At 46.7% G+C, this 223189-nt stretch overlaps 1 protein-coding gene across 9 annotated transcripts; it reads left to right on the top strand.

The window, feature by feature from the left end:
* Nucleotides 1–37469: 37469 nt before the first annotated feature.
* On the top strand, nucleotides 37470–164014 carry ADCK1 (aarF domain containing kinase 1). 9 transcript variants are annotated; one of them, XM_030803516.1, is made up of 12 exons: nucleotides 37470–37620; nucleotides 55383–55528; nucleotides 59110–59193; nucleotides 88282–88485; nucleotides 116258–116416; nucleotides 128476–128634; nucleotides 138115–138311; nucleotides 144866–144956; nucleotides 154536–154685; nucleotides 155844–156041; nucleotides 161605–161798; nucleotides 163282–164014. In XM_030803516.1, the coding sequence occupies exons 2-12, from the start codon at nucleotides 55394–55396 to the stop codon at nucleotides 163451–163453; spliced, it is 1743 nt and encodes a 580-aa protein (XP_030659376.1). In that variant the 5' UTR covers nucleotides 37470–37620; nucleotides 55383–55393; the 3' UTR covers nucleotides 163454–164014. The 9 variants fall into 9 exon arrangements, with proteins under 9 accessions (XP_030659376.1, XP_030659382.1, XP_030659377.1 ...); XM_030803522.1 differs by lacking the exon at nucleotides 144866–144956 and adding an exon at nucleotides 64688–64805 and having other exon boundaries at nucleotides 138115–138231; XM_030803517.1 differs by lacking the exon at nucleotides 144866–144956 and having other exon boundaries at nucleotides 37470–37586; nucleotides 138115–138231; nucleotides 163282–164012.
* The last annotated feature ends 59175 nt before the right edge of the window (nucleotides 164015–223189 follow it).

The raw sequence follows: 223189 nt of genomic DNA, 5'->3' as shown, positions 1-223189 counted from the left end.
CAGAAATCAGTTCCTGGCGGTTGTGGGATCGAGTTCCCTGTTTTGTTGTGTGCTGTTAGTGGTGGCCACCCTCAGCTCCTAGGGGTCACTCTCAAGTCCTTCCCACATGAGCCCTATTTATTGGTAGTTCACAACATGGATGTTTGCTTTCTTCCGGGCCAGCTGAAGCACATCTTTCTAACTGCTCTTCTGCCACTGTTGGAGAAAAATGCTCTGCTTTTAAAGGGCTCGTGTGATTAGATCAGGAGCACCTGGATAATCTCCCTATTTTAAGATCAACTCTTGGCCGGGCGCCGAGGCTCACACTTGTAATCCTAGCACTTTGGGAGGCCGGGGCGGGCGGATTGCCTGAACTCAGGAGTTCGACAAAGCCTGGGCAACATGGTGAAACCCTGTCTCTACTAAAAATCCAAAAATTAGCTGTGCATGGTGGCGTGCTCCTGTAGTCCCAGCTACTCGGGAGGCTGAGGCAGCAGAATCGTGTGAATCAGGAGATGGAGGTTGCAATGAGCCAAGATCACGCCACTGCACTCCAGCCTGGCTACAGAGTGAGACTCCGTCTCAAAATAAATAAATAAATAAAACAAAAAAATAGCTGGGTGTGGTGGTGTGCTCTTATTTTCCCAGCCACTTGGGAGGCTGAGGTACAAGAATCGCTTGAACCCAGGAGGTGGAGGTTGCAGTGAGCCGAGATTGCACCATTGCACTCCAGCCTGGGTGGCAGAGTAAAATTCTGTCTCAAAAAAAAAAAAAAAAAAAAAAATCAGCTCTGCCACACCGCATAACAGAATCAGGGGAGTCATCTTTCTTCATAGTCATGGCCCCAGGGGTTATGTAGGTCATGTACTGTGGGGGTGGGGTGAGGAGGAGATCTTGGGGGATATCCTAGAATTCTGCCTGCCACAGCATGTAAACCAAAAAAACAGAAACAAAAAAACTTTTGGTAAATACAGGATTATTAATCACATTGTGTAATATAACATGCATGGCCTGGGAGCCCGAAGATTAGAGTTTAAGATGTAGCTTTGGCCAGGTGTGGTGGCTTGTGCCTGTAATCCCAGCACTTTGGGAGGCTGAGGTGGGCACATCACCTGAGGTCGGGAGTTTGAGACCAGCCTGACCAACATGGAGAAACTCCGTCTCTACTTAAAATACAAAATTAGCTGGGCATGGTGGTGCATGCCTGTAATCCCAGCTACTCGGGAGGCTGAGGCAGGAGAATCGCTTGAACTCGGGAGGCGGAAGCTGTGGTGAGCCGAGATGGCGCGCCATTGCACTCCAGCCTGGGCAAAAAGAGTGAAACTGTCTTAAATAAAAAAAAAAAAAAGATATAGCTTCAGCACCAATAAATTCTTATAGGGCAAGTCATTTAATTTATTTGGGCCCCAGTTTTATTGAACTTAAAATGCTGATCATGTTATCTGCTTTATCTGTATTTATATAAATGTAAAATAATTATATACAATATAGCAGAGTATGAGCCTTAAATGAGGTAATGTAGGTGGATATGTTTTTACTTAACTCTTAAGTACTATGTAAATATGTTAGTTATTACAGTTAACACTTTGGTTGACAGTGATCTACTTTAACCTCTGCTCCAGGAATGTATTATTTCTAAAAGGAGAAAAACAGAGAAGCAAATTATAGACCATCCTGGAAGCCAAGATCAAGGAGCTTAGATTTAATTCAGCAGGTGATTTGCAACTGAAGGAGGACTTAAGTAGAGGGCCTGGGTCAAAGGAACAGGAAAGAAAGACAATTCTTAAGGCAGAATGGGTTTCTATGGCAATGAGAGACAAAGGAGGCCACTGAGGACAAGGTTAAAATAATTAACATGGGAAATCAGCAAGACATAGACCAAGACTTGGGATGCAGGATTGAAAGAAAAGGGTGGAGAAGAGCTTTTGCAATCCACTCTCATTTTCCACAGAGATGCCTCTGTGGAAAGGCATTTCCACCAGTCATAGTCCCTCGCTGTTTTGGGGGTGTGTAGAGAATAGAAACTGACTTTAATAGCAATCCTATCAAAACAATTAAGAAGGCAAATCTGCTGCAAACTGATACAATATTATACCCAAAGGCCAAGTGCTTTCTTTGGTTTTGTTGGGGAGGGGGTTTGGTGTTAAGATATGCTGAATCTTCAGTGCCTATCCATCCCTTATTATCATAGGTAATTAGCAGCTGCCTGCTCATGTAGAGAGCCCAGTGCATGCTGGAATCAGTAATGTGCCAGGTTGCAAGAAGCAATCAATTCACTCCAGTCTTAGAATTCTGGATAGAGAGTAGAATTGTTCTCAGAGAACCTAGGGCCTAATTTGATTCCTAAGTAGGTGTGGCTATGTAGCCACAAGTAATATAGCTTGTGAGATGGTAGGGAGGACAAGTTAAGCACAGATTCTGGAGTCACTTTTCCTGGCTTCTGATCCCAGCTCCCAAATTTATGAGCTGTAGATCCTGGATATAGTCCCTTCTCTCCATCTCAGTTTTCTCACTGGCCGAAAAGAGGGTGAGGGGTGTAGAATCAGTATAATCTATCCTCAATAAAGCTGTTGGGGGAATTAAATGAGTTAATCATGTGAAGTGCTTAGAACAATGCCCAGCATAGAGTAAGCACTCAAAAATTAATTATGCTTTCTGGCCTTAATTTATTAAGGTTCAGGTTTTGCATCTGCGAAGTGAGGCAGTTGAACTCAATTTTATTTCTGGGGTACCTTCCAACTAACATTTTCTACTATGGGATGTATGTTTAAATTTACTTCAATGCCAGTATTTTATATTCTGATGCCATTATGCTTTAGTTATTATGGCTATATTATTATAATCATTCTCTGATAAAAAGTAGAGCTGCTCCACCTCACCGTTCTTACTTTTTGGATGTGTTTTACGTGCCCTCTCAATGTTTAAAAATTTTTTTTAATTAAAATATTGGTTTGCATTAAAGCATAGTTAAAAAGGCTAGAGCCAATGATTACTTAGGAACTGCGAAAGAAACGACGTATCTTTACGATGGAGAAATTTGGCTGTCATCACTTTTGCTTCACTAACAGTGGAACGATCTGACACTAGGTGCTTTTAATAGGAAGTTCCCCAGTTTTCTTTCTTTCTTTTTTTTTTTTAGACTGAGTCTTCCTCTGTTGCCCAGGGTGGTGTGCAGTGGTACGATTTCTGCCTACTGCAACCTCTGCCTCCCTGGTTCAAGCCATTCTCCTGCCTCAGCCTCCCGAGTAGCTGGGATTACAGGCGTGAGCAAGCACGCCTGGCTAATTTTTGTATTTTTAGTAGAGATGGGGTTTCACCATGTTGGCCAGGCTAGTCTTGAACTCCTGGCCTAAGTGATCCGCCCACTTTGGCATCCCAAAGTGCTGGGATTACAGGTATGAGCCACTGCCCCTGGCCGGAAGTTCACCAATTTTCTGATCAAACCAGACCTAATGTCCAGTTCACAAGAAATTCAGGGGATAGAGTAACAAGTTTAAAATCATGAGGAAACAATCAGAAAAATCCAGAATGTGAGACATTGTACAAGACAACTGGCCGAGACTCTGCAAAATGTCAATGTCATGGAATGGATGTTAATAGAATAGATGAAAACAGATTGAAGAGACATGACACATAAAATTAGTAAACCTTGATGGGATCCTGGTTCAGTTGGGGAAAACTATAAAAAATATTCTTGGGACGTTTGGAGAAAGTTGCATATGGAGTGGTAATAGACTACATTATAGAATTTTTGCTAAATTTCTTAGGAGTATTAATGACATCGTGGTTAAGTAGAAGAACGTCCTTATTCTTAGGAGATGCATGCCAGAGGGTTTGGGGATGAAATGTGTCAACTTACTTTCTTCTTTTTTGTTTGTTTTTTGTTTTGAGACACAATTTCGCTCTTGTCACCCAGGCTGGAGTACAGTGATGTAATCTTGGCTTACTGCAATCTCTGCCTCCCGGGTTCAAGTGATTCTCCTGCCTCAGCCTCCCGAGTAGCTGGGATTACAGGCGCCCGCCACCATGCCCGGCTAAGTTTTGCATTTTTAGTACAGACAAGGTTTCACCATGTTGGCCAGGCTGGTCTCGAACTCCTGACCTCAGGTGCTCCATCCACCTGGCCTCCCAAAGTGCTGGGATTATAGGCCTGAGCCACTATGCCCAGCCTCAACTTACTTTCAAATAGTTTATCTCAACAACAAAAAATGTGTGTGTGTGTTCATAGTGACAGAGTGTGAGAGAGCATGAAAGAGAAAGCAAAATGTTAACAATTATTTAAGCCTAGATGGGGGAGTGTGGACTGTATAGGTGTTTATTGAACCATTGTTTCAACTTTTATATATATATGAAAATTATCTCTTTTTTTTTTTTTTTTTTTGGGACAGGGTCTCACTCGGTTGCTCAAGCTGGAGTTCAGTGGTATGATCACGGCTCACTACAGCCTGAATCTCCCAGGCTCAAGAGATCCTCCTACCTCAGCCTCACAAGTAGCTAGGACTACAGGCATGTGCCACCATGCCTGGCTAATTTTTTATTTTTTGTAGAGACAGGGTCTCACTATGTTGCCCAGGCTGGTCTTGAACTCCCGGACTGAAGTGATCCTCCTGCCTGGCATCCCAAAGTGACATAAGCCACTGCACCCAGCCCTGAAAATTTTCATAATAAAAATCTAAGAAGAGCAAAGTTGTAGAACTCACATTTCCCAATTTCAGAAACCTACTACAAAGCTACAGTAATCAAGACAGTGTGGTACTGGCATAAGGATAGACTCATAGATCAATGGAATAAAATTGAGAGTCCTGAAATAAACCCATATGTTTATGGTGAATTGATTTTTGACAAGGGTACCAAGACCATCTAAAACTATTATTGACATAGTTTTTTCAACAAATGGTGCTGGGAAACTGTATGTCTAAATGCTAAAGAATGCAGTTGGACCCTTGCTTCACGCCCTATACAAAAATTAACTCAAAATAACTCAAAGACCTAAATGTGAAAACTAAAACTATAAAACTCTTAGAAGAAAACACAGGGGTCAATCTTCATGATCTAGGATTTGGCAAATAATTCTTAGATAAGATACAAAAAGCATAAGCAACAAAGGAAAAAATAGAGAAATTGGACTAAATCAAAAGTTACGGTTTTGTGCTTCAAAGGACATCATCAAGAAAGTGAAAAGTCCCAAGACCTTCAGGCAAACAAAGACATTCCTATTAGGCATGACATTTCAGGAGTTTAGAGATTACTTCCAAGAAGCTAAGGACAAAAGCCAGATCTCTCTTTGGACAAGATTAAATTTGTTATTACAGAAGCCTTGAGAACATTATGCTAAATGAAAGAAGCCTGTCACAAAAGACCAGATATTGTATTATTACCTTTATATATAATGTTCAGAATAAACAAATCCTGTGGGGGTGTTAGGAAAGGTGAATAATTGTTAATGGGTATGAGTTTCTTTTGGGGGAGGGTTGAAAAATTAGTGGTGATGGTTGTTCAACTTTGAATATACTAAGCACCTCTAATCTGCATACTTTAATAAGGTGATTTTATGGTGCGTGAACTACATTTCAATAAAGCTGTAGAAGCAAAGTTAAGTAAAATGCAAAAGTAATAAAATGAATAAGTGAATAAAAAGTATAATATAGTATCTCTTCATTTTTTTCCAAATGAAATTTAGAATTATTTTGTTGCATTCTATTGAAAAATATCTGTAGGCATTTTGATTGGCGTTGAATTGTCCATAAATTAATTTTGAGAGAGCCAATATCTTTACAATTTTATGTCTTCTCACTCAAGAACACTGGTTTTGGTTTTTGTTTTTGAGATGGAGTCTTGCTCTGTTGCCTGGGCTGGAGTGCATTGGACGATCTTGGCTCCCTACAACCTCTGCCTCCTGGGTTCAAGCGATTCTCCTGCCTCAGCCTCCTGAGTAGCTGGGATTACAGGCATGCACCATCACACCTGGCTAATTTTTGTATTTTTAGTAGAGATGGGGTTTCACCATGTTGGCCAGGCTGGTCTCGAACCCCTGAACTCAAGTGATCTGCCTGCCTTGGGGTCCCAAACTGTTGGGATTACAGGCGTGAGCCACTGCTTTTGGCCAGGAACACTGTTTAGATTTTAACTTATTAAAATCTTCCTTCGTATCTTTAACATTTTGAAGTTGTCTTTATATTGATTGTACACATCTTTCAGGATATTAATTTTGGTATTTCATTTTTAAAATCACGAATGCAATCTCTGTTTTTATATGATTACTAAATAGAACAGTAATTTGTATTAAGTAAGTCAAAAATGTTCTGAAACATGTCAGTCATTTTATAGGCAAAATCAATTTTTTTATTTTTTATTTTTTACAGGCATGATCAACCAGGTACAGAATCAGTTTTTTGGCTGTAGATGACTTAAGAGTTAGGGTCACCTTGTGTTTGGTGAGACGTGCTCCTCTATCTTCTTCTGGAATTAAGCAGTTCTTTGGGTTGATGAGTAGGAAAGCAGTTTTGCTGTCAGCTACTTCCCTCCATGAGTTCTGAGACTTCCTGTTTAAAAGCACTACGAAACCTGCTGACCCCACTTTTTTCCCAATTAAATTATTCTTTTTGAAAGTTGGCTCTAACCTTAAGGGTTGTGAAAACACGAGGATCCAGTGTGGTTGAAGCTTTAGAACTAAGAAAACCACTCCTTTTTCTATCAAACAGCCTGGCAGGGGAACAGTTTGCCCCTTGCCCTGAGCCCTGTCATTTGTTTTGATCATTTTCATTCCTATCAAATGTGCTGTTGGCCCAGAAGGCAGCCATCTGATAGCTGAAGTGACTGCCTACATTTCTTCCCTCTCTTCTCTAGTAACAAGATATTCCACCAGAATATGCCTGTTTGTAGGCTAAGCCTGTGATTTAATAACCCTAAGGAGATAAACACTGGGATAATAATAATGGTTATTATTTATTGATTAGCTCCTCTGTGCTGATTTATCCCATTTATCCCTTGTAACAGCTCTGTGAGTAGTTAACTCTTTTTATCCACATTTTACAGATAAGAAAATGGAGGCTTAGATATGTAAGTTGCCCAAGATGACTAATAGAAAGTGACTAATCTGGAACTTAAACCCAGATAACATGATCTTTCTTTTTTTTTTTGAGACAGGGTCTCACTGTATCACCTAGGCTGGGGTGCAGGAGTGCAATCACGGCTCATTGCAGCCTGACTTCCTGGGCTCAGTCTATCCTCCTGCCTCAATCTCTCAAGTAGCTGGGACTACAGGCGTAGCCCACCACGCCCAGCTAATTTTCTTATTTTTTGCAGAGATGGGGGTCCCACTATTTTGCCCAGGCTGGTCTCGAACTCCAGGGCTTAAACAATCCTCCTGCCTCAGCCTCCCAAAGTGCTGGGATTACAGGTGTGAATCACTGTGCCCAGCCCAGAGAACATGATCTTAACCATACTGTCTCCCAAGTGAAAGATTCTACCTTTCTAAGAAATCTGGAGTCAGACAGACCTGAGTTCAAGTCGTGCCTTCCTCCCCACTTTACTGAACCTTCAGTAAGTCTTTCTACCTCAGAAGGCTGTGAGGGTGCCATGGGGTAATGAATGTAAAGTGTTTAAGTGCTTGGCTGACAGTGAGTACTAAATAAATATCAATTTATTTTTCAAAAGTGTATAAAAATGTATCAAGTCCTTTCTCTGTACTAAACCCTGTACTAATTTGGGGGAATTCAAAGTTAAAGACTGTATAGGCTTGCCCTAAAAACTAGTGGGCTGGGACGGGCGCAGTGCCTCACACCTGTAATCTCAGCACTTTGGGAGGCTGAGGTGGGCAGATCACGAGATCAGGAGTTTTGAGACCAGCCTGGCCAACATATGAAACCCCATCTCTACTAAAAATACAAAAAATTAGCTGGGCATGGTAGCGGGTGCCTGTAATCCCAGCTACTTGGGAGGCTGAGGCAGGAGAATTGCTTGAACCCGGGAGGCAGAGGTTGCAGTGAGCCAAGATCACGCCATTGCACTCCAGCCTGGGCAACAAGAGCGAAACTCTCCATCTCAAAAAACAAAAACAAAAAACAAAACCAGCGGGCTGGTAGATCTGGGACTTGTGGGTTGAATCTGGCCCCCATACATATTCTGTTTGTCCTTCACATGCTTTAAAACTTTTGAATTAGTTCTAGACATTTAGAAGTTGGGAGATTTTGGCCGGGCATGGTGGCTCACACCTCTAATCCTAGCACTTTGAGAGGCCGAGGCCAGTGGATCACTTGAGGTCAGGAGTTTGAGACCAGCATGGGCAACATGGTGAAGCCCCGTCTCTACTAAAAATACAAAAATTAGCCAGGCATGGTGGTGGCAGCTGTAATCCCAGCTACATGGGAGGCTGAGGCAGGAGAATTGCTTGAATCCAGGAGGTGGAGGTTGCAGTGAGCCGAGATCGTACCACTGTACTCCAGCCTGGGTAACAGAGTGAGACTGTGTCTCAAAAAAATAAAATAAAATATAAAATAAGTTGGGAGATTTTGATCTGTTCACCTGCCCTTGAACTTCCTACCCAGACTCCTTCTCAAGGGGGATGGTGTCTCTGGCGATCTCATCACTGGCAGAGGAAAGATAACTGAACCCAGTCAATGGCCAAGCCTCCATATATTAGTGGCACTCACATCTCTAGACTCTTCTTGGCTCACCAGACATACATGTACCTTGGGGACCACCCTTCAAAATGCCATCAACACAGGCTCCTAAATTAGGACTTTTTACACCCATCACCCAGTTATGTACCAACAATAACGTAGGGCTATTCCTTCAGATGAAGAGCTGAGAATATGTTAGTTTTAAAATAGAAGTCAGAGTCAGTGTGGCAGGTGGAATTTACAGCCCATGTACAAAATAAACCACTCTTAAAAGCCTGTTTCCAACAAAGACCAATTAAAAATTCCTCCCAGGGCAATAAAGAGAAGCCTCCATAGGTGAGAGTGTTTCTCTGAAGGGAATCCAGAAAAGTTGAGGGAGAATGAGTCTAGCTCCTTCCAACACGAGGATAGAAACCTATCTAAATGTGCAGGGCCAGACTGAGTTCATAGGAAAAATAATTTCCTTCATAGTGGGTAGATTCTTTTTTTTTTTTTTTTTTTTTTTTTGAGACGGAGTCTCACTCTGTTGCCCAGGCTGGAGTGCAGTGGCACGACCTCGACTCACTGCAAGCTCCGCCTCCCGGGTTCACGCCATTCTCCTGCCTCAGCCTCCCGACTAGCTGGGACTACAGGCGCCTGCCACCGTGCCCGGCTAATTTTTTTTTTGTATTTTTAGTAGAGACGGGGTTTCACCGTGTTAGCCAGGATGGTCTCGATCTCCTGACCTCGTGATCCGCCTGTCTCGGCCTCCCAAAGTGCTGGGATTACAGGCGTGAGCCACCGCGCCCGGCATAGTGGGTAGATTCTAAGACCCCCCACCCCGATTTTTTTTTGAGGATATCTCACAAGGGAAAGAGCAGGCCTGGGTCTGACAGGTGGGACTGACTTAAGCCTATCCTTGCTCACAAACGGAAGCCCATTCCCACCAGGGATCTGAGAGACTTGGCAGAGGCTGGGTGAGGTGAAGGGACTTACTGCGGGCGCGGTGGTCACGCTTGTATCCAGCACTTTGGAGGGAGCGGCGGATCACGAGGTCAGGATCGAGACAGTGAACCCGTCTCTACTAAAAAAAAAATTAGCCGGGCGTGGTGGGGCGCTGTAGTCCAGTATCGGAGGCTGAGGAGAATGGGAACCGGGAGGGGAGCTTGCAGTGAGCCGAGATTGCGCCATTGCACTCCAGCCTGGCGATAGAGCGAGACCCGTCTCAGAAAAAAAAAAAAAAAAAAAAAAAAAAAAGGACTTACTTGGAGTTCAAGGTTAAATCCAATCTACAGTCATGAACTCTGCTGCAAACCACAAGATATGGCTTCTTACCCACTAGGACAGCTATAACCAAATAGACATAACAAGAGTTAGTGAGGATGCAGAGAAACTGGAATGCTTGTACATTGCAGGTGGGAATGTAAAATGGTGCAGCCACTTTGGAAAACAGTTTGGCAGTTCTTCAAAACTTTAAACAGAGAGTTACCATATGATACGGTTTGGCTGTGTGTCTCCACCCAAATCTCATGTTGAATTGTAATTCCCAATGTTGGGGGAGGGACCTGATGGCAGGTGATTGGATGACAGGGGCAGATTTCCCCCTTGCTGTTCTGTGATAGTGAGCTGTTCTGATGTCCTATGATAGTGAGATCTGATGGTTTAAAAGTGTGTGGCACTTCTCCCTTTGCTCTTTCTTCTGCCACCATGTGAAGAAGGTGCTTTGCTTCCCCTTTGCCTTCTGCCATGATTGTAAATTTCCTGAAGCCTCCCAGTCATGCTTCTGTTAAACCTGCAGAACTGTGAGTCAATTAAACCTCATATCTTAATACACCATATGACCCAGCAATTCCATTTTTTTTTTTTTTTTGAGACAGGGTCTAACTCTGTCACCTAGGCTGGAGTGCAGTGGTGCAGTCACAGCTCATTGCTGCCTCAACCTCCTGGGCTGAAGCCATCCTCCCACCTCAGCCTTCTGAGTAGCTGGGACTACAGGCCCATGCCACCATGACTGGCTATTTTTTTTTTAATTTTTTGGTAAAGACGGGATCTCCCTATGTTTCCCAGGCTGGTCTCAAACTCTTGGACTCAAGCAATCTTTCAGCCTCTATCTCCCAAAGTACTGAGGGGGATTATAGGTGTGAGCCACCACTCCCAGTCTCTACTCTTAATATTATCAAGAGAAATGAAAACATATGTTCACACAAAAACTTATACACAAATATTCATAGCAGCATTATAATAGCTGAAATGTGGAAGCAGCCCAAATGCGCCACACACTGATGAATGGATAAACAAAAGGTGGTATATTATCCATACATTGAAATATTACTCAGCAATAAGAAGAAATGAAGTACTGATACGGGACACAACTTACATGAACCATGAAAACATAATGCTAAGTGAAAGAAGCCAGTCACAAAGACCAGATATTATATAATTCCATTTATTTGAATTGTTCACAATAGGCATATCCATCGGAATGCAGATTAGCAGTTGCCTGGGGATAGGGCCGGTGAGGTGGGGCAGGAAGCAGGGACTGAGAAACGGAACAAAAAGCGAGTGGATGGGAGTTTCTTTTTGGAGTATTGAAAGGTAAAAAGTTCTAAAATTATATAATGGTGATGGTTGTACAACTCTGTGAATAATCATAAAAACCACTGAATTGTACACATTGAAAGGGTGAATTTTACTGTGTGAATTATATCTTAATACATCTGTTTTTTGGCCGAGGGTGGTGGCTCACACCTGTAATCCCAGCACTTTGGGAGGTCGAGGCGGGCGGATCACTTGAGGTCAGGAGTTTGAGACCAGCCTGATCAACATGGAGAAACCCTGTCTCTACTAAAAATACAAAATTAGCCAGGCATGGTGGCACATGCCTATAATTCCAGCTACTCGGGGGGCTGAGGCAAGGGAATTGCTTGAACTCAGGAGGCAGAGGTTGTGGTGAGCTGAGATCGTGCCATTGCATTCCAGCCTGGGCAATAAGAGCAAAACTCTGTCTCAAAAAAAAAAAAAAATGTTTTTAAAAAATATATCTGTTCCAGGTTTCCTCAGACTACCCCTAAGATAACCAGGAACCACAATGTACTTTTCCCTCTTTCTCCTCTATTTAAAAAAAATATTCAGCCAAGCATGGTGTTGTGCCTGTAATCCCAGCCACTCGGGAGGCTGAGGTGGGAGAATTGCTTGAACCTGGGAGGTGGAGGCTCCAGTGAGTCGAGACTGCACCACTGCACTCTAGCCTAAGCAACAGAGCGAGACTCCATCTAAACAACAACAAAAATTCGTGAGCCTCTCTTTACTTAATTTCTTTAAAATGTTTAATAGTCTGTTAATTAATTTATAAAATTATTATTAGTAGTATTTGAGACAGAGTTTCACTCTGTTGCCAGGCTGATCTTGGCTCACTGCAACCTCTGCCTCCTGAGTTCAAGTGATTCTCATGCCTTAGCCTCCTGAGTAGCTGGGATTAGAGGCATGCACCACAATGCCCGGCTAATTTTTGTGTTTTTAGTAGAGACTTGGTTTCATCATGTCGGCCAGGCTGGTCTTGAACTCCTGTCCTCAAGTGATCTGCCTGCTTCAGTCTCCCAAAGTGCTGGGATTACAGGAATGAGCCACAGTGCCTGGACAAAAAAATATTTTTTTCTTTTTTTTTTTTTTTCTTCAGAGACAGGGTCTCACTGTGTAACCCAGGCTAAAGTGCAGTGACACCATCATGACTCACTGCAGCCTCGATTTCTTGGGCTCAAGTGATCCTCCCACCTCAGCCTCCTAGAGAGCTGGGACCACAGGCATGTACCACCATGCCCAGCTAGGTGTATTAGTCTGTTCTCACGCTGCTGATAAAGACATATCCGAGACTGGGTCATTTATAAAGGAAAGAGGTTTAATGGACTCACAGTTCCGCATGGCTGGTGAGACCTCACAATCATGGTGGAAGGTGAATGAGGCACAAAGTCACGTCTTACATGGTGGCAGGCAAGAGTGTGTCCAGGGGAATTCCCCTTTATAAAACCGTCAGAGCTTGTGAAACTTATTTACTATCATGAGAACAGCACAGGAAAGACCCGCCCCCATGATTCAATTACCTCCCACGGGGTCTCTCCCATGACATGTGGAAATTATGGGAGCTACAATTCAAGATGAGATTTGGGTGAGGACACAGCCAAACCATATCACTAGGGTTTTTCTTCTTTGGTAGAGATGGAGTCTCAATATGTTGCCCAGGCTGGTCTTGAACTCCTGGGCTCAAGCAATTCTCCTACTTTGGCTTCCCAAAGTTCTGGGATTACAAGTGTGAACCATTGCGCCTGGCCTCATGGCCTAGTTAACTGCTTCTTTTTTTTCCCGAGATAGAGTCTTGTTCTGTCACCCAGGCTGGAGTGCAGTGGTGCGACTCAGCTCACTGCAACCTCTGCCTCCTGGGTTCAAGCCATTCTCCTGCCTCAGCCTCCAGAGTAAGCTGGGATTACAGGCACCCGCCACTGTGCCTGGCTCATTTTTGTATTTTTAGTAGAGATGGGGTTTCACCAGGTTGGACGGGCTGGTCTTGAACTCCTGACCTCAGGTGATCCCCCCTGCCTCTGCCTCCCAAAGTGCTGGGATTACAGGCGTGAGCCACCATGCCCGGCTAGTTAACTTCTTGACCTCAATTTCCTCAGTTGAAAAATGGGGATAATAACAGTCCTTTCCTCATAGGTTAAGTATAAAGCTAAAATGACCACAGATATGAACTATGTTTAGGACAGTACCTAGCACATAATAAATCTTGTATTAGTATTTGTAATAATTATTTATATATTAATATAATTATACATATTAATAGTCATATTAATTAAACCCCTAGGATAGTATTTAGCACATAGTAAGTGCCCTATGTGTTAGCTATTAATATTATTATTATTTACTTATTTTTATTAGAGTTGATAATGGTTAACTTGTCCAAGGCTTTATCTGTTCTGTTAATGGTTAACTTGTCCAAGGCTTTATCCTCTCAATGTTGATGAACATTGAGCTGTTTCCAATTTGAGGTTACAAATGCATAATGCTGCTTTGAATATTTGTGCATCACTTTCTCTAGGGTATACACTTAGGAGTGGATTGTTGAGGCACATGGTATGTATACCTCCATATTTACAGATACGCCAAACCGTTTTCCAAAGTGGATGATTCAGTTTACATTCCCATCTCCAGTAAGAACCTCTCCAATACTTGATATGCTCATCTTTTAAAATTTTACCCTGGTATGTAATGACAGCATCAATTTTAATTTGCATTTTTCTGGTTACTGATGAGGAAGAGCAGCTTTGATTTCTTTCTCGTGACATTCCTGTTCAAGCCTCTTGTCCATTTATTACTGAGTTATACATCTTTTTCTTGTTGCGTTGTGAGAATTCTTCACATAGTTTGGGTACTGAGTAGTTCTTTATCTATTTCAATATCTTCCACTACTCTGTTTGACTTTCTACTCTGCCAGTGGTATCTTTTGTTTTTGTTTTGAGATGGAGTTTTGCTTTTGTTGCCCAGGCTGGAGTGCAATGGTGCTATCTCAGTTCACTGCAACCTCTGCCTCCCGCGTTCAAGCGATTCTCCTGCATCAGCCTCTCAAGTAGCTGGGATTCCAGGCGCCTGCCTCCACGCCTGACAAATTTTTTGTATTTTTAGTAGAGATGGGGTTTCACCATGTTGGCCAGGCTGGTCTCGAGCTCCAGACCTCAAACAATCCACCCGCCTCAGCCTCCCAAATTGCTGGGATTACAGGTGTGAGCCACCGTGCCCAGCCCCAGGTATCTTTTGATGAAGAAAAAAATTTAATTCAGATGTAAGCGAATTTATGAATCTTTTCGATTGTAGTTAGTGCTCTTTGTGTCTTGTTCAAGAAATTCTTCCCTGTCCTGAGGTCTTATCTTGTAAAAGCTTTATAGTTTTTCCTTTCACACTTAGGTCATTTCCACCTGGAATTGAATATTTTGCATGATCTGATATAGGACTGAGCGCAATTTCAATTTTTTCTACGTAGATGCTCAATTTTATCAGCACCATTTATTAAAAAGCCTGTTCTTTCCTCGCTCATCTGCAGACCACCTCTGTCATGTAGCAAGTGTTATGTAGCAAATGTCATGTATTGATATGTTTGAGGGTTCTTTATTTTGTTCCTTTTACGGTAAGTCCTCCCACCTTGTTCTCCTTATTCAATAGTGTTTTGTCTTGATCCTTTTTAGAATCTGCTAATTAAGTTCCACCAAAAACAAACAAAGAAACAAACAAAACCATTTTCCCAATCAATAGAAATCTCAAGATCTAACTGAATTGTAGTGAGCCAGGACTCTTTTCTTTTTCCACCTGGACATGAATGAAAAGCATGTAGATTTAGGTGCCTTATTCTAGGCACATTAGTATTGGGTTGAAAACAACACTCACGGCCGAGTGCAGGGGCTCACGCCTGTAATCCCAGCACTTTGGGAGGCTGAAGCAGGCAGATCACCTGAGGTCAGGAGTTCGAGACCAGCCTGACAAACATGGTGAAACCCTGTCTCTACTAAAAATACAAAAATTAGCTGGGCATAGTGGCTAACGCCTGTAATCCCAGCTACTTGGGAGGCTGAGGCGGGAAAATTGCTTGAACCTGGGAGGCGGAGGTTGCAGTGAGCCAAGATTGGGCCATTGCACTGCAGCCTGGGCGACAAGAGTGAAACTCCATCATGCATGCACGTGCGTGCACACACACACACACACACACACACACACACACACACACAGAGGCTGGGAGCAGTGGCTCACGCCTGTAATCCCAGCACTTTGGGAGGCCAAGGCGGGCAGATCATGAGGTCAGGAGTTCAACCAGCCTGGTCAACATAGTGAAACCCCATCTCTACTAAAAATGCAAAAAATTAGCTGGGGGTGGTGGTGGGCGCCTGTAATTCCAGCTACTCGGGAGGCTGAGGCAGGAGAATGGCGTGAACCCAGGAGGCAGAGCTTCAGTGAGCCGAGATTGTGCCATTGCACTCCAGCCTGGGCGACAAGAGTGAAATTCCGTTTCAAAAAAAAAGAAAAGAAAAGAAAAGAAAACAACACTCAGAAGGGCAGAGCCAAGAGAATCACTAAGAACAGAGTCAGGCAATGTCTGAGTCCTTCTTACCTCCTAAGTGCTGCAGTTATATTGGTTCAACTTAGGGTTTCTGTTATTTGCAACCACTGAAAGCATCCTAACTTATCCATAAGCTGTCTTAAATACCGGCTTGGCTGCAGAAGTAAGTAAAAAGACCTCTTCGTAAAAAGGAAAATAACTGTCACAAAACTATGAATTTTATTCTACGGGGGCCAACAATGATATAATAATATAATAACGGTGGTGTTGATAGTTACAGATAACAATTTCAAAGCCAGTTCCTGTGCTAAGGCATTTACAGATAATATATCATTATATTAATGATCTTATTCAATGGCCATGATGTCCCAATGTTACTCTTTTTAGAGATGAGGAAACAGGTCCAGAGATCTTAAGTAACTCTCCCAGTATCACACAGTTAACGGAATTCAAAGGTAGCCTTGACTGGCTCCAGCACACTTATCAATTGGTCTTTTAACTTATTATTATTATTATTATTTATTTATTTATTTATTTTTTTTGAGACGGAGTCTCGCTCTGTCGCCCAGGCTGGAGTGCAGCGGCGTGATCTCGGCTCACTGCAAGCTCCGCCTGCCGGGTTCACGCCATTCTCCTGCCTCAGCCTCCCGAGTAGCTGGGACTACAGGTGCCTGCCACCACGCCGGGCTAATTTTTTGTATTTTTAGTAAGGACGGGGTTTCACCCTGTTAGCCAGGATGGTCTCCATCTCCTGACCTTGTGATCCACCTGCCTCAGCCTCCCAAAGTGCTGGGATTACAGGCATGAGCCACCACGCGCGGCCTTAACTTATTGTTAAATAGAGCAAATGTAAAACTTCCAGGAGAGCAGGTGTGGTGGGTCATGCCTATAATCTCAACACCTTGGGAGGCCAAGGCCAGTGGATCACCTGAGGTCGGAAGTTTGAGACCAGCTTGGCAAACATGGTGAAACCCCCTCTGTACTAAAAATAAAAAATTAGGCCGGGCGCGGTGGCTCACGCTTGTAATCCCAGCACTTTGGGAGGCCGAGGAGGGCGGATCATGAGGTCAGGAGATCGAGACCACGGTGAAACCCCGTCTCTACTAAAAATACAAAAAATTAGCCGAGCGTGGTGGCGGGCGCCTGTAGTCCCAGCTACTCGGAGAGGCTGAGGCAGGAGAATGGCGTGAACCCAGGAGGCGGAGCTAGCAGTGAGCCGACATCGTGCCATTGCACTCCAGCCTGGGTGACAGAGCAAGACTCTGTCTCAAAAAAAAAAAAAAAAAAAAAAAAAAAAAAAAAAATTAGCCAGGTGTGGTGGCACATGCCTGTAATCCCAGCTACTTGGGAGGCTGAGGCACTAGAATCACTTGAACCCAGGAGGCAGTGGTTGCAATGAGCTGAGACAGTGCCACTGCACTCCAGCCCGGGAGCTGTTTCAAAAAAACAATAACAAAGACAAAAACGAAAACTTCCAGGACAGGCGTTGTGGGTCATGCCTTTAATCCTAGCACTTTGGGAGGCTGAGGCAGGAGGTTTATTTGAGCCCAGGAGTTCAAGACTAGCCTGGTCAACATAGTGAGACCCCCATCTCTATAAACAACATTTCTCCCATGCTGTTCTCATGATAGTGAGTGAGTTCTCACAAGATCTGATGGTTTTATAAGGGGCTCTTCCCCCTTCACTTGGTACTTCTTCTTTCTGCCACCTTATGAAGAAGGTGCCTGGCTTCCCCTTTGCCTTCTGCCATGATTATAAGTTTCCTGAGGCCACCCCAGCCATGCTGAACTGTGAGTCAATGAAACCTCTTTCCTTTATAAATTACCCAGTAATTTATAACAACAACTCAGGCAGTTGTTGATAGCAGCATGAAATCGGAGTAATACAGACTCCCAAAGTGCTGGGATTACAGGCATGAGCCACCACATGCAGCCTGCATTTTTTCATAAATAAAATGTTCTACAAGTTTTCGATTGACATTTGGAATTTTCAGAAAAGTACAAAAGAAAATTTAAATTATCCATAATCCTACTCTGCAGAGATAATCACTATTATCATTTTATAGTATATCCTTTGAGCCTTTTAAATAATATATGCAATAGAAATCCAGCTGTGAATATTGTTTTGTAATCTGCTTTCTTTCTTTCTTTTTTTTTTTTTTTTTGTGATGGAGTCTATCTGTCACTCAGGCTGGAGTGCAGTGGCTCAATCTCGGCTCACTGCAGCCTCCACCTCCCAGGTTCAAGCAATTCTCCTGCCTCAGCCTTCCAAGTAGCTGGGATTATAGGCGCCCACCACCACACCTGGCTAATTTTTGTATTATTGGTGCAGACAAGTTTTCACCATGTTGGCCAGGCTGGTCTCGAACTCCTGACCTCAAGTGATCTGCCCACTTTGGCCTCCCAAAGTGCTGGGATTACAGGTGTGAGCCACTGCGCCTGGCCTGTTTTCCTAAGATAGTATTTTTTCTAGTCATTAAAAATTCTAAAATATTATTATTAATGTTTGCAATGGTATTTTAGTTTCTAACATTTACTTAATCAGTGCTCTATTTTCACTAAAAATTTGTTGCTATACACATTCTTGAAAATCTTTATTCTCAGACAACACTGATTTTTTTAAAAGTAGAATTACTTATTAAAAGAATATAAACATTTGCAGGTGTTTAGTACTACCAAACTGCTCTCCAGAAAGGCTACACCCACTTCTGTTCCTACCAGTAGTGAGGTGGAATTCCTCTTTTCCCAAAACCTTACTCTTCTGGAAGTTTTTTTTTTTTTCTTTTTATAGACATGGTCTTGCTCTGTCACCCAGACTGGAGTGCAGTGGTGTGATCACAGCTAACTGCAGCCTTGACCTCTTGGGCTCAAGCGATCCTCCCACCTCCTACCTCAGCCTCCTAGGTAGCTGGAACTACAGGTGCACTCCACCATGCCTGGCTAGTTTTTTCTTTGTTTGTTTGTTGAGCCCCATGATTCAAATACTTCCACCTGGTCTCTCCCTTGACACATGGAGATTATGGGGATTATGGGGATTACAATTCAAGGTGAGATTTGGTTGGGGACACAAAGCCTAACCATATCAGAGGCCAAGGTGGGAGGATTGCTTGAGCCTAGGAGTACAAGACCAGCCTGGGCAACAGAGCAAGACTATCTACAAAAAAAAGAAAAAGAAATTTAAAAAAGACAAAGAAAACAAAAAATAAAAAAATTAATTAGATGAATGTGGTGGCCCACGCTTGTAGTTCCAGCTACTTGGGAGGCTGAGGTAGGAGGATCACTTGAGCCTGGGAGGTCAAGGCTGCCGTGAGCTGTGATTGCACCACTGCACTCCAGCCTGAGCAAGAGAGCAAGACCCTCTCAAAAAAAAAAAAAAAAAAAAAAAGAAAAAGAAAATTCAAACATTTTCAAAGCTAGAGAAAACAGAAAAATGAGATGAACTTGCCCCAGCTTTAATTATTGTCAACACAAAGCCAATCTTGCCTGTCATATTCCTTCTCCCTCACTCACATTATTTTATTTTCGTTTTTCCATTTTTTTTTTTTTTTTTTTTTTGAGACGGAGTCTCGCTCTTTCACCCAGGCTGGAGTGCAGTGGCGCAATCTCGGCTCACTGCAGGCTCCACCCCACGGGGTTCACGCCATTCTCCTGCCTCAGCCTCCCGAGTAGCTGGGACTACAGGCACCCGCCACCTCGCCCGGCTAATTTTTTTGTATTTTTTAGTAGAGACGGGGTAGCCAGGATGGTCTCGATCTCCTGACCTTGTGATCCGCCCGCCTCGGCCTCCCAAAGTGCTGGGATTACAGGCATGAGCCACCGCGCCCGGCCTACACTCACATTATTTTAAAGCAAATATCAAACATCATACTTCATTTGTAAATATTTTGGCATGTTTCTCTAACCAATAAGGGCTCCTTTGTATTTTTATTTTTTTGAGACAGGGTTTCACTCTTGCTTAGGGTGGAGTGTAGTGGTGTGATCATAGCTCCCTGCAGCCTTGAACTCCTGGGCTCAAGTAATCCTCCTGCTTTGGCCTCACAAGTAGCTGGGACTACAGGCTTGTGCCACCATGTCTGACTAATTTTTAATTTTTTGTTGAGATAGGATCTTGCTATGTTTCCCATGCTGGTCTCAAACTCCTGAGCTCAAGCAGTCCTCCTGCCTCAACCTCCCAACATGTTAGGATTACAGGCGTGAGCCACTGCACCTGGCCAAGGGCTCCTTTTTTTTAAAACCACAACCACAGTACCATGATCACACCTAAATTTAAAATAGTTAATTCTTTAATATCATCAAATATCCACATAATATTCACATTGCCCTGACTGTGTTTTTATGTGTTTTATATATTTTATCTCTTTTACTTACAGGCTCCCCCTCCATCTCTTTTTTCTCATGTAATATTTTGTTAAAGAAATCGGGTCATTTGCCTGTTAGTTTGCCATAGCCTTGGTTTTGTTATTGTAGCTCATGATGTTGTTTAACATGTCCCTCATCTGTCTGTTTCCTGTAAATTCTTCATTAGACCTAGAGGCTTGATCGGACTCAGAGTTTTTTGTTTTGTTTGTGCAGTACAGTGGGAGAAGGGACGAAGAAACTTCTCAAGGGGCGGCGTTTACTTCTATCTGAAGGATCCAGTGTCTGATGGTCTTTCTTGTGATGTTAGCAACTGTTTATGATCATTGCCACACCCATAAATCATTAGGGATTGCAAATTGGCGATGTTGTTCTTATTCTATTATTTCTTTTCCATTTAGTAGTTAGAATACTCCATATTCCAAGAGAATTTTTTCTTCAACTATTTAGGTACTCTTTGGAAGAGATCACAAAGGAAAGAGAAAATAAATACCTGATTCTTTCTCTTTAATGACCAGTTTTAAAAATAATTAGGTGCTTTCCTAGCATGCTTCAGTGGAGACCGATAAAATTTTTTTTAGTAACATTATAAATTCACAGAGTTAAATACACTTAATATGCTTTCATCCATTGACGTTTTTAGCCTATTGATGCTCAAATTATCCTCCTTTTAGAAAGTAGAAGTTTCTCCATGTTAGCTTCTGAGTCCTTTTTAAACCAACCCCAGTAGTCTTTGATGGCTTCCCTGCTTTCTGGTATAAAAGGTATTCCAGGCTGAGTGCAGTGACTCATGCCTGTAATCCCAGCAATTTGGGAGGCCGAGGCTGCTGGATCACCTGAGGTCAGGAGTTCGAGACCAGCCCGGCCAACACGGTGAAACCCCGTCCCTGCTAAAAATACAAAAAATTAGCTGGGCATGGTGGTGGGCGGCTATAAGTCCAGCTACTTGGGAGGCTGAGGCAGGAGAATTGCTTGAACCCAGGAGGTGGCAGTGAGCTGAGATTGCACCATTGCACTCCAGCCTGGCCAACAAGAGCAAAACTCCATCTCAAAAAATAAAAAAATAAAAAAAGTATTCCAGGATCGTGTTGTACATTTCCATCCCCAGATCTGGAATGACTCATTTCTGTAAGAGGCCCTGGTTTCTTTTAGTGGGGCAATTTGCATGCTATAAGGTGGTAAGTGAATGATTTTTAAAAGTAAGAAATAACAAATACTAGATAATGAATAACAGTACAAAACTGATAGAACTATGAAGGTGTTGCAGCCCAGGACCCCATTAGTGAGGGGGAGATAGTCTCACAACTTAACAGGCCCTGAAGGAATGAATGCATCTTAATATCATATCATACCATCACACGGATGCAAGCCCTAGTCCCCAAGAAAATCTTAAACTCTATTTAGCAAACTTATTTTAGAGGTATGTGTAAAACATTTCTTAAAGTTTCATATGTGGAAGAAGCCTTAGCTATCTGGAAAATTAGTGTAAATAGAATGCTTCATTTGCTTAGGCTTATGGTGCAGAAAAGAATCATTCAGGGAGCATGTTAAAATACAGGTGTCTGGGCCAGGCAATGGTGGCTTACACCTGTAATCCAAGCACTTTGGGAGGCCAAGGCAGGAGGATCACCTGAGGTCAGGAGTTCGAGACCAGCCTGGACAACACAGGGAGACTCCATCTTTACAAAAAATGAACAAAATTAGCTAGGTGGCACACCGCTGTGGTCCCAGCTACTTGGGAAGCTGAGGTAGGAGGATCACTTGAGGATGGGGGTTGAGGCTTAGGTGAGGTGTGATGGTACTACTGCACTCCAGCTTGGGCATTAGAGCAACACTGTCTCAAAAAAAAAAAAAAAGTACAGATTTCTGGGTCCCACTCCAGACAACTTGAATCTGGGTGTAGGGCTTGGAATTTGTATTTTCGTAAGACTTCCAAATGATTTTGAAGTAGGTAGTCCTAAAAACTAACCTTTAAGGAACATTGCCAGACAGACTGATAGAAAGAGAGAGAGTGAATAGGGGAAGAGGAGGGAAAATGCTTTAAAAGAGTGTATCTTGGTTAGGCGCGGTGGCTCCTGCCTGTAATCTTGGCACTTTGGGAGGCTAAGGCAGGTGGATCACTTGAGGCCAGGAGTTTGAGACCAGCCTGGCCAGCATGGAGAAATCTCTACTAAAAATACAAAAAAAGAAAGAAAGAAAAAAAAAGAGTGTATCTTGCAGCATATTTCTGAGGATTAAGCCATGTTTTAAAAATTTAGTGATTATCGTCCAGGCCCGCTGGCTCATGCCTGTAATCCCAGCATTTTTGGCGTCTCAGGCGGGTGGATCACTTGAGGTCAGTAGTTCGAGACCAGCCTGGCCAACATGGCAAAACCCTGTCTCTACTAAAAATATAAGAATTAGCTGGGTGTGGTGGCGTGTGCCTGTAATCTGAGCTACTTGGGAGGTTGAGGCAGGAGAATTGCTTGAACCCAGGAAGCAGAGGTTGCAGTGAGCCGAGATCATGCCACTGCCCTCCAGCCTGGGTGACAGAGTGATACTCTGTCTCAAAGGAAAAAAAAATTGGTCATTCTCTTTTTCTGATTTAAAAGGATTTTGTTCTTCCATGGAAAACTTTAAAAATATAAGCAAGCAAAAGAAAATAAAAACAATTTGTAATCCTACCACTCGGAGACAATGTTCATTTTAAGTTGGTATATATTCTTCCAGACTTCTAAAAGGAATTGCAATTGCTCCTTTTGCAGCAGACACCATCAGGGACTTGCCTGGAGCCTCTCATCTAGCAAGTGGGAGAGTCCACGTTGGAACCCACCTGCTGAATCCTGAACTTCATTGTGCTCCACTGTATTTTTTATTTTTATTTTAAAAAATTAATTATTTATTTTTGAGACAAGGCTCTGTTGCCCAGGCTGTGTAGTGCAGTGGCATGATCACAGCTCACGGTAGCCTCCATGTCCCAGGCTTAAGCGATCCTCCCACCTTGGCCTCCCAAAGTGCTAGTATTACAGGTATGAGCCACCGCCCCCCATTGTGCTTTATTGTAACAGGAACAGAGGGGCTCACGCCCACTCCTAGCATTACTTTACATACGTCTACTGTTAAAAGACAAAATTACAACAAATTTAGTTTAAAGATCTTAATTGATTTTTATTTGCAATTATAGAATCAGCCAACATATCATTCTAGAAAATAGAATGAGTGTTCTGATGAGCTGAGCAGGAGAGGTTGGCTTTATAGGTAGAAAAGGGCTAAAGAAAGCAAAAACGGGCCAGGCGCGATGGCTCACACCTGTAATACCAGCACTCTGGGAGTCCAGAGTCCAGGGCGGACAGATCATTTGAGTTCAGGAGTTCGAGACCAACCTGACCAACATGGCGAAACCCCGTCTCTACCAAAAATACAAAAATTAGCTGGGTGTGATGGTGCACGCCTGTAGTCCCAACTACTCAGGAGGCTGAGGCAGGAGAATCACCTGAACCTGGGAGACAGAAGTTGCAGTGAGCAGAGATTGTGCCAATGCACTCCAGGCTGGGTGACAAGTGAGATCCTGTCTCAAAAAAAAAAAAAAAAAAGAAAGCAAAAACAGAGAACAAAATGTAGATTGGTTGTTTTCAAGTTACTTTCCTTAAAGAGTTAAAACAGAGGTGATCACTTTATTATGCTGACTCAGGTTGACTGGAATCTTCTGTTTTGTTTTGTTTTAAAAGAGAGATGGAGTCTTGCTTTTTGGCCAGGTTGGTCTGGAACTCCTGACCTCAAGCAAGTCCCCCACCTTGGCCTTCCAAAGTGCTGGGATTGCAGAAGGGAACCACCATGGCCAGCTGGACCCTCCTATTTTGTTTTGTTTTTTAAGGAAAACTGGCCTGTTTTAGTTTCACTGTGTGGCACTTAGCACATGTGACTCCATTCTGGTTTGGTCTGGTCTGATGGGGCCCAGTGCAGGAGGCTAGTCCAAATGATGGCCTCCCATTAACTTTGCTTCACATTGCACATCACTTGTTAAATTAATTGCACAATTACAACAAAAAATAATGTGCCTACTACTGAACTATGGCCTTCTCAGTAGGGCAGGAACATTATCTTATCTATATCAGTATCCTTGAAACACAGCCTGGTGCTTAACTGTGGCTCAATACCTGGAACACAGTAAATACACAATAAATGATCCTTCTGGGCAGGGGGCAATGGAGTGAAAACAACTATTCTCCATTGCCTCTCACAGAACTGATTTGCAGGCATCCTAGACTTCAAAATTGATCTAGTTTTCTCCCCAAAAAACAGTTTGCAGCACTCCAATGTCCAAGAAATAGGATATCCTAAGTGAATTAGGGCAGAAACAAAAAACCAAATACCACATATTCTCACTTAAAAGTGGAAGCTAAACATCGGATATTCATGGACATTAGTATGACAATGGTAGACACGGAAGACTACTAGAGTGGGGGAGGAGAGAGGGGGTAAGGGTTGAGAAACTTTTGGGTACCTGGGTGATGGAATCATTCATACCCCATACCTCAGCATCACACAGTATACCCAGGTAACAAACCTGCATATGTACCCCCTAAAACTAAAATCCAGATTGAAAAAGAAGGAAAAAAAAGAAGAAACAGAATATCTTCCTGAAAGCCTTGTAGGGAAACATGCAGAAGAAAGCAAATCCTCTTAGCATCTTACCCCTTTATCTAAGCAATAGGGCCCCTGACATAAATGGGATGACCCACCTCCAGGGTTGGATTGGAAAGCCAGCACATCGTGCTGCAATAAAGGCTTACCAGGTTTAGAAACAAAAGCCTGGCTGTCTCCTTTTCTCTCTTAGCCTCACAAACAGCTACTACTTGGATTCTGAATGTTTGAAACAAAAGCATACGGGAGGAATAAAGGTGGATTTAACTGACAGTCTTTTGGAATGTAAATACCAATCAAAATGAAGAAATATGTTTTTCAGCTTCAATACAATCTACTTTGGTTTATGAGAGTGAAAAGTCTGATGAAATACATAGTTATAAAAATGTGAAACCTCCTAAGGAAGTAAATCTGTACAGAAGAATTGGGGAGCTGAAATATTTCCCAGTACTGTTTTACTGTCTTCTTTTTCTTTGTTTTTCTTTCTTTTTCTCCCAGGAAACATTTTATTGGATGTGTTCATTTATGTATGCACGTATGTATTCTTCCAAATGGTTGTTTTCCTGGAACCAACTTCACATGTGGGTAGCACTGTGCTAGGTACTAGCTGCATAATAAATGAATGTGAAAGTTGTTGACATATAGGACTGATTTTTACTATTCATTGACCCCTTCGAACATTTATTTGGCTGTTACGATTCTATGCTTAGAAAGATACATATATCTAAACAAATACATACAATTTTGAGGAGTTCATGATGCCTAGGAAGCCCTGCAGGGGTCAACCAACCAGAACTGGCTGGGCGCAGTGGCCCATGCCTATAATCAGTACTCCTGAGGTGGGAGGATCACTGGAGCCTAGGAGTTCAAGACCAGCCTGGACAACATTAGGAGATTCCATTTCTACAAAAAGAAAATTAGCTGGGTGTGGTGATGCTGGCCTGTAGTACCAGTTACTTGGGAGGCTGAGGCTGGAGGACCTCTTGAGCCTGGAAGGTCGAGGCTGCAGTGAGCCATGATTGTGCCACTGCACTCCAGCCAGGGAAACAGTGAGACTCTGTTTCAAAGAAGAAACCCAAAACAAACAAACAAAAACCCAACAGAATCCTGCTCTAAGAACTTACAGTGAAAAAAGCAGCAGTGTAGGCTGGGCACGGTGGCTCATGCCTGTAATCTCAGCACTTTGGGAGGCCGAGGTGGGCAGATCACTTGAGGCCAGGAGTTCAAGACCAGCCTGGCAAAACCCTGTCTCTACTAAAAAATACAAAAATTAGCTGAGTGTAGTGGCGCACGCCTGTAATCCTAGCTACTCTGGAGGCTGAGGCACAAGAATCACTTGAACCCAGGAGGTGGAGGTTGCAGTGAACTGAGATTGCGCCACTGCATCTGCATTCCAGCACTCTAGCCTGGGTAATGAGAGACTCCATCAAAAAACAACAACAACAAAAACCAGGCCTGTAATCATGGCTGAGTAATAAAAAAGGTTTTGGTTGGGCGCAGTGGCTCATGCCTGTAATCCCAGCACTTTGGGAGGCTGAGACAGCAGCAGATCACAAGGTCAGGAGTTCGAGACCTGCCTGACCAACATGGTGAAACCCCATCTCTACTAAAAATACAAAAATTAGCTGGATGTGGTGGTGGGTGCCTGTAAGCCCAGCTGTTCAGGAGGCTGAGGCAGGAGAATTGCTTGAACCCGGGAGGCAGAGGCTGCAATGAGCCAAGATTGTGCCACTGCACTCCAGCCTGGGCTACAGAGCAAGACTCCATCTCAAAAAAAAAAAAAAAAAAAAAAAAGGCTTTGACCAATGCAAGATCAGTGTGTGCTAGAGTGGCTAGAAGAAAGTCACAGAGTTTGGCTGGGTGTGGCGGCTCACGCCTGTAATCCCAGCACTTTGGGAGGCCGAGGTGGGCGGATCACGAGGTCAGGAGATCGAGACCATCCTGGCTAACATAGTGAAACCCCGTCTCTACTAAAAATACACAAAAAAATTAGCCGGGCAGGGTGGTGGGCGCCTGTAGTCCCAGCTACTTGGGAGGCTGAGGCAGGAGAATTGCGTGAGCCCAGGAGGCGGAGCTTGCAGTGAGCCAAGATCGCGCCACTGTACTCTAGCCTGGGCGACAGAGCAAGACTCTGTCTCAAAAAATAAAATAAAATAAAATAAAATAAAATAAGAAAGTCAAAGAGTTGACCTTAAAGGCTGGGCAAGATTTGGAGTGTGCAGTAGACGGAAGGGAGCAGGGGGAGGGCCAGCAAAGGAGCAAGGAGGCAGACAGCATGGAATAGGTGAGGGGCCAGCTGGAAGGAAGTCATGTTCATGGCAAGTCTGGGTTCGGACTTCACCTGATATATTGACCAGGGTTTCTCCACAGTGACACTGTTGACATTTGGAACTGGACAGTTCTTTGTTGTGAAGGCCAGTTCTGTGCATTGTAAGATGTCCAACAACACACTTGACCTCTGCCCACTAGATGCCAGTAGCATCTCCGAAGTCATGACAATCACAGATGTCTCCAGACGTTGCCAAAGATCCCCTGGGGGACAAAGATCACCCTATTTGAGTATGACTGTCACAGCATATTTGAGTTTGGCAATGTTTTCCAAAGTTTAGTCATTCAGGTATCACCTTCATGAATTTTGCCAGATCTTGGTGCCTTCTGCTTGGTTATCTCCTGTATTTATTTATTTATTTAGAGACAGAGGCTGAGGCAGGAGAATCTCTTGAGCCCGGGAGGCAGAGGTTGCAGTGAGCCGAGATCAAGCCACTGCACTTTCAGCCTGGGTGACAGAGTGAGACTCCATCTCAAAAAAAAAAAAAAAAAAAAAAAAAAAGTAAGGATTTACTTCTCAGATGTTGGCAAAAAGGTGGATGCCAAAGACGATTTGCCTCTTCCTCCTACAGAGATGCCAACCCGTTCCCTGCACCATCATCATGTTAGTAACTCTCGGGGCAGATTGCAAGACCCCTCCTCTTTCAGGATTTAATTCACCCTTGGCATGTGTCACATCTTCAATTGACTTTCTTTTCTGATGAGAGGGTCCTCAAGGCTTCCTGATCTCCTTTCTTGGCAACAAAAGGGTGATGTGAGATTTAATTTCTCAAAAAAACTAAAAAAAGATGCCAAGATCCCCAGGATCCGTCTCATGTGGGCCAAGATATTCTTTAGGTGCAGAGGGTCAGTGCAGACAAAGGCACTTGGATCGCTTGTGATGCTTCCTCTCTCTCTAATTATAGAAAGTATTTAGCTATTGTTCCCTAATTGCTCACTGCAGTTGGGTTTGAGCATTTTTTTTTTTTTTTTTTTCTGACAAAAGCCTGGTTTCTGATGAGTTGTTCTTTTCTTTCTGCCTTGGTTCACTGCCATACCAGTGCCTGGCTCTTCCACTGGAAAACTGCAGGAGGTGGTATGGTATTTCTGGGGAAGCCACTTTACCTCATCCAATTGCTTTCATGGCTTCCCAGTTGCCTAATAGGAAGGGAATTAACATTTACTGGGCATCTATTTAGTATGTGCCAGGCACTGTGCTAAGCGCTCACGTAGGTTGTCTTATTCAATACTTGCAGCAAGCTTGAGAGGCAGATATAATTATTCCCAATTTACAGATGAAGAATCTAAGGTGAAGGAAGTCTCAGTCGGTATGTGGCTGAGTCAGAATTCAAACCCAGGTCTTTGTGTGTGAGTCCATTTTTTCTTTTTTTCTTTTTTTGAGACAGGGTCTCACTCTGTCGCTCAGGCTGGAGTGCAGCGGTGCAATCTTGGCTCACTGCAGCTTCAACCTCCTGGGCTCAAACAATTCTCCTGCCTCAGCCTCCCAAGTAGCTGGGACTACAGGCGTGTGCCACCACACATGGTTAATCTTGTTTCATTTTTTGATGAGACGGGCTCTTACCACGTTGCCCAGGCTGGTCTTGAACTTCTGGGCTCAAGCAATTCTCCTGCTGGAGTCAGTCTGGGCACAGTGGCTGAGGCTTGTAATCCCCTCCCAAAATGCTGAGATTGTCAGCTACCATGCCCAGACCGACTCCATGTTTTCCTCTCTCAAAAGTTTTTCTAGGCTTCTGGCTCATACAACATTGGTGTTGGAGACTCCTGCTCTCTTGCCCTGAAAGTGCTTATTTCTAGGTCCTCTGCTAGTGGTAGGGCTTGGTGGGGATGCCTATAGGACTCTTAAAGGAGCTCTAGGTTTCCTGTTTTGGCTCATGACACACGAAGGAATTTCCAGTGTCACGGTAGCAAGGACAAGGAGGAAAGCCATCGCTCCTGGGGCTGTAGCAGTAAGGATCCTATGGGAAACAGATGGCACATTCAAGGGTTTACATGCAGAACAGAACATTCAATGAATGGACTACTTAGCAGAGTTATGGGCAGTTAAAGGAACCAACAAGCAATGGGGAAGCTACCGGGGACTAGCAGCAGCAGGAAGCCATCACCACCCCTAGGTTTAAAGGGACATGGTGTGAGAATGGTGTTCCTGAAGCCCAATGACAGCTGGGGGTATGGCAGAAGCATCCAGACAGGAGCAGTGACAGGAGGGAAACCCAGCCACTGCCCGAACGCCAGCAGGAAGGGCAGCAGCAGCTGGTGTGTGAGTGTGTATATGTACAGACATCCAGGTCTCTCTCTCCTCTGCCTTCCCATCTCCTGCTCATGCACCACTGGCCAAACCCAGCTAGAAGACAGAGAGTAGGGGAGCCTAGAGATGCAGCTCTTGCAGGTCAGCCTCCTGGGGCACAGGGCAGGAAGGAAGGGTGGAGAGAGCACCTGGGAAGATACAGAGAGTGTTCAGCACAGGGGCTGACTCACCTGTGGCCTCCACAGCAGTGTCTTTTTTTTTTTTTTTTTTTTTTTTTTTTGAGATGGGGTCTCTCTCTGTTGCCCAAGCTGGAGTGCAGTGATGCAATCTCAGCTCACTGAAAACTTTGCCTCCTGGGTTCAAGCGATTCTCCTCCCTCAGCCTCCCGAGTAGCTGGGACTACATACGTGCACCACCACACCCAGCTAATTTTTGTATTTTTAGTAGAGACGGGGTTTTGCTATGTTGCCCAGGCTGGTCTCAAACTCCTGGCCTCAAGTGATCCACCCTCCTCGGCCTCCCAAAGTGCTAATATTACAGGTGTGAGTCACCGCACCCGGCCCAGTGTCATTTTTTTGGAGTGGAGACATACTCTATAGGAAGTGGGACATTGTTTATAGGCTCAAAGAATCATGGAATGTGAGAGTGGGAAGAGCCCTTAGAGCTCTACCTGTAAAATTCCTTCACTTTATAAAGAGGATCCTGAGGCCCAGGAAGGGGAAAGGACTGGTCCAAGGTCAGTTGCTAATTCATGGCATGGGCAGGACTGGAAGCCAGCTTGCCTAACTTCCAGTCCATACTGCTTCTTAGTTTTGCACTGTAGTCAATTAATGGTTGGTAATAAAGGATTACTACTGAGCCACTTGGCCTATTTCCTGTTGAGACCTCACGGTATAGTTTACTTTGGCCCCAGACATTTGCCTCAAATGATTCTTTCTCTAAATATATCTATGATCAGAGTGGGCTGCCCATTTCAGAGTGTGGGCTCTGGAGTCAGGCTCATGGGGCTGAATCCCAGCCCTATCCTTACAGAATGGTCTTGGACAAGTTATTTAACCCTCCACCTTATTTTGCTCAACTGTAAAATGAGGATAATAATGATGTCTATCTCATATCTCATAAGGATTATATATATTCTACCCCCCAAATTAGTTTAGAATTCTGGTTAAGAATTCACATGGGGCCGGGCGCGGTGGCTCACGCTTGTAATCCCAGCACTTTGGGAGGCCGAGGCGGGTGGATCACGAGGTCAGGAGATCGAGACCACGGTGAAACCCCGTCTCTACTAAAAATACAAAAAATTAGCCGGGTGTGGTGGCGGGCGCCTGTAGTCCCAGCTACTCGGAGAGGCTGAGGCAGGAGAATGGCGTGAACCCGGGAGGCGGAGCTTGCAGTGAGCTGAGATCGCGCCACTGCACTCCAGCCTGGGTGAGAGAGCGAGACTCCGTCTCAAAAAAAAAAAAAAAAAAAAAAAAAAAAAGAATTCACATGGTTTGGCTGGGTGTGGTGGCTCATGCCTGTAATCCCAGCACTTTGGGAGGCCAAGGTGAGCAGATCACTTGAGGTCAGGAGTTTGAGACCAGCCTGGCCAACATGGTGAAAACCTGTCTCCACTAAAAGTACAAAAATTAGCCAGGCGTGGTGGTGCATGCCTGTAGTCCCAGCTACTTGGGAGGCTGAGGCGGGAGAAACGCTTGAACCTGGGAGGTGGAGGTTGCAGTGAGCCGACATTGCACACTGCACTCCAGCCTGGATGACAAAGCAAGACTCTATCTCAAAAAAAAAAAAAAAAAAAAAAAAAGAATTCATGTGGTTGGCTGGGCAAGGTGGCTTATGCCTGTAATCCCAGCACTTAGGGAGGCCAAGGCGGGTGGATTGCTTGAGCTCAGGAGTTCGAGACCCACCTGGGAAACTTGATGAAATACCATCTCTATCAAAAATACAACAAAAAAAATTAGCTGAGCATTGTGGTGTGTGTATGTGGTCCTAGCTACTTGGGAGGCTGAGGTGGGAGAATCTCTTGAGCCTGGGAGGTGGAGGTTGCAGTGAACCAAGATTGTGCCACTGCACTCCAGCCTTGGCAACAGAGTGAGACCCAATTTAAAAAAGAAAAAAAAGAATTCACGTGGTTGTGATTGAGGTCAGGCGTGGTGGTGCATGCCTGTAGTCCCAGCTAATTGGGAGGCTGAGGCAGGAGAAACGCTTGAACCTGAGAGGTGGAGTTTGCAGTGAGCCGACATCGCACTGCACTCCAGCCTGGATGACAAAGTGAGACTCCATCTCATGCCTGCACTTTGGGAGGCTGAGTAGGGAGAATGGCTTGAGCACAGGGGTTCAAGATCAGTCTAGGCAACATAGGGAGACGCTGTCTCCACAAAAAAATACAAAAATTATCTGGGCATGATGCACCATGCCTGTAGTCCCAGTTACTTGGGAGGCTGAGGTAGGAGGATTACTCGAGCCTAGGAGGTCAAGGCTGTAGTGAGTGCGGCATGATCGCGCCACTGCATTCTAGCCTGGGCAATACAACTAGACCCTGTCTCAAAAAACAAAGAAACAAGCAAACCATACTTTTTGCCCTTATTGAGATGTATCAGTTGTTCTTTTAAACATTTTTTTCTTTTAATTTTTTTTTAGTAGAGACAAGGTCTCACCTACGTTGCCCAGGCTGGTCCCAAACTCCTAAGCTCAAGCTAACCTTCCACCTCTGCCTCCCAAAGTGCTGAGATTACAGGCATGAGCCATGGCTCCTAGCCTTATCAGCTGTTTTTCACATGGAATTTTTCCTTTCCCTATAACAGATAAGAACTCTGAAGGGCTCAGGTGATGTGCCTTTTGTGGGATTCCTCAGCAGTCAGAGGCAGATAAATCCTTGTTCTCAGGCTGGGCACTGTGGCTCACACCTGTAATCCCAGCACTTTGAGAGGCTGAGGTGAGCGGATCACCTGAGGTCAGGAGTTTGAGACCAGCCTGGTCAACATGGTGAAACCCCGTCTCAACTAAAATACAAAAATTAGCCAGGCATGGTGGTGTACGCCTGTAATCCCAGTTACTCAGGAGGCTGAGGCAGGGGAATTACTTGAACTTGGGAGGCAGAAGTCGCAGTGAGCCGATGCATTCCAGCCTGGGCAACAGAGTGAGACTCCATCTCTGAAAAAAAAAAAAAAAAAAAAAAAAAAAAGAAAATACAAGTCTGACTCTTCACATCACAAGCCGGCTGTGGTGGCTCATGTCTGTAATCCCAGCACTTCGAGAGGCCAAAGCGGGTGGATCATGTGAGGCCAGGAGTTTGAGACCAGCCTGGCCAACACGGCGAAACCCTGTCTCTACTAAAAATACAAAAAATTAGGCAGGTGTGGTGGCAGGTGTCTGTAATCCCAGCTACTTGAGAGGCTGAGGCAGGAGAATCGCTTGAACCGGGGAGGCAGAGGTTGCAGTGAGCCGAGATGGTGCCATTGCACTCCAGCCTGGGTGACGGAATGAGACTCGGTCTCAAAAACAACAATAACAACAACAACAAAAAAAAAGCAACAATAACAACAACAAAGCAAGTTTGATTCTTCACATTGAGCCTGTACCACTGTTGTAACATGGGAAGACATGAAGAAGAAATAATCTGAGCTTTAATCATTTATATTCAGACATAAGGTCCACCAAAATAAAGAACATCTGTACCAAACTGCCCCCTCCCTGCAAAATTCAAGTATTGATAAGTGATTTTAAATACATTTAATAAATAAAACAGTGTAAGGAGGTAGAGTGTGTCTCAGGGAATGTGGGGATGAGTGGGGAGATAGGGGTAATTGGGGATGGCCTCTCTGGAGGGTAACATTAGCACAGAGAACAAATTGCCAGGATGGAGCAGACCATTGAAGATATGGGGGGATAGCAAGTGCAATGGCTGCCCAGACAGCAGCCAGCTTGGCAGATTGAGAACAGAAAGGAAGCTGATGCGGTTGGAGTGAAGTGAGCCAGGGAAGAGAAGGGTGGGAAATGAGGCTGGAGAGAGGGAGTGGAGCCAGGCCCTAGGGAGACAGGAGGGTCAGGCAAACAGTTTGGATTTTCTTCTCAGTGTCATGACACTCCTCTGAACAGCAACATTCAGCTTCCAAAGCACTCACACCATCGCACTTGATCCTCGCAAGCACCTTTGAGGTAGGCAGGACTGACAATAGTATTAACTCCATTTTATCAAGACAGAAACTAAAGTTGTGCCAAAATTAGAAAACCTGCTGTGAGTCACCCAGTTCAAATAAGATTCTTTGACTCTAAATCAGGGGTTTTTAACCTCAGCTGTGCATTGAAATCCTACAGGGAGCTCTACAAAATACCTATGACTCAGTCCCATTCCCAGTAGTTGAAGGGGTGCCAGTGCCAGATATGGCCCAGGAGGACTTTTAAAGCTCTCCAGGTGATTTTTTTTTTTTTTAGACTGGGTTTTTCTTTGTCACCCAGGCTGGAATTCGGTGGTGCAGTCATGGCTCACTGTACCCTTGACCTTCTGGGCTCAAGCTATCCTCCCACCTGAGCCTCCTGAGCAGCTGGGATTATAGGCATGAGCCACTGTGCCTGGCCCCTATTATTTTATTTTTAATATATTATCAGTTTTTTGAGATGGAGTCTTGCTCTGTCGCCCAGGCTGGAGTGCAGTGGCATGATCTTGGCTCACTGCAACCTCTGCCTCTTAGGTTCAAGTAATTATCCTGCCTCAGCCTCCCGAGCAGCTGGGGCTACAGGCACGTGACACTACACCCAGCTAAGTTTTGTATTTTTAGTAGAGACGGGGGTTTTACCATGTTGGCCAGGCTGGGCTGGAATTCCTGACCTCAAGTGATCCGCCCGCCTTGGCCTCCCCAAGTACTGGGATTACAGGCGTGAGCCACTGCGCCTGGCCTAATGCTCCCTTTTTTCTCTTCCTAAGCCACTTTGTTCATACCTCAATTTTAACACTTCTCACATTATTTGGAAGTTATTAATCTTCTTATCTTAATGCCTATACACTGCAAACTTTAGATGGTGGGGGCTGTGTTATTTAACTCTATACTACTGCTACCTCTGTGCTGCAATTATCTTTTTTTTTTCTTTTTTAGTGACTGGGTTTAGCTCTCTTTCTGTTGCCCAGGATGGAAGATCCATCATAGCTCACCGCAGCCTCGAACTCCCAGGCTCAAGAGATCCTCCCTCCTTGGCCTCCAGAGTAGCTGGGACTACAGGCAATGTAGTTTAATTAATTAATGTAGTTTAAATTTATCAAAGTTTTCTTTACAGTTTGTGCTTATGGCACTTAATAAACCCTACCCTGAGATCATAAGGATGTTTTCTTTTCTTTTAAAAGTTATAATTTTGGGGAATGATAGTAAGAAGAAAAAAAGTTGTAATTTTAAAATGCTTTAATTTCCCATGTAAGTCTTTAACCTACCTTGAATTAGTTTTTGCATAGGGGATCCAACAGATAACTGGTTGTTCCAGCCCATGTACTGAATACTCTATCTTCCCTCATTGAACTATAATTCCAGCCATACCTCATTTCATAGATGCCTGCATCTGTTTCTGGGTTCTGTAGGTGGTTCCATTTCCCCCTCTGCCTTTCCCTATTCCAATATCACATGATCTTAATATGTATAGCTTTATAATACATGTTGACATGGAAGGGTGGGTCCTTGAAACACATTTTTCTTCTTCAAGAGTATTTTGGCTATGCTTTGCCCTAAAGTGGTGTTTCTTTTTTTGTTTTTTTTTTTTTGAGATGAAGTCTCGCTCTGTCACCCAGGCTGGAGTTCAGTGGTATGATCTTGGCTCTCTGCAACCTTTGCCTCCCGGGTTCAAGGATTCTCTTGCCACAGCCTTCTGAGTAGCTGGGATTACAGGCGTGCACCACCATGCCTGACTAATTTTTGTATTTTAGTAGAGATGGGGTTTTACCATGTTGGCCAGGCTGGTCTTGAACTCCTGACCTCAAATGATCCACCTGCCTTAGCCTCCCAAAGTGCTGGGATTACAGGCACGAGCGACTGCGCTGCCCTTTGTTTTCTCATGTCCACTTTTGATTAGTTTGTGAAGGTCCAGAAAAAATTATGTTGGAAATTTGATTGGAATTGCATTGGACTTATGGATTAATTCCCCCATGAAAAAAATAGCTCAACAGACGTTTATAGAATAAGCAAACGTCTGAGGCCTGCCGTGGTGGCTCACACCTGTAATCCCAGCACTTTGGGAGGCCAAGGCTGGAGGATGGCTTAGCACAGAAATTCGAGACCAGCCTGGGCAATATAGTGAGACCACACCCCCCAGCTTTTCTCGAGAAAAAAATTAAAAAATTTAGCCAGGTGTGGCAGTATGTGCTTGTAGTCCCAGCTACTCCACAGGCTGAGGCAGGAGGGTACCTTGATGACAGGAGGTTGAGGCTACAGTGATGGAGCCTCTACACTATAGCTTGGGCAACACAGCCAGACCCTGTCTCAAAAAAAAAAAAAAAAAGAGAAATGTTTTTGATACATGTCTTCAAAGTGCATCTTATAAGTCAACATTTGATAATAGAGATCAGTGAATGAATGAATAAGGGCCAAAGATAACAAAGATTAGCTAGCATATTTTATTTATTTATTTATTTATTTATTTAGAGACGAGTCTTGCTCTGTTGCCCAGGCTGGAGTGCAGTGGCCCAACCTCAGCTCACTGCAACCTCCACCTCCCGGGTTCAAGCGATTCTCCTGCCTCAGCCTCCTGAGTAGTTGGGATAACAGGTGCCCGCCACTATGCCGGGCTAATTTTTCTTTTTCTTTTTGGAGACAGAGTCTCACTCTGTCGCTCAGGCTGGAGTGCAGTGGCGTGATCTCAGCTCACTGCAACCTCCGCCTCCTGGGTTCAAGCGATTCTCATGCCTCAGCTTCCTGAGTAGCTGAGATTCCAGACGTGCACCACACCAGGCTAATTTTTGTATTTTTCATAGAGACAGGTTTCACCAGGTTGGCCAGGCTGGTGTCAAATTCCCGGCCTCAATTGATCCGCCCACCTTGGCCTCCCAAAGTGCTGGGATTACAGGAATGAGCCACCGCACCCGGCTTAATTTTTCTATTTTTAGTAGAAACGGGGTTTCACTATGTTGGCCTGGCTGGTCTCCAACCCCTAGCCTCAAGTGATCTGCCCGCCTCACCCTCCCAAAGTGCTAGGATTACAGGTGTGAGCTACCGCGTCCTGCCCAGCCAGCATTATTATTATTATTTTTGAGACGGAGTTTCGCTGTTGTTGCCCAGGCTGGAGTGCAATGGCGTGATCTCGGCTCACCGCACTTCCGCCTCCCGGGTTTCTAGTGCCTCAGCCTCCTGAGTAGCTGGGATTACAGGCATGCGTCACTACGCCTGGCTAATTTTTGTTATTATTAGTAGAGACGGGGTTTCTCCTTGTTGGTCAGGTTGGTCTCAAACTCCCGACCTCAGGTGATCTGCTCGCCTTGGCCTGCTGGGATTACAGGCATGAGCCACCGAGCCCGGCCAGCATACATCAATTGTCAGTAAATGTCTTCTTCGCCTATTAGTTCCAATATCTTATTTAAAATCTATGGCGGGGTGAGGTGGCTCAGGCTTGTAATCCCAGCACTTTGGGAAGTCGAGGCGGGTGGATTGCCTGAGTTCAGGAGTTCAAGACCAGCCTGGGCAAAATGGCGAAACCCCGTATCTCCTAAAAATACAAAAAATTAGCAGGGCGTGGTGGCGCATGCCTGTAATCCAAGCTACTCAGGAGGCTGAGGCAGGAGAATCACTTGAACCCGGGAGGCGGAGGTTGCAGTGAGGCGAGATGGCGCCACTGCACTCCAGCTTGGGCAACAGAGAGAGACTCTGTCTCAAAATGAATAAATGAATGAATGAATGAAATCTACAAGGCCGGGCGCGGTGGCTCACTCCTGTAATCCCAGCACTTTGGGAGGCCGAGGCGGGCTGATAATTTGAGGCCAGGAGTTCGAGACCAGCCTGGCCAACATGGTGAAACCCCCATCTCTAATAAAAATATAAAAATTAGCTGTACTGCTTGGGCGACAGAGTGAGACTTAGTCTCAAAATAAAAAAAAAATCTACAAATCTACTTCATCATTCATTAAACACGAACCTAGGTCCTAGTTAGAATGTCTTGAAGAAAATATTTCGGTTAGATTCCAAGTCCATCGCCCTGGCAAAGCAACAAGGCCACCTGACGGAGTAAGCCCGAGATCCCGCTGCCTCCACAGTGCTGCCCGCGGGATTGCGGCGTGGGGAACCAGGAACTACAAGTCCCGGCAGGCCGCGCGCGCCTCGGCTTCACCAAGCGCAGTCCGGCAGCTGTCCCGGCACGGTTCCCAGCTAATTCCCCGCTACTAGGTTGCGGCGGTAAGCCGGGCGCCGCGGCTCTGCTTCCCTCGGGGTGAGTAGGGGCAGCTCGCCGGAGGCCGGCGCAGAGCTCGGGCCGACCAGGCTGGCAGGGCCGCACAGCGCGTGGAGCGCGAGGGAACCGGCGTAGACACGCCGGGAGTCGGCCTCTGCTCCCGCTGTACAGCCGCCCTGGGCGCCGGGAGGGACAGCCCCATGACCTTGTCACCTGGGCCCGGCGCGCGGCCACGTGGCTCGGGTGACTCGCATTGCCCCGTCCCCCTGCAGTGACTTCTCCAGCTTGGCACACCAGTGGGCTTTCATGTGGCCTGTCCACTTCAGTGGCACAGTCTTGCAGGCACCCGAGTGGGCAGAGCTGGAGGAGGGCCGGAGGTGGCTCACCCAGACGCCTTCACCCCCTGGTGGCCCTGTGAGTTCCTACGCAGAAGCAGCTGGAGCTGGAGCGTGGTCTGGGCAAGAGCAGGGGGCGATGCACATATCCTGGCCCTCCACCCCGTCTTGCGAACGTGCCCCAGACCGCTGCCTGTCTCCAGCATCTTGCAGGGCCCTGGGCTTCTGGATCACTCAGTAGATATGTGCTAACAGCAGCCAGTGTGTGTGGAGAGCAACCTTTCGATAAGACACCTAGAACAGCCCTCTCCCAGGGTTAAGTGGCATTTACTTTCTACTAACAAGAAAGTCATTCAACAAGTATTTATTGATTACCTCCATGATACTTGGCACTTAGTGGGTGCTCAAGAAGTATTTGCAGAGTTGAAGTGAATTAGACTTTATCTGTGGCTTCATATGTTTTATGTAATAATTTTCTTGGGGCTGGGTGTGGTGGCTGATGCCTGTAATCCCAGCACTTTGGGAGGCCAAGATGGGAGGATTGCTTGAGGCCAGGAGTTCAACACCAGGCTGGGCAACATAGTGAGACTCCAGTCTGTATTAAAAGAAAAAAAGGAAAATAAAATAATTTTCTTATTACAGTGGTTCTCAAACTTTAGCATGCACCAGAGTCACCTGGAGAGCTTTTAACAACACACAATACTGGACTCCATCCCCAAAGTTTCTGATTCTGTAAGTCTGGTATGATGACCAAGAATTGGAGTTTCTAACATGCACCCAAGTGATGCAGTTGCTGTTGGTCTGGGGACCATACGTTGAGTACCACTGCTTTATAGGAAAAAAATCCTGTGAACTTAAAGCAGTATCTCTTCATACCTGGTTATGGGTCTTTCTGTCTTTATTTGCCAGTTTTATTTTTTGGTGATTGTAAATATGTGCATATTACTTTGTACACTGTTAACTCCCTCCATATTAATTTATATACAGATTTTAATGTAGTCTATACTTGTCATTTTTCCTGGTTACATCATATTCTACCTTATTGGGTCATTCTTTGCTTGGCCACTTCTCAACTGGCCTCAGGGATGTATGATTTGATCTGTACTAGGAGAGTGTGCATATTCTTACTTTCTGATATGCAGTCATTTTCTTGTCAGACAAAGGACCTATAAGAATATTAGCTGGGGCCGGGCGCGGTGGCTCACGCCTGTAATCCCAGCACTTTGGGAGGCTGAGGTGGGCAAATCACTTGAGGTCAGGAGTTCAATACCAGCCTGGCCAACATGGTGAAACCCCATCTCTACCAAAAATACAAAAAAATTAGCTGGGCATAGTGGTGTGTTCCTGTAGTCCCAGCTACTTGGGAGGCTGAGGAGGAGAATAGCTTGAATCCGGGAGACAGAGGCTGCAGTGAGCCAAGATCGTGTCACTGCACTCCAGCCTGGGCAACTGAGCAAGACTCCGTCTAAAAAAAAAAAAAAATTAGTTGGGTCAGCCATCCATTTCTTCACCAGGGTAGCTCACTAAATACGCCTCCTGTGTTAAGGTTTCCATGTTGCAGGGACTCCAGTGGCCTATTTCAGGGCCCAGCAAGCTGCTTGTTCTTGTGCACTTTTTGCTTTCTTGGTGGGAGCAGTCATACATGGATTCAAGTTCTGCCTCCATCACTTACCAGCTCCTTGGCCAAGTTTTCTACCTTTTCTAAAACACCACTTCCTTATCCATAGATTGAAGCTCTAATAGCATGCACCTCGGAATCTAGTTGTGTGAGTTAATGAGCCAATAAGTGCTTGTCACTATAGCTCTCCCGTTGGAAGCTCACTCTCTTCTCCTACCTGCTGCTTGCTCTTTGCATCTGGCTTTGCCCTATTCTCCCTCAGTCTGCCTTCCCTAGGATGGACTAAATGAAGAATTTCTATTCCTTGCCTGGGTGAGAATTATTTTTGTTGTCTATTCTGGGACTTTGGCATCAGTCAGGGATTCCTTTTTTTATTTTTTTATTTTTTGAGACGGAGTCTTGCTCTGTCGCCCAGGCTGGAGTGCAGTGGCGCGATCTCGGCTCACTGCAGCCTCTGCCTCTCGGGTTCCAGCAATTTTCTTGCCTCAGGCTCCTGGGATTCCTTTATTTAATCAACATTGATTTAAGGACCTTGAGTGCTTGGGCATCAAACACTAGGAAAGGGAGTTTGATTAAAATTTGGTTCCTGCACTGGACTACATTACTGTCTTAGGGAGGGCGGACTGTAAACCTGCTCAGGCCAACTTCACACAGTCCCTTGCTATTGACTTGGTGTCTTTGACATCTTTCCAGACTTGAGACTTGATGATATCATCCACTTTGTGTGCTTTCTATCCATATCAGGGACCAGGTTCTTCTGAAGACCTGATCACTCTCTCCTAGGGTCTTTTTTCAGTTTTGGGGCAGACGAGAAGAAATAATGCTCATTGGCCTAATAGTCTCTCTAGGAAATGGGAGGAGGCCATGGTCACTTTTCATGGAACTAGAGACCTAAGTGCCTTTTCTCTGTGGTGATTCTCATTTGTGCACCAAACAGGGAGAGGTGATTCCAGGCCTTTAGTCCTGAAATGTGGCATAGGGAGAGGGCTGCCAATGGATGGAAACTGAAAAGGCCTAGCCAGTCACTGACTCCGATGAACAGTAAGTGCTTGGTTTCCCAGTTAGTTCTGTCGAGGGGATGGACATTTCATGTGACCATCAACTTCCCATTTCTATGTCCCAGACTCTCCTGTTGCTTCATTTCATAACCCACTGGGGTGTTTCCTGTGGTCCAGCAAGATGGATTCCATTCTTATCATTGATTTGACAATAAAACAGCCTCATCAGCTTTGCAGCTCTCCTAAACATTTGATAGACTGAAATGGCTTGTTTCTAATGGGAGGCATTGGTTGATCTTGTGACATCTTGTTGGTTTTGGGGGCTCCAAACAGTGCCTCCCACATGCCTGGCACTGGGTCAGAAATCATAGTCTCTGCCCACTGCAACAGTTGCATTTACTTGAGAACGGCAGTAAGGACTTTAGTGAACAGGAGTCCAGGTGTTCCTATCAAAGGGGTTACCCGTCATAAAGACAAGGGCTGAATACTTGGAAATGAGTGGGAAGGCCCTGCTCAAGCTCTTAGCCATTTTACTAGCTGAGCCACCTGGGACAAATCACTCACCCTGTCTGCTCCTTGGTTTCCTCATTTATACCTGGGGATGGTAATGTTTGTCTCTCCTCACTGGGTTGTGTGGAATATCTAATGAGTTGAGTGTAAAGGGCTCTATTTTAATATAAAGGCTAGTTATTGCTAGTGTTATTATCTAGTGATTACGTTTAAGGGTTTTGGTGTCCTCAGACCCCCTGTAAGGTATGTACTGGTAGGAGAGGTGACTCAGGTGAAAGTCAAAAAGGCGAGTAAGCAGAACAGGGCAGGTGATTCATTAACAAAGGGTTTAATAATGAAAGGTGTTTTCAATTGACAGACATATTTCACGCCTGACAGGGTCTTTTAAAACACCCCGAGAGAAGCAACTCATTTGCATGTTAAAGACTCAGGGACACCTTATGGAAAACTCTAGCTCCAGTCTATTTAGGTGCCATTCGGCTCCTGTATCATCTGTTTTATGTATTTCAATTTCCATCTCTTTTATTACTGAGGACATTTGCAGGAAAACAGGCTTTTGAGAGTTGTGTCTGCTTTGCTGTCACTTCCCACCCAGAGGTGGTCTCAAGGGTAGGAGTGGCCTCGTTGCATACATGGGACAGGTGTGGAGGTTGGTGTGACAGGAAGAGGGGGTTCAGGGGAGGCAGGGGCTGGGAGGTGGTGTTGGGGTGGGATGGAGTGTTGGTGATGAATTGTCAGCCCAGGGCATGTGGTTTTCACCTGGGTACCTGCATTGTTCCTTGCTCTGCACAAGCCTCAGGCCTCACTGGCTGTAGTTTGTGCATTCATTGATTCATTCATTCAGTAAATGCTTTTGGAGCGCCCCCTATGTGCTAGACCAGGGTTTGGCAAATGACAGCCTGAGGGTCAATTCTGGCCACACCTATTTATACATCCTCTGTGGTTGCCTTGTGCCACAATGCAGAATTGAGTAGATGTGTCAGAGATGTTATAGAATGCAAAGCCACCGTGGCTCACGCTTGTCATCCCAGCATTTTGGGAGGCTGGGGTAGGCGGATCACCTGAGGTCGGGAGTTTGAGACCAGCCTGACCAACATGGAGAAACCCTGTCTCTACTAAAAATACAAAACTAGCCGGACGTGGTGGCGCATGCCTGCAATCTCAGCTACTCGGGAGGCTGAGGCAGGAGAATCGCTTGAACCCTGGAGGCGGAGGTTGCGGTGAGCTGAGATCATGCCACTGCACTCCAGCCTGGGCAACAAGAGCGAAACTCTGTCTCAAAAAGAAAGAGTCATTTTTGGCTTTGCATTCTTTTTTTTTTTTTTTTTTGAGACAGAGTCTTGCCTTGTTGCCCAGGATGGAGTGCAGTGGTGCGATCTTGGCTCACTGCAACCTCCACCTCCCGGGTTCAAGTGATTCTCCTGCCTCAGCCTCCCGAGTAACTGGGATTACAGGCACCTGCCACCATGCGTGGCTAAGTTTTGTATTTTTAGTAGAGACAGGGCTTCACCTCGTTGACCAGGCTGGTTTCAAACTCCTAACCTCAAGTGATCCACCTGCCTCGGCCTCCCAAAGTGCTGGGATTACAGGCGTGAGCTACCATGCTGGCCCAAAAATTACTCTTATATGGCTCGTTATAGAGAAATATTTGTCAACCTCTGTTCCAGACAGAGAACAGCAAGTGCAAAAGCTCTGGGAGGTCAGAATATGCCTGGCATGTTTGAGGAATGGCACAGAGGCCAGTGTGTTTGGAGTAGAATGAGTGAAGGGGAAAGTGGCAGTGCCTGAGAACCTAGAGGAAATTGAGAGTTAGACTATGTAAGACCTTGTCCAGGGGGCTCAGTCTGAAAAAAATCTCAAAAAACCTCCCAATCTTAGGTTCTACAATAGTGATGTTTATACATTCTATGGGAACAATTAGGAAAGTCACAAATCTTGTGAACTCTGATCACATGACTCCTGAGCAGTAAGGAATTATAGAAACTATGCTACATTTTAGCAGAGTTCTGGTTCCTCCCATAATCCTATTCTTATGGCTTTTTTTTTTTTTTTTTTAAAGGGGTGAGATCTTGTTGCTGGGGGCAGTGGCTCATAGCTGTAATCCCAGCACTCTGGGAGGCTGAGCTGGGCGGATTGCTTGAGGTCAGGAGTTTGAGAGATGAGTTCTCACTATGTTGCCCAGGCTGGTCTCGACTCCTGAGCTCAAGCGATCTTCCCGCCTCAGCCTCCCAAATTGTTGGGATTACAGGCATGAGCCACTGCGCCCAGCCTAAGATAACCACTCAGTCTCTTTTTTTTTTTTGAGACAGAGTCTTGCTCTGTTGCCCAGGCTGGTGTGATCTCGGTTCACTGCAACCTCCACCTCCCAGGTTCAAGTGATTCTCCTGCCTCAGCCTCCTGAGTAGCTGGGATTACAGCCGTGTGCCACCATGCCCAGCTAATTTTCGTATTTTTTTTTTTTTTTTTTGAGATGGAGGTTCGCTCTTGTTGCCCAGGCTGGAGTGCAATGGCATCATCTCGGCTCACTGCAATCTTCGCCTCCGGGGTTCAGGCAGTTCTCCTGCCTAAGCCTCCCGAGTAGCTGGGGTTACAGGCATATGCCACCACGCCCGGCTAATTTTATATTTTTAGTAGAGACAGGGTTTCTCCATGTTGGTCAGGCTGGTCTTGAACTCCCGACCTCAGGTGATCCACCTACCTCGGCCTCCCAAAGTGCTGAGATTACAGGCGTGAACCACCATGCCCGGCAATTTTTGTATTTTTAGTAGAGATGAGGTTTTCCCATGTTGGCCAGGCTGGTCTTGAACTCCTGATCTCAAGTGATCCACCTGCCTCAGCCTCTCAGAGTGCTGGGATTACAGGCATGAGCCACCACTCCTGGCCTAAGAGTGACTCCCTAAGAGAGACCTGACCAAGACAGAAATTGGCTTCAAGAGTGTTGGTCAAGTGACACATAGACACAGGCAGCACAACAAAACATATGAAATAACAGAAGCCTTTCCTGACAGATCCACTGGAGAAAAGGGTGCCCATGAGGGTGGAGAGGAAGCCTGGAGACAGCAGGGAGTTCAACCAGCAGGTGTGTGGGAGCGAGGAGAGAGATCAAGAGAGGAGGCCTGTGCACCAAAGCCTTTTTTGGGGTCCAGAGTGTTAAGCCAGGCAGATTTCTCATGGGGAGTTCTAATTGGTGGGTTTACAATAAGCAGGCATGAGTTCTGTGGAGTCACACAGTGACTGAGGGGTGGTCACTGTGGAATATCTGCACAGTCCATGCTGGGTGTGCAGGTTGGTGGGGTGATTAAAGTAGGTTGTAGGTAGCTGTGCCATAGTGGGATGTTCATCAGGAGGCATCGTCCAAGGCAGATTTCTGGATCAATCACATTGAGGAACTGGGAGGACATAGAGAACTGAAACTGTCAAGGGTTTGACATGCCTCTGGCCTTAGAAAGTTAAAACTATGTTCAAAATGGATGCCAAGGCAACATAAAATTATAGACAGTCACTACATTTATTTATTAATTTATTTTGAGACAGGGTTTTGTTCTTGTTGCCCAGGCTGGAGTGCAATGGTGCGATCTCAGCTCACTGCAACCTCTGCCTCCTGGGTTCAAGTGATTCTCCTGCCTAAGCCTCCTGAGTAGCTGGGATTACAGGTGCCCAGCACCACGCCCAGTTAATTTTTGTATTTTTAGTAGAGATGGAGTTTCACCATGCTGGCCAGGCTTGTCTCTAACTCCTGACCTCAGGTGATCCACCCGCCTCAGCCTCCCAAAGTACTGGGATTACAGGCGTGAGCCACTGCACCCAGCCCACTACATTTATTTATTCATTTATTTGTTAACAGATTCTTCCTTTTGGATCTAGTGGAGAGGGCAGATATAAGACCCAATCATTATCCATAAAAACAGTATATAATTAGACTAGTGAGGAATGAATGAGGAATTCTGAGTGATTGGCTCACAAAAAGCTACATGGAAGGATAATGAGGGATTGAGTGTGCAGGTATATTGTGGGAGAAAAAGGCTGGAAAGGTAAGTTGGGGTAAGAATTTGGTGGGCCTTGAGTGTCTTGCAAGGAGTTTGGGCTTTGTGGTAGGTGGAGAGGTGATAGGAATGGTATTAATACACTTGAGGATGACCATGATAACTTGAGTGGCAGAGTGAAGATTAATGGGATGTGGAGAAGTCAGTTCAGAATGGAGAATGGTTAAGTAGTTCAGGCAAGATATGATGGCCTACTTCCCCTGTTTATGTTTTATTTTTTAATACAAAAAATTTTTTGAGATGGAGTTTGGCTCTTGTTGCCCAGGCTGGATTGCAATGGCGTGATCTTGGCTCACTACAACTACTGCCTCCCGGGTTCAAGCGATTCTCCTGCCTCAGCCTCCTGAGTAGCTGGGATTACAGACGCCCACCACCACGCCTTGCCAATTTTTGCATTTTTAGTAGAAACAGCATTTCACCATGTTGGCCAGGCTGGTCTTAAACTCCTGACCTCAGGTGATCTGCCTGCTGGCCTCTCAAGTGCTGGGATTACAGGCTTGAGCCACTGTGCCTGGCCTCCCTGTTTATTAATTATTTGAGGTTATGCCAAATCCTGGTTCCTTAGGTGCTAGGAGTTTTTCATAAGTTCTTTGACTTTTCAGAAACAAAGAAATGAGGTTTAAAATCACAAGAGAGGCTGGGTGTGGTGGTTCAGGCCTGTAATCCCAGCACTTTGGGAGGCCAAGGTGGGAGTATCACCTGAGGCCAGGAGTTCGAGACCAACCTGACCAACATGTTGAAACCTCTTCTCTAATAAACATACAAAAAAAATTAGCCGGGCGTGGCACCTGCCTATTGTCCCAGCTACTCGGGAGGCTGAGGCAGGAGAATCACTTGAACCCAGGAGGCAGAGGCTGCAGTGAGCCGAGATCACACCAATGCACTCCAGCCTGGGTGACAGAGTGAAACTCTGTCTCAAAAAAAAAAAAAAAAAAAATTACAAGAGAGTCTCATTTACTGGGTATGTCAGGCATTGCCTTAAAGTAGTATTCAGTTAATTACTTTTTTTTTCTTGAGTCTTGCTCTGTTGCCTAGGGTAAATGCGGTGGCACTCACCACCACACTCACTGCAGCCTCGACCTTCCAGGCTCAAGTGATCCTCCTACCTCAGCCCCCCGAGTAGCTGGGAGTTCAGGGACACACCACCATGCCCAGCTAACTTTTTTATTGTTTATAGAGATGAGGTCTTGCTGTATTCTTCAGGCTAGTCTTGAAATCCTGGACTCAAGCAACCTTCCCACCTTGGCCTCCCAAAGTGCTGGGCTTAATGGCATGAGCCACGACACCTGGCCAGTTAATTCTTACAATGACCCTAGAAGGTGGGTACTCTCAAGAGCTCCCCTTCATAGATAATTATGCGGAAGCTGCAAGCAGTTGTGACTTACTCAAGGTGTTCAGAGGCTGGGTTCTTTTTTTTTTTTTTTTGAGACGGAGTCTTGCTCTGTCTCCCAGGCTGGAGTGCAGTGGCGCGATTTCAGCTCACTGCAAGCTACCCCTCCTGGGTTCACGCCATTCTCTTGCCTCAGCCTCCCGAGTAGCTGGGACTACAGGTGCCCGCCATCACGCCCGGCTAATTTTTTTGTATTTTTAGTAGAGACGGGGTTTCACCACGTTAGCCAGGATGGTCTCGATCTTCTGACCTCGTGATCCGCCTGCCTCGGCCTCCCAAAGTGCTGGGATTATAGGCGTGAGCCACCGCGCCCGGCAAGGCTGGGTTCTTTACCCATGGTTGCTTCATACTGGCTTCCTAATGTGGGCTTCTCTGGATGCCCACAGGAAGGGCCCCTGGGTCACTCTCATGATCTTGACTGAAGAAGGAAGCTGTGTAAGGAGCTTAAGTCACTCAGTCTAATTTAAGGTCGGTTTCTGGATCTGATTAGACCTGTGTCTTGGTGGAAACAAAGTAAAGGGTGAGCTTGTTGCCCCTTTCAGCAGAAAATACTCCAGGCTGAGGGTGTAGAGAGCAAGGAGAAAGGGTAGGGTTAAGTGGGGGCCACCTAGAATGTTGGAAGTAGGGTGTGCAGAATTCCTCTGGGAGCTGATAGGCAGGGGAGCATTTGTTAAAGCCTGGCACTGGGTGAGGAGATAATAATAATGATAATAATACTAGTGCTAATAATGGAGGATAATAGCATCTGCCACTCTTGAGTTCTTACCGTGTAGGTGGCACCTTGCTAAGCATTTTACATGATTTATCTCATTTCCCACCACTCCATCAAGCAGGTATTGCTGTTATCCCCATTGCGTATGGACAAGATCACGAGGTTCAGAGAGATTTAGCAGCCTGCCTATGGTCACCCAGTTCATAAGTGGCCATGCCAGGACTCAAACCTGGGCTGATTAGACTCCAGAGTTCATGATCTCAGTCACTACACTCTCCTGTCCAAAAAGAATCCTTGCCTAGGTGCAATGGCTCAATGCCTGTAATCCCAGCACTTTGGGAGACCAAGGTGGGAAGATTGTTTGAGTCCAGGAGTTCAAGACCAACTTGAGCAACATAGAGAGACCCCCGTCACTATAAAATTGATACAAAAAAATATTAGCCGGACATAGTGGTTTGTGCCTATGGTCCCAGCTACTTTGGGGGCTGAGGTGGGAGGATTGCCTGAGCCCAGGAGGTCGAGGCTGTGAGTGAGCTGTGATTGCACCACTGCACTCCAGCCTGGGTGGCAGATTAAACCCCTGTCTCCATAGCAACAACAACAAGAACAACAATGACAACACCCCAAAATAATCCTTGGCTTATTAAAATATTGGCATAATAAAATTGGGACAGGGAAATTTTCATAAAATAAAGAGAAATATCAAGGAAATAAAGAGCATGCTAGAAAGCAAGGTTTAATTTATTCTTTTAATTTATTATTTTCCAGCTTTATTGAGGTGTAATTGACAAATAATTGTATCTATTCAAGGTGTACAACTTGATGATTTGATATATGTGTACTGTGTAGTGATTACCACAATCAATCAACATATCCATCACCTCAGATAGTTACCCTTTTGTGTATGTATGGTGAGGACACTTAAGATCTGCTCTCTTAGCAAATTTCAAGTAAACAATACAGTAGTATTAACTATAGTTTCCATGTTGTACATTAGATTCCCCAGAACTTATTCATCTTGTAACTGAAACTTTGTACCTTTGACTAATATCGCCTCATTTCCCTCAAACCCCCAGCCCCTGGTAACCATAGTTCTAACCTCTGCCTCTAAGAGTTTGACTTCTTTTTTTTCTTTTTGAGACAGAGTCTCCCTCTGTTGCCCAGGCTGGAGTGCAGTGGCACGATCTCCGCTCACTGCAAACTCCGCCTCCCGGGTTTGCGCCATTCTCCTGCCTCAGCCTCCCGAGTAGCTGGGACCACAAGCGCCTGCCACCACGCCCGGCTAATTTTTTGTGTTTTCAGTAGAGACGGGGTTTCACTGTGTTAGCCAGGATGGTCTCGATCTCCTGACCTCGTGATCCGCCCGCCTCGGCCTCCCACAGTGCTAGGATTACAGGCGTGAGCCACCGCGCCCAGCGAGTTTGACTTCTTTAGATTCCACATTAGAGTGAGATCATGCAGTATTTGTCTTTCTGTGTCTGGCTTATTTCACTTAGCAAAATGTTCTCTAGGTTCATCCATGTTGTCACCAATGGCAGGCTTCCTTACTTTTTATGGCTGGATAATATTCCATAGTGTGTGTGTATATATATGTATTTCACAATTTCTTTTTTTTTTTTGAGATGGAGTCTCGCTCTTTCACCCAGGCTGGAGTGCAGTGGCGCGATCTTGGCTCACTGCAGGCTCCGCCTCCCGGGGTTCACGCCATTCTCCTGCCTCAGCCTCCCGCGTAGCTGGGACTACAGGCGCCTGCCACCTCGCCCGACTAATTTTTGTATTTTTAGTAGAGACGGGGTTTCACCGTGTTAGCCAGGATGGTCTCAATCTCCTGACCTCGTGATCCGCCCGCCTCGGCCTCCCAAAGTGTTGGGATTACAGGCGTGAGCCACCGTGCCCGGCCAGAAATGAGTTTCTTAAAATATTTTTTTTGAGATGGAGTTTCACTCTTGTTGCCCAGGCTGGAGTGCAATGGCGTGATCTTAGCTCACTGCAACCTCTGCCTCCTGGGTTCAAGCGATTCTGCCTCAGCCTCCCGAGTAGCTGGGATTACAGGCATGTGCCACCACGCCTGGCTAATTTTGTATTTTTACTAGAGACTGGGTTTCTCCGTGTTGGTCAGGCTGGTCTTGAACTCCTGACCTCAGGTGATCCACCTGCCTCGGCCTCCCAAAGTACTGGGATTATAGGCGTGAGCCACCGTGCTGGCTTTTAATTTTATTTTTATTATTTTTTTGGAGATGGAGTTTTGTTCTTGTTGCCCAGGCTAGAGTGCAATGGCATGGTCTCAGCTCACTGCAACCTCCATCTCCTGGGTTCAAGCAATTCTCCTGCCTCAGCCTCCCAAGTGGCTGGGACTATAGGTGTGCATCACTACGCCTGGCTAATTTTTGTGTTTTTAGTAGAGATGGGGTTTCACCATGTTGGCCAGGCTGGTCTCGAACTTCGACCTTGTGATCCGCCCGCCTTGGCCTCCCAAAGTGCTGGGATTACAGGCATGAGCCACATACAGCCTGAGTTTCTTAAATTATTTCCTTAAAAATCATTGCTTGCAGTTACCCTTGTAGAGTGAATACAGTCATCTGGTGTTGGGGAAGGCGAGGCCTGTTTTTGGGGAATATTCACTGATGAACTTGAACACTAAATTTCAGCAAAGCCTCTCTTTGTTTTCCTGTTTTTTTTTTTTTGAGTAGTCTCATGCTGTCACCCAGGCTGGAGTGTGCAGTGGTGCCACCTTGGCTTATTGCAACCTCTGCCTCCTGTTCAAGTGATTTTCCTGCCACAGCCTCTTGAGTAGCTGAAACTACAGGTGCATGCCACAACACCCGGCTAACTTTTGTATTTTTAGTAGAGACAGCGTTTTGCCATGTTGGCCAGGCTGGTCTCAAACTCCTGACCTCAGGTGATCCGCCTGCCTCGGCCTCCCAAAATGCTGGGATTACAGGTGTGAGCCACCACGCCCAGCCTTTTTTTTTTTTTTCTTTAATTTTATCTTTCTGAGACAGGGTCTCACTGTGTCACTGAGGCTGGGGTGCAGTGGCACAATCTCAGCTCACTGCAACCTTTGCCTCCTAGGCTCAAGTGATCCTCCCACCTCAGCCCCCCAGGCAGCTAAGACAACAGGTGCATGCCACCACACCCAGCTGATTTTCGTATTTTTTGTAGAGATGGGGTTTCGCTATGTTGCCTAGGCTGGTCTTGAACTTCTGGGCTCAAATGATCCTCCCATCTTGGCTTCCCAAAGTGCTGGGATTACAGGTGTGAGCCACTGCACCTGACCCCTTTTTTTTTCTGACCCATTGGTAGGCAATGAAGCCTCTCTTTACTGAAAACAAAAAAACAAAAAACCCTTTCTGGGCATGGTAGCTCACATCTGTAATCTCAGCACTTTGGGAGGCCAAGGTGGGCTGATCACTTGAGCTCAGGAGTTGGAGACCAGCCTGAGCAAAGGGCGAAACCCCATCTTTACAACAAAAATTAGCCCACTCCGGAGGCTGAGATGGGAGGATTGCTTGAACCCAGGAGGTTAAGGCTGCAGTAAGTTGAGATTATGCCATTGCATTCTGGCCTGGGTGACAGGGCAAGACACTCTCAAAAAAAAAAAAAAAAAAAAAAAAAAAAAAAGTAGAAGTGTGGCTCTCAAACTTGAGCTTTCAGACAAATCACTTGTTATCTTATTAAAATGCACATTCTCGAGTCTTACCCCTAGAGTGGGTAGTTCAGTGGCCCATGGGGTGGACTCTAGGAATCTACATTTCTTTCTTTTATTTTACTAAAAAATTTTTTCTTAATTTTTTTTTTTTTTTTGAGGAGGAGTCTCTGTTGCCCAGGCTGGAGTGCAGTGGCACTATCTCAGCTCACTGCAACTTCTACCTTCCAGGTTCAAGCAATTCTCTTGCGTCAGCCTGCCAAATAGCTGGGATTACCAGGCACATGACACCATGCCTGGCTAATTTTTTTTTTTTTTTTTTTTTTTCAGTACAGACGGGGTTTCACCATGTTGGTCAGGCTGGTCTGGAATTCTTGACCTTCCTGCCTTGGCCTCCCACCAAGCCTGGCCCAGGAATCTGCATTTTAAAAAATGTTTTAAAATTTTGTTTTGTCTTTTTTTTTTTTTTTTTCTTTAAAACAGGGTTTTGCTCCGTTGCCCAGGCTAGAATGCAGTGGCGTGATCATGGCTCATTTCAGCCTCGACCTCCTAGGCTCAAGGGATCCTCCCACTTCAGCATTTTGAGTAGCTGGGACTTGTAGGCGTAGGCTATCACTCCTGGCTAATGTTTAAATTTTTTGTAGAGATGAGGTCTCCCTTTTTTTCTTCCCCAGGCTGGTCTTGAACTCTTAGGCCGAAACAGTCCTCCCATTGTGGCCTTCCGAAGTGCTGGGATTATAGGCGTGAGTCACTGCCTCCAGCCAGGCACCTGCATTTTTTTTTTTTTTCTTTTTGAGATGGAGTCTCTTTCTGTGGCCCAGACTGGAGTGCAGTGGCATGATCTCAGCTCACTGCAACCTCCGCCTCCTGGGTTAAGTGATTCTCCTGCCCCTGCCTCCCGAGTAGCTGGGACTACAGGTGCACACCACCATGCCTGGCTAATTTTTGTATTTTTAGTAGAGACAAGGTTTCAGCATATTGGCCAGGCTGGTCTCGAACTCGTGACCTCGTGATCTGTCTGCCTTGGCCTCCCAAAGTCTTGGGATTACAGGTGTGAGCCACTGCATTTGGCTTTTTTTTTTTTTTTTTTTTTTTTTTTTTTTTGAGATGGAGTCTCCTTCTGCTGCCCAGGCTGGAATGCAGTGGTGCGATCTCAGCTCACTGCGACCTCCGCCTCCTGGGTTCAAGTGATTCTCATGTCTTAGCCTCCTAAGTAGCTGGGAGTACAGGTGTGTACTACCACACCCAGCTAACGTTAATAGAGATGGGGTTTCACCACGTTGGCCAGGCTGGTCTGGAACTCCTGACCTCAAGAGATCCGCCTGCCTGGGCCTCCCAGAGTGCTGGAATTATAGGCGTGAGCTACCGCTCTTGGCCTGGGAATCTGCATTTTTGAAATGGCATCCAGGCTAATATATTTTCAGGTGTTCCTCTGATTATACTTTAGAAATACTAGATTAGGAAATGAAGATTCCAAAGGGAAGAGCAGTGGAATTATAAAAAAGGACTATTGTGGTGTTATTGGTTTCTGTCCACTGTTCCTGGTTCATAACTCCCACAGCCCTTGTTACAGTTTTTGTTGGTGTGTGTTAGGCCTCAGGGCCAGGCCTTAGGAATCAGAATCTCTTTCCTGCCCTCCTCTCACCTGCCCCAAGGCAGGATTGTGATCTTTCCCCACGTTTCTGATTGTGGATCTTAAGCCCCTCCCTAGAGTAGGTTCTGCCCTATACACTGAGGGAAGGAATGCTGACGTCATGAAGCTTCCATTAAAAACCCAAGAACCCAAGAGGGCTGATAGCTGAGCACTTGGAGACTGGCAGAGTGTGGTGCGCCTAGGGAAGTCCTAGAAGCTTCATGCCCTTACCCTGTAACTGACCCTGCACATCTGTTCATCGTATCTTTTGCAGTCTCCTTTATAATAAGCCAGCAAACGTAAGTGTGTACCTGAGTTCTGTAAATTGCTGCAGCAGCTTGATCGAACCCAAAGAAGGGGTTGTGGGAACCCCAACTTGAAGCTGGTTGGTCAGAAGTTCCAGAGACCTGGACTTGTGACTGATGTTGTGGGGGGAAGTGGGGGATGCAGTCTTGGGGACCGGGCCCTCAACCCGTGGGATCTGACAGCATCTCCAGGTAGTAGATGGTAAATATATATATATGTATATATTTAAAAAATGTGGGTATATTATGAGGCATAAGTCAAAGTAGACTTTAAAGAAAATGAATTAGGCGTGGTGACTCACACCTGTAATCCCAGCACTTTGGGAGGCTGAGGCAGGCAGATCGCCTGAGGTCGGGAGTTCGAGACCAGCCTAGGCAAGATGGCAAACCCTGTCTTTACTAAAAATACAAAAATTAGCTGGGCATGGTGGTGGCCACCTGTAATCCCAGCTGCTCAGGAGGCTGAGGCAGGAGAAACGCTCAAACCTGGCAGGCAGAGGTTGCAGTGAGCCGAGATCGTGGCACTGCACTCCAGCCTGGGCGACAGAGCAAGACCCTGTTTCAAAGACAAATAAAATGAAGATAAGCTTGTTTGTAATAATAGTTTCCATACAAAGGGGAAACAGGCACAGAGCAGGGAGGTGACAGGCGCAGACTCATTCCAGAGCAGAGGGATGAGGGTACAAGGCGTGCAAGGCTGGCGCCTGCAAGCAGCTTGGTGGCGTGCCGCTGCTCTCATGTGGCACCTCTCTCCTGGCAGCTGCAGCTGTGGTCATGGACTTTAGTCTGACATAAATTGCTCATGAATTGAAGGGGAAGCACTCTGTTGGGTGCACTGGCCACAAAGAGTGACTGTGCAGCCACCTGGTGGACTGAGCAAGTACAAGTAGGGTGGGAAAAGGTCATATTGACCAGGAGTATGAATTTGAACAGATCAAATCAGCAGGTAGACATTAAGCCTCTAACTGTAAAACACTCCACAGGACTGTGAGTGGGCAGAGTAGTGACAGTCATGGTGTCTGCCCTCAAGGAGCCTCCATTCAAGACAAGGGGTAGTCTTCTTTTTTTTTTTTGAGACGGAGTCTCACTCTGTCACCCAGGCTGGAGTGCAGTGGCACAATCTCGGCTTACTGCAAGCTCCACCTTCTGGGTTCACGCCATTCTTCTGCCTCAGCCTCCTGAGTAGCTGGGACTACAGGTGCCCGCCACCATGCCTGGCAAATTTTTTGTATATTTTTTCGTAGAGACGGGGTTTCATCGTGTTAGCCAGGATGGTCTTGATCTCCTGACCTTGTGATCTGCCCGCCTCAGCCTCCCAAAGTGCTGGGATTACAGGCGTGAGCCACCACGCTGGGCCTCAAGGGGTAGTCTTCTGTAACCAAAGTAAATGTTTTGAAAATCAACCATACACAGAGGGCTCACCTGGCTGCTCCTGAGCAGCTGCCATTTTGGCTGTGGCCTGACCACTTTTGACCTGGGCGCAGTGGGCTAGTGATGCCTGTATGTGCATTGTGGTATCATGATAGACACAGTAGCGATGGTTAACCTGCTCTTCTGCTTTGCTTCTAAAATAACATTCTTCCTCTCTCCTGATCCCTTAGCCCTCTCTGCTTTTTTTTTGAGACAGGGTCTGGCTCTGTCACCCAGGCTGGAGTGTGGTGGCACGATCTCAGCTCACTGCAGTCTCCTCCTCCCGGGCTCAAACCATCCTCCCACCTCAGCCTCCTGAGTAGCTGGGACCACAGGCACGTGCCGTGATGCCTGGCTAATTTTTGTATTTTTCGTAGAGACGGGGTCTCGTCTTGTTGCCCAGGCTGGTCTGGAGCTCCTGGACTTGAGCGATCTGCACACCTTGGCCTCCTAAAGTGTTGGTATTACAGACGTGAGCCACCATGCTCGGCCTCTCTCTGCTTTTCTTGTCAGCATTTATACCAGCTCTGATATTCTATAGGGATCTATCTGTGTAAGCTCCAAGTGGGCAAGAGCTTTGTTTTGTTCACTGTCTTTCCCCATATCTAGAACAGTGTCGAAGGAAGGACTTTGAGGACTGACTTGCCCCAGGTACTATGCTAAGGATTTTATGTACATTATTTCATTTTATCCCAACTACTTTTGAGGTAGGTATTATCCTGTTTTACAAACGAAGAAACTAAGGCTTGGCCGGGCGCGGTGGCTCACGCTTGTAATCCCAGCACTTTGGGAGGTCGAGGCGGGCGGATCACGAGGTCAGGAGATCGAGACCACGGTGAAACCCCGTCTCTACTAAAAATACAAAAAATTAGCCGGGCGTGGTGGCGGTCGCCTGTAGTCCCAGCTACTCGGAGAGGCTGAGGCAGGAGAATGGCGTGAACCCGGGAGGCGGAGCTTGCAGTGAGCCGAGATTGCGCCACTGCACTCCAGCCTGGGTGAAAAAGCGAGACTCCGTCTCAAAAAAAAAAAAAAAAAAAAAAAAAAAAAAAAAAAAAAAAAAAAAGAAACTAAGGCTCAGTGAGATTAACGAAATGACCCAAGGTCATATAATCTAAGTGGTAGAGCTGGGATTTGAACTTCAGTTTGACTAACTATGAAACTCTTAACTGCTATTCTTTCTCAACTTTCCCTTTTTCTGCAGGATCTGGGGACATGGCCAGAAAGGCTCTCAAGATTGCTTCGTGGACCAGCATGGCTCTTGCTGCTTCTGGCATCTACCTCTACAGTAACAAGTACTTGGACCCTAATGACTTTGGCGCTGTCAGGGTGGGCAGAGCAGTTGCTACGGTAGGTTTTTCCCATTTGGGGGTAGCAGAGAAGCTGCAGGATTACTTGCAGGTGTTCATACGTGTAGCAGATAGATATGCCTGTTATACATATGTGGAGATACTTGTGTATCCTTACATGTGCAAAAGCTCCATCTGCACAGGTGTACACATATGGATGTGTGTCCTCATATTCCTTTATTCCTGTACCTCAGGGGTTCCTGTGATCCCGAGGTAACATAGAATGGGACTGCACTGGGTCTGTGTTCTGAAGCCTTTACATTTTAGGTTCTGTATCTTATTTTAGCAACACACCAGGAGGGGCCGTGCTCTTCAGCAAATGCATGTGCAAGGAGGACTTTACAGTTCTGATTAAATTCTACTAGAAAACTCAATCTCTCTCCAGTGAGCTAGGATGAATGGTTCCTGATGCAGGACTCATACCCAGATGGTCTAGCCCTCAGAGAACTTTGCGGGATCCCCTCCAGTCTCCAAACTGACAGAGAACCTGAGTTGAATATTTTATGTTTAGAGGTTTTCTCCGGTGGCTCAACAGGAACATCATCCTGGTGTGATCATGTCCTCTTAACTCTGCTGACAGCAACTTTCCCAGACATTCCTATAGAATTGTCCCATTGGTGGGTAGATGGCCACATGCCTCATGCTTGCTTTCCTCCTTTATCTGCTGCAGGATGAGCTCATGCTTTCTTCTCCTTCACGTAGATTCAGTCTGATGCACAGTCTATTGTGGTTGTCATCTCACCATCTTCTTAATACTCAGTGTTGTGAGGTGTCCTTTGAGCCCTGGCTCACAGGGGAGGGCACTGATATGCCTGTCCTCAAGGCTGAGCCGAGTCATAGAACCAATACCAACAAATAGACTTTGGATAATCAGGCTACGGAATATGAAACAATTCCCAAGTGTTTACCGAGTGCCTTACATGATTTGAAGGGCAGAAACAAACTGTGCCACCTAGACCCAGCTACGAAGTAGCTTCTGGTTGAGGAATGCCTACATGAATAGGTTAAAAAACAATAGAAATCCATGCATTGTGCCAAGATGGGTGATTCAGATGCCCGCTACTATGGCCAGACACTAGAGTGAGTGCTGTGGCCTGGGAGTCAGGATTGGTATCCTAGGGGTAGCAGGTTTTATTTTATGATATATATATATATGCATTTTTATTTTTATTTTTATTTTTTTGAGACAGGGTCTTGCTCTGTCGTCCAGGCTGGGATGCAGTGGTGTGATACCCACTTACTGCAACCTCCACCTCCTGGGATCAAGAGATCCTCCCGCCTCAGCTTCTCAAGTAGCTGGGACCACAGATGCCTGACACCACACCTGGCCAATTTCTGTATTTTTTTGTAGAGATAGGGTTTTACTATGTTGCCCGGGATGGTCTTAAACTCCTAGTCTCAAGCAATCTGCCCACCTTGGTCTCCCAAAGTGTTGGGATTATGGGTATGAGCCACTCTGCCAGGCCAATTTTACGTGTGTGTGTGTGTGTGTGGGTGTGTGTGTGTGTGTATACACACATATATGGTTGAGTAATGCCTATAGGAATAGGTTAAAAAACAATCCAAATCCATGCATCCAAATCCATATATATATATTTATTATTATTATTTTTTTGAGACAGAGTCTCACTCTGTCATCCAGGCTGGAGTGCAGTGGCACGATCTCATCTCAGCTCACTGCAGCCTTCACCTCCTGGGTTCAAGTGAACACATCTGGCTAATTTCTGTATTTTTAGTAGAGAGGGGGTTATACCACGTTGGCCAGGCTGGTCTCGAACTCCTGACCTCAAATGATCTGCCGGCCTTGGCCTCCCAAAGTGCTGGGATTACAGATGTAAGCCACCACACCCAGCCCGTATATATATATTTTTAGACTAGTCAAGTGCAATAGTGAGAAGGGGAGAAACAGTAGAGCAAGGAGTTTGATCTGTGACTGACTGTGAACAATCAGTTGAGATAACTCAATACCTTCAGGCCAGCGAGAAGCAGGTTTTAAATGGAATCTTAGAGATTTGAATAGTTGGAAAGGAGGGAGGAAGATATGGATCAGGAATGGAATCTTAGAGATTTGAATAGTTGGAAAGGAGGAGGAAGATACGCTTTATAAACCAGCCACAAAGCTGTCCATTTTTTAAAGGCCAGAGCTCTGGTCTGGATTGTCCTTGAACACTACTCAGTGACCAAGTCTTGCTTGTGGTTGGTGTCCAGCAAGTGTATGTCGAATAGGATAAAGCTTTGTAGAGTGCAAAGGAAGAAACTCTTCTTTTTTTTTTTTTTTTTTGAGAAGGAGTCTCGCTCTTTCACCCAGGCTGGAGTGCAGTGGCGCGATCTCGGCTCACTGCAGGCTCCGCCCCCCGGGGTTCACGCCATTCTCCTGCCTCAGCCTCCCGCGTAGCTGGGACTACAGGTGCCCGCCACCTCGCCCGGCTAATTTTTTTTTTTTGTATTTTTAGTAGAGACAGGGTTTCACCGTGTTAGCCAGGATGGTCTCGATCTCCTGACCTCGTGATCCGCCCGCCTCGGCCTCCCAAAGTACTGGGATTATAGGCGTGAGCCACCGCGCCCGGCAAAAACTCTTCTTAATATCAACTTTGTAAGTCCTTGAACTTCTAGGGTCTCAGTTACTCAATTCTATAAAGGAAGGTTTGGGGTAGATAATCCCTAAGGCCCTTCCATGCCTAGGATATCTTGGAGATTGGAATTTTCTGATTCACTCTGGATAAGGAAACACAGAATCAAGACTTATGCTGTTAGGGCCAGGAGCGGTGGCTTATGCCTGTAATCCCAGCACTTTGGGAGGCTGAGGTGGAAGGATCACCTGAGGTCAGGAGTTCGAGACCAGCCTGGCCAACATGACGAAATCCCATCTCTACTAAAAATACAAAAATTAGCCGGGTGTGGTGGCATGTGCATGTAATCCCAGCTACTTGACTGAGGCAGGAGAATTGCTTGAACCTGGAAGGCAGAGGCTGCAGTGAGCCAAGATCGCCGAGATCATGCCAGTGCACTCCAGCCTGGGTGACAGAGCAAGACTCTGTCTCGAAAAAAAAAAAAAAAAAGACATACTATTAGAGCAAACATACATATAAAATAATGTTTATTTGTGATGTGGAGAAGTGGGCTAAGTTTACGTAACAGCTTTATTCAAGTAGCTTTGATTGAGCATTTACTCAATGTGCCTGGCAGTGTAAAAGGTGCTGTGGTAAGTGATGGACAGGAAGGACAAGCCCCCGTGCTTCTAGAGCTTAGAGTTTAAGCTTATAGGAAGAGACAGTTCATAAACAAGGAAACAAATGAGCAAGGTAATGTTGGATGGTGGTTTGTTATGATAAATAATTGAATGTTTCTGGTAAAAGGGGCAATTTTAGAGTGGGCCCCTGCACAGGTGGCATTTGCACAGAGTCCTGAATGACAGGAGGAAGCTAGCTAGAATAAGATCCAGGGGCCGGGCATCTTAGGGATGGGACTGGCCACTCCCCCAGACATAGCAGCTGTGTCAGGGACCTGTACTGCGAGGTTTGGGCAGAGTAGTTGTACTTAATGTCCAGGTGCTAAGCTTTTCTCCACTGCCTTGGTTCACAGACGGCTGTCATCAGTTATGACTACCTCACTTCCCTGAAGAGTGTCCCTTATGGCTCAGAGGAGTACTTGCAGCTGAGATCTAAGGTAAGTAACCCGTGGGACCCATCTGAGCCAGGCCAGGACTGGATAACACTTGAACTGCTATGCTCAAGTGATCCTCCCACCTCAGCCCCCCAAAGTGCTGGGATTAAAGGCATGAGCCACTGCGCCCGGCCTAGGATTGGATAAATTCTGAAGCAGCTGCCTAGCCACGAAGCTGTCCTGTGTACAGCTGGAATTGGGCAGAGGGCAGTGTAGGGGATTGAGGCTGGGGGGATTGGCCACTGAGGGTTTGGAAGGAAGGAGGGGAGGACCACTTCTTCCTTCACATAGAGGTTTCAGTGCTTCTGAGGGGTGCTGTCAGACTGTCATCAAGCTGGATGCCATGGTACTGAAGTTATCAATTTGCAAGGTGCTGTGAGAGAGGCCAGTGTGTGTTTCTGGTGAGTACAAGTGTCTGGGATGACTCAGGAGGGATGTAGGCTCTGTCCCACAGATAACTCAGCTGGCTTCTAAATGGTTTTGTCAGGCAAAACCCAATTGAAAGAGGTTACTTGCTGTCCTATCCTCTGAGGGCTACTCTGGGGCCTCTTGTAGGCCTCTGAGTCGAGCTGTCAACCCCAAACTCTCTGTCGTCACTTGGAACAGGGTAGTTGATGTTGATATGTGTTTAGATATCCCAGAGACTTGGGAGATCAAACAAGAGGGCATTTTTTGTGGATATAGGTTGAGTTTGAGGTCAAGTGTAGATACCTTTGGCTTCTCCAGAGAGAGGTTTGTGATAGATTGGCATGTCTGTGCTCAGGCAGTCCCCTCAGCCAGGAATGCCCTTTGCCCCTTAGAAAAGTCCTCGTCATCCTTCTGGACTCAGCTCAAGCTCCCCTCTGTGGTGCTTTTCTTCTCAGTTTTCCTATGTGGATGGAATAATTAATTTCTAAATTTTTATTTAAACTTTTTATTATGGCAATTTCAACCATCCACAAGAGTAGAGAGAACAGTAGAATGAACTCTGGTGGAACGTCATATAGCTTCAGAAACTATCAACATTTTGCCCATCTTGTTAGTAATCTTTCCCCCCTTTATTTGTTCTTTTATTTTTTTTATTTATTGAGACGGAGTCTCACTCCATCACCCGGTCTGGGGTGCAGTGGTGCGATCTCGGCTCATTGCAACCTCTGCTTCCTGGATTCAAGTGATTCTCCTGCCTCAGCCTCCTGAATGGCTGGGATTACATACGTACACCATCACACTTGGCTGATTTTTGTATTTTTAGTAGAAACAGAGTTTAGCATGTTGTCCAGGCTGTTCTTGAACTCCTGACTTCAAGTAAGCCACCTGCCTTGGCCTCCCAAAGTGCTGGGATTACGGGTGTGAGCCACTGTGCCAGGCCTGTTTCATTTATTTTTTTATTCATTCATTTTTAAATTTTTATTTATTTATTTATTTATTTATTTATTTATTGAGACAGAGTCTTACTCTGTGGCCCAGGCTGGAGTGAAGTGGTGTGATCTTGGCTGAGGCACTTCTCCTGCCTCAGCCTCCCAAGTAGCTGGAATTACAGGTGCAGGCCACCACGCCTGGCTAATTTTTGTGTTTTTAGTAGAGACAGGGTTTCGCCATGACAGCCAGGCTGGTCTTGAACTCCTGGCCTCAAGTGATCCGCCGCCTCAGCCTCCTGAAGTGCTGGGAAAACAGGTGTGACCCACCATGCCCGGCTTCATTCACTTAATTTCTTTTTTCCCAAAATATTTAAATGCAAATCTCAGGCATCACATTGTTTTGTCTGTAAATACTTTAGTATGTATCTCCAGTAGATAAGGACCTTTAAAAAAATATAACCAGAAGACCATGATCATACCTAACAAAACTGACAATTCCTTAATAATCTCTAATAGATAGTCCAGGTTCAATTTCCCTTGTCCCCAAAATGTCTGTCTTTCTGTGTTTCTCTTTCTTTCTTTCTTTCTTTCTTTCTTTCTTTCTTTCTTTCTTTCTTTCTTTCTTTCTTTCTTTCTTTCTCTTTCTCTCTCTTTCTCTCTCTCTCTCTTTCTTTCTCTCTTTCTTTTCTCTTCCTTCCTTCCTTCCTTCCTTCCTTCCTTCCTTCCTTCCTTCCTTCCTTCCTTCCTTTTTTCTTTCTTTTTCTTTCTTTTCTTTCTTTCTGAGTCTTGCTCTGTTGCCCAGGCTGGACTTGGCTCACTGCAACCTCCATCTCCCGGGTTCAAGCCATTCTCCTCCCTCAGCCTCCCTAGTAGCTGGGATTACAGGCACGCACCATCACGCCTGGCTAATTTTTGTATTTTTAGTAGAGACTGGGTTTCATCGTGTTGGCCAGGCTGGTCTTGAACTCCTGACCTCAAGTGATCCACCCACCTTGGCCTCCCAAAGTGCTGGGATTACAGGCGCGAGCCACCATGCCCAGCCCCAAAATGCCTTTTTATAGTTTGTTCAAATCTGGGTCAAAATGTCCAAATAAGGTAGATATATTAAGGTTGACATTTTGTACATCTTTAAAAATCTATAACATTTCCTCGCTCTCCCTCTTTTTTGAGTTGTTTGTTGAAGAAACCAGATACTTTATCCTGTAGAATTTTCTATCTTCAGGATTTGGCTGATTGCATCTTCGAAGTGTTATTTAATGGGAAATACATTCAAATAGTACATAAATCAAAATATACAGTATTTGAAACATACAAAATGACCCTCCTACCCTTGTTCCTCAGGTACCCAATTTTCTTGCCTGGAGGCAATTATTATTTCTTGTGCACCCTTCCAGAGACGTCTTCCTATTTGAATTTAATCATTTTATCTTTATTCTTGCCACAGACGATAGTTGGTTACATGCCTTTCTTTTTAGACTATCCGTTCCTTTAGATCAGGGATTGAGTCTTTGATTTGTTGATCTTGTATCTCTAGCGATGATGCGTAGGCCTGCGTTGATTTAATGTCTGTTTCAATGCCAGCCTGTACCCTGCCACCTCCCTACCTTTGGGGAGGTCCCAGACAGAGCATGAGGTTAATAGTTAGAAGACCCGAGTTTGTGGCTTAGCTAAGCCGGCTTTGGGAAATTCATTTAGCCTTTTGGAGATGCCATTTGTCATTAGAGATGGTTATGCCACTTACTCAGGATTATGTAGATAATATCTCAGTACCTTGTAAAATAGAAAGCAGGTATCAAAAACAAGTCAGATGTCTCCTACAAGGTATGTTCCATGAGGACAGAGACTTGGTCTGTGCTGTGAATCTCCATGTCTGCAGCATCCATCACCAGGATGTGACAGGTCCTGAATAAAGGTTTGTTGAATGAACGAATGAATGAAATGTTAGTTTTTTTTTTTTTTTTTTTTTGAGACGGAGTTTTTGCTCTTGTCACCCAGGCTAGAGTGCAGTGGCACAATCTCGGCTCACTGCAACCTCCTCCTCCTGGGTTCAAATGATTCTCCTGCCTCAGCCTCCCAAGTAGCTGGGACTACAGGCACCGAAATGTTAGATTTTATGGAGGATCTCAAAGTCCCTGCTTCTGAGACATAATTGCCCACTGCGCTTCCTTGCCCCTCTTTCTCCAGCTAACCGGTGCTATGGGCCTTGGCACCCACTGGTGTGACATTCTATGGAGAGCTTGCAGGCTCAGACACAGGGGCAAGGCCTCTGCTTTATGAAATCTGCAGAGGAGGCAGGTGATGGGTGTCAAAAAGACAGTTGCCTGTCACATGTCACATGTAAGTCATCTGAAAGGCAGTGACACTGCATCTCCTGGAGAAGTTGGCAGTTTTAGGGGATGCAGTAAGGAAAGTGCAGCCTGGCATTTGACAAGAGAGCAGCACGTGGTGTCTGTCACCAGATTACAGGGCGTAGGCCCGTCTCTGGGAGTTGTGCCTGGGAAGGGGAAGCTGGCTGGCACTAAGAGCACGAGTAAATACCGCAGGAGTGTTTTCTTCCATTGGAGCGCTTATCACTTCTCGTTAGTGTGGCTGATAAAGGAATGAGTGAAGGGTAAAACATAATTATCTCAACTGTCAAGTCAGCATCTCCAGGTCCCAGAGTATGTCAGAGCCAGGAGGCTAACTCAGCAGGTGGTGACTTCGAGCACTTTCAAGGTTGGTGCAGGCAGGCTGGGATCTCAGTGATTCAGCTCTGGAACCAGAGGGCTGAGAGCCAACGTCAAGAAGTGTGTTCTAGAGGCATAGTGGCCCTTTGCTAGGCAGCCAAGGTGGTGGGGAGGGGCTCATGTGCTTTGGAGAACCAGATCCCTGGTGTTCAGGATGCTTATAAACTGAGATGTGTGTGAGCTGGCTTATTCATAAAGCATACAGAAGTCACTGCTGGTGTAGACATCCAGGAATGGGGCTGGAGGAGAGAAGATAGAGTTGATTCTGATGAGGGTTTGTGATGTAGTGGATATTTGTTAATTTTTCAGTTTAGAAGCCATTCTCATTTTGGGGACCAGCATATAAACTTTCCTCTGGGGAGCCACTGTATTGATGTACACTCTGTGAGTTTGGGAAGGGCTCACCCCACCCTTATTAGCCAGGTGATTAGTGGAGTCTATTCTGCCGGCCCTAGAGATTGATTCAGGAAACCTGAGCACCTGAGCCAGTTTTGGCCAGTGCGCAGGACTTTTCTGGGAAGAGCAGCTCCCTCTTTTCTGCTGAGTGAGCTGGGAGTGTAAGATCTTGGCTTGGAGCTGTTGGCAGCCATCTTTGCCACCATGAAGAGAAAGCCTGTCTGTGAATGGAGCTAGTATTGCAAAGAAATGCATAATTTGTCTGGGCGCGGTGGCTCACGCCTGTAATCCCAGCACTTTGGGAGGCCGAGGTGGGTGGATCACGAGGTCAAGAGAGCGAGACCATCCTGGCCAACGTGGTGAAACCCTGTCTCTACTAAAAATACAAAAATTAGCTGGGCGTGGTGGCAGGCGCCTGTAGTCCCAGCTACTCGGGAGGCTGAGGCAGGAGAATTACTTGAACCTGGGAGGTGGAGGTTGCAGTGAGCTGAGATTGCGCCACTGCACTCCAGCCTGGCTACAGAGTGAGACTCCATCTCAAAAAAAAAAAAGAAATGCATAATTTGAGTCCCTAGATCTACATCTAGCTGAAATGGAAGCTAGACTACTGCTGGAATTTCAGTTATATCTACCAGGAAATTCTTTTTTTTTTTGCCTAAGTCGGTTTTAGTTAAGTTTGCTGTTTCTTGCAGCCAAATGAGTCCTTATATACTGTGGATTCTTGAAGAAACATACTGGTGTTATTTTTTTTTTCTTTTTCTTTTTTCCTATGGCCCTCAGTTTGCCACTTAAACATGCCGGGTCTTTTAAGCATAAATGGAGTTTTGATAGTCACGGGAGGGCCCGTATCTCAAGGGAAGAAATGAAATTCAAAAATTTTAGTGCCTAAGGAGGGTGCAGAGAGGTTTGGATGGTGCTGGGTAGAATTGGAGCCATTTTGGATCTGGAGCCAGGTCCCCTGGCACCTAGTCCTGCTCCACTGCCAAGCACCTCTGCTTTTATTTTTTTAGTTTTTAAAAGGCTTTTTTTTTGAGCTAGAGTCTTGCTGTGTTGCCCAGGCTGGAGTGCAGTGGCGTGATCTCGGCTCACTGCAACCTCAGCCTCCTGGGTTCAAGTGATTCTCCTGCCTCAGCCTCCCAAGTAGCTGGGACTACAGGTGTGTGCTACCATGCCCGGCTAATTTTTTGTGTTTTTAGTAGAGACAGGGTTTTACTGTGTTAGCCAGAATGATCTCCATCTCCTGACCTCATGATCTGCCCGCCTCGGCCTCCCAAAGTGCTGGGATTACAGGCATGAGCCACTGCGCCCAGCCCAATTTTTGTGTTTTTAGTAGAGATGGGGTTTCACCATGTTGGCCAGTCTGGTCTTGAACTCCTGACCTCAGGTGATTCACCTGCCTTGGCTTCCCAGAGTGCTGGAATTACAGACGTGAGCCACCATGTTTGGCCAGCCTCTGCTTTTCTATCCGCAAAATGATGGTGGTAGCCTTTGCCCCGTTCCGTTTATAAGAATGGAAATGAGAAGCTTTGCTTAATTTAACATTGTGGATTATTTAAACCAGCCAGAGACCATCACACCCAACTAATTTTGTATTTTTAGTAGAGACGGGGTTTCACCATGTTGGACAGGCTGGTCACAACCTCCTGACTTCAGGTGATCTGCCCTCGTCGGCCTCCCAAAGTGTTGGGATTACAGGCATGAGCCACTGCGCCCAGCCATTTAATTATTTTTATCACGTGAACTCATGGATATTTATTTTATTCTATGGGGTCTATGTCCCATATATAATCCAGACAATACTTTTCCTTTATATCCAAAACAATCATTATTTTATTGCTCAAATGGTTCCACTTTTAACCACTGGGAGCTCTTTCAGGTTGGCTCCTTTTGATATGCCCCCAACCTATTTTGAGCACTGCCTTACATTCTTGTACTGAAAGATACTTCAGGCTTATCCTGTATTTTCCTTGCCCTGGAATCAATTACTTCTCCAAGGAGCCCTGGTTCCTGTTATTGGAGAATGGTATTTAGAAACCAAGATGTAGACGTTAGGTATTCGTTTTGCTACTGGGGTACCATTGCTTCTAGGCCCTTCTAGGAGACAGAGTGAGGATATATATGTGTGTACACTCACTCACACATACACACACTTCTGTCTTTCTACTAAAAAACTAAGTTTTTTTTTTTTTTTTGAGACATAGTCTTGCTCTGTCACGACCCAGGCTAGAGTGTAGTGGTGCGATCATGGTTCACTGCAGCTTCCAACTCCTGGGCTTAAGCTATCCTCCCACTTTAGCCTTCTGAGTAGTTGGGACTACAGGTGTGCACCACCATGCCTGGCTAATTTGTAGAGACAGAGTCTCACTGTGTTGCCCAAGCTGGTCTTGAACTCCTGGCCTCAAGTGATCCTGATGCCTTGGCCTCCCAAAGTGCTGGGATTATAGGCGTGAGCCACCGTATCTGGGCAAAAAACTATGAAATGATGCTTATATCTCCAATTTTAGTCCAACACCACAGAGTCCATGTTAGCATTCTCCCTTTTTTAAATATCACCTGTTTCTCTGACAGTGATAAACCTGCCTCTTATCTACAATATATTTCCTTATTTGTTTGACTCTCTTACACTCTAAAATAGTTAAGACTACTGAAGCATTCATGAGCAGAGACAATGGTCTAAAATAGGTGAGGTTGAATGAGTTAAGTTGGTATGGGAGCTGAGTTTGGAAAGGTGGGTTGATTGAAACATGTAGCCTTGGGGACAAGGTGATTTTGGCTGAGCATGATGGGTGAAATTTTGGAGATTGTCTATAAGAAAAATATTAATTCAGTGTCACTGGAGACTAGGAAAGTGAAGGGGCATAGTGGCAAATAGGATTAGAGCTAGGTCACAGAGGGACTCAAGGCTAGGTTTTAAGTCATAGACAATAGGGAGCCATGGAGAATTCTCCAGTAAAGTTATTTATTAAGCCTTCAGTGATTGAGAATGCTTAAAGTTATTGCATCATTGATTTTTTTTTTTTTTTAGACAGGGTCTTGCTCTGTTGCCCAGGCCGGAGTGCAGTGGTGCAATCTCTGCTCATGGCAACCTGTGTTCACTGCAACCTCTGCTTCCCAGGTTCAGGCAATTCTCCCACCTCAGCCTCCTGAGTAGCTAGGACTACAGGCATGCGCCACCACACCCAACTAATTTTTGTATTTTTTGGTACAGACAGGATTTCACCATCTTGGCCAAGCTGGTCTCGAACTTCTGACCTCAAATGATCTGCCTGCCTTGGTCTCCCAAATTGCTGGGATTACAGGTGTGAGCCACCATGCCTGGCCAATTTTTTTTTTTTTTTTTTTTATTAAATATGAGACAGAGTCTTGTCATGTTGCCCATACTGGTCTCAAACTCCTGGGCACAAGTGATCCTCCCACCACGGCCTCCTAAAGTGCTGGGATTACAGGCGTGAGCTACTGTACCCAGCCAGTTATTGAATTTTTTTTTTTTTTTTTAACACCAGTGCCACTTGCCAAAAATATTTTTTGAGCTTCTGTGTTGGACAGTGGGTAGAAGTGTGTGAACCTGCATGTGTATATGTGTCTGTGTGCGTATGACAGAGAACAAGAACAGGAAACTTTTCTTTTTTAAATCAGAGTTAAATGTCGGAGGTGACCTTGATTGCTACTTTGAGTGTGAGGTTTTTTTAGCTAAGCTCAAATTCTTGTTACCAGGTAGGTCCCTGGGCTTCTGTGTATCAGATGATTCAGGTCAGTAGTATGTGTTTGTTTGGTTAGTTACTATAGCACCTAATATTTGGACTACAAGTAATGATTAATATCTTCTTCCTTGCCTGAGAGTCAGGGAGATGCAGGACCCTGCCAAGTGGTGATCAAAATTCATCAGCTTCATTACTGATAGACACACGACTGAGCATATAGTTTGGGATCTGGAGGAGGTGGGCTTGCTGAACTTCACCCCTGAATTTGAGAGGCTTACCTACCCAGGCACAGACATGGCTGGACAAGCCTCTCAGTTAGGGGACTGCCTCTTAGAGGAGGAAGGAACTGAAAATCAATGCTCTGCAGATAAGCAGATCCCAAACAGAGAGGAGAGAGGAAGGGGTGAGCTGAGCAAACTCTGTTTCTTCTCCTAAATTCCTTAATCTGATTGATGATTATCTCTCCCACAAGGAGTGAAGGAGTGGGAGAGAGAGGTCAGGAGCGTTATGCATACTAGGGCTCCCTCCGCATTGTTGCGTGAAACGTAGGGATAGAATGTTCTCCTGTAGTATTGATTGTGGGAGGGGAGGTAGCTGTAAATTTGCTATAAGAACCATTTGTTTCTATCAAATTCTGCTAATCTTTACATTTGACTTTGTTTAGGAACATAGGGTGTTTTGGGTTGGAGTATGGGGCAGCTATTTTGGCATTACTAAAATCTGCACTTAGAGGCAAGAGTCAGACACTGTCAACTTTTATTTTATTTATTTATTTTTTGAGACAGGGTCTTGCTTTGTTGCCCAGGCTGAAGTGCAGTGGCATGATCTCAGCTCACTGCAGACTCGACCTCCTGGGCTCAAGCTATCCTCCTGCCTTGGCCTCCCAAAGTGTTGGGATGGGATTACAGGTGTGAGCCACAATGCCCGGCTGCCTTCAACCTTTAGAACCATGGGATATGGTAGAGTGTTTTGGAGAAAAAGGGACTCAAATTTCTGGCCTGTGGATATTGGTTGGAGGGCAGAGTAAGGGGCTAAGGTCGGGTGACAACTCTATAACTATTCCACTGCACTTGAGAAAGACATCTTGGGCATCAGCCAGCTCAAGCCTCTAATGTACACATGTGGAAGTGGAGTTCTGTAGAGGATGTGATTTCTTTTTTTTTTTTTTTTTTTTGAGATGTAGTCTCACTCTATCACCCAGGCTGGAGTGCAGTGGCGTGATCTCGGCTTACTGCAGCCTCTACCTTCCGGGTTCAAGCAATTCTTCTGCCACAGCCTCCTGAGTAGCGGGGACTACTGGTGCGTGCCACCATGCCTGGCTAATTTTTGTATTTTTAGTAGAGACAGGATTTCACCATATTGGCCAGGCTAGTCTCGAACTCTTGACCTCATATGATCTGCCCGCCTCGGCTGTAATCCCCAAAGTGCTGGGATTAATAGGCATCAGCCACCGCACCTGGCCAGTGATGTGATTTCTTACATCCCCAGCAGGTGTGTAGCACATCATGAACTTGATCTTGATGTTCAGATACTGCCCAATCTCATGTTCTTTGCACATTATACTCTGTCATTTCCCTGTATATCTGCTTCCCGTCTGGGGAAAGGCACCAAGTTGGACAGAAAGTAGACACAAAGATGCCTGTGCAGCAGCTCTTGCCAACTGGCTGCTGCTGCTGGAGTTGCTCCTCCTGCCTCTTCACCCTCCCTCCTCTGAGCCTGAGGCTCTGCTGCTGCCTGGGATGGATTTGGGAAACACCGGAGGAGGAAGAAGGGCAATAGAGCCACCTCCCTGAAGTTCCTTTACTCATTTAATCAATAAAACAGTTAACTCAACAAATATTTAGCTTTCTCCTATGGAGGGGAGGATAGACCCTTCAAAAGGAATTGATAGGTGCTGGCTCTTTGTTTCAGAAAAGAGTTTCAACTCTGAAGCTATTGAACAACTGCCGGTTTTGAGGATAACCATCCTACCAGTTTAGTGAAGGTATAATTCACTAAGCATTTTAAAGATCCTGTTTGTCTGCAAAGGGAACTGTAGCAATGTCTGGTTCTTCAGGAATATCCCCTGAAACCTGGGATCTGGTCTGGCCAAACCAGGACATTTCTTCACCATCCTTCCATCCATCTATTACTTTAGCTAACTTTAACTGAGCCTGCTCTGTGTCAGGTACAGGGTGAGGCTCAGAGGAGAAAATGGGAAGTAAGACTCGATGTCTGCCCTCAAGTTGTCATAGTTGAGGGTCAGGGGGGCGGGCAGAAGGCATGAAATCACCAGCTACAGGACCTATTTGCCTGTTAGAACTCTGGCCCCTAGTCTGGAATTACTTCTCCTGATCCCTGACACCAGCTAACTTCCAGGCAAGGTGGGCGTGTTCAGGGGTAGCTTTTCTTGGGAGATGGGGCTGGGGTGCGTTTCTCCTGGAGTAGTGTTCTGGGTCTCATTGAGCTATAGCTCCTTTGCACGTACAGCACCTGTTGACCTGGCATGGAATCTTTTCAGTGAGTTTTCAAGCCCTGTGCCTCTAGACCCACTTTTGCTGCTTTCGTTTGTCATCACGGAATGTTTGCCTGAGAGTGTTCAGCATAGAGGAGGAGAGAAATTGAATCCTTGCTATCTTGGTGACTGGCTTTCTCGGAGTTTGTGATAATTTCTGCAGGAGCATGAGCTGCATTTAATTCGCTCTGGTTGGGTCATCTAAGGACCAGTTCTTTGGAATTAGGGAGACAGAGTCTGTGAGTCTAGCACCTCCTTTTTAGCTTTCTGAATACTGCATCGAAATCTGTGCAGTTTTCCGCAGTGGCCCTGACCTCAAAACCGTTCTGATTCTGGAGAATTCTGTAGGAATAGGTTCTTGAGCTTTGATGTGGCCTGGGGAGAAACTTGGTAGGGCCCATGGCCATCAGTGGGAGTCCTGGGGGTAAATGTGGTGGGCCTGGGAGAAAATGCGATTCTCCCTGGAGATTGGGCTCACTGTGTAGTGGCTTCTCTGTAAGTCCTAGGCAATCAGGGAAATGCCAGCTACCCTCTCAATTGGTCTAGACTTATTAGTTACCTAGGGACCGTGGCCAACACCAGCGTTTTATTTTTCCATATCTGTATACAGCTCGTATTTTAAAAAATGTGTAATATTTAAGACCTAAGACAAAGTGTAAAAAATAATTCAGTGATCACCCTCTTGCTCATTGCCCAATTTCAGAAATAGTACACTTTACCCATGCAGTTATATAGCCCGTGGGTACTTCTTCCCTGATTCCAGCTTTCTTCCTGCATATCCAGAATTAAGCAGTATTTTCAATTCATTGTTTATTATTCCCATACACTTCCTTATAACCAACTATTCAGGTATTTCTGTGATATTTTTCATCCTGTCAACACTTCTTCCTTTACTTGGCTTTGTTCTAAGCAAAAATATCTGTGAAATTACAGGTTTGATTTTCTCTCTCTATCTAATGCAAATGCAAATAAATATTCTGGGTACCAGCTGAAATTGCCTCTTGTACCACCTTTTGCATACCATCACTGCTGCAAGGTCGTACTCTGAGAAACAAGGCTGCAGCATCCGTAGCAGATGCTGCTGGGCTATGCCCTGGCTTGCACCCACTCTTGCCTCGATCTTTACCCCTCTGCTTTTGGTTACTCTCTTTCCGGCTCTTCTCTTTTCCTAGCTCACACTGTTCATCTCCTGGGGCTGCTTTAGGATTGGAGATGCCTGATGTGATGGTATTTGCTGCTGTGGTTCTAAAGCAGTGATCTTTTCTGAAGGCCACAGCTATAATGAAACAAAACAACCCCCTGGGTTTTCGGTGATATGAGCCCGTTGCTGTGTGCTGGGCATCTCTCCATTCTGATCAGCACACAGTTCCTCTCGTGTGCATGTCTGCAGCTCCCTCACCTATGTGGGCTGCCTGGACACATGGGTGGGCTTCCTGCTACTTCAGAGCTGCCCTCCAGTGGCCCCTACCACCTGGTTCTACAGGGTAAGCGGAGCAGGCACAACACCCAGCTCTGCAGAGAAGGTCCTGCATTGTGAGGACCTACACTTCTAACAAGGCCCTCTATGGGGCAGGAACTGGAGTAACCCTGGTTTCAGCCTGCCCTTGCCCATCTCAGACCCTATCCGAGACCAACCCAGGCTGGGCTTTTCATTGCTGATGGCTTTTCCCACTGAAAACCTCCAGCAGTTTTCTGACCTGCCCTGGACTGGGTGCTTCGGAGCTGTTTCCACCTCTGCTGGAAATGGATGTGGCAACATGATGAGAGATGCGGGGTAGGCAAAAGCTAGGACTTCCCTGTGGCTGAGGCAATTTAGTACTGGAGTGCATAGAAGTATCCTTGGTCTAGACTTATTAGTTACCTAGGGACCATGGCCAATACCAGCATTTTATTTTTCCATATCTGCATACAGCTTGTATTTTAAAAAACGCGAAATATTTAAGACCTAAGACAAAGTGTAAAAAATAATCCAGTGATCACCCTCATGCTCATTGCCCAATTTCTAAAATAATACCTTACCCATGCAGTTGTAGCCTATGGGTACTTCTTGAATCCAGCCTTCTTCCTGCATAACCAGAATTAAGCAGTATTTTGGATTCATTGTTTATCATTCCCATGCAACAAAGCCAAGTGTCCTTCACCCAGAACAGCTGTAAAGCAGCTTTCCAGAAACAGAAGAGATTTTATGTCTGTCATCAAGGTGGGAATGGGACAGCACCCAGGTGGTTCACAACCTGTCAGACAATCAGTCACCTGGGGAGCCTTATAAAGCACACATTCCTTGGTCCTGTACACTAAAGATTTATTGTCAGTGATTTTGAGGTAAGGCCTGGAAAGCCTCACTCTGGTGTCCAGGCTGGAGTATAGTGGCGTGATCATGGCTCACTGCATCACTGCAGCCTCTACCTCGAGCTCAATGGATCCTCCCATCTTAGCCTCTCGAATAGCTGGGACTGCAGGCTTGCACCACCATGCCTGGCTAATTTTTGTATTTTTTGTAGAGACAAGGTTTCGCCATGTTACCCAGGCTGGTTTAGAACTCCTGAGCTCAAACAATCCCCCAGCTTTGGCCTCCCAAAGTGCTGGGATTACAAGCATGAGCCCTGCCAAAAGCCATATTTTTAACGAGTTCATCAGGTAGGCTTCTACCAAGGTTTGAATGGGTCTCTCCAAGTTCATGTTTTAGAAACTTAATCTGCAAAGCAAGAGTGTTGAGAAGTAGGACCTTCAAGAGAAAATTAGGTCATAAGGGCTCTGCCCTCATGAATGGATTAATGCTGTTACTACCATGGGAATGGGTTCCTTTTGGGTACCTTCCCTCTCTGTCTCCACCTGCAATCCCCACCCTTTCATGGGCTCTCTTACTCTTCTACCTTCCACTATGGGATGACCCAGCAAGACGGCCCTTGCCAGATGCGGGTCTCTTGGTCATGGGCTTCCCAGCCTCTAGAACTGTTTTTTTTTTTTTTTTTTTTAAAAGTGATCCAGTCTCAAGGATTTTGTTATAGCAGCACAAATGGATGAAGATGGCTTCTGCTGCACTGTACTTAGGGGTCTCTATTATCTCATTTAATTTTTACAGTAGCCCTATGAGGTAAATACCGTTGTTATCACCCCTATTTTACAGATGAAGAAACTGATGAACAGACAGATGGAGTGACTTGTTCAAGGGTCCACAGCTAGCAAGCAGGTGTACTAATTTCCTGTGATTGCCGTAACAAATTACCACAAATTGGGTGGTTTAAAGCAATAGAAGTTTGTTCTCCTACATTTCTTAAGGCCAGAGGCCCAAAATCAAAGAGCCCCCAGTACCATGCTGCTGGTGGGAAGCATTCTAGGGAAGAACCCTTCCTTGCCTTTTCTGGTGGCACCAGGCATTCCTGCGGCTGCATCACTGCAATCTCTGCCTCCAGCTCCTCTACCTTCTCTCTTTTTTTTTTTTTTTTTTTTGAGACGGAGTCTTGCTCTGTCATCTAGACTGGAGTGCAACCGTGTGATCTTGGCTCACTGCAACCTCTGACCCCCAGGTTTAAGCGATTCCCCTGCCTCAGCCTCCCGAGTAGCTGGGATTACAGGTGCCTGCCACCTCATCCGACTACAGGGAGATCAACTAATTTTTTGTATTTTTATTAGAGACGGGGGTTTCACCATGTTGGTCAGGCTGGTCTCGAACTCTTGACCTTGTGATCTGCCTGCCTTGGCCTCCCAAAGTGAGCCGCCGCACCTGGCCTACCTCTTGTTTTTAATAAGGACAACTCTCCTTATTGGATTTAGGGTCCACCTGGGCAATCCAGGATGATCTCATCTTAAAAATTCTTTTTTTTTTTTTGAGACAGTCTGGCTCTGTTGCCTAGGCTGGAGTAGACTGGTACAATCTCTTCTGCCTCCTGGGTTCAAGTGATTCTCCTGCCTCAGCCTCCCGAGTAGTTGGGATTACAGGCATGCATCACCATGCCTGGCTAATTTTTGTATTTTTTGGTAGAGACAGGGTTTCGCTGTGTTGGCCAGGCTAGTCTTCAACTCCTGGGCTCAAGTGATCTGCCTGCCTTGGCCTACCAAAGTGCTGAGATTATAGGCGTGAGCCACCATGCCCAGCTTCATCTGAAAAATTCTTAATTATATCTGTAAAGACCCTTTTTTCTGAATAAGGTTACAGTCACAGATTCCAGGGGTTAGGACATGGACATATTGTTTTGGGGGCCACCATTCAACCCACTACAGGAACTTAGATTTAATGCCAAATGGTGCAGCTCCTCAGGCTGTGCCTATAACCACTCCCTGGCTCACTAATCTGGACTGGATGAGCTCCCAGGGTTCCTCCAGGCCAGTGGTCCATACAGCATGGGGTTCCGTGTTGTATCAGGGCATCAGAGGCATCTGTCAAGCCTCGAGACATCAGTGTTTTTTTCTCCACCTCTCTCCCATCCCCTCAGCCCTCTGCAATTTCTCCTGAAACCCTTTGGGCTGTTCATCTTGGACTCAGAAAATTCCCATGCATTAACATGTTGACAAAGTTAGGCTGCAGGTGCTGTGAGGACAGACTCATACTGGCTTGGATGAGATGTGTTTCTCTTGCCTCAGTGGCCACAGCTCCAAAATGGGAATTGCTGGAATAGCAGGGCTAGATGGAAGGCCGTAATATAACTAATAAAATTGACGGAAGGCACTCCGCAGCTGTAAGGGTGATCGAGATGCTTGTTAACAGCAGTAATAATCTAATAGCCTGTTCTTGATTTCCCACTTCTCACTGTCTTGGCCCTAAGCAGCTATTTTCTACCAAATTAAAATCCACTCAGCTCTCTTCCTGTCCCTGAATAAAACTACCCTCAAAGCTCTTGCCTGTTACAGCAAGACTTTTTAATAGACTTTTCCTTGTAGAACCATGAGACATATGTCCAATTAGCTGAATAACTTCACTTAAATATACAAATAAACTGTTGACTGATAACAGCAAGACATATGTGAAGCTAATTTAAGGCAAGGTGGTTCAGGAACTGGGGTGCTGTCCCTCCCACAGCCCCAATCTATCTTTAAGCTTCTCTTCCCCCCAATCTATTATTATTATTTTTGAGACGGGGTGTCACTCTTGTCACTCAGGCTGGAGTGCAGTGGTGCAATCATGGCTCACTGCAGCCTGGACTTCCCAGGCTCAGGTGATTCTCCCACTTCAGCCTCCCAGGTACCTGGGAATACAGGCACTTGCTGCTATGCCCGGCTAACTTTTTGTATTTGTAGTAAAGATGGGGTTTCACCATGTTGTCTAGGCTGGTCTCGAACTCCTGGGCTCAAGCTATCCACCTGCCTTGGCCTACCAAACTGCTGGGATTACACTTGTGAGCCACTGCACCTGCCCCCACTCCAGTTTTTTGCTTATGGAAAAGATCTTTATCCCCTAACCCCCAACACGTTATAGGATGAAGGGGGATGTCTCTCTGCCGTGCCTGGTCACAGTGCAGAGTATCTAAGCCACTTGTTCAGTGATATTTATTGAATGCCTACTATGTTCCAGGCACTGTGTGGGGTGCTGGGTGTACAATGGTCTGTTCTTGGGAGGACAAGAGGTAATTCACAATGATGGGACTCAAAAGCACATCCGCTCCAGGAGGACAGGGGACTTGTTTGTATTGCTTGCTGCTGTGTCTGCAGCACTAAGAACAGTGCTTGCCACGCACACAGTGGTCTCAGTGTACACTTTTCAGGAAATCAATGTGGGGCTAAGTAAACAAGGTCATTTCAGCTCTTGCTGAGTGCCCTAAAGGAGATAAAATGTAGTCATGAGATAAAGAGGGGCTGAGGGAGAGGCTGGGAAGGGCTCTCTCACATGATGTTTTTCAGCTGAAACTGAAGAGTGATCAAAGAACTAACAAGTGAAGGGCTGCGGGGAGACTGTTAGAGGAAGAGGCAGGGCTGGCCGTGTGATTACGGGGACTAGTGCAAAATGAAAATGCTGGGCCCTGCTGCCCCAACCTTCAAAGGATGGGCAGGTCCCGGGAATGGCAAGCTGTGTGCTGGGGCGTGCTCAGGATCTGGATGGGGGTGGGTGAGAGGTGCCTGCCAAGCTGTGTGCTCAGCTTGCTGTGGCTGTTCTAGTTCAGGATGGGGCTGGATAACACGTGGCACCTGTGTGACCCCAGCCCCCCCCATGCCTGTGTCAAGGCTACCTGCAGGGATGGAGAGCAATGCATAATGCAGGCCTCCCTTTCCCAGTGCACTGGTTGCAGAGAGCAGCAGTGATGTCAGGTAGAAGTAGGGAGGTGGGGCCTGCCGTGGTGGCTGGCCTGTAATCCCAGCACTCTGGGAGGCCAATGCAGGTGGATGACCTGAGATCAGGAGTTTGAGACCAGCTTGGGCAACATGGTGAAACTAAAAATACAAAAATTAGCCAGGTGTGGTAGCACGTGCCTCCTCAGCTACTCGGGAGGCTGAGGCAGGAGAATCGCTTGAACCCAGGAATTCGAGGCTGCAGTGAGCTGAGATTGTACCACTGCACTCCAGCCTGGGGGACAGAGTGAGACCCTGTCTCAAAAAAAAAGAAGTAGGAGGTGGGGAGGAGCTGGGGTACTGGGGGCAGGGAATGGTCAGCCAAGGATGTGGGACTGTGTGGAGCTGAATCTCCTGGCACACCTTCCTTTGTCCCATCAGACTTCACTTCCAAAACACAAATTCAAAAGTTTCAAATTCAAGAATAGTTTGAACCAGGGAGGTGGAGGTGGCAGCTACTAATACAGTAGCTTTCTATGACTGTATTAGTTTCCTGTGACTGCTCTAACAAATGTTCACAAACATAGTGGCTTCAAACTATACATTCATTCTCTTATAGTTCTGGAGGTCAGAAGTCTGGAACAGTTCCACTGGGAGAAAATTAAGGTGTCAGCAGAGCTGCGATTCTTCTGGAGGCTCTAGGGGAGAATTCTTTTCCTTTTTTTTTTTTCTTTCCATCTTGTAAAGGCTGTCCACATTCCTTGGCTCATGGTCCCATTCCTCCATCTTCAAAGCCTGCGACATCTGGCTAAGTCCTTCTCCCCCTCACATCTCCCTGGCTCCCTTCTGCTTTTCTCTGCCACTTATAAAAGCCATGGTGATTACACCGGGCCAATCTGAGTAATTCTGGATAATCTCACTGTCAAGGTCAGCAGATTAAGAAATTAAACTGGCTGTGTGTGGTGGCTCAGGCCTGTAATCCCAGCACTTTGGGAGGTTGAGGGGAGTGGTTCACTTGAGGTCAGGTGTTCAAGACCAGCCTGGACAACATGGTGAAACCCTGTTTCTACTAAAAATACAAAAATTAGCCAAGCATTGGTGGTGTGCGCCTGAAGTCCCAGCTACTTGGGAGGCTGAAGCACGAGAATAGCTTGAACCAGGAAGGTGGAGGTGGCAGTGAGCTGAGATGGTGCCATTGCAGTCCAGCCTGGGCGACAGAGTGAGACTCAATCTGAAAGAAAGAAGGGCGGCAGGGAGGGAGGGAGGGAAGGGAAGGGGAAGGGAGGGGAGGAGAGGGGAGGGAAGAGGGAGGGAGGGAGGAAGGGAGGAAGGAAGGAAGGAAGGGGAAAGAAAGAAGCCTTCATTTCTTCTGCAATCTTCATTCCCTGTGCCATGTAAGGTAACACATTCATGGATTCCAGGGAGCTGGACATGTACATCTCAGGTGGCAGGGGCATTATTCCGACTTCCACAGTGACTGCAGGGCATTAAACCACACGCGCAGGCCTTCCTAAGTGCAGGGCAGCTGCATGCCCTTGAAGCCAGCCCTGGAGAGGGAAACCGCAAGCCTAAAAGCCCCGATGCAGCAATGAGCTTGGCTCACTGAAGGACATGGAGGGAGACCCGAGTGATAGACTAGAGTGAACAATAGGGCATGTGGTACAAAATGAGACGAGAGAGACTGGCACAGAACCCCGTGCTGTATGGACCACTGGCCTGGAGGAACACTGGGAGCTCAGGTCAAGAACACAGGGCCTCCTGGGCCACAGTGAAGAGTTAGGAACAGCAGGCTGGAATCTGCTATTGGATCTTTAGGGGAAAAACAACTCTATATAAAAAATTTCAAATGTAATTAAAAAGTGTGGAGAATAATAGGCTGAATCCCTATACCTGGCACCTAGATCTAAAGTTTGCCAGGCCAGGCTTAGTGGTTCAGGCCTATAATCCCAGCACTTTGGTTGGGAGGCTGAGATGGGTGTGTCACTTGAGGTCAGGAGTTCAAGACCAACCTGGACAACATGGTGAAACCCCATCTCTACTAAAAATACAAAAAAAAAAAAAAAAATTATCCAGGGTGGGTGTGGGCCTGTAATCCCAGTTACTTGGGAGGCTGAGGCAGGAGAATAGCTTGAACTTGGGAGACGGAGATTGCACTGAGCTGAGATCACACCACTGCACTCCAGCCTGGGTGACAGAGTGACACTCTCTCAAAAAAAAAAAAAAAAAAAAATTTGCCAGGCCAGGCATTGTGGCTCATGCCTGTAATCCCAGCCCTTTAGGAGGCTGAGGCAGGAGTATCACTTGAGGCCTGGAGTTCTAGACCAGCTGTAGTCCCAGCTACTTGGGAGGCTGAGGCAGGAAGATTGCCTAAGCCCAGGAGTTTGAGGCTGCAGAGAGCTATGATGGCACCATTGTACCCCAGTCTGGGCGACTGAGTGAGATCCTGTCTCTGTAAAACAATCAAACATGACACACGAACAAACAAAAAATTTGCCATAATTCTTTCATCATTATTATTATTTTTTTGCTGACAAATTTAAGCAAATTATAGAACTCATGGCATTTCACCTGTAATTTCAGTGTGCATCTCTAAAAACTGATATTTTTCTAAGTTATCATGTGATTATCTCAGCTAATGATATTAACAGGAGTTCTTTTTTTTTTTTTCAGACGTAGTCTTGCTCTGTCGCCCAGGCTGGAGTGCAGTGGCGCAATCTCGGCTCACTGCAAGCTCTGCCTCCCGGGTTCACGCCATTCTCCTGCCTCAGCCTCTCCGAGTAGCTGGGACTACAGGTGCCCACCACCACGCCCAGCTAATTTTTTGTATTTTTAGTAGAGATGGGGTTTCACCGTGGTCTCGATCTCCTGACCTCGTGATCCGCCCGCCTTGGCCTCCCAAAGTGCTGGCATTACAAGCGTGAGCCACCGTGTCCGGCTGCTAGTTCTTTAATTTCATCCAATTTTTATGTGTATTCACTTGTCCCCAAATGTGCTGCCTGTTGGTCTTCACATTGTCCCTGAGCTTTGTGCCTATTTTAGCTGTCTCTCTGAGATTAGAGTGAGGCCTTCTTCCCTGTATCTTTCAGGGTATTTCCTTCTTTCCTTCCTTCCTTCCTTCCTTCCTTCCTTCCTTCCTTCCTTCCTCCCTCCCTCCCTCCCTCCCTCCCTTCCTTTCTAATTTTTTTTTTTTTTTTGTGATGGAGTCTCACTCTGTCACCCAGGCTGGAGTGCAGTGGCATGATCTTGCAATCTCCGTCTCCTGGGTTCAAGCAAATCTCCTGCCTCAGCCTCCAGAGCAGCTGGGATTACAGGCATGCACCACCACGCCCAGCTAATTTTTGTATTTTTAGTAGACACAGGTTTCATCATGTTGGCCAGGCTTGTCTTGAACTCCTGACCTCAAGTGATCCACCTGCTTTGGCCTCCCAAAGTGCTGGGATTACAGGTGTGAGCCACTGTGCCTGGCCTGGGGTATTTTTTCTTTTTCTTTTCTTTTATTTATTTATTTATTTTTAAGACTAGGTCTTTTTCTGTCATCCAGGCTGGAATGCCGTGGCTGAAACATGGCTCACTGCAGCCTCCACCTGCTGGGTTCAAGCGATTCTCCTGCCTCAGCCTCCTGAGTAGCTGGGATCACAGGTGTGTGCCACTACTACTAACTAATTAAAAAATTTTTTTTTGTAGACATGGGATCTTACTAAGTTGCCCAGGCTGGTCTCAGACTCCTGGCTTCAAGTGATTCTCCCATCTCAGACTCTCAAAATGCTGGGATCACAGGCGTGAGTAACCTTGTCTGGCCGGAGTTTTGTTTTCTGTTCTTTTCCACCAGCCCCCAAGAGCCCCAGGCTGTGAGGAAATGAAAAAGACTCCTGTGCCACATTCAGGCCTATGGCCTGAGCAAGCATAGTGGGGACGGGAAGCAGGCTGGCTGCTGCATTCTGCTCGCGGCCTAACACTTGTTTTTCTTGACTATAATTGCCATTCCAGAGATGCCCTTACTCTTCTAGCCGCTGAACAACTGTTGAGAACAAATTAATTATGCATCTTCTCAGTGTGTGTGATTAAGGGGCAGATGGAGGGAAGGGTTCTCTTCAGCTTTTCTGGCAACTGGGTTCCCAAATGGATGCTTTCCAGACCGAAGAGTACGTGTCCTGGGCTCCTGTGGGCATCTGGGTTTGTCTCTGTGGTGGCAGGCTCGCTCACTGGCAGGCGGAGTCACAAGTTGCCAGTAATAATATTATTAATCCCTTAAATTTGCAGCTCCTTTGCTGTTTGCTGAGGGCTTGCACAGTCACATCAGCTCATTTGTTGGGATTTCAGGGATGCTGGAACAACTTTCTTTGCTTAATTCTTCCCTAAATCATTATTGATGCTTGTAATTCCACCATTAGAAAGTAATTCCTTTGGCTTGAACTCAGTTCTTTATTAAAATGCAAGTATCCTTGGCAGCTGTGTTGTATGTTTTATTCATTAAGCTTTCTTAGCCACTAGCAACTGCCCTCTCCAGATACCCCTATCTGCCACCTTCCTTTTAGGATGGGCTTCTCTGAAATAGAACTTACATTTGGAAACTGTCCCATTTCATAGAAATCTGCTCTAGGTTAGTTGCTCTGGCTGGAAAGAGACAGGTAAAGAAACTCTTGCCAGGATGTCAGTGACTGATCATAATTTCTTTCTTTCTTTCTTTTGTTTTTTTTTGGAGACAGAGTCTCACTCTGTTGCTCAGGCCGGAGTGCAGTGGTGTGATCTTGGCTTACTGCAACCTCTGCCTGGAGGTTCAAGCAATTGGGTTCAAGCAATTCTTGTGCTTCAACCTCCCAAGTAGCTGGGACTACAGGCGCACACCACCATGCCCAGCTAATTATTTTTGTATTTTACTAGAGACAGGGTTTCACCATGTTGGCCAGGATGATCTTGATCTCCTGACCACGTGTTCCACCCACCTCGACCTCCCAAAGTGCTGGGATTACAGACGTGAGCCACCGCGCCTGGCCTGATCATAATTTCTTATGTTACCATCTCTAGGGAATATTCTTATTTTGACTAGAAACTTCTGGAAACAGTGCTTAATGCAAAGGAACTGGTGTCCCTTCATCCTATCATGTCAGTGGTGTTGGTCTTAGCTCTCCCCTCTGTTGGACTCCCTTAGAGAGGCAGTGTGGGGAGCAGGCCCTGTCAGGTCCACCAAGAGCAGACTCGGTCTGTGTAACTCAGATTGGGCGTTGCCCTGGAGTGTAGTTCATTGGGACAGGGGAGAAAGTGGAGCTGACCACATAGATGATGGTGTGACAGACTGTCCATCTTGCAGAAGGAAGACTGAGGCACAGAGACAACAATCTACTTGGAGTTGGGGCTAGAATTAAAATTTTGTCTTTAGAACCCCAGTAACAGTTGTAGGTTTTTAAGAGTCAGAAGACACCTTAGAAACATCTAGCTCTGGGAAAGCAAAGACATTTCATTTGCGAACTCCAGTTGATTAGTGGTGGTTGTCTGAGTGCAGGTTGGAGAATAGGCAAGTCGTCACCTGGACTCACTGAGTGCGTGCTGTGGTTGATTAGTGATGTCTGATGTGTGCCACGGGCACAGTAACAGAGGTGAGGCACATATGCACTCACTTCCTATTCCTGACTCTGCTCAACTTCTCAATTTACAGATGAGCTGAGGCCCAAGAAGCTGAGATGATTTGTTCAGGATTGCATAAGTAGGGGCAGTAATTGGCAGAATTGTCCCAGAATCCAGGTCCCTTGAGTCTTGATTCAAAACTTTTTCTTCTGAAGTATACTAATATTCTAAGAGGTATTTCATTATGGTCTTGGAGTTAGACTGCCAGGATTCAGATCCCAGCTCTGCCACTAATAAACTGTGTGGCCTTAGTCAAGCCATTTAACCTTTCTGAGCCTTAACTTCGTCTTTAAAAGAGAGGATAATAATTATGCCTACCATATAGGATGGTTATGGAATTAAATGAGAAAATACATGTATAAAGGGTTCAGAGTAGGGCCTAACACATAGTAAATACTTAATCCATGATAGTAGCTCAATTAAAATGTTCCTTTTTTTTCTTCCTTTTTGTTGAGACGTCACTTTGTTGCCGAGGCTGGAGTGCAGTGACATGATGATGGCTCACTGCAACCTTGACCTCCTGGGCTCAAGCAGTATTGCCACCTTTCAGCCACTCAAGTAGCTGGGACCACAGGCGTATGCCACCATGCCTGGCTAATTTTTCTTCATTTTTATTTTTTGTAAAGATGGGCTCTCATTATGTTGCCCAGGCTGGTCTTGAACTCCTGGCCTAAAGTGATCCGTCCACCTCAGCCTCCCTAAGTGCTAGGATTACAGGCATGAGCCACTGAGCGCGGCCTTGGTTTTCAAATATTTGGGAATTTTCCAGAGATTTTGTGGTTATTGATTTATACTTTGGTTCCATTGTGGTCAGTGAAAATATTTTATATATTTTGATCCTTTTAAATTTACTGAGATCTGCTTTATGACTCAGAATGTGGTCTGTCAGCTGCATGTGGTGGCTCATGCCCGTAATCCCAGTGCTTTGGAAGGCTGAGGCAGAAGGATCGTCTGAGGCCAGGAGATTGAGACCAGCCTGGGCAACATAGTGAGTCCCTGACTCAACAAAAAATTTTAAAAAACTACCTGGGTGGTGTGTGCCTGTAGTCTCAGCTACTGGGGAGGCGAAAACAGGAAAATCCCTTGAGGCCAAGAGTTCAAGGCTGCAGTAGACAATGATGGTGTCACTATACTTCAGCCTAGGAGACACAGTAAAACCTTGTCTCAAAAAACAAAAAGAATATGGTCTCTCTTGGCAAATGTTCCTTTTATACTTGAAAATAATGTATATTCTGCTGTTGTTGGACAGAGTGTTCTATAAATTCCAGTTCAGACTGGTTGATAGTGTTCAAGTCTTTTATATCCTTACTCATTTTCTATTTGCTGTATCATGTATTGAGAAGATATTGAAATCTCTGCCTATAATGTGGATTTTTCTGTTTCTCTTTGCAGTTCCATTAGTTTTTTTGCTTCATGTATTTTGAAGCTGTGTTATTGGGTGCATAAATGTTTAGGATGGTATGTCCTCTTGATGGATTGATCCCTTTATTGTTATGAAATGATTTTCTTTATCCCTGATAATATTCTTTTCTCTGAAATCAATTTTGTCTGCTATAAATATAGCTGTTGCAGCTTTCTTTTGATTAGCATTGGCATGATATATCTTTTTTTTTTTTGAGATGGAGTCTTGCTCTGTCACCCAGGCTGGAGTGCAGTGGTGCGATATCTACTCACTGCAAGCTCCGCCTCCCAGATTCACGCCATTCTCCTGTCTCAGCCTCCTGAGTGGCTGGGACTACAGGCGCCCGCCACAATGCCTGGCTAATTTTTTTTTGTATTTTTAGTAGAGACGGGGTTTCACCATGTTAGCCAGGATGGTCCCGATCTCCTGACCTTGTGATCTGCCTGCCTCGGCCTCCCAAAGTGCTGGGATTACAGGTGTGAGCCACTGTGCTCGGCCTGATATATCTTTTTTTATCCTTCTATTGGGTTGGTGCAAAAGTAATCAGTTTTTGCCATTACTTTTAATGAAGACAGCTATTACTTTTGCACCAACTCAATACATTTAACCTATTTGTGTTTTTATATTTGAAGAGCATTTCTTTTAGGCAGCATACATTTGGGTCTTTTTTTTTTTTTTTTTTTGAGACAGAATCTTGTTCTGTTGCCCAGGCTGGAGTGCAGTGGTGCGATCTTGGCTCACTGCAACCTCCGCCTCCTGGGTTCAAGCGATTCTTCTGCCTCAGCTTCCCGAGTAGCTGGGACTGCAGGCGCGTGCCACCACGCCTGGCTAATTTTTGTATTTTTAGTAGAGACAGAGTTTCACCATATTGGCCAGGCTGGTCTCGAATTCCTGACCTCATGATCTGTCTGCTTTGACCTCCCAAAGTGCTGGGATTACAGGTGTGAGCCACCCACTCACGGGAGTGTGCTTTTCATATGTAAATCAACAAATTCAGAGCCCATACCTCACAACCACCTTCTTTATTAGGCTCTTGTACTCTGGACTACTATTCTCCTGCCCTAATTGCCCCATCATTAGGTAGTAGACAACTAGGAAAAGCTCCCATGCCAACTAACCAGTCCTAATCCTGTTTACCCTGCTTTGACCTTTCCTTCACATGGAATAGCAGCAAAGACTCTTGTCCACATTTTCCTGCTTTCCCCCTCTGCCTTTGACTCTGGTGCTTCTTTCCCCATGTGGCCTGGTGTGGCATGCCATCATGCCGTCTATTTCTAGAGACTTGTGAGTAAAGGCTTCTGCTTTCATGGTAATCATTTCTGTGTTTGTGTGTCTTACCACACGTGATTGAAACAAATCCCAATCCCCTTGTAGTAAGTACAGAAACACCAGCCCTGGCTAAATGGACACCTCATTTAATCTTCGTAGCAGCCCTATGAGGTGTAGGTACTATTATTATCTTACTTTTATAGATGAGAAGACTGAAGTAGGGAAAGGTTATGTAACTTGCCCAAGTCCACCAGCTTCTATGTGGTGAAGTTGGGATGTAGCCTGAGACACTCTGAAGTCCTGTGTTCTTAACTACAGAACTATCCCATGTGTGGTCAGGGTGGGGTTCAGTCTGAGGTTAAACTCTTTTAATATGTTTACAAACTGCAACTCGTTTTTTCCCCTAAGACATGATGAGCTTTACTTTGCTGTCTAAATGACAACGTAAAGATTAGCATCTAGAAAAGAGAGCTTGCGGACAGTGTGGGCCTGATTTCTTGGGGATGAGGAGTTACAATTTCATTTTTCTGATGGACAGTACACATGTGTGACATGGGACCCTGCCATATTAGGAAAGAGATGCTGGATTCTCTCTAATCAAAGCTGGCCCAGTCTGCGTGGCAGAATCTTGTCCATTTAGAGCTGAAAAAAAAAATCAGCTGGACTTTCCATTTTCAGAAGATGCTGAAAAGGGATGATAAAAAAATTTCCCCTATTATTGTAATATTTATTGTTCATAAGAAATTTGGGAAATACAAGTCAGGTGTAGTGGCTCACGCCTGTAATCCCAACACTTTGGGAGGCCAAGGGGGGTAGATCACTTGAGCTCAGGAGTTCGATACCAGCCTGGGCAACACGGTGAAACCCCTTCTCTACTAAAAATACAAAAATTAGCTAGATGTGGTGGCGGGCCCCTGTAATCCCAGCTACTCAGGAGGCTGAGGCAGGAGAATCACTTGAACCTCAGAGGCAGAGGCTACAGTGAGCCGAGATCATGCCACTGCACTCCAGCCTGGGCGACAGAGCAAGATTCTGTGTCCAGAAAAAAGAAATTTGGGAAATACAGAAAAACCTATATAGAAGAAAAAAATACTCTTATAATTTCACAGCCCAGAGATACCATTATTAGCGTTTCATTCCTTTAGGGCTTAAGTTTCTGATTAGAAGAATTAATCAAAGGTCAGTTTGGGGTCTGTCGCCTTCTCTTTCCATGTCTGCGTGTCTCTCTGTGTGTGGGGTGTGTATGTATGACTGTCTGATGGTCTCTTTCCTTTCTGTCGCTTACACACCCCTCAGCCCCATTGGAGATATTGCCCAGTTCTGAAGGGGAGTCCCATGGATTCAGTCTGACATTGATACCTTTCTGCCTAGCTTGGGGCCTAGGGCCCCTGCTCTTGGGGCGTTAGATGTGGGTAAAGGATTGCCCTCCTTGGGCTTTGACTCCATCTGGCCTAATCAATAACTAATCAACACTGAGTTAATCTTATTAGCTATTCACTGCCTCCCTCCCAAACTCCAAACCAAGCTGGCTATGACAATGCTTTTAATTAATATGAGGCAGATTAAAACTCATTACATAATCCTAGTACTTTGGGAGGCCAAAGCGAGTGGATTACTTGAGATCAGGAGTTCAAGACCAGCCTTGCCAACATGGTGAAACCTCATCTCTGCTAAAAATACAAAAAATATCCGGGTGTGGTGGTGCGTGCCTGTAATTAGTTACTCAGGAGGCTGAGGTAGGGGAATCACTTGTATCTGGGAAATGGAGGTTGCAGTGAGCCGGGACTGCACCAGTGCACTCCAGCGTGGGTGTCTCAAAACAAAACAAACAAACAAACAAACAAAAAAGTCTAGCAAAGCTTGAAGTAGACAGACCCCTGTGGGCCTAAGGATGGCCTGCTAGTGCCTGGAGTCTGAGGCATCCCCTCTGCTGTGTTGGGAGGTGGGCGGATGGGTCTTCTGGCTGCTGGGTTGAGGGTGTTCAGGGCTGCAGCAGTCTCTTCTGAGCAGCAGCGATCTGGGCGTGGTGGCTCATGACGGTAATCCCAGCACTTTGGGAGGCTGAGGCGGGTGGATTGCTTGAGCCTGGGAGATGGAGACTACTGTGAGCCATGATTATGCCACTGTACTCCACTCTGGGAGACTCAGTGAGACCCTTTCTCAAAAAAAATTGTGCAAATTTATGGGGTACACGGGAAATTCTTACACATTTATAATGTGTGGTGATTAAGTCAGGGTATTTAGGGTAGCTATCACCTGAGTACAATACAGTTTTCTAAATACAGTCATTCTCCTCCGCCGTCAAACATTGAATTTATCCCTTCAAGTTTACTTTATGTTTGTACCCTTTAATCCACTTCTCTTCATCCTCTGCCTCCCCACCACCCATACTGCCTGGTTTGTTATCTATTTTTCCACTCTCTACCTCCAGTATCACATGTTCTCTCTTATATGTGGGAGCTAAAACAAAAACAAAAACAAAAAAAACTCTTCTTAATTTCTAAATTTCCTGTGTGGTTCCAACTAATTATACAGGATCTTTGAACGCTTCTTCCACCTTTGTTGTCAACTGTTATTTAACTCCTCGCATGATTTTATGGCCCCCAATATGTGTTAATTACATTAGCGTCCTACGCGGCACTGAAGAGTATAAGTCCATCCTCGTAGTTCACTCTCTTGGTTAACTGAGTTGGGAGAAGGCAGGTACCAGGTCCCCACAGGGTACTGGGGTCCCTTGTCTTCTGTGTGTGCCCATGGCCTAATCCTGCCTCAGGGGCTTTAGCTCCTAGAAGGTAGGACCCTCATAGTACCAAGGCCCTCAGCTGGGCAGGGGGGATGACTGTGGATACACAGCCTGGGGGCAGATGGGGCCACCTCCCAACTCTGGAAGGACCAGTGAGCATCCGGATGTGAGTTAAGGCTACTCTGTCCTAGACAACCTGCCCAGATGCCTTCTCCATGTGCCTCATACCCCCCACTACAGTGACTCCTCCAGTTAATAGGAGACCCCTGCTAAAGTTTGCTACACCAAAGAGCCCTAGATTTTGGAGTGTTTTCTAGACCTTCCTTTGATATTTATTAGTGATTTCTTTTTTTTTTTTGAGACAGAGTCTCGCTCTGTTGCCCAGGCTAGAGTGCAGTGGTATGATCTCGGCTCACTGCAACCTCCGCCTCCTGGGTTCAAGCAATTCTCTGCCTCAGCCTCTCAAGTAGCTGAGATTACAGGTGCCCGCCACCATGCCTGGATAATTTTTTTTGTTTTTTTGGTAGAGATGGGGTTTCACCATCTTGGCCAGGCTGGTCTTGAACTGCTGATCTCATGATCCACCTGCCTCGGCCTCCCAAAGTGTTGGGATTACAGACATGAGCTACCGCGCCCGGCCTAGTGATTTCTTTAGCAACAAAACGACCGAGTTTGTCTTCTTTAAAGATACCAAAACTTGCTTCCCTGAGGTGCTGTGAAGATTAAAAGATACCATACATATGACCATGTTTTGTAAAACGTAGCAGTCTAAACAAATAAAGCGTAATTGGTATGTCTGAGGAGTGGGTGGCAAATACTTTAACTCTGTGTCCCTTGAATGAATCATTAGTAGGTTAGACTTGGTTAAAAGCCTTGAATGCTTATTTCTAGGGAGTGAGACCCAGACTAGGTAAGTTTTGATGAAAAGGAGAAGATAGGAAGCACTGGGCCATGTTTGAAGGGCGGCCTCCGTATGAGGTTGGAGTTGACTGCCCCGTGTACCAGGAAGCTGGACACCAAGGGAGAAGGGGTGTGTGTGTGTGTGTGCGCGCACGCGCCCGCGCGCCCGCATGTGCCTGCACCTGCCCTGGGCATTGTGGGGTAACGAGGGTTTTCAAGCAGAGCGGGAAGGTGAAGGGAATAAGGTGTAGGGAATGGTCTGCACTCACACCTCTCTGGCCTTGGCCTGTCTTCCTGCAGGTGCACCTTCGCTCTGCCAGGCGTCTCTGTGAGCTCTGCTGTGCCAACCGGGGCACCTTCATCAAGGTGGGCCAGCACCTGGGGGCTCTGGACTATCTGTTGCCAGAGGAGTACACCAGCACGCTGAAGGTACTGCACAGCCAGGCTCCACAGAGCAGCATGCAAGAGATCCGCCAGGTCATCCGAGAGGATCTGGGCAAGGAGGTACCCACCTTTGCAGGGGGGATGGGCCTGGGTTGGGATGCTTCAGAAAAGGCCCCGGCCGAATTCTTGCAGTCTCGGCCAGGGTGCTGGGGATCCACCAGTGACACAAAACCAAATGTCACAGCCACTCTCAGTGCTGAAATCAAAGAGGTTAGAAGGAATCTCAGTGGCCCTCAGTGAAACATACCAGTTCAACCATATGGAATAGTTCATATGAGACTGTTATTGACCTGAAACCTATATATGATTCATATGGTTCAACCTAATAATATCTGTCACTTACTGAAGGTTTAAGGCTTATTGAAGCTTTATCCTCAGCAGGGCTTTGAAGCCCCATCCCATCTGGTTTCAACCTACCTCTCTATAAGTTGGTGGGGCAGAGTGACACTGTGGTTTAGACTCTAGAGCCAAGAGCTTGGACCTTGCACAAATGATTGATCTTGGCACCTCACTTTCCTTACCTGTAGCCCACCACATAAGGTTGCTGTGCAGATTACATGGGATAATGAATAGAAGGTGCTTAATATAGTACCTAATGTAGAGCAAGTGCTCAACAAATATTAGCTATTATTTGTACAGTAATGGTGTTCTATACTATTATGGTTGTTATTTCCCCACTCTCTGGTCCCATTGTGCTACCTGTCTCAAACTCGCTGTGTTCTCTTAGTCCTCAGTGCTCGTGCCATGGTCTACCATCTGCCTGGTGTCTTTGCTTCATTCTCTACTTGTCAAGTGACTTTAGGCCATCTGCCTATCTGTCCACCCAGCTAGCAAATCCCAGGCAGGGTGCTAGGTGCTGGGTTTCCTGTCCAAACCCCAGCTCTTCTAGGAAGTCTTCTGTGACCCTCTCTTGACCGATCTTATCCCTCCTTTGGGCTCTGCAGAACTTTGCTCCCTGCACTTGTGCAACTTGTGGCTTGATTAGTTGTGTCTAAGGGTTTCCCTGCAAGTCATAGTTTTTGAGGATGAAGACCACGACAGTCCTTTTACTCTGTATTTACAGCTCTGGAACAGTATCTAGCAGGTGTCCTGGGTCTGCTTAAAGAGCCAATGGATGAACTAGAAATAGTGTCCTTAGGCCACTTGGTGCAGGGCCGGGAGAGTAGGGCAGAGGTTTGATAAAGACCAGTGGTTCCCTTTTTACAGGGAGCTGGCCCTGACTATTGGTCCCTTAATGTGGAGCTGGCCCCAGGTACGCACCATCCATCCAAAGGTGTCCCACTTCTCAGTGATATCCTAGCCTGAAGCGGGGCTTGGATCACACAGGGGATGAGCATAGAAACGTCTCTGACTCCTCTGCCACTGAGGAACGTGTCCTCCAAAGGGAGAGACATTGAGTGAAAGGTAAACCCGAACTGTGGCTGGAGTCAGGGAGCAGGTGGCAAGCTGGGAGGAACAGGGTCAGGAGAGAGGGACCCCAGGCAGAGGGGACTGAATTGGCACAGTGCTGGCCCATGCATGGCTTTGCCTGTTGCCAAGACTCTTGGCTCCCAGCTTCTAACAGTACGAGATTCACCCCCAAATTAAAACTAAATAAATCACGGCAATAACAGTGTGAAGTGCATCATTGCTGGTGTGTGGCAGCTCTCTGGGGGTGGAAACAAGGAGCAGGAGGCAGCAGGTTAACCCTTGGAGGCCGACTTGTCTGGAGAGCTGGGGAGGGAGGTGGGACAAGGGCAGGTCGGTGGCTGTCCCCAAGCCAGGGTGCAGTGAGGGAAGTTTGGAGCGTCAGCAGTCATGGTGGCCCACTCAGCTGGCTAAAGAATGTTTGCGGTTGGAGGAGGTCGCCTGCTCTTCAGGACCCCTTCTCCAATCCCCTCCACCCCCTGCCAATTAGCCCTGAGCACAGTGGCCATGTGGCTCCTGGCCCACAATGCTTCTTTAGCCCCCTGAGAAAATGGGCTACTGTCCATGTCACGGTTCTGAGGGGCGTCCCTCACAGCTGGGGAGCTTCTTCAGAGCCCTCTGGGTTCTTACCAGGGTCCCACAGGCACACACTCTGTCTTCCCTGCCCTCTTCCTCCTCCTCCCCCTGGGAAGATGGCATTTGTTCCCTGGCGACACACTTTCCCAGTGTGTGGGTGGAGGGAGGGGAGCGGGGCCATGTGGGAAGAAGGGTGGGTGCGTGTGGGGGTGTGAGGGCGGGGTAATGTCACTCACTTGGCATTTTCAGCCTCCTCCAGCCCCTCCCATGACACTTCTCGGGAAGCAGTCTCGCCCCCACGATGCTTGAGTGGGCCCCACTCATCCTCAGCTCCATGCCAGCCCCAAGACCTTCTGCAGAAAGCTCCATTTCATCCCTGGCTTAAAAGAGGCTGTCAGTCATGCCTCACCACCTTCCTAGGTCCCAGTCCTCAGACAGGCTTGAGGTTACCTAGAGCTCAGAGATTCCATAAGTGCTCCTAAAGCTCAGACCGTAGAGTGGCGGTGTGGTGAGAGAGGCGCTTGGATGGTCAACAGCAGTGTTAGAGGTCACTATGTCCTCAGACCCGTCCCTGCCGCAGGCAGGTGGGGCCCGGCCCTGTGGGGTGTTCCCAGCATTGGGGTGGGGTAAGATTGAGGGTGCAGTACTTCTGGGCCCCCCACGGTTCATATTCATTTCTGGATCAGTCAGAATTTCTGCACATCAGCTGGCACCATCAGTGCAGAGGTGAGGGCACTTGAAGGGGTACCATCCTGGCATAGCATTGGCTCAGGCAGGGAGTGTGCTGGGGGCCACATTGCTAAGGGAGGGCCGGTGACAAGCAACGGGATGAGACCCCACGTCCTCTAATTCCCAGGCTGGTGATTCGTCCCCTACATAACAGCTTCTGTTTGGCAGGGAAAAAAGCAGTTGTGTGTGTCTGTGTGTGTATCTTGGAAGTTTCTCAGCTAGTATTACCAGAAAGAAGCTTACTTTTTTCTCCTTTATTTGGATGTTAGGCTTATTTCCTGAAAGACAGGTTCCAGGAAGCAATGAGGAGCCCAACTTCTGGGAGGTGGGGTCATTTCTGCCTCCTCAAAAGTGACCTGGTTCTGGACTGGGTCAGGGGTGGTCCCAGCCTTGGTTCCCTTGACTGCCCTTGGGGCTGTGGGTCCAGATGCAGTGCTGACTGTGGCCAGCAGATGGCGCCTGAGCTTGCAAGTCAGGGATCGTTGTAAAGACCTGGCCCTTCCCTTTGCGGGGGATCCCTGACCAGGTGGATGAGACTGGGGCTCTTTCTGCTCTTGGGCATGGTTCGTGCTGTTGAAGGAACGCAGGCTGACATCTCTACACCCTGAATGGGCATGCACAGGCCTCAACCATGAGGCTGTTGACCACCCTGGGCGCCTGAGCCCTTGACTCCATGTTGGAGGACGTGGCATTGGGGTTAGGAGTTCTCTGACGCTCCGCAGTCTCTGATGGCCAGTGATTCTGTGCTTCAGCACCTTTTCCTTCATTCCTTCTCTCTCCTGCTGGTCTACGCGGTTGGCATTTAGTGAAAAAGGACAGTGCCGGACACTTGGGTGTAGCCAGGGATGGGTATGACCTCATTCCAGTCCTCACAGTCCAGGGTCATGGGAGGTTCACTCATCATGGTAATACATGGCCACATAGTGCCCAGGGAGCTTGCAGAGGAGAGAGAGGTTGCCTTGGGCAGATGGAGGCTTTCTGAAGCAGGTGGCCTCTGACCCAGCCACTTAGAGATGGATGGAATTGGAGGAGGTGGATGTTGGAGGAAGTGATTACTGATTAATAAGCTGGGCTCAGCAGAGGTGCAGGGACAGGAAAGCAAAAAGCACGGAGGTGAACAGTGAAGTCTTGTTGATTACATTGTGGCGTTCAGCCAGTGAATAGTGGAGCAGGGGTTGTAGCATTGGGGCTGAGGTCATATTATGAAGGGCCTAGAATGTTCTTTTCAGAATGTGAGCCTGAGGGAGAGGAGGACTTGGGGAGGGACCTGATCAAAAGAAGGATGAAGAGACTGAGATATACGGAGTGGGGTGGGGCATGTGGTCGGGTGGTTGAAGGAATTTGCCTAATAGCCTGAATTTTTAGTAATGTGGGAGATGAGGTCATCTTTGAAAAGTGGAGGAAGATATAGATGGGGAGGTTTGAGGTGGGTGGGAAGCTTGGGGATAGAGTTATCGTGGGAATTAAGGGATGATCTGTAGAACTGTCAGCCGCACTGTGCTGTTATCTTTGGTCATGCACACACATACACATATGCACACACACACACATCTATACCTGCCCCCATGACATACAGACAAGTGAGATCTTGTTACAGCCTATTTCAAGAAATGATCCAAGCCGTGCGTGGTGGCTCATGCCTGTAATCCCAGCACTTTGGGAGGCTGAGGTGGGCGGATCACTTGAGGTCAGGAGTTTGAGACCAGCCTGGCCAACATGGTGAAACCCTGTCTCTACTAAAAATAGAAAAATTAGCTAGGTATGATGGTGGACGCCTGTCATCCAAGCTACTTGGAAGGCTGATGCAGGAGAATCACTTGAACCTGGGAGGCGGAGGTTGCAGTGAGTCAAGATCAGGCTATTGGACTCCAGCCTGGGCAAGAGAGTGAGACTGTCTCAAAAAAAAAAAAAAAAAAAAAAAAAAAAAGAAATGGTCCAGTTCTGTCCTAGAGTATAGTTATATCAGATAAGGTTCTGTCCACCTCTGAAATCCCATGAGAAACTGAAGGAAATGAGGCCAGCTGCTAGCATGGAGCACAGAAATACCTCTGTTAGGGGCGATGCTTATATTGGTGTCTGGGTGGTGTGGTTTGGCTTTTGTACTCTGAAATTTGTTTTTATCAGTTTTTCACCCCTTGATCTTTCCTCCCAGGGGACCTTATTTTACAGCTCCCCATAGTACGCAGGGACAAGCGTATGCTGCAGGTGCCCTGTGTTCTTGATGCACCATCTGACTGGAGTTTCAATGAGAATGAAGGAGAGAGAAGGTGCAGGGGTACCATTGTGCAACAGGTAGAATAATTCATATCCAGTTGTTTTGTAAGAGCCTGTGGGTGCAGTGGGAGGGTGGCTTGTCTTGTTTGCTCAAGGTTTAAGCAAATGTTCAGAAAAGTGATAGAGAAGCCTTTCCTCCAAGAATATAAACTGTTTATCCAGCTTGCTGGTGGTGGCGGCAGAGAGAAGGCACTGTAGGCGCAAGGACCAGCATGAACAAGACAGAAGTGGAGAGATGAGGCAGGAGAAGGCCTGCCTGGGTGAGGGGCACACAGCACCTCTGCTATCCCATGGAGAACTTGATGGGAGGGGGTAAAAGGCATCCTCTTTTTGCATCTCTTCCTCCAGGCTATGGCAGGTTGGCCAGGGCTGGGCTGGATTTCATTCCTGTGTAACTCAGGGCTCTCTAGAGAAACAGAACCAATAGGATATGAGAGTGTGTGTGTGTGTGTGTGTATGTGTGTTTGTGCATGCATGTGTGCTTGTGTGTATGTATGTAGAGCTAGAGAGAGACAGAGAGAGACTGATCGATGTTAAGGAATTGGCTGATGTGGGTTATAGAGGCTGGGAAGTCCAAAATCTGCAGAGTGGCCCAGCAGGCTGGAGACCCAGGAAGAACCGATGGTGCAGTTCAAATCTGAAGGCTGTTTGAAGGTTACCTGCTGGCAGAATTCCTTCTTGCTTGGGGAAGGTCAGTCTTTGTTCTATTCAGGCCCTTATCTGACTGCATGAGGCCCACCCATGCTATGGAGAGTAATCTGTTTTATTCAGAGTCCACTAATATAACTGTAAATCTTGGCTGGGCACAGTGGCTCATGCCTGTAATCCCAGCACTTTGGGAGGCTGAGATGGGAGGATTGCTTGCGCACAGGAGTTCGAGACAAACCTGGGCAATATAGGGAGACCCCATCTCTGTTAAAAAAAAAAAGTTAAAAAAATTGAATTAAAAAAACAAACTGTAAATGTCACCTAAAAATACCCTCACACAGCTGAGTGCGAGGGCTTATGCCTGTAATCCCAGCACTTTGGGAGGCTGAGGCAGGCAGATCACCTGAGGCCAGGAGTTCGAGACCAGCCTGGGCAACGTGGTGAAACCTCTGTCTCTACTAAAAAAATACAAAACTTAGCCAAGTGTGGTGGTACACACCTGTAATCCCAGCTACTCAGGAGGATGAGGCAGGAGAATCCCTTGAACCCGGGAGGTGGAGGTTGCGGTGAGGCAAGATCACTCCACTGCACTCCAGCCTGGGTGACAGAGTGACACCCCGTATCGAAACAAAAACAAAAACAAAACCTCTCACAGAAACATCCAGAGTAATGCTTGGCCCAGTATCTGGGTGCCGTGGCCCAGCCAGGTTGACATGTAAAATTAACCATCATAATTCCCTATGTGGCCCTCAGCCAGGATTGCACATGTGTGCCCTCGGTCTGCTTTCACACAGCCTGGAGCTTCATAGCGAGCCTTGGCGGTAGACAGGAGCCAAACTGCCTGTTGGTATATTGGCTTTGTGGCCTTGGCCATGTTACTTACCCTCTCTGTCCTGTCCCTCCATTTCCCGATCTCTAAAATTGGAATCATAACACTACCTGCCACCTAGGCTTGCTGTGGGGATGGATCGAGTTAATGATTGTGGAGCACCTATCGCAAGCTTGCTGCAGGGCAAGGGGCAGTAAACGTTAATAATTATTTCTGTGTATTGTGCTGTGTGCTTTATGTGAGCAGGTACTGGGGTTCTGAGAGACTCGTAAATGGCAGAGTTCTGTCTTTACCTGGGCTTTCTGATAACTGGTACAGCTCTCTGTCCCATATTCAGTCATAGGTTGCTTAATGATGGTGATATGTTCTGAGAAATGCATCATTAGGTGATTTTGTTGCTGTGTGAACATCATAGAGTATTTACACAAACCTAGATGGGATAGCCTACAGTATACTTTGGGTATATGGTATAGCCTGTTCTTTTCAGAATGTGAGACTGAGGGAGGCTTGAATCTAGGCAATTGTAACACAATGGTGAGTATTTATCTATCTAAACATAGAAAAAGTTCAGTAAAAATATGGTATTATTAATATAATGGATCGCTTTTGTATATGTGGTCCATTGTTGACTGAAATGTTGTTATGCGGCACATGACTGTACTGTTTTGCTAGAATAATCCTCCATTCTCTTCCTCTTCCTGATCAGTACCCAGCACTCTATCTGGTCAGCCTCTTCCCTGCTACTTTTAGAAATCCCCACAGGCTCCCTAAGGAGCAGCCTGGGTTTCTAGGGCTCTGTCTCCCACTTTTGGGGGTTATCTGGGGGGCAGCTCAGCTGGTTAGGGTTAATTGCTGCAGTTTCCCAAGGCCCTTTGGCAGCTCTCCTCTGGATTAGGGACTCTGACGTATGTGCTCTTGGTCTCCAGGCAGGGCTAATTCCATGGATGAGGGGTGAGAGAGGTGGAAGTCTGGCCAGATTGCCAACGAGGAGTCACAGGTGCCCATAGTCATGGAGTTGGTGGCTGTGCTGTATTTAGGACCCACTCGCCTAACCATCTTCACTTATAAGGTGGCAGCCAGATTTGGCTTCCCTTACAGTGTCCTGGTGGGGCCGGGTGTGGGCTATATCCAGGGCTGAGCATGCCCTGGGCTGGACTAGGAGTAGGGAAGTGGTTAGAGCAGAAGCGGGGCAGGAGAGCCCCTCCTACCTTGGGGTCTGACTCCACCTGTGCCTGCAGCCCCTGCAGGGGAGAGATGCCTCCGGGCTTTCATATTGTTTGCTGCCTTTTTCCAGCACTGATCCAACTTCTCCCCATCCTCCTCTTACTTACTCATATGCATTTATTGAGTACCTCCTCTGTGCCAGGTACTGTACCAGCCCCTGGGGTTCCTGCCCCCTGGAGTGCCCTGGCTGTGCCCCTTGGAGTGCCATTCTCCCATGCTGGCAGGGTCCAGCTGAGGTCAGCTCACCCTCTACCAGCCCAGGCTGCATCATGGGCTCAAAGCTACCTGGAAACCTTCGGCAGTCTGTAGCCTTGCCTTCTCCTGGTCCTGAGCACCACCTTTGTTTGTTCAGGCATCTGGTTTGTCTCCCCAGACTGTCCCCGAGAAGGCTACCAAATGAATATTCTGGGAATGGAACACAAGGATCTGGTGGCCATGAAGCCATGTACAGGAGGACTGGGGGCCAGGGAGTGGGATCACCTCCTCCTAGCTGGGCCTCATCTTGCCTTCCCAGCAGCTCTCAATAAAAAATACATTTGTATTAAAAACATAATGAAGAAGAAAAAAACCCATTTCCCCCCCCAATAATGCTGACATCAAAAGAAGATTTTTATCAGTTATGAGGGAGAGATTTCGGCCATAAAATTGCAATTTAACTAGTGGGAGATGGATGGCAGGAAGCATTGCTGTCAGCGCGGACGGATGGCCTGCCGTTAGTCACTGCGGGAGAGGCAAGGCAATGGTCGAGGTGGCCCTGACTTGCGCTTCCTGCTGATGCCCTGTCTGGCCCGGCCTCCTCCCTGTGGCCACCGCCATTCTGCAGGCCTGTCCCCTGTCTGTGCCCTGCTCCCGGCCTGTGTCCTGCACCTCGAATCCTGATGTCACCATATTCTATGTCATCCTGGGTAAGTTTTGTGATTTTGCTGAGCCTTGATTTCCTCACCTTTAAACAGGGATGATAAGAGAGCCTTCACATGAATAGGGCTGTGGTGAGGATTGAATGCTACAACCCAGCCAAAGTGCACTGCCTGGTGAATGGTAAATGCCAGTTCACTGTCAGCTGTGCTTGTTACGTGTAGAGTTGTTACGAGAGCGAAATTTGGCAGTTAAGACCAGCACCCTCATCTTGTATCCAGCACCTTGCCTGGTGCCTCGATCTTCCTGAGGTTTAACAGATGCTGACTCTGTTTGTTCACCTTCTGTTGTTCAGTGGCAAGTGCTTTGGACAAAAGTCATCTGGGAGAATCACTCACGGGTTGTGAGGGCTTATAAATCGTTTAGTGCAACCCCCACATTTCACAGGTGAGGAAACTGAGGCTCAGAGAGGGGCAGTCACTTGCTTAATGACACAACTGGTTGGTGGTAGAAACAGGACTAGAACCCAGGTCTCCTGATTCCTGATCCAGTGCTCTTTCTCCTGGACTATTCTGTTTCAGATGGAAGCTCAGTGCCCAGAAGAGAGGGCAGCACTCAATCGAGCAATCGGGCTGGGCTTGCTGTCAGAGCCACCCAGCGGGCCTCCGCAGCTTTCATCGTCCTTGGGACCTTGTGGTTTCCTGCGGACTTTGAGGAAGCCGTATTTTCCTAAGTCCAGGATCCTATGGTTCTTTTTGTCCTTCTGCCAGTCTTTTGTCTTGCCAGTGGTATGGGGTGATTATACTAATGTGCTCACCAGTTCGCCTTCGGTCCACAGGCTGCACGTGGGGTGCCTACCCTTTGTTGGGATCTAGAGCGCAGGATCTTGCCCAAGCCCTCTGATTGGCTGGTGTGTCTGGACTGTTCCATACCCACTTCCTGCAGATGAAAGGCCTCAGCCCACGGTGGCCCCATTCACTAACCCTGGGAAGGTTGGGACCCACCACTTGTTGGTTTGCTTACCTAGAGAATACAGATTTGTAGAGGAACTGCTCTTCTCTTACCCATGTGCCACTGCAGCAGGGGGATATACGGAATGTTAAAGCTGTGCCCCTCTCTCCAAAGCCAAGCAGGCAGAACCGTGCACAGAGGGAGTAATTAGAGAACAATTAAGCCCTCAGCTGTGGGGCTGATGGATGGGAAGTTCAGGGGAAGTTCAGAGGCGGGTTCCTGGTGGTGGGGGTTTGGGCTTTGAACTGGTCCTTGAAGGATGAGTAAGATTTGAGGAGGGGAATTCTGAGGGCACACAGGGTTGGCAGTTGGTGGTGAGTGATGACCACAGGTAATTCAATGCCCAGAGAGCCGACAAGCTGGCCTGGAGTGGCAGGGAGCTTTGGGTGGACGGCGTATTGGTTTTCTGGGGCTAGCCGCAAACCTGTGGCTTAAACAACAAATGTATTGTCTCACAGTTCTGGAGGCCAGAGGTCTGAGATCAAGGTATCTGCAGGGTGGGTTCCTTCTGAGGCCGTGAGGGAGGATCTGTTCCAGGCCTCGGCCCTAGCTTCTGGGGGGTTTGTTGGCAATCCCTGCTGTTCCTTGGTTTGGAGATGCATCTCCCCGATCTCTGCCTTCATCTTCACATGGTGTCCTCCTTATGTGGGTGTCTGGCTCTGTGTCCAAATTTCCCCTTTTTATAAGGACGCAGTCATATTGGATTATGATTGTGCTACTCTGGTATGTCCTCATCTTAACCAATTATTAGTATATCTGCAATGACCTCATTTCCAAATAAGGTCACATTCTAGGCTGGGGTTAGGACTTCCACATATGAATATTTGGGGGGCACAGTTCAACCCACAACAGATGGGTGCATTAGGTCTTCTGTGGTTGTAAGGATCTTAACTCCAACTTGAACTAGCCAAGGCAAAAAAGGAGATGTGTTGCATTGTAGATAGGGTTGGGCTAGGGTTGGGCTAGAGTTGGGCCTTGGGGCACTCTTCTGGGACTCTTGTGTCTCTCCCGGCAACTTCTCTCTGTGGGTCAGCCTCATTCACAGCTGCTTCCCTCCATGACCAGCTGCCATTGGCAGCTTTTAGCCTCACCTCTTCTCAGCTTCACACCTAAGAGGGCCTAACCCTGCTCCCCAATTTCAGGACTCTGATTGACTTAGCCTAAGTCAGATGTTGTACCAGGTTAAATAGCTTCCGCTCCACCCAGCCCCACTTTTCTTTATAAATTACCCAGCCTCAGGTATTTATAGCAACGTGAGAATGGACCGACACAGTTGGGTAAAGGCAGACAAGATGGTAGGTATTAGTGTTGGTGGATAATAACATATGGTTGTGTTTATTTGGTACTTGTTATGTAGTGTACATTGGCTGGATGTGTTACAGATATTGTTTGTAACCTTTACAATAACTCTGTGAGGCTGGTAGATTACCATTCTGGTTTTCCATCTGAGGAGGCAGAGGTCCTGAGAGGGTAACAGCTATGTTCACATAGCCAGTAAGAAGCAGAACCAGGATTTGAGCTCTGATGATGACATCTCCACTCTTCCTGCTATGCAGCTCCTAGCCCTGCAGAAGGGCTGATTTCTGGGGGACATTAAAGAGAGCCGTAGGCATTGGGTCTTGCTGTGGCAAGTTTTAGGGTATCTTCTTAGGCCCCAGGTCTTAGGGGTAAAGTCAAATCAGCTAGTAGTGTGTGTGTGTTCCTGTGTGTGCACAAGCCCCTGAGACTGATAAAGAGACATTTTAGGCAAAGTGAGCTAATGGTGTAGGATGGATGGAGGGCGCCCCAGGAGGGGCCCTGCGAGGAGGCTCTTTCCATCATCCATATCTGGCAAAGGTGAGCTCTCCCTATGGAGCCTTTTTAGCTGTCTCCCTAAGCTGGGGCAGGTGCCATTTTTCTCCCCTCAACATCCGCCTGGAGCTCAGAGCGTGAGTGTCCCAGGCTGGGCAGTGAGTCAGGAGGCCATAGCATGGAGGACAAACACCACGGTCACGGCTCTTGAAGGACCTGCCCTGGCAGTTGGCCCCATAGGCTGCCAGAGGGGTCACAGGGTCCTCATTTCCTGCCTGACTGGAACTCGTGGCCTTCCTTCTCTTCCCCAGGGAGAAGGGGAATGGGTCTCCCCTGCAGGCCGCTCAGGGCTGGAGCTGGCGATGGCGATATGGGCAGGGTGGATGTCATTGCAGTGGCTTCTGATGCCTCTCCCTGTCTCCTCATGACCCAGAGGTCTGTTCTTCCTGGTGATGGCCCTGGGAGAAGGGATGGCTTGTTGGAGGAGCCTCAGGCCTGCCCAGATGTACAATGAACATACTGGCCAACATGGCCAAATGAGTGAGGGATACATGCTTGTCTTAGTTTGGGCTTTCCTAAAAACAAACAATAATTTGAGTAAAAGTGATTTTGTGGAATGCTCATATGCTGCCTGTGGGAAAGTGGAGACGTGGTTCAGGAAGGAGGAGGCAGCTGGTAACTCTCTGCTCTTAAACCAGTGGCTACTGTGGGCAAAGTCAGGTCAGTCCTGTGGGTAGACTGGGAAATGGTGTCAAATACATACCTTTCACCCATCCCACCCAAGGGCCAAGGTAGGATATTCATTCATACACCAACTTCCTAACTTCTACTTTTTTTTTTTTTTTTTTTTTTTTTTGAGACAGAGTCTCACTCGGTTGCCCAGGCTGGAGTGCAGTGGCATGATCTCTGCTCACTGCAACCTTCGCCTCCCAGGTTCAAGCAATTGTCCCACCTCAGCCTCCCAAGTAGCTGGGATTACAGGCATGCACCACCAACCCAGGCTAATTTTTGTATTTTTAGTAGAGACAGGGTTTCTCCATGTTGGCCAGGCTGGTCTCAACTCCTGGCCTCAGGTGATCTGCCCATCTTGACCTCCCAAAGTGCCCGGCCCTAACTTAACTGACAGCTGCTCCTGGGAGCTGATACTTCCTGAGACTTGGAAGTCCCAGGGAGTCTGTGGCACAGATGCAAATCCTAGGGGTCATGCAGGAGCTGAACGGGAGGTCTGAGGGGAGCAGGTGGAGCACTGTCAGGGCTAGGCCAGCATCATCTCATACAAACCTCACAACTGCTCTGTGAGAGTAAGTACTGTTTTTATTATTCCTATTTCACAGAGGTACAAACTGAGGCCAGAGATGTTAGGTCTTGTGCCTGAGTCACTCAGAGAGCGTGACCAGAGTCAGGTCTGGCTTCGGAACTCAGGCTTCTAACCCGGGCATTCCATGGCTCTTTGCAAAGGGTCCTGTGCTTTTCACAAAGGTTTCTCATCCTAGCAGCTTACGCCTTCTGTTAGCATTCCCAAGCAGGAAGCAGGGCAGGCAGATGAGGAATCCTCGCAGGTCAAGGAACTGAATATTTAGCATATCCTCTGTCCTGGGCATGAATTAGATGTTTTCAAGTACATGGTCTCATCTAGTCCTCACAACAGCTCAGCGAGATTGGCATCCCTTTCCCATCACTTCCAGACATAGAAACTGAGGCTCCGAGACATTAAGTAACTTCCTCAGGGTCACACAGCAGGATGGTGGCTGAGCCAGGAACTCAGCTTGAGTGTCACCGGACTCCAGAGACACACACTTCAGTTACACAGGCTGCTTCTAGGAGGCGAGTGACCTGGGAGATCTGCCTGCAAGGTTGGGCAGGGCCAGCACCTTTCCTCTGACCCCACATCTTGCCTTGTGCTCCGGGCTGGCCTCTGAGCTGTGTTCCTTAAAAGCCAATCATAAGGTGGCCGAGGAGGTTCTTGAAGAAGGGGGAAGTGGGGTGTTAGGCTCTTCCCTGTCTTACCCCTGGGAAAGGTACTGCCCCTCTGTGCTCTCAGGTGGGGGCTGGCCTTGGGGGAGAGTGAGGGTGCCCTCTTGCTCTCCTGCCTGCCTCCTTAGAGCTGGGTCTTCTCGCTCTGCTGCCCCCAGGTCCCCTTTCCCCACTCCTTATTATTATTTTTTTTTTTGAGATGGAGTTTCACTCTTGTTGCTTAGGCTGGAGTGCAGTGGCACGGTCTTGGCTCACTGCAACCTCTACCTCCCGGGTTCAAGTCATTCACCTGCCCCAGCCTCTTGAGTAGCTGGGATTACAGGCGTCCGCCACCATGCCCAGCTAATTTTTTGTATTTTTAGTAGAGATGGGATTTTGTCATATTGACCAGGCTGGTCTCGATCTCCTGACCTCAGGTGACTTGCCGGCCTTGACCTCCCAAAGTGCTGGGATTACAATAGTGAGCCACTGTGTCCGGCCTCCCCACTGCTTTTAAAAAAGTTTTAGTGTTTATTTTAATAGTTTTTAGGGTAAGGTGGTTTTTGGTTACATGGGTAAGTTCTTTGGTGGTGATTCTGAGATTTAGTGCCCCCGTCGCCTGAGCAGTGTACACTGTAACCAATAAGTAGTCTCTTATCCCTCACCTCCCTCCCCACCGCTTTCTACCTGCTGCTGCCACTTGGCAGCAGAGGGAGCCGAGCCCTCCACGTCTAGCTGATTTATGTTCGCTGTTAAAACAATAATGTTTAATCTGGAAAGGGCTAATCAATTTTTTATGCTGATTATGAATAGGCCAGCTGTGCCTGCTTCTTTATTCATGGAGCTTCAGAAACAAGCCCATTTCCCAGGCCAGGCCTCCTTGGTGATTTATGCCATGAGAGGCCCTGTCCAAGGGGAGCTCATCAGTGGCTTTACCTGTGCCACTTTGGAAGGGAAGCCTCGGCAACTGCTGGCATGTGCATGAGTGTGCGTGTGCGCGTGTGTGCCTGCATGTAACCAGGCAGTGTAGCCTGACCCCAGGTGGAGAACTGGACTTGAGTAGGTACTTGTGTTTGAATGTGTGCACTTGTGTGTGTGTGTAGGTTGGCTGGGATGATGCTGGGTGATATGCTTTGGCTGTGTCCCCACCCAAATCTCATCTTGAATTGTAGTTCCCCCATCCTGTTCTTGTGATAGTGAGTTAGTTCTCACGTAATCTGATGGTTTTATAAGGGGCTTCCTCCTTCACTGGGCACTCATTCTTCTCCTTCCTGCCGCCATGTGAAGAAGGAAGTATTTGCTTCCCTTTCCACCACAATTGTAAGTTTTCTGAGGCCTCCCCAGCCACATGGAACTGTAAGTCAATTAAACCTGTTTTCTTTATAAACTCCCCAGCCTTGGGTATGTCTTTGTTAGCAGTGTGAGAACAGACTAATACACTGGGATACCATCAGGTTGGAAGGTAGGAATTACAGGATCATGGCATTAGAAAGGCTAACCAGGATCAAGTACTCTAACACTCTGCTTTTACAAGTGAGGAACTAAGATCCAAGGTGAGGTGACTTCACTGAGGTCCCACAGCTGGGTGGTGGTAGAGGTGGGACTGTGGGACCAGACTGCCCCCTGTCCCCGTACTCTTACTGAGAGTGCAGAACTCTTTCCACAGTGGTACAAATGGGGCAAGAGGGTTGGAGGAAGGAACTGCATGGGCTGCTTTGCTTGAGTTCTCTTAATTCATCACAACCACTCTGATGCCTCTGAGGAGCTTACATTTTATGGTACAGAAAGAGCTGTAGACTTAACTTTGAAAGGGGTCAGCACAAGAAGAGAGAAAGTTGTCTGAGGTTTGGGTTACAGCATTTGGGTGTTCTTGGAATCCACAAATAGGGTTGTAGGAGGGGTGGATGGAGCTTTTTGGAGGAGGTGAGACGTGAGCAGGACTTTAGTGTGGTCAAGAGGAGAATGTACAGAAAGGCATGGAGAAGGCCTTTGGGGCAGGACTGAAGAAGTCCTTTATGGTGTCACCTGAGGGTGGGGTCTGAACCTTGAGGCCAGACTAGGGAGGCCTGTGTCTCCCAGGCTGGGGTGGGGCAGGTGCTGGGCCTGGATGGCTTGGGTGTCCACAGGCAGGGGCTACTGTATGTGGACTCTGCGTGTCCCCTCCCCCTGGTGGGACTTCACCAATCATTTGTGTATTCATTGTTTGACTTTGCAGGTATTTATTGCGCTTCTGTGTGCTGGCCTCAGGGGTTATGTGGGTGAACAAGCTACCATCAGGGCACTATGATCTATTTATAGGGGAATAGCAGCTGATAATTGTGTGAGGAGAAAAATAAAGCTTTAATAACACCTGTGATAAGTGCCCTAGACTTTTCCTCTTGGCATTTGAGTGACTGCAGGGAGGTTGCGGTATTGAAGCTGAGACCAGAGGATGGTTAAGGGACAGGTGGATGAGACAGAGGGAACAAGAATGCAGAGACCTCAGGATGGGAAAGAGCCTGGGTCTGTCCAGGGACAGGAGGGGCTTGGTGGCAGCGGGGCAGACAGAGACCTTGAAAGATGAGGCTGGAGAGCTGAGCTGGGTGTGTTGAGGGGGTCTGAGGCTGGTGTGGGGAACAAGAGTAGAACTCACTGGAAGACCAGTTATGGGGCAGTTATGGTCATCCAGGCAAAAGGGGATGGTGGCTTGGACATAGGGAAGTGGAGAGGAGACGACTGACATACTTGCAGATGGAAACCACAGGACTCAAGGATGGGTTACATGGAGAGGTGTGGAGGAGGTGGAGGTGCCACAGTCACCTCCCCGGGTTCTGGCATGGACGGTGGCGGGTGTTAGCAGGTCATCCTGCTGGCAGCTGGGGAAGGAATTTTCTATAATGCTGGAATTAGCATAGTTGCCCCCTCTTTCCTCAGGGTAGGAGCGAGTGGGTTGTGGTCAGAACGCTGGCAGGTGGCACCGAGCAATGTGGGGTTCAGCATTGAGAGGCTGAACAGCCTACGGTCCCTGGTTTCTAGATATTATAAAAAAAGAAAAGTCCTCAGCACCCTGATCTAATGAGAGCTCTGGGGTTTGAGTGTTTCCCTGTCACCGAGTTTGTGGGTGGAGAGGCTGTTATTTCAACAGCTGGAGCTGCTCCTGCACGTCAGCCACGAAGTCCTCATAGTGATGAGAGTCTGGCCTGGCCCCACTGCTGTGTGTGAACTAAGGACTGTTGCCTGTGTGTGAGCGGCAGAGGAAATTGGGCTCCTTGGGAAGAGAGGAAGATGTCACTTCAACTGAGCAGGGCTGAGCATTTGGCCCTGGTGCTGGGAAGGAATGACATTGAGGAGGAAGCCCGGGAGGGAAACAGGAACTGGTTTCAGGTGTCCTCACCTGGTGTGGCAGAACTAGGAAGCTGTGATGTTCCCCTTCCTGGTCTCACATCTTGGGGTTCACGCTTGACCTATGTTCCCCTCGTCTCATTCCCTAGCTTTCCAGCCCCACCATGACCCTGGAAGATATTGCAAAAGACTAAAAATGGTCTTCCACTGAGAGCGTGACACTAGTGCTCTTGTAAAGGGCCTGCATGAGGCTCCTATTGGCCGCTGTCACAAATTCCACACATTGCATGGTTTCAGTCAGCACACATTTATTATCTTATCCTGCAGGCCAGCAGTCTGAAAATTAAGGTGTTGACTGGGCTGTATTCCTTGTAGAGGTGCTAGGGGAGATTCCGTTTTCTTGCCTTTTCCATCTTCTAGAAGCCACCTGCCTCCCTTGGCTTGTGGCCCCTTCCTTCATCTTTACAGCCAGCGGTATAGCATCTTCCAGTCTCCCTCTGCCTTTTTTATCCTGTCACCTCTGCATCTGTCATGTCATCTCTTTCTCTAATTCTGGCCTTCCTACCTCCCTCTTGTAAGGATTCTTGGGTTGATATTGGGCCCACCTGGATAATCCACGTTCATCTTTCCACCTCAAAAGCCTTGCCTTTGGGGCACCTGCAGAGTATCTTTTGCCACATAAGGTGAACATCTTTGGGGGGCTCATTTTCTGCCTACCACAGGGTCAGATAATAAATGTTTTAGGTGTTGCAGGCCATACCATCTCTCTGTCACAACTGGTTACCTCTGTAGTGGTGGCACAAGCGCAGCCATAGGCAACATGTCAATGAATGAGCATGCGCCCCAGTAAACCACAGGTCTACCAAGGCAGAGAGAGTTGGGTTGCTGACCCCTGTGCTAGTGTTCTTAATCACTGCTCTGCTTGCTGAACTGAGCCAGTAGAGTTATGCTGACTGCCACTCCCCCCACCTCCCAAGTGTGGACTTTGTCTCCCCAGTAGATCCATGGAGCCTGGGTTTACCTCCCTTTAAAATTCCTGGGCACTGCTGGTATCATATGCCAAGTGAATCCAGAAGGCTTTTACTGGGTGCAACATTCTTGTGTGTACAAAGAGCTTTGGGGCTGGGTACAGTGGCTCATGCCTGTAATCCCAGTACTTTGGGAGGTTGAGGCGGGTGGATCACCTGACATCAGGAGTTCAAGACCATCCTGGCCAACACAGTGAAGCCGTGTCTCTACTAAAAGTATAAAAATTAGCTGGGTGTGGTGGTGCGCACCTGTAGTCCCAGCTACTTGGGAGGCTGAGGCAAGAGAATCGTTTGAACCTGGGAGGTGGAGGCTGCAGTGAGCTGAGACCATGCCACTGCACTCCAGCCTGGGCAACAGGGTGAGACTCTGTCTCAAAAACAAACAGAAACACAAAGGGCTTTCGTATTCACTTGCTTTTGGCTCTGAGGCAAGCAGCATAGCTTAGGCACATTTGCTGTGTGGCATTTTGCTACCTCCTGAAGCCCAGGACGTCTGTCCTGATAGCAAATGGAGCTGCTGTAAGTGAAGGATGCTGTGCTTTGTGGATGTAGGAACAACTGAGGGTTGTTGGAAAAGGTCTTTGGGGTTTTGTGAGGGTGAGCCTGTCAGGTTTTAGAATTCATGGCCCTCATCAGAAATGAATGTGAGCCTTTGTGGCTGGGCATTCACCTCAGTGGGCAGGAGCTGTGGATGGGGACCCCTTCCCAAGGGGGAAATGGGGAAACCAAGTCTGGATTCCTAGTTTGGGAGTTGCTGGCCTTTGTATTTCTGGCTCTCTCCAGTCTCTGTATCTCATTCTCCTTATTCATGGTTCACACATGCTGTTGCCTTTGCCTGGAAGGCTTCTCCACCTCCTGGGTTCAAATGGTTCTCCTGCCTCAGCCTCCCAAATAGCTGGGACTACAGGTATGTGCCACCATGCCTGATTAGTTTTCTATTTTTTTGTAGAGATGGAGTCTCGTTATGTTGTCCAGGCTGGTTGTGAACTGCTGACCTCAAGTGATCTTCCTGTCTTGGCCTTCCAAAGTGCTGGGATTACAGATGTTGAGACTCTGCACCTGGCCGGCTTCTCCTTCCTTTCTTCAGCTAGTTAACTGGCTCTTCAGCCTTCAGATCTCTGCTCTTTGTCATATTCTCAGAGAAGCTCTCTCTGCTCTCCCTGAGCAGATTCAGCCCCTGAGCATAGGCTCTTATGGTGCCAGCTCTCCCTTCATCGCACTTGTCAGAGTTGGCCATTTTACTTTTATTTGTGATTATGTGGTTACTTTCTATCTCCTTCCCTTGACTTTTAAGTTCTAGCTGTAATTCCGGAGGCTGGTGGCTGTACCCACTTTGGATTTACTCCTCAAATGCCCAGTGATTAGCATCGTGCCCTGCACATATTAGTCACTTAGTAAACATATGTTGGATAGCTAAATGAATGACCCGTAGCAAATATATTCTCCTGTATAAAATGTAGGCAATACTATCTCCTCTAACCTCAAGAGAGGGTTGAGAATTACATATGAGCATTTTGAAGGGACCAGACCTTACCCAGGTATAAGGAACTACCCATGGTTCAGCATTCAGTCCGTGCAGGGCAAAGATATCCTGACATTCCCTTGTATTCACCCAAGCTCAAATTCAAGGAGGAGGTGGTGGGTTCTCACGTGGCAGGCTTGCAGTGGTGGGTGCAGGGCCCATCTTGCCTGGGTCTAATCTCCTGGTACCACCTCTCTCAACTGTGATGGGGCATAAGCACTTGGCCTCTGGGGCTCAAGGCTGGCTCATTGCCTCAGTACTCGGATCACCCAGGGGTTACCTGCCTGGCCTGGGCCCTGGCTGTGGGGGTCTCTGGCTTCATACTGTACTCTGTCCAGGACCTCTGGTCTCTTTTACCCTAGAGATCTCTGTTACAGGCAGGGACATAGATATGTCACCCTGTGAGGCTATAGAAGTTATTAAGATGGGGAATGCTGAAAGATTAGATTTATGATAGTCAACGGTTGATTATGAAGAATAATTTATCAAATGTCAGTGCTGGTGGCCTACAATTTACAGAAGGTTTGCTTAAACTGGGAGGTCTGATTGGACTGTCCCCTCCCCCACCACGAATGAATGACAGCTCTAATGGATGGCTTCCCAGGCTGGCCAGCCACACTGGGTGTTTATCTGCTTTTTATTAATCATTATTATCACAACATTTCCATAGAGTCCCTTCATCCACAGCTCTCAAGGTACCCAGCACCCAGGAGGCTCCCTCAGCCACCGTGAAGGAACTGTAGCCACTTCTGGGAGGTGTTTCAGCTCCCCTGGATCAGCTGGAGGGCCCAAAGTCCCCTCTCCCTGATGAGGACAGGGAAAATCTAACCTGAATTCCATTAATCCATTGGGAAATACTGAGTACCATCAGGTGTAAGGTGCTTTTGATGCAGTGCTGAGCAAAAGCAGACATCTATAGTCTAGAAGATAAGAGGGAGATTAAGCAAATGTAAAGAGGTAAATGTGTAGCTGTGGCAATTGCTCTCAAGGAAGGTGCATGAACCCTGAGAATGTATGCAGGGGAGACTTCTCTGAGGAGGTGATGGTTCAGCTGTGATTGGAAGAATGAGTGGGGGAAGGGAGCCTTTTGGCCAGAGGGGACAGTGTGTGCAAAGGCCCCGTGGTGCAATGCAGAGAGCATGCTGGTGGCTGAACGAGGTCATATGTTTCCAGCAGAGGGAGGAGTGTGGGGCAGGAGAGGTAGGCCGGGTCAGACCCTATGGGTCATGTTCAAGATTTTAGCTCTGGGAAGCTGGTGTAGTGACTTATGCAGAGAGAAGTGACATGATCAGCTTATGTTTGGGAAACTCACCCTAGCTGCATGTGGAGGCTGGACTGGAAGAGATAGGGCAGGCCAGTGAGGAGGTCATTGCAGTCTCTGGGGAAATAAGGGTGGTGGCTTACACTCACTGATGGAACCAGACTGAGAGGCCGAAACTGCTGACTCTGTGCCCAGCACTCTTCATTGTAGCACTCTGCCCTCATAACTGGAGGCATCACCTGAGGCATCCAGTACTACTGCAGTTATTGGGGGGCTACTATGGTCTCTATTCTAGACCCTTTATGTATGTGGTTTCATATGACCCTATGAGGTCAATATTAAAATAACCATTTTACAGATAAGGAAACTGAGGTACTGGATTTGAGCCTTGGCGTTTTGACCTAGAGCCTGCACTGGAATCACCAAGCCTTACAGCTTCTCAGGCTAGACTGTCCTGACGAGCTGTTGGGCGTGTCTCAGAGTGCGCACACAGCCATCCTGGAGTATGGGTGCTCCTGGCTTCTTTCTTCCCTACCTGTCAGCCGCTGGTCATCATCTTGAGGGAGGAAAGAAGCTTGGGCTGACCTGTGATGCCCTTGACAGAGCCAGGTGGGCGATGGCCTTGTGCCAGGAGGCCCTTCAGCAATTGGCAAGCATTGTGCCAGCCTCAGTGCAGGAACAGTTTTGTAATTTCTGGGGTTGGCCCTTGTCAGGAGGGCCTCAGGTTCTGCTGCTGGCCCTTCATTTTCTCTTCGGCTTGGCAACAGCAATAGCGAATGGCTCTGCAGAACCAATAGTTTGAGCTTTTGGAACCCCAGAAAGGAAACAAACTCCATGAAGACAAGGTCGGTGTGTCCTTGAGCTGTTATTGCCATTATTATTTTTATTATAATAAATTGCTCTGAGTGGGAAGCTGGTGGTGAGGGTATTCCCACCTTGAGGCAGAGCAGCTGTTGAGTGGGGCAGAGGCCCAGACAAGGAGTGAGGAGGGAGAGAGACACTTGATGCCTGTTCTCCCCTCTGATCACCATGGTCACATCAGAGGTCTCCTCTTCTTACCTTGCCGGACATTTCTTTCAGGATCGGAGGAAGCAGCAATGTGCAGGAAGCACTGTCTCCGGCAGGCCCTGCTAAAATACAAGTGTGTTTTTCTGAGAGACTGTTGCCTTTGGACGTCTCCTCATGGCCAGAGACTGTGTTAAGTACAGCCTATGTAATTAACATGGTTCTTGTCATATGATGGTCCTGCAGTAAATATGTGTTGACTGATTGGCTTAGGCTAAGGAATAGCAAATTGGTTTCATTTCCTATATGAACTCTGGTCTATTTGTAGTGGCTGCCTGGAGCACTGTGTTGAGATTCCAAGGCACCATCTGGGCTCATCAGGAATGGACTAGTGATGTCTGGCATGGGTGTGCTTGGGATATGTTAGTTAGCTATTTCCACATAACAAATTACTCACGTCCCACTTCCAAAACTTAGTGACTTAAATCAATAAACATTTGTTATCTTACAGTTTCTGTGGGTCAGGAATTTGGGAGGCTCTGGCTGAGTCTCTCCTGAGGTTGCAGTCCTATGGAGGCCTGGCAGCGGCCGGAGGACTGTTTCCAAGATGGCTCACTGTTGTCAGGAGGCCTCGGTTCCTTGCCACATGGATCCCTCTGCAGGCTGCACGAGTGTCACCATGCCACTTCTCCCAGAGCAAGCAATCCAAGGATGAGTGAGAGGCTCGTCACAGCCTTTATGACTTAGTCTTGGAAGTCTCATGCTATCGCTTCTTCCATGTGTTCTTTGTTGGGAGTGGATCATTAATTCCAGCTAACACTCAAGGGAGGGGAATAGGTGCCCCCTCTCAAAGGGAGGAGTATTATTTAAAAATTTTGGACATGTTTTATTTAGTTAATTAATTTTTAACATCTAGTTGGTACTAAAAAGATTCTGTTAACACCCATCAGGGCATGTCACTTCCATGCTTAGGACACTCCAGTGGTTTCTCACCCTGTTCCCCCCTAATAATTAATTGTAGAGACAGAATCTTGCTATGTTGCCCAGGCTGGTCTTGAACTCTTAGCCTCAAGCAGTCCTCTTGCTTCAGCCTTCCAAAGTGCTGGGATTACAGGCATCAGCCCCCATACCCGGCCATTGTGAACATATTTTAAAACTATCATGGGGAAATGAGTGTGCTTGTGCCACTTACTTGCTGTTACTGTCAGGTCACCTTGGAAGATACAGGAATAGTCCTGAAGAGGTGGGTTACAAATCAGACATGTTTAAAGGGGAGGGGCAGAAATTGCAGCAAAAGCGGGTATTGGCTGATAGGGCAATGACAAGATATAGGGGCATCTGGGGCAGGTCCCTGGGAAGTGGTACAGGGAGAACTGGATGGGTTCCAAACAGAGATGGTGGTAGGTTTTCTGCCCAAGGCAGACATCAGAGTTTTGCAGAGTCCTAGATAGCTGGATTTATTGTGTCTGCCTTAGGCTGGGGGTGGGAAAGGGTGGGTGAAACTCTCTCCAACCACTTCCGTTAGTGAGGACGGAGACTTGTTTCTCTGCTTACTGGGCTCCAGTGGATGGCAGCTGGCACCCAGCCAGGTGTAGGGGAGGGGGGCAGCTCGAGACTGCAGGAGCCAGATGTTGTTTGCTGCTGATGCCATGGTAACCTGCCCTGAGTTGGTTCTGCCCCAGGTGCCCTAAGTGGGAACTGCTTGGTCTTGGCATTTAGGCCTGGGCTTGCCTGCTTTGAGGCAGGCTTCCGTCTGCATCTGGAGCCAGGCATTTCGGTGTTTGTGAGACGCATTATTGATACAGTGATGTAGTTTCTAAAACCAAAATCGGCCTGACGTGACCGAGTATGGGAACAACAGGCTGGAATATTTGAAAGTGGGCCATCTTGGAAGAATTCAGCCATCCCTCATCCTGTGATTGGGGAGCCCCTTCCCTGAGGGTCCTGAGGCTGGCCGCGCTGCGGCATCTGGAGGGGCTGTTTAAGGTACTCCAAGCAAAACTCCTCAGGAGGCATCGTGTGGTTTCTCCAGAAGATCCTGACTTCCTGTCACCTTATTTTGGTCTTGGCCAGTGCTTGGCTGCTCAGTGTGGCAGTTTGGAAACATAGTTCAGTACCCTGGCTTCATGGGACTCTGCAGGGTGGAGTTTCTGGATAGTCTCTTACTCTGCCCTTTGACTCGGGTATGATGTCACTTGGTCTCCTGATTCCCAGGCTCATGAAGCCAGACTGCTGAGGACTTAACTGCCCCAGATTTGTCAAGCCCCCAGGGGATGACACATTTTTTCTTACCCCCCCCACCCCCGGTGCTTTTTTGCTTATTAAATGACAAACACGTCCCCCCTTCACACATGTGTGCACACACACACAGAGAAAGAAACCAAACGATAAAAAGCCAGAGAAACTCTTTTTCTGATTATTTTTCCTTTTCCAGACAGGGACATCGATATATTTGAATCACGGGCCGACAGTAATTAAAAAGCACGTAACTAGTCATATTAAAATGCAGTTGTTTTACTTAACTGATTTTGCCGCTAGACCCAGAGCGGGGAAAAAAAAGAAATGGGGAAAGAAAGCCTTAGAAAAGGAGGCAAGTTTCTGTGAGTGACTGGAGGCAGCTGAGGGCCCTGCTTGAATCTAATTGCTGCAAATGCTGCAGTTTGTTTCTGGTAATGGTTTTCTGCTGAAAGGGCCGGGGGACGAGGCCTGATTGGAGGGGGGTGGTGTTTGTTTCAGCTGCATGGGGGGTATAATTCTGCTTTCGGGACAGGGTCTATTTTTCTTTACTGTCTATCAGCATAAAGTACTTCCACTGAACACTTTGAATCAAGGTTCCATTTAGAGATACTTTATTCATATTTAATTACAGGCTGCAGCACCAATCTTTAATTACCTTTTTTATAAGCCAGCTAGGAACATCCACTAGCAATCAATTATCATGTGTGTGTATGTGTGTGTGCTTGCTTAAGCACAGGAGGGTGTGGGCGTGTGACTTGTTTCCTGATAGAGAAGGAAAAGATGGCTGCAGGGACACCGGGGAGGTGGTGGGGTGGGGTGTCTGTGTGACAGGTTTCCGGTGCCCAGTGAGGGGTGCATCCTCATTCCGCATGCCTGTCTTTGCTTCTGCTGGTGGAACTGGGGATGTGGGCAAGTCCTCACAGCTGGGTCTTGTTCAGGGTGCTGAGTTGGCCACTGGGCTTGGGTGGTATCTTGGGGCCCCCTTGATTCCCCTGGTGGGGATGGGGAATTGTGGGAGGCCTCCTTCATGTCCTCTGGGGATGTGGTGGACCAGGCTTCATCTCGCCCTGGAGATTAGGATCTGCTCGCCTCAGCTCTTTCTTTCCCTCACCTCCCTGTGGGGTGCTCTTGGCAGCTGTTCCTGCTACACAGCCCTAGTGATGCCATGTCACTCTTCAGTTGCAATGACTCTGCAGTGCCCCTGCAATGACACTGGCTTGAAGACTGGTTGTCCTTCTCAGACAATGAGCACATGTTCCTGGGAGTCAGGTGGAGGCTTCGGGTAAGGATTGAGGTCAGATGACCCCCAAATCCCTTTTCAGTGGGAAGATTGGGCCATTTTAGCTGCCTGAGAGATGAGGGTGTGAGTTCGTAGGTCTGCTCCAGAAAACCCTCTGCTTGGCGCTCCTTCAGAAACTCCAGAGGGCTTGCAAAGGGAGTTGGTGTTGATCTCATTATGTAACATCTGGGGACGTTGCTGAGGCTCTACCTTCCCTTCCATTCCTGGGTCCCTGTCCCAGCAGGGGGGTGGGGAGGGGATGGAACTCACATTTACTGGGTCTTGTGGGGGTGCTGGGCACCATGTCTGTGTTTTTCTCACTTATCCCTGCTGGGGCCTGAGAACACTATATCCATCAGAGCCCCTTCAGTTGTGTGTGGCAGATAACTGAAACTGACCTAAGCAGGGAAAGGAATCATAGGGTGGGTACTCGGGCATGGCTGGATCAAGAGGCTCAAACACTGTGGCCTGGGTTCACTCCCTCTGTCTCTTGGTACTCTGCTTTCTTCTTTGTTGCTACTATGTGACCATCAGCAGTTCTACCCCAGGCTTATATTTTTATGTTCAAGTTCAACTGAGAAAAACATCTATATCAAACAAAAGTAAAATGATTGAGTCTGATTGGACCAGTTGAGTTACCTGTACATCTCTGAACTAATGCATGTGGCCAGAGATACTCAGCGTCCTGATTGGCCAGGCCAGGGCCTCACACCTGCCTTGGAGGAACAGGCATGCTTTTTCTATTTTGGAAATCTCCATGTTTGAGGTCTTTGGATTCATAGGAATGTGGGAACAGGAAGGTCTAGCCATTTCAAAGGGAAGAAAAAGTTGATTCAATTTTTCTCCAGTAGAATAGTGGATTCAGTCATTCAACAAATTTGTTTGGCACCAACTAGTTCCAGCCCTGTTCTAGGGAGTTGCAGGGAATTCAGCAGTGAACAGAACAGACAAAAATCTTTGCCCACTTGGTGCTGATGTCCTAATGGGGTTTATAGGGATGATGATCCCATTGCTTCCCCATCCCAAACCCAGGCCCAAGACAAAGGGTTCTTATGCTGAGAAACTCAGGGTGACTGGGTGGATGACAAGGGAAGAATTTTGCCATTGGGAGTCTAGAACTCACGAAGGAGGAGAAAAGACAAGTGTGTTTTTGGGGGAGCAGGGAGAACCAGACACTGGGAGAGATACAAATAACAAACCAACCAGGATGAAGGGGGCCAGGGAAGCGAATCCCATACCCGTCTCCCCTGACAGAGAAGCATAGGCCTTTCCTCATGTGGCCTGGGCCTTTCGTCTGGGCAGGATGTTGATAAATGGGGGTGGAGTTTAGTGAAAGCTACAACAATGATGACAGGGCTGGAGGGAGTGATTTATGACACGAGATTAGGAAAGTGATGGTGTAGCCTAGCAGATGGGGTGGGATGGTGGCTGTGGGTCATGTGACATCTGAAGTCCAAGGAGAGGAGTGGAGGGGCAGGGCAGAGTGGCTGCTGCAGTAGCGGGGACAGAGGGAGGAAGGGCTGTGCAGACTGAATAGACTTCAAAGCATGAGGGCCTAGGAGGGTGGGCCAGGAGAGCAAGCATCTATACATGCTTGTGCATGTGTGTGCACACGTCTGGACTTTCCAGGATTGTGAGGCTGTACAGAGGCTTAAAGAAACGGAGAGGATTAGGATTTCAGCCTTGGCCAATCTCGGAAAAGACCTTTAGGGGCCTCTTTCCTGGTTGGCAGAATATTTGGGTCTGGACCATGTAGGTGTGACCACTCAAGTCAGGGAATTTTATTTCCTTCAGGAATATTGGTATGGCATTTCTAAGAGGGAAGGAGGGAAGGAAGAAAGAAGAAGGAAGAGTGAGGAATATATTTTCCACTTCATAGAAAAAGAAAATGAGGCACAGAAAAAGCAAGGGGCTTTGTCCAGGCCTACCTTCAAGTGGCATTGCAGGTGATGACCTAGAGCAAAGTTCTGGCTTGCAGCCCTGGGGTCTCTGCTGGAGTGGCCAAGCTGGGAGTGGACTTGGTGACCCATGTTGAGGCTGCTGCTCAGGCCGGAACAAAAGGTGGTTGTTGGTCTGGGGCCTCTGCCCAGGATTCTTTGAGCTCTCCCGGTTGGTAGAATGGAAACATCCTCTGTCTGATCCCGGAGATACTGGGGCTGCCCTGGGCCCACGTTTTGTTAATGCTGGATTGTCCATATGTAAGAGCCCAGGAGGCACAGTGGTGGATAGTTCAATGGGCAGATAAAGCTCAGTTCTGAAGAGCACTTCTTTTGCCTTTGATGGAGGGGCCCGTGCACAGGTATGAGGACTCGCCTTCCATGCACGTCTTCTGTCCCTCTCCCTCTTTATGCCTATCATGAATGTCCAGCAGCAGAGGACCAGGCAAGACCCTGGGCTGGTACACAACTGATAAAGCAAAAAAATCGGTCCTGGGGGCTGGGTGCAGTGGCTCATGCCTGTAATCCTAGCACTTTGGGAGGCTGAGGTGGGCGGGTCACTCAAGGTCAGGAATTTGAGACCCCATCTCTATTAAAAAATACAAAGATTAGCTGGGTGTGGTGTCACACGCCTGTAATCCCAGCTACTCAGGAGACTGAGGCAGGAGAATTGCTTGAACCTGAGGGGCAGAGGCTGCAGTGAGCCAAGATCATGCCACTGCACTCCAGCCTGGTCGACAGCGCGGGACTCTGTCTCAACACACACACTCACACACAATACACGCAACACACACACACACACACTCTCTCTCTCTCTCTCTCTCTCTCTCTCCCAAATCTGTCCTGGGGGCACTAGGCAGCCCTGACTCTGGCCCATCTTCCTGGCTCCCTCGCACTGAACTGGGTCACCTTTTTAATTGCTCTGTTTTCTCCACTCCTGACAGATCCATGATTTGTTCCAGAGCTTTGATGACACCCCTCTGGGGACTGCCTCCCTGGCCCAGGTCCACAAGGCAGTGCTGCATGATGGGCGGACGGTGGCCGTGAAGGTCCAGCACCCAAAGGTGCGGGCTCAGAGCTCGAAGGACATTCTCCTGATGGAGGTGAGAGCCCTCCCTTTCTCCTTCCTGTGTCCTCAGTCTACATTTCCCTGGGATCCAGGCCACCTAGGTGGAACTGGTTCAAGCTGGTGAGTGGAGTGTGGCCCTTCAAGCAGCAGAGGGAGAGGAGAGCTGAGATTACGACAGAGGAGGTGTTATGACAGCTCTGTGACCATGAAACCCTGTGGCAGCGTGGGTTAGTTCTTGATTTATCCCTGGGTACTGCCTGTGATGGTCTCAAAACACAGTAAGTGGCTGCTAGGGGACCTCAAGGAAGGGATGTTGTAGAAATGAGCTGAACCAAAGGTGTGTTTTTTGTTTACCAAAGGGATAGACAAAATTACATCTTAATTTGTTAAATTGTAACAAAAGGGAGAATATGCTCAACAGGGATATAAAAATGACATACAGATCACATAGTAATATCTAGGCAGGTTGCAGGTTTGCTTCTCTGGTCCTTATTTGGAATGAACAAATTCACCTGTCTGAATGGTCCTAGGAAAACCCTTAGTGGACTTTTCTAGCTCTATGCTCAGAGTAAGGGCAGAAGAGGCTGAGTGGCCACTGCTTGAGTCAGTAGCCATCACCCCCTATGGGAAGGTTAGCAATCTGTTTAATTTGTCAGTATGTCCCTTTTCTTCCTTTTCTTGTTTCCCTTCCTTTTCTCCCCCTCCTCACTCTGGACTCTTAGTTTATTCTTTCAACTCTAACCAAACTTCATGCATATATTGAGGGTCTTCTGCACCCTGTGCTAGGTGGGTGCTGGGGACACGAGAGTGAGTGAGCCCCATCTTCATCTTGGGGCAATCCTCATTTGGTGGAGACAGGTGTGTAAACAGTCACAGCATGTTTGCACAGTGCCACGTAGCACTGTGCCTGGATGGATGGGGCACCAAGGGGGCTGCAGCAAGATGGTGACTCTTGAGATAGCCAGTCAACGGAAGGACAGCCCCGTGGGTGTGAGGGCCTGACTGCTTGGAGGACAGAGTGTACTTGGATAACTTCAACCTGTTCAGATGGTATGAGCTCGAAGTAGAGATGAGGCTGGGAAGGTAGGTAGGACAGAACACGGGGGGTTTGTATTCCAGGCTAAGGCATAGAATGGTATGTGTGGTCAACACTCACTACATATTTGTGGATCTGAGCAGATCTGATTTTTTTCCTGTAGTCAGTGGGGAACCATTTAAGAATTTTAATCAGGGGACTGTCGTGATCAGATTTGCATTAGAAATAAAAATCTGTTGGGAGTCTGGAGGATGGATCTGAAGACAGAAAGACTGTAGCCAGGAGACGAATTGAGGAGCTGCTGCATGGGTCTGAGAGATAAATAATGATATGAAGTGAGGAGTGTAATGGGGGTAAGGGAGATGGATGGGTTCAAGGGGCAGAATCATCAGGATTTGTAACCAGCTTTACACGTGGCGTGGGGGCAAGGATTGGTATGAATGAGAAGGAGACAAATATCTTAGGTTTCTGGCTTAAGTGATTACGTTTAGGTATATTTAACTATATACAGTAGTTCCCCCTTATCTGTGAAGATACATTCCAAGACCCCCAGTGGATGCCTGAATCCTCAGATAGTGCCCAACCCTATATACGCTGTTTTTTCTTATACACACTGATATGGTTTGGCTATGTACCCACCCAAATCTCATCTTGAATTGTAGCCCCCATAAGCCCCATGTGTTGTGGGGGGGACCCGGTGGGAGGTCATTGATTCATGGAGGCATGTGTTTCCCATGCTTTCTCGTGATAGTGACTAAGTCTCGCAAGATCTGATGGTTTTATAAAAGGGCAGTCCCCCTGCAAAGGCTCTCTTACCTGCCACCATGTAAGATGTGCCTTTGCTTCTCCTTAGCCTTCTGCCATGATTGTGAGGCCTCCCCAGCCATGTGGAACTGTGTGTCCATTAAACCTCTTTCTTTTATAAATTGTCCAGTCTCAGGTATGTCTTTTTAGCAGCGTGAGAACAGACTAATACACATACATACCTATGATAAAGTTTAATTTGTAAATTATGGATAGTAAGAGACTAATAATAAAATATAATTACATAATTTATAATAAGAGTAAGGTGAATGTGGTCTGTTTCTCAAAATATCATGTTGTATTGTACTTACCTATTGTCAGGACACAGTTGACCTTGGATAACTGAAACCTTGGAAAGCTAAACTATAGAGAAGGGGGACAACTATTTATCAGTCAGGGTACAGTTGGGGAAAATAACTTGCTCTATGTATTTCAAACAGGGAATTTAACACAGAAAATGGAGTTTACAAATTATGTAATTGCCAAAAAGCCAAATGGGATGGAGAGACAATTGCCAACAGCAGGAAGCCAACGCCACCCTCAAGGCAGAGGGACAAAGAGAAGATGTAGTTCTCTAGAGCCCAGGGGCAGGAACCACCGGGTAGTAGCTGAGACTGTGGTGAGCTTGTTCCCTGGGAGCCAGATCACAGACATAGAGCCCGTCACTTGGGAGTGGGAGCTGCAGATGCTGTTTGAGGCAGAAGAGTTTCCATCTCCTCTTGCTCCCTGGTATGCCAGTTTCCCTCAGTGTTGCCTCCGGGCAAAACCTAGCTGGCAGCAAGTTGGCAAGGGAGCCTGGGAAATGGAAGTCCTTACGAGAGTAAGGGGATTGGGATGCATCTCAGAACAAAGTGAAATGGTCAATGCAGCAACCACGTAGGGTAAAATAGTGCTCTTGGCAGTTTTGGATAGGGATATCCCTGTTGGTCTGGAGTCCAGGCTGGAATACAAATTCAGCATTTATGAGTAAAGATACTCTTGATAGATGAATCTGGTGGAGAGTTAAGATCACTCAGAGAAGGTATATAGAGTTAAAAAAAAAAAAAAGAAGAAGAAGAAAGAAGGCAAGGAAAAAAACTGCAAAACATTGGGGAGTGAGCCCAAGAGGATAAGTTCATGAATGGGACTAAGAAAGCATGCTCAGAGAGACTGGAGGAAAACCAGGATTGAGCAATGCTGCTATATTCAGTGGAGAAAAGTTAAAGATGAAAGCACTATATTAGTTATCTAATGTGCATAATGAGTCACCTCAAAACACAGTGAGCTTAAAACAACAGTCATGTGTTTTGCTCATGAATTCGCAATTTGGCCAGGGCTTGGTAGAGAAACTCATCTGTTTTATACAGCACTAGCTGGAGTAGCTTGACTGGGGGCTGGAGTGGCTTATTTCCTGGCTGGCAAGTTGGTGCTAGCTGTTGTCTGGGAGCTTAACTGGGGCTGTGGGCCAGGGCCTTAGTTCCTCTCCATATCAGCCTCTACATGGCTGCTTGGTCTTCCTCACAGCATGGTGGCTGGGTTCTAAGAGCAAGTGGCCCAAGAGAATAAGGCTGAAAGTACATCACAGTTTTATGACTCAGCCTTGGAAACTACATAGGATTACTTCTTTCTTACTCTTTTGGATGAAGCAGTCACAAAGACCCCCTTAGTTAAGTTCAGGGTTGGGGAAATAGACTGTACCTCTTAATGGGAGAGTGGTAAGGTTCTAGAAGTGAATTAGAATGGGAGGTACTGTTGCAGCCATTTTGGAAAACATAGACTGCCAGAATTCCTCAACGTTGTCAAATGGGAGATCAAATCAGTAAAGCACTGGAAAGGGTATTTTGGATTTGGTGATTTAGGGTGGTTAGGAAGAGCAGCTACAGTGGCCTGATGAGGGCGAAAAAGAATTGAGACTCAAGGAAGTGGAGACTCTTCATGGAGAATGTACTCTTTTCAAATACTTAGCTGTGGAAGGTTCGGGAGAGTTAGGGTAGTGGTCAGAGCAGAGCATAGGATTAAATACTGAGGAGACTTGAGTGGAATCGTAGCTGATGGGGAAGGGGGCAGATTGGGGATTCAGCAGAGAAGTAATTGCTAGATCAAGTCCTAAGGGAGATTCAAGTGACTGGGAATGAAGAACACAGGTGGAAACCTTAGCCTTTGTTTTGAGCCCAGTGGAAGGTGGGAAGGCTGGGTACAGATGAGTGTGTGGGGCAGAGGAGAGGGGGAGGGAAAGTGGGCAGCAGAGTGTGTAGCAGCCTGATAGCCTCTATTTTTTCTCTGAAGTGGGAGGCAAGACCATCTGTTGAGAATGAGGGGGTAGAAGGTAGCATTGGAGACTCGAGGTGGGTGAAGGTTTGGAACAGCTACTGTGTGCAGTGGAAAGGGAGCTGACCAGGGCAGGAGAGCAGGATTGCCGGGTGGCCCTGAGCATCCACCTACAAACCTGATTTTTCTAGCACACCTGTCAGCAGCTGTGGAGCAGCCATAGCTGGGAGAGACCTGGGAGACTTGGGGGATCCCAGGGTTTCCTGAACCCCAGAAGCCACTCCTGAGCCAGGCAGGAAGCTGCCTCTGCGTAGTAAAGCCATCAGAGCCCACTTGGACAGGGAGGACAGCTGTCGCTTTTTCTCTGCGTTTTCTTGCTGGCTCCCTAAGTAATGGTTGCTGTAAGGTCAGAGCAATAATAGCAGTAATAAAGATTTGGCATCTTCCTCCCTGAGATAAGCATCACATGCTTTTCTTGGGAAGCACAGCTTGGCAGACTGTGTGCAGAGCACAGAGTGTCTCCTTAGTAGTGGCTGAGGCAGTTCTGGGGCTGGGACCACAAGGCAAACCTGAGACCCACACTCATACCCTTCAGGAGAACAGCCGGAACGGAGGCCTGAGGCCACCACCCCATGGATGGTCAGGATTAGCAGCAGCACTGGGTAACACTGCCATCTCACTGGGCTTCGTCTGTGGTGGGAAAAGCCCTGCCTGGGTCTTTCTCTGGTACAAAACCAGGAAGAGCCCAACTGGAAAGCTCGTACTTGAAGTGAATATTTTGTTTTTCTGTGTTGAGACCTAAATGGTGTCTTATATTTAGGAATGACAATCCCAGGAAGGTATTAAGCATTCTTGGCCTGAAGAATGATTTCTAGGGGACATTTAGGGCTACCAGAAACTTAGGGACAGAGAGGAGGCAAAGCTACTTTTCTGCATAGCCTCTACGTCTCCTTTCATGCTAGCTCCAGGTGTGGTGTGCCCTTATGCTTCTCTCCCACTGTTGTGCACTCTCCTCTGCCCCATAATTGATCACAGCCTAGTCTTAAGAGGAAAGCAATCTGATGAAAGCAATTCACGGTAAAGAGAGTGACTGATAGGCTTAACCTCTTTATATTTGCATCTTAAGAGGTGACCTTCTACATCCAAACTCATAACTACTGTGCATTTACAGGGTGATAGAGGTCTACAGGGGTGAGACTTTTGAGAGCAAGGGGGTGGTGACTACTGGTTGTGTTAGTTGGGATGCTTTCAGTTGGCTCTAAGAATCAGAAAATCCAACTGAAAGTGGTATAGCTAATACTAACCCATATTATCTCACATGTGAAGATGTCTGGAGCTTGGGTCAGCTGTTCCAAGGCTGACAGCCCAGCACCTCATTGTTTGTAATGACTCAGACTCTTTCCGTGTTTCACTCTGCTATCTCAGCTTCTTGGCCTGCACTCCTGAGCGAGCACTGTGCATAGTCCCAACACAGCTGCAACAGTTCCTGGTGTTACAAGTAGGGGACATCCTCATATTCTTTATCAGAAAAAAAAAAAAAATCTCTAGCAGAGTTCCCTTCATTTGTTATTGTCCAGAAGTAATGCCCACTCCCAAATCAGTCTTGGCAAGAAAACTGAGACCACCTTGATTGGCTTAAACCAATCATGACTCACCTTCTCAGACCTGCTACTCTTGAAGGACATGAAGGACATACAAACTTGGGGTTGTGTTAGCCAGGATGATGGGGGAGATGGCTGTTGGTTTGGCATCCAATAGCATGTACCACCCTAGAGTTTTGTGTCTCCTGTGAACCTGGTAGTTTTGTGTCTCCTGTGAACCTTCTCCCTTGGAGAGGGGAGAGAGCCTCTAGGATAGACTGTTGAAGGATGGCAGGGGAGGGAGGCTGATTCTCAGTAAATGGTGTTCGGTGAATCTGATGGTGTCAATGACTTTGCACAAAAGAAAAAGGCAGAGCCAAGGATGATTTTTTAGCTTTGTCATTATCACCTGATATTGTCCCTTTAATAGTTGGGGCAACTCTACTTCTAGATGCATGGCCAGTGACTCTTATTGATTTGAGTGGCTGTCCAGAGCCAGACTAATTGGGCCCAGAGATTGGAACAATGATTCAGCAGGAGGGGGTGAACTGATGAAGCATAGTCCATCCGTCTGCTGGCGGGCTGGCTTTGTAGCAGTTCTTTTCTACCCACAATGTTGGGGAGCTTAGCGGGCCATATCTCACTGCCATTCTCACTGCTTGAGGGCAGGGTAGGACTCAGATGATCCCTGAGCTGCGGGACTACCATAATCCCCAGGTCCTAATCACCCTGTATAGACAGTTATTTCTCCAGCTTCTGAATTGATGAGGAACACTTCCTTGCCCTCTCACCCCTAAGGAATCTAACTCATTGCCAAGTACTAGGCCCTTCATGCACCACTGGGCCCCAAGGTGTTCGGCTGTGTTGGGGTGGGACTCTTTGGCCTGAGCACTAAATCTGATCTATTGCTTGATGTCATCTGGCCCATCCCAAGGGTCTCAAAAAGTAAAAACCCATGGCAGTCATGTTTTTGACTTTTTCTGAGCAGCATTTTCAGTGCATTCTGTCTACCATCTTGTTTCTTCCCTCCCTCCCTCCCTTCCTTCCTTCCTTGCTTCCTTCCTTCCTTCCTCCCTCTGTCCCTCCCTCTCTCTCTTTCTTTCTTTTTTTTTTTTTTGACAGAGTCTCACTCTGTTGCCCAAGCTGGAGTGCAGTGGTGCGATCTCGGCTCACTGCAACCTCCACTGCCTGGGTTCAAGTGATTCTCCTACCTCAGCCTCCCAAGTAGCTGGGATTACAGGTACCTGCCGACACACCTGGCTAATTTTTGTATTTTTAGTAGAGATGGGGTTTTGCCATGTTGGCCGGGCTGGTCTTAAACCCTGATCTCAGGTGATCTGTCTGCCTCAGCCTCCCAAAGTGCTGGGATTACAGGCATGAGCCACCGCGCCCAGCCTCATCTTGTTTCTTTATTAAATGTGTTGGTTGAACAGTGGGTGGCTAGGCAATGTTTATGTCGGCACAGAATCCAACAGCAATTTTATTTTTTAAAATATATATTAAAAAATATCCAGAGACGTGAGCCACCCAAGGAAACTTCTCTTTCCCCTATAAATCTGTTTTCTAAAAAGTGTGTGCTTTAATAACTTATCAGAACAAAGATAAACCCCGTGAATGGCAAGCTATTTACATCACTCTGAATTGATTTTTGATCCTTGTTGAACATTCATTTTTACCAGTTTGGATCGGTACAGGCATTCTATTTCGTGTGCTGTTTTCCCGTAGAACATTATTTCTTTTATAATGTACAATAACTTGATAACAGTAACTTGCATTTCCAGTTGCATTTTAGAGTTTACAAAGCTCCTTCTCTGCCTTATCTTGAGCTTCCTATTGCATTGTCCTGTGTCGTTGTGTTGTGTTGCACGAGGCAGGGCTGCATAAAGAACGAACAAGAAAAGCCCAGGTCAAATTTTGTTTTGACAATTCCTGTTTTCTACTATGTAAAATTGGCAAGAAAAGGATTAAATGAAAGTGTGTGTGTAAAGTGTTCGTAGCACAGTGCCTGGCATGTAGTAGGAACTAAATAATGATAATTCCCCTTCTCTTTTGCTATTGTAAATAACAGTCAGTCGTTTTATTACTTTTTCTTTTTTTTTTTTTTTTGAGATGGAGTCTCACTCTATTTATTGCCCAGGCTGGAGTACAGTGGCATGACCTAGGCTCACTGCAACCTCCGCCTTCTGGGTTCAAGCGATTCTCCTGCTTCAGCCTCCGGAGTAGCTAGGATTACAGGCACATGCCACTACACCTGGCTAATTTTTATATTTTTAGTAGAGACGGGGTTTCCCCATGTTGGCCAGGCTGGTCTTGAACTCCTGATCTCAAGTGATCTGTCCGTCTTGGCCTCCCAAAGTGGTAGGATTACAGGCGTGAGCTACCACGCTTGGCCTATTGACTAGTTTTCAAACTTGTGTGACTCTTTATTTTTTCCATTATATTTCTGTGTGGCCCATGATTGATTTTTCCTCCTGCAAGCCAATGACCCTATAGGAAGATAGTCTTATTATTTTACCTTGAAGGAAGTATTAATTTTTAAATATACCTTGATTGATTCATAAAGTTCCAGATCAAGTAGAGAATTCTCAGGCATTCTGAAATTACGATTCCCCCAAATTCAGTAGTTGTGGCTCTTTCCACTAAAACCTCAGAAACAGAAAAACTCATTTTCTTTGGATAACACATGTGAACATATAATTATCTCAGAGAAGCAGACAAACTCTTTGAAATATTCATTTGTTCATTCATTTACTCATTCATTCATTCATGTGAGTATTCAATAAACATCTGTGGAGTGTTGAGTAGGTGGTAGGCACTGGTGAAAACATTGGCTGTTAGAAGAATTTTATGGAGAAGATGCATTTTGGGAGAAAAATCAAAAAGTCAAATTGATAACAGCACCTGTTTTATTTTAGTTGATTGCATGTGTTGTCAAAAAGAAAAATTGAAATGAATCTGCTTAAGGTAGGCTAAGTAGATTCATTTAAGAAGGGAGTTGAATGAAACCCCACGGTGAAACTGAGTTTTATTTCCCTTTCTTCAGCCAAGAAAAGTCTAAAATGGCAGCAGCCCAAACTACTTGAACCCGACGACTCTTAACCTGACCCCCTCCCCACCTACTGAATTTCAAGGGGTTGGTGAACCCCCTGAATTATGTGCAAAATTATGTATGTTCATTTTCTGGGCTTCGTAGCGGGTATCAAGTTTTAAAATTGGTAACCTCCTATAAAGGGGATGGTGACATTCCATAAATCTGAGAACCACTGACTTCTATTCAAAGAACCCCCTTCATTTTAAGTAACCAAGGAAGTGACCCGCAACAAACAGGATGCCTTAGAAACCAGTTCGATGAGCACTGTAAAGTTTTTTGTGTTATGAATTAGCTTACTAATTAGTTACTAGCAATTAATATTAGTTAATAAAATTGACTGCTTATGATTAATGATGTCAGGTATTACCAAGTGTTAATAATAATGAATAGTATTAATAATGACTAATTATGTAATTGATTAGCAACTGGAAAATCTTTAATGTGCCTTTCAGTGCTGCTTGGATATCAATGATAATTAAAAATTCCACAAAAAACAGTGACCATACAATAAATGATGAGGAATTACTGTTTGGCCAGAAACTTCACCCCCAAGTAGAGACCTCACTGGGCTACAGGTAGCTCTCTGTGCGTATCCACGTCTGGCCCATGGTAATTACCTAGAGACTAATCAGTAAATATTGATTGAACAAATGAGAGAGCCTCATTGTGGCCCCTTTCCTTGCCCCTCTCTGGCGAGACCCTCTGGAGTTGAGATTGGAGCAAAATGCTGGAGAGCTTTTCTTGCCTGCATTCCGAGCCCAGAAAAGTGGAATTCAGGTGACTTAGATGGCATGGCTAGCCTCCGCCTGGGCTTGGGGGAATCGCTTCTGTTTCCCGTTCACTTGCTCTGCATCTGCTCTGGTCGCTGCCAAGGGCCATCTGAGGGCACTGTGACGAGATGTGATGTCTGGAGGCTGCGGTGCCCAGGTGCCAGGGCTTGAGGCGTACAGTCCAGGCCTCTCTGTTGCCCCCTCTCCCTTCTAGTCTTGCGTGATACAAACAAAACATAAACTAAATCAATTATCATAAGGTCACAGGTCTAGCCCATGAAAGACCAGACAAAACTGAAAAGAAATTAAACTACAGCCAAATGTAATTAAAAGAAGTTTTGGTAGAAATTGAGCATGATAACGCGATGTGATGATTCTTTTTGGAATGGCATCTGGTACATCACCCAGGACATAGGGCTTGAAAACAAAGCTGTAAATGCCTTGTAGTTAATAGTCTGGCTTTAGATTGATTTCTTTTGCCAACACAGCATTGGGTAAAATATCATAGAACAGGGCAAAAAGAAGCATGAGACAAGGCTTTTATCGGGGGCTCAGTAAGTCTTTCTGGAAAGATGGGAAGGGGAAGGTCTTTTGGTACCAACAGGCCCACAGCATGTTAGTTCTTATTGCCATCTGCTGTAGCCAGGGTTAGAGATGGTTGTTCTCAGATAACTCGGACTATCACTTATACTAAGAATTACTGGGTCAATCAGTCAATGTTCTCCCCAGGCCTGTCTTCAAACACCAGCAGGAGAGCTTATGGGAGATCAGGGCCCTTCTGTTTCCCTCCCAGAATTCTGGAACACCTCCTATGTCCCTGGTATCACCCTTGCTCACCCACTGCAGAGCCATCGTCCAGGAACTTGGGCACCCATCTCAAATCCAGGGCCTTAGTGGTGGGGCAGCCTTAGGATTGAGTCCCTGCTCATGGCGGGGGCCGTGGTATGCTGTGCACAGATCACTGGGCCCTTCTTGAATTTCACATCATTAAACTGACCCCTGAATGCCAGATACATCTTCTAAAACCCCCTCTTAACATGTCGTCACTCAAGAATCCACAGTGGAGCCAAATTGCCAAAAATCTAAGCTTTTCATCCAAGTGGTCAAATTCCTTCTCTCTGTCTCCTCTTGTCTTATCCAGCCTTGTTTTCTTATTCCAATTTAGTTTTTTATTATGAAATATTTTAGACGTACAGAAAGTCTAGAAAATAGTATTACAAATGTTCAAGCACCAAACATTCAACTTAAGAAATAAAGTAATGACAGTTACATTTGCAGCACCCTCCCAGTGCTTTGTGAACAGATCAGAACAGATCGGGGAGCAGCCACAGCAGCAGTTGAACTAAGTGCTTCAGAGCAAGGGCTGTGGAGTTGGCTGTGGAATTCCCAAGGGGAATTCTAGCTCAGTACTTCCTTGCTGGGCAAATTTTGGGAAAATCATATAACCCCTCAGAGCCTCAAATTCCTCATCTATAAAATGGGATAGCACTTTGGTAGGCTGAGGCAGGAGGACTGCTTGAGGACAGGAGCTTGAGACCAACCTGGGCAACACAGTGAGACTCTGACTCTACAAAAAAATTAAAAAAATTAGCTGGGCGTGGTGATGCACACCTGTAATCCCAGCCACTCAGGAGGCTGAGGTGGGAGGATCACTTGAGCCTTGGAGGTCAAGGTTGCGGTGAACTGTGATCACGCCACTGCACTCCAGTCTGGGCTACAGAGTGACAGCTTGTCCAAACAACAGAAAAGGGATGATAAGATGTGTATCTGTGTGCCTCCCAGAGTTGTTGCAAGGATTAAGTTTGGTAGTAAGTAGAGTGCTTAGTTTACTATTCAGAGTAGCAAAGATGTGGAATCAACCCAAATGCCCATCAGTGAGAGACTGGATAAAGAAAACGTGGTAGATATACACCATGGAATACTCTGCAGCCATAAAAAGGAACAAGATAATGTCCTTTGCCGGGACATGGAAGAAGCTGGGAGCCATTATCCTCAGCAAACTAATGCAGGAACAAAAAACCCAAACACTGCTTGTTCTCACTTATGAGCTGAACAATGAGAACACATGGACACAGGGCGGGGAACAACACACCTGGGGCCTGTTGGGCGAGGGTTGGGGGGTGGGGGAGAGCATTAGGAAAAGGAACTAATGCATGCCAGGCTTAATACTTAGGTAATGGGTTGATAGGTGCAGCAAACCACCATGGCACACGTTTACCTATGAAACAAGCCTGCACATCCTGCACATATATCCCAGAACTTAAAAAATAAAATAAAATAAAAAATAAGTGCTTAGTTAGTGCGGGGCACAAGGGGAACCCTCAGCAAGTGGTAGTCATGGTTACCGATGCTGGCTGTTGGGCTATCATCATCTTGGACTTGGTGCAGAGTACCAAGCTTATGGGAGAGCAGGGGCCTACTATGTTTCCCTCTTGGAATTCAGAGGAGGGATGGGCCCCAAGGGAGCAATTTCCCTTACTCCAGGGGAGAACCAGGCAGGAAGGTAGGGAATATCCCTTGGTGTGTGCTGTGGGCCAAATGACTGGGGTGCTTGTTGGATTTCAGGTGCTCGTTCTGGCTGTGAAGCAGCTATTCCCAGAGTTTGAGTTTATGTGGCTTGTGGATGAAGCCAAGAAGAACCTGCCTTTGGAGCTGGATTTCCTCAATGAAGGGAGGAATGCTGAGAAGGTGTCCCAGATGCTCAAGCATTTTGACTTCTTGAAGGTAGGTGGGACGAGGCAATGCAGGGTATGGTGGTCTGGTGGAAGAGTGTGGGGGTATGTGGGTCCCTGCCTTGAGCATTCCTTTCAGGACATAATTGGGACATCTTCTTCCTGAGTCCTCTTACTGAGGATGAATGACGTCACTGGTGATGTGCATTAAATCCCTTGAAGGCAATTTGCAAAGAAATATCAAGTGTGATTGTTGGCCCATTAGTCAATTAAACAGATGTTTATTGAATAATCGACAACTACAAAACACTGAGCCCTAGCCAAGAACCTATATGCCGTGGTCTCTGCCTCCGTGAGGCATGGGATGCTGATGATGATGGCGATGCTGATAGCTAACACTACTGTACGCTGGGACTGTTTTAAACACATGTGTTTTACCTCAGCTCATACAGTTGGTTCTGCTGTAACAAAACATATGTGTACCTAGAAATACTGCATTTATGCAAAATCACACAACAGAAACCACAGAGCTTATGGGGGAAATAGAGTTAGGGGCATAACACTCAAAAAAATTCATCAGTGGCTGGGCACAGTGGCTCACGCCTGTAATCCCAGCACTTTGGGAGGCTGAGGCAGGTGGATCACCTGAGGTCAGGAGTTCGAGACCATTCTGGCCAACATGGTGAAACCCTGTCTCTACTAAAAATATAAAAATTAGCCTGGTGTGGTGGTGTGTGCCTGTAATCCCAGCTGCTCGGGAGGCTGAAGCAAGAGAATCACTTGAACCTGGGAGGTGGAGGTTGCAGTGAGCTGAGATCACGCCACTGCATTCAGGTCTGGGCAATAAGAGTGAAACTCTGTCTCAAAAAAAGAAAAAAATCATCAGTAATACAGTAATATAGAAAAGAAAAGAAGATAAGAATGAATAAAAACCAGTAGCATAGTTTTGCACATGTTAAATGGCTAAGAAATACATAAGACCACAATACACATGGCAGTTTACCTTGAGCCTGCTGTGGAAGTGGGCATCAGAAGAGTTGCTGCTTGTTAGTTTTGTGAGGTGGTGGGAGGAGTCCTTTGAAATGGGACAGAGGCCGGGTGTGGTGGCTGATGGCAGTAATCGCAGTTCTTTGGGAGGCAGAGGTGGGCGGATCACTTGAGGTCAGGAGTTCAAGACCAGCCTGGCCAACATGGTGAAACCCTGTCTCTACTAAAAATACAAAAAGTAGCTGGGCAGGGTGGCGCACTCCTGTAATCTCAGCTACTCGGGAGGCTGAGACAGGAGAATTGCTTGGACTCAGGAGGCAGAGGTTGTAGTGAGCCGAGATCATGCCATTGCATTGCAGCCTGGGCAACAGAGTGAGACTCCATCTCAAGGAACAAAAAAAAAAAAAAAAAAAAAAAAAGAAATGGGACAGAAAGTTGTAAGGCCAGATGTGGGTGACTCACCGATTCGCAGCGATGTCGAGGTATGTTTGTTTTGTGTATTCCAATGTGGCACGGCTCTGCTGGATGCAGCTTTCTGCATTCACAGTGTTTCTTGCAGATGATAGTACACATAAGCACATCCAAAATTTGCATTATGATCAAACTGTTCCCTAACATATCAATTGCATTGGAACAAATTTGTGTTTTCAAAACAAGTATTATAGCAGAACTGTTCTATGTAATAAGAGACACTTAATGTGGGAAACAATATCAGATAATATGAAGTCGCAGCTGTCAGTGCCCCATGAGAAGTACAGCTTCTACGTGCTCTGAGGATTCAAAAGTAGGGACTCCCATGGCCTACTGGGTCAGGGCAGACTCTGCTGAGAGGTTGGCACTGGAGCTGGTTTTTTTTTTTTTTTGAGACAGTCTCGCTCTGTTGCCCAGACTGGAGTGCAGTGGCGCGATCTCAGCTCACTGCAGTCTCTGCCTCCTGGATTCAGGTAATTCTGTCTCAGTCTCCGAAGTAGCTGGGTTCATAGGCATGCGCCACCATGCCTTACTAATATTTGTATTTTTTTTTTTTTTAGTAGAGATGGGGTTTCACCATGTTGTCAGGCTAGTCTTGAACTCCCGACCTCAAATGATTTGTCCACTTTGGCCTCCCAAAGTGCTGAGATTACAGGTATGAGCCACTGTGCCCGGCCCTGGAGCTGGTCCTTTTTTTTTAAATTAATTATTTTATTATTATGATTTTTTTGAGTCAGAGTCTCACTCTGTCACCCAGGCTGGAGTGCAGTGGCGCAATCTCTGCTCACTGCAACCTCCACCTCCCGGGTTCAAGCGATTCTCCTGCTTCAGCCTCCCGAGTAGCTAGGACTACAGGTGTGTGCCACCACACCCGGCTAATTTTTGTATTTTTAGTAGAGACAGGGTTTTGCCATTTTGGCCAGGCCAGTCTCAAACTCCTGACCTCAAATGATCCACCTGCCTCGGCCTCCCTAAGTGCTGGAATTATAGGCGTGAGCCACCGCGTCCGGCCGGAGCTGGTCTTTAAGGACTGTCCTGATGTTCTCTCAGGGCACACAGGAACTGGGGAGAGAGATGTATGCCACACCACTGTTTTTCCAACACATTTGTCCTTCCTGAGGTGTGTGCCTATTTACACATGGTTACCCCCTTTATCCCAGCAGTGCAGGGCTTGGAGGGCTCTTCTGGTTGTCTACACTGAGCTTAGCTTCCAACTCTAGGACAGATTACCCTTCCCTCTTCTTCAGCAGACCTGGAGAATGCACGAGAGGGGTCACCAAGCCCTCAGGAGCTCCATGTGTAGGTTCCAGAGCCAACAGTCAAGCCATGCTGTTCTTGGGGAGGATGGCTCAGAACATTGGATCAGGGAGAAGGGACTCTCTCATTCTTCCCTAAGGTGTCCTTGTGGCTTTTGCAGACATCATGAGAAATGGAGGAAGTGTTTATATTTTTGCTGTCCCGATTGACTAACAGGGATGGAGTGACTGAAGATGTGTCTATTCTAACCACTTGAGAATCCACAGGAGGAAGAACCACAGCTGTGGTGATCAGTGCAGTGTCTTGACACATTGACTGTGGTGGAAGATATGAAGAAGTTTAGCTCTTTGTGTGTGGTGAGGGTCGGGTACGTCTCCATACTCCCAATATGCTTGACTGGCATTTTGTTGGCTGCCATTGTCGGTGTGGATGTACAGACCCTCTTGTGTGTGTAAATCCAGGAGTGCAGCCTAGATCTGGTGTCACTGCCCCAGCCTTGGAGCTCAAACCACCAGTTTAGTGAAAACTTGGCTCTTTCAGACAAGTGATAATATTAACTAATTAGCATAATGCTATAGAGTCTGAGACATGCTTCTACTTGCTTATCCCATTTCTTTTATTCCCGAGCTTGTTGCTGTGCTGGGAGCTGAGGTTTTCCCCTGCTCTGGAAAAGTTCTCATCTAGTGGAGGGACAGACACAGCAATGTGTTGTTGTAGTGCAGGTTTGTTAGCACAATGACAGGCATTCATCTGTGTTTCTGTGGATTCCCAAGAGGAAGTACGTAATTCTACCCAGGATAAAGGGTTCTGGTGGGTGCTTCTAAGAAGTATTGACTATAGGCAATATATATTGATTATTTCTTCTTCATCAGGAGCTGCTGCATTGAACACTCTGCAGGTACTACGGTGTCGAGTCCTTCCAGCAGGCATCAGCCCATATTGCAGAGGAAAGTTGGAGTAGAGGTGCTAGGGCAACATCCCAGATTTTCTGACTTCAAGTGTGGTGCTCCTCTCAGGATACTCTGCTGCCATTTACCGGCAGGGGTGCCCCTCAGAGCCAGAACTATGAGCCAGACAGAACCATCTCCTCTACTGTTCCCATGGAAACAGCAAAATTGTCCCCTGGCTGGGGCCAACTGGCAAGTGCCAGACCAAGACATGCAATAATAACAATAACATACATTTTTCAAATGAGGATGCCAAATGGGTAAATAATGAATATACCAATTTGACCTGCTGTTTCCAAAACTTGCACACCCTTCCTAAGACGGTGGTGGAATTAAGGCTCTTGAGTAATTAATTTTGCCTAAACACATAACAAGGGGGAAGTGAATTTTGCACTGTGAACCCAGTTCAGCTCTTAAAACTGGAGATAGATTGCTTTTGCACACTGGCTCCTGATCACAACATCTGTGCATAATTAAGCCTCCGCAAAGACTTTACCTCTCAGTGTGTGAGGCATCTTCCGGTGCTTATGTGGGGTTTAAGAACCTCGGCCCTGTGCTATAAATCTCCCAGGCTCAGACAAGCACTGAATGCAAATATGGTGTCAGGGGAACTGGGAGAGGGTGAGGGGGCAGCTAGGCTGAATGGTTAAGGCCAGGCTTAGTAGATCTGGCAGCAGAGTGTATGTGCCAGGGGATGGAAACAGGACGAGTGATAGGGTTTGTGACTCACCTGGGGACAAGGTGGCAGGGGAGAAGCTTTATAACCACAGGGTTTGGGACTGGAAGTGATGAGAGCATTTCTATATATGTGGAGGTGGGGATAGGTGTGCAGGGCCACGCCAGGGTTCCTTAGTGTGAGGTTAGGAGCCCAGGACTCTAGAAATTGTGGACAAACCCTGAGGAGATGTGCATGCTTTTTGGGAAGTATGATAGCTTCCCATGAATCTCAAAGATTAGGAACCACTGATGTATAGTAATTAATATATAACTTTTTTTTGCAGAGTGCTTTGTATGTGTTTACTCTTTAATCCTTACAACAGCCTCACAAGGGAGGTGCCATAACCACCCCCATATCATCAGTTGGGAGGCTGAGGCTCAGAGCTATCAACCCTTTGGGCAGGGTCACAAGGCTCACCACTAAGGGGCAGTGAATAGAGGTAGCCTGCTCCAGAGCCTGCATGTTCACCCTCCATATGGTTCTGCTCTGTGGGGAAGATGTGAATTCCAGTGAACCGTCTAGAGCATAACTCTCAGCCCTGGTGTGTATCAGAGCCCTCTGTGAAACTCGATGTGGCTGTCGTAAGAGCAATCGATGTTTTTTCCAGCAGCTGCTAGCGTCTGGTTCCATGTCGAGTGCCAGTACTCTGCTCATAGTTGTAGGAAATGGGGGCGGGGGTGGGGTCGTGCTTCCACTGTAACCATTATCACCATATTTTTGGGGGAGAAACTGGTGTTCAGAGAGGTTATATAACTTACCCACAGTCACACAGCTTTTAGGTGGCAGAGCTGGGGCTCCAGCCAGCAGCCTGACTCCAAATCTGCTGGTCTGACTCCAGGTCTCCAAGCCTTCTGCTGTCCTGGACTTGGGCTCCAGGAGGACCGTGGGCCCAGCGTGATGGGCGCTGTCTCAGACAAGCCAGGCACAGCCTGCTTCGTGGGCACATTGACCAAAGCATAGAAACAAAGCAGAAATGTGAGGTCAGGGCCAGACTGTGAGGCTGAGGCCCAGGGTCTTGGGCTGGAACTTCCCTAATCGGCACCCTCCTTCTTGGGGTCCAGATTGGCATCAGTGTGGGAGGCAGGAGGAGCCCACAGGAGAGAGGCCTCTCCTGGACCTCTACAAGCGGTAGACCCTGGGCCCAGGGGCCCTAATGGTCAGGGTGTGACCCTGCCGGTGGGGCCACTGAGCACCCTGGCCATGAGCTTCTTAGAGTTTCATTTTGCTTTGTTTGGAGGTGGGGTGGGGAGTGCAGGGTGCTTATTGACTCTTTCAAATTTCTCTTTTTCATTTTTTCCTTCCTTGATGGAAGAAGCATAGGACAGGAAATGTGGGCACTCACTTCACCCCACATCCCCGGGTCCTCCTGCCCATCTGGTGATTTAGGGGCAGCTCACTTTTTTTTTTTTATTTTTTTTTTTATTATACTTTAAGTTTTAGGATACATGTGCACAACGTGCAGGTTTGTTACATATGTATACATGTGCCATGTTGGTGTGCTGCACCCATTAATTTGTCATTTACATTAGGTATATCTCCTAATGCTATCCCTCCCCCCTACCCCTACCCCACAACAGGCCCCAGTGTGTGATGTTCCCCTTCCTGTGTCCAAGTGTTCTCATTGTTCAATTCCCACCTATGAGTGAGAACGTGCAGTGTTTGGTTTTTTGTCCTTGTGATAGTTTGTTGAGAATGATGGTTTCCAGCTTCATCCATGTCCCTACAAAGGACATGAACTCATCATTTTTTATGGCTGCATAGTATTCCATGGTGTATATGTGCCACATTTTCTTAATCCAGTCTATCATTGTTGGACGTTTGGGTTGGTTCCAAGTCTTTGCTATTGTGAATAGTGCCACAATAAACATATGTGTGCATGTGTCTTTATAGCAGCATGATTTATACTCCTTTGGGTATATACCCAGTGATGGGATGGCTGGGTCAAATGGTATTTCCAGTTCTAGATCCCTGAGGAATCGCCACACTGACTTCCACAATGGTTGAACTAGTTTACAGTCCCACCAACAGTGTAAAAGTGTTCCTATTTCTCCACATCAAAACCCTAGAAGAAAACCTAGGCAATACCATTCAGGACATAGGCATGGGCAAGGACTTCATGTCTAAAACACGAAAAGCAATGGCAACAAAAGCCAAAAATTGACAACTGGGATCTAATTAAACTAAAGAGCTTCTGCACAGCAAAAGAAACTACCATCAGAGTGAATGGGCAACCTACAGAATGGGAGAAAATTTTTGCAATCTACTCATCTGACAAAGGGCTAATATCCAGAATCTACAAAGAACTCAAACAAATTTACAAGAAAAAAAACAACCCCGTGAAAAAGTGGGCAAAGGATATGAGCAGCTCACTTTTTTAACTGAGCAGGAGCAGTTTGGCATTTTGCAGTCATTTCCATGTTGTGTCTGTCCAGGGGCACCTGCGGTTCTGAAGCTCCCATGACAAATTCCACTGTTTCCCAGGTTTCATATTTTAGTCATTTCAGATTTAAGCAGCAGAAGCAAGGGGCACATTCTGTGGTTAGACTGGAATGGTGATGTTTGCAGGGAGACCAAAGAGGGGGAAACCCCAGTACACCCAGGACCCTGATGCACAAGCACAGAGAAGCTCCAGCCTGTGGGTTTTCTGTTTCCACCTGTGACTCTTTCCTAGCTGGTTTTTTTTTTTTGAGACGGAGTCTCATTCCCTCTGTCAGCATGGCTGGAGTACAGTGGCGTACTCTTCGCCCACTGCAACCTCCGTCTCCCAGGTTCAAGCGATTCTCTTTCCTCAGCCTCAGTGGTCTGCCCTCCTCAGCCTCCCAAAGTGCTGGTATTACAGGCGTGAGCCACTGTGCCCAGCCCCTCACTGTTTTTTAAGCTGCCTCTGGCAGGCCTGGCTAGAGATTTAACCTCTTGTCTCCAGAGCCTTAAGGGCCCACTGTCAAACGTAGGTTTCCAAACAAACCCAAGGGAAGAATTTAACCCGAAAATATGTCCCATTTGTTTGGAAGCCATGAACAAAAACAACAGGCAGGGCATGGTGGCTCATGCCTGTAATCCCAGCACTTTGGGCTGAGGCAGGAGGATCTCTTGAGTCCAGGAGTTTGAGGCTGCAGTGAGCTATGATGATGCCACAGCATTCCAGCCTGGATGACAAAATGAGACCCTGTCTCTAAAGAAACCAACAAAGCAACAATAGCAAACATGCACTCACTTTTTTAAAAAGAAACTTTTTGAAAAATGCCAAGCAAGTCTAAATTTTAAGTTCAAAGTATCAGTTTCACAGATTTCTCTATTGGCCCAGATTTTCAAATGGCAGAAACCGCAGGCAAGCAGCAAACCAAAATAACACCTTGCTTTCTGTTGGAAACTTTGTTCCAACTAGAGCATTTCACTTGTATGTATAGTCCCCATTTAGCCTCAGAGGTCCTTACTGAGATAGGGCAGAAACAATTCTGCTTTCCAGTGAGGAAGACTGGGATGTACAGAAGTTAAGTGGCTAGTCTAAGACACAACGGTATTAGCAGAATTAGGAACAGGAAATAGGTCTGTTGACTTGAGGGCCACTATGTTATTGCTAGATGAATTTGGGTGGTCAGGATAAAGGAAAATCTTACTCTCCAAAACATTTGAAAAAGATGCCCATGTTTCTTTATTTGTAAGAGGAAATAAACTCCTCACAATTTGGGGGAAACTTGGCATGCTGGAAGCCCAGTAACTCCTCCCTCCTGGCTGTGGGGGTACTGGTGGGTGTCCCTTGCTCACATGGCAGCCTGGTTGCATTCCAGTTTCTTGCCCGCTCCTGGAGAAATCTGTTCTCTTTTTGGTTTTTGAGTGTTGTGAGAGTCAGAGAGGGTTGGAGAGTGTATGTTAGTAATGCATTTGTCTGTCGGCAACTGAAAGCCTCATTTAGAGTGCCTTAAACAAAAGAATTTGTTGTCTTCACATAGCAAGAAGGTTTGCAGTGGTTGCCTACTGACATATGGTTTTGCTGGTTAACAGTACCAGAGCTGGCATCTCAGCTTTTTAAAATTTTTTTGTTTTTCCTCATTGTTGCAAATGGCTGCTACAGCACCAACAATCACATTCACATTCACTTTTAAGGCAGGAAGAGAAGTGGAAGAAGAGTAGCACTATGCAAATACTCCTTTTTTTAATCAAGGAAATAAAAACCTTCCCAGAATCCCCCAGCAGGCTTCCGTTTATGTTCATAAGTCAGAACTATGTCACATGGCCATACCTACTATAAAGCAGGCAAAGAAAGTATTTAGGTTTTTAATTTTTTTGTTTGTTTTCAGACAGGATCTTGCTCTGTTGCCCAGGCTGGAGTGCAGTGGTGTGATGTATAAGGTCACAGCTCACTGTGGCTTTGACAGCGATCCTCCCACCTTAGCCCCATAAGCTGGGATCACGGGCGTGCACCACTATGCCTGGCTAGGTTTTGTATTTATTGTAGAGACAGGGTTTCGCCATGTTGCCCAGGCTGGTCTTGAACTTCTGAGCTCAAGCAGTCCATCTGCCCCGGCCTCCCAAAGTGCTGGGATTACAGGTGTGAGCCACCCCGCCTGGCCCCAGTATTTAGTTTTTTTCATCTCTAGGGAAGAAGAGGGTTGGGAATAGATAATATCCAATGTTGTCTGCCCCAGAAAACATGTTTTCCTACAGGAAACAGGCATGAGAAACAAAATTTATCATCTGGTTAAAATTCAGTCATTCGCTCAATACACACAATGCACCCATTACCCAGGTGAAATATTGGAGGCAGAGGGAGGAGCCCAAAGTAGGCCTGGTGGCGGGATGGGGAGAGGAAATATCCTTAACAGCAATGCTCAGGTGTGAGGCATTCCAACATTTTCCTCCCAAGTCCCAATTTTAGTTTTGGCTCTTAACAGTGTTAGAAGGCACTGAGGAGAGTTGGCAAAGCCGGTCTCTAAAGGAGTGGGCAGAGGCCTGCTGAGCAGAGGTGGAGTAGCCGGCCTCCCTCTTGGCCTGGCTGCCCCACCCCCACCGACAGCACTGAGGTCCCTTCCGGGCCTCTTCTCCCTTGCTCTGGGAGTACCCCCTGTTGCTCTCTGGCTCGCTGTGCCACGTTGTCATCCTTGCCCAACTCCCAGCCTCCCCAGACCATCTGACCTGTCCCTTCCTATCCCAGGTCCCCCGAATCCACTGGGACCTGTCCACGGAACGGGTCCTCCTGATGGAGTTTGTGGACGGCGGGCAGGTCAATGACAGAGACTACATGGAGAAGAACAAGATCGACGTCAATGAGGTGAGGTCAAGAGCTCAGGGCTGCTGTGCCAGGGAACATGGGCTTGGTCAAGGCTGCCCAGGAAGTGCCTGTGTGTCCAGGTGAGGCCTCAGAGTCTGGCCCCCTTGTCTTTAATGGGGCCCATTGTCTGAAGAATTATAAACTTTGAGCAAGAAAGATTCTTTCAGGTCATTTAGGCCAACCCTGTGCACACGGCGGCCTGCAGGGACATGCTGAGCCCCTTCTGCCATTACCTGCTTTTCCTTTGTACCATCTGAGCCCCACAAAGCTAAGCGGCCACAGAGAACAATGATGCAAAATCAGTGGGACTTAATCCTTCTGGCTCTGTGGGGCCTGTCTGCTGTCTCTTCCCTCTTCCTGCCCTTCTCTCTCCTTCCCACTTCCCAGATCTCAAGGGATCAGGCAAAAAGGGGACAGCAGCAGCCAACTGCATCAGCCTCCTAGAGCAGGAAAAAAGAGGTGGGCTTTGTGTGTTCCCCCTCCCATCCCCCTTGTCCCAGGGAATACTGGCCAGTGGGTAGGACCTGTCCCCCACTTTCTGCTTCTTGGTTGCACAGGGTCCCACAGGAATGGGTGGAATTGTACTTTTTCAACAATATTCATAATTTCATTTTTATGTTTTTAGAGATGGGATCTTCCTCTGTTGCCCAGACTGGTGTGCAGTGGCACAATCATAGCTCACTGTAATCTGGAACATCTGGGCTCAAGCAGTCCTCCCACTTTGGCCTTTCAAAGTGCTGGCATTACAGGTGTGAGCCATGTGGCGAGGCTCAACATTGATCATTTTAATAGTATCTGCTGTATGCTAGGTATGGGGGCTCACAGGGGGGACCAGACCCAGTCCCCAGAGCTTAAGGAGTGGGCAGAGGCCTGCTGAGCAGAGGTGGAGTAGCCGGCCTCCCTCTTGGCCTGGCTGCCCCATCCCCACCGACACTGCTGAGTTCCCTTCCGGGCCTCTTCTCCCTTGCTCTGGGAGGAGCCTCTATTGCTGTCTGGCAACAGAGTTAGACACACATCTAAATCCTTGCTGTATCTCAGGCAGTGAGAGGGTGTCAGCAGAACTCCAGGGAGAGTGAGGAAGAGGCACTGAGGCCTGCCACAGGTTGGCGTCCCCAGCAGGATGAGTAGGAATTTTCCAGGGAGTGGCTTTGCAAGAAGTGGAAGGGAATGGGTGAAGTTTGGCAGGGCTGGGGCAGCGTTCCTTGGGGTATGTGGGGAGATAAGGTAATGGTCTTGGGTGTGACCTTGAGGCACTGTGGAGTCACTTCAGGGTTTTGAGGAGTGCAGCGACATGTTCTGCACTCTGGGATGGAAGGAAGGAAAGGGGCCACGCCCAGTGGAGGTGAATGCTTTTTTGCTTTTTTTTCCGGGATGGAGTTTTGCTCTTGTTGCCCAGGCTGGAGTGCAATGGCGCGATCTTGGCTCACCGCAAACTCCGCCTCCTGGGTTCAAATGATTCTCCTGCCTCAGCCTCACAAGTAGCTGGGATTACAGGCATGTGCTACCATGCCTGGCTAATTTTGTGTTTTTAGTAGAGACAGGGTTTCTCCATGTTGGTCAGGCTGGTCTCGAACTCCTGACCTCAGGTGATCCGCCTGCCTCGATCTCCCAAAGTGCTGGGATTACAGGCTTGAGCCACCGCACCTGGCCGTGAATGCTCTTTTCTATTCCACTCCCCATGTCCACAGGCAGTGCACGAAGATGAGCGTGAGCATGTGGTCCCAGTGGGGAGATGTCCCACAGGAGAAAGCCATACCTTGGCTCAGCAGATGAGCCTAGGGGGATGGCAGGAGAGTGTGGTGGTTGCACAGGCCTCCTGGTGGACATGTGACCACTGCAAATGGGGTCACTACCTGCCTCCAAGAGGGGTTGTGAAGACTATGTGAGTTAGGGTGCAAGCAGTGCTGAGCACAGTGCCTGGCGTGTGGCTAGCGTTCCAGGAGAGTAGCTGGGTGGTGGTTGTTGATTTCCTTATATTATCTTTGGGCTCTGTTCTTTCTTTCTCCTTTTACCATTAGCGTTTATTGCATGCCTAACTCCCTGTGCCAGGCCCTTTTCTCCAGATAAACTTATGAGGGTGGTCTCATTGTCTCCATTTTGCAGACAAAGAATCAGAGACTCAGAGGGAGAAGGTCACATGGCTTAATAGAGGTGGGATTGAAAGCTGGGTCTCCCTGATTTCACTCTTCCTGTTAGGCCACAAAAGAGGGGCCGCATCAAAGTGCACAGAGCTGCTGCCAGGAGCATGGTGGGAACGTTTCACTGTGGCTAGCTCAGGCCTTCCAGGAAAGCTGTTGTCCCCTGACTTGGGGAACAGTGCTTCAATAACCCATTCAAGGGCCTTGGGGTATGTGTGGGGTACAGGCAGGCTACACCAAAACAGATACCACCCTGTTTTACCCAGGGCAGCTTTGCCAGTGCCTGAGCTGCCTATGGGGCTTTTCTGGAAGGGTTCTGCTGCTTGGAGGGAAAGGGATGAGAAAAAGAATTCATCCTTTTATTTTACAGATAGGGTGAAAAGTTCTGAGAGGAAGCAAATGTCTTTCCTGAGGTCACTTGGCCAGTAACACAAGCCGGGGCTTCTGACTCTGCTGCCTTCACTGGTGGCTTCTAGGGTGGTGTGTGGGAGGTGTTCAAGCAGAATAGTCTTTGGTTCCAGTGGCGAAGGGATTGGATGGGATGGGAGGCCACCTCTGGCCTTTCCTGAACGGCCTTATAGGGAAACAAGGTCTATCGCCTGCTGATCAGGAAATATCCCAGAGGCCTCACCCCTGCCAGGTTCCTGGCATTTACTTACTACCAGCTGTGGAGGCATTTTCATTCCAGCAGCACCCTCAAGTCCATTAATCTCTTTGGATCCAGTGAGCCCAGAGCCGTAGTGGCGTTTAATCAGAGGCAACGTTGATTTTCCAAACAAATGCGAACACAGAAAGGTGTGCTCTGGGTAGTTGTTTGCTTATGGCTGTGTGTGGTGCCTGGGCCAGAGGGGGCAGCTAGGCTGGAGCTGGGCAGTAGGAGCTGGGCAGGGCGTGCCCTCTGAGGCCTGGTCTCATCTGCTCTTGCCTCCCCGCTCTTTTGATACCTTGTAGATAAAGCCAGCGGTCTGTGCAGAGCAGATCCTTGGTAGACATCCTTAAATTAGTGAATGGGTGAACAAACCAGCCTCACACCCTAGATTGGCCTCTACTAGGCACGCCTAGGGGATAGTGTTGGTTGTTTTCTTGTGGACATGCAGAATGGGGCAAGCTGATATCAGAGTTATTTGGGGAAAAACAATAACTAATAATAATTATAAGCAACTAATATGTGCCAGGCATATGACGCACATAGTCTCTACTCATTACAGCCCTCCTGTGCAGTATATATTATTAACCCCATTTACAGATGAGAAAACAAATGCTCAGAGAGGTTAAACAACTTGCCCCATATCACACAGCTAGCAGAGGTAGAACCAGGGTTTGAACTCAGATCTGCATGACTCCAAAGTCCTTGCCCCTCTACCTTCTCCATTTCCCTGCCAGGGATCTATAAGTTGGTGCAAAGGTAATTGTGTGTTTTGTTTTTCATTTCGGGCCGTTGCAAAAACCACAATTCTTTTTGCACCAACACAATATCTTGGGCTGCTGGAACCTGGAGCCACTTGGTAACTAACTACTCAGAGGAGCTGGAGCACCGACCGAGAAGCATTGCTCTGCACCAAGGCAGTGTCTGAATGTGACACCTCTCTCTGGCTTACATCAAGGATCACTTCATAGAAACATTTTTCTGTTTTATCGTACCTATCTCTAAGTAAGTGATTTTGTGGGGACTGTGTGACTTAATGCACAAACAGTGCTTTGCACGGTACCTGGCATGTGCTAAGTAAGTGCCCCAAAATGATAGTGAGATGAATGTTGTTGTTGTCATTGGGCTGTTTTTTTCTCTTCTACCTCCCCAACTTTTTTTTTTTTAAACCATTAATGTTTACTGACTGCCTGGCTCTATGTACCAGGAGCTTTCTGCATTATCAACTTATGAGGGAGGTCTTATTGTCTCAGATTTGCAGATGAAGAATCAGAGACTCAGAGAGGGAAGATAACTTACCTGAGGTCACAAATTTTAATTGTATACCTCAGTAAGTTTCCATGTGGATATAATATGTAATCACTGTCCAGATAAAGTTACAAGTCATTTCTAGCTCCCTGGCAAGCTCTCTCATGTCCCTCCCAGAGCTAATGCTCTTCTGAGTTCTGCCACCATAGATGACCTGCACCCATTATTGAACTTCACATAAATGGAATCATACAGTTTTGGGATCTGATGTCTTTGTCATCAATGTGGGGCTCTTCTGGAATCTATTTTGTTTCATTGGTCTATCCTCGTAATGCCACACTATGTTAATTTCTTAATCCCCAGTCCCTGGCTTTTAGGCTTTGCATGACTTGGTAGCTCTTTGGCAGTCTGAGATGATGTTATTAAATACTTACTTCCGCAGAAACCCCCACAGTGGGCTATGGGCCACTATGGTGCTCTAAGTACTGTCATTTACCATCAGTGGTGTTGAGAGTAGATTAGGGACAGGCCTTACTCTGAATAAATTAATCTGTCATGTCTCTTACCAACCAACATCAAAGCCACGGCCTTGAAGACTACGGAGGAGTGTGTGTGTGTGTGTGTGTCTGTGTGTCTGTGTGTGTGTGTGTGTGTGTGTGATGAAAGATTCCACAATCCTGAAAGTTTCAGATAGACTCCTGAGGTTCTAAAGTCTCCCTAGGACTGTGGTGCTCAGGGAGCCAGCCCTGGAGTGACTCCCTCCTGAGGGCAGCCTGGCTATGAGCATTCCTTGGGGAGGGAGGTACAAGGGCTAGATAGGAGTGACAGGGGGCGAAAGTCTTACTCTGAATCCTAGGGTGTAGTGTGATTAGTGGCATCTTAGCTGCCATAAGCAGATGTCTATCCTGGAAGGTGGCTGTAGAAGGAACCCCTCTTGAGGTGGGTGGGGATGGCTCCAGAGCCCCCTAACCACTTGTTGTATCAGCCTCACTCCGCTTTGAAGAGGCCTCCTCACCCTATAGCATTCCAGTCCCACTCGGCCCAATAGACTTGGATGGGGAAACAACAGTTTAGCAGGCAAGAGGGATAGGTTCAATCTCTCTCCTGCTGGTAGCTTGCTGTGTAACCTTAGGCAAATCACATCCTCTCTCTGGTCCTCAGTATGCTTATTGAAGGTGTGGGACTAGCTAGGCTCTAACCAAGAACATTGATTCTTCAGCTTGGTGGGAGCTAAGACTTGTTCACCAACCATCTCTTTTAGAATCACTATAGGGGAAAAAAGGAATCACCAGGGGAGCTTAGTTAACAATGCAGATTCCTGGGCCCTACTCCAAACTCACTAATCCAAATCTAGGGTGGAAAGGATTGTAGAAGTTTGCAAGAATCTGCATTTCAACAAACTGTCCAGGCAGTTCAGACACTCACTGAAGTTCAGGACTCCCCATACTCAAACATGAAGCCAGGGGCCCAGGCCTTGCCAGGAGTGCCATCTGCGCTCACCCTGCTGATCTGCACCTCCAGGCCCGAGACAGCCCTGCCCAGGGGTGCCCACCTGCCAGCAAGCACGGGCCTCGGGAGCCAGCAGCCTGCAGGGGCCCTCATTTGTTTGTGTCTGTGAGCCCAGAAGCAGATATTACCAAGGGCCTGACCTGGTGATCATATTTGCCAGTCACTTTAAGAGCTGGCGACAATGACTGTCATTGATCTCATTAAAAGTAAAGGTCGTGCAGGAGTCCGCTTTCCTGGGCTGGATGGCGCCTCCCCAAGCCACAGAATGACTATTGATTGCCGGACCTTTATCGAAGGTTAATTGGATTTCAGTGAGTGTGTGTTTAAGATCCTGCCGAGGCTGAGGTTCAATGTAATTTGTGTGAAATTAGCCAAGAAAGAGGTGACAGAGACGGGAGTGTAGGGGCAGCAGGGACGGATGACTGGAGGTCTGGTGGGCAGACACTGCTGTCCGTGAAGATTGGGGTTTTAGAAGGGACACCAGCCTGACTGTCCCAGTGACGTGGGATCCAGGAGGCGAGAGTGCCAGAGCTCCTCAGTGGTCATTATGTGGACTTAGGTTCAGTCCAATGTCCTTGGGGTGGTGCTCCTGGTGTGTGGTGCAGCCTGCAGAGCCTGTCTGTTCCCAGAGCATCAGTCTCCATCTTCTGTCAGGGTCGGGTGGGGATCTGGGGGTTTAGCTGGTACTTTTAAAGTCTTTCAATTAATCTTTCTTTTTCAGAACCCCCAAATCTCATTTTCAGAGGTGCCAGGGTCCCTCAGTTTCTGAGCCTGCTTGAGGCTCAGCAGTAATCATTATAAAGTTCTCCTATTGCCAGCTTAGGGGTCCGTGTTTTCTAGCCTGCTGAGTCACTTCTCGGTAGCTCCCTGCAGCAAACACAATTTTGCTTATCTCACTTTGCCTTCTGTTGTTGCCTCTCTATTCTTTTCTTGTTGTGGTGGGGTCTTTGCCTTCTTTACTACTTTTAGAGTCACTTTAGTGGGGTTCATGAAGGAGTAGAGTCAGTGGCCTGGGTTCCACCTGCCATGCTTAGCCAGAAGCCCTTGCTATGCTTCTTCTAGTAGTTCTTAATTCCATTCTGTGTCATTGCAGGAGCAGTGAAAAGGTCTCACATTTGCTTTTAGCAAATGTTTTATTGAGCAGCTACCATGTGCAAGCACTGAGTGCACTTGCTATAATAGAGGTGTGAACAGAGTGTGGGAGAGGGTGGGGCTGGGTGAGGTTTTATAGAGGTTGGGTCCTGGGTAGGAAGAGCAGAGGGTTTCAAAGTTAGGGCTCCTGAGATTGTGTATTGGCTGGGTAAGCACATACAATCATTCTGTTTCAGTCATCAAACAATCCAGTGGGTTACTCTCTTGTATCCCACTTTACAAAAGGAAACTGGGGCTTCAAAAGGGTGAGTAGCTTCACTAAGGTGGCACAGCTTACAAGTAGCAGAGCCAGCACCTGCTGGGTAAGCACATCCTCTGAGTGTGAGTTTTCTCATCTATGCAGTTGGAGAGATAACATCACTTACTGCATAGGGTCATTGTGTGAACTTTGCAAACTGTGAAGTTTTGTAAAAACAATGTTACTGTTACTTATAATTCATGAGTTCATGGTTCACAGAGGCATGTCTTCCTCCATAGAATCTTTGAGAATCCTCTTTGCTCCCCTTCCTGCCCACTTACCTCTATTTTCTGAGTATAAAGACTTGGAGTTGGGTAATAGTCATCCATTAAGCATATGGTGAACCCCCCTCACCCCCACTGTAAAAGCCATGCTGAAGTTTCTACCTTTCCCCTTGTCACCACCTCCAGTTGAATAGGACATTTGCATTTTGGCTCAGTGTCATTTTTCCCCTGCTGGGCCTGTCTGGCTCTCTGGTAGAAGATGCCCAGACCAACATAGAGCAGCTGCGGAGGCATGAAGACGTTCTACCAAATTCGCCAGAAGAAAACATCTTCTTCCATGTCCATCTCTTCATAGCTTCTTGGACCAAATCTTTCAAAGAGCTTGGGGATATTAGAGGGGTCCAGGTGCATGAGATGAGTTCCTGGAAATTAATTTCCTCAACAGCAAAGGTGTCAGGAATGGGTAACTGTATTGCTGTGGAGTTGGCCTTCCTGGATTCAGGTGCTGGCTCTGCTACTTGTAAGCTGTGCCACCTTGGTGAAGCTACTCACCCTTTTGAAGCCCCAGTTTCCTTTTGTAAAGTGGGATACAAGAGAGTAACCCATTGGATTGTTTGATGACTGAAACAGAATGCTTGGTACGGTGCCGGGCCCAGCATATGTGCTCATCACATGTTGAATTATGCTGAATTCCACCCCTTGGAATTTTGTGGTGTGCTGTGGTGCTAGTAGTACATTATGTGCCAAAAGATGGGGGAAACATGTAGGGAAGACACCCTTTCCCCATTTTTCATATTGACCCAGGTAAGGTGGAAAGATAGGAAAGTATTTCTTCGGACTGAGTTGTTGTTCAAGGCCAGAGATGCCAGATGTCTCTGCTTTTCCTCCCTTTCTCTGTGTCTTCCCGTAGCCAAGGTCCCTAGGACCCCTCCCACCTGCTATGGTATCTGGGTAACTTTAATGAGTGTCTCTGGCCAGAGACTTGAGGAGGCTCTCTGGCCAGAGAGACTCATTAAATACCACATGCCATGCCTCTCTGTGATGTTCCTTTTCAATCCTAACTTAGAGAAGCTTTCACTAGGTGCCTAGAAGCTCCAAAATTAGAGGAACTTCCCATTTCCTGTGATTTTACTCAGCATCTCTTTGTATTTATTTATTTATTTTTATATACGTTTTCACTCTCACCCAGGCTGCAGTGCAGTGGCATGATCTCAGCTTACTGCAGCCTGGATCTCCCCAGGCTCAGGTGATCTTCCCACCCCAGCCTCTGGAGTAGCTGGAACTACAGGTGCACGCCACCATGCCTAGATAATTTTTGTATTTCTTATAGAGATGGGGTTTTGCTATGTTGCCCAGGCTGGTCTCGAACTCCTGGGCTCAAGCCATCTGACTGCCTCGGCCTCACAAAGCCCCTCTTCTTTTTTCCTCACTTTCTCTCCCGACACCATGTGTGGTCGAAGAGGTTCCCAGCACCTTTGTGCTTACAGACGCCACCTCAGCGTTTGTTAGTCCAAGATTGCCCCACCCATGGACAAGTTTGGACTCTATGCTGGGCAGCTGTTTTTAATCTGAGGCTTACAAATCCCAAAGGGGGTTCCTGGGGACAGGGGTGGAGATTATGGTAAAATGCTCTAGGGCCAGCACCAGTGGCTCATACCTGTAATCCCAGTGCTTTGGACAGGGCTGAAGTGGGAGGATCACTTGAGGCCAGGAGTTTGAGACCATCCCATCCTGGGCAACATAGTGAGACCTTGTCTCTACAAAAAAGTAAATTAGCTGGGCATGGTGGCACATGCATGTAATCCCAGTTTTTCTGGAGGATGAGGTGGGAGGATCATTTGAACCCAGGTGTTCGAGGCTGCAATGAGCCATGATGGTGCCACTGCACTTGAGCCTGGGCTACAGAGTGAGACCCTGTATTTTTTTTTTTTTTTTAAAAGCTCTAGGTCTGGTCTAGTCTTTCAAGCTGTTATGCCTCAAAAAGCCTGGGCAGAAACTGGAGGAAAGGCAGAGAGAGTTTGAATGATTAACCTCCTTATAGTTAATATCAAGCCACTCATGTGATTATCAATATCCTGTAACACCAACCCCCTGTTTCCTTCAGAGATCTTGGCCTTTCTCTTAAGACGCCCCCCAGGAACATAAATAGATTTTCTCTTGAGGGTGGGAGTAAATTAATCCATGTAATTATAGAATAATTAAAGTACTTTTAGCCAATTCAAGTTTTGAGAAAAGTCCAAAAATAACTCATTGATTTAAATATTATTTACTAAATTAATTCTCTACTCAGTCTTCTTATAGATTCCTGGTTTTTTCCCCCTCCCTGCTGTTAGAGAATAAAGGCATTGCATAATAACTGAAATCATTTATTGTGAATGGCACATTCTTTTTATGTGGAACAATTAAAAGATTTCTCATTGACTTTTTTTTTCTAAATGGCACTGTACTGTAGCTTTAGTTAACAGTGTGGTTTTGGTTAGCTGACAGTCCTGGATTTCCCACTGAGACTCTTTTTTTCAAAATGGAACATTTTGCCGGCTTCTGGGGTTGGAGTGGGGTGGTGTTCAGACGTCTTTGGTGCAGTCTCTGTCTCCAGGAGGAGCTTCCCTGTGAGTGGAGAGGCAGGATAACAGGGCGATTGAGGCCTGTTCTCTGGAGCCAGTGCTCCTAGGTTTAGACTAACTGCCGACCAAGTGACCAAACTTTCTATTTTGTGTCCTGATTCCTTCACCTCTTTACTGCAGAAGATGGCAGTGAGTGCTGACTCTGTTAGTGTAAAGTGCCTGGCACGGTGCCTGGTATAGTGTGTTAGCCATCATTATTTGTCATGCTGGACCCCTGTCAACTTCAGTAGGGATGGCACCAGGTTCAAGAGGCCAAAGAAGAGATGGTGAATGAAACATAGACTTAAACAAATGGTTTATATGGGGGAACTTACAAGACAGGTCAGTGGCAGCAGGCTGGACAGGAAAACCACCACCACTTGTAAAAAGCATGCAGTTCATATCGTACTTTCACTTAGTACCCTGTCCTCAGCAACCTCCACCTAGCAACCCATATTTCTGAAGTTAAGTCAGGTGTGTCTGCCGTAATTGTCTGCTTACGTTAAGTTATTACTGTCAGATGTGTCTATCATGCCCCGTTCTAAAAAGATGGTGCGTCCTGTCATTATGCAGATGCCACCGTTCACAGGGCATGGGGCAGTGTTAGGGACACAATGATCCGTTCTTAAGCAAGACACATAATGTATTATAGAAGGGAGAGAGGGTCGTGTGCCCAGTAGTGGCCTTAGGTTGCTCCTCAATTCCTCTGAGTAGGAGGGGGCTGGCTTCCCTCTTCTGGGAAATTCAGTTCCTAGAAAGACTAACACACTCTAAGAGATGTTATCCAACACTGAGAAATAAGGCCAGGAGAGTGTGGCGTGACATTCTTGGGCATTGTTCAACCAGCTCCCTAGAGGATTTATTTTAATATCTAGGGAAAGGTACTTTTGTTTGACTTTGCTATTGACAATTAATTAAAGGCACAGACTGGTCATACATCAACTTGAAGAGCTTATCCAGTAGAGACACAAATAATTTCTGTCTAGTATAAAAGATAACCTCAAAGGTTGTGACTTTTTTTTATGCCTCATAGAACAGTAACCTGTTTTTTAGCTAATCCAGAAACCTTAGTCTCTTATTCCTGTTTAAATGCCCATAAACACCTACTTCCTCAAAATTCTCTTTGAACCAGCTCTACCATCTTACTTGCCCCCTTATTTATTTATTTTATTTTATTTATTTATTTATTTATTTTTGAGATGGAGTTTCACTCTTGTTGCCCAGGCTGGAGTGCAATGGTGTGATCTTGGCTCACTGAAACCTCCATCTCCTCGGTTCAAGCAATTCTCCTCGGCCTCCCAAAGTGCTGGGATTACAGGCGTGAGCCACCGTGCCAGGCCTCAATGTGTAGTCTTTTATTCCTCACCCTTCTCCCCAAGTCCCCAAAGTTCATTGTATCATTCTTATGCCTTTGCGTCCTCATAGATTAGCTACCACTTGTAAGTGGAAACATACGATACTTGTTTTTCCAGTCCTGAGTTACTTCACTTAGAATAGTGGTCTCCAATTCCATCTACGTTGCTGCAAATGCCATTATTTCATTCCTTTTTATGGCTGAGTGGTACTCCATGGTGTATGTATACCACGTTTTCTTTATCTATCTGTTGGTTGATGGGCATTTAGGCTGGTTCCATATTTTTGCAGTTGTGAATTGTGCTGCTATAAACATGCGTGTGTAAGTGTCTTTTTCATATAATGACTTCTTTTCCTCTGGATAGACACCCAGTAGTGGATTACTGGATCCAATGGTAGTTCTACATTTAGTTCTTTAAGGAATCTCCACACTGTTTCCCATAGTTGTTGTACTAGTTTACATTCCCACCAGCAGTGTAAAAGTGTTACCTTTTCACCACATCCATGCCAATATCTATTATTTTTGATTTTTTGATTATGGCCATTCTTTCAGGAGTAAGGTGGTATTGCATTGTGGTTTTGATTTGCATTTCCCTGATCATTAGTGATGCTGAGCATTTTTTCATATGTTTGTTGGCCATTTGTATATCTTCTTTTGAGAATTTTCTATTCATGTCCTTAGCCCACTTTTTGATGGGATTCTTTGTTCTTTTCTTGCTGATTTGTTTGAGTTCCTTGTAGGTTCTGGATATTAGTCTTTTGTTCAATGCATAGCTGTGAATATTTTCTCCTACTCTATGGATTCCTTCCACCCTGTGGATTGTCTGTTTACCCTGCTGATTATTTCTTTTGCTGTGCAGAAGCTTTTTAGTTTAAGTCCCGTCTACGTATCTTTGTTTTTGTTGCATTTGCTTTTGGGTTCTTGGTAATGAAATCTTTGCTTAAGCCAATGTCTAGAAGAGTTTTTCTGATGTTATCTTCTAGATTTTTTATGGTTTCAGGTCTTAGATTTAAGTCTTTGATCCATTTTGAGTTGATTTTTTATAAGGTGAGAGGTGAGGATCCAGTTTCATTCTTCTGTATGTGGCTAGCCAATTATCCCAGCACCATTTGTTGAACAGGGTGTCGTTTTCCACTTTGTTTTTGTTTGCTTTGTTGAAGATCAGTTGGCTGTAATAATTTGGCTTTATTTCTTGGTTCTCTATTCTGTTCCATTGGTCTACGTGCTTATTTTTATACCAGTACCATGCTGTTTTGGTAACTATAGCTCTGTAGTATAGTTTGAAGTTGGGTAATGTGATGCCTCCAGATTTGTTCTTTTTGCTTAGTCTTACTTTGGCTATGTGGACTTGCCCCCTTATTAATGAGTTAAAAAAATCTTTGACACATGTTCATTCTGTATTTATTTAGTTTTATTTTTTATTTATGTATTTAGAGAGAGGGTCTCACTGTATCACCCAGGCTGGAGTACAGTGGTGCCATCATAGCTCACTGCAGCCTCGAACTCCTGGGCTCAAGTGATCCTTCTGCCTTAGCCTCCCAAGTAGATAGAACCATGTGCGTGCTCCACCACACTTGGCTGAATTTTTAATTTTCTGTATAGATGGGGTCTTGGTATGTTGCCCAGGCTGGTCCAAAACTCCTGTCCTCAAGCAGTCATCCCTTCTGAGCCTCCCAAAGTGTTGGGATTATAGGTGTGGGCCACTGTGCCTGGCATACATTCTGTATTTATATGAGCCGTGCTTTAAACTTTGAAAATTAGGCTTTGAGGGTGATAGTGGGTATGTATGTTTTCTAAGTTAAAAATGATAGGCCGGGCACGGTGGCTCATGCCTGTAATCCCAGCGCTTTGGGAGGCTGAGGAGGGCAGATCAAGAGGTCAGTCAGGGAGATCGAGACCATCCTGGCTAACACGGTGAAACCCCGTCTCTACTAAAAATACAAAAAATTAGCCGGGCATGGTGGCAGGCACCTGTAGTCCCAGCTACTCGGGAGGCTGAGGCAGGAGAATGGCGTGAACCTGGGAGGCGGAGCTTGCAGTGAGTCGAGATCAGGCCACTGAATTCCAGCCTGGGTGACAGAGCGAGACTCCGTCTCAAAAAAAAAAAAAAAAAAAAAAAAAAAGATAAGCTACTGCATGAAAAACAAACTGTGGTGTGTGTCTTATAGTGTGTAAAGTGCTTTCTCATTGTGATCCTATTTTGACATTGAATCTCAAGGTTGCTCTGTGAGCAAGTAGAGCAGGTGGGGTTCGTCCCACGTAGCTGCTAAGGGAACTTGGACCCAGACTGAGAAGAGAGGTGCCTTATCCCCAGATCTCCCATGCCCAGAGTGACAGAACCATGCCATTGGCAGGGACTCCCCCTCCTGTCTCTGTCTATGCTGGTGAAATCTGGTTAAAACAAACATTAGGAACAGCCCCAGATGGAAAGATACGAGGTGGAGGCAGGTGGATTGGGGGTGTTGAGATGGAGCGGGCCACTCTGGTGGCTCTTCTCATGTGGATATGAGCAGCAATTGGCAGCCCCCACCCTTCCCAACCCCACCAGCAGCAGCTCACTCCTCAGAGTCAAGGGCTCCAATCCTGAGCCCCCAGACCCTTAGGGGCCATCTTTCAATGTAGTAATAGGGGGCCCAGAGCGATTAGCAATATTTCAGAAAGCTTAAGGGAGATCATACATCTCCCCATGACAGGCCTGCCCAGACTAAATGAAATGTCATTTCTCTCCTTTTTTGGCTGGAATTCTGTCAGCTCAGTCTGGCTGCACTGCTTATCTTGGGCTGATCAGGAGCCCTGATTGGACCTTATATGCGTCCTTGACAAATAAAAATGAGTGATTACTTAATAAATGCAATTGGTTTGGCAGATACAGCCTTTCAAAGCATGGCTCCATGAAGCTCCAGAGAGCCTCACAGAAGAGGTTCTTGGTGGCATCAAGGTGAGGACTGACTTGCTGGCCCACCCAGGACCAGCCCTGGCTGGGGGCCCCCTCTCCAAGGAAGCAGACAGTGGTGGCCCTGGGGCATCTGGCATCTCAGCCTGAGTCTGAGAACTTGACCTGGGGCAAAGTCCTGCTCCTAAGGCCAACAGACACTGAGTACTGGGATGTCTGTTTCACCCCAGGAAAATGGCAGGAGCTGGAGGGCTGGCGTGGTAGCGGGCATAGTGTCTTACATCTCTTCACCTCTTAAAAACGTACAATAAAAGCTAGTCTGCTCACCTTCCAGGGGTGTTATGAGGAATCGGGGGCGCTTATGAGAGTCACCAGGGCACAGCACCGTGGCATTCTCATTTACCTTCCCAGTGACCCCTGAGAGTGGGACTATTATTATTTCCATTATACTGAAGCTGAGGGCATAAGCAACTTGTTTAAGGTCACAACGCTCAATTGAAAAGTGCAAAAGTGGGTGCAAGCCAGCGTAGAATAGCAGTTACTGGAAGGCTGCGGGGTCAGCTGGTGTGAATCTTGGCTCGACCCTTTTCTAGCCATGAGTAAGTTAAACCTTGATGAATCAGTTTCTCATCTGCAAATGAGGATCATAATTGTCCCTACCTTTGGGAGGCTAATAAGGATGTCAGCTGGTTGTTACTAAAGTAGGGTCATTCTTGATGATTTAATTTGGGGCAAATTATAATTGATTGGGATTCAGAAGAGATTAATGGGGTTAGAATAAACATCGAGGCAGGAACCACAGCATCTTAGGAAAACAGAGATGAGGGTCTCACTCATGTTGAACGCAGAGTCATAGTCACGTGTTTGCCACTGTTACAAGCAAGTGGATGCATAATAGAGCCAGTCTGTGGTCCATAAATTATACCTCGACAAAGCTGTTTAATAAAGCAGAGTGAGTCCCTGCTATCTTCGGAGTTTATGATAGTGGGATAGATGGTCATTAATCAAATAATCACACAAATAGTGAGCTAGTGCCCTGAAAGAAAAGGCCTTTGAGAACGTATGGCGAGACAACCTCATTTTGCCTTGGAGGCCGGGGAGGGCTTCCTCAGAGAGGTGATGCTGACCTGGGATGGGAAGGAAGAGAGAGGGTAAGCCAGGTGAAGGGGAGATGGCAGGAATGCTCCTGGCAGCAGGAATAGCATGTGCAAAGGCCCTGAGGCCACAAAGCACAGGGATTGCTGGGGAAGAGAAAGAGTGAATATGGCTGGAATGTCAGTGTGGTGTAAGATGAGACCAGGCAGGAGGCAGGGCCTGGTCAGGTAGGACTTTGCAGGCTGGGGGAAAGAGGAGAATTTTTAAGATCCCAATCCTGTGTTCCCCACACGTGGGCCCCAGCTCCTCTCCCCTCTGACCAGGTTAGGTTTGTTAATGACCATGGGATCTAGCCGAGGCCAAGAGGGTTGCCTAGGGCAGCTTGTGTCCTGGGGTGTCAGCTTTCTGGGTCGAGCATCTCTTTGTCCCCTGGAAACCTGTCAACAGACCCTCTATGGGCCCAGGTCTGGCTTTATTCAGCAGCTGTTCCTTAGCTGGGAAGAGGCTTTTAGCTTTAATAAAAAAGGGACTAGAGATAAGAAGCCTGCCTCGTCAGGGAGAGCAGCAGTGACAGGATGATTTAAACGGCTTCTCTAGTGTCATTTCTTCTGTGCAGACATCATAAATCAGATTAGCATTGGGCTCTGGCAGGGAGGGGAGCAGGGAGAGGGGAGACAGGCCTGTGACTCTGGGTCCACCTGGCACAGGCCTGGAGCAGGTGGGGCAGCCCCAGAGGAGGCAGTGGGGTCACCTGCTCCTGATCCTCAGCCCCCTACCCTGTTCTTTGGAGAAGGGGTGAGTGGAATGTCTCCCCCAGCCCAGCTTTTCAGCCCATTCTCAGCTTTGGGGGAAAAATGGAGAAGGACTGATAAAAGGGCATGGAGGAGAGAAATGGGGGACAAGTGGAGGGGTGGGTGTGGGAGGTGGAGAGTGCAATTCTCCTACCTAATCACATGTTCACATCACCTCGAACTTTAAAAAATACAGGTGCCACCCACATGGTTTCATGATTCTAAGGTGCAGCTAAAGAAATCTTAAACTCAAAAAGTATATCATCTCAAACAATCACTCCCACCACAACTGCTCCGGCCCACCGATTTTCTCTGGCCTCCCCTTAAAAGTGACCACATTGAGAGACCAGATAGAAGTCCCTGAGATAGATGTGAGTGGAGAGGGGATCCCACCTGCCCCCCTTCTCTTTCAGATCTCACGCCACCTGGGCAAGATGTATAGTGAGATGATCTTCGTCAATGGCTTCGTGCACTGCGATCCCCACCCCGGCAATGTACTGGTGCGGAAGCACCCCGGCACAGGAAAGGCGGAGATTGTCCTGTTGGACCATGGGCTTTACCAGGTAGAAGAGGCCTTTGTTACCCAGCCCCGGGGCCTCTGGGGTTAGAGTCTGCCGACCACTCTAATTAGCTGCAGAACCGGGAGGGAGATAGCAAGGGTAGCTGGAAAGGACCCTGCTCTCTCCCTTGGAGCTGTCATTTTGTGCAAGTCACTGTCACAGAGCTCTCAGAGCTTCAGCTTCCTCCTCATGAAGGTGAGGGTGACGGTACCCCCTTTATAGGCTATTGTGAGGAGTAGATGGAAATAGGCTTGTATGTTAGATTGTACTTTCCCATGGAGACCCAGGCCAGCAAGCATCCTCAGAAGTGAGCTGTCCTCTGCATGAGCTGGGACTTTATGGGGAAGGAGTAACTACATGTTCAGGCCTAGTGAGGATATACTACCCAGCGGGAAAGGGGGCAGGCAGCCAATGGGGGGCTGGAGGGCCTCAGACTGTGTCCTCAGGATGCAGATCTGGTTCAAAGGAACCAGGAGCTCCTACTTGGAGGATGGGAAATTCACTACCAATCTGGGCCCCAGGGGATTCTGCTCCTTCTCTCAGCGACCTGATCCCACAGCCCAGAATCTTGGCCTCTTCTGAAAGGCTTAACGAAGTAGAATGCGTTAGATTAGGGTAGGCTGTCTGTTTTCACATGTGGCACCAGAATGATGGCCCAGATACAGCAGAAGCTTAATTGCTTGCTCACATGCCAGTCCTGGATGGGTGGAGGAGACTGCCAGGCTCTGCCTCCCAAGCCTCACCAGAGGTGATGGTGCTGGCAGCTGGCAGCGGGGTGAGGGCTTGGAGGAGCGTGCAGGGGAAAGTTTCTGTGGGCCAGACCTGGAAGTGGAGCTTCTGCCACATTCCGTCAGTCGGGCTCATGCTGAGGACCACATCTAACTTTGAGGGAGGCTGAGAAAGGAGCCTGTACCTGGGAAGAGGAGGAGAATGTTGACTTGGCTGGGCAGTTAATAGTCACTGCCACTCAGGGTCAAGGCTTGTTAAAGAGTCACTTGGAACTTGAGCCTTCAGGGATGGCAGAGCTCTGGGGGAGAAGCAGATGCCGTGAGAAGGTGCAGTCCTCACCGTCGTCTTTTGCAATGGTTGACATCAGCCAGGGACTTGGGCCTTTGGTGGGGAGACAAGGCTCAAGTCCCACGACTGCCGCTTCCACCCTAGGTGCTCACGGAAGAATTCCGCCTGAATTACTGCCACCTCTGGCAGTCTCTGATCTGGACTGACATGAAGAGAGTGAAGGAGTACAGCCAGCGCCTGGGAGCCGGGGATCTCTACCCCTTGTTTGCCTGCATGCTGACGGCACGGTCATGGGACTCGGTCAACAGAGGCATCAGCCAAGCTCCCGTCACTGCCACTGAGGTAGGGGACCCCTCCAGGCCCTGCCTCTTCCTAAATGCAGAAGGCAGGGCTAGAGGTGGCCTGTGGACCCCTTCCAAGTAGGGTCTAAGAGTCTAGACTGGTGGGCTCTGTGTTGGGGGAGGGGAAGAATTGGAGCTATATTGGACAAGAAGAGAAAGACAAGGAGAAATAATGCCCTGGATGGAAGGAGGGAAAGGGGGTGATACCTCCCTAGCTCCCCTCCAAGCCTTATCAGTCTGGAGGAAACAGGGGCACATTAACCATAATAACTCAGACTTCTGTAGCTTTAGCTCTGACCTGCTCACACTAGATTCCAGGCCTTCCCCAAGTCCTCCCACAAGACCTCTGGGAATCCTTAGGGACTATCTCTTAAATAAATCTGGCAGTACTTCTGCTGTGTCCTGCCTGGCACTGTCTCCCATCACATGGCTCCTCTAAGGCACCAAGCTGAGAGAGCCCTTCACTTCTCAGGTGGCATTCAAGCAGGGGTGCTCATCTCGTCTGCAGACTTTTTTTTTTTTTAATGAGACGGCGTCTCACTCTGTCGCCCAGGCTGGAGTGCAGTGGCATGATATCAGCTCACTGCAACCTCTGCCTCCCAGGTTCAAGCGATTCTCCTGTCTCAGCCTCCCAAGTAGCTGGGACTACAGGTGCATGTCAGCATGCCTGGCTAATTTTTGTGTTTTTAGTAGAGACAGGGTTTCGCCATGTTGGCAAGGCTAAAGCAGCTTTTTTTGTGGTCATTATTTGTAGCTCATTTCTCCATTTCACCTAGACAAGAGTCTCATGGAGTCTGGGCTAGGAGACACATCGGGAGCACCTCCATCCAGTACTCAGACCCATCTCTGCTTGCACGACAGAGGCTTATGGGGGCGAGATCATTCCTCCTGGCTCAGGGTGGGCTCCCTTCCATGAGGCTTTTCCAGCCTCCGGGAATTGGCTGCTGTCTTCACAGCCTATTAATTTGCCAGACCCACTTAGAATTGCCTGAATCCACGTGGGGGATGGCCTTGGGCTCCAGCTGAGGCCCCTGCTCACCATCAGGGAAGGGTTCTGCCTGTGCAGTCAGAAAGCCCTGGGCTCCAGCACCTCCTCTTCGTTACAGTGTGACCTTGGGTGGTCCTCATCACCTCTTTGAGCCTCAGGGTAAGCTGCTTACCCTGTAAGCTGCTTTGTGATAGGCAGCTTTGGGAATGGCTAGATCCAGATTCTCAAATGATGTCATCAAAGAGGCCATCCGTCCCCATCTCTCGGTTCCACTTTCCTCCAAGTTGACATCCTTCTCCAGCAAGCTTGGTGGCAAAAATGACCACCAACTGCTCTCGGCTTCTACAGCCTTGAAGCCTGTCATCTCAAAGGAAGAGAGACAATTTTCCTCTTTTGTAAAATAGGATGATAAGGATAATTTCTGTTTTATTTATAGTGCGTGTAAAGTGCCTACCCATAGTTCCTGAAGTTTGTTCATTTGACAAACATTTGTTTTTGTTGGGCTGTGGGTACCAGCTAAGGATCCCACGATGAACAGGCAGACAGGCCTTCTGTGTAATTTACACTTTGGTTGAGGAAGACAGATAGTAAACAAGTGAACAAACAGGTGAATGGAATAATTGCAGGTTGTCAGTGCCCTGGACAAAACAAGTAGGGTCCTGTGAGTAAGGGGGCGGGGCAGCACTCAGAGAAGACCTGGCTTGAGGAGGTGACATTTCAGCTGAGGCTCAAAGGACAAGAAGGGCACCAGTTCCAGGAAGAATTTGAAGGACACATTCCAGGCACACTCAAGCCAAGGGGAAAGAAAGCGTTTGGTGTGGCCCAGAGCGTGGTGAGGAGGACAGTAGGATGAGAAGACAGAGGAGCCGTGGGCAGGAAGATCATCACGCAGGGTCTTAAAAGCCACAGGAAGATGTTCCAATTAATTCTCAGCACAACACAGAGCCCTTGATAGGCTCTGAGCAGGAGAGGGAGATGCCCAGCCTTGCTCTTTTTAAGTATCTCTCTCGAGTGGGGTGAGATGAGTGGTGGTGATCATTTAGGAGTCTGGGCTAGGATTCCAGGTTGAGAGATGACAGGGCCTCAGGCTACACTGGTGGCAACAGAGATAGAGAGAGACAGTGGAGCCAAGCTGTGTTTTGGAAGTAAGATTGAGTTTCTGTAGGATTGGATGTGGAGAGGAGGGAAAGGGCAGGGCCAAAGCTGCATCATAGTTTTTTGGGATGAGTTTTATGGTGGGGGATGGTGCTATTTCCTGTCATAGGGAAGACTGGGAAGGACATATTTGGGGTGGGGTAGTCAACGGTTCTCTTGAGCAGGTAGAGATGTCATGGGCAGCTAAGACTGGAGTTCACAGAAGAGGTCTAGATTTAAAATACAAATTTAAGAGTCTTCAGGGTAAGGTGATATTTAAAACCTCAGACCTGGATGAGGTCACATGGCATGTACTAGGTTCTCAATATATTTGTTTTTATTAACTAAGATAGAATTTTGTTTTTGCATTTTTTTTTTTTTTTTTTTTTTTGAGACAGAGTCTCTGTCTGTCGTCCAGGCTGGAGTGCAGTGGCACAATCTTGGCTCACTGCAACCTCCGCCTCCCAGGTTCAAGCCATTCTCCTGCCTCAGCCTCCCGAGTAGCTGGGATTACAGGCATGTGCCACCACACCAGGCTAGTTTTTGTATATTTAGTAGAGACAGGGTTTCGCCATGTTGGCCAGGATGGTCTCAATCTCCTGACCTTGTGATCCACCCATCTCGGCCTCCCAAAGTGCTGGGATTACAAGCATGAGCCACGGTGCCCAGCCTGTTTTTGCATTCTTATTCATTGATAAAGACTCAGTTTAAATGCCAGTCCTTTGAAAAAGTCTCGTCTCTTCCAGAAAGCCTGTTCTTATCACCTTTGCCAAAAGTCACCCCTTAATACTTGTATCACTAACAAGGCAAGTACACCATGCCCCTTGTAGTTATTTGTCTGCACGCCTTAATTCTCCAACTATGTGGTAAGCACTTGGAAGGCAAAGGCCCCGTCTTGTACATCTTTTTATAAGGTCCCTGCCATCCTGGGACTGGGTCTGGTAGAGGGGCATTTGTGAACGTTCTGGAGACACTTACTCCATTTGCTCACTTTGGACAACCCAGATAGATCATAAAGTTAGTTACTCCAGGTTCGCCTGGTCTCAGGGATCCACAGGCTCGGTCTTTCTGAGCCCTGCTCTCCTTGAGGATTAGGGGAACCTCCAACACTGTATGAAGGAGAATGTTTTCCCCAACTAACCGTGGCTTAAACATAAGGAATTTGTTCTCTCTCTTACAAGAAGCCTGGAGATGGGTGGGTTAGCTCAGTGGATCAACAAATTCAGGTCCCTCGGCTAACTTGTGATCCTCTGGGCTTTCCATCACAATTTCAAGATGACTGTGGTGGTTCCAAGCTTTACATCTTCATTCAGTGGTGGCTAGAGGCAGGAATAAGGCACTGTGTCTCCTTATACCATTTAAGAGCAAGAAAACCTTCCCTAGAAGTGTTGGCTTCCCTCCAGCAGCCTCCTCTTGCCTCATTGGCTGAAGCAGGTCACGTGTCCATGCCTAAACCAGTCATGTGGCAAGGGGCTGAGAGCTCAGAGCCAGCCCTGGCTGAACTCAATCCAGATTCCCTGCTGGGGCCAGGGAGGGGCTGCACCTCCCTACGGAGCATGACCCAAGGGATCAAGTGAACAAATTTTTTTTTTTTTTCTTTTTTTGAGACAGAGTCTCACTCTGTTGCCTAGGCCAGAGTGCAGTGGTGTGATCTCAGCTCACCACAACTTCTGCCTTCCGGGTTCCAAGCAGTTCTCCTGCCTCAGCCTCCTGAGTAGCTGGGACTACAGGTGTGCGCCACCATGCCTGGCTAACTTTTGTATTTTTAGTAGAGATGGGATTTCACTATGTTGGCCAGGCTAGTCTCGAGCTTCTGACCTCGTGATCTGCCTGTCTTGGCCTCCCAAAGTGCTAGGATTACAGGCGTGAGCCTGGGTTCTTTTAATAAAGGAGATTGGGGTAAAGACTCAGGTAGACACCCAACAGGGTCTACTGCAGACACCCACCATCAGGATGTGTCTTAGCTGGAGACTCTGCCTGCTCTGAGAGCTGTCCCCAGTAGTAGCCTGGGTGACTGAAGGAGCTGAGAGGCTGTTGCCAGGCCAGTCCTGACCGTGCTGAGACGGGGGTCCCTGTGGTGAGCAGGGGACTTGTAGCTGTGGCCACAGGCACCTCTTGAGGTCTGGCTTTGTGCTGAGATGTTCCACTCTGATAGCTCCTGCCTGAGAGGCAGTTCAAGACATTTCAAGTTTTGCAGTGACTCTGTTCTCAGCAGCCCACACGTGCTCCTGAAAGGATGGAGAGCCCTGCTGCTTCGGAGAGGAGTGGGGTGGTAAAGCCTTTCAGCAGCACCCCGGTCTCCTCATTATGACTTGGCACTGATTGCTTCCTCAGACCTTATCTCTGGTGACCCTCCCAAGTGCTGCTGGGAGGTGGGCACAGAGGGTATTGGCATTCCCAATTTTTGAGTGAGGACACTAAGTTGAAAGAGATTAGAGAACTTACCCAGAGTCGTGGAGTCCTGTGGTGAGGTGAGGAGGTGTGGTATTGCCAGATGGTGAGAGCACAGGCTCGGGAGCTGGACTGCCTGGGTTCACGTCCCATCTCACCACTTACTAGCACTTAACTTCTCAATGCCTGTGTTTTCTCATCTTAAATGAGGATAATACACCGATAGGGTTGTTGTGAGGATTAAATCAATTAATCATGCCAACATTGTCAAAGTGCCTGGCTTCTTTAGTAAATGCTCAATATATGGTGCTTATTGTCACCATCATCATCATCATATCTATGGAGACTGAAAAGGCATCAGAACCACCTTATATTTAGGATTTGGCTGGGGACAGTTATCTGCCTAGAGCTGTGAAGAGTGTAGGGACAAGGATTGTGGGGAGGCCAGACCCCAAACTTAAAGACCGGGTAGGTCAAGGGCTGTGGTTATGACCAGCATGAAGGGCTAATCCTGGATCCTAGGCCAGGGCATCAGACCTTGGGCCACAGGTGGGATGAGACTGGCTCCTGTGCGAGGATAGTGGTAAGCAATGGAGTGTGAGCAGCGGCATGGTCTGCCAGGGTGCAGGCTATTGGGCAGGACTTTGGAGTTGGGTTGAAGTCAGGTCAGCCTGAGCTAGGCTTGGAGGGGTAGGAGACCAGACTCAGCTGGTACTGGCTTCTGGGGGTCCTTCCAGACCTGATCTAAAATTGCGGCCAGTGAAGAAGCCTTGGAGAATAACCTGGTCTCTCTCAATGTATCCTGTGTCACATCCAACGCTTTCCTAGAAGTTTGGCTGAGACATCCCCTTCCGGGTTTGTCAGGCTATACAGTGGCTTGTGCTAGACTTCCCTATGGGGAGTGCTCCTAGCAGTGCCAAGACAGCGGTGCCTGAAGCTCCTTCCTGGGGCTTCTTTGCAGCCATCTGGTCACAGCCTGCCAGACCCCTGCCACCCCTGGCCCCACTGCCCATACCAACCATCTGTTTCTGTTGCCCCATTGCTGCCTCAGGACTTAGAGATTCGCAACAACGCGGCCAACTACCTCCCCCAGATCAGCCGTCTCCTCAACCACGTGCCGCGCCAGATGCTGCTCATCTTGAAGACCAACGACCTGCTGCGTGGCATTGAGGCTGCACTGGGCACCCGCGCCAGCGCCAGCTCCTTTCTCAACATGTCACGTTGCTGCATCAGAGCGCTAGCTGAGTGAGTGTGGGCTCCTCCCTCTCCTCCCCTCCTAGCCCCCTGGCCTGCCCCAGGGGTCCTGCTTTTGCTGCCACCTTTCCCCACCAGTCTACAGGGCCCTGCCTGAGCTTCAAATCTCCAGATCTCCCTGCAGGAAAAGTTAAAGTTTGAAAAGTATCCCAAGTTTGAGGTCAGGAAGCCCTGATGTGTGTCTCTCCACTAATTGGTCCTGGGACTTGTCAGCCAGGCCAGTGCTGTTTGTCCTGTAGGTGAGACTGTGACTCAGGTTCTCTTGATCTCAGATCTTTTTATTTATTTATTTATTTATTTATTTAATTTATCTTCTTTTTTGAGACAGAGTCTGACTCTCTCCCCCAGGCTGGAGTACAGTGGTGTGGTCTCGGCTCACTGCAACCTTCATCTCCCGAATTCAAGCGATTCTCCTGCCTCAGTCTCCTGAGTAGCTAGAATTACAGGTGCCCACCACCATGCCCAGCTAATTTTTATATTTTTAGTAGATATGGGGTTTCACCATGTTGGCCAGGCTGGTCTTGAACTCCTGACCTCGAGTGATCCACCTGCCTTGGCCTCCCAAAGTCCTGGGATTACAGGCATGAGCCACCATGTCCGGCCTCAGATCTTTTTAGATGCCTCAGCACCTTTGGGCATTAATGAGGAAGAGAAGTGTGCTTCCTCAGGGAGCTAGTTCCAGAGGAAAGAGGGTTTCAGGCTCTATTACTGAGTGTGACGAATACGTCGGAAGGGCCATGCTCTGGATGATTGTTCTCACTCAAGAGAGGAAGCCTAGATGATGCTCAATTTCTAGCCCTTCCATGCTGGGAATGGACCATTCTGGGAGCCTATCTGGTGAAGGGAGATTTGACCACATATATCACGTACCCATTATCAAATATTGAATTAGTTTACAGCATAATATACTGCACACTGAAAGGGCCAACTTTGATTTATTCTTCCTCTGAGAGTTCAGGAAATGAAGTCTTGAATAGGTCATCATCATAAACACCAGTTTTCATCATGTCCTTTTGTTGGTGCAGAAGGGATTGAGCCGGGCTGAATTCATAATGGCCTTAGCCTCCCAGGACCACCTGACCAGGTTTCCAAGTGATTCTTATCCTTAGAAAGTTTGGAAAGGCTTTGACTATTTTTGGGTTTGGGGGATTCTTGGTTGGCATACATTTACTATGCTTTTGGAGAAAGAAACTTTGGAATGTTCTACCCAATGGGTTTATTAGACCATTGATGCCCTGTGAAACAACTGCTTTTGTTTATTCCACTTATTTGAAAAACTCCTTTGAAATATTTGATTTCCTCTGGCTCCTGATTGGGTAGTGGTATAGTATGATCCTGTATCCAAGAGTAGTCCCTAGGGGCAGGGAGCTGGTGAGTTGGCCAAAGCCACCATCTTTAGTTTTTCTAAATGATACAGAGCTAATGTTTCTTGCCTCTTTATCTCTTTTCTCCTTTTTTCTTTCCCTTCTTCCAGGCACAAGAAGAAGAATACCTGTTCATTCTTCAGAAGGACCCAGATCTCTTTCAGCAAGGCCTTCAACTTATGGCAGATCAACCTCCATGAGCTCATCCTGCGTGTGAAGGGGTCGAAGCTGGCCGACCGGGTCCTGGCCCTAATATGCTGGCTGTTTCCTGCTCCACTCTGAGTGGAATTGCTCTCCTTGCCCCATTCTGGTGTCTTTCCACTCCTCAGCCCCTCATCTTGCCTCCACCCAGCTGCTCCATTTTTACCACATCGTGGCCCGCAGCCCCAGAGTCACTGTCCATGTCACCATCCTCCTTCTTTGGAATCCTCTGCACACTCTGTGGCCCTTGTCTCAGGGCCCACAAGCTGAACTGTGGCATAGCTCTCTCTTCTTGTCCAAGAAGACTCAGCAGCCTACATTCCCATTCCTGGTATGTGCCATTGGGTTGGATGTCCCCACTACTTCCGTTAACCCTTCCCATTGTCAAGATGTGCCACCGGTGCCACTGGGGGGCACACTGAACTTGTAGGGAGTGTGATTTTGTTGGAGGTGAACATGGTCTCTGAACTTGACAGAGGACACCTTCCCTTTCCTTGCCATGTCACCCTCCAGAGGAAGTCACACCTCAGCGAGGTGGTTTGGCATCTGGGGCCGACTCCATTACAGCCATGAGCTCACTGCTGTCAGTGACCTTTGGTGTTTTCTGTACTGTGTTTCAATAAAAACTCCTTCAAGGTTGCAGGGTTTGTCCATCATAACTCACTGGCCTCTCACCTGACCCCAGGCACATGCCCTTCCAGAGTGTGCTCATGGTCCTCACCAAGGGCTTATGGTTCCTCTTGGTTGCTGCTTCCTCAGGGTTTCCCAGGGAGATGCAGGGAACAGAAGGCCAGGGGCTGTTTGGTGGGATTTTTCTTCTAGGTTGGGAGTTCACCTACAATGCCCATTAGGTCAGAGTGGACCTGAATTGAGTATTGGTGTGATCTTCTGCTTGGCTTCTTGCTCTTGTAATCCTTCCAACCTGTGGGGCCACTTCCACTGTGGGGCCACTTCCTGCTTCTTGGGGGTTTCTCTCACCTTCCAAGACTCAGACTGTGGTTGGAGGAGTTAAGAAGCCCAAGGCCGGGAACTCAGAGGCTCAGCTAAAACCTTGGACCTTGTTTTTCTGTGACCTGGGCGCCAACCTTGTTCTACTGTTTCCTGACTTATCCCTTTGGTTCTCATTCAGTGGCCCCAGTTTTAGGCCTGGAATTCTACTTGTCTCCCCCCAGTCCTTCTGGAGACCTTCGTCCTCTTGCTGAAACCTCCGTCACTGTGGCTAGGTTTTCACTGGGAAACTTCTGTGTTTCTACCCCATTGCTTGCTGCCAGCACTGCCTCTCCCCCCAGCCTGGTTGTCTGCTTCTGTTTCTTGGACATCCCTAAGCTCCTGCTCTAATTCCCATGTCTTTGTCTTTGGCAGGTCCTACTGTCTGCTTTCATGGACAGTAATTGTATTTGAGTCTCTCTGATCTTACTTCACCCAATTCACAAGGGCAGAAAAAATCCTGAATTTGAGCCTAATTTTCTGTACTCTTTATTCATAGTACAGCAAGCAGATTTTTCAGTGATCAGCGACAATTCACAATCCTTTTATTTCCCGAAAGAATTAATTGTTCTTAGTGACCAGTTGGATGCACCCAGGGACCTGAGAGTATAATTTGCAATATCTGATTATTAATCATGAGGATGTGTGCTGCATAGTATATTTTATGGTGTTTTTTATAGCCACTGAAGTAAATATAAATGTCCTTTCTGTTCAAGGTCATGGTTACTTGCTTTTTAGTTTGGGTATGTGTAATGGTTGGCTTCCTACTGTCCTGGGATCTAAAACATCAGCATGGTGCCAGTGGGCCCAGCACCCAGAAGAGTTAGCTGGGGTGAGCAGAGAGGCAAGAAGAGTTGGGAGTATGGGACTGTGTGAAGATAGCAAGGGAGGAGGTGGATGTTTACTGAGTGCCTTCCATATGCGAGAGCCTGTGTTAGGCTCTGCAAATATGTTACATCATTGAGTTGTCCCATCAGCTCTGTGATGGAGCGGTTATTAGCCTCATCTTACAGAGGTGGGAACCAAGGCTCAGAGAGGTTTAGTAATTTGCCTGTGGTCACACAGCTGCTGAGTAGTGGCTTGTGGTTTTTAATTTTTTTCCTTTTAAATTATACAGTGCCATAGAGATGGAATAACATTTGCTCTTTGGGCTGTCTTATGTGCCTGAGTTTGGGTCTCAAATGTCCTGAATTTGAGATTTGCAGGATTTACAGGAGTAGGGTAAGGAAAGGAAGTAGATGGGTAAAGAAGGCAAAAGCCCTGGAAGATGCAGACCACCACCAGATGTTACCCAGGGCCTCAGACAGGATGGACCTGGACCACTACATTTCTGCCGTGCAGTTCTGACACTAACCAGCTGCAGTTAGTGCAAACTCTGCAGTCTTGAGGACACAGTTCCCCACCAGACTGCCCTCACTTCAACCACAAGCTTCAGGTGTGGGGGCCCCAGACCACCCGTACTTCTGACCAACTACAAATGGGATTCCCATAGCCCCTTTGTGTTTGATAGTTTGCTAGAATGATCCACAGAACTCAGGAAAGCACTCTACTTGTAATTACAGTTTTAATATAAAGGATACAACTCAGGACCAGCCACATGAGCCACACAGGGGAGATCTGGGAGGGTCTTGAGTGCAGAGCTTCTCTGTCCTCTCCCCATGGGATTAAGGGGCATCACCTTCTTGGCACATCAATGTGTTCACCAGGCTTCAGTGTTCAGAGTTTTTATTGGGGTCCCATTACACAAGCATGATTGATTGAATCATGGGCCACATTAAATGAACTCAATCTCCAGTTTCTTTTCCCTCCCCAGAGGAGGCTGGGGTGATCTTGCCCCCATTCAAAGTCATCTAGTTAGTATAAACTTAGGTGTGCCACAAGGGGCACACCATGAATAACAGACATTCCTATTTCTTGAGAGTTTCCAGGGATTTAGAGGAACCAGCACAAAGACCAGGCAAATTCTTTATTATTTGACAACCACTGTGGTGTGTTCTTGACTTATTCTGGGGCTGTGGTAAGCTTTTATTGACTGGCTGCTGTCCTGGGCCTTCTACTTGGCTTGGGAGGAGTCACCTCTGGAGTTCAAATCCATAGGAGAACCCTCTCTCCTGGATCTTGTTCTGCAGTTCAGAAACACTTGAACTTTGCCCTGATCCCTTCTCTCTCCTGTGGAATTTGCCATGAGGGTTGGCCATTGATTTGGGTTTGGTGCTTTTCAACAAAATTCTGGGGGGTGGTCAACTTCCCCCACCCCCCAGCAGTGATAATGTCTCTCTGCAAGGCATCGCCAGTTTTGATGAATGTTTTCTCTTAACAGGTGGATACTTCTTATTTAATCTAGTTGTTGGCCTCTTTGATTTAGGCAACATAGCTATTATTCCTCCTCCCTCTTCTTAGGTGGAGGGAAGAGGAATTCTGATCCTGGCCCATTTGGCCCAGAGCCTCTCAGATATGTAAGTGTAGATGTCCTGGCTTATGGTACAGTGCTTATAAGCATGCAAGCATTTAAAATTGTACCATTTGGCTGGGCATGGTGGCTCATGCCTGTAATCCCAGCACTTTGGGTGGCTGAGGTGGGCGGATCATGAGGTCAGGAGTTCGAGACCAGCCTGGCCAGTATGGTGAAACCCCATCTCTACTAAAAATACAAAAATTAGCCAGGCATGGTGGTGCGTGACTTTGCTGTGGAAGCAAAGTCTATTATAAAAATACAAAAATTAGCCAAGCATGGTGGTGCCCGCCTGACACCTCCCCAGCTACTCTGGAGGCTGAGGCAGGAGACTCGCTTGAACCCGGGAGGCGGAGGTTGCAGTGAGCTGAGATTGTGCCACTGCACCCCAGCCTGGGTGACAGAGCAAGACCCCATCTCAAGAAATAAAAATAAGAAATAGAATTGCACCATTCTTTGTGTTTTTCAGGAGTGTTGAAATCTGTGTATTTAAAAAGCTGCAGGTGCTCTCATCTGTCATGAGATGCTGCTTGGTCATCAGGTTACTGCAGCATTCCTAGCCTACTCTCAAGATCAGAGATGGTCTGTTGCAGCATTACAGGATGCGCAGGGCCCTGCTGCCACAGCTGCAGGGCTCCAAAACTGTGAGCATCTAATATCATCTCAGAAAACATAGTGGCTCCAAGAGGTACCCCAGCAAATCCTGGGCAATGGAATTTGTTGAGAGGTTTGGAGTAGCCCTCAGTTTAGGCAAATGTGAGTCTTAAGTGGAGTCACACAGTGTGGCACTTGGGACTTAAGTGGTTAGGAAGAGTGTAGCCACGAGGAGCTAGGATCCAAGCTGGGAGCTGGTGATCATGTATCTCAACAGGATGAAAGAACCACAGAGGGTGGTGTCTTCCTGGCAGCCTGCCCCAGTGGAGCGGTGCTATTTCTTGGGCTAGATCAGGAGGGCCCATATTTAAAGAGAGGTCCTGAATGCCGAGTGACCAGGTACCACTGCCACTGGTAACTTGTCAAATGTGAACTGTGGGAAGATCAGCTCCCGTCACCCGCCCCCCCTCCCCACCACCCCCCGCCGCAGCCCACCCTACAAGCCTTAAGTCCACAACATTTTGGTAAAAGCTGTTTGGGGCTGGGGGTGGTGGCTGATGCCTGTAATCCCAGCACTTTGGGAGGCTGAGGCGGGTGGATCACTTGAGGTCAAGAGTTCGAGACCAGGCTGACTGACATGGTGAAAATCCATCTCTACTAAAAATACAAAAATAATTAGCTGGGCATGGTGGCGGGTGCTTGTAATCCCAGCTACTCGGGAGGCTGAGGCAGGAGAATCGCTTGAACCTGGGAGGCGGAGGTTGTAGTGAGCCAAGATGGCGCCATCGCATTCCAGCCTGGGCAACAAGAGTGAGAAACTCCGTCTCAAAAAAAAAAAAAAAAAAGCTGTTTGGTAAGGAGCCATTTGTTCAAAAAGCCTCTGCCCTTCTTCCTGTTTTTCCTTTTTGTCCCCTTCCTCCTTGCTTCCTTCTCCCTGTCCCTCCCACTCTTTCCTTCCTGGGAAGCAAAGTCTATTACAGGGCTGCACAGACTGACTTGGTTTTCACTCCTTTACTGAAGGAAGGGCAGGATCAGCCCTCGGAAGGGTAAATGTTAAACCCTGGGCTCTACCTGCCATGTCCTTTTCCTTGCAGTCAGTACCTCTGGGCCTGGTTTGCTTGGTTTCTGCAGAAGCTACCTCAGCCCTGCCATCAGCTAGGTAGGACACCCTCCCAGCCAGGTCGCTGTGCCCCTGGCCAGCACTGCTGGGGGCAGTGAAGGCTTTTTCTGCTCATTTCTGCTTTTGACTTGATTATTGCAGAGTTCCTCTGATGTTTGCTCCTATTTTTCACTTTCCTGTGTGTGAGAAGAAAGGATAGACTCTTAAGACTGGTGAAATGATGGATATTAAGCCTCCCTGACCCCTACCATTTCAGCTCCTATTTCCTCATTCCCTCTCCCTGCACATTCATTCTAGAGCAATCCCTCTCAGATTTTCATGCATAAATGCATAACTTGGGATCTTGTTAAAATGCAGGTTCTGACTCAGTGAGTCTGGGATGAGGCCTGAGGTTTTTGCATGTCTAACCAGCTCCCAGGTGATGCCGATGCTGCTGGTCTATACTTTGAGTTGCAAGGATCTAGGTCAGTGGTTCTGAACGTATGTTCCCAGGACCAGCAGCACACTTATCACCTGGGAACTTGTTGAAACATGCAAATTCTCAGGTCTCACTCCAGACTCACTGAATCAGAAACTCTGGGGGAGACCCACCCATCTGTTTTAATAAGCCTTCCTGGGGATTCTGATGCTCACACTCAGATTCAAAATCACTGATCTATGGTTCTCAACCCTACCTGCCCAGAGCAACCAGTTGGAAAGCTTCAAATGCTCACAGTTCTGATTTAATTGGTTTGAACTGGGGCCAGGCATCTTTCTGAGACAGGGCCTCACTCTGTCACCCAGGCTGGAGTGCAGAGGTGCGATCACAGCTCACTGTAGCCTTGACCTCCTGAGCTCAGGTGATCCTCCCACCTCAGCCTTCCAGGTACCTTGGACTACAGGCATGTGCCACCATGCCTGGCTATTTTTTTTGCATTTTTTTTTTTTGTAGAGATGGGGTCCCGCTATGTTGCCCAGGCTGGTCTTGAACTCCTGGGTTCAAGTGATGTGCCCGCCTCGGCCTCCCAAAGTGCTAGGATTACAGGTCTGAGCTGCTGCACCTGGCCGGGGGCCAGGCATTTTTTTTTTAGAATTGTGTTTTGTCTTTAGATTGCATCAGTTTCCTCACTAATGTCCTCTGTGTCCCAGGACCCCATCAAGGATGCCCCCTGGCATTCCGTTGTCATGTCTCCTTAATGTCCTCCTATCTGTGACAGTTTGTCTGACTCTCCTTGTCTTTCATGGCCTTAACACTTTTGAAGAGTACTGCTCAGGTGTTTTGTAGAATGTGTCTCAGTTTGAGTTTGTCTGGTGTTTTCTCGTGATTAGACTGGGTTTAGGGGTTTTAAAACAAACACAACACAGGTGAAAGTGGCCCTCTCATTGCATCCTATCCAGAGAACAAGATATCAACATGACTTACTGCTTTTGTTCTTTAATGCTCACCAGTCAGGGTTGGGACTCCTGCTTCAGGCTCTCACCCCTTCCAGGTGTCTTACAGAGAAGGAAGAAATGCAGCTCATGAACCCCACCTGTGGGCATTAGGCAGCACCTCTTTGAGATTAGGAGAGCCTGGCTACTCCCAAATTAAAAGGCGCTCTGGAAACTAAAAGCTGCAGATATGCTGCAAGAAGGTAATACAAAGGGTGGTGTGGCTTTCATGTTTATATTCACCACAAATTCACTCTTTATGCATACACAGAAATGTAATGACAAATGGATGTAACATCAGAAACATGAACATTGAGCCCTTCTTCCCAAAAGGTAGGTCTGGCACTACGGATTTTGTTTTCCAAGCTTATTTGCGGTTCTAGAAATGGGACTCCCCAGTGGGGTGTTGGCATGGAGCTCTCTGATCAGTCCCCATGAGTGGTGGGCTTGGAACCCTCTGCACCAACCCAACCTGGCAGCCACCTGTTGGGACAGCAGGGGCCAGCCAGTGTCTCACCTGAGCTGGTGGCCAGCTGTATCAAGCCCTTGTGCCCCGGGTAATGAATGTTGGAAGTGGTCGGTGGCCCTTTCTATAGGTGGGTAATCATGGAGAGGGAAGGCTGGAGGGACAGATGGTCAGCAGTGTGGACTTTTTTCTCTCCAAGGCTGACCCTGGGTGGGACATGAAGCCCTTCCTGGCTCCCTAGGTTGCTGAACTGGGGACAGAGGTCAGGGGCTCTGGCTGTTCCCTGTCTTTTTGGAGCTGTCAGGACAACTCAGCTGTCAGGGCTGTGTAGTGGGTAGGAGGTCTCCTTTCCTGCCCACTGCTTGCTTGTAATGGGTGGGAGGTCTCCTTCCCTGCCCACTGCTTGCTTTCTCTTGCTAAAAGTAAGCATGTACACATCAGCATCTAAAGACCTCTGTTGATGGATGGTGAACTCAAGGACCCAGCCCTTAATTACGACCCCACACTGCCTGTCTCTGAGGCAGCATAGGGTTGTAATTAAGGGCTGGACCCTTGAGTTGGCCTAAGCTCAAATCCTTTTGCCCTCAGGGTTCTGTGTGATCTTAGGCAAGTAACCCAACCTCTCTGGCCTCAATTCCCAAATTTGAATGGTGGAGATAATAGTACCTGCCTCGTAGGGTACATTGGGAGGATCAAGTTAGATAATAGATACTGTGTACTTGGAGAAGTGTTTGGAGAAGATAAACCACAGTAAGTCCTCCATAAATATGTTTTATTTTTATTATTAGCTGCTGTGGCAGACTATTTCCAACCCCCTTAGCTCTTGCTTTCCCAGCCTCCCTTGCAGCTAGAAGTGGCACATGACATGTGCGGTGAAGGGGAATCTTATGGAGGGCTTCTGGACAAGTTGTTCTTTTCTTTTTTTTAATTAGAGATGGGGTTTCATCACGTTAGCCTGGCTGGTCTTGAACTCCTGGCCTCAAGTGATCTGCCTGCCTCAGCCTCCCAGAGTGAGCCACCACGTCCGGTGGAGTTTTTCTTTAGAAGTTGATAGGGGTATAGTTTGTTAGTGTTGCCCCTTGCTCTTTCTTCCTGTAGGGGAGACTGATGTGTGGTTTTGGACGTCTGGAACTACAGCAGCTATTTTGTGATCTTGAGGCAATAAGCACAGTATGATGTTTTGTTTGGCCACTGTATGGACTGAATTATGTTCTTCCAACATTCTTATGTTGAAGTCCCAACCCCAAATGTGACTATTTAGAGATTAGGCCTTAAAGGAATTAATGAAGTTAGATGAGGTCATAAGACTGGGGCCCTAAACCAATAGGACTGGTGTCCTTGTAAGAAGAGGAAGAGACACCAGAGCTCTTTTTCTCTCCACATGTGCACAAAGGAAAGGCCATATGAGGACATAGTGAGAAGGTGGCTGTCTGCAAGCCAGGAAGACAGCACCAGAAACCAACTGGGCTGGCACATTGACTTTGGACTTCCAGCCTCCAGAACTGTGAGAAAACCAATTTCTGTTGTTTAAGCCATGCACTTTATGGTACTTTGCTATGGCAGCCGGAGCTCATACAGGTACTTGCCTTCTCTGCTCAATGCTGGGTGGTCCCCCCCTCCCAGAATTTATGGATGTTGGGCTGAGGCCTCATAGGCACCAATGAATTAATGTGAAATAAATTTTATTACTTATGTAGTAAATAGCACAAGGATTCCCCAAGGAGAAGGGCTCAGGTTCTGTCTGGAGTGAAACCTGAATGAGAGGTACTTGGGGCAGAATGGCTCTGGTTTTTTGTTGTGGCTGGGGTGGAACCAGGACGAGGGTTCCCATGCATGGCTAGGGTTTGCCTGGCTTGAACTTCCCCATCAGCGACGAGTGGGGAGGCCTTGAGCTTTCTTATGGGCTGGCCAGACCTGGGCAAAAGGGTAAGTGGGAGGTGCAGGGCTTGAAAGCTGTCAGAGGTCAACATCAGAAATGGAGTCAGACTCTATCGTACATGAGAATCCAACAGGCTGGGGGAGCCCACCAGAAGGATGGGAAGAGCCTGGGTCTCTGATGAGCCCTCCTGTCCTCTGTCCTTGCTGAGTGTAGCTGCGGGCATGGGTTACGTGCAAGAGTAGACACATGATAAATATCTATTGGAGAAATGAACCTGAACGGGGTGCTTTTAGAGTGCGAGGAGCTTCCTTCTGAGTGTCTTTAATCAAATGCTCCCTACACCTATGGCTTGGAGGAGGTGGTCAGGAGGCCTGTGTCAGGACACAATGATCATTTGTATTAGTTTGTTATTGCTGCTAAAACAAATTACCACAAACTTAGTGAGTGGCTTAAAACAACACAAATTAATTTTCTTATAGTTCTGGAGGTGAGAAGTCCAAAAATTAACGCATCAGCCAGGCTGCTTGCTTTCTGGAAACTCTGAAGGAGAATCTGTTTTGTTGCCTTTTCTAGTTTGTAGAGGCTGCCTGCATTCCTTGGCTTATGGCTGCATCACTCCAACCTCTGCTTCCCCTGTCACCTCTGACTCTGACCCTCCTACCTCCCTCTTAGGAACATCCTTGTGATTAATTTGGGCCCACCTGGATAATCCAGGAAAATCTCCCAATCTCAAGATTCTTAATGTAATCACTTTCCTGAAAAGTCCTTTTGATTTTCCTGTAAAGTCCTTTGGCCATGCAAGGTAACAGTTACAGGTTCCAGGGAATAAGAAGTGGGTATCTTTGTGGGGCAGGGAAGCTTTATTCTACCTGCCACACCACTGAATCCTGTGGTAGGCCTGGGAATGCTAAGGTAGCACTGACCACATACTAGCTTCTTTGCATGGATTCAATTTCAACTCATGTGAAACTCTGAAGTCAAGTGATCACCATTGTCCCCTTTGTACAGATGAGTAAATTGTTTTCAGGAGGCAACACAGGCAATGAATGGCAGGCTCAGGCTTTGAACTGAGGCAGTCTGTAGCCAAAGCTTGGCCTCTCACCCAATGACCACATGCTGTGTCCTTGACTTTCTATTTTCCTTTGCTGGAGTAGGCTGCTTCCACAGAGCCCAGTCCTGCCAAGGCTGCTAGAGATTGGACGCTTTCTACCTTCCCACCATGTCCTCAGTCTGGAGCTGGTGGGCTCCTGCAGCAGTGGTGGGCTTCTGTGGCTCTGCCTGTTAGTCTGTTCTTGCATTACCATAAAGAAATAACCGAGACTAGGCAATTTATAAAGAAAAGATGTTTAAATGCCTCATGATTCTGCAGGCTGTATAGGAAGCATGGCGCTGGGCGTCTGCTCAGCTTCTGATGAGGCCTCAGGAGGTTTATAGTCATGGCTGAATGCAAAGCGGGAGCTGAAACGTCACATGACCAAAGCAGGAACAAGAGCCAGAGTGGGAGGGGAGTTGCCATACCGTTTAAATGACCAGGTCTCACGATAACTCACTATCACGAAGACATCACCAAGCCATGATGGACTCGCCTCCATGACCCAAACACCTCCCACCAGGCCCCATCTTCAGCACTGGGGATTAAAATTCAACATGAGATTTGGGCAGGGACAGATATCCAAACTATATTATTCCTACAGTGGGTGCAGCTGGTCAGGGGTACCCCCCCGAGCAGTCATCTCTTTGCACAGAGCAGGGGCCTGTATAGCCCAGAGCTCACCCACCCAGCAGGGCATCAGACCCCTACCACCTTGGGCCTCTCTGGATGCTGGGACATGCCCCTTTCTAGGGAAATCTTTGTAAGGGGAGTTACGTTGGCAGAAATTCAATTCTGCCTAATAGTAAATAGGAATATAGAAGTTCTTCCTTTTTCATCTATTTCTCTCCCTCCCAAGTGTTTAGGGAGAAGTGACAATACTGTGAAGGGATTTAGGAGAGAAATCATAAACATTTAGATGTTTTGATGAGCTGATTAGAAGTGAGTTCTGATTTGTAGTAGTTTATATCCAGAATAATATGATGGCAGGAGGTGTCCCAAGTAGGCTCTGATCTTTCCCTGCCTTTGGCCTGGAATGGGTTCTCTGGGCAGTGGCCAGTGTCACCCACACTGGGCCAGGCAGCTGGAGGTCTGGTCCATCATCCTAGTTCTACTACCACTGGGCAGTTGGCTTTGTCCCCTGAGCCTCCACTTCCCCTGCTGTGAAATAGCCATGGTTATCTGCAGGTTGGCCTTCTCAGAGGGCTATGGTGAACATGAATAGGTAGTGCCAGTGCCAGTGAGCGTGACAGCGAAAAGCAACAGTAAAAAACCAACAGATACACAGCTTGGTAGTGGACAGTTTATCTACCTAGCATCCTTTGCAGCTTTAACAGGACTCCCTTCCATTCCTGCAAGTGTGCTGACCTCTGCATCTCCCACAGGCCAGGGGAGTAGACAGATGGCCACCCCTCTGGCCACAGAGATTGATTTCAGTGTGGGCTCATGCCTTCAAGCAGAACTTCCTGTATCTTTCAGCTGGAGCTCTGAAAAATAATTTTCTGCTGGCTGTGAAGATCCAGGGGCTATCTCACCTTCTTCATCATTTGAACCTCTGGATGTAGTCATTCCTTCAGGCCAGATCCACCTCTGATTTTTCAATAATATGAACCAATAAATCTGCAATCTTTCCCACACCCCCATTTTTTTGTGTAAATTACTTTAAATTGGTTATCTAATTTTTAACTGAAAGAGCCCTGAGAATTGCAGCTATTATCTTTAAGGGCCTTGGATCCATCTGGGAACTGTGAGAGCTTAGAGAAGTCTAGAGGAGAATCTTCATATGTCTACAGGGATAGAAAATAAAAAGACATCAACAGACTGGACACTCTCCAGAGAGCTGAATGAAAGCAAACAGGGTTAAATTGCAATGAGTTCTTATTGCTGTTGTTGAGATTATGAGAGTAAGGGCTACTGATAAGTTACTTTATAGTCTCCATTTTCTGGTCAAAAACAGCAGAAAGGAAAAAAAAAAGCAGAAAGGCCCATGTAATTCTGGCTGGATGCCAGTTGTGTGGATATATTTTTGTCAAATCATGCCTGTGTTCAAATGACCCATGGGGTTCTTAGAGCTGGCTATTTAGCTGGAATAGGCTTAATTTCTCTTATTGATTCTGCTAGTTACTGTCCACACAGGTCACCCCCAGAGAGTTGGCAGGAGCTGTTTTCTTAATCACAGTATTAGTTAGATACAGACATCCCTGGGAACATTTAACATAACGACAGTCTCACATGGGTGTTCTCTATCTGCCTGCAAGTGAGGCTGGCTGGTTCATAGGAGCCAAACTGAACCAGGGACAAATTTGGGAACTTGGGTTGTAATTGTGTGTGTGTGTAAACCTCTCTTTCCTGCTCTGTTCTTCTTAATCTCATATGTCTGGCTGAGTAGAGTGAGAGCTTGAGTGACGGTTGAGGGTTGTCACCTCTCTCTCCATGTCCCTGGTTATGCCATCATTTAGAGATTCCTGAACAGGCTGGTCTTGGTGATTTATAGACACCAGGCTCACCCACATCTATGGTCTGGCTCTTTGCTTTCTGTACTGGTGACAAGTCTCAAGTCCTGCCTTCTATGGGTAACCTCCAAGACCACTCTGCCCTTACTGCCTCCCATCCTGGTTCTCTGGACACCTCTCTCCACTCCCACCTTCCACACTCTACCTGCCCGGTGCAGTCCTTGGAGAGCAAGGGTTGTTTCTTCCTTGTCTCTTGCATGCCTTTTTACACCATGATAGTGAAAGGCTGTAGTCAGCCTTTCATTCATTATGTGGCCATTTACATATGCCTCAATCCATTTCAGTGCCCATTTATAGGAGAGGGAAGTGGAGAGACAGGATGAATCTGGCACGATGCCTGCCTTAAGGAACTGTAGTCCCTGGCGAAGGCATGCAGGGGTGAGCCAGGAGCCTGGAGTCTGGGAGGACAGAAAGGGATTTAGACAACTCTTGGGGACCAGTATGCTAGTCAGCAGCCCTATCTGGAAGCAAGATTTGAGGAGACCATCTCTGTATTTCTCTTTAGTGCCAGGATCTCCCAGAATTTCATTTTGACCAGGAGACCTGCTTTCATTATCTCAGTGGATGGTGCCACCAGCAGTCATGTGGTCCAGAAGCCAGAAGAGTCAGTCTTTACACCTCTCCTTGACCTTTATAGCAACTGATACGGTTTGGCTCTGTGATCTCACCCAGATCTCATCTCCCTGACACATGTAATCCCTATGTGTTGAGGAAAGGAGGTGATTGGATCATGGCGGCAGTTTCCCCCATGCTGTTCTCATGCTAGTGAGTGAGTTCTCACGAGATCTGATGGTTTTATAAGTGTTTGGAAGTTCCTTCTTCTCATTTTTCTCTCCTGCTGCCTTGTGAAGAAGGTGCTTTGCTTCCCCTTTACCTTCTGTCATGATTGTAAGTTTCTTGAGGCCTCCGCAGCCATGTGGAACTGTGAGTCAGTTAAACCTCTTTTCTTTATAAGTTACCCAGTCTCAGGTATTTCTTTATAGCAGTATGAAAAATGGGCTAATACAGAAAATTGGTACTATGGAGAGTGGGGCACTACTATAAAGATAATTGAAAATGTGGAAGTGACTTTGGAACTGGGTAATGGGTAGAGGTTGGAACAGTTTGGAGGGATCAGAAGAAGACAGGAAGATGTGGGAAAGTTTAGAACTTCCTAGAGACTTGTTGAATCGTTTTGACCAAAATGTTGATAATGATGTGGACAATGAAGTCCAGGCTGAGGTGGCCTCATATGGAGATAAGGAACTTCTTGGGAACTGGAGCAAAGATGACTCTTGCTATGCTTTAGCAAAGATACTGGCAGCATTTTGCCCCTTCCCTAGAGATATGTGTAACTTTGAATTTGAGAGGGATGATCTGAAATGGAAACTTATGTTTAAAAAGGAAGCGGAGCGTAAAAGTTCGGAAAATTCGCAGCCTGACATGCAATAGAAAAGAAAACCACATTTTCTGAGGAGAAATTAAAGCTGGCCGCAGAAATTTGCATAAATAATGAGGAACCAAATGTGAATCACCAAGACAGTGAGGAAAATGTCTCCAGGGCATATCAGAGATCCTGGTGGCAGCCAACCCATCACAGACCTGGAGGCCTAGGAGGAAAAAATGGTTTTGTGGGCCAGGCCCAAGGCCCTGCCTGTGTGCAGCCTTGGGATTTGCTGCCCTGTGTCCCAGCAGCTCCAGTTCCAGCCATGGCTAAAGGGGCCAAGGTACAGCTCGAGCCATTGTTTCAGAGGGTGCAAACCCCAGGCCTTGGCAGTTCCACATGGTGTTGGGCCTGCGGGTGCACAGAAGTCAAGAATTGAGGTTTGGGAACCTCCACCTAGATTTCCTAGGACATATGGAAATGCCTGGATGTCCAGGAAGAGGTCTGCTGCAGGGGTGGAGCGCTAATGGATAACCTCTGCTAGGGCAGTGCGAAGGGAAAATGTGGAGTTGAAACCCCCACACAGAGTCCCCACTGGGGCACTGCCTAGTGGAGCTGTGAGAAGAGGGCCACTGTTCTTCAGACCCCTGTAGATCCACCAACAGCTTGTACTATGTGCCTGGAAAAGCCATAGGCACTCAACACCAGCCTGTGAAGGGGTTGCCCAAGGCTGTGGGAGCCCACTCCTTGTATCAGCATGCCCTTGATGTGAGACATAGCGTCAAAGGAGATCATTTTGGAGCTTTTAGATTTAACGACTGCCCTGCTGGATTTTGGACTTGCATGAGGCCTGCAGCCCCTTTGTTTTGGCCAATTTCTCCAATTTGGGACAGGAGCATTTATCCAATGCCTGTATCCCCTTTGTATTTAGGAAGTAACTAACTTCCTTTTGATTTCACAGGCTCATAGGCAGAAGGGACTTGCCTTGTCTCAGATGAGACTTTGGACTTGGAATTTTGAGTTAATGCTGAAATGAATTAAGACTTTGGGGAATTGCTGGTAAGGCACGGTTGGTTTTGAAATGTGAAAAGATAGGAGATTTTGGAGGGGCCAGGGGTGGAATGATATGGTTTGGCTCTATGCCTCCACCCAAATCTATCTTGAATTGTAATTCCCATGTGTTGAGGGAGGGAGGGAGGTGATTCAATCATGGGGATGGTTTCCCTCATGCTGTTCTCATGATGGCGAGTGAGTTCTCACAAGATCTGATGGTTTTATAAGTGTTTGGAAGTTCCTCCTTTGCTCTTCTCTCTCCTGCTTCCTTGTGAAGAAGGTGGCTGCTTCCCTTTTGCCTTCTGCCATGATTATAAGTTTCCTTAGGCCTCCCCAGCCGTGTGGAACTGTGAGTCAATTAAACCTCTTTCCTTTGTAAATTACCCAGTCTTGGGTATTTCTTTATAGCAGTGTGAGAGCTGACTAATACAGCAACCCTTTCCCCACCCCACCCTCTCCTTCCCTCCCCACCACCTGGCTCAGATCTGGTCTCCTTACAGGTCTCTTGGCCTCCTATCTTGTGCCCCTTATCCTCCTTCCCCCTCCCCCTTCCCCTACCCCTCTGCCACCAGATTGGTTCTTCTTCACCTAAAGGCAACTTGCCTATAGGCACATTACCAAAAACTTGTTTGCCTAAGGATCAATTCTCCCAAAGGCCAGTTTACTTAAAATCAAGTTTGTTTTTGTTTAAGACAGAGTCTTGCTCTGTGGCCCAGGCCGGAGTGCATCTTGGTTCACTGAAACCTCTGCCTCCGGGTTTAAGCGATTCTCATGCCTCAGCCTCCTGAGTAGAGGGGATTACAGGTGTGTGCCACTCCATATGGCTAATTTTTGTATTTTTAGTAGAGATGGTGTTTTCCATGTTGGCCAGGCTGGTCTCAAACTCCTGGCCTCAAGTGATCCACCTACCTTGGCTTCCCCAAGTGCTGGAATTACAGGCATAAGCTATCGTGCCTGGCCAAAATCAAGTATTTTTGATTATTTTCAGAGCCATTTACCCTCCTATTACTTCTTGCCTTGCCTTTCTCGCCACCCCCCGTTGGCATTTTAAAGGTTTTAAAAACCAATTCATGAAAGAGCATTTGATTTAATTTTGTGTTTCTAATAAATATTAAACATGCAGCTTTTGGTGAATGATTATTTTATATTAGATATTTTTTTCTAGGTTAGCAACTTTAATGAACTTTAAAGATAACCAATATTTAGCCATTTTGTTTAAGGACACTTTCCTCAAAACATAGCTGTCCTAGCAATAAATATTCAAGACACTAATTATAATCAATTGTTATACACTGTCATTATTGGTCCCTTAAACCGAGGGTATGTTAATTTCAGATAGAAAAATGTTGAGTATTAATGTTGAGTTTTGTGTGGCACATAATATTTTATGAATTAGCAACCTTGAAAAATAATTATTCTTATATGCAATACCACTGGTTTGCTAAATCTCTCCACTTCCAATGACTGGCATCTAGCTGACACTCAACTTGTGTGTACTGAGTGTATGAGTGAGTGAGATTCTGAGATGAGGCCCTAGTACCACCATACATAGCAAAGCAGTTTATCCTGCAATTCAACAGTGTCAACTATCACAAAGGAGACATTTGCCTCAGATTTTATACAAGGAAACTGATGGAATGAAACAGATTGGCATTGGTAGAATAAGTGAGCTTTTGTCCCAGGAGAGTAAATCAGATTTGTTTGGGGTTCTAAAACAGACATGGCAAATGCCTGGCATGATGCTGCCATCCTTACCATGGCCAAGGCAGACTCCACATATTGATCACTGCACCCTTTCAGGTTGAGCTAGGATAGGACCCCAGAATCCTACCTAACACAGCAGACCAGTCAACTGCTACTGATTGAGCAGGGTTGGCATGTAGTGCTTACTTGCTGTTTTTGCTCTCTAACTGGGAGCCTTTCTTTATCTGGGATAATTTTAGGGCTCTCATAAATGAAGGTAGGAGGATGTTCTGCTTAATTTCTCCACCATTCCAGAACATTCCTAGCTTTCTGATGATGTGGAGCAGACATCTTGGGCTTGTTTGGGAAGATTAATGCGATAACATTTCCTAGTTCGGAGGACTTTCCCACCAACACTTATAGCTGTGTTTTCTTTTGTAAGGAGTTTGATTTTCTGGGGTATAGGAATCCTCCTGAGTCATTTGCACTGAAACCCAAAAGAGCTCTGAGCAAGAGTCCAGTCTCCTCCCACGGTGTTCAGCTTGGCAAGCTGCCTCATGGAGCTGGGAAGGATCCTCAGATGGGAGTCCAGAGAACTGTTGATGCTGGCACTTAGGGAAAATCTCCCCCTCGCCTGTTTTCTGATTTCTCACCTGTAAATTAAGAAGATTGGGTTAAATCAGTGGTTCTTAGTGGGGGTTATACTGCCTCCAGGGACTTTCTGGAAATGTGTGGGGACATTTTTGGCCATCACAATGATGGGGAGTTCTACTGTCATTGAATAGGTGGGGTCAGGGATGCCAGATGTCTTCCTGTGGGCAACACAGCCTCACTCAACAAATAATTTTCCTGTGACCTGTGTGGTTTCCAAATGCTCCACTGGATATACATGTAGTGAAAAATCCTGTTTGTAATGAACTAAATCAACAACCTAACTCCATTTTACATGTAAAGGCAAAGGATTTTTTGCATGGTTTTAGTATCTGTTGAAATTTTCAGGAATGCAATTACCATGAAAGTTGGATGATTTGTTTCTATGGGAGTTATTGTTCACCATTTTGGGAAACCACATAACCAATGGCAAGGCAGAGCCTACACACTTGAATGGCCAGTGCAACCCACTGTATCAATGTTACTTTAAGAATTATGTGTAGCCAGTCTGGGTGCAGTGGGGCTCATGCCTGTAATCCCAGCACTTTGGGAGGCTGAGGTGGGCAGATCACTTGATCTTAGGAGTGACCAGCCTGGGGGACATGGTGAAACCTTGTCTCCACCAAATTACAAAAAATTAGCCAGGTGTGGCAGCACACAGCTGTTGTCCCAGCTACTCAGGAGGCTGAGGTGGGAGGATCACTTGAGCCAGGGAAGTCCAGGCTGCAGTAGGCCATGATCAAGCCACTGCACTCCAGCCTGGGCGACAGAGCCAGACCCTATCTTAAAAAAAAAAAATTATGTGTAGCCAGGCACAGGTTACTGGGGAGGCTGAGGCAGGAGGATTGCTTGAGCCCAGGAGTTCAAGACAAGCCTGGGCAACATAGCAGGACCCCATCTCAATAAAAAACTAAACAATTATGTGTGTAGGTACATTGCCATTTTTATGAATTTCACTTCAGGACCATAAGGGGACATTACCAAACGTTTGTTGTAAAAATGGTGTGTTAGGTTTGATTGGGCTAAAAACTACTGATCTAAAGATGCCTGAAGATCCTTTTTCGCTCTGACATACTCTGCGTCTGTGAGAGTGGAAGGGAGATTAGATGGCATTAATAATGGAAAACATTCAGTGGTGGAAATGGGTCAAGGCACAGAGTGTCTCAGAAAACATATCTCCCATCATTAAATCCCTCCACAAACCAAGAACTTTAGAGACCATTGCCCTTAATAGGTGTCCAGGATTAGAGGATGAACTGAAAAAACATTTACAGGGGAGTTGAGTGGCAGCTGACCCCTGAGGACAGTTTCAGAATAAAGTTGAAAAGTAAAAAAACCCAAAATAAATAATTTTAATATGTCATTTTCTTGATGTAAACTTCAGCATGCTGTAAATTCTTAAGAATATTGGATGGTGGCTGGGCACGGTGGCTCATGCCTGTAACCCCTGCACTTTGGGAGGCCGAGGTGGATGGATCACTTGAGGTCAGGAGTTTGAGACCAGCCTGGCCAACATGGTAAAACCCCGTCTCTACTAAAAATACCAAAATTAGCTAGGCGTGGTGGCAGGCACCTGTAGTCCCAGCTACTCAGGAGGCTGAGATTGGAGAATCGCTTGAACCTGGGAGGCGGAGGTTGCAGTGAGCCAAGATCGCACCATTGCACTCCAGGCTGGGCAATAGTGAGACTCCATCTCAAAAAAAAAAAAAAAAAAAAAAAAAAAAGAATATTGGATGGCAAAAATGAAAGAGATGTATCAATGGAAAAAAAAAAAAAAGAAATGGGTCAAGGTAAATTTATGTTACTGAATTGAGCACGTCCACTGCTGAGAGTGACCACTGCTGCATAACCCGGGTACTGATGTATTTGGTTTTGGACTTCATGTCTAAATGGGCTTCAGGATCAGAACTCCCTTGTTATGCAACCCTGTGAATTTTGTATTGTTGGCAAGTGTTATAGACTGAATGTTTGTGTCTTTCCTAATTTGTATGTTGAAGCCTGAATACCCAATGTGACGGTATTTGAAGGTGGTGTCTTTGGGAGGTAATTGAGTTATTAGAGTGGAGCCCTCATGAATGTGATTGGTGCCCTTTTAAGAAAAGACACAGGAGGCTGGGCATGGTGTCTTATGTCTGTAATCCCAGGGTTTTGGGAGGCCAAGGTGGGAGGTTTGCCTGAGGCCAAGGGTTCAAGACCAGCCTGGGCAATATAGTGAGGCCCCATCTCTATATAAAGTTTAAAAAATTAGCAGGGTACAGTGGTATGTTCCTGTAGTCCTAGCTACTTGGGAAGCTGAGGAGGGAGGACTGCTTGAGCCCAGGAGTTGAAGTGAGCTATGATCGTGCCATTGTAGTCCAGCCTGGGTGACAGAGCAAGACCCCATCTGCAAAAATAAAAAATTAAAAGACAGAGAGATGAGTTCTGTTTTAGACATACAATGAGCGGGCTGCTGTCTATAAGCCACGAAGCAGGCCCTCACCAGACAGTAAATCTGCTGGTGCCTTGATCTTGGACTTCCAAGCCCCTAAAACTATGAGAAATAAATATGTGTTGTTTCAGCCATCCAGTCTATGAGTTTATGTTTTTATTTTAATTTTTTAAAGAGATGGGGCCTTGCTGTACCACCCAGACTAGAGTGCAGTGGCACCATCATAGCTCACTGCAGCCTCTAACTCCTGGGCTCAAGTGATTCTCCAGCCTTGGCCTCCTGAGTAGTTGGGAATGCAGGCATGTGCCATCATGCCCAGCTAAAATTTTTTGTAGAGATGGGGTCTCACTATGTTGTCCAGGGTAGTCATGAACTCCTGGCTTCAAATTAACCTCCTGCCTCAGCCTCCCAAATTGCTGGGATTACGGGTGTGAGCCACTGTGCCTGGCATTAGTCTATGGTTTTCTTGTTATAGCAGCCCAAATTGACTAGGACGGCAAGGGATCCAACTCAAATGTGTGCCTACTGTGTGGAAGCATTACTATAGCTTTTTTCCTTTTATTTGTAATCCTTCCTCATGCCCTGTTTCCATGAGGTAATTTTAGTGGAATTAAACCTGAACAGCCTCAAATTATATCATTAATTACATTCAGCTTCAATTACAGTCACTAATTGATCCACGCCTGCTAGCACAACACTTTCATTATTTGGCACACAATTATTGAGCACCTACTCTGTGCTGGGAATAAAGCAGGAAACGGTCAATTTCTCCTGTGGAGGGAGGATGGGAGTGGGGCTGGGGTTGTTAAGAAAAGCCTCCTAGGGACAGCTGGTAGTACTCAAGGTCTTAGTGAGGGAAGTGACAGGTGGATAAAGTCCCACTGGCCTTCTAGATCACCTGTGAATGTCTGTATGCTGAAATGTCTCAAGTGGACCACACTGTGGGATTCGGCAGGCTGGTTTTGGCACCAGATGTCACGTGTTGTAGTCTAGGTCTCTCTGGATTTTTCTTTCATTGACTCTTGAATAATAATTGGTTAAAGAATTAATAGATGTAATGATCATCTGCCCAAAGTACTTTCAATCTCCTCACTAGTCTTCTCACCGCTAACCCTCTCTCGGGGCTTTCCCCTCCCCATCACACTGTAATCTGAGGCCTTGCTTCTCAGCCCTGAATATGCATTTGGATCATCCAGGCCTCTATTTTTTTTTTTTTTTCTTTAAGATAGGGTCTCACTCTGTTACCCAGGCTGGAGTGCAGTGGTGTGATCACAGTTCACTGCAGCCTCCCAGGCTCCCAAACTCCTAGGCTAAAGCAATCCTCCCACCTCAGCCTCCTGGGTAGCTGGGACTACAGGTGTGCACCACCACACCTGGCTAATGTTTCCATTTTTTGTAGAGACAGAGTCTTGCCATGTTGCCCAGGCTGGTCTCAAATTCCTGGGCTCAAGTGATCCGTCCGCCTCAGCCTCCCAATGTACTGGTATTGTAGGCATGAGCCACCATGCCTGGACCAGGCCCCTTGTTAAGTGCAGAGTTTCCTGCAGCAAGCCTCGGGTGGAGTCTGAGATTCTGCATCACTAGCAAGCTCCTGGTGCGGGATGCTGCAGTGTGCAAGTGATGCAGATGCTGCAGTCTGCAGACCACACGTCTTAAGTCCCAAGGTGCTAGGGCCACTCGGTGACCTTTCCGGCAGGAGTTGTCGTTCCTTGAGGGAGAAGCCAAAGCGAGGTTATTAAACACTGAGGGTCTTAGTCCGCTCAGAATGCTATCACAAAGTACCACAGACTGGGTGGTTTATGGACAACAGAAATTTATTTCTCACAGTTCTAGAGGCTAAGAAGTCCAAGATAAAGGCATTCACAGATTTGGTGCCTATTGAGAGCCCATTTCCTGGTTTGTAGATGGTGACTTCTCACCATGTCCTCACACGGTAGAAGTGTCAGGCTAGCTCTCTGGGGCCTCTTTCTTTTTTCTTTTCTTTTTTTTTTTTAATATACGTTTTTATTATACTTTAAGTTCTAGGGTACATGTGCACAAAGTGCAGGTTTGTTACATATGTATGTATACACGTGCCATGTTGGTGTGCTGCACCCATTAACTCGTCATTTACATTAGGTATTTCTCCTAATGCTATCTGGGGCCTCTTTCATCAGGGAACCAATCTCATTCATGAGGACCTCATCCTCATGACCTAATCATCCCCCAAAGGCCCTGCCTCTTAATGCCATCACTTTGGGGTTAGGATTTCAACATATGAACTTGTGGGGGTGGGAGACACAAACATTTAGACCACAAAACGGAGGTTCTGTTGTGGAGGAGACCCAGAATGGGACAATTACTGTCTCATTGGATTGGGGATTACCTCCTTCTATCCTTCTGTGTTCTCTTTTTGGAGCAGGGCATGCATTCTTACTTTTCTTGGTAGTAGTATTGAGTAGCTCACCAAGTGAGTTCAGATTGATAAGAAAGGTGACATGTCCTAGAGATTGGCTAGGTTTTTTTTTTTTTTGAGACAGGGTCTCACTATGTTGCCCAGGCTGGTCTTGAACTCCTGGGCTCAAGCGATCCTCCTGCCTTGACCTCCCAAAATGCTGGGACTACAGGCATGTGCCACCATGTGCTGGGCTTGGTTAGATATTTGTTAAGTAATTTATTCATGTAGTATTTATTAATACTTCCTGTCTACTTAGAAGGAGCTGGGCCCTAGAGAAAAAAAGGAAATACAAAAGAAAAAAAAAAGATCCCCCCTGGAATAGGCGAGGTAGGCATGTGACCAAACACATGGTGGTACAATGTGATCTGCATCCTACATGGAGCAAACTGTCCTGGTCGCTCTGTTCCAAAGAACGTGAAGGACCAGCTACGGCTGGCACCCAGGTGATTGCATATCCACTTTACCAGGGATGCAGGCAGCCTGGGCTGTTTGAATGAGAGTCAGAGGACCCTCTGGGAACCAGCCAGCCAAAAAGGAAAAAGCCCTACTCCCAGAGCTCTTCCCCCTTGGTCTCTTTCTCCCTTACCTCTGCTTTTCTCCTTGTCCTTGGTCCCTCCTCAGCTTCTGGTAAAACGGAGGAATCTAGCTGCTGGGCAATCAACAAAGAAAGGGGGTTGGCCGTGGGCTGTTTCTCAAAGAGAGAGAGGAAGAGCTGTAATCACGTCTATTGTCATCACAGCCTGGTCTGATAACAGCTCATCAGGTTGAGAATCCAAGGAGTGGTGGGACCCCCTTCTCCTGGCCTCTCCTGTCCTGCTCAGATGCTGCATCACAAACAAGTGCTGCTTTTCATGGGGACTGCATTTCACCCCCCAACTCCCCTGCCTGTCCGGGCTCCCTAAGCAGTGCTACAGAGCCACGTTCTGAATCTCTCAAATGAGGCTGAGGCCATTGGATCTCCCTGCTTCACAATCAAGCCCACTCAGCCAGGAAAGAGATATTCATCATTTCTCCCCGCTCTTCCCTTGGATGACATTCTGGTCCTGCGGGTTTCCATCTTGCCCTTGATGTTGTCCAGCCGTGCAGACGTCCACTGGGGATGGTCTGGTTCTCAGTCAGATTGAGCACTGATTTTGCCTTTCCTGGAGACACTTCACCTTGTAAACTTCTAACACTGTGCTTGCCTGGGTGATGTTCCTCATTCCTCTCTGCTTAACCTCTTCAGGGAAGGTGACTCTATTACGACTTCCGTGCACAGCAATCACAGTAGCACTGTTCCTGAACCATGCTGGGACACGGGGAAGCTCTGAGACCATAAATCTACACATGCCACATAACCATTTCTTGTCTGGGGTCTCGCCTCTAGTCCAGAGGCGGTTCTACCTATGAAGTGGCCACAGGTGTTCTAGGACTTCACACCCCTCTGGACTCCTGAGAGTGGGAGGGTATAGAATTCCTTCTTTAGGATCCACTGATGTCTCAGCTTTCACAATTTTCCCCCTGACTGTCTCCCTCCTCCCAGCCTAGAAAAAACTATATATATATTTTATATATGTTTTTGGTTGGAGTTGAGGATGGGAGGTGGTAGTGAGCGTGGGGAGGGGAGAAAGGAATCTCCATCGTGTTTTCGCCCAAATCTTTTGCTTCTGTTATGAGTCTATTCCATTCTCTTAAGAAGGATCCAAATAAGTAGATTTTTGAAATCAAAAGCCAGTAAGAGACTCCTTCCTGTTCCCCCATCCCCAGCCTTCTGCAGCCTCACCTCTTCCTGAAGAAAATGCAAAGAAAGGCCTGGTTGCTGCTGGATGATGGGGGACAAGAAGAAGGAGGTGAAAAAGGAAAAGTGGGAGGAGGAGTCTCATCACTGAGTTGTGAAAAAAAATCTGAGTCTGTCATAATTATGTCAAGTCTTCCATTTGCTAAAGAATCTCTAGTGAGATATTCCTGATGTTTTGGGTCTTTTTTGGCTTGTGGGAGGGTCCAATTGCCAAAGGGTGTGTCTCTCTTCCTTTTTGCTCTTTTTATCCACCAGAAGTTATGCCATGCTCTGTTCTAGTGGGACACCCTTTATTGGTTTGTTCTTTTGACAGCAGTTTTAGATCAGCCTTAGGTTGGTCACTGGCTCCCCCCTTCCTGTCCCCCAGTTTTTCCAGGCCAGCCTATGCCCACAGGAAAGCCTTGTGGTGAGGCAGGATGGGCAAGATTGCTCACTGGGTCCTTTTCCTCCCTCCCTCCTCCTCCTCCTTCTCCCTCCCTTCCTTCCTCCCTCCCTCCTTCCTCCTTCCTTCCTTCCTTCCTTCCTTCCTTCTTTCCTTCTCTTATGTTATTTTGAAGCTTAGGCATTCCCTATCTTCACGTTATGCTGAGGGTGTGGTTTTTGTGTTGCTTTATTCTTTCATCTTGTTCTTGGTTGGTTTTGGAGGAAACATTAAGAGATGAAGGGACATGGCAGGTGCCATCGTCTCCATGAGATGGAAAGGAGAGATGTCCCCTGGAACTTGGGGATGAAGGGGACGAGAAACAAAAAGGGACCATTTAAGATTCTACAAGACAAAAAATAACCCCCCAAATCAGATGGCATATAACCCTCCCTCCACCTCCAAAAAGAATCCACTAAAACCCTGGACTTTGTTATACTGGTAGAAAAGGTGCCATTGAACTAGACATCTGGTAAACCACTCGCAGATCACTGAAATGGACAGGGGGAAAATGAATAAATCTATATGGAGTCATTATATAAATCAGAAAACTAGATTCAACATGCCTCAACTCATAAAAATTACTCCCTGGGTTGGGCATAGTGGTTCGCACCTGTAATCCCAGCACTTTGGGAGGCCAAGGAGGGTGGATCACTTGAGGTCAGGAGTTGGAGACCAGCTTGGCCAACATGGCAAAACCCCATCTCTACTAAAAATACAAAAATTAGCCAGGCATGGTGGCGGGCATCTGCAGTCCCAGCTACTCGGGAGGCCGAGGCTGGAGAATCGCTCGAACCTGGGAGGCAGAGGTTGCAGTGAGCTGAGATAGCGCCATTGCACTCCATGCTGGGCGACAGAGTGAGACTCTGTCTCAAAAAAACAAAAAACAAAAACAAACAAAATTACTCCCAGAAAAATCACCATGAGGCCGAAGAAAACTGTAAGACATTCCTCCAAACTGATTTAAACAGACTAAAGCCAGCATTTGGGGATATGAAAAACCACTATGAACCAGAAATGCAAAAACTAAGAACAAAAATGGACAAAAGCAGAAACTTTCTGTATAGCTTTGACTTTTAGAATCATGTTAATGGTTCACGTACTCAAAAAATAAATAATTCAAACCAATCTGGATGTGGAGGCATCCAAATGGGATACTAACAGTAACAAATGAACCTAACTCTATCACTACTGAAAAATATAACCACACCGAAGGGAAAAAACTAACATAAATAACTTAGGGAAACAAAATTTTGACTATACACTTCAAGGCTACAGATAAAAAAGAACTCTACACAAATACTGTGCTCTAGCTAGTAAATTTATTTTTCAAAGGGGATATGGGTTAGTGATGCTGAAGCTCCTAGGATTGAACAAATAAATAAATACATTGTGGATAATGAAAGCCAGGTTTCTTACTGTCAGAGAAAGACGTTACAAATGAAAAAAGGAATGCTAAAATGAGCCCTGAAATTGATTGATGGTAACCATATTAACTAATAGTTGTTAATAGGTATATAGATATTGGTATATGTACATATACATATTTTTCCTGACTATGCTAATAAGGTCTAGAAGCAATGACATTCCAGTAGCAATGAGCACAGCTAATATCTAGATGCTGGTTTCTAAACCATTCTCCAGTTAAAAAAAAACCCTGTACTTCTTAGAGTAATGGGTGATTCCAGGGCTGGGGTAGGGAAACTATAAGAAAAGACTGGAACAAAATCGTGAAGCTAAATAGTGAGAAGTTCTCTATAAAGTGATGGGGGCACATTGAAAGGACACAGAAGCCAACATGAAGGAGCTCCCAATGGCTAGATGTGGTCAATCTGAACAACCAAGTAAATAATGACAGTATTGGATTATAATTTGTAGAATAAAACACATGTCCATGAGTGTGTACTGATATAAATAACTGAATGATATGGTTTGGCTGTGCCCCCACCCAGATCTCATCTTGAATTCCCACATATTGTGGGAGGGACCTGGTGGGAGGGAATTGAATCATGGTGGCAAGTCTTTCCCATGCTGTTCTCGTGATAGTGAATAAGTCTCACAATAGCTAATGATTTTAAAAAGAGGAATTCCCCTGCACAAGCTATCTCTCTGTCTTTGCCTGCTGCCATCCATGTAAAATATAACTTGCTCCTCCTTGCCTTCCACCATGATTGTGAGGCTTCCCCAGCCATGTGGAACTGTAAGTCCATTAAACCTCTTTCTTTTGTAAATTGCCCAGTCTTGGGTATGTCTTTATCAGCAGCGTGAAAACAGACTAATATACTGAACAAAGAAATAAATGGAGGAGAAAGGACAGCTCTTACAGTAGAATTTGAATTAATTGTTATGGACTATTATCATTTTGAAATACTTTGGTCTTGATTTTTTTTCCCCTTAAATAATCTTTTACCTCCCCATCTCCGTCACTGTAACATAGGCACTTTTCTCTCTGGTCTTAGAAACCTTTTATATACATGTTGATTTTCTATGGTATTTCTCATCAGATAGATGTAATACATGATATAAGTCTTTTTAAAAATAGATATTTCCCTCTATTCCAGAAATGCCAAAATTTAATCAAGTATCTTATCTTTTTTTTAGATGGAATCTTGCTCCTGTCACCCATGCTGGAGTGCAGTGGTACGATCTCGGTTCACTGCAACCTCCGCCTCCAGGTTCATGCAGTTTTCCTGCCTCAGTCTCCCTAGTAGCTGGAATTACAGGCCCAAGCAACCACACCCAGCTAATTTTTGTATTTTTAGTACAGGTGAGGTTTTGCCATGTTGGCCAGGCTGGTCTTGAACTTCTGACCTCAAATGAGCTGCCCACCTCGGCCTCCCAAAGTGCTGGGATTATAGGCGTGAGCCACCACACTTGGCCCGGAGCAAGTATCTTTAATGCCATATTTGAGCTATATTTCCATTTAAAAAGCCCAATTCCTTCCAAAAAATAAAGAGTCTATATGACTATTAGGGACTAAACTGTGTTCCTTCAAAATTCATATGCTGAGGTCTTAACCCTCCATATGAGTATATTTGAAGATAGGATCTTTAGGGACGTAATTTAAGTTACATGAGGACATAAGGGTGGGTCCCTCATCTGATAGGACTGATGTCTTTATAAGAAGAGAATGAGACATCAGAGAGCTCTCTTTGTCTCTGAGCACACACAGAAGAAAGGCCCTGAGAAGACCCAGTAAGAAGGCAGCTGCCTGCAAGAAGAGAGGCCTCAACACACACCAACCCTGATGACATCTTGGTCTTGGACTTTTGGCCTCCAGAACTGTGAGAAAAATAAACTTCTGTTGCTTAAGCCACCCAGTCTGTGGGTGGCACAGACTCATGGTAGCCTGAGCCAACTAATACGGTGCTACTCCTCACTCCTATCCCTGTTGCCCATCTAGTTAAGATCTCGGCCTGATTTCAAGGCTGTCCAAATGGCCCGCTCTACTTCTCCAGTGTCCACCTCCTACTACTCCTCTGGGATTGTCCTGCCCTCCATGAGGCCCATCTTCATGCTGCCTCCCTTATTCACCAAAGATGAACCTGCCTCTAGGCCTCTGGGTATGTGGTTCTCCCTTTCTGGGGTCTAATCCGCCACCGTCCAATCCCTCACACCCCATCTCCATGAAGTCATCTCAGACTTTGTGGTCCACACACTACTGACCACCTCCAATTTCAGCCCTAACGTACAGTCTGGCCAGAGCGTTAAACACACAGTGCGGCTGTGTCTGGTAGTCTGCTAACCATAGTGTGTGATAGTCTTATCTTTATAATCGCTTAGTTGTAACTTAATAACTTTTGATATCTCAGCGCCTTCTGGGAAGGAAGGAGAGGGAAATTGGACTTTCAAAGCTTCTACTCCTGTTGCCAAATATGTGGCAGAGGTGACACCACAGTCTACCCTTTGCTCTGAGTAGACAGCGCTAATTGATCATGGAACACATCCATTAAGATGACAGCAAGAATAAGGAAAAACACCAAAAGCTTCCGAATCCCACCTACCTTAGAGCTTCATGTAGCCATTACTGGTTGGTCCAGGCTGATGAGATGAAAACTTGTTTGCTTTCTCTCTTTTGTGCTAGACATTTTGCAATACGCTGATTCATCATACTGCCATTTCACATAGAAGGAAGCCCAGCTTTAGAAGTAATTGTTACTGTCCAAGGGTGTATGGCTTGCAACTAAATAGTGGACCCAGGATCTTATCTCTGGTCTCTCTGAAATAACCCCTGTTCTCCTCCCCTCTATGCTGTGTTGTCTTCATGGGCAGGGCCAAATATGTTACACTTTTGTTGAACTGCTCCCTCTACCATACGTGTAGTATCTTATACAAAGTGTTGGTTGGTTAGTGGGCACTTTTTTTTTTTTTTTTTGACACAGGGTCTCACTCTGTTGCCCAGGCTGGAGTGCAGTGTGCAGTGATGTGATCTTGGCTTACTGCAACCTCCGCCTCCCGGGTTCAAGCAATTCTCTCGCCTCAGCCTCCCGAGTAGCTGGGATTACAGTCATGTGCCACCATGCCCGGCTAATTTTTGTATTTTTAGTAAAGACGGGGTTTCACCTTGTTGCCAGGCTGGTCTCGAAATCCTGGTCTCAAGTGATCTGCCTGCCTCAGGCTCCCAAAGTGCTCAGCCCCTGCACCCAGCCGAGTAGGCACTCATAAGTCCTGCTTAGCAGTTGGTTCATCTGAACAATGCTTTCTGAATATGCCTTGCTTGGTCCTCCTGCCATACGTTTAACTGTGCATGGCCTTCCTATTCCAAATCACTACCTGTTTACATCTTATCCACCAGCCAAAGCTACCTCAGATCCCACCTGCTTCACGGAACCATTCCTGATTCCCTGCCACGCTTCTCCCCACACCAATAATGAGTATGACAGTTACTGGGGCTCAGAAAACAGTATCGCAAAGTGAAGGCCTTGGGAGTAACCTCAGAAGCAAAAGTTTTCTCTGACCTTCTCCTGCCCTCCTGTCTCTCCATCCCATTCTCTTCCAGGCCAGCTATAGAAACTAGAATCCCTCTTCCCCAAGGTGGGTCAGAGAAACTGGAACACTTTTTCTTGAAAGCCAGCCATAAAACCTAGAAATATTCTGTGTAAAAACTGGTCAGAGAGAAATTATGTGACTTACGTTTTTTGACTGCAGATTATTCCAGAGGTCTCATTCCAGAGAGGGCCTTACCCCATAACCAGAGGAAGAAATGCAGGCTCAGAGAGGCCAAGAAACATCTAGATAGACAGATCTTGCTGGGTTTCCCCTGTGTTTATTACCATTAGATCATAGTCTTTTTGTCCAATCATATTTCTACGGGGCTGTCCATACTTTGTTGAACCTAAGCATAAAAATGAACAATTTCCCCTGTATTTTTGGGTCTTCATTCTGAAGGCTCTTGTGTACACACGTTAAATAAATGTGTGTGCCTTTTCACCAGCTAATCTGCCTTTTGTGAGTTGATTTTTCAGCGAGTCTTTAGAGGGCCAAACCCTTGGCCCCTATACTGTGCTCTCCTCTAAATGCCTGCACTCTGGGTGTCTGTCGAAGTGCATTTACCTCATTCCATTGTGTATTAGTTATTCGTGTGCTTATCTCTTCCGGTGGATAGGGAGCTCTAAGAGGTTATGTTCCACATCTGAGTCTTCTCTGATTCTCCCACAGCATCTAGCATAGGATCTTAAACATAATAGGTGTTCGACAAATGTTTGCATGGAATTTGCTACACAGAGCTGGACTAAAATTCTGGCTCTGCCTTCTACCAGCTGTATGAGTCCTTGGGCAAATCACTTGCCCTTTTTATTCCTCTATAACATGAAAACAGTAATGGTCCCTACTTTCTACCCTCTTAGTGTTATTTGAATAAGGATTGAATGAGAAGAGGCACTTCAACTGCTTAGCACATTGCCTGGCACAAACTAAACACTTTAGATTGGCTATTATTATTATTATTATTAATATTACTATTATTGTTATTCATTCCCTAGGTCAAAGAAACCTTTATCCTTGACAAATATAAGCTGTGATAAGAATGATTTAAGGTGACCTTATATTTCAATGTTAACAATTTTCCCTTTAATTCTTCTAGGTAGTATCAGTAACATGTTTTGGTTTCTTTTTTTTTTTTTAGACAGGGTCTTGCTCTGTCACCCAGGGTGCAGATCATGGCTCACTGCAGCCTCAACGTCCTGGGCTCAAGTGATCCTCCCACCTCAGCCTCCCTTGTAGTTGGGACCACAGGCATGCATCACCATGAATGGCTAATTTTTAAAATATTTTTTAGACACAGGGTCTCCCTGTGTTGCCTAGGTTGGTCTTGAACTCCTGGGCTCAAGAGATCCTCTTGCCTTGATCTCCCAAAGTGCTGGGATTACAGTCATGAACCACCATGCCTGGCCTCAGTGTTGGTTTCAGATTCTGATTAAATTCCCAGTCCACTGCCTTGCACATACTAAGTAGATGCTTAATAAATGCCTGTCGAATGGATGATACTTCACATTTTCAATCACAAGAAAACATGGCCATGTTTTTATTCATATTTCCTCTCTCTGTCTCTCAACCTTTAAGCAGAATTTAAACAGTTTTTAAGCAGATATAGAATGCATACTATTTTCTTTTTTCTTTTGAGATGGAGTCTCGCTCTGTCACCCAGGCTGGAGTTCAGTGGCACTATCTCGGCTCACTGCAACCTTCGCCTCCTGAGTTCAAGGGATTCTCATACCTCAGCCTCCTGAGTAGCTGGGACTGCAGGTCTGTGCCACCATGCCCGGCTAATTTTTGTATTTTTAGTAGAGACAAGGTTTCACCATATTGGCCAGGCTGGTCTCGAACTCAGGTGATCTGTGTGCCTCAGCCTGTATAACAAATTAGCAGTAACTCAGGGGCTTAAAATAGCACACACCTGTCCACAGTGTCTGTGGGTCAGGAGTTTGGGCACAGCGTAGTTGGGTCCTCTGATCAGAGAGGGTCTCACCAGGCTGCAGTCAAAGCTGACTGGATGTGCTCTTATCTGAGGTGCCCAGTTGTCTTCTGAGCTCATTCAGATTGTTGGCTGAGTTCATTTCCTTGTGGTTGTAGGACTGAGGTGTTCAGTTCCTTTTTTTTTTTTTTTGAGATGGAGTCTTGCTCTGTTGTCCAGGCTGGAATGCAGTGGCACAAACTTGGCTCACTGCAACCTCCGCCTACTGGGGTCAAGCAATTCTCCTGTCTCAGCCTCCTGAGTAGCTGAGATTATAGGCGTGCGCCACCATGCCCAGCAAATTTTTGTATTTTTGGTAGAGACAGGATTTCACCAGGTTGGCCAGGCTGGTCTCGAACTTCCAACCTCAGGTGATCCACCTGCCTTGGCCTAAGGGCTGGGATTACAGGCGTGAGCCATTGCACCCAGCGGGAAGTGTTCAGTTCCTAAATGCTGACCCCTCCATAGGCAGTTCACAGCATGGCTGCTTCTTCGAGGCCAGCAGGAGAGGGTCTCTCCAACCTCAGGAAGGACCCAGTTCCTCTCACCTGATTAAGCCAGGCCCACGCAGATAATTTCCTTTGATGAACTCCGAATCGACTGTGCAGCAAAATCTTTTGACTTTTGCCAGGTAACATAAGCCAATCACAAAGTGACATCCCATCCTATTCATAGGTTTGGCCCACATTGAAAATCAGGTGATTATACAAGATGTGTAGGGGTGGGGTGGGAGGGCAGTAGTGGGGGGATTTTGGGGGCCATCTTAGAATTCAGCCTTATCACAGGACATGTTTTCTACGTGTCTATTTCAGCCCAGCAGCTATTTTTACAAATAGAAATTCCGAAATGTGTTTCTATATCTGAGTTGGCATAATAAACTCAGAAAAGGTAGCACCATGTTGATAGTAATTCCTGACTATAGCACCATAAAGTCAATAATAATAGGTGCTAAGTAGTTTAACATACTTTGTAAAAACCACATTCTAATTTTCACAACTACTGTACCTCATTTCACCGAGGGGGAAACTGAGGCACAGAGAGGCTAAGTGCCTTGCTCTAGGAGGTGGCTGGGATGTGTGCAGTCCCACTCTCGGCTTGCTCTCCTAACTCCTGTGTCCTAAATATAGTTTAGAAAAATAGCATGCACCGGACAAACATGCATGTAAATGATTGAACGTGATGATGGTGACGGCACATTTTATGCCCATGCTTGATTTCTGTCTCTGTCTCCCTCTCTCTCCCGCTTCCCCCTCTGCTGCTCTCTGACATTAAATGCTTGGTTACTCAAGGCCGCAGTTACAGGATGTTAGGTAAACAGCCCTCCGTCCCTGCCCCCGCCCTTTTACTTTCAATACTGAGAAAATGGAACAGAACGTTAGGGAAGGAGGCTTCGCGGGCTGTGCCGGCGCCTGGTTCAGCCCCTCCCGGCGGCCACGGTCGGCTGCCCGGCTGCTCTGACCGCGAGCGGCTGGGTGTCGGTGCCCTGCTCTCCTCTGGGCGCCAGGATGTTCCTGCCCAGTGCGTGTCCAGAATAGCCGCTCAGACACCGGCTCCAGGTTCAGCCAGGCGGGGCGCGTCCCTGCCTCCCTCCCCTTCGCATGCCACTGCCCTCCCTCTACCCAGGGCTCAGCTCCGACTACCCCAGGCCTCCAGGGACCCTCCGGATACGCTCCCCGCTTTGCGCTTTGCGCTTTGTGCCTTGTGCCTTGTGCCTGTTCCTTGGGGTCGCGGAAGTCCCGCTTGCCTGGCCAGCGGGTACCACTCACCTAGTCAGCCTAGGGAAGCTACACACACACACACACACACACACACACACACACACACACACACACACGTACGTACACACACTGTGTTCGCGTTCGCATACTATATATATTTTTTTTGAGATGGAGTGTAGCTCTGTCGCCAAGGCTGGAATGCAGTGGCGCGATCTTGGCTCACTGCAACTTCCACCTCCTGGGTTCAAGCAATTCTCCTGCCTCAGCCTCCTGAGTAGCTGGGATTACAGGCGTCAGCTACCATGCCTGGCTAATTTTTGTATTTTTAGTAGAGACGGGGTTTCACCATGTTGGTCAGGCTGGTCTCGAACTCCTGACCTCGTGATCCGCCTTCCTCGGCCTCCCAAAGTGCTGGGATTACAGCCGTGAGTCGGCCCATTTTTTGTTTCCGTAAAGAAATATGAGCTTTCCCATTTTTCACCCCTGAGAAACAAGCACCTCTCACTTTTATTAATTTTTTCTGAGTTCACAGAAGAACTAGGTAGCCTGTTTCCACTCAGAAACTCATTCCACGTGGTTTGGGTGGTCCTACCACTGCCCTCACCCGCATCAGCAAAGGAGTGGGAACCGAACTCAGGACCTGCCCATCAGATCATTGAATTCCTCTGGCCACAGTGATTGGGTAAGGGATGGTGCATGAGCTGATTTGCACCAATCAGAGACCTCCTGGGGACTTTTGTCCCCCAGTTTCTGGGAAGAGGAGCTCCTTCTGGGGTTAACCTGGACTCAGGTTGCTGCTGCCTATTCTTACCTCTAGAGAAAGCTTGTGTGAGAAATGGCAATAGAGGCAGAGCCCTGGTGACATCATTTGAGTTCCTGGATCCTGCTATGCCTGAAGCCTATTTATTGTTGCACTTTGGGGGTTATATAAATCAATTAAGTCATGTCCCCCGACTACCCACCCACTTTTGTGCTTAGGTTGTGATCAGTTAGGATTCTGCACTTGTGACTGAAAAATCCTTGTACAGGAACCAACCTTCTGGAAACTTCTCCCATGTGTCAGGTACTGTGTTATGTACTTTAAATATCTGTTTCAATCTGCTGTTTAAGGACCTGTGTCCTAAAGGGTTTAGTCCGTGGCAGACATGATTACCTGTCTTACAAACTGGGACACAGAGGCTCAGACAAATAAGTAGATTTACAAGTGGCAGAGGAGAAATCCTGTGCTTTCTGCCATGGCCTCTGGTAACACTCAGCATTTTTGCTGTTCAATGGTATTTGGGTTCATACCACTTGGCAGCATTATTCTACTTTTTATATGAACTTACATGTGACCAAACCATCTGAATTGGAAGATCCTTGATGACAAAGACCACAACCTGTGCTCTGTTTGCTGTCCCCACTGCCATCACCGTTGCACAGGCCCACAGCACCTAGCACTGGATGAGACACATCACAAATCCTGGACAAACTCTTGCTGAAACCAGGACATGTCAATGGCCCTTCACAAAAGACTTCACAAAAGGCTTCCCATAACCCTATTAATGGAAAAAGGCGACATGGGGCAGAATATGCAGTTGTACCTGTTGAAATAAACATGCTCTTTGCAACGATCACAACCCAAGTATTCTTCCCAGGAGCTGACCCCAGGGAGTCATTCATTCAATATCAATATCAATCCATTCTTGTTTTTTTTCTTTTTTTGGAGAGAGGGTCTTAGCCTGTTGCCCAAGCTGGAGTGCAGTTACGTGATCATAGCTCATCGCGGTCTCGTCCTCCTGGGCTCAAGTGATCCTCTTGTCTCAGCCTCCTGGATAGCTAAGACTACAGGTGTGTGTCACCATGGCTGGCTAATTTTTAAAAGTGTTTTGTAGGCCGGGTATGGTGGCTCATGCCTGTAATCCCAGCACTTTGGGAGGCCGAGGCGGGCGGATCACGAGGTCAGGAGTTCGAGACCAGCCTGGCCAGCATGGTGAAACCCCTTCTCTACTAAAAATACAAAAACTATCCAGGCATGGTGGTGGGTGCCTGTAGTCCCAGCTACTCAGGAGATTGAGGCAGGAGAATTGCTTGAAGCTAGGAGGCGGAGGTTGCAGTGAGTGAAGATCGCGCCACTGTATTCCAGCCTGAGCGACTGAGTGAGACTCTGTCTCAAAAAAAAAAAAATTGTTTTGTAGAGATAGGGTCTCCCAGTGTTGCCCAGGCTGGTCTCAAATTCCTGGGCTGAAGCAGTTCTCCTGCCTTGGCCTCCCAAATTGTTAGGATTACAGGCATGAACCACTGTGCCTGGCACCATCCACTCACTATTCATCTTAAATTCAACAAACATTTTCTGAATATTCATCACATATCAAACATATTGCAAGACTGGGATACTAAGATATGAATAAGATATGGCTCCTTCCCTCAATGAACTTGTTTGTAGTTGCCTTTTAATTACTCTGAAACAAACTTCCCAAAGCACTGGCAAATTGCTGTTAGAACTGTTGACTATCTCCTGGATGGTCCATCATTAAGGCTCAAGCATTGTCCAGGAGAAGAACATTAGCTCTCATATTGGTCTTTATCAGTCAACTGGGCCCATTTCAACCAACAGGACTGCCACAATGCACAACTCCAGGGAGTGTCATTCACATAGACTAATGACATTCTCAGAAGTTGAACAGTGCACAGTCTACAGCTGTTCTCAGAAGTTGAATAGTGCACAGTCTACAGCTGTAAATGGCAGCCCTGAGAACACAAACAGGACCAATTAATGCTATCCCCTCACATTCACAGTCACATTTGTGGAGCACTTTACAGTTTATAAGGAATTTCACCTACATTATCTCAGTTGAACTGAGAAATTCTATTCTGGTTCCCATAATGTAGTCTGGCTTCACTGCCCTTCACCTCATGGGACTCTCTGTTGGCTTTATGAGCTCCCGGAGGCCCCTTCTCAGATGGTGATGGCCCAGCTGAACTAGCGACAATTACCAAGCACCAAGTTACATTACAGCTCCAGGCTTTCTTCCACCCTGAAGCATTTACCTGGAATTAGCAGTGGTCGCAGCTCGGCAGAGGTGACTGTGCCGGTGATTATGAACGCATTCCTTGTTTGTCTTTTCAGCCCTGAAATCCTGTCAGTGAGGAGAAGTGATAATAACATGTTATTAAGTTCTTTCTGGGTAATGTAATTCAGGAGTCAGGAGGCAGTTTGGTCATTTATGTCTCTGAAAAGCTTAGAATAATTTCCAGTGTCATTATCCCCCATTTTAAAGAGCCAGGCTCCAATATGTGAATGTGTGTATAGGCATGTACACCTAAGCACGGGCGTATGGCCAGATGTGTCTATAAGCCAACACAAGCTTCAACTTGTTTATAGATCCGTGTATATGCACAAAACTCTGCCTTTTTAGCATCATGGCTTCTTAAATCTAGGTTTTCAGGAATTAAGTTTATTCCTAGCCTTCTCCCTGGCATGTTGTGGAGTCTACATTTTTGCTTGCCATTATCATAATTGTTACACAAAAAGAATGAGCACACTGGTTATAAACACATCTCTGAGGTGAGTAGTGCCAGCCTTTACGGACAGCCTTTCAGTCACCCAGTTCTCTTTATAACTCCTCCTTTCCAAGTAATTTTCTTAGAGCTTCTGCTTCTCCCAGTAAAGGCCTTTCTAGCAGGCACTGGTTATTTGTTTATTTTTCCTTTAACACATTGTACTGGTAACTCAGATGCTTTAGGCAGGAAAGGTGTGTCTATGATATGCACTTATCTTCCTTGTTAATGGAGTTGGCACCTTGATTGTCGATTGTGGAATTTCCAAGCTGGAAGGAACCTATGAGATTATGTGAGCCAGCTGTCTCTCTGCACAATGAAGAAAGGGATGGTTGGAGCAGGCAATAAGTAGTCCAAGGTCCTCAGAGTTAGTGGCAAAGCAAGGATGAGAAACCAAGTCTGCTGCTCCTACCCTGAGAGCTCTGTCTGTTCTCATGGTTCAGGCCCTTGGAAGACCCCTTTGCTTCACTCCCCGTCTGCTCTTCCTGTTTCCTTTTATGAGCATGGAGATGGTAACTGGAGAATGGACCTGGCATAACCCTCAGATTCTGGAGAGCTTTGTAGGCCATTGCAAGAGCTGGCTGTTACAATAATATCAGATTCCAATGAAGAACTGTGATCGGACATGTCACATAGTGACATGATACGACATGCTTTAAGGAAATCATTCCAACAGCTGTGTTAAGAGTAGATTTAGGTGACGAGAATGAAAGTAGGGAAGACAGTTGGAGGCTGCTACAACAAGCTGGGGACCGTGGTGGGGCTGTGGACATCATGTTCTAGATGAATTTTAAAGGTAGAGCCAATGGATTGCTGAGGATTGGATGGGGAGAGAGGGGTGCTGAGATAAAGAGAGGAGTCAAAGCCTTGCTAGTTTTGTGGCCAGGGTGACTGGTAAGGTGGTGCTGTGCTCACTCGGAAACACCCTCAGAGACACATCCAGAGATAACATTTAATCTGGGCATCCCTTGGCTCAGTCAAGTTGACACAAAATGAACCATCACTAGGTACTAGTAGGCATTCCAAAGAATCCTCTGGGTTCCAGATGTACTCCCTCAAGTCACCAGTGAGTAGCATCAGTCAAAATTTCCCTTGACCTGGCTGGGCGCAGTGGCTCACGCCTGTAATCCCAGCACTTTGGGAGGCCGAGACAGGCAGATCACGAGGTCAGGAGATCGAGACCATCCTGGCTAACACGATGAAACCCCGTCTCTACTAAAAATACAAAATATTAGCCGGGCATGGTGGCGAGCGCCTGTAGTCCCAGCTACTCGGGAGGCTGAGGCAGGAGAATGGCGTGAACCCAGGAGGCGGAGCATGCAGTGAGCCGAGATAGCGCCACTGCATTCCAGCCTGGGCGACAGAGCGAGACTCAGTCTCAAAAAAAAAAAAAAAATTCCCCTTGACAATTAAGATCAATCAGAACTGAATTCTTCCTCCAACCTTAAAGAGGTTGGAAGAGGACTCCGAGCTCCAAATGAAAATGTAGGCCAGGCCTGGTGGCTCACATCTGTAATCCCAGCACTTCGGGAGGTGGAGGGGGGCTGATCACATGAGGTCAGGAGTTTGAGACCAGCTTGGTCAACATGGTGAAACCCTGTCTGTACTAAAAATACAAAAATTAGCCAGGCATGGTGGTGGATGCCTGTAATCCCAGCTACGCAGGAGGCTGAGGCAGGAGAATTGCTTGAACCCGGGAGGCGGAGGTTGCAATGAGCCATGATTGTGCCACTGCGCTCCAGCCTGGGTGACAGAGTGAAACTCCCTCTCAAAAAAATAAAAAAAGAAAATGTAGCTGGCCAACACCCAGATTTTAGCCTTGTAATAGCCTAAGCGGGAACCTAGCAATGCCGCGCCTGACTTCTGACCTATAGAACTATGAGCTAATAAGTAGGTGTTGCTTTAAGCCACCAAGTTTGTAGTAATTTTTTGCATAGCAATAGAAAACCAACACACATTCAGAGATCAGAAAGCTATAAGAACCAAATGTTCTAAATTAGTATCATTAATAATAGGACAACTAGACATTATGTGCCTGCTGATGTGATATGAAATCCAATAGGAAGTTCACAGCATCATTTAAAGTATTTGATCAATTGCATTAAATCTGAATTAAACCAAGTTTTTAGATTACATGACTATATGCATTTATCAAAACAAATAAAACTGTAAACTAAAAAGGATGAAGTTTACCATGCTTAAGTTTTACCTTCGTAAACTTGGCTTTAAAAAAACAAGCCGTTAGATCTACCTCAATTTGTAGAAGATACTAATACTGCTTAAATGAGAGCATGAGAAAATAGATGTATTTAAATGTGGGATATTCTACATGACAGTGGGCCTGATCTCTTCAAAGACTCAATGTCATAAAAAAATGATTAAGGGGGATTGTCCTATATTAGGCAAGACTTAAGAGAAATAATAAATAAACTCACTTTATGAAACTTATTGGATTCTGGTTCCAAAGAAAAGCTATAAAAGACATTTTTAGGACACTTGTAGAAATTTGAATATAAAGTGAGTTTTGGATGATATTAGGGAACTATTACTATTTTTGTTAGGTATAATTCTGGTATTGTTAATTGGAATTTTTTCTCCAGGTTTTGGAGATACATGTTGAAGTATTTAGGGGTGAAGTGTCATGATGTTTTTAATTTACTAAGAAACGATTCAGTTACAAGGAAAAAAAATGGCCAAATATTAACAATGCTTGAGACCAGGTGGATGGTACATGAGTGTTCATTGTGTTCTTCTCTTTTCCTTCCTGAATGCTAAAATGGAAATTCCATTAAATCAAACAAACAAACAAACAAACAAAAAACAGGTGAAAGCTGCTGCAGGATCCTCATAGCTGATTTACAGCCTACAGCTCCAAAGTAGGTGATGAACTGAGGAATATGGAGCCCGGTGGCCACTCCACAAACTCAGGTCTGCTGAAGGCAGCCACACCCACTACTGCTGCAGTGGAAGAAGGGCTTCTGCCTCCCTTCCACCTTCCAAATCATGCACGATTGATTGACCAGACTGTATGTAGAACCCTGCTGGCCAATGGCATCTAACACAGAGTAATGGCGCTTAAGCTGCTAAGCCCCTCACTTGCCTCTAGAAACCTCCCCCAAGGCTTTGGGAGGGCCTAGCAAAGTATCACATGGTAATGTGCTTTTGTAACCATCTTTGCAAAAGTATATTTCAACTGCAACTATTAAGACTACTGTCTATTTCTACTCTGATTTTCCCTGTGTCATACTTTCCTTATGTTGTATTGTATTGGAAGAGCCATCGGAATTTTGGGGATCCGGCTAAGAGGAAGTTGAACTGGGATGCATTTAGCTGGTGTTTGGCGGGTGTTTCGGTAATTTGCGGTCATTTGCTAGTCATTCTCTTATAGGAATGGTTCTGTGAGTACCTCTGCTGCTCACAGTGCCAGCTCACCTGGCTTTATGACACAAAGGTGCAGGGCGAGAGGTCAGGTCACAATAAGAATGTGTTCTATGTACAGCATCAGAAGTATGTTGGTAGTGGAGGAGGAAAGAGATTAAAATGCATGATCTGGAAACTAGTCTGTGTAATATTTTTCCACTTATCAGTTGTGTGAAATTCTAAGTAGACAATTTGCTACTCATTGATGCGTAGTCAAAATGGAAGCTTTTTCCTATGAGAAATATGCCCAGTAGTTTAGCTTATACACTTATAAATATACCAGTTTTTTAAATGGGCATCATGAATTACAGAGTTTATCAGAATTCTTATATTTGTAAGGCACAAACCTGTCATGATACTATAAACAATGAATATGTCTCATATGTCTTATACGTAACAGCTGTCAATAATAAAAATAATAAGCTATGCTAGAGGAAAACATCAATTGTCTTTCTATTTCTTCTCCAGAGGATAAGATTGCAAAATCTTGTCCTGTGAAAAAGTGATCAAAGATAATATAGCCCCCAAAGTGTGGGAAAAAACCCTATTATAAAGGTATATTGAGCAGCTGAATAAATATAACATTATTTTTCCTGGATTTTGTGATGTTTGTAGTCTGACAGCTTTTTAAAATTTATAATATATTGTGATTTTTTTCTCATTCCAGATAACTATTTGCAATTCTGTATTTTGTTATTAGGTCGGTGCAAAAACTGCAATTACTTTTGCACCAACCTAATACTTAAAGAAGGCGTCCGCAGTTGTATAAACTTTGGACAGAGAATGGCAGGGCAAAAGAATAGAATTCTAGTCCCTCATGACACTGGGAAGCTTCATGGCAGCCCTGGATTGCCTACCTCCAGACTCCTTTTATTTGAGGGAGAAATAAATCTCTTTCTTGTTCAAGTGACTGTTATCTTGCCTTTTCTGTTGTGAGCAACCAAACAGAATCCTAACTGATACATGTATTTGTCCTTTGACACGGCAATTCCACTTCCAGGAATTTGCCCTGCAGGTATTCGGGCACATAGGCAAAATGATGTATGGTCAAGGTTATTCATTGCAGCAAAAGATGAGAAACAATTTATATGTCCATCCATGGGGATAGGTTAAATAAATTATGTATATCCATAGTGAAATAATATGCATCATATATTAGGAGGAAGCTTGTTATATCGATACAGAATTATCCCTAATGCATATTGTTAAAAGAAAAAGTAAATGCAAAATAGTGTGAATACTGTGCTAATATATATACAGTGTTGTATTCCTCTCTCTTATTTCCTGCATGCTAAAATGGAAATTCCATTAAATCAAACAAACAAATAAACAACAGGTGAAAGCTGCTGCAGGGCCCACATAGCTAATTTTCAGCCTATAGCTCCAAAGTAGGTGATGAACTGAGGAATATGGAGCCCAGTGGCCACTCCACAAACTCATGTCTGCTGAAGCCAGCCTCACGCACTACTGCTGCAGTGGAAAAAGGGCTTCTGCCTCCCTTCCACCTTCCAAATCATGCACGATTGATTGATCAGGCTGTATGTAGAACCCTGCTGGCCAATGGTGTCTACCACAGGGTAATGGCGCTTAAGCTGCTAAGCCCCTCACTTGCCTCTAGAAACCTCCCCCAAGGCCTTGGGAGGGCCTAGCAAAGTATCACATGGTCATGTGCTTTTGTAACCATCTTTGCAAAAGTATATTTCAACTGCAACTATTAAGACGGCTATCTATTTCTACTCTGATTTTCCCTGTGTCATACTTTCCTTATGTTGGATGGTATTAGAAGAGCCATGGGAATTGAGCCAAGCACACATATATGTGTGTGTGTGTGTGTGTGTGTGTGTGTGTGTATGCTTATATGCTTGAATATGCATTAAACATCTCTGGAAGGACCTGCAGGAATTTAGTGACATTGGTTGCCTCTTGGGGCAAGTGAATGGCTGAGGACAGGACTGGGAGGAGGAGTTTTCACTGTATTCCTTTTGAATAAACAGGTGAACTTTTAATCTATTTTAAAATAAAAGTAAAATGAAAACTAGAAAACATTTTTACATTTAATACCTGTAGAGCAAAACACATTATCTTCTTTTAAAAAACCCTTCTTTGTATTTTTAAATTTATTTTTCATAGAGACAAGGTCTTGCCATGTTGGCTGGTCTCGAACTCCTGGCCTCAAGTGACCCTCCTGTCTTGGCCTCCCAAAATGTTGGGATTATAGGCAGGAGCCACTGCACAGAGCCTCTCTTTTTAGATTAAAGAATAAATAAATAAGAATCCCTTAAGGCACCTACCTGTGAAGACGGTCGCCCTGTGTGTGGCTTTCCCAGGACGATCTGTTTATGCCTCGTCTTATGGTGTAATTATTAATAGTGCCTCACTTCTCTCTCAGCAGTTGGATGATAAACTGCCTAGTTACCTTACCTGTAAAATACATCACAGCCCATAAGAAGTCCAGTCCAGCCAGTGGTGAAACAGATGCCTGATTCTTTGCCTGATTGCTGGATGCAGTAGTGCCTTGAACTTAGGGACCCTTATATGAAGAAAAAAATGTGTGTTTTCAATAATAAATGAATGCCAGTGAGGTGGGCAATGATCACTTCAAGAGAGGTACATGGGAACTGGAAAATACGGAAGATACACAAGTTTCACCTTTGCTATCTCAGGTCAATGCCAGGGGCATTGCTTACTGAAAGGAATGGTAGATGAATCACTGTGTTATTTAGCTGATTGCTTTCTCTCTCTGTCTCTCTTTTGCTGTTTAATGCATGCACAAATGTTACATGCACTTATGTCATGACTGAACTTGGTAGAACTCACTGTGTCACGTTGGCATTCTGTGTTCGCCTCTTGACTATGAACTCTTGTCGGATTTTTCCTGTGTCCCAGCACACAGTCACATTCACTAAATGTTTGCTGAATGAATGAATGAACCCCATGGAGACCTAGGCTGACATCTGATCCTCTCTTCTGCACAGAGTCTGACTGTCATGGGTTTCATCATCTTTGAGACTGTAATCTTTATGAAGGCAGAGACTAGGTTTACTTGAATCAGCACTGTAACCCCAATGCAGAGTACTATGTCTGCTACATGGCAAGTGCTAATAAATATCAGTTCAGTAAATAAGTGGGTGAATAAATGAACGAATGAATGAATGAATAAATGTTTGCATCAGTCACCTGAGGACCAGTTGCACACTAGTCATTCCCATTGCAAGTCTACCTGGCCCTGGCATGTAATGACAGAATATAGAGGAAGATTTCATGGAAGATGTAGGGTCAGGGATCTTCTTGAATAAATACAAAGGTGGCTTACTCACTGTCGGGGCTTCCTATATATCTCAGCAAAGTGCCTTCTGTGCCTGCAGTTTTTTTTTTTTTAGGGCTTCTCTTTCCAACTGCCACATGCATGATGGATGATGTTCCTATGTCAGGGAATATACTCCCGTGGGGATACTCAGATTTTGATAAAGTCTAAAAATATTGGGAGAAAGAAAATGCTATACTACTTTCTAAATGCCGCAACTATTAATAATACACCTGTCATAATTACTCACTTGGATGTGCCATAATCAAAATGGGTTGTGGGTTATGCAGTTACCAGTGAACTAGCTGTCATGCCATCCTCTTGCTTCCACTCAAGAATACGTGTCAAATCCAAGTGACTGTGGGGTTTTGGAGAGGATCTTGAATTCACTCTAGTTTTCCAAAAAGCAGCTAATGCCCAAATTTTAGTTCTTTTGCTGTTAATAGTAACAAATTACAACTGGGACACTCTAAGGCAGAGAACCACCCATTCTTTGGTTAGTATTGCCTCTTTTTTTTTTTTTTTATTATACTTTAGGGTTTTAGGGTACATGTGCACAATGTGCAGGTTTGTTACATATGTATCCATGTGCCATGTTGATTTCCTGCACCCATTAACTCGTCATTTAGCATTAGGTGCATCTCCCAATGCTGTCCCTCCCCCCTCCCCCCACCCCACAACAGTCCCCGGAGTGTGATGTTCCCCTTCCTGTGTCCATGAGTTCTCATTGTTCAATTCCCACCTATGAGAGAGAACATGCGGTGTTTGGTTTTTTGTCCTTGCGATAGTTTACTGAGAGACATAGATCAATGGAACAGAACAGAGCCCTCAGAAATGATGCCGCATAGCTACAACTATCTGATCTTTGACAAACCTGACAAAAACAAGAAATGGGGAAAGGATTCCCTATTTAATAAATGGTGCTGGGAAAACTGGCTAGCCGTATGTAGAAAGCTGCAACTGGATCCCTTCCTTACACCTTATACAAAAATTAATTCAAGATGGATTAAAGACTTATATGTTAGACCTAAAACCATTAAAATCCTACAAGAAAACCTAGGCAATATCATTCAGGACATAGGCGTGGGCAAGGACTTCATGTCTAAAACACCAAAAGCAATGGCAACAAAAGCCAAAATCGACAAATGGGATCTCATTAAACTAAAGAGCTTCTGCACATCATTCTCAGTATTGCCTCTTTAGACATCCACTTTAAAACTGTGAATGCGCTAAAGGAATACACCCTACAGGACACACCACTAACTCCCTCTCCACTTCTCTGCATAACAATGGGTGTGTATGTGTGTGTGTGAAAGAGAGAGACAGAGAGAGCAAGAGAGTCAGGCTGGAGGAAGGGGAGGGAAGTGGGGGTAAGGCTGCTAGGAAGGAGATGGGGCTTGATTTCTAATACATTCACCTATGAGCTGTGTGGCCCTGGGCTAGTCACTTAACCTCACTAAGCCTCAGTCTCCTCATAAGTAAATGGGGCTGATAATAAAAATACCTACCTCATAGGATTGTTGCAAGAAAACCAATATAGTGCTTACCTTAGTTCTTGGCACATAATAAGCCTTCAATACATGTGGGCTATTTTCTTTTTCTGTATGTTTGCTCATTCTTCTGATACACTGAAGACAAGGTATAAAAAGACTGGTTGGGACACTTCCTAGTCATCAATGACAATCTGCCATTCAGTTTGGGCTGAGGCTTATTTCTGGGACAAAATCCAAAAGAATGGGCAGAACCTCATACAGTGTCAATGAGGGAGGCTTGCTTTTACTGTCCAAGTCACATCTGGTATGCACAGACTCTCCTGGGGACACTGAGCTTTTTTGAGGAGCTCTAAATGTGGGAATAGGGCAAGAGTTTGACTCTGAGAGGGATTGTTGGAATCCAAAGCATAAGTTCTAGAAAGCAGGAGTCTCCCTAGAACAGTCTTTTGTGGGGAGCAAGGGAGGAGAAAGTGTTAGGTTCCAAAGAGAGGGGTACGCCATCCTATGAGTCACTGATTGCTGATGCATAGCCTGGAAGCCCTCTCCCCTGGAACAATGAGCTGCAAATGGCTAAGGGCAGTGGCTTGAGAGGCTGTGCCTGTAGCCCTGTCTCAGTCCATTCCGGCTGCCATAACCAATTACCATAGACTGGGGGGCTTAAACACCAAACTTTTACTTCTTACAATTCTGGAGGCTGGGAAATCTGAACTCAGGATACCAGCACGGTTGGGTTGTGGTGAGGGCCCTCTTCCAGGCTGCAGACAGCTGCCTTGCATCCTCACATGGCAGAAAGAGAGATCGCTAGCTCCGTGGGGCCGCTTATGAGGGCACTAATCCCATTCATGAAGGCTCCACCCACGTTACCTATTATCTCCTGAAGGCCCCATCTCCAAATACCATCACACTGGGACCAGGGCTTCAACACATGAATTTTGGGAGACACAAACATTCAGTCCACTGCAAGCCTACAAGGGACCACCCTGAGGCTCAGATTAGCAAGCCATGAGCTTGGAGTTTGGAAGCTTGTCACTAATCGTAGGCCCGTCACTAGGCCAAGGGGCCTGTGAGTCTTGGTCTGCTCACCTGTGAAATGAGAGAATGGATGGTCTCTGAGCTTCCTTCCATCTCTGACATTCTGTGGCTGGGAGATGGTGAAGGAGAGAGATATGCTTTTGATGACCTGACCTTTCTGCATCTTGCTGTTTCTCCCCCTTGCCACTCTTTCCAGGCCCCAAGGACATTCCTGATGCTACCAGATGGTCTAGAACCCCAAAATTTGTGGTCATCTCAGCCTTAGTGCTGTCCAAGTACTGGTCATTGTGAAATTTTCCCCCTTGACTGCCTCTCCTTGTCCACTCATGAGGATGAGTTTCTCACTTCTCATCTTTCAGTCACGACAATGGTGGCATTAGTTCGTTCATTCATTTATCATTCCAATGTTTTCTGAGCCCTAATGGGGTACCAAGCATCATGCTAAGGGCAGAGAGTACAGTGGGCATTGGGTGACAGAGGCATAGCCCTGTGCTGATGGAGTCCGTATGGTGGTGACAGAATTATCCAGTGACAGATACAACGTGCAAGGACCGAGCTCTGTAGGGGTAGTTATTAGGTGATGTTAGATGGGGGAGGGGCAGGACAGATACGATGACTTTGAGGATGGGATGCTGAAGCTGAGACTTAATGGTGGATGGACACCCTCAGTTTCACGAGGGCAAAGATTTTTGACTCTTGTTTGCTGCTGTATCCCAGTGCCTCGAACAGTTGGCACTCAATGAATAGTTGCTGAATGAAAGAATACATTGAGTCACACAATTGAAGTCCCTGTGGCATGAAAGAAGCTGAGATAAGGCCAGTGTCTCTGCAAGGCTGTCTTCTGGAGGCTCAAAGCAGCAAAGTTGAAGAGAAGAGGCTGGGTAGGGGGCTGGCCTTGTGCGGATTTCCCCAAACGCAGACACTGAGACACGGACTGGGGTGCAGGTGGTTGTTATTTGGGAAGCACAAGTGAGGAAATGTGAGAAAGGAGGAGAGAAGTGAGAAACGCCAGCAAATAAAGGGCAGATTAATGATGGGTTGCCGCTGTGGGCACCTGGGGCTGAAGCCCACCTCGTGGAACGTGAGGGATGAGATGGGGTATTTATCTATTGACTCTTGCTCCTGTGGGTTGAGGAGTGTCCCTGGGGGTGTTAAATCTCTAACCCTTGTGGGCTGCCCTGCTTAGAGGCTGAACAAGCTACTGTGGTGCTGGAAAACGCCCTCAAGTGGAGGAGCACTAGAGGTGGGAGCTGCCCCCTAGGGATCTCAGTAATCCGCCGCCGCAGCTGCAGGTGAGCTCAGAAGAGGGTGGAGGAGGTCTGGGGTGGGCATCAACAGCGGCTGCGGCAGAGGTAAGCAGGGCACCAAACAAGAGAAGGTGGCGGCTTTGATTATGGTGGTGGCGTTGGATGGGGAGAGAAGTACATAGATGTCAGGTACTTTTTGGATGTGGGAGGTGATCAACAATAAAGAGTCCTCCAACAAAGAGAAAGCGCTTTCTCCCCCAGCCCCCACTTTTATTCCACAAATATTTATTGCTGTGGTTTGTGGTTGGGCTTCCTGGGAAGCCAACTGAGACAGAGTTTGTTGTGCAGGCTGTTTGAGGAGTAGGGGACAGATTTAAGAGTGCACAAAGGGAGACCAAGCAACAGCCTCAGCTAACCCCACAGAACGCTCGGGAGCTAGACCTGCTCCTCAAAGTTGTTCGGAATTGGACACAGATGCTGGACCTCCATCAGTCCAACCTGGGGAGGATGCTGTGATTTGGGCCAGGCAGCTCTCTTCAGTGGAGGCAACGCTATTATAGCGTCCACCACAATGCTGAAGAATCTTTTGTATGTCAGGTACTGTTGTAGGTGCTGGGGGTCTTAGAAGGGGCCAGGTGAGAGAGAGGCAATAAACAAACAAATATGTAACATCAGGTAGTGCGAAGTGCAAAGCAGAAAACAAAACAGGGTTAGTTGAATGATGGCTGGACTGGGAGAAGGAAGGTGGAGGTGGTAGTGAGGGAGGCTTGGAAGACAAGAGCAACAGGACCCTGACAGTTTAGGGGCGGGGCATCCTCTCTCTGCCCTGGGCTCCCCGGGAATTGGCCCGTGTGCGTGGTCCCATCTTTTGGCCACAGTTCCTGGCCTCTTTGCAGGAGGTAGGGGCAGCCCCTCTTTTCCCAGAATAAATTTGCTTTGGTGTTGACCTGCAGCCTGGGGTTTCAGGAGTTAGGAAATGGTGCGACAGGCGGAGCTGGAGGTTAGCACGTCTTCGAGCTGTCGCTGTCGCCTTCCACCCAGAACAGCTGGCCCTGCCTCGGGCCTGATTGTTAACCCTAGGAGGTGGGTGGATTGGCAGAGAGGGCGGCTGGGCCCAAGTCAAGGCCGGGCTGTGTGTGTGTGTGTGTGTGTGTGCGCGCGTGCGTGTCCCTGTGTCCGCGCGCACGCGCTCCTGCGGACTCGGCGGCCACGCTCTTCCTCCGCCCCTTTCACCTGGGCAGGTGCCTGCAGGGGCTATCGCGCCGCCCCAGATTGGGGTCCGGGGAGGGCAGAGGCTCCCTCAGCCAGGCCTAGGCTCTGTCTGCTGCCCTCCCCCAGCCCAGGCCCTTGTGGTTGCCAATGAAGGCCGAGAGCCCCAGCCGCGGGAGCAGTCCCGGCGCTGGGTGTCTGCGCCGTCCACGGCCCGGGAGCGCGGGGGCAGCCTCCGCCTGGGCAAAGGCTCGGCGGACCGGCGGGCAAGCGGCCCTGGAACGAACTCAGCCCGCCTGTGGTTCCCAGGCGCAGCGGCTCCCGGGCGGTCTCGCCGCTCTCGGCAGGGGAGGGCGCAGTCCAGAGGCCCCTAGAAACTCGTCTTGTTCTCAGCCCACGAGGAATTTAGCATTGATAAAGCCTCAAAAAAAAAAAAAAAAAAAGCAACCAATTCCGCCCCTCCGTCGCCCCCACGAAAAACCTGAATCATCTGGCAACAATCCCCGCTGTTTCCCACCACTGGTGGGCTTCCTGGTGACTGCAGAAATGAGGCAGCGGCAGGGCTGGATGAAGACCCTTGGAGGCCTCATCACTGAGACAGGAATGGCGCCCACAATACGAAATAAAAACAGCACTGACACGGAAAATAAGCGTCAGGAGGACAACAAAAGTTCTGATTTTGGGTGAGGATGAGGGGTGGTGGGCTGCTTTGCTGCTGTCCCAAGCCACAGCTCCTAAGCAGCCGTGGATTAAAGGTCCCTGCTCTTTTCCCCCTCAGGCTTTCGTATGGCTGTGTTGCCAGATTTAGCAAATAAAAAAATACAGGGCACCGGGTTACATGTAAATTTCAGATAAATGAACACTTTTATTTTAGCATATGGAAGCCTTATGCATTTGAAACATAGTAAAATAATTCATCGTTTATTGGAAATCAATGAAATTTTTAGTATAAAAATTTAGTATATCTGAAATAATGCATGGGATATACTTATATTAAAAAATCGGTCATTGGGAATTGAACAATGAGAACACATGGACACAGGAAGGGGAACATCACACTCTGGGGACTGTTGTGGGGTGGGAGGAGGCGGGAGGGATAGCATTAGGAGATATACCTAATGCTAAATGACCAGTTAATGGGTGCAGCACACCAACATGGCACATGTATACATATGTAACAAACCTGCACGTTGTGCACATGTACCCTAAATCTCAAAGTATAATAATAAAAAAATTGGTCATTTATCTGAAATTTATATGAAATGCAAATTTAATTGGGCATTTGAATTTTATCTAGTAACCCTACTTGAGAGTCATAGCTGTCTTGGCCCCTAGTGTCCATAGAGCCAGGAAGGGTGGGCAGAGCCCTCAGGTGCCCCCTCCCCCATCCCCGCTTTTTTTTTGAGACAGGGTCCGGCTCTTTCACCCAGGCTGGAGTGCTGTGGCCGAATCTGGGCTCAAGTGATCCTCCCACCTCAGCCTCCCCAGTCACTGGAACCACAGGCACGTACCACCACGCTGGGCTCATTTTTCTATTTTTTTTTTTGTAGAGATAGTGTTTTGCTATGTTGCCCAGGTTGGTCTCGAACTCCTGAGCTCCAGTGATCTGCCTGCCTCAGCCTCCCAAATTGCTGGGAGTATAGGTGTGAGCTGCTGGGCAGCCCTCAGGCCTTTTCCATCCCACCCCACTGCCAGCACTGAGAGTGCTCCCTGAGCTGCTTCTGAGTCAGGCTTTTGCCCAGAGGTTGGTGAAGGGTGTTGAATCAGGAACCAAAGACCTGGGCTCTGAGGCTCTGCTTTTCCAACACTGAGTGAGTTAGCCTTTCTGAGATCAGCTTCCTCATCTTTAAATGGGTGAATAGCAGGTGTGAGGCCTGCCAGGTGAATGTGTGGCTGGCACACCATCCATCCTAGTACATTCAGCCTGTGCATTTTAAAAAGCAGAAAGCAAGGGTCTCAAACTCAGATGCGTATGGGTGCTGAGGAGTTAAAGGAAATGAGAGCAACTCCCTAAAGGGCATAAACCATGGAGTGGGAGTACCCAGCTGTGATCCAGATCCAGCTCCAGCTAGCTATTACAGCATTAGGTAGAAGGAGGGCAGATCTTACAACTTTTCAAAAGAATCTGGACATCTGGATTTTCACACAAAAACCTGATTAAGAAATACTGGCAACTAATTCACATTTTTCTTTAAACAAAACATTTTAAGCACTGAGTAGCTATAACAAATGAATCGAAATACTTGCAGCCATGTGCCAATTATTATTCTAAGAGCCTACGTGTATCAATTCATCTAATTACCCTCTGAGGTAGATATTATTATGATTTCCATTTTACGGATGAAGAAACTGAGGTACAGAGAGGCCAAGGACTGATGCCATATTTGGGCTGCAGGCAGTTTGTTGTCTTTGAAGACAACTTCCTTTCTGGATTTCCTGGCACTGAGCTTTACTGAGGGCAGCACTGTGGCTAAAAGCACAGGCTCAACAGCTCATGTGGTGCTCCTCTGTGGTTTGCCCTGCATACTTTCCTTTGGAAAACTGTTATTCCCTAATACCTGTATTTCAGGTGAGGCTCTTAACCAGAGAGCTCTGCCTGTCCCTGCCCTGCAGTGCACGAACGACCCAAGCTGGGGAAAATGAGTCATTTTCAGGGGCCAATATGGAAGATGAGGGAGAGGGGGCCTCATGAGCTATGTGAATGGAGTAAGCCTGGGACTGCTTGGGACCATCATCTTTGTTGCCACATGGAGAGTACCTGCCTGAAAATGGAGCAAACTCAATGGAAAGCAAAATAGAAAGAAAAGATCCCAGTAACATAATTTGAGTTCTTGGATGCAGCCATGCCTAAAGCCAGAACCACCCTTAGACTTCTCATTTATTTGTACCAATATATTTCTCTCTTTTTTTTTTTTTTTTTTTTGAGACAGGGTCTCACTCTGTCACCCAGGCTGGGGTGCAGTGGTGTGACCACTGCAACCTCCAGGTCCTGGGTTCAAATGATTCTCATGCCTCAACCTCCGCAGTAGCTGGGACTACAGGCATATGCCACCATACCTAGCTAATTTTTTGGTATTTTTAGTAGAGATGGGGTTCACCATGTTGGCCAGGGTGGTCTCGAACTCCTGACCTCAAGTGATCTGTCTGCTTCGGCCTCCCAAAGTGTTGGGATTACAGGTGTGAGCCACCACCCCCAGCCATATATTCCTCCTTTTGATGACTCCAATTTGACTTGAATTTCTACTGATTGCAGTGGACAGAGTCCTGGCAAATACGGTGTCAAAGAAATGTCGCATCACTTCAGATGTTAGATCCTTTCTACTCAAAGTGGTTCAAGGACCAGCAGCACCAGCATCCCCTGGGAGCTTGTTGGAAATGCAGAATCTCAGGCCCCTCCCAGACCTACTGAACCAGAATCTGCATTTTTAACAAGATCCCAGCTACTCATATATACATTCAAGCTTGAGAAACATTGCTCTAGACTAGTGTTCTCAGCTCTAGCTGCACATTTAGGTCTCAGTACTCAAATCACACCCCAGACCAACTGAATCAGAATCTCTGGGGGTGGGCCCTAGGAGCCAAACTTTTAAAAGCTCCCCAGGTGATAATGATATACAGCCAAGATTGAGAACCACTGCTCTGATGTGATATGCTTGGTGGCAGCTGAAAGCCTAATTCTTTGTGATTTAGCCTAGAGCCAAAACTCGCTTCTGTGGAGGATACAGCAGAGGATCTCTCTCTCTCTATCTCTGTCTCTCTGTCTCTGTCTCTCTCTCATCCCTTGGGAATGAAGAGGGAGATGCTGTATCCCACAGACAGAACCCACAGGGACCCCAAGGGGGATTTTTAAAAATACCAAATCCTAGAATACTTTCATTTTCTACCATTACAAAACATCTTTCTTCCATCTGAGGTCACTGGACTATATGAAAATCTTTTAAACTTTCAAAAATTCAAGTTGCTTCTCCACAGGGCCTTGAACATAAGTACCATCTGAATCTCAAACTAAAATATATACTTTTTATTAAACCATGAACTATCCCCAAAATACGTTTTGAGTTTTCATTTTCCTTCTAAAAATCATCATTGTGGTGGATCAATTCACTCTGGAACAAATCAATGTGCTTTCTAAAACCAGTCAACTGGGAGAAAGTGGGAATATCAAAATATTCTCTGAGTTGACACTGAGCAAAATTGTTTGCATTTTGGTATTTTTCTCTGACTGGCCACTGTGGGAATTTGGCTGTGGTCTCATGTTTCCAGTGGTTCGTCAGATGCTGTATTCTCCCATTTTTCCATTTCTTTTTGAGTGAGGACCTCACCAGGACCTGTGGGTCACCAATTATAGATAGGTCCAGGCGGCATCATTAGGACATTAGCAGGTGTCCGTGGACGGTGTGCATGAAAAAATGAGTAAGATGGAGTCTTTCTTCTCATGAGCAGGAGAAGGGGGACTGGGCTGAGGGTTGCTGGAGCTGTTTTGTGGTTTTTTTTTGTGGTTTTTAACTGCTGGCAAAGAACCCTTTCCTGCCTGGACCTCTGCTTGAGAACAGGAAGAGGTGTGGGTGGGGTTGAGGAAGAGCTGGAAGCTGGCCTTTCCCTGCTCATCGTAGTCAGCAGCTTATTAGGGATTCTAATCAGGCAGAAATATTCCCGTCAGCTTATTACAAACTCTAACAAGGTCCCAGCTCCAGGTCGTGGCTGCTTTTCTCCTGCTGGGGATAACGATGAGCAGCTTGTTGGAACCTTTGGTATCTCATTTGTTACAACATGTGATTCACAGAGGCAGGAGGGCTCTGGGATGGAGGAAGTGGAGACAACCAGGGAAGAGATGGAGGGAGAGTCCCTTTTGTGGAGGACCTGAAGACACAAATGCCCATTGCTTTCGGGAAGCCAAACCCAGACCTTATTGGACACCTGAAATCTTCTGAGAATCTGGGCCCAGCTATGTGTGAGGTGCAGACTGGCTCCTTCCTTGTGTATGGAAGCAGATGGCCACTAGCTGGTCAGGAGATAAAGGGCAAGGTTTTATGTATTTTATTTTATTCCTTTATTTTATATATCTTTTGAGACAGAGTCTCATTCTGTCACACAGGCTGGAGTGCAGTGGCACAGTCATGGCTCATTGCAGCCTCAACCTCCTGGGCTCAAGAGATCCACTTCAGCCTCTCGACTCCTGGCACTATAGGCGTGCACCACCACACCCAGCTAATTTTTATATTTTTTTGTAGAGATGAGGTCTCACTATGTTGCCAAGGCTGGCTTCAAACTCCTGGGCTCCAGTGATCTGCCCACCTGACCCTTCCAAAGTGCTGGCATTACAGGCATGAGCCACCACTCCCCGGCAAATGGGCAAATTTTTAATTTTTAATTTCACCTGGCTGGGCGTGGTGGCTCAGCTTGTAATCCCAGCATTGGGAGGCCAAGTTGGGTGGATCACGAGGTCAGGAGTTCAAGACCAGCCTGGCCAAGATGGCGAAACTAAAAATACTGTCTCTACTAAAAATACAAAAATTAGCCAGGCGTGGTTGCGGGCACCTGTAATCCCAGCTACTCGGGAGGCTGAGGCAGAGAACTGCTTGAACCCGGGAAGCAGAGGTTGCAGTGAGCCAAGATCGTGCCACTGCACCCCAGCCTAGGGGACAGAGTGAGACTCCGTCTCAAAAAAAAAAAAAAAAAAAGAAATTCACCTTTTGTATCTCCTGGATTGTGAGGAAAGGCCTCAGGACCCTTGTTTTGCATGCTTCATGGCCCCAGAGGCCAATATTTGAATTTAGTGATTTGAAAAATATTTGCATGCCATCATTTTCTAGTTGAAAAACTCTCAGTGTCTCCCTAATTCGCATTGTCTTAGCCTAAACTTCTTTATTTATCTATCAAAGCTTTCCATAAAACCACCCTACTCAAACTAGTTCTACTTCAAGCATTTTCCCCTTCCAAAATTCTCCATTTGAAACTCTTGAGGGCCTGGTCTCTTCAATATCTCACACAAGTTGTTAATTGCACCTTTTTTATGATCGTTCTTGCTGCATATTCCAGTTCTGTTTTTTCATCAAAGCTTAACCAAAGCACTGTATCATTTATAAATCTGTTTGTGATTGTGCTAGCTTTCACTGGGTGCTACAGCAGGGCTTAAAACAGGGATCAGTAACTATAGCCTGTGGGCCAAATCTGACTCAGTGCTTATTTTTATAAATAAAGTTTTATTGGAACACAGCCATGCTCACATATTTACATATTGTATTTGGCTGCCTTTGCATTACAACAGAAGAGTTGAATAGTTGCAGCAGAGATCATATAAACGGCAAAGCCTAAAATATTTACTATTTGCCCTGGCTTAAACCATAAAATTTAGCACTTAAATTTGTTTTTTTATGCTTCATCGAATTCTTCCAAAAAGCCTTCTCAGATTCTTCTTCTTGTTTTTTTTTTTTTTTTTAAATTGGAACAGGGTCCCACTGTGTTGCCCAGGCTGGTCTCAAACTCTTGGGATCAAGGGACTCTCCTGGCTCTGCCTCCCAAAATGTTGGAATTACAGGTGTGAGCCACCATGCCTGGCCTTTCAGATTCTTTATTCCTCTTCTCTCTAGCCACTCTTTACCTTTTCCATCTTTTCCTGCTCTGAATTTCTGTCACAGTTTATCTGTATTTTTTTTTTGTGCTTTTCTCCTTCTAAAATTGTAAATAGTCATTTATTTGTGTATCTGTTTTGCATAATGCTCTAGCCTGTAAATGCTTTGAGGGCAGAATGTCTTTAGGATTATCTCTGTACCCTGTCAGCAATTAGTGCCAGAATTCAGTAAATCGGGATAGAACCTTGTTGGTCGTAGAGTCTAACGTGGCTCCTGATTGGCCCCCCTGAAATTGCCACAAAGGGTATCACCAACTTCTGGAAGTTCTATGCAGGGGTATGACATCATGAAGAGCTGTGTTTCTTCTGGACTAAAGCTATCTAATCCTGCCTTTGAACCGATAGCCAAATCCTGCTTCCTTAGTAGTAAGATCACCATCTTATGGAGGGAGAGAAACCCTGCAACTTCGTGGATGAATTATGGGGTCTTACTGACCCTGGTTCATTTCCATCCCTCCTGTCTTTTCCAACATGAGCCCATTTTATAGAATTCCAGCTGTAGGCCCATCAATTCCATGGAGATATCCAAGAAAGGAACAGCTTTCCTTTCTCTCAATTCTTGTTATACAAAGATTCAATAATATTGTGGTAGTCAGGATAATGGACCCCCCCAAAAATATCCAGGTCCTAATCCCTGGAACCTGTGAATATGTTACTTTACATAGCAAATTAGATTTTGCAGATGTGATTAAGGTTAAGGACTTTGAGATAGTGAGATTATCTGGGATTATCCAGTTGGGTCCAATTTAATCACCTAAGTCCTTAAAAACGGAACAGCTGAGGCAGAAGAATAGGTTAGATAGATGCGATGTGAGAAGGACTGATCCACTATTGTAGGCTTTGACAATGAAGGAAACAGGTCATGAGCCAAGGAAGAAGGGCAGCCTCTGGAAGCTGGAAAGACAGGGAAACAGATTTTCCCCTGGAGCCTCCAGAAAGGAATGCAGCCCTGGTGACACCTGGATTTCAGCCCGATGAGACCCAGGTCAGACTTCTGATCTGCAGAACAGTCAGATAATAAATTCGTGTTGTTTAAGCCACCAAGTTTGTGGTAGTTTGTTACAACAGTGACAGAAAACTAAGACAGATACACTCATGTTTTTGGCTTGGAATGGCTGGCCCCTGCCACTTAATCCAAACGGTTCAGTGACTCAGAGGCAGAGTGGGGAGGTGGAGGCCAGATGGACATTTGCCCATCCATTACAGAAAAAAAAAAAAAAAGGTGGTGGTGTCCAGAGTCCTGGAACTGGCTGCTTGTCTTGGAAATCATGACCTTTGTCCCTAAGAAGAAATTAAACTGAGCAAATGTGAATGACGACAGCAGCCTTTTTGCTGGCAGTCTATTTGGGGAAGGGACGGACTGGTCTTGTGGGTTGCTTTTCTGACGTGTGTATACAAGCTTCAGGCTTTCAGCACCAGCTGGTAGAATTTTGGTCCTCAAAGAATCAGAAACCCTAAAGTCCAGGGGAATGGCTCTGGTTACAAAAACAATCTGATGAACTCTGTGTTGGTTATCTATTGCCACAAGAACGCTCAATAGAAAACCATCTTCCAAACCTCACTGACTTAAAACAATAATTATTTATCATGGCTCACAGGTTTATGGACTGGCTGGCCCATTCTGCAGATCTGGGCTGGGCTCAGCTGGTCTCAGCTGGGCTTGCTCAGGCATCTGTGGTCGGTTGACAGGTTGGCCAGAGGCTGATTGGTCTAGGATGATCTCAGCTGGGGTGATTCAGATCTTCTCCACATGCTAGCTCATACTCCAAAAGTCTAGTTGCTTTTGTTCTTATGATGGAGGCAAGGGGAGCTAGTGAGTGAGTGTGTGTATGAGAGAGAGAGAGAGAGGTGGGCAAAGGTCTGAGGCCTTGGCTTGGAACTGACATGCTGTCACTTCTGCTGCATTCTATTGGTCAAAGTAAATGACAAGGCAGCCTAGATTCAAAGAACAGGGTAATAGGCTCAACCCCTTGATGAGAGGAACTACCAAGTCACATTGCAAATGCTGTGGGAGGGATGAAAGATTAGGGCCATTTTTATAGTCAATCTGCCACAAACTCTCTGGGAAAGGAGAAGCCCTTAGTCCCAAATAGCTCCTGAAGGCTGAAGTGAACTAGGCCACTGCCCACATCTGGCTTCTCTCTGCAGGCTGTGAAAACATCCCACGGCAGTCCCAAGGGAGCCATCCAAGCCTCCAAATCCTGTCCCCTCTTCACTGCCTGCCCCCACTGCCAAAGAAAGCTACAGTGTTCTCTCTGAATTGCCAGCCGCAGTCCCCTCCCTTCTCTGCCTCTCTGTTCCAAGCCCGAGGGAGGTCGTGGGTGACCAGCTGGCTTGATGAATGCAGCTTCTGTAAACCTTCCCCTGGCCTCTGTCGCTGCATCAGCGTGAAATGAACTTGCTAATACTCTAAGAGCCACAAACCTTTTCCTCCACCCCAGCACAACACATTGAATCGATCTGGCTGGGTGAGCCGCGACAAACCCCACAGAAAAAGCATCAGCAAATTTAAAGCCTCATTCGAGGTCTCGATTCACCATAAACTAAGTTGCCGGCAGCAGGCATTGACACTTCCACTGCGGTTGATACTGCGATTTATCGACTTGCCGTTAAGATGTTGATATTGACCAAGACTGAGTTCTAAATGAAAAGGCCCATGGCAATATATCTTTATTGCTCAAGTAATCTGAGGACTTGCTAATCCTTTCCTGTCCACCAAGATGGTCTCACTCAATAACGTTGCAGAAATTCTCTAGGAACACAGAAACCATCACTTAGATACAACAAGATGTTCTTTCCCCACAAGGCCTCCTGAAAGAGGAATGGTGGTATAAGCAGTATGTTTAGTAACAGGACCAAAGTGTTGGAAATCTGTTCTTGCCCCCCGCCAGCCCAAACCATTATTTTTTTTTAAGTTATCAGAGACCTAACACCTTCCTTTTCAGAAACCCAGAAACAAATCACAAAGGACTTTGTATGGGACTTGCTCATGAACAGCATCTTCTTCCCTTTCTTCACCTGGCCCATGTTAGGGCTTCAGCCTTGCCTACCTCCAACACAGGCAAATGAATCCTGGTCCCAAGGGGCACTATGATGTCACCCTTAGTGCTGGCCCCAACAGTGAAATTAATGTGACAGTTGGTTCTTGCTAATTTCAAGGCCCAGTAGGAACACAGAGAAAGAACGGAATATTTATTACCTGCTAATTTATTTTCTCTTTGAAATGTCATCTGCAGCCTTCACTTTAAGGGAAAATATGTTAGCAGTAGAGTCATATAGGGTGCCTTTTGAATTATTTTGGGTGTCAGGGTCCCTGGGGAAATCAGCAGGGAGAAGAACTCACACAACAGGGCCAAGGAAGCAGCCCAGGGTGGCCGGGTTAGGGAGCGAGCCAGAGGGGCAGAATTTTCCAGCCCAGCTTCTTTACCCAGCTCTGCAGTGGGGAGAGGCCCAGACAGGTGGAAGCACAAGAAGACAGAGCTTTCACAGATGTACTATCCGTGTCAGGAGAAGCAGGTGCAGGCCACCCCAGACACTGATCCACAGTGTGGCTGTTGCTGCTTTTGTCTCTCTAGAACAACGATGACAATTTCTGCTAGCCCTCCTGGCTTGCTGTTCTGGGGAATGCAGGGATTGATCACAGCCTCAACCTCATCCCAAAGAAGCACTGTCACATAGAGATTCAGAGTGCAGGCATGGCAGTCACACAGTTTTGGGTTTGAATCCTGGCTTCAGTGCTTACCAGCTGGGTGACCTTGTCACTTATCCTTTCTAAGCCACAGTTTTCCCATCTGTCTAAAGGAGGAAATAATAACAACACCATGGCAGACACTGTTTATTGGCTCCTTTATTCCTTGGCAACAGATGATCAGTTTTGCTCAGATATCACTTCCCACAATTTCTGGGAGAGGTGGGCTCCATTCCTGGTCCAGGAGTGATCTTGTGATAATTTCTGGCCAATGAGATGAAAAAGGAAATTTTCTGAGGTGGTTCTAGGAAAGATTCCCCTCCTGGTAAGAGAAGAAGGACAAGGAGTATCTTTTTGCTTTGTCTGACCCCAGTCTTCTTTTTTTTTTTTTTTTTTTTTTTTTTTTGACTAATTTTCTTTTTTTTTTTTTTTATGTCTTTTTTTTTTTATTAATTTTTTTTTGCACACAAAAACAATAAACATTTTCTAAAAATACATACAAACAAAAAGATGCATATCAAACATATTAGGAAGGTTACACATGGGAAGTCGGGGAATAGAAATGGGGGGTGGGAGTTAAAATAAGGTAGAGAGGGACTTTATGTGGATCAGTGATAATAACTCAATCCTCTATTTGACAAAGAAGAGGGAGAAGGAAGAGGAAGAAAAAGAAAGTGGGATAAAGGATCAGAAAGGGAGGAAAATAAAAAAATTAGAGTATGACTCCAGGGTAGACCTGTTTTGTTGTCACTGAGTTGGTTGGTTGGTTTGTCTGTTGTATTTTTCATGTTTCGCCAAGTAGGCCAGACTGGTCTCGAACTCCTAGCCCGAAGTGATCAACCCGCCTCGCCCCCCAGAGTGCCGGGACCACAGGCGTGAGCCACCACGTCCAGCCCCCACATTGCTTCTGGCCTCCGTGGTAGACCTCCCAGACAGAGCGGCCAGGCAGAGGCGCTCCTCACTTCTTCCCAGACACGGGGCGGCCGGGCAGGGGCGCTCCTCACTTCCCAGACGGGGCGGCCAGGCAGAGACGCTCCTCACTTCTTCCCAGACGATAGGTGGCCAGGCAGAGGCGCCCCTCACTTCCCAGACAATGGGTGGCCGGGCAGAGGCGCTCCTCACTTCCCAGACGATGGGTGGCCGGGCAGAGGTGCTCCTCACTTCCCAGACGATGGGTGGCCGGGCAGAGGCGCTCCTCACTTCCCAGACGGGGCGGCTGGGCCGAGGCGCTCCTCACTTCCCAGACGGGGCAGCCGGGC

Source organism: Nomascus leucogenys, chromosome 22a (assembly GCF_006542625.1).
Source record: "Nomascus leucogenys isolate Asia chromosome 22a, Asia_NLE_v1, whole genome shotgun sequence".
NCBI lineage: Eukaryota > Metazoa > Chordata > Mammalia > Primates > Hylobatidae > Nomascus > Nomascus leucogenys.
Note: the sequence above shows the minus strand (reverse complement) of the source record. Positions and strands in the feature narration are given on the sequence as shown.

Excerpts from the sequence above, each read along its gene's own strand:
- ADCK1 (XM_030803516.1), top strand. The coding sequence starts at position 55,394 with ATGGCCAGAAAGGCTCTCAAGATTGCTTCGTGGACCAGCATGGCTCTT. Across the intron at positions 88,486-116,257 it reads GAGAGGATCTGGGCAAGGAG|ATCCATGATTTGTTCCAGAG; the intron begins GTACCCACCTTT and ends CACTCCTGACAG. Across the intron at positions 161,799-163,281 it reads TGCATCAGAGCGCTAGCTGA|GCACAAGAAGAAGAATACCT; the intron begins GTGAGTGTGGGC and ends CCCTTCTTCCAG.